General features: G+C 44.8%; 7 protein-coding genes, 2 long non-coding RNA genes and 1 pseudogene across 38 annotated transcripts; 6 read left to right on the top strand and 4 right to left on the bottom strand.

Annotated features, from left to right (window-relative positions):
* Nucleotides 1–4,578: 4,578 nt before the first annotated feature.
* Nucleotides 4,579–12,756, bottom strand: Clk1 (CDC like kinase 1). Its single transcript, NM_001310231.1, has 13 exons — nucleotides 12,717–12,756; nucleotides 11,880–12,040; nucleotides 11,164–11,392; nucleotides 10,109–10,199; nucleotides 9,652–9,718; nucleotides 7,962–8,078; nucleotides 7,709–7,875; nucleotides 6,705–6,799; nucleotides 6,490–6,619; nucleotides 5,559–5,641; nucleotides 5,228–5,307; nucleotides 5,031–5,121; nucleotides 4,579–4,937 (listed from the first exon to the last, which is right to left on the bottom strand). Exons 2-13 carry the CDS (start codon nucleotides 12,038–12,040, stop codon nucleotides 4,794–4,796), a joined length of 1,455 nt encoding a protein of 484 aa, NP_001297160.1. The 5' UTR covers nucleotides 12,717–12,756; the 3' UTR covers nucleotides 4,579–4,793.
* Nucleotides 12,757–12,940: 184 nt separating this feature from the next.
* LOC147821393 (uncharacterized) lies at nucleotides 12,941–29,331 on the top strand. Its single transcript, XR_015447064.1, has 3 exons — nucleotides 12,941–13,104; nucleotides 16,097–26,561; nucleotides 29,143–29,331. It is a non-coding gene; the product is annotated as an uncharacterized LOC147821393 (long non-coding RNA).
* Nucleotides 19,219–30,474, bottom strand: Ppil3 (peptidylprolyl isomerase like 3). 3 transcript variants are annotated; one of them, XM_021249766.2, is made up of 7 exons: nucleotides 30,372–30,474; nucleotides 29,167–29,245; nucleotides 27,894–27,968; nucleotides 25,666–25,759; nucleotides 24,791–24,975; nucleotides 22,443–22,603; nucleotides 19,219–20,800 (listed from the first exon to the last, which is right to left on the bottom strand). In XM_021249766.2, the coding sequence occupies exons 2-6, from the start codon at nucleotides 29,167–29,169 to the stop codon at nucleotides 22,481–22,483; spliced, it is 480 nt and encodes a 159-aa protein (XP_021105425.1). In that variant the 5' UTR covers nucleotides 29,170–29,245; nucleotides 30,372–30,474; the 3' UTR covers nucleotides 19,219–20,800; nucleotides 22,443–22,480. The 3 variants fall into 3 exon arrangements, with proteins under 3 accessions (XP_021105425.1, XP_021105422.1, XP_004871702.1); XM_021249763.2 differs by having other exon boundaries at nucleotides 22,485–22,603; XM_004871645.3 differs by having other exon boundaries at nucleotides 22,485–22,603; nucleotides 24,908–24,975.
* A 27-nt stretch (nucleotides 30,475–30,501) lies between these two features.
* Nif3l1 (NGG1 interacting factor 3 like 1) lies at nucleotides 30,502–43,956 on the top strand. Of its 9 annotated transcripts, none has more exons than XM_013068118.3 (7): nucleotides 30,502–30,612; nucleotides 32,507–32,964; nucleotides 34,232–34,394; nucleotides 36,949–37,078; nucleotides 38,296–38,434; nucleotides 39,472–39,555; nucleotides 40,377–43,956. In XM_013068118.3, the coding sequence occupies exons 2-7, from the start codon at nucleotides 32,532–32,534 to the stop codon at nucleotides 40,559–40,561; spliced, it is 1,134 nt and encodes a 377-aa protein (XP_012923572.1). In that variant the 5' UTR covers nucleotides 30,502–30,612; nucleotides 32,507–32,531; the 3' UTR covers nucleotides 40,562–43,956. The 9 variants fall into 9 exon arrangements, with proteins under 9 accessions (XP_012923572.1, XP_012923571.1, XP_012923569.1 ...); XM_013068117.3 differs by having other exon boundaries at nucleotides 30,610–30,711; XM_013068115.3 differs by lacking the exon at nucleotides 30,502–30,612 and adding an exon at nucleotides 30,619–30,745.
* A 317-nt stretch (nucleotides 43,957–44,273) lies between these two features.
* Nucleotides 44,274–89,662, bottom strand: Orc2 (origin recognition complex subunit 2). 5 transcript variants are annotated; one of them, XM_087200381.1, is made up of 18 exons: nucleotides 89,454–89,628; nucleotides 85,775–85,849; nucleotides 85,510–85,613; nucleotides 83,967–84,110; nucleotides 81,412–81,501; nucleotides 77,800–77,889; nucleotides 77,099–77,130; nucleotides 74,056–74,116; nucleotides 71,337–71,524; nucleotides 69,768–69,866; nucleotides 65,438–65,547; nucleotides 63,378–63,510; nucleotides 62,580–62,676; nucleotides 58,039–58,185; nucleotides 56,322–56,493; nucleotides 54,496–54,557; nucleotides 53,533–53,651; nucleotides 44,274–46,093 (listed from the first exon to the last, which is right to left on the bottom strand). In XM_087200381.1, the coding sequence occupies exons 3-18, from the start codon at nucleotides 85,604–85,606 to the stop codon at nucleotides 46,007–46,009; spliced, it is 1,728 nt and encodes a 575-aa protein (XP_087056507.1). In that variant the 5' UTR covers nucleotides 85,607–85,613; nucleotides 85,775–85,849; nucleotides 89,454–89,628; the 3' UTR covers nucleotides 44,274–46,006. The 5 variants fall into 5 exon arrangements, with proteins under 5 accessions (XP_087056507.1, XP_004871699.1, XP_004871700.1 ...); XM_004871642.3 differs by lacking the exon at nucleotides 85,775–85,849 and having other exon boundaries at nucleotides 89,454–89,662; XM_004871643.3 differs by lacking the exons at nucleotides 58,039–58,185; nucleotides 85,775–85,849 and having other exon boundaries at nucleotides 89,454–89,662.
* LOC106008417 (protein transport protein Sec61 subunit gamma pseudogene) lies at nucleotides 86,686–86,931 on the top strand (annotated as a pseudogene).
* A 66-nt stretch (nucleotides 89,663–89,728) lies between the features above and the next one.
* On the top strand, nucleotides 89,729–119,775 carry LOC106008414 (uncharacterized). The gene is made up of 3 exons (XR_015447062.1): nucleotides 89,729–89,945; nucleotides 112,588–112,683; nucleotides 113,048–119,775. It is a non-coding gene; the product is annotated as an uncharacterized LOC106008414 (long non-coding RNA).
* Hycc2 (hyccin PI4KA lipid kinase complex subunit 2) lies at nucleotides 99,279–172,320 on the bottom strand. 7 transcript variants are annotated; one of them, XM_021249739.2, is made up of 14 exons: nucleotides 172,173–172,320; nucleotides 146,825–146,921; nucleotides 145,132–145,312; nucleotides 139,788–139,862; nucleotides 137,888–137,989; nucleotides 128,207–128,386; nucleotides 125,226–125,306; nucleotides 123,161–123,276; nucleotides 121,004–121,099; nucleotides 115,785–115,901; nucleotides 114,695–114,782; nucleotides 112,243–112,402; nucleotides 111,167–111,334; nucleotides 99,279–106,566 (listed from the first exon to the last, which is right to left on the bottom strand). In XM_021249739.2, exons 4-14 carry the CDS (start codon nucleotides 139,836–139,838, stop codon nucleotides 105,965–105,967), a joined length of 1,761 nt encoding a protein of 586 aa, XP_021105398.1. In that variant the 5' UTR covers nucleotides 139,839–139,862; nucleotides 145,132–145,312; nucleotides 146,825–146,921; nucleotides 172,173–172,320; the 3' UTR covers nucleotides 99,279–105,964. The 7 variants fall into 7 exon arrangements, with proteins under 7 accessions (XP_021105398.1, XP_087056505.1, XP_087056506.1 ...); XM_087200379.1 differs by having other exon boundaries at nucleotides 145,132–145,267; XM_087200380.1 differs by lacking the exon at nucleotides 145,132–145,312 and adding an exon at nucleotides 137,148–137,203.
* A 108-nt stretch (nucleotides 172,321–172,428) lies between these two features.
* Nucleotides 172,429–186,801, top strand: Ndufb3 (NADH:ubiquinone oxidoreductase subunit B3). Of its 4 annotated transcripts, XM_021249754.2 has the most exons (5): nucleotides 172,432–172,619; nucleotides 172,867–172,965; nucleotides 179,111–179,258; nucleotides 181,895–182,092; nucleotides 186,239–186,801. In XM_021249754.2, exons 3-4 carry the CDS (start codon nucleotides 179,113–179,115, stop codon nucleotides 182,049–182,051), a joined length of 303 nt encoding a protein of 100 aa, XP_021105413.1. In that variant the 5' UTR covers nucleotides 172,432–172,619; nucleotides 172,867–172,965; nucleotides 179,111–179,112; the 3' UTR covers nucleotides 182,052–182,092; nucleotides 186,239–186,801. The 4 variants fall into 4 exon arrangements, with proteins under 4 accessions (XP_004871696.1, XP_021105413.1, XP_004871695.1 ...); XM_004871638.4 differs by lacking the exon at nucleotides 186,239–186,801 and having other exon boundaries at nucleotides 172,867–172,946; nucleotides 181,895–182,278; XM_004871637.4 differs by lacking the exon at nucleotides 186,239–186,801 and having other exon boundaries at nucleotides 181,895–182,278.
* Nucleotides 186,802–205,358: 18,557 nt separating this feature from the next.
* Cflar (CASP8 and FADD like apoptosis regulator) lies at nucleotides 205,359–237,100 on the top strand. Of its 7 annotated transcripts, none has more exons than XM_004871632.4 (10): nucleotides 205,360–205,447; nucleotides 216,826–217,209; nucleotides 218,643–218,742; nucleotides 220,223–220,358; nucleotides 221,136–221,221; nucleotides 223,497–223,545; nucleotides 226,316–226,362; nucleotides 226,918–226,999; nucleotides 232,372–232,882; nucleotides 233,931–237,100. In XM_004871632.4, the coding sequence occupies exons 2-10, from the start codon at nucleotides 216,923–216,925 to the stop codon at nucleotides 234,067–234,069; spliced, it is 1,437 nt and encodes a 478-aa protein (XP_004871689.1). In that variant the 5' UTR covers nucleotides 205,360–205,447; nucleotides 216,826–216,922; the 3' UTR covers nucleotides 234,070–237,100. The 7 variants fall into 7 exon arrangements, with proteins under 7 accessions (XP_012923568.1, XP_004871689.1, XP_021105441.1 ...); XM_021249782.2 differs by having other exon boundaries at nucleotides 205,368–205,447; nucleotides 216,740–217,209; XM_004871634.3 differs by lacking the exon at nucleotides 205,360–205,447 and adding an exon at nucleotides 206,066–206,226.
* Nucleotides 237,101–239,743: the final 2,643 nt, after the last annotated feature.

Raw genomic sequence — 239,743 nt, 5'->3', positions numbered from 1 at the left:
GTGTTTCTGAGGTTACTAAACTGTGTATTTAGAACTGATAGTAAGTTTCTTGATCTTACTCTGGGACTGTTGCCCTGGAGATACTCATTCTTACAAAGACTTTGCAGAGCAGGAAGGCCACTTGTGACCCGGGGCTGGGCTTCTGTCTTGCATCCGCCTTGTCTCGTGCTTCTCCCCCACAGACAGTGGTGCAGGGTGAGGCAGGGCTTTGTTCCCGGGGAGCCATGGCTCCCCGTGCTGCTGATCCACACCCAGCATGGCACTGTAGGGAAGGCCCTGTCCCAGTCCCTGTGCTCTTAGTGTAGCTCACCAGCCTGGGCTCCTGGTTGGTGCGGACCCTTGCGCATGGCAAGTGATAGGAGAGCCTGGCTGGTGCTGCGGAGCAGAGCCTCTGGTGTGCGAGGAATCTTAGGTTCTCCTGGGTACCTTTGTACCAAGTCAGCCCCAGCCTCATTGTTGTGCTCCCAGACAGGGTCTCACTCAAGTTGGAGTTGCCAGGCTGGGCTTGTGCTGGAATCCTCCTGCCTCAGCCTCCCTGAGTGCTAGGATTGCAGGCATGTGCTGCCACTCCTAGCCTGAATGCTGTCTTCCCTCGCATGAGGTACTAGTCCCTAGATCCACACAAGTGTCAGCTCACGGTGCTACAGAGGCCCGAGGGTTAAATACTTCGAATAAAAAGGCGGTGCTCATGAAGTCTGGGGGAGGTGTGTCCTTCCGACTTGCGAACCCTGGGTCTGACTGGCTGTCGTCTGAGGCTGAACTGCAGTGGGCAAGTATCTGGACTCGGTCCCAGCCCCAACCGGAACTGAGCGAGAAGAGCCTCCCTTTCCTGCCCCTCCATGGGTGCCAGGGGTGAGGCTCACTCCCTGTCTGCGCTCTTGCAGTTGAATGAGACTGCGGGGTGTGGTGGTGCACGCCAGTGATCCCAGCGCTTGGGAGGCTGAGGCAGGAGGCTTGGAAGATAGAGCCAGCCTGGGCAACCTAATGAGACCCTGTCACAAAATAAGGGGCTGGGCCAGGGATTTAGCTCAGTGGTTTCATAGCACAAGGACCCAGGTTCGATCCCCAGTACCAAAAAGTAAAAATTAAAATAAGGGGCTGGGGATGCAGCTCAGTGTGGAGGCCCTGAATTTATCTCCGGTGCCTCAAGGAAGCAAAAAGCACAACACAAGGCCAACCTGACTCAAGACAGGCACAGAGAGTAGAGCTGGGCCTTGGCTGGGGTCCTCCTGACCACAGAGCCGCTGCCAGCTCTGCCCAGGCCGAGAGGCTCTGTCCACCAGCGCAACCCTGCCCTGTCCAGACAACAGCTTTCTCACCAGGGAAGGGAGGCAGTAAGCTCCAGAGGCATCGCCTAGGGCCTTCAGCTGCAAACCGCACATGCCCCTGACAGCACAGAAACCACACAGGTGGTGGTGGTGGGGTATCCAGCCAGGGAGTGCTGCAGTTAGGGAGATGAGAGCCAGCAATCCAGTGCTCAGGAGGCTGAGGCAGGAGGGTTGCTGAGTTCAAGGCCATCCTGGGCTACACAGGTCCTGTCTCAAAAGAAAAGAAAAAGGAGGCAGGAACCAGATGGAAATTTAGAACTAAAAAATAAGGGAAAAGAAAATTAATGGATGGGGTTAAGAGCAGAAGGGAAGGAACCAGAGAGAAGTCCACTCTTAGGGCTCTGTGGGCTGGGCTGGGCTGGGCCTCCCAGCTGTCACTCAGCGGACCCTCAGGAGCAGGTGCCGAGTCAGGCCCTGACAGCGGGGCCTTCGTGCTCAGCTGCACCCCACTGTGGGCCTTGAGTTCTGAGCCAGGCCCTCGCTGTCAGGCTGGGCTCAGCAGAGGCCCCAGGCGCAGAGCCTTGTGGCGCTGTAACGAATGAGCTAACTGCACGTCACGGAGCTCCCAGAAGGAAGGAGCGCCGGCAAGGAAATAACAGGACTCAGACCTCCAGAAATGAGGCCCACAACTCCCGTTTTTGTGAGTCTGACTGGCATTCGGTGACACTGATGTCACCTGTGCCTGCCACAGCAGAGTGGGGCAGCAGCGCCTGCAGGACCATGCCTGCCCTGCCTGAGAAGCATCCCCGGATCCCCATCCGGAGTCCACCACTGTCCTGGGGCCCGGAAGCCCAGGCGTCCGAGGCTGCCCCTGGAGTAGCAGCAGAGTGCATGACCTTGAGCACTCACGGCCGGCTGGGCCTGCTCCCTGGAGCCGGGGCCTCCCTCCACCTCTGGGGTTGTTCAGTGCCAGGTGCGGAGCCCACCCAGCCCAGGCCCCAGAAGCCGGTCCCTTGGCGCTGTGCAGGTCACGAAGCCACGCAGGTGGCAGAGCTGAGTGGGAAAGAGGCAGCGAGGCTGGGTGGAGTGGGCCAGGCAGTGGGCGCAGGACTGTCCCAGAGGACCTGACCTGAGAAGGCCAGGCAGACTCGGCGCCCAGAAGACGCCTGCCTGTTGGGTCATCTGAGGACAAACCCTCGAGCCGCAGTGCTGCGGGGAGCGCTGCTGTTGCTGGCACAGGAGCAGCAGGCCCACCACTTGTGACAAACACGGCCCGGCCTGCTGGAGGACTTGGGGGTCTGCTGCATCCGGCTGGGCAGCGTTCATGGACAGCGAGTGGTGGGCGGTCCAACTCCGCTCCTGCTGCGCATCCTTGTGGTGCCCTCCCAGATCATGCCAGGCCCAGCACACGACTACAGGTGACGGCGTGTGGCCTGGCAAGGCCCCTGCTCCGCGCCTGGCAGCCTCCCTGTTGGACCGAGGCTTAGGTTACTCAGGCTTTTACCTTCCCGGCAAACACGGGACCAGTGCACTTCTGCTGTCTTGGGACAAGGGTTCACTGTGCTGCCCAGGCTGGTGTGGACAAGCCATCCTGCCCCAGCCTCCAAGCAGCTGGCACTACAAGTGCACGGCACTGCACCACTACCCACGCACTTCTGTGGGCAGACCCCAGACCAGGGGCCGGGTACCATGGCCGGGGACTGGCCCAGGGTGGCCGGGTCGGGGCCATGCTGTCCCCCTGGCGTCCACAACCACAGCTGAGCCTTGTGCCTCGGAGCCAGTGGCGCCAGGACTGCAGAGGCCACATGAGAACAGAGCCCAGCAAGAGCAAACCAAAGCCTGGGTGGAGGCCGAGTCAGCTCACTCCCTCCAGCCCCACCAGCCTGTGCTGACAGAGGACTGGTCTTTCAACTCGGAAAAAACACCAAGTGCCCCCATCGGAGACAGCCAAAGGAAGTGAACGCACCTCGCGGAAACAAGTGGCTGGCGAGCACATGAAAGACGCTCACCTCAGACACCAATTCCTACTAGGCCATCAAGAACACGGAACATCAAGAAGCCAGCGAGCCTGTGGGGAGAACCCTCGTCGGTGAGAGCTTCAACTAGTACCACCACTGTGGAAACCAGCATGGACATTCCTAGAAAACCTCCGACTAGAAATCCCATTTCCTGTCACAAAACTCCGACGACTGCTGACCCTCACACACCCGCATTACAGCCACACGGGTAACAGCTCACCCACGCCCGCAGCCTAGAGCGCACAGCGGAGCACTGTGCAGCACTGTACAGCCCTAATGGATGAACTTGCATCCGAGGAGGATGGATCTTGATGTACCGACTTCAACGTTTAGTGAACAAGTCTGACACAGGTGAACTACTGAATGATTTCTACGCAAGACCAAAAAGCCACAAGGCGGTAGGAAACAGGTAGTTTTGAAGATGGGGACTGGGGTGAGGATGAAGATGACGATGAAGAAATGGAAACAATGATGATGACACAGGCGTGCCACCCCCCTCCCCTAGCTTAGCAGACACCAGTGAAGGCGGCTGAGGTCCTGGGCCCCACAGGGAGGGCAGATGGAACCAGGCTGAGAGCCGCCCGGCTCCTCACTTGGCGATTCAGACTCCCGACATTCAGCCCTGACTGGACCCGGGAGAAGTTGCCTGAGGAGCCATGAAGCCGCACAGGAGAGCTCAACCCTGGCAGTATTCCTTTCCCCTCACTGCCGGGGTAAGGAACCCACAGCCTTCACGGAGCAGCAGGCCCAGCCCTCTTGGACCTTGCGGCAGGGCCCACCTATATGGTTACATTGCCCAGGCTGGACTGGAAATTTAATTTTTTTTTTTTAGGGGTACCGGGGATCAAACTTGGGTCCTTGCGCTTGCGAGGCAGGCGGTCAAACCACTGAGCAAAATCCTCCGCCCTTTTTTAAAATTTTTTGAGACAAGGTCTATGTAGTTCATGCCAAACTCAGAGCAACCCTCCTGCCTCAGCCTCCAATGTTGGAATTTATTATCCTTCCTTAGCCCCCATAGGGCTGGTTGGCTGCACTACCAAGCCCAGCTTCCTCTTCTCATCTGGTTCCCCATAACTGGCTTCTAGTAACTCCAGAAGGCAGACCTAGGTGCCAATTTTTAGTCCCCTAAAATTTCCAGACTTGATCACCGTGAGTTCAAGGCCAGTATGAAATGAAGCACACAGAGACCGTCTCAAAGCACAAAAGAAAAAAATCCAAAACCCAAATCAGCACCCAAACCGTACAAACCCCAGAAGTGACAAAGAAAAATGGTGCCCAAAATGGTAGTCATATAAACTGTATTATGCACAAAGTTTATTCTGAATAAATTGTTTTATAATTGCTGAAAGACATTCTTTACTTAGCTCTAGGTACTTAAATTACCCAAACAGTAGCAAGCAATACAAAAATATAAGAAATTTACAAAGCTGTATGAAATAACTTAGTATTTAGAACTAGACTGATACAGTCTGTCATATTTCTGCAAGAGAACTATACAATTACATACTTAGCTATTTTTTTTAAGTGGGTAAAAGAAAGGGTGCTTTAGGGCTTCTTTGAGCGTGATTCTTTTCACTGGATCATACTCCAGCATCTTCTGAATGAGGTCAAAGAGAAGCTCATGTTCGGCATCCTGAGAAAGCATAAATTCCTGGAAGGGTGGAAAAAAAAAATATCAAGCTTTTCTTCCCATGATACAGCCAGCCAGCCGGGAGGTGGAGCCGAGCTTGGGGGCCTTGCTCACCTTCAGGGGTTTACAGCGCCGTGAGACATATCTGCCAGCAGAACTGTGCTCATCCCAGTCCAACCGGTCATGATGGAAATATTTACGTTTCCTAAAAACAAGTCATCGTGCATTTATGGTCATAATGTCGACAGCAAAAACATGGGAACACATAACAAGTGGCAGTAAGGACAGAATCGGGCTGGAATAAAACCTACCGGGTCTTCTGTATCATATGTTCTGGCAGCGGTCCAAGAATCCTTTCCATCATTGCTAAGTGCTCCTTACTATCATGTGTCTAAAATAAAAATACAGTTTTAAAATCTGCTAACACGCTGTGCATCATTCTCAGATGAATGCTCTTATTTGAATCCAGATTCAGCAGACAGGGAAAACTACTTGAGGCCTAAGAATAACATGAAGTGGACGTACACTGCAACCACTGACTACCTGCCCATCTCCCGTCGGCACTGAGAAAGAAAGGCTACATAAATGTGTTGGTAGCCGAGTCACAGTCCTTGCCCCATCAAGGAGACTGCTGCCACTTACTGGGAATACTGTGAACCCCAGGTAGTACTCGATGAGAATGCACCCGATGCTCCAGACATCACACGGCTGCGACCACCCCAGGGCTGCAAAGCAAAGCATGACGTCAGGGAGAAAGTCCTTGCCATTTCTTAAAAATAACAAGCTACTTAATAAAAACACTACTGAAAAAGAACATGTGTGACAAGCTGGAAAGGCCCTAAGGAACTCACTTCCACAGGGTGAAGATGTCACAATGGTGCTGTGCCTAAGAACTTGGGGTTTGGAGACTCAGGCTCAACTGCGGGCCTGGAGATGTGGGGAGGCTCCTGGGCTGTGCACCGACCTGTGAAGGAGGGCTGCACTCCAAGCCCTCTCAGTCACACATGACGAGACAGGGTCGCAGGCGATGGAATCCCATCACCTGTGACAGCAGGGGATACTGCATGTCACACGTGTGTGGCCACATACAGCACTTCCCAAGGAGCACGCAACGCTTTCCGCATTACTACACTCACCAGGCGCACTCCTTGTAAAAAATCCTGGCTGATACAGCTCAGGGGTTGAGTGCTTGGCCAGCGAGAGGGCTGCACACACTCACAGCAACTGCCCACACCCGTGTGCCCAGCCTTCTGCATGCACCACTTTCTCCTGGCTTGGATCAATCTCTTGTTCTGTTCACCACGGCCTGGGGATCGGCTGCACCACACACGCCAGGCTATGTGAGTGGACTATGCCGTGTCTACACAGTGTGCATCAGAACACACCCACCTCCCACAACCACATCACAAATGTGCAAAGCATGCTGAGCTGGTGAACTGGAACCACCCAAAGCTTAAAATCCTTACTGTATTTTTAAATACTGATCCTTTCAAAAGAAAAATATTTTTTAAATCCTACAAATAAACTGGAACTTTCAATGAAGCAGGCTCTTGAGGTGTAGCTGACGACTGACCTAAAATAACTTCAGGTGCTCTGTAATGCCTGGTCGACACCAATGTACTGTGATGCTCATCATCATAGGTTGCACTCCCAAAGTCTACAACTTTAATATCTGGATTTATTAAGGTGCGTTCATCACGTTTCTGAAAATCATAAATGGCCATGAAAACAAAATATTAAAAGTATTGAGATACCTACTAAAAGCCCTGAAGCTGTACTAAGACTTACCATTTTGGGATTATATGCCTCTGTGTAGTCGGACTGCACAAATAAGATGTTTTCAGGCTTTAAGTCTGTGTGAGTCAATTTATTACTGTGCAAAACTGAGAATAAAGCAAAATAAAAAAGTTGCTATACTCTGAAAATAACCAATCCACCCCAAGTCCTAAAACATAAACCAATGCCTTCCCACACGCCCAGCAGTGGTCAGGAGCATCTAAGTCAGACTGAAAGCTGCTCTCCCCTTTAAAGTCCACAAACAGCTGATTACTTAAAAAGCAGAACACAAACTTCCTCTCATGAAGTCCCGTAATTTTTGGCCATTTCCAGAACAGCCACATATATACCCTTTCACTGGGGAATGAACCCAAGGCCTTCTTACTGAGCCACATCCTCAGCTCCTATGAGGCAGGGCCTCACTAAGTTGCCTAGGCTAGGCAACTCGTATCCTCCTGCCTCAGCCTCCCTGAGTGCTGGGATTACAGGTTTGTGCCTCCATGCCAGTCTTTCTTTTAACTTTTCACTTGTTTTTTTGTTTGTTTGCTTTTTCGGTACCAGGGATCCAACTCATGGCCTTGTGCTTGCCAGGCAGGTGCAGCACCACTGAGCTAAATCCCCAGCCCTCCTTTTAACTTTTAACTCACAAAAAAACTGTTTTATACCTACAGTACATTTGGCTATATGCATACAGTATTGTGAAATGGCTAAATCAAGTTAATCAACTGATACATCACCTCACATACTTTTCATTTCTTTGTGGCAAGGACATTCAAAATTTCTCTCTTCTCAATTTTAAAAAGTACAACAAACGTACTGTCTCCAGGCTCCTGGTAAGTGCCACATTAGATGGGAGGGGAGGGGCTCCCTGCTGGGGGCAAAACCTTGGAACTGGTATGTAAGCACATGTCCCACCTCAGAGCTGCATCCCCAGTCCTACTAGTCCTCTTTTAAAAAATCTAAATCACAGGGCATTACTCTCAAGCTAACTTGGGGAAGCTATGCCAAGAACTCACAGTTCACAGACTTGCATATCTGATAGGCCATCTTCCTGATGTGATCTAGGCAAAAGGGTAGAAATCCATTTTCCTTAATGAAGTCGTAAGTACTGAGCCCCAGCAGTTCAAACACAATGCAAATGTGACCATGATGCTCAAACCATTCCAGCATCTGCACACAGCGGCTATGAACAGAAAAAATAAATGAGTACAGCTCTGCACAATGCAAATCCACTCAAGGCCACTGTGCAAGTTCTAATCTGATACTTACAAAGTACTGCTGGGGTCCGTTGTATTTAAGTGTTCCAGAACCTGAATTTCTGAGCGAGCAGCTTCAGAATATCTATCCACATTTTTAACTATTTTTACTGCTACATGTCTACCTCCCCTGTTAGAAAGAATAAGTCTAAGTTAAAAAACAATAAATGTGGTATCCATTTCTTTAAAATTTATTTTCTATTGGGGTCAGGGATTTAGCTCAGTGGCACCATGCCTGCCTCCCAAGCGCAAGGTCCTGAGTTCAATCCCTGGTACCACACACACACACACACACATACTCAATTTATGGTTGACCTTTTAGGTCTGGAGGAGTATATGTAGGTAATTCTCACTACAATTCAAAACCAGGCTAATCGAAATGACCTTTGATTGTAATACTGAATGACAATCTTCTTTTTGGGATACTGTGTAGCCCAGGCTGGCCTTTGACAAGTTACCCAGCAGTGCTAGGATTACAGCTGTGCACCTCACCTGGCTGTGCAAACTCTTCACTAGATCACAACTCAGGAATAATCTTTGCGCCCCTCAACAATACATCCACAGTTCTAGTTCAGCAACTACGGTGGGATACCAACACCTCACTATGGACACCAGCAGCTCCTTCCTACTGTGCACAGGATCCAAATACCCCAGACACCACGGTGGTACAACACAGGGTGCTAGGTCTCAGCCTCCTCAACCTCTGTTCACCCGGGAAGCTTTGCTATTCAAAAGACTAACGGGGATCAAACTGAGCCTCCTCCTAGCCATATCCCCAGCTGGCCAAAGTTGCTATAAAAGAGAAGTTTTAACCTAAAAGAGAAAGTTTTAACCCTAAGTTTGAAGGACATGGATAACGAAACTTATGACATCAATCTCAAGGCTGGGCACAGTGGCGCATGCCTGTAATCTCAGCACTCAGGAGGCTGAGACAGGAGGATCACCTGAGTTTGAGGCCAGCCTGAGCTACACGGTGAGTTCAAACCCAGACTAAATTAGTGAGAATCCGGGCCAGGGATTTAGCTCAGCGGTGCTGCCACCTGCCTCAAAAGGGCCAGGTCCCAAGTTTGATCCCTGGTACCAAAAAATAAATAAGTGGGAACCTGATATATATATATATAAAAAAACAAATAAACAGATAACCTACCAACCTTGGCTGTGCTATCAGAATAAATTATAGCATTCCCTAAAGCTACAGTACAGGATCCTTCAAACTGCCCTGAAAAGAACTGGGACAAGCAAAACTCCCATGAATTCCAATATAAAACCAAGACTGAGAAACACAATCTAAAATGGGGGGAAGGGGCAGGAGTGGCAGTGTAGTCTGTAACCCCAACACCAGGGAGCCCAGGTAGATCTCAAGTTCAAGGCCACTTTGAACTACAGCATGACTCTCTCTACAAGACTTTAAAAAAAAAAAAGGAAAAAACTGGCCATAATTGTAAGACTTCTCAAATAATTTTATCAGCCTAAAATTGGCATATACACTTGTTTTCAGTGCTACACACTGAACCCAGGGTTCTGAGCTGGATCTCTATCCCAGAAGGTGTAATGTAGCTATTATTTACAAAATACAAAGGGCAAGTACCTTAACTGGGAGCTCCTTAAAACCAAATCAAGAGACCCAAGCCAAAAGGGTCAACAAGCTTAACTGATTTTCATTGTGATTCACCTCAAGTGTAATTCTACCACAAGAAACTTACACTCCATGATCGATGCACTCCACAACTTTTCCAAAAGCTCCTTCACCTAAAGTATCAACAATTTCATCTAAAAGAGAGAAATAAATGTGTCATACCAGGAAATGGAAATTATGTACTTAACATTAAAAGGCTATCAATGCAGATTATTCTAGTTGATACTACAAATTTCCTTATCACTAGACATTTACTTATTGGTCAACACCATCAAAAAGTATGACTATTTTTAGGTCTAATTTTATTCTTAGGCTAATTTATTAACTTGATTTACTGTTCTGAAGCTCTGTACAACAAATATTAAATTTCTAAAGAAAGCAAAAACACAATCCCCCCCCACCAAAAGAAACAGAAAAACAAAATAAAAAGAGAAAGAAAAAAGATCTCCAAATCCCTGAAATCTTAATCTATATATAGATTATGTTATCTGAAAAGTTAATAAGTGTTGAAAAATATTCTATACATCTTGCACTTAGTACGTCTCCACTCTGACAGATCAGGTGACCCTCCTCATCATCCTCTACACTCCTGGTTCTTTTCCTTCGGTGACTCTTCTGGAAACGTCAAGTGGCGGCACCAAGATCATCCAGCCAATCAATATACCCGAGTGAATTCAGGGCAGAATACGAAATTCATTCAGCGGGGAGATATTCAGGCATTCAGATACACGCCAGGCCACAAACGGTTGGCAGGAGCAATTTCAAATTCAGTCCCCAGAAATTCACAGGGCACATAGTTTATGTTAACAGGAGAAAAACATGGCAAGGAACAGATTTTCAGATAAGATACTCAAAGTGGTAAGGCAACAAAACATAAATACAATTGTTTTTCTTTTTAAAAAATGCTTAGTTGTAGCATTCACTGAAACAATTTTAAGTTTCTAGGGTCCTAAAATTTAATGTTGCAAAACTGTAGGATGTTAATATTTACTTGCTAAAGAGACTGTGGCCAAATTAAAGATTTCCCAGCTAATCTATGAAAACAAATGTTAAAACAGTAAATAAAATCAAAGTCTTAATTTTGGGAAGAAAAAATATTTGGTATACTACAAGTTTAACACTACATTACGTATCATCTCAACTGATCTCCAATTAATACATAACTGATAAAATTCAAATCTGTTGCAGTTTGCTTAACAAAAGATTAGGAAACAAACTTTATTAGCTCTAACCTTTACTCATTCAAAAACAAATGCCTATTTTTTGTGATAAGGCATGAACTTATCAAAACAAATCAGATTTTATAAACTACCATAAAAACCCTTTCAAAATATCTTGCAATCACTTTAAATTGTCTCCACTATTTCAATGGAATAAAAATTAGTACTCAATAATTAAATCTACTGGACTAAGTATGTACTGTATTTCAGGAATTTCCTAGCCAATACATAAACAAAGAATCCTACAAATCAGTGTTGAGATGACTGTCTCTTAAACAGAATTTTCTCAAACACAAATTGAAGTCTCCTCGTTCCACAATGGAAATAAAATTTTCAAAATATTTCCAAAGAGCTCATACCCCATGTGAATGATGATGAGAAGTACTGTGGTGAGTCCTGTGTTTACTTTTATAACTACTTCTTCCACTTCTACCAGAGGATTTGCTACTATGGTTCTGATATCTGCTTTCATGGTCTTGATGGCGACGTCCAGAATCCCATCCTTGACAGTAGTCGTTTCTGTATTCATCAATGTAACGTCGACTATGATAATCCTTCTCATTTATAGATCTGCTTTCCAAATAATAGCTGCAGGAAAAAAGTTATTTGCTGTTTTATGCTACAAACAATCAAATTCTCAACAGTTGCCATTTTTTGGCAGTGGTGTCACACTAATGCCAATGACCTAACACTGAGCTGCATTCCGGCCTCAATTCAGTTCCCTCAAGTCAGACTCTTGCAGAAGGTGGGGCACCACAGCCTACAGTCCCAGCAGGGCAATTTAACCCTGTTTACAAACAGGGCAAGCTATCAAAATTTTCCACTAGAAAAACAAGCCAGGTGTGGTGCCCCAAGCCATAATCCCAGCACGCAGGAGGGTGAGGCAGGAAAATCCCTGTGAGTTTGTGGCTAGCCTGAGCTACACAGTGAGTTCAAGGCTGGCCTGAACCAAGCAGTTAACTGATAGCCACTTTTATCACGAGAACTCATTTTCCTATCAAGACACCTCGTCCTTTGCTCCTGGGGTCCTGGGCCTGCCCACTGCCAGGAAGTGGCCGCCCAGCCCGACACTCACCCGTCAGAAGCTTTCGCGGCATCGAACCTGCAGCGCTTGCTCTCGCCAACGCCGCTGTGGGACCTCCTCTTCCTTTTGTGGCTGCTGCTGCTCCTCCACCTCCCACAGTCCCAGTGCCTCTCGTCCCAGTCCGCGCAGTAGGCTCTCTTGGAGTGTCTCATCTGCGGAAAGGACACACCTCGGGTTAGGTCCACCCCAGCCGAAGCTCCCTGCTTGCTGCAGGGTGTGGCGGCCACAGCTTCACAGAAAGCCGAGGCGCGCCCGGGCGGTGTGCGGACCGTCTCTGGGAGGGTGGGGCCCTGTTCCGCGCTCTCGGGGCAGCAAGGGCCATCCTAGTGCTGCCCCGGAGCCAGAGGCCGCACCTCCCGCTGCAGCCTTTCAGACGGCTTGCACGCCAGAGCTCAGAGGCCGTCTGCCCGCGACCAGCAGCCTGGAGTCCGCCGAGCAGGACTCGCGGCCACGGCGGCGCCGCCAGCAACGAACGCGTCCTCGTCCTCGTCCTCGTCCTCCGCCCCACGCGGCCCGTCCGCGCCAGGGCCGCAGGCTCGCCGGCAGGGCTCTCCCTCCTCCCGCGAGGCCGTTCCGGGCCGGGCAGCCATCTTCCCGGCCGCCATCGTCCCGGCCGCCATCTTGGCCCTCGCTCCCGCCCTCGGCCCGGCCGCCCCGCGCTGCGCTGCGTTCCGCGGGGCTGACTCCACCTGGGCACCGACGCTGTCCGCCGGCAGGACCGACAGCGGCGCACAGGGCTCGGCGTACGAGCGAGTAAGGACAGGGTGTGGAGACGGCCCCCACCCGCCACAGCGGCAGGAAAGCACAGGAAAGGGTGCTGCACCTTACCGTGCTGTCAGAGACCCCACGCCAAGGTACAGCGTTCGCGAGGCGACCTGCAAACCAGCCAGCCAGCCGCGAGGACCGCTGTCTACAAAATGGAGCTCACTCGCTTAAGGCAGGCTCACCTCGTAAACCGCGGCGACGCCCGGGGGCGGGGCGTTTTGGTCTTTTGTGCGCAGGCGCGGGGCGGGGCTTGTGGGCCAATGTGCGCAGGCGCGAGGCTCAGCGGGCGAGTGGGGCGGGAGGGACCAGGCTGGCGGGAGCTACGTTGGTTCCGAGTGGGTGTAAACGGCAAGCGAGCCTCCGTGCTCACTGAAAACCAACTTTGTGAACACTGGAAAGGGACGAGTGAAGAGGGCCGGGGATTTACCTCAGTGGTTCTGCCGCCTGCCTCGTAAGTGCAAGGTCCTAATTTCGATCCCCGGTACAAATAAGAGTAATTAATAAACTAGGGGGCCAGGGATTTAGCTCAGTGGTGCCGCTGCCCACCTCGCAAAGTTCGATCCCTGGGGGGGTGGGGCCAACAACAAACCTAGGAGGTGGGCGTGGGGGTGCACGCCTGTAATCCCAGCCCTTGGGAAGCTGAGGCAGGAGGATCAAATTGAGTTCCAGGCCAGTTTAGGCCATATAACTACAGAGTGAGTTCAAGGCCAGTCTGAACTATATAGAGAGACCCTGTCTCAAAAAAGAACAAAATAGGGCTAGGGATTTAGCTCAGTGGTTCTGCATAAGCGCAAGGACCCGAGTTCGATCCCCAGTACCAAAAAATAATATTTATATATATATATGGAATTCCATTCAACTCAGTTATTTCTAAATATCTTCCTGAAAGTTAAAGACACAATGATATGTGCCTACTGGCAGGCCTGACGTAAATGAGTCCTTCACAAATGGGACAAAGCAAACAGGCTGCTTTTAGCAAATAGCAGCAGCTTCAAAATGAAGAATAAAACCCCCTGGCGCTGAGAAGTCCAGTGATTGTCTATATACCTGAGCAAACCATCCTTGGGTATCCAGGTCGTAAACATTTCATTTCACCCAGATTCCTTAGCCCTGCAGTACCTATAGAAGCCTAATTCCTTTCACGCCAGTTACTAATACCGTGCTCTCCTGGTGTTAGCCCATCCACTCACAGATGAAATCTCTCCCAGCCATCTGCTGCTTTCTCTCTCCCAGTGTCAGCCCATCCACACACAGATGTGATAAACTCGGCTTTTCCCCACTCACTGCTAGAATCTCCTAATTTTAGTCCCTCTTAACTGGAATAAACTTTCCTTTCAAAAGCAAGTTTTGACAAGTGGATTTTTTATAACCCATACAGGTTGATAGCCTCTCAAGTCATAATTGCCAGAGCCTGCAATATTGATTATTCCCAAAACATGCTGTAAGCAGTGCAGGCTGCAGAATTAACTCCCTTGATTGGCTTACTGTAAGAAGCGAGTCTGACTGAAGCTACGTGACTCACAGAAGCATCTCATGGGCACCGCGGTATTGTGCAGGTTAACATAACCTCCCCGCTAACGGCCACCGCTGAGGCCAGAGTAATGGCCTGTGAAGCTGTGGGGCTGATACGAGATAACATCCGTAGCTGCCACAATTAGTGCCTTCATAGCTTTAAAGACAGTGCTGTAATTACAACCATATGTTCTGTCTACCTTGCTTCTAATTTGAAAATGCCTTGACTCTTCCCTTCAAAGCCTTGCCTGCATTGGTCTCCATGGTAACTTCTTGTACTGCACCTTTGCCCTGACTGACAAAGAATGAAACTCGGCGGAAGAGACGGGCCAGGGCCTTTTGCCAAAGGAGCATCGGCTGTTTAGCTCACACTTGCTCTCTGTCTTAGGTTTCTTCAACCTTTCATGGAATACTGGGCAGGGGGCTAGAGACCTACTGCAGGACTCTCTGGCACACAATAGCTTAATCTTGGAAGCAGCCTGTATGTTCATCAATGAATGGATAGTGAAGATGTGCTATTTGTACGCAGTGAAGTACCGCTCTGCTATAAAGGATATGAGGTGTTCGTAGGAAAATGAATGTACCTTGAGCCCATGATGTTAAGTGTAGTAAATCTCAAGCTTAAATATCGCCTGGTTTCTCTTACATGAGAAATCCCAAATAAAGAGCAAAATAAAAGATAAACAATAGGAACTACAGGGATCTTTTCAAGTGGGAAGAGGATTAGGAGAGGGAAGGGAGGGAAAGGGGATGCAGAGAGTTGAGATATGTATCTGTATCACCTCCCCACAAGGAAGGTCATCGTTAAGTAATGCAAATGTACTAATAACCAAAAGAAAAAAATACACCACCACACAGTGATACATGTGTACCCATATTTATAGTAGCACAAATCTTGGAAATGGCCTGTGTACCCATTAGCAGATGAAGATGGGCCGGAGATTTAGCTCAGTGGTTCCATCACCTGCCTCGAAAGAGCAAGGTCCAGAGTCCGATCTCCGGTACCAAAAAAAAAAACAGATGAAGAAAATGTCCTATACAGTGGGCCCTTGGGTTATGAACTCAATTGGTTCCTGAGGGCTGGCTGTAACTCAGTTTGGTCAGAGAAGGCTCAGGCTCCTCTACACAGCCTTCAAAGTCTCTCTCCTGTGCACAGCAGATCTCAGTGTCCTTAGAGAGCACTGGCCCGGGATTTCTCAGTGAGCCCCACACAGGAAAGGGTGTTGTCATGCTACTTCCAAAGCTCTTTAAGGGTTAAAGCTGTATCAGACCATCTGGAAGCACAAGTGGCTGGCATTTGGATCCTAACTCAAGACTTTGTTCATAAGTTAAAACTAAAATTCCAGTCATAACTCAAGTTGTTCGTATGTCAGGCCTGTCGTAACTTGAGGGTCCATAGTATATACAATATTGAGTACTACTGTGTCATAAAGGACAAATTTGAGTCATCTGTAGAGAAATGGATGAACTTTGAGACCGTAATGGTAAGTGAAATAAATCAGACACAAGCTTAAATACATGTCACCAGAGCCAGGTCCTAATGCAGTGAGGAACTGGCTCCTTATTCCTTGGTCCTGGATTCTTTGTCCCTTGATGAAAGAATTCAGTGCAGACACATGAGTCCAGAAGTACAGGAAGACTTTATGATAAGGCAGACAGTTCCACCTTCCTGCGGGAAGATGCCCGAGCCCTAAAGGTCTCTGCAGCAGGTGCACTCCAAGTGGATACACCTTTGTGCACCCAGTGGTCCCTCGGGATGCTGCTTGTCAACACTTGACTTAGAAGTTGCTTTGGAATTGCAAAATGCCCAGGGGCTTTAATCATGTCAGGAATTTACAAAAGAAGAGAATTTGAGAAAGATAAATTCTTAATTTAAACCAGGTCCCAGCCCAAGATGGGCTGTTTTGTAAGGAACATTTTCCTTTTTGCAGTCACTGGGTTGGAGGCTGTGGCAGCAGGAATGCGCGTGCCCTGTTCTGGTGTCCACACACTGAAACCCAGTTGGAGTCCAGAGCACAGAGCCTCGCAGCAGTTCGGACCCGAACATCGCAGCTGCAGTTCTCATGGTCCAGCCTGTCCAGGGCAAGGCCTCCAGGAGCTGAGAAAGGGTGTGCAGACAGATCCTGACAGGGCCTGGTCAGAGTAATGGGGAGCAGTCTGCCTGTACCTTACAAGAGCAGCCTCCGGGTGCTCTCGTGTTTTGTGGAATGGAGCTTCTTTTATTAGTTCTAGAATAAAGGCCAGTAGATTTCTAACTAAATTTGTTTTAATTAAATTTTATTGGTAATCTTAGGTATACAGTGACATCCATCATTGGGAATTTGCAGCTTTACATAATCTCTCTTGGTTCTTATTTTTCCCCCTCCCCTGCCCTCACTTCAACCCCTCCATCCCTCCCTATTTACAAAGACTTTGTGTCCATTTTTTCATTTTTTCATATTAATTCCATTCTCTTCTTTCCTTTCCTTTCCCCTAGCCCTCCCACTTCCCCTTTGCCCCATTTCTTCCTATTTCAGATTATCTATTACACCTTTTGTTTCTCACACCAGAGAAACTATTCGGTATTTACACGTGTGTCCTATTTATTTCACTTAAGACTATCACCTCAATGTGCATCCATTTAGCTATAAATGTCTCTAATTTCTCATTTTTGATGGCTGAGTAACATTTTTTTTTTTTTTTTGGGTGCCGAGGATCAAACTCAGGACCTTGTGCTTGTGAGGCAGGCAGCAGCACCACTAAGCTACATCCCTGGCCCTAAATTTGTTTTAATTTTGCCTAAGACAAGGAGAAAAAGGAAGGCCTCATAAAAGGGAGAAGAGGTTGAAAACCTACCTTTGAATAAGAGCAATCACTAGATTACTGTTAACAAAGCAACTGCTAGTCCTCCCCCAGTACCTCAACTTCATTTTGTCGCTTTAAAATCCTCACTTATTCCAAGGTTAGTGGAAAATACACAAAATCATCCAAGACAATGCGGCCTGACAGTGTTACTGAACTGGTTCATTCACCTGAAGATTAAAATGCATCTGTACAGGAGAGCAATGTGGTCAGACAGCAGTATATGGCTGCACAGCTATTGTAGGATGATGTCTCATGTGGAATACTCACTCCCAAAATTGCTGTGGTTGTTTTCTATTTTTTTTTGTACCAGGGATCGAACTCAGGTCCTTGCACTTGTGCAGCAGGTGGCGAAACCACTGAGCTAAATCCCCAGCTTGTTTTCTACTGTTAAGCACCTTCTCTTACTGGATTTAAAAGTGATAAAAGTGATTAATACCTGAAAGGCTGCATTATGGCCAAGATCACAAAATAAAGCTAAGTATTTCACAGTAGAAATCCCATCACAGCATCTTGTGAAAGTTATCTGAATATATTAGCAATACACTTTTGCAAATCTCGGGAGTCACAATCTCTGGAAGCTAGTAGCTAATCATAGTGGGCTTTTCATTATTCCAAGAATATATATATATTTGGAGACAGGGTCTCACTATGTAGCTCAGGGTGGCCTTGAACTTGTGGAGATGCTCCTGCCTCAGCCTCCCAGATAATGGGATCACAGGTGTGCGCCACCACACCCGGTTTATATTTTCATTTAATCCTGACAATTTATAAGAATGTATCAGTTCCTACCATTATGTGACCACCACTACCATAGATACAAACTGAATCTAACTAAAGCATCAACTTTCATCTCACTAGTGAGAGATAACTAGTGTGTCCAGTTTGCTAAACTGGTTAAAAGTTCAGTTCTGCCTGGTAATTCACCTGCTCTTACGCCCTCAGCACCTTAGACTGTGCGCCCAGGCCTGTGCTGTTCGGTATCCTCGGCTGGAAGCACTTCAGTGTGTGATTTCTACTAGCTCTGGCTGTTACAGTACAAAGGGCTGATACTTGCCCTCAGGGATAACAGGCCAGTAAGTGCATCTGGCTGAGGGACCAAGGTTATGGGGCAACTGAGATAAGCACTCTGCACCAAGCACCACACCCCACTGGGATCTGGCAACTTCTTTTGTCTATCCACATCAAGGGCAGGAACTTTTCCCTTGAAGGGGAGAAAGTAAATATTTTAGGCAGCAGGCCATCTTTTTTCCCACAACTAGTCAAAACTGCTATTGTTGGGCAAAGAAACCAGAGACTAGAAACATGCACTCTGACTGGGTAGGGCGAGGCCCCTAGACATTACTCACAAAACAAGTGGCTAGCCTCGAGGGTACAGTTTCCCAACCAACCTTCAGTCTGGATAAAGAACCTGATGACTTTCTTTTTAAAGGGAGAGCCAGGCATGGTGGGACTCGGCTGCAATCCCAGCACTCGGAAGGCTGAGGCAGGAGGATCACCACAAGGTCCAGGCCAGCCTACACAGTGAGTCCATGGCCAGCCTGAATTACACAGTGAGACCCTGTCTCCCCACCCCATCCCCCCAAAAAAGGGGAGGAAGAAAAGCTGTCAGTATTCTAATTGTCTTAATAGCAGTTCCACTTCCTGCCAGCTGATGTGTCCCACTGGGATGGGTTAGACTGGTGGGTCCCGAGGGAGCAGCCAGAGACCAGCAGGGGACCTGATCCTCAGCAAGCCTCATCAGGCCAGCAGTCAGGCCACCTCCCTGTGTGGACACCTTGATGGCTGTAGCTGAGCACACTGCAAGAATAGACTTAAGAACAAAAAAGTCACTGTATTGGCACCATTTTTTAAAAAGTGGCAGATTAAAATGTAGAGCAGTTTGACCTCTCCCCAAAAATGGCAGTTTAGAATAAAAAGTAAGTGAGGGGCCGGGGATTTAGCTCAGTGATTCCGCCGCCTGCCTCGAAAAGCGCAAAGACCCGAGTTCGATCCCTGGTATCAAAAAAAGTGAATCCCCATAGGTACAAAAAAGTCTTCACAATAATGACCTCTTGAAGGTGACCAGAAAAACCGAAACCAAAGAAAATACCACTGACATGTTCAAGGAGGAAAGGAATAAGGTATAAGAAGTGGTAAGACAAACTGGCCCAAAGTAGAATATAATATTATTAATTGTAGAATCCAAAATAATATGAAACAAAACATGAGATCACTGGTATAAAAAGTACCTCAGTTTATTGAGACATATAAATGCTAATACTCAAACTAATTAAACAACACCTGCAATCCTAGCTCCTCAGAAGGCTGAGGTAAGAGGATCTCAAGTTTGAAACCAGCCTAGGCAAGAGTTTTGTTTTAAGGCAGGGTCTTGCTTTGTGGCTCAGGCTGGCCATGGACTCACTATGTAGTCCAGGCTGGTCTTAAACTCACGGCGATCCTCCTACCTCAGCCTCTCAAGTGCTGAAACTACAGGTGTGCAGCACCAAGGGCTGAAAATGAAGCTCAGTGGTAGAGCTCTTGCCTCATACAGGTGAAGTCCTGGGGTTCAAAGCCCAGTAGTGGAAAAAAAAAAGAATTAAAAAAATTAATTAGTAATCCCAACATTTGGGAGGCTGAGGCAGGAGGACTGCCTAGAGTTTAAAGCCAGTCTGAACTACATAGGGAGACCCTGTCTCAAAAAATAAAACAATTAATTAGACCAGCCATTGGGAGAAAAGAGATAAACCCAAATGTGAGTATTTGGTATTGGTTGTAGAAATAGCACAGTCTAATCAAGGTGATTTATGCAGCAGGGGGAACATGGTTCTCAGCAAATCCACGAGAACCTGGTAAACGACTTTATCAAGTGAGAGAACTGAAGCTTCCAGATCCTAGAGAACGGTCCTACAGGCCTCATGTGACCCTCAGGATGGGCTCTGATGAGACGATGTGTGAGGGTGAAAAAGCAGAGCTGAGTTAGGCTGCCTCAGTCACATGCTGAGGGGCAGAATATTGGTCAGCACGGATGAGAATGCAGCCTGGGCCCTGACGGGTGCACTGTACTCCTCAGGGTCCTGGGCGGGTCAGCTGGGAAATGCTCAGTACTGTTATCAGGCTCAACTTTACTGTGAAGCTGGAGACGCCTGCTAGACCACCTCTGCGATCCTGGTCCTGCTCTTTCTAACGGCTTAAAGGGAGTGATTCCCGGAGATGATCCTAGCCTATGGGCTGGCCATGGTATGTAGCCAGCATGCTCAAAATTGCTTGCATTTGAGACTCAGCACTTAAAAATGAGTATTTGCGTGTAAAAAATTTTTTAAATATCTTTAATGTTAAAGCTAAAGAAAGCTGGACATGGCAGTGCACACCTGTAATCCCGGTGCCACTCGGGAGGCTGAGGCAGGAAGATGGCTGAGTTCGAGGCCAGCCTGGTTCCATAGTGAGCTCAAGGCCAGCCTGGACTACACAGCGAGGCCCTGTCTCAATCCCTCCCTACCACCAAAGAGTGGAAGGACCCATTGACACCAGGAGAGGATGCGCTGTGTGCACCGAGGGCACGCGCTGGGCTTCCTTCCTGATGCCCTGGCTGCACACACAGAAGGAAGAGATCCTGGGTACCGCCGGCCCACTGGGGTAAGCCTGAGGCTGCTCCAAGACACCCACCCAGGGTCCATCCAGCGACTGTCTACTGAGCAAACGGGTTGGCATGAATAGTTATGTCCTTGATGTGCACATCATTGAGAGGCCGGTATGTCTTCTCATTTACTGGGAGCTTCTCCAGTTCATCCAGAGAATCCAAGCCATCTATGACTCTGGAAGAGAAACAGAATCATGTGTGAAAATTTCCTCAGATTAAACATACAATCTGCCAGGTGTGGTGGTGCACACATCATCCCAGCATTTGGGAAGCTGAGGCAGGAGGATCACTTCGGAGTTCAAGGCCAGCCTGGGCTATGTCATGAGACCCTGTCTCAAAACAAAACAGAAAACTCCAAAAAAAGAAAAGGCTGAGGACATAGCTCAACTCAAAGGCCCTGGGCTCAATGCTCCAGTATCACAAGGAAAAAAAAAAAAAAGAGGATGGGATCACATCTTGTAGTTCTTTGAGTTTTCTTGTTGGATATAAAACTAGAGAATTCAGGTTGCCCAGGTGGGCTCCAATTTGTGACCCTCCTGCCTCAGCCTCCTGAGTGCTGGGACTATAAGGATGTACCACCAGGTTGGCTTCAAAACCTCATTTTTATGCAGTTAGTCAACAAGAGCAATGAGGAGGAGGAACATCCTCAGCAGCGTGCCTCACCTATGTTTAGCCACATCCAGTCCCAGGGGAAGTGCAGATGGTATGACAGAGCTGGCCAGCCTGTTTGGCCCTCCGTGCTTGTGCCTGGGGACTGGCACGTCACTCACATAGGGCCAGGGACACCAAGAAGGCGGGCTCCCAGCTCCCTCCCTGGTGCCTCCTGCCCTCCTGTCTCTAGCTCCTTTCCTGGTGTGGGAGGTGGGGGTAGAGGTGGAAATGCCAACCCTCCAGTCTCAACCTGTCCAGAGCCCTGGGGCTGCCGACAGCCACCCCATTAGAGCAGCCTGTGGTTTTCAGAGTTGAGCTATGGCTGAAAGGGCTTAGACAAATCACATGCTATGCCTTCCACCCTGTCACTCAGGAAACTCCAAGGGTTCAGGAGCTCTGTCCCAGGAATGCAGGACGCAAACCAAATGTTACGTCACTGTCACACAGGCTGAGGACATCTGTGCTATGGGAACGACACAGAAGAGGCATTCGGGGTGGCTCCATTACTGCTAGCCCTGCCCTCCACTAGGTGGGAAGCAGGGACCACTGTGTTTTCTCTGTGCAGGTGCTCTGCTCTCCTTCTGGCCACGCGGTCAGGAGGCCGAGGTGCAGCTCAGAGCTGAGTGTGGGCCCAGCCCCGCACAGAAGAAACCCTAGTGGTGAGCGGAGACCACCCTCCAGCAAACCCATTTCATGCTCCCATCGCGGAGAAACCCTGAGAGCTGCCCTTCAAGCACATGCTTTGGAAATCTGTCTGAAACACCTGCGAGGCTTTGCTTAGATCAGCAGCTTTTCGGGTTACACTTCTTGGTGCAACTCAAATCAATTTCTAGGATTCACACATGCGTTAAAAATGCATGTGCAAGTACATAGCACTTCAGGTTCATGAACCAAAGGTTTACTACAGTTTGGTCACAAGCTCAGCCAGGCGTGGTGGTGCACGCCTGAGATCTCAGCAATTGGGAGCCTGGGTAGGATTGCTTCAGGTTTGAGACCCTGACTCACTACATAGTCCAGGCTCCACACAGCACTTCAGTTGTTAGTTGTGTGCCTGTCACAACTGCAGGGCCGGGGATTTAGCTCAGTGGTGCCGTTGCCTGCCTCACAAGCACAAGGTCCAGAGTCCGATCCCCGGTACCAAAAACAAAAAACAAAAACAACTGCACCTGCTCACTGGCTTGCCAGCAAACACCCCATCCAGAACTCACTTTCCAAACACGGTATACTTCATGTCCAAATGGGGCTGTTTGCCATATGTGATGAAGAACTGAGAGCCGTTGGTGTCTGGGCCATTGTTAGCCATAGAGACAACACCTCTGACGTTGTGCTGCGAAGACAGACCAGAGCATGAATCTCAGCGTTGCTCCCTGTGCATTCCAAGTGGACATGCATTCTTCACCTCCCCGCTACTGAAGGGGCCAGGAAACACTGCACTGGCATCTGTGCAGATTAATCCACATTATCTGCATGCGTCAGAACATATTCTCCCGCTCATCTCCCTGTCTCCAGAGGGCCTTCAGTTCGCCACTGGGTACCAGTAGCAACCCTGACAGCAAAGGACAGTGCGCTGGCATGACACCCAAGCCCTACGCTCTCTTCTCACACACTGGACTCTTCTAGTGTTCATCTGTGAGACAGGGAGGTGGGCTGATGCGGGTCGCACTCAGGATGCACCAGGTACAGGGCCAGCAGACGGTAAGCCGACACTGGGCAGGACAACGTAGGGCCGAGGAGGTCTTATCTCTCCAAGGCAGGGACGCCTGTCTGTGTCCCGCTGTGCGAAGTCGGCTCCTGAGGGAGGGATGACCTGAGGACGGCCTCTCTGGGCTCTGGGATCACAGCAGGGTTCATTTGCAAGGGTCTGTGCCCAGGAACTAAAGGACCTGACTGACAGGAGTTAAGACCAGGCCGAGCAGTGCTGCAGGGGGGCCGAGCAAGGCCACTACAGATCATGCCGCCGATGACCCTGGCCACAGCCGTCTCTCAGGTGACAGCAGCATCGAAATACCAAGGCTTTGTCTTCCTGAAAAGTGACTAGAAATCAAGTCCAACATCTGATACACCAACAGGAATAAATGTACCATTTACAAGTTAATAAAAATAAGTGCTGCTCCCTTATTTGAGCTGTAGGAGTTAACACTGGCCATTTCACTGCCGCAGCCTCCCCACGAGGAGCCACAGCCCCACGCCATTCCCATGCTGCCCACACGCCAGACAATCCACTGCTTCCATGGCGAGCCTCTGCACTCCACAAACCACACAACTGCAGTTTCTGGGAAATGCTCCTAACACTCCACACTGCTGAGTCTGACCCATGAGTACACACAGGTGTAGTCCACCCATCTTTTCATGGTGGTATGGCATTTCGCACTTTGTGCACTAAAATGCAGCCAGTCCACAATCACTGCACACAGGCCGTTCCCAGACATTCGCTGTCACAAACAGCACACCAGACGAGGGGATCATGAGCTGGGGGTCATGAGCTGGGCGTGTGGTAAGAGTCCCTTTCCGGGAGACACTCGGAACAGACCGGGAAGCCGCCCGCCTCTGTGGTATGAGACCGGCGTTCCTAACCCTGCCTGGGAGGATGCCAGGCAAACTCCCGATGCAGTCCACACCCTCTGCAGGCCTACTGCTCGGGCCCTCTGTTTTGCAAGAGGTAAGGCCTTGATCTTTTTTTTTTTTTTTTTTTGGGACAGGGTGATCCATGCTGGCCTTGAACTCACAGCAATCCTCCTGCCTCTTCCTCCAGAGCGCTGGGATTACGGGCATGAGCCATCATGCCTGGCCCTAATCTTTTGTGGTTTTTAAATTCCCACAGGTGATTTTGTCACAGCCAATATCTGGTTTTAACTGGTACTCTGAGGCAGCCATTAATTAAGCTCTGAAAAATTGTTCAGTTTCTAATTCCAGAAAAGGCTAACTTCTCAAAGTTTATCACCTCCCAAACCCAACTCCAATAACAAAGTTAATATATATCCTATGACAATAAAGCAAAAAAGAAGAAAATATATCCAATTCTGTCATCCAGAGACATAATCAATTTCAGAAGATTTGTGGTTACATATGTGAAAAACAGAAAAAAAAATTTTTTTACCCAACCCCTCAGCAGTGCTCTACTACTGAGCTACATCCCCAGCCCTTTTTTATTCTGAGACAGGGTCTAAGTCACTAAGCGAGCCAGGCTGGGGTTGAGCTCACCATCTTCCTGCTTCAGCCTCCCCAGGTGCTGGGATTACAGGTGTGTGCCACTGTGTCTGGCTAAAGGGGACTGATGATGGCAACACTGCAACACCGATGCTAACACCTCAACACTGTGAGCACGAGGTGGTCCCGCCTTTCTCCAGGAGGCCTGTGACTCAGTCATTCCCCATGAACCGTGCAGCCAGGTATCAGCCCCTTCAGCAGCACTAACACTTCAGGCTGGACTCCTGGTGACTGAAACAGGCTGAGACTCCAGCCCCTTTGTCCATCAGTTGGGCTGATGGCCACTGGGACCCTTGACTCCATTTACCAAGCGTGCAAGCACTGCAGAAAACACACTGAATGATGTCGGCCTGCGTCCCGAGGCACACGCCCGAGTTCCAAGCGCACCAGACTTGAGAGGTGAAGTTCTGAAGCGGGGCTGTACCTTAAGATATTCACTGTATTCATCCTCGAACTTCTTGCCCCAGATACTGTTCCCGCCTCTTCCGGTACCTACAGGACATGACAGGAAATGGGAAGTAGTGCTTAAAGTTGAGAAGGGTTCAATTTTATTTATTTATATATTTTTTGGTACTGGGGATTGAACTGGGAACCTTGCTCTTTCGAGGCAAGTGGCGGCACCACTGAGCTAAATCCCCAGCCCTGTTTATGTTTTTTGAGATAGGGTTTCACTACGGAGCCCACACTGGCCTTGAACTCCAGCAATCTTCCTGCCTCAGCCTCCCATGTGCTGGGATTACATATGTGTAGTACCACACCTGGTTTAGGGTTCAATTATTATTTTTTTTTGGTACCGGGGATTGAACTCAGGACCTTGTGCTTGTGAGGGAGGCACGGCACCACTGAGCTAAATCCCCAGCCCTAGGGTTCAATTTTTAAACTTAAAGGCCCTTTACAGCATACCTCTTTAAATACAAATAAGATTTGATGACATCTAGCATTTCCCCATATTTAATTTTATAGATTAAAAAATAAAATATTCCTACCAGATAAAAAAGCAAAACCCCAGCCTCCTTATTGATCCTGCTCAGAGTCAACGGGCAGGTGGTAACAGTTTCTGCTTCAAACTCTTGCTGTGGCACAGCAGCCCAGTCATGAAGACCTCACATGCGTTTTCATTCTTTCTATCTCTTCTCTGTATTACACACCCCGTCCCTGATCTTAGTTAGTGGAAAGGCATACCTGTTGGGTCTCCCGTCTGAACCATGAACCCCTTGATGTTTCTGTGGAATACACAACCGCTGTAGTAATTACTAGCACAGAGAGCCAGGAAGTTCTGCAAGAAGTGCAAAGGGTGAATGAGGAGGTACAGCAAACACTGGAGAGCAAGAATAACGCACATGCTGGGAGTGGTGGCGCATGCCTATGATCCCAGCACTCAGGAGGCTGAAGCAGGAGGATCACAGAGAGTTCAAAGTTCAAGGCCAGTCTCAACTACATAGAAGACCTTGTCTCAAATAAACAAAACCAAACCAAGGGCTGGGGATTTAGTCGAACAGTGGTTCTGTTGCCTGCCTCAAAAGCGCAAGGTCCCGGATACCAAAAACAAAAACAAAACAAGAAACAAACCAATCACAGTTCCTGGAAACTCCGAAGAGCATGCTGGGCCCTGGCTTTCAGGTCTTTGAGTCTTGCTACACAGCTCAGGCCTCTGGCCTCTGGCCTCAGACTTGAGGTGCTCTTCTTGCCCCACCCTCCCCAGTGCTGGGATCACAGCCCTGACTCTAGGTATTACTTTTGGATGCTGTCACATCCCAGCCTAGAACGTGTCAATGATTTCTTTCTGCCCTGGAATCAAACGCACAGTCTTTGGCAGGACCTAAGGATCCTCACATGGTCCTGTTGCTCACTCTGTGGTCTCATCAGCACATTGACAATCATCTGCTATTTCTACACAAGGAACCCAGGACTTCATGCATGTGAAGCCAGCCCTTTACCACTAAGCTCCTAGAATACTTCTTTTGTATCTTTTTATTTATTTATTTGTTTGTTTGTTTTTTGGGACCAGGGATCGAACTCGGGACCTTGTGCTTGAGAGGCAGCGATGGAACCACTGAGCTAAATCCCCGGCCACTTTTGTATCTTTTTAAAGGGTGACATCTTCATACCTTCTATGGTCAGTTTATGTCTTTCTCTTTCCCTCTCCCTTGTACTACTGCGGATTGAACCCAGTGCCTTCACAGAGACTCACCCCCACCCTTATTTTTAAATTTTGTTTTTTTTTGGTACTGGGGATTGAACTCAGGTCCTTGCGCTTTTGAGGCAGGCAGCAGAACCACTGACGTAAATCCCTGGCCCCAATTTTTTTTTTTTTTTTTTTTTGGTACCAGGGATCGAACTAAGGTCCTTGCGCTTTTGAGGCAGGCAGCAGAACCACTGAGCTAAATCCCAGGCCCTTAAATTTTATTTTAAAGCAGGGTCTCACTAAGTTTCCCAGGCTTGGCCCAAACATGCAATCCTGCCTCAGCCTTCCACAGGTGTGTGACACCACACCCAGCCTGTGTTGGGCCAGGTCGGTTAAGCCTTGGTTAAGCCTGTCTTTGCCTTCTTCTAAGTAGCTCCTTTCTCATTATTCTTTAATGCTTTACTTTAAGTCATTATCACTTTTCAGAATATTTAATTTTCCCAGCTAGAATGTAAGCTGTATGAAGATTATGAATGCCTCTGGCTCCACCTGTCTGAGACCATGGCAGGACAGCTTTCCACTAACTGCTGAAAGAGTGACTACACAGAACTGACTCTTTCTCTTTCTATGCTTGTCTTCAACATGTGAAACAATGATAGAGTGGTTTTCCTGCCATGGTTTGGGTCTAGATGTCCCCTCAAAGCCTCATCCAGTCATCAGTGAGGCTTTTTCAGAGCTGGCTGGATCTAGAGTGTGTGATGCTGGAAATGATTCATGGTTCAATGCTAGAATCAAGGGCACTAGGATTAAGGGCGTGAGTGCTACCCAGCCTAAGTAGACTGAATAAAATGTAAGGGACAGAAAGAGCTGTGGTCATCCCTTGGTGCTTTGCTACTTTCTGCCTGCCATGAGCTGTTTTTCCTCTTCAATGCTCCTCTGCCAAGCCACCCTGCCTTGGAGCCAGCTGATTATGGACTGAAAACTCTACAAACTGAGCTAAATAAACCTTTCCTCCCTTAACTTTGGGTGTTAGGTATTTTGTCTCAGTAACAAGAAAAGTAACTAAGATATCTCCTTTTTATTTTGGTACTGGGGATTGAACTCAGGACTTTGCACTTGTGAGGCAGCAGGCAGCACCACTGAGCTAAATCCCCAGCCCATAAGCCTGAAATTATAATGGCCAGGTCTTCCTAACCAAGGTTTTACAGAAAGTTTTCTAGGTTGGAGAATTCCACTTCAAAATGGTCACCCTGCTGCATTAACTGACATGAGTAATGGTACTCACCTCACATGTCTTGGGTGTCCGCTCACAGAAGACTTCTATTTTAATATCTCCTACGTCTGTGTGCAATGTCACAGACTAAAGGAGAGAGAAGGAAACAAATGTAATTTCTCCAGGTGACTAGAGGTACCATTAGTTCTCTGACTGAATACTTAAGATGACAATCAACCACAAATGATTATGAAATGATCCATGCTTAGAAATGATCCATTCAACAGAGCAGCCAGAACTTCTCCCAAATTTATTTCAACAGCAGGAAAAACCTCCAGAAGATAAATATAACAAGGACTTTTTTTGGTACCGGGGATCGAACTCAGGACCTTACACTTGTGAGGCAGGCAGCACCACTGAGTTAAATCCCCAGCCATAGAAGATAAATACAAACGTTTGGATAAAGTGCCATCTCTGCTAAAATTTGTTTGTTTTTGTTTTATTGAGACAGGGTCTCATTATGTAGTTTAGGCTAGCCTCGAACTCCTAGCAATTGTCCTGCCTCAGCTTCCCAAGTGCTGGGATTAATTACATGGTACACCACCATGCCCAGCATCTGCTAAAATTTGGAAGCAAATATTGTGATGGAGATAATTATTTTAAGCTTGAATTCTTTCATGAGTAAAAATCATCACGTTAAATTTATTGATATATGTCACCAACATCACTAATATTTATTGAAAAGTAGTTAAGAAAATTGATTTATTCTATACATGGCTCCTATCATTTTCCTCAGGCAGTTCAATTCAAGAGGCAGGATTAAAAAATAATCCCTTCCTAGGAGCTTGGACCTAGCTCAGTGGTAGAACACTTTCCACGTTTGCACAAGGCTCTGGGTTCGATCAACAGCATTGCTACAAAAATACATATGCAGAGCTGGGGAGTTAGCTCAGTGGTTCCACTGCCTGCCTTGCAAGTGCAAGGTCCCAAGTTCGATCCTCGGTACGAAAAACAAACAAACAAAAAAACTAACCAAAAATACACATGCAAAAATAAAAGAAAAAAAATTTTAAATCCTTTTTTTTTGGAGACAGGGTCTTACTGCGTAGTTCAGGCTGGCCTTGAACTCACTATGTAGCCCAAGCTGGTTTCAAACTTGCAGCAATCCTCCTGCCTCAGTCTCCCAAGTGCTGGGTCCCAAGTGCTGGGTCCCAAGTGAAACCACACCCAGCTATACAGTATGTTTTAATATCCTATAGTGTACTTAGCTTGTCACTGAAATTCCCACAGAGTTTTATTTTCCTTGACTGAATTTTTAAAGATTGCTGAATTTTATAAAACTTGCCATTTTTTCTTCTTGGATTCACGAAATACTTCGTTTCTCAGAGTCTTACAGAGAAAAGCTTGAAAGTAAGTTTCTGTTCCTAAAGGTAAAAAGAATTAGTTCATTTTCTTCTACTTGTTTCACACACACTCATTTTTATCGCACATTTAAAAGAAGTCTGACTGACGGTATCCTGCGAATAAGGAGAACCTAGTTACGGACGAGACACTGTACTGGCAACCCCAGCTCAACCAGGCTCTCAAGCCGAGTCACTTGAGTTCTCACCTCCTGCAAGCCCTCAGCTCGGGGTCTCTCTGATATAGGAGAACTATAACTCCCAACTGCTGGGGATCAGATACATCGTGTAAATAATCGAAGAATGAATTCCAAGCAACAACGGAAGGTCAGAGTAGCAACGATTTGATAGTTCCAGAGACAGGAAGGGATGCGAAAGTGGGTTGCCACGAGCCATTTCTCTAAGAAAGCTAAATCACTGGGTAAGTACAATGTGGGTCAAACTATAATGAACCATTAAGATTACAAGTATAACTGCTTAGCTATTGGTCCAGTAGGGAAGGTCAGGTAGCAAGGGTGCCCGGAAGGAACAAAGGCATTCTGTAAGGGAGGGCTCCTGAAGCCCTGGTCACCCACCTGGGTGACTGATGTCTAGCTGCACTTACTGGACCAGGTGGCACCAATTACAGTACATTCTCAAGTTACTGCTTACGTCTCGGAGTAATAATTTGTGAAATAAGCCAGACACGCATGCTTCAATATCGCACGGTTTCTCTTACACCCGGTGGTGAAAAAAAGCAGCTGCATTTACTGACGATCCCCAAAACGGCCGAGGGAGAAAAGGGCCCAAAAGAAAACTGAAAGGCCACCGTGCCTCGGTCTGGGTCGCGCGGGACCGGCCCCAGGGTCCCGGCAGGGGAGGCCGAGAGGCGGGGGGGGGGGGGGGGGCGGAGAGCCGAGAAGGGCCCAGTCCGCGCCACTCAGACGCAGACTCGCGCAAAGCCGAACGCCCACGCCGCGTCCCCAGCGCGCACTGCGAGGCCGCGCCAGCGGAGCCCAAGCCTGGCACGCGGCTCCGGTCGCCCCGCCCGGCAAGTTTGGGCGCCGGACACCGAAAGTCGGGCCTGGAGCCCTTTCCAGAGACGCCCTTCTCGTTCACAGAGAAGCCTCCTCCCACATGCACCAGAACCAGCAGGCCGCAGGTAACGTACATCAACTGCCACCTGGAATCCGACAGGAAACCCTGTGCTCACAACTACTGCCCGACCAGAAGCGCCCGGAACTCCTACCACCGCTCCGGACTCGGAGGTAAGCAGGGACGGACCACTTCCGCTTCCGCTCAGCCCGGCGCTCTCCCAGAAAGGGCCACTTCCGCCCCATTCCCCCGCCGCTTCCTGGGACCGGGAGGGCGAGCCGGGCCGGAAGTGAAGTGTGAGGGCAGCTTCCGGCCTGGTGAGCAGTGGGCGCCGGGAGAGCCGCCGGGAGAGCTGCCGCCGTTGCTTGCGTTCGAGGCCGGGCGGGGGCCTCGGGCGGAGCCCCGAGGAGGCGCGGGTGGGCCGCTGACCTGCTGCGCTCCGCCTCAATCGTGTGTTAAGCGTCCGCCGCTTTGGGGGCTCACTTGGCGATAGAAAATTTGAAAAACGTTTGCTTTTGAAGTCATTGGGTTATAGGGCCGGGGACGTAGCTCAGCGGCGCCGTGCCTGCCTGGCAAGTGCAAGGTCCCGGTACTGGGGAAGGGGAAAAGCAGTGGGTTATATATTTTACTAATAGTCGTCTGTATGGTCGGTTTGTTTGTTTATTTATTTATGTTTGAGCCAGGTCTCAGTGTACAGCCCAGGCTGCCCTTCAACTCTGGATCCTCCTGCCTCGGCCTCCCGAGTGCTGGGATTTCAGGCGTGGCTACGGCCGGCCTCTTTCTGAATAATTGTGCCTACAGTGAAGTGCTTTTCTTCAAAAACAAAAGATGTTTATAGATACTGAGTGCCAGGTTAAAATGGTGACAAAGTCCTGAAACAGCCAGCTGGGATTTTGGGCTTTCCCAGCAGGACTTCTCAGAAAAGTCGGAATTTAGTTTATTATGCAGGGCTTTTACGGACGCAGGGAAGTGAGGAACGGGAGGTGCCAGCGGTTGGGGAAGAGCCCTCGCTGGAGGCTTGGTGCGTTGCTTTTCTCATAACTGAGGCTGAACCTGACATGAAGTTTAGAAATAGAGTTGATGTTATCTTTTCTAGTGATTTAACTTGACTAGTTTTGGAATATTGCTATTTTAATTGTTTTTTTTTTTTTTGAGAGTGGGTCTCGGTATGCAGCTCAGGCTGCCCTTGAAGTCAAAGCCATCCTCTTGCCTGAGCCTCCCAAGCACTGGGATTACAGGTGTGCATCACCACACCCGGCTTTGTCTGTTCATATTTTAGAAGCAGGGATCTTTTCCGAGCTCGGCATTGATCCCCCTGTCCTCCCGCCCTTTGCCGACCTTCACACTGCCCTGTTGCTTGCAGGTGTCCAGAGAGCTTACAGAGGGACTGGCAAAGTGCCCTCTGCCTCAGCTCCTGAGCCTGGCCCTTGTGTGTGGGGTTGTTGCTCCTGCCCCTGCCCGCTTTGACCTCACCCATTCTCCACCCCTGGCTGAGCTTCATTCCTGCCGACAGCACTGGTCAGTGCCCAGCTCTGCCTCCAGAGCCCCAAGTTTCGCTGGAGGAGGTCAGTCTGCAGTAAGCCTTTAGTGCTGGCCTGTGCAGTGACCCTGAGGCGAAGTTTCCTTTCCCCTTAGCTTCAGCATATTAAATGGGAGACGTGAACAGGATTGGCACAGTATGACAGTGTTAGGTCGAGGGGCTGGGGAAGGGCACTGAAAAGAAAGGTTTGTCAAAAAAAGCTTTCTTGGCCCCGGGGATTTAGCTCAGTGGTTCCAGCGCCTGCCTCGAAAGCAAAAGGTCCTGAGTTCGATCCCCGGTACCAAAAAAAAAAAAAGCTTTCTTAAGGGCCAGATGTGGTGCTGCATGCCTGTAATCCTGACACTCTTGGAGGCTGAGGCAGGAGGGTTGCAAGTTCAAGTTCAGCCTGCAACGCAGCGACACATTGTGTTGGATGAGAAAGAAAGGGCTGGAGATGTAGCTCAGCGGAAAGGCCATGGTTCAGCCCCAGTACCACAGAAAAAGGAGGAGAGTTGGAAGTTGGGCTCCTGAAGGGAAGGTCGTAGGAGTGGAGGTGAGGCATGGGTGTCAGAGGGTTGAGACCGGCCTTGCCTTGTGCCCTCTTGTCCACCTGGAAGGCCCAGCTCACCAGTGTGGCCCTGCACAGGTCCAGGCTGCGGTCACATGAGTTCCTTTCTTGTGTTTGGCCCCAGATGCTCGGTTGTGCCTGGTGTCTGCATGTTGGCATCTCCTGGGCGCCTGGTGCCTGCTGCATTCCAGCTCGCTTGTTCCCGGGCCTGGAGCTCCTCCTCCGGCATGGATCTGAAGGCCGTCCTCTCTTCCCTGAACGACCTGGCACCCCTCTCCTTCGCAGAGAGCTGGGACAATGTTGGGCTGCTGGTAGAGCCGAGTCCCCCGCACACTGTGCACACGCTCTTCCTGACCAACGACCTGACCGAGGCGGTGCTGGAGGAGGCCCTGCGCGAGAAGGCCGACCTCGTCCTCTCGTACCACCCGCCCATCTTCCGGCCCCTCACTCGAGTCACCTGGGGCACCTGGAAGGAGCGCCTGGTGGTCCGAGCGCTGGAGGCCAGGGTCGCCGTCTACTCCCCGCACACAGCCCTGGACGCTGCACCCCAGGGCGTCAACACCTGGCTGGCCAGGGGGCTCGGTGAGGCTTTAGTGTCTTTCCAGTCAGTTTTAACTGTTTCGAGGGTGAGACTGTTACTGTATTTTTATATACTTAAAAATAATGTTGAAACTTGGCAACTAACTTGCATTTGGAAGAGAAAACATTTATATTAAGAATGAGGAGGACACAAGGCTTCATAGCTGGGCCAAGCTGTATGAATCCTCACCCGTGTGACAGTGCCCAGTGCCCAGGCTCTCAGACAATGCGTGAGGTCAGGGCCCGCCCGCCCAGGCTGTACTGGGTATGGTGGTGAAATCGACATCAGCCTTTGTCAAATGCTTCCTGTGCCCAAGTGAGGAAGTTCTCAGTCACATTAGTGCTCATTTCAAGCTTCAGCCTTCATGATGATGTGCTCTCTCATAATGTGATCAGATTGTGAGCATTCGTGTCTTGTTTTGTTTTTCTGAGACAAGGTCTTGCTGTGTAACCCAGGCTGGCCTCAAACTTGTGGCATCCTCTTGCCTCAGCCTCTGGAGTGCTGGGATTACAGATAAGCGCAGCCATGCCAAGCTGAGCATTTAGATCTTGAACCATTCATTTCTCAGCCTTTTGGCTAAGATCAAGTGTAGATCTTGAACCATGATTTGCATAGGTAGATTTATTAGCAGTAGACAATTCTATGTGTCATCTAAAAAGACATTTTAATCTTCTGGAAAATAATTCTGAAAATGAATTTGATTTCTTTAAATATTTAGGTTATTTTTTTCTTATGAATTCAATTTTGTTTGTCTATACAAAGTCCCTATGTTATGGAAACCGGTGATGTTTACCTAGGAGGTATGTATGTGTATCTGTACTACATCAAAAGTTAATTTTTTTTTTTTTTTTTTTTGCAGTACCAGGGATCGCACTCAGGACTTGGGCTTGCCAGGCAGGCATGGCACCACTGAGCTAAATCCCCAGCTCGGAAAATGATTTTTTTTTTCAAAAAAAGTGCTTATTTCTGCTGGACATGTTGGCACGAGCCTGTAATCCCAGCCCTCAGGAGCCTGAGGCAGGAGGATTGCTGTGAGTTGGAGGCCCTGTCTCACAAAATCCAAAAAAAGATGCTTATTATAAATTTTGCCTATTAATAGTTTATCTTACTTTTGCATCATTTTTTTTTTTTTGGTATCGGGATTGAACTCGGGACCTTGTGCTTGCGAGGCAGGCGGCAGAACCACTGAGCTAAATCCCCAGGCCTTACTTTTACATCTTAAAACAAAAATCCCAGAAACACTTTTATTTTCTCACAATTTTCCCCCAGGCATTTGCACCTCCAAGCCCATCCATCCCTCCAGAGCGCCCAGCCACCCCACAGAGGGGACCCATCGAGTCGAATTCAGTGTCAGACACTCCCAGGACCTGGACACAGTCCTGTCTGCCATGAAAGGAATCAGCCATGCTTCCGTCACTTGTTTTTCCTCTAGGTACTTTTCTTTTTTGAGTTTGTATTTATTTGTAAGCCCTTCTTTGCAAAGCCCGTGACTCTGGTACTGCTTGGGTATGAAAGAAATCGCTTTCTCTGGGCCTGGTTTGCAGGAGCTGTGCAACATCTCCTCTGCTTGTGGCTCTGGAGAATGGTGGGGTCTTCCACAGTGACACAGCTTCAGTGCACCCTGAGCATCCCCCGCCTTGCAGGCCTTTCCTGTCCTGGGGATGTTCACAGTGGTGAACACCCCGATTTCGAGAACACAGAGCCTATGACATAGTGGGGCTGACTTTAATCATTTCCCGGGAAGTCAGTGATTTCCAAGCACTTTGAAGGGAAACGCATTTAGTTGTCCCTTACAAGGTCAGTCATTTAGGGCAGATGTAGTCTTCTTTTAGTCTGCTTTGCCCTAATTCCTGTGGAGCACCAGAAAGGATATGGGAGGAGTGGCTTAGTGGTAAAGCCCTTGCCCAGCATGTCTGAGGCCCTGGATTTGATCCTCAGAGAGAGAAAAGAAAAAGAGAAAATGTACAAAGCTAAGTATTAATAATTGTTTTGAAGTCAAATATAAATACGACTTTTTTGGAGACAGCATCTTGCTGTGTAGTACATAGCACTATGTTGGTGAGACAGCTTGAACTTCCCATGATCCTCCCACCTTAGCCTCTCGAGTGCTGGGGTTACAGGTGTGAGCCACCACATGTGGCTTTTTTGTTTTGTTCTGTTTTTTGAAACAGTGTTATTAAGTAGCACAGGCTGCTCTCAAATTCAAAGCTCCTCCTGCCTCAGCCTCCAGAGTGCTGGGGTTGCAGGTATGTACCACCAGGCTGGTAGTATTTGCCTTCCTTATTAATGGGGTGTTTTAGAGATCTTTCCATCTAAGCATATAAGAACTCACTGTTTTCAAGTGCTGTGTAGTCTTTCCTGTTATGATGTGCTATAGTGGTTATTTTTTTTTTTAGACTTTGCAGTTTAGGTTGACCTTGAACTCAGGATAATCCTCCTGCCTCAGCCTCCCGGGTGCCAGAATTACAGGCATGCACCACCATGCCCGGCTTACAGATTTAAGCATTTCTTTTCTGCTGACTTGGACCTGGGGGCACCAGGTGGAAACCAGAGCACCTGGCTAACAACTTTCCTGCTGCGCGTTTTTCTGGAAAGGCTTCTTAGAGGGTGGATTCAAAGAACCCCCTGTACCACTGGTGATGGAGAGCATGAGAAATGCAGAGTTTTGCCTGTTTAGAGTGGGACATGAGTGCCACTTCTCATGTTCAGTGCTGTTTGAAAATTACCCTGGGGTTTGAGCTCCAGCACCAAAAATAAAGAAAATTACTTCATCTAGGGCTCTTAAAAAATTAAATTTCTTGGTTGTGGTGATGTGCGTCTGTGATCCTAGCACTCTGGAGGCTGAGGTGGGGGGATCACAAGTTCCAGGCCAGCTTGGAATACATGAGACCCTGTCTCAAGAGTCAAAACATACATATGCTAATTTGATTTATAATGCTAATTTATCTTAGTTTGTTGAAAAAAATTTTTAGGTTATTAGCTGTTTCTTTTTCGGGGGCAGGGGGAATTGAACTCAGGATCTTGTGCTTGCGTGACAGGTACAGGCGCCACTGAGCTAAATCTCCAGCCCTCAATTTTTCTTCTCTTTTCTTTTCTTTTTTTTTGCCAGCTGTTTCTTTTTTATAAGAATCTGTTTGGAGGGTCGGGTGTTTAGCTCAATGGTGCCGCTGCCTGCCTGGCGAGCACAAGGTCCCAAGTTTGATCCCCGGTACCAAAAAAAGAGAATCTGGTTTATGCCTTGTACTCTTTTTGTTATGAAATTTTGTTTCTTTAAATTAAATTAAAAAATTAAATTTGGAGCTTGGCACAGTGGTACATGCCTGCAGTACCAGGACTGAGGGAGGCTGAAGCAGGAGGATCACAAGTTCAAGTCCATTCTGGGAAGCTAGCATGACACTGTCTCAAAAAGTAAAAACAGGGCTGGATACACGTGTAGCTGAGTCCAAAGGCCCAGGGTTCCATCTCCAGCGCTGTAATACACCTCGGAAGGTACCAAAGGGAGGCTTTGCAGACAGTCCCCATTGCCACACACAAAAAAGTGCACTGGGCGTGGTGGTACACACTTGTAGTCCCTGCTGCTTGGGAGGCTGAGGCAGGAAAATCTCGAGCTTGAGGCCAGCCTGTGCAGCTTAGATTTTAAAAGAGGTCTGGGGCGTGGTTCAGTGCTTCCTGGGTCCGACCCCCCCCCCCCCAGTTACACTGGGCCCAGCCCCACTCCCAGGCACTCCTGTGCTCTCTCTGATGTGCAGCCGGGCCTGAGCGGGCTGCTCGCACGCGCAGCCTGAGCCTTGAGGAAGGCTGCTGCAGCAGCAGGACACCCTCAAGTGGCCTGTGCAGACTCAGTTCGGGGAGCTCAGGCCTGGGTGCCCGGCGGGCCCAGGCTTCAGTGAGTCTGGTGCTCAGACCCTGGGCCTCACAGCAGAGTTGTAAGCGGTGAGGAGTAGAGGACATCTGGAGTGCTTCCTAGGGGGATCTTGTCGTTGCAGAACTGATAGCGGTGAGGAGCAGACAAGGCTCAGTGTGACCTGCACCCAGGAGGCCCTAACGCGGGTCGGGGTGTGGCTGTCCCAGAACAGTCAGCTGCACGAGAAGACCGAGGTTCTGGTGCTGGAGAAGGTGAGGGATGTTCTCGACCCCAGGGTACTGCTCTCGGTACAGCGTGTGCGTCATAGCAGTAGTGTGGTTTATCAATGTGGAGAGCCCCATAGGGTTCATGTGCACAGCTGGATGAGTTTTATGAGTGCAGGTTTGTGGGGCAGATTTATCTGTGAGCTGTGGCATCAGCAGTCTGTAACTGTTCCTGAGACGTGCACAGGGAGGCCAGGCGGGCGGGGTGCAGCTCGGGGCCAGTGCCATCCAGAGTGTGAGGCCCTGGGCTCCTCCGTTCTCTGCAGTGCATCTTGGAAGGTACTGAGGGAGGGAGATGGTGCAGGGACTGAAAGACATCGGGATCTCTTCTGGGTTGTGGGACTGGAAAAATGTCGGGATTCCTTCCAGGTTACGGGGTTACTGGTTTTTTCTTTTTTCTTTGGCACCGGGTATCGAACACAGGACCTTGCGCTCGTGAGGCAGGCGCCTGGACACTGAGCTAAATCCCCGCCCAAGGGTCAGACAGGGTCTCTGTTACCTGGCCTGGCCTGATGGGTGTGTGCACAATGATGACTCCTGTATCTTTCTTCCTAGCTCAGAAAGTGCATTAAAAATCATGCCTATTTCCGACTACTTTATGGACCTTTCCACTAGAGATCTCACAAGTACTTCAAATACAGTATACATGAGTGTCAGCTGTATTTCCGCCCCAGCCCTTTAGAGCTTTTCTTTGCCTGGTGCTTTGGTGTCTCCAGGCCCCTGTGAAGCCCAGCTCTGCTCTGACTGTGTCTCCAATTCTGACACACTTGTGCTCCCTCTCCCTGCCTCTGCCCTCTGCAGCCGAGTCTCCGAGCCTGCTCCGGGTGCAGCCTGTCTAGCATGGCAGACCGAGGCCTCGCTAGCTGGCCTGTCCTTCCCGGCAGCCTTCCTCCTGCCCTGCCTGCCCGCCCCCGACCCTGTCCGCATCGTGTCCCCGTACCCAAACCTCATCCCTTTCCAGCCCCAAGACCCGACCTCTCGATTGCACAGCCTGCAGGCTGGAGCCCCTCTCTCAGGCCAGCTCTTCCCCCATGCCCCCTAGGGACGCAGCACCGCCTGTGTGGACGCAGTCTGGAGGATTTGGTTATACACCGAGGGCCGGGGCTCTCGGCTGAGCTCACATGTGCTTGCATTTTACACTTGCTCTGCGGGTTTGCTGTCGGGACCGGTGAGGGGCAGCGTTTCCAAGTCTTGTTTCTCTTCAGCCTTTGCTGCTGCAGACTGGGATGGGGCGGCTCTGTACACTGGAGGAGTCTGTGTCCCTGGTGACTGTGATTGAGCGGGTAAAGAGACACCTGAGACTGTCCCATGTCCGCCTGGCACTCGGAGCAGGAAGGAGCCTGGGTGAGTGTCCCCCACCTCTCTGACAGCGGCTCTACATCTGGTCTCTGGACTTGGGCTGGAGTCTGCTGGAGCACACAGGTTGAGGAGGAGGAGAGTGCCTCGGTCAGCGGTGAACCCCAGGCTGGCCGGGTGTCTGGGCTGCCTGGGTCAGGTCCCCAGCTCAGGTCCCCGACACAGGTCCTCCGTCCATGGTGACAGTGTGTGGCGGACCAGCCAGGGTCCTAATGGCCTTGGTGATACTCTTGGGGCTCACAGGGAGGGGCTGCTGGGCTCTGGCCTGTCCCCAGGCTTTTCCAGGCCTCTGGGGACAGAGGATGGGGGCCACGTGCAGAGCGCCTGCATCTGCTCTGCACAGTGGGGCCAGGCTGGGTCCTGCTGTTGTCCTGTCAGTGCCGTGTGAGGTTGCACACTCCCGTGCTGGGTCCTGGGCACCTCCTCTGCAAGCATTGCTTTGTTTTCTTTTGTTTTTTCGAGACAGGGTCTCACTATGTAGCTCAGGTTGGAGATCCTCCTACCTTAGCCTCCCAGGTGCTGGGATTCCAGGCCTGTGCCACCACACCCACTACAGATGTTGCGTTTGTCAGAAAAACTCACTGAGTCGGGTGGTGCGCAGCACCCAGTGGAGTAGTACTGCTGGCGAGGCCAGAGAGAGAAGTGACCCCAGGAGCCTTGTCGCTCAAGCAGCTCATGACCCCATGGTGCCCCAACCCCCTGAGGACACTGGGGCTCTGGCCTGCAAATTTGCTCCTGGGCACATCCAGCTGCAGCCCTGCCACCCGCAGAGACGTCCCTGTCACCAGTCGCTGTGGTGGACTGGCAGGGCCTCCTGGCCTCGAACACCAGGAGCCAAGCTGCCCACTGGCACCCCTTGGATCTTCGTGGCCCTGCAGGTCTGCTGCTTCTCTGCACCGAGAGCTGTTTTCCTCAGACTCAGTGCAGTCTGCATGCTGAGGGCGAAGAGTGCTCTTGGCGCGCACCATGGCACCGGACTGAGGGAGCTGCAGCAAACACTTCTGTCCCGTTTCCTTCTCTTGCAGACTCCCAAGTCCAGGATGTGGCCCTGTGCGCCGGCTCGGGGAGCAGCGTTCTGCAGGGAGTTCGGGCCGACCTCTACCTCACAGGTCAGGACTCTGCTCAGCCGGGGCTCACTGCTGTTAGGACAGTGCTGGGGACACACGATAGCTAAAGAGCTCTCTGAACTTGGCCTACACAGGCAGACACCGGAATCGGGGATGTACTGCAGTCTTCGTGGTGCGAAGAAATCATTTAATGATTTAGTATTGGATTATCTCAGAAATTGATGTTCAGGCCTGTAGTCCCAGCTACTTGGAAGCCTGAAGCAAGAGCATCGGAAGTTTGAGCCTCGAGTGGGCAACTTAGTTAGCCCTTCTATCAAAATAAGATAAAAGGCCTGAGGTATAGATCATTGCAAAGGCTCTGGTTCAGTCTGTAGGACGGATGGATAGATTTGATGTCCGGCTGGCCTGAGTCCATCCTGCCCCCAGCCACCCATGAGTCCTGCCACTGTCAGCACCCTGAGCTGTTGCAGTTGAGGTGGGGCCCTGTGCACTCCCTGCCTCAAAAACCTAGAACTAAGTAAATCTCTTCCTTATCTTTTATGTGTGTTATTTACTTGAGACAGGGTCTGACTAATTCCAGCTGGCTTCAAACTTGCAGTGGTCTCACTGTGTAGCCCAGGCTGGCTTTTCACTCACAGTGCCCCTCCTGCCTCGGCCTCCCAAGTCTGGGATGGTAAGCAAGTGCTCAGGTCAGCAGGAGTGAGGATTCTTGGTGGGCTGGCTTTGCTGCTCAGGGTGTGCAAGCAAACCGGACACATCCTCTTAGAAAGCAGTTCTGCCGTTCTCGTTCTTCACATGCAACGTGGCTTGTGCTTCTGCGGCTTCCATGTCTGAGGGCTAAGTGTGTGCTCTCCACCCGGCAGGTGAAATGTCCCATCATGATGTTTTGGATGCCACTTCCCAAGGAATCAGCGTCATCCTCTGTGAGCACAGCAACACGGAGCGCGGCTTTCTTTCTGACCTGCGGGACCTGCTGGCCATGCACCTGGACAGCAGGGTGCGGCTGGTGCTGTCGGAGTGCGACAGGGACCCTCTCTCCATGATGTAGCACAGTGGCACCAGGACACGTGGTCGGTCTGCACTCAGCACTGCAGTGTGCAGCGGGCGGCGTGTGCCAGCGCGGGCAGAGATCAAGCTGTTTTCTGATCCAGTTGTGTTCGCTGAGGGACTAGGCACGTAAGGCCAGCACCGTATGGTAACTGCCTGTCAGAGAACACACATCTCATAAGCTTGAACTGTTTGCTCTCCGTCCTTGGGAAGTAGCTCAAGTAATTTCTGAGAGTATAGATAAGATGTGTTTATCTGAGAGTTTCTGCTGTTGATTAGTTTAAAAATACGCCTCACAAGTTTGCAAGTGTGAACCCGCTTTGGCCTACTTAGTTGAGTCCCTGTCCCTATCATATCTCAAATATCAAATATGTGAGGGGCCGGGGATTTAGCTCAGTGGTTCCAGCGCCTGCTTCGCAAGCGCAAGGTCACGAGTTCGATCCCTGGCACCAAAACAAAAATAAATATATATATATATATATATATATATATATATATATATATATAAATAATATGTGACATCTATGTATATGATGTAGCCTGGCATGATGGTGCACACCTGTGATTCCCAGCACTTGGGAGGCTGAGGCAGGAGAATGACCATGAGTTTGAAGTCATCCTGGGCTACGTAGGGAGACCCTGCTTCAGACCAAAGAAAGAAACAACAGTTTTAAGATTGCCCAAGGCCCATCACTAGGAAATGGTAGATTGGGGTGCAGACTTGGCCAGTGTACTGAACCGCCCGCTTCTTAAATGCATTCACAGTGAACCTGGTATACACAGTGTGGGAACAACCCGCTTTATTATTTTTGAGGGGTTTTTGAGACAGGGTCTCACTATAGAGCCCAGGCTGGCCCTGAACTCAGCAGTCCTCTTGCCTCAGCCTCCCAAGTGCTGGGATCACAGATGTGTGCCACCACACCCAGCTAGGAATCCATTTTGTTTTTTGAAGCTAAACATTTATTGGTACATTTTGGATAACATAATGATAGCATTTATCATAGGGAATTGGTACTGTACATTATATATCTTTTTTCCCCCATTCCCTTCCACCCCCTTCTCATTACAAAAACTTTGTTTCCCTTTTTTTTGTTCTTTTTTTCTTGTCCCTTTCCTTTACCCCTCCCCCTCTGTTGTTTCCCTTCCCATCTGAACATTTCCTTCCCATTTCCCAGTCTCTGTTACACATTTCCGTCCTTATTTCCACTTTCAGTTTCTCACACCAGAGAAACAGTGCAGAATTTAAACATCTGTGTCCAGTTTATCTCACTGAAGAGTTTGGTCTCAAGGTGCATCCATGGGCTGGGGATTTAGCTCAGTGGTTCTGCTGCCTGCCCTGCAAGTGCAAGGACTCAAGTTCGATTCCTGGTACCAAAAAAAAAAAAAAAAAGTTCAAGGTGCATCCATTTAGCTAGAAATGTCTCAAGCTTAAAAAACCACATCTTCTTTATCCACTCCTCAGTTGATGGCCACTTGGGCTGTTTCCAAGATTTAGCTATTATAGACTGAGCTGCTATGAACATGGATGCGCGTATATCGCTGTGGTATGATGCTTTTAATTCTTTAGAGAAGATACCAAAAAGGAGAACAGCTGGGTCAAATGGGACCTCTAGTTTTAGGGGTGTTTTTTTTTTTTTGGTACCAGGGCTCAAACTCAGGACCTTGTGCTTGTGAGGCAGGCGCGGCATAGTTTTAGTCTTTGGAGGAATCTCCACGCTGATTTCCGCACTGGTTGCACCAGTCTGCACTCCCACCAGCAGTGGAGCAGGGTTCCTATCTCCCCACATCCCCGCCAGCATTTGTTATTGGTTGATTTCTTGATAGCAGCCATTCTTTCTGGGCTGAGGTGGAATCTCATTGTTGTTTTTATCTGCATCTCTTGAATGACCAGCGATGTTGAACATTTTTTTCATGTATTTATTTGCTGTTTCTACTTCATCTGAGAAGTGTCAATTCATTTCGGATGCCCATTTTTGGATAGCAGTCCACTTTTACTGTGATTTTTTTCTTTGGGTGGTATGATAGGAGCCTAAAAATTTTTTTTCCAGTTTCTCTTTGCAACATGTTTTTTGTTTTGTTTTGTTTTGATACCAGATATTGAACTTGGGACCTTGTGCTTATGAGGCAAGTGGCGGAACCACTAAGCTAAATCCCCAGCCCCTTAACATGTTATTCTGATAATGGTAAAAGCAAATCTTTTAAGATACTGTCCAAAATGTTGAGGGCTTTACATTTCTTTTATGGGTTACTGTTCTCCCAGTTGTCTTGCCTGGAGGACTTGGGGCCCTAGAGGAATTATCTGCAGTGGGTTGCTGCAGTGCAGCCAGCAGCCTGAGCCCAGTGCAGGGTCCTGGGCTAGTGTGGGCGGCTGTGGGCGGAGGCGAGTGGGGAGGTGGCCTGGCAGGGACTGTCCCATCTGCTTTCCACGTACCAAGACCACAGGCAGGTGGGAAAGAGGAGGAAGTTTGGGTGTAACAAGGGTAAGCTGCTGGGATGGGCGTGGGGGACACAGGAAGGTCTGGGGGTGGGAAGCTGGACAGATGTGCTGCAGAGCTCACTGCTCATCGAGGACGCCAGGAACTCTTACGTCCTGGTTGGGGTACAAAGCAGGAGGCACGAGGCCAGGCCTGGTCACCCTCGTTACTTGGTTTTTTTGAAACAAAGTATCATGGAAGATTTTTTCTCAGGCTTCCTGAACCAACTTTTTCTAAAATGTAGTTACATTCTTCAGGAGTTGATTGTCTATGTGCATGGGAACATTTAATTATGTTAACAAAAAAGAATAAACTTGAAAAAGAAGATGCAAGTTGATTTAGCTGCTGTCCAGGCCTCGGGCATCCCACATCCATCCGACCTGGGCAGGAAAGGTGAAGGTGGCGGCTCAGGGTCAGGGTGAGGCAGAGGAGCTGGCCGGGAATGGGTCCCGACAGCCGCGCGGCGCTTGTGCTTGGCCACGCTGCCCTACCATGGCTGCTGCATTATTATCCAGCGTTACAGAGCCAAGTCTCATTCACTTCATCGCATCCGCACCCGCTAACTCCTGGAGGGCACGGCCTTTAGGCAGCGAGTGCTCATGAGTAACTAAAATGGCGTAGCAGCAGTTAGAAAAATCAGGCTCCTGAGGAGACCCAGTCCCGGAGAGGCTGCGTCCAGTCCATCTGAGTTTCCCTTCCTTCAGCTGCAGCTGCTGAGGACCTAAGAGTGTGTATGCTCTGAACAGGGCTGCTGGAGAAAAAAAAAAAGCTTCAAGTTGTGATTTTTTTTTTAATGTTAAGCAAAATCGGGCAGGAACACAGCTCAGTGGCAGAGCACTGGAAGGCATGGCCTCCACCCAGTTACCATCTGTTAACTGTCTGTAAACCTGATCTCTGAAGAAATAAACATTAAAACATCCAACGTGGTACTAAGTCAGTCTGATTTCTGGAGTGTTATAAAAATTAGTGTAGCACTCGCTGCCTGAAAAATTAAGTCTTAATGCCAGGTTTATAAGAAATAAGTGTTCTTTATCTGCTGTCTTTTTACCATTTTATTGCAAGCACCAGAAAATGTGAAGGTTTTGGGAGTGCTGCCCAGTCTCACCAGAAGAAAGGTGATGCAGCAGCTGAGACCGCTCTGGAAGCTGATGGGCAGCGAGCAGACCTTGGAGAACACAGATGGCCACACAAGTTAGCGAGGGGCTGATGGTGTTTGTACTAATAAACCAGCACTGTAGGTTAAAAAAAGATCTACTCAAATTTGTTTTTATTAATAGTACTCTTTCACATATACTTACTGTTCTCAATAGTATATAGACACAAAACTTATAAAAATAAACCATAGATATCTAAGAGCAAATGCAAAAATTTGCATGTTAGGTCACTGTAAGTTTTATATATTTTTATAACAGTTGTAAACAAGACAAGCAAGAAAGCAAGGTACAAACCAGTAACCATCATGTTACCACTGTATTTCTAAACAGAGGGAGATACCTTTCATATGTGTGGAGTCGTGATGGTGAACCCTGTCTGTGGCATGTGTGCCATAGGTTCGCCACCACTGGCTGCAGACATCAAAACATGGAAGAAGCTGCTGTCCATGGCTGCCTAAATACTGGGGTCAGGGAATGGAGGCAGACTCGCTCGTCACATACTCTATGACTGGCAAAAAACTAAAAAAATCAATTCATGGGCTGGGGATTGAGCTCAGTGGTTCCGCTGCTTGCCTCCCAAGCGTAAGATCCCGAGTTCAGTTCCCAGTACCAAACAACAAAAATCAATTCATGTACAAATGACATTTTCAGTAGTTGTATTTAAGACTATAACCATAAATGGATTTAACAAAATCAATTATATATCACAAGGAAATTAACAAAAAGTCAAGCATTTTTGGAAATATTTTCATGAAAGTTTAAAACATAGATGAATGAGAGCTGATGAGGCACAGATTTTATTAATTACATGTGAACAAACATTTCATTTCCAAGTGTGAAGTGTTTCAGGGACTGTGAAGACCAGAAGCTCACAGCAATGGCCACACTTAGCTCTGTGTTCTTTCCTTAAGCAGACAGGCTGTGTGAGTATTCAGAGGCTGAGATCAGTGCTTTCAAAGTGGTGGAAGGATCCTACATGCTTTCATGTCTGCTGGACAGGGAAGGCAAGGTTTTCAGCTAAGTGTTAATATGCTATTCATCTGCATGTTGTTCAAGAAAATTAAAAACCTCAATATACAAGAATAAAGTGGGTTTTTTTTTTTTGGTGCCGGGGATCAAACTCGTGACCTTGCGCTTGCAAGGCAGGCAGCGGGAACCTATGTGTTGTATTTTTTGTTGTTCCAAAAACAATCATTCAAATGTAATTGAGGATTCTGTTCTCTAGCCTGGCTTCCTGTCTGCACGTGAAGGTCACTGCACAGATGTGACTGTTCAAACACACCTGTCTGTTCCCGTGCCTCCCAGCTGGGCAGATGGCCTGGTGCACTCCATCTGCTGCTCCCTCAGCCCAGCTGTGTCCCCAGCCAAGTCCCCTCCATTTATATGAGACGTGCTGCCTCCCCCACACCCTGGCTCCCACACAGAACACACACACGGGATGCTGTGTACTTTCACACTCTGGGACAAGCACACTGCACACAACCGGCTCAGGGAGTATTAAAGGCCCTCTTCAAAAAATCAGGACTAGTATCTCTAGTATAAAAGAATTCACAGACATCCAGTTCAAACAGTCCCTGAGCATACTTCATCCGGCAGAAAGTCTCCAGAGGTAACCAATAAAGAAGGCACGATCACTCAGCCCGAGTAGCAGAATGGAGCACTGGGTGGCAGCTGGCGGACCAGTCCTGTGGACACAGCTGCCCTGTGGCAGCTCCTGCACACTGGGGAGGAATGGAGTGTGGTTGGAAACGCTGTGCTTCACAGAGCAGATGCTGGAGCACTCGACGCCTGTGGAAGCCTCAAGGGCAGAGGACAGCTTCAAGCCTCCTCTTCCTCCTTCTCCAAGAAATCAATCAGTGTTCCTCTGTCAACAGGGATTATTAAATACTCCACTCCATCGGTTCCCTAAAAGATACAAGAACACCCATATGTTAGCGCTTGTGTAAGAGCTACCGGAACTTCAACTGTGGGTTCAACCAAAAGTGTATTTGATTTCTCTTATGCAATATCTTTTTTATTTATTTTTTTTGTATATCCTTTTATTGGTACATTTTAGGTTTGGTACATTTTAGGTATACAATATAATGACATTCATCATTGGAAATGTGCACCTTTACATAATCTCTCTTGGTTATTTTTCCCCCTTCCCCTGCCCTCTGTTCAACCCCTCCATCCCTCCCTATTTACAATGTTGTTTCTATTTTTTCATTTTCTCATTAATTCCATTCCCTTCTTTCCTTTCCCCTGCCCCTTCCATTTCCTCTTTCCCTTTTCTATTTCACATTATGTATTATACCTTTAAGTCCTTATTTACACTTTGTTTCTCACGCTAGAGAAACTATTCAGTATTTATATGTGTGTCCTATTTACTTCACTTAAGAGTATCACCTCAATGTGTATCTATTTAGCAATGAATGTCTCTAATTTCTCATTTTTGATGGCTGAGTAGTACTCCATTTTATTAAAAAAAACCACATCTTTTTTATCCAGTTTCCAGTTGATGGGCATTTGGGCTGTTTCCAAGTTTTAGCTATCACAAACTGTGCTGCTATGAACATGGATGCACATATATCACTGTGGTATGATTCTTTTAATTCTTTGGGGAAGATACCCAGCAGGGGAATAGCGGGGTCAAATGGGACTTCCAGTCCTAGTTCTTTGAGGTATCTCCATACTGATTTCCACAGTGGTTGCACCAGGCTGCACTCCCACCAGCAGTGGAGCAGGGTTCCTCTTTCCCCACAGCCCCGCCAGCATATGTTATTGGTTGATTTCATGATAGCAGCCATTCTTTATGGAGTGAGGTGGAATTTCAGCGTTGTTTTCATTTGCGTCTCTCAAATGACCAGTGATGTTGAACATTTTTTCATGTGTTTGTTTGCCATTTCTACTTCTTTGTGTGAGAAATGTCTGTTCATTTCAGATGCCCATTTTTGGATTGGGTCTTTAAATTTGGGAAGTCTGATTTTTTAAAGTTCTTTATAGATTTGAGATAGTAGACTTTTGTCTGAGGGACAGCCGGTGAAAATTTTTTCCCATACTGTGGGTTGTCTCTTCACACGGCTGGTGGTTTCTCTTGCTGTGTAGAAGCTTTTTAGTAAGAAGAGATCCCACTTGTTGATTGTTTGTGCTAGTTCACGGGCAAGTGAGGTTTTGTTCATAAAATCTTTTCCTACACCAATGTCTTCAAGAGTTCGACCTAACCTCTGTTCAGCCAGTTCAGCGTTTCTGCTTTTATATTTAGATCTTTAATCCATTTTGATTTTAGTTTAGTGCATGGTGAGAAAGATAGGTCTAGTTTTAGTCTTTGGCAAGATGAAACCCAGTTTCTCTAGCACCATTTATTAAAGGGGCTATCTTTCCTCCAGCGAGGGTGTTTGGCTCCTTTGTCAAAGATGAGGTGGCTGAGTGTGTCTGGAGTTGTTTCTGCATCTTCTAATCTGTTCCACTGGTTCTCAGGTCTGTTTCTTTGCCAGTACCATGCTGTTTTTGATCACAGTACCTTTGTAGTACAGTTTCAAGGTGGGGGTTGTAATACCCCCTGCCATGTCTCTGTTACCTAGAATTGCTTTTGCTATTTGGGGTCTCTTCTTGTTCCAAATGAATTTTTGGATTGTTTTCTCAAGGTCCATCAAGTATGCTGCTGGGATTTCAATTGGGATTGCACTGAATCTATATAGCAATTTTGGAAGTACGGCCATTTTCACTATGTTGATCCTTCCTACCCAGGAGCAGGGGATGTCTGTCCATTTTCTGATACCCCCTTCAGTCTCTTTTTTTTCAAAGTGCTGTAGTTTTCAGAGAAGAGGTCTTTGATTTCTTGTTAGGTTGATTCCTAGGCATTTCAGTTTTGGGGATGCTATTGTGAAAGGAATTATTTGCCCTATTTCTCTTTCAGTGAGTCAGTTGTTCGTGTAGAGGTAAGCTATTGATTTTTGTGTGTTGACCTTGTATCCAGCTACTCTACTGAATTTGGTTATTAACTCTAGAAGACTTTTGGTGGAGTTCTTGGGGTCTTTGATATAGAGGATCATGTCATTTGCAAATAATGACAATTTGACTTCTTCATTTCCTATCTTTATTCCTTTTCTTTCGTTTGTCTAATTGCTGTGGCTAATGTTTCCAAAACTATATTGAACAGGAGTGGTGATAGTGGACATCCTTGTCTTGTTCCTGATTTTAGTGTGAAGGATTTCAGTTTTTGACCATTTAGTATGATATTGGCTGTTGGCTTTTATCAGATTAAGGTAGAGACCATCTATTCCGATTTTTTGTAGGGTTTTTATCATAAGTGCATGTTGGATTTTGTCAAATGCTTTTTCTGCATCTATTAAGATGATCATATGGTTTTTGTCCTTGGCTCTGTTGATATAGTGTATTACACTGATCAATTTACGTATGTTGAACCATCCCTGCATTCCTGGGATGAATCCCACTTGGTCAGGGTGTATGATCTTCTGCATTCTATTTGCCAATATCTTAGTAAGGATTTTTGCATCTATGTGCATTAGTGAGATTGGCCTATAGTTCTCTTTTTCAGTTGGGTCTTTCTCGGCTTTGGGGACCAACATGATGCTTGGTTCCAGTAATGAATTTGGGAGTATTGCTTCCCTTTCAATTTCATTGAAGAGTTTAAACAGTAGTGGCAGTAGTTCCTCTCTAAATGTCTTGTAGAATTCAGCAGTGAAGCCATCAGGACCTGGGCTTTTCTTGTTAAGTTTTTAATTATGTTTTCAATTTCACTGATTGATATTGGATTGTTTAGAATTTTTAGGTCTTCATTCAACTTTGGTAACTCATACGTGTCTAGGAATCTGTCCATTTCTTCTGTGTTTTCTATCTTATTGGCGTATAGGTTCTTGAAGTAGGTATTGATGATCCTCTGGATTTCTGCTGGGTCTGTTGTAATTTCACCCTTTTCATCCCTAACTGCATGGATTTGGGCCTTTTCCTTTTTCTGATAAGGTTGGCTAAGGGTTTGTCAATTTTGTTTAATCTTTCAAAGAACCAACTCTTGGCTTTATTGATTTTTTGTATCACTTTCTTAGTCTCCATTGCATTGATTTCTGCCCTGATCTTTGTAATTTCCTTCCTTGTATGAGCTTTGGGTTTGTCCTGCTCTTCTCTTTCTAGAAGCTTGAGGTTCAGCATCAGGTTGTTTAACTGGGCTCGCTGTTTTCCTAATATGACTATTCACAATACTGTTATGAATTTCCCTCATAAGTCTGCTTTCATTGTGTCCCATAGATTCCGATATGTTGTGTTGTCATTGTCATTTATTTGCAGTAACTGTCTGATTATTTGGAGTGCTGGTTTGGTATTCATGTAGTTCCTAAAGTGCTCTTTGTCATGAAAAGTATCTTATTTCTCCCATCAATTTTGAAAGATAGTTTTGCAGGGTACATCAATCTGGGTTGGAGGCTCTTTTCCTTTAAGGCTTGAAATACATCACTCCAAGCTCTTCTTGCCTTGAGGGTTTGCACTGAGAAGTCTGCTGTGATTCTAATGGGCTTTCCTTTGTATGTGATTTGTTTCTTTGCTCTAACTGCTTGTAGAATTTTGTTCTTCTGTTGGGTTTTTGGAATCTTAACAATTATATGCCTATGTGTAGATTTTTTTTTGATCAAGGCTAGTTGGAGTCCTATATGCCTCACTTATCTGTATGTCAAATTCTTTTCCCCTACTTGGGAAGTTTTCTGCCATCACTTCTGTGAACAGTTTTTTTATGTCATCTGTACTCTCTCCTGTTTCTTCATTGACTCCAATCAGTCTTATGTCATTCTTATTTGCATCGTGGGTTGATTTCTCGTGGTCCCTTACAATTTTAAGGAATTTTTTTTTTCCTGGTCACTAATTGCAATCTTATCTTCTATATCTGAAATTCTGTCCTCACATTGGCTCATTCTGCTGTATAGACTTTCAATGGAGTTTTTCATCTCCTGGAAATCTATTTGCATCTGCTTTATGGATTCCATTTGTTTCCTATGTTGGGATTCCATCATGTTCCTCAGATCCTCTCTAGATGTATTAATCATTTCTTGCACTAGGAGCACAATCTCTGCTGTTATGTGAGAAATTATTTCTGATTTCATTTTTTCCATATCCTCTTTCGTTGCTAGTTCAGGGAGTCCAGATAGTTGAGTATCAGAGTGTTCCATCTTGTTTCTTTTTGGGGTTGCTGTAGGTGATCTGGAAGTCTGGTTCTGAGGCTTGTTTACCTGTCTTCTCATTTTGATGGGTGGTGGTGGTGGAGGGTGCATGGCTCACCTCTTCTGTGCTGGGAGCTGTGGCACGCCTACCTGGAAGCCCTCCAGGCTGGAAGCCACGGCACGCCTACCCAGAAGCCTCCTCCAGGCTGGGAGCTGTGGCACAATGACCTGAAGTCTCTTTTGGGCTGGGAGCCGTGGCATGCCTTTAGAATTCTTTTCTCCGTAGGAATAACAGGAGAGCCAGATCATATAAATTAAGTCTTCAGAAAACACCAGAGTAGTGTTTCAAGAGACTAGCTCACTGGTTTACATATAAAAAAAGATGGCCGGGGATTTAGCTCAGTGGTTCCGGCGCTGTTGCGCACACGCAAAGTCCCAAATTCAATCCCCGGTACCAAAAAACAAAAACAAAAAAAAGATGTATTCTCATATTTTCTAACCTACTCTAAGAAGCCTTAGTCACAAAGCTGAAACATTTTACATAAATACAGTAGTAAAAAGGCACCCTGGACACAGTGGCACACGCCTGTAATCCCAGTACTTATGAGGCTAAAGCAGGACTGCTTGAGTTTAAAGCCAGTCTGGGCTGCATAGTTCAAAGCCTGCGTGGACTACATACCAAGAGTCTGTGTCAGAAAAACTCCAATGGAAAAAAAGGGCAAAACTAGGTGTGGAACATGATTACAATCCCAGCTACTCAGCAGGCTGAGGCAAGAGGATTAAATTTGAGGCCAATTTAAGCAAATTACTGAGAACCTGTCTCAAAAATATATAAAGATGGACCGGGGATTTAGCTCAGTGGCACTGTGCCTGCCTTACAAGTGCAAGGTCATGAGTTTGATCCCCGGTACTGGTAAAAAAATACACACACACACACACACACACACACACACACACACACACACACATATACAAAGGAGCTGGGCATGGCAGTACATGCATATAATCCTAGCACTGGGAAGGTTGAGGTGGGAGGGCTGCCTTGAGTTCCAGGCCAGCCTGGGGTACACAGACCCTGTCTCAAAACAACACAGCACACCAAAAGGTGAGAGAGCGCCTGGTGAGCACTTCCTGGTTTGTACACTGGGTTAGTTAATCTACTTCACAGCGACAAGTCAGGCAGTGGGATCCCCTCCTTCCTTCCTCAACCAGACACCACTTCCCCTTTCCACAGGGCCCCCCCCCACCCCCAGTGTGGACAGGCAAGTCTTCACCGAGTCTTCACCTTCTGGCTTCTCTGAGCCCTGACGCTGCAGACCATCACAGTCCTACCCTGACACTTGCTGAGTTTGGAACTGGACGCATGGTGACGTGAACGCTGTCCTGGGACTCGTAGTGCCTGGGCCTTGTTGCACAATCCTGGCTGATCAATGACACGCTGCCCTCTCCATGCTCCACCTCCCTGCCACCCTCTGGCTGGCTGCTCCTCCTCTGAGGCACAAATGTCGCTCCAGGCCTCATCCCTGGCCCTCTGCTCTGTCACAGCTTGGGCCAGCAGGACTCACACTCCTGCATCCCTGGCCTGGATTTCCCAGGGCCTTGGGCAGCAACACCTTCCCCGGGGACCCTCGGCTCTGACTCATGCCCCGACTCCAGCTCCTCACACAGGGGCCACAGCTCTGCCCCACAGCTCCGGACCTGGAGTCCTCCACACTGGCTCGCTGTACCTCTATCCACCTCCAGCCTCCACTGGCCCTCGGCCCCAGCTCTGCCCCGCCCTCAACCTACTCCATCCGAGTGGGCCCGTGTCCTGTCCCTGTGCCACCCAATGGTTACCATGCTTTCTTTTTTTTGGTACCAGGGCTCAAACTCTGGACCTTGCGCTTGTAAGGCAGGTGGCTGAACCACTGAGCTAAATCCCCAGCCCATGGGTACTGTGCTTTTTAATGACTTCACTATTTCAAAGATCGAAAACCTTTCCTTGGCCTAAAGACATACAGGGCCAGCCCTTACCCCACGCCCTCTTCAACCTCCTCTTGCTACACCAGACACCTCTGTTTCCAGTCTCCAGCTGTGCTTTTCCTGTCATGGAGCACCCCCCACTCTTTATGGTTCTAGGAATTGAGCCAGGGACTCACCTATGCTGGGCAAGCACTGTCACTCAGCTCCACCCCAACCCTCTTTAAGAAATGTTTATTTTGAGATGTGGTATTGCTAAATTGCCCAGGTGGAGTTTGCAGTCCCCTTGCCTCCCTAGTAGCTGAGAATTTAAGCGTGTGTGGCCGCACCCACTACCTCCAAGGTAAGATCTATCCAGTGGATCTCAGCACAGCAGTCTCTTTGATACACAGTATGAGGTCAAATTCACCTACTCTAGGGCCGGGATGTAGCTCAGTGGCACCACATCCGCCTCAAAAGCACAAGGTCCTGAGTTCTATCCCCAGTACTGAAAAACAAAACAAAACAAAACCCAAAACAACAACAACAAAAAAATTCAACTACTTTAACTAAGTCCCTCCCGTTCCCCCTTTCTTTTTCTGAGCCAGGGTCTTGTAATGTAGCACAGGCTGGCCTCAAATTTGTGTGGCCATTCTCCTGCCTCAGCCTCCTGAGTGCTGGGATTACAGGCATGTACCACAACACATGGCTGGTCATTGAACACAGATGAAGTTTTTCTTTTCTTTTTCCTGGTACCAAGGGTCAAACTCAAGATCTTGCCTTGCCGGGCAGGCACTATGCCACTGAGCTAAATCTCTGGCCCCTAACACAGGTAAAGTTTTACATGCGTGCAGCTACCTGACTAATGTCCAACTCCCCACTAGGCTTTAAGTTCCAAAAGAAAAGCAACCCCAGCACGGTTCTGCTTATTACTCTGTGCTGTCACTTCATATACATGTGATACCCAGTTAGCACTCCATAAATACTGACTGGACCAGTGGGCAGGCGGAGGGTGGAGAGAGGGACTGGGGCTGTTCAGCTCCTACTCTGTTTCTAGCGTCTGCCTGCTTGGGTCTGGAGCTCACAAAGAGGACTCTGCCTTCTTCCTGTGTGTTTTCGTACCAGGTCCAGCAGTGCAGTGACCAGCCAATCTCATGGAGCCTCACTTCACATGCTGGACTCAGTCAGCGAGATTCTTGTCCTGAAGTAAAGGGCATGCATAGCTCCCAGTGGACGTGGCTGGAAGGGTGGTCTTACCTTCTTTGTTCTTATCAGCTTGTGGTCCCTAAACTCCGTCAGCTGGGCGCGCAGTGTCAGGTCACTGTTGACGAGGAAGGCCTCCCGACACTGCTGGTAGAAGTCTTGAAAGGACAGCCCTGGGAGGGTCAAGAGGAGACAAGGCCTCAGCAGCACTGCAGCCTCGACCCTGCGCCCAGAGCCCCACTGCAGGACACGGGGTAAGCACGACCAGTGTGTGCAGACGGATGAGCAAGTAGAGCTAGGAAGTACTTGGGTGCCACCCATCGAGGCAGTCAGAGCCAACTGCTGAATGCAGTCAGTGTGACTGAGTAGGACATTTCAATAGCTTGGGTAAAGCTGACTTTCAAAAAGACCACTAAGCTGGGTTGGTGGTGCACACCTGTCATCCCAGCACTCAGGAGGCTGCGTCAGGAGGACTGCTGCGAGTTTGAGGGCAGCCTGTGCTACATAGTGAGTTCAAAGCCTGCTTGAATTACAGGGAGACCTCATTGCAAAAAAACAAACAAATACAAAGAAAGAGAGAAAGAAAGAACTAAGTCACGAGCTGAACAATTACAACTTATTTTTCACTGAGATATTATTTTTGCCCAAAAGGAAGAAAATCTCCTAGTGCTCGCTTTGGCAGCACATATACTAAAATTGGAAGAAAATCTCCCCAAATGCCCACATATGAAAAGCATGGTGCGGGCAGACACGAAGCCACAGCCCAGGCTGCAACGCCACAGCCTGCTGGCCCAGCCCCAGCCCCGAGCACGAGCACCCAGCCTCTGGAAACAGGAGGGGCCGAACAGCGCTACGCCCTTCTCTGCGCCAGACCTGCTCACTGCTTCCTGATCCCGCTGTGTTTCTGGAGCGCTGCGTCAGACGCGTGGGAAATAAGGACACAGTAAAAAGCTCAAGTGCAAGCGCAAGCGCGCTAGGAGCCGCAGGGCTGGGGCGGCAGAGGGCGGGGTCAGATACCTGTGTAGGAGGGGTCCTCCTGCTTGTCCAGCTGATACTTCATCAGCAGCCTGAAAATTCCCCTGAGGAAAAACCCAAAACAGGAATTCAGAGCCAGAATCCACGGACAGAGAGGGAAGCAGTGAAGTGCCAGGGTCTCCTCCCACTCTTCCTCCAGGGCACAGCCTGGCCTTGTAAGGAGCAAGAGCCTTTCTGTCTAGGAGTATTTTTAGCAATTTTTTTAGATCTTATTAGTCCATGTTTCAGGACATGATGACAGCCTTCATTGTGGGAGCTGGTACACGTACATAACATACGTTAATTCTTTTTACTTCCCTGTATTTTTGGATTTTCTCTCACTGGGGATTACTTCTCCTTGTAGAAAATTTGGAATGTATAGTAACATCCAAAGGGGCAAATATCAACCCCATAACCCTAAGATAACAGTAGGTGTTGCTGTCACACTGCATGAGGGGGGACTGAAATACAAAAACTCAAACATTTATGTATACAGTATGCACCCTTTCAACATTTTTACCCCAGCACTGGGGACTGAACCCAGGTGCTGTGCATCAAGCTGCATCCCAGCCCTTATTTTTTGTACTGGGGATCGAACTCTGGACCTTGCACTTGCGAGGCAGGCAGAGGAACCACTGAGCTACATCCCCGGCCCCCGAGCCCTTTTTTAAGACAGGGTCTCACTAAGTTGCTCAACTGCCCAGGCTGGGCTTGAACTTACGATCCTTCTGCCTCAGCCTACCAGAGCACTGGGATTTCACGTGCGTGTCACCACATGCAGCTGTGTACACCATTTTGTACCCTTTTAATTATTGACTTTCCCTGTGTCTTTTCCCCCTTTCCTATATCTTTTAAGCTGTTCCTAAACAAATTTTAATGACTGCTTATCATGCACCACAAACTAACCAACTTCCTGTTTGGTTTGGATTATATAATTTCCTTTTTTAGATGATTAAAAATACCTGCATTAAGTAAAATTATAGTTTTTATATTTTGATTAATTTTTTTTTTTTTGGTACCAGGGATCGAACTCAGGTCCTTGCACTGTGAGACAGGTGGCGGAACCACTGAGCTAAATCCCCAGCCCCTAGTTTTTATATTTTGAATTACTTCTGTGGGAGAGTGAACCAAGTGGAATTATGGAGTTGAAAGGAGTATTATACAACCGAAGATTCCCAGGAGTTCCTCACGGAATCAAAATTACTACGCCTTTGCACTTTAATTTTTATGATTATGTAGAGAACAATTCTATAATCATATTTTGGATCTCCTGAATGACACTCTGTAACTATGGCTGAATTTTGGTGAAGATTCTTGATCCATTACATTTATACCAAGTAAAAACTAGATCACACTAACTGCAGATTGAACCACAATTTCAAAATAACTTAAAATTTTTTTTTTTTTGTACCGGGGACTGAACTCAGGACCTTGTGCTTGCAAGGGAGGCACTGGAACCACTGAGCTAGATTCCCAGCCCTCAAAATAACTTAAATTTTTAAAAAAGTGTTAGAGGGGCTGGGGATTTAGCTCAGTGGTTTCACCACCTGCTGCGTAAGCACAAGGACCCGAGTTTGATCCCCGGTACCAAAAAACAAAACAAAACAAAAACACAAAAAAAGTCCCACCTGCCAGTTGCTTACAGTTTAAGAAAGTGAATCTTCAACTTTAAAACAGACAATTTTTAATGTTTTGTTCATCTTGTTTCTCTATTTACGGCACAGGGGACAGAACCTAGGGCCCCATGCCTGCCAGGCAAGTGCTGTTCTCCTGAGCTGCACCCCAGCCCTCAGTGTACAGTTGTCAAGAAGAAACGTTTCCTTTCTCACCGTGCATTAGGGGTGAGGCTGCGGAGGACGTGCGTCAAGGCGCTCAGCGGGAGGGCGCCGGACTGCTTGACCAGCAGAGAGTTCTCATAGGACGTCTCCTCAGTGTAGGGACTATACGTGGTGGTCTCGTACCACAGCCAGTTATAAAGGCTCTGCTTTGCGTGGTCCCACACTAGTGTGATCAGAGAACACAATTACAAAATACATTCATTTGTCATCCTACTGGAGTCCATTCTGGAAAAGCATTCAATGAAGAGGATCCTGAGATTTTTCATTTTTAATCAATTCTTCATCCACATCAGTAATCCACAATCTGATTTCACTGTCAATCAACACCTGAATCTTTGCTGCACATTAAATACACATTAAATCACCTTAGTACTATCAAGGCATCCTTTGAAAAATTAGCAATTCAATATTTTGTTCTACAGGATCACCACAAAGTATGTGAATTAAGTTTATAAAATAAATATGGCAATACCACAGACAATAGAAAGAGACCAAAACTCCAGCCATGTGATGGAGACATGCGACTTCCCTTGTGACTTGAGGTCTAAAACAACCCTCTTTAGTATGTGAACTTTTCTTTCTTTTTTTTTTCAGAACTTTGTTTCTTGGTACCAGGGATTGAACTCAGGACCTTTCGCTTGCAAGGCAGGCGGTGGCACCACTGAGCTAAATCCCGGGCAGAACTTTTTCAAAAGCAAAATATTTATTGGTACATTTTAGATACACATCATGATCACACTCATCACAGGGAATTTGTACCTGTACCTGATCTATCTTGCTTCTTCTCTTCTGCCATCCCCCCAAGCTTTGTTTCCATTTTGTCCTATTTTCTCGCACTTTCCTTCCTTCCTCCCTCCCTGCTCCTCTGTTTCCCTCCTTCTGTTCTTCCCTTCAAATGTTTTGAACATTTTCTTCACATTTCCCAATATCTATTGTACATTTTAGCCTTATTTCCATTTTTACTTTCTCACATCAGAGAAACTGTGGTATTTAAACACGTTTGTCCGATTTATGTGAACTTTCATTTTCAAGAATTTTGTGTAGCTTGGCACCATGGAGCATGTGTGTGATCCTAGCTACTTGGGTAGCTAAAGCAGGAGGATGGTGAATCCCAGGCCGGCCTGGGCAACTTAGTGACATCCTATCTCAAAATGAAATAAAAACTGAAGTTCAGAGTGATGAAGTTCAGGGCTCCCTGGGCTCAATCTACAGTATTACAAAAGAACTAAATTAAACTGAGTATAACTGTCTTGTAGGCAACTCGTGTGGCTTCTGTTTTTTTTTTTTCGGTTGCACTGGGTATTAAATCTAGGTCCTTCCTGCTGAGCTACATCCCCAGCCCTTTTGAAAATCTTTAAAAGTTTGCAACAGGGTCTAATTAGGTTGTTACACTGCCCAAGCTTGGGTCAAACTTAAGATCCTCCTGCCTCAGCTTCCATAGTCAGCCATTACAGGGATGTGCCCCATACCCGCCTTGTTTTTGTTATTTTTCCTTTGACAATAGGTCTCAATAAGTAGCTCAGTCTGGCTTCAAACTCATTATGTAGCCCAGGATTGCCTGAGTCTATCCTGCGCTGGCATTATAGGCATGCACCATGACATCCAGCTAACCTATGTCTTTAAACATGGAATGGGGAAAATACTAAAACACAATAAAAAACATTGTAAACTGATCTCTCAAGAAAGACGGTAGCAATATTTAACTTACTGAGAGGAGCATTAAGGTGATCAACAGATGCTACCAGGTATATGTTACGCAAAGATGACAGCTGTCCAATAATCTGCTGGCTCTTGTCTCCTCTCAGCATTTGGCTATCCAAGTTGTGGATAAGAAGGAAGAGTTCTAAAGAAGAATCTGAAAGGAAAGGGAATCAAACTGTAATTTTCAGAATTTGTGAAGTCTCTGCCACAAACAAATGCCTACATAGTAAAGTATATTTTAAAGCAGTGTAGGACACCAGCACTTGGAAGGCCCAGGCAGGAGGTGGCCAGCCTGGGCTGCATAGTGAGTTAAAGACCAGCCTGAACTACATAGCAAGACTGGGGCTTGAAAAACAAACAGCTGGGTGTGGTGGCATACACCTGTAATCCCAGCACTTGGGGAGCTGAAGCAGGAGGCTCACTGTGAGTTCAAGGCCAACGTGTGGTACATAGTGAGTTTGAGGCCAGCCTGAACTACATAGCGAGACCCTGTCTCAAAACACCAACAAACCAAGTAGTATAGGATAAATGACATTGCCAAGCTGGGCCTGGTGGCACACACCTGTAACCAGCACTCTGGGAGGCTGAGGCAGGAGCACCACAAGGTCAAGCCCGGCCTGGGTAACTAGGTGAGACTGTCTCTAAATAAAAAATAAATGAGGTGGGGGTCAGGGATTTAGCTCAGTGGTTCCACTGCCTGCCTTGTAAGCACAAGGTCCTGAGCTCGATCCCCAGTACCAAAAATAAATAAATAATAAGAAAATAAATGAGGTAAGCTGGATGAGGCAGTGCACACCTGAAGGCTGAGGCAGGAGGATCGCTCCAAGTTTGAGGCCAGCCTGGGCTTCATAGTGAGTTCAAGGGCATCCTGAACTACATGGGCCTGGGTCAAAAAATCAGAAATAGGGCTGGGAATTTAGCTCAGTGGTTCTGCCACCTGCCTCGAAAGTGCAAGGTCCTGAGTTTGATCCCCAGTATCAAAAAAACAACAAAAAAAAACAAAGAACAAAACGAAAAAACAACACTGGGCTGTCTGACAAGGACCTGTGATAAAGGGATAAAGAGTAATGCTTTCTGGCCCGGGATTTAGCTCAGTGGTTCCACCACCTGCCTTGCAAGCTCAAGGTCCTAAGTTTGATCCCCAGTACAAAAAAAAAAAAAAAAAAAGAGTAATGCTTTCTATTATTCTGTGAGCGGAAGAATTTATTGATATTAATGCTAAAATGATGTTAAAAACTAAAGAGGGTCCAGAAAACATAAGCCAGAATTATTATAGGGGCAACATATTGCAGCAACTGACTTTTAATTATATAACGAAGTTCAAAGAACTGAAAACTAAACAGATTTTGTAACCAGACGTAGTGGCGCATGCCTGTAATGACAACACTTGGTAGGCTGAGGCAGAAGGATTGCTGTGAGTTCGAGGCCAGCCTGAACTACATAGTGAGACCCTGTCTCAAAAAAACTACATAGACCCTATATGCTTACACAATCAATGGATAAGGAACATTCATATACACAGGTAGCACTGGGTTTCCATGAACTATACACATGACCCTTGTCCTACAAAGTTGGTGAAAATCCTGGATTAGTAAACCCTGAACCACTGCTCCTGGAAAATACAAGTTTCTGCTCTTATTTTCATCACCAGCCAATGTATCATGAGATGCGGTTTCTGTCTAAAGCCCCCTTTTTTTTTTTGGTACGGGGGATTGAACTCGGGTCCTTGCACTTTTGAGGTAGGAGGCAGAACCACTGAGCTAAAAATCCCCGGCCTAAGGCACTTTATTTTTAACACACTCCTGAACTGTTAGTAATAAAATCAGTCGACAACCCTAGAACTCAGCCCTCAGGGTACTTACCCAGCATAGGTCACTGGTCTCCATGGGGTACTGAACTGCTTTCTGGGTTCTGGGACACAAGGCAGCATTTCAGCACTAAGATTGGGAACCATTTTATTTTATATTCTTAATTTTGGAGGTACCAGGGACTGTACTCAGGACCTTGTGCTTGCGAGGCAGGCACAGTGCCATTGAGCTAAATGCCTGTCCTGGGAACCATTTTAAAAGCCAAATCACCAGGGCCAGGGAATTTAGCTCAGTGGCACTGTGCCTGCCTCACAAGAAGAAGGTCCTAAGTTAGATCCCCAGGACCAAAAAAAAAAGCTAAATCACCAAGAAAAAGACAAAAATGTGGAAACCTTGGCACCTTTTTTTATAAGGTTATGGAGTGCAAGAAATTAATTGCACACTAGAAGCCCAAAGGATTCAACTGAAGGCCTAGATCCCACCGGTTTCCCACACAAGTCCAGCTGAAGGCCCCGAGTCCAATGCAATTAATGTCCTCCTCGAGTCCAGCCAATGGCCTAGAGCTCACGGCAATGTGTCATGCTTGTTCATGTTGTGGATCTGCACCTGGAAGGCCCAAAGGCCAGTGGTGGAAGCCAGAAAATCTACACTGGAGAGATGAAGGATTTCTGTCACCAAACTGAGGGATCCACATTGGAGCTAGGAAGTGATGTTCACGTTGAAGATCAGAACTCCCCTGATGAAAACAGCAGCCATTCCCAGCAAGAGAGAGGCTCCAAGCACCTCCTCTGATAAGAACATCCTAGTTTGCATCAGGAAAACCATCCACAGCAAGCTTCTCCTACCAAATTAACAAGCCAAGATCTTCCCCTCCTGTGAGCAGAAAGGATGCTGCACACAGAACGAGCACTGAGCCACACAGGCCCAGGCAAGGCCACGGGGCACGCACACCATGCATGTGCACTGTGGCTACAGACCATCGGGAGGGCCACAGGCTACACACACGTGGCTTTAGGTGAACCTGCAAATACACTTAGCCCTCTGTATTTCGGGGTTCACATCCACAGATCTGTACCAGACATGTACAGACTTTCATTCATCATTAAATGAGGGTGAATTCCATATGACAGCTGTGTACATATTCACCTTGCGTCAGACACTGAGTAAAGCACACAGGTAAGTGGCCCTGTGGCACACTTTCAAGTGTGCAGAGTTGGTGTAAGAAGGCACATTCTCAAAACAAAAAACAAAAAAAAAAGGGTGGGGGGTTTAGCTCAGTGGTTCTACCACCTGCCCCACAAGCACAAGGACCTGAGTTCGATCCCCAGAACAAAAAAAACAAAAAACAAAGAATGCACATTACCCATGTCCATGATGACTGTGGAAAATTGGGTTTAGAAGCTTGAAAATAAGAAATCTAGGGGCCTGGGATGTAGCTCAGTGGCACAGCGCCTGCCTGACAAATGCGAGGTCCTCAGTTCAATCCCCAGTACCAAAAAGAAATCTAGAAGCTAGGCATGTTGGTGCACACCTGCAATCTCAGCACTTTGGAGGCTGAGGCAGAAGGATCACCAGGAGTTTGAGGCCCGTCTGGGCTACATAGTGAGTTCAAGGCTAGCCTATATAATGAGAACTACATAGTGAGGCCCTGTCTCAAAAGGAACCCCCCACCAATCTGAGATAGAAAAACTTTTCAGCTAGAAAACAGAGGGAAGCGAAAACATTATGAATACAAAAAGAGAAATACAAGTGCTCTGGAAATACAGCTAGTATTATTGTACCTCTAAACAATATTACCCATGATATCAAAGGAAAAAATGGAAACAAAGCTTTTGTACACAAGGGGTGGGGATTCCCTATGATGAGTGTTATCATTATATATATCTAAAACGTATCAATAAACATTTTGCTAAAAAAAACCAACACTATCACCCATGAAATCAGTATTACAAATTACTCTTTTTAATTCTTTTAAAATTTTTTTGAGGTCCTTCTAATTATTAAGCAAAGATCTTGAATAATCTTATTTCCAGTTGTCAGGTATGTACATATAACCAAAACAGTCACACCAAAAGAATGCCAAAGTCTTTTTCCCATTCCACAGATCTTATTACAGTACATGAAATTACCTCAACGGAGGAATGCTTAGAATAAAGAAGAAGACTCTGTGTGTGTGTGTGTGTGTGTGTGTGTGTGTGTGTTCTGGTGGTGCTGGGGATCAAATTCAGGGCCTTGTGCATGCTTGGTAAGCACTCAACCACTGATTCGCAATCCTGGCCCCCAAAATAAGAATGTTTTATAACATTTTAAACAATATAAAAATGTACCACTTAACTAAAGCACTTTACATTGATAAAACAAAACCTACTTAAGAATAAGAGGTTATACAAATTTAAGACAACAGGAGAAACTTTGCAGTTGAGATTCACAAAACAAGTGCATAAAAAATAAAAGATTATTATTTATTTATTTTTTTAAAGGTATCAAAGTTTATTTGAAAAAGCCAAAGTGAAGAGTGAGGAAGAAACTGGCTCCACAGAGTGAGCTTGCGCTGAGTAAAAGAGGAAGCAGCAAAGTAAAAGTCCATCCTGGAGGACAAAGGGACAACAGCCAGGGACAAACTATTTTAGAGAAGTCTAAATCAGCACAGCAGTAAGTGCTGATATCAAAATAACCCTCATTTCTGTTCGTGTAAATGTAGACAGATTTGACCCTACCACCACAGGTCAATTAGTGTTACCTTCTTTAAATCTGTGTATGATCCAGTCTAGCTGATCCAGAACACTTCGGAAAGTACCCACGTGATCAAGGACTCCTTCTGTTATGGAATTCAGGATCTGTACCACAAAGCACAGGAGGTACCATGTCAGTTACCCTTAGTCTGACATACAGGACAAACACAGGTAGCAAATCAATCGTTTTTATAATTTAAAACTTATTTTAGACTTCTCATAAAACATAAAAAATCACTTAAAACATTCTAGTAGATACTTAAGTATCCACTAATTCATTTTGTTTTGCCCAAGTTGTGGCCTATAGGAAACAAGGAAGAAGAGTAAAGGTATAAAGATAATGTAAGAAAGCAACAAAACCCCCCAACTGTGAGAAATCTAGAAAAGTATACATTTAAAAAAGGAAACAGTACAAGCATGAAGGACACTTGAAGAAAGAAACACTACACTGGTCAATATCCAGCACCCAACCGCTTTAAATTAATCCTTAAATAATGAAGAAACAGAGCATGTGAAGATGACCTATAATAAACGTATTGTAACCTATAAACCTTTGTGTTTTATTTTTAGGATACCAAAATGACCAAAAAGTATAATAAAGTTGCAGACCCCATAATCCCATCCTTCAGAGAAGTTCTATTACTTGGTAAGCAAGGCTAACATTTCCCTAAATGTAATACATGTCAGTTTGAGCTGGGTCCCTCTGAGTCGGGCTTCTCATCTAAGGAGTGTGAGTGCTGAGAGCCCTCGTGAGAGGGTGGCCTGGCAGGGGACACTGCCGTCCCTCTAACCTTTCTGAAACTTACTGACTTCACACTGATCCCAGGGAAGAAGCCATTGATGACAACATGAATGCAGTCCTGCAGCATGGTGGTTCGGAACCTTTCCAGTAAATCTCTCTTAGAACCCAAACCATAAAGCACAATGTTGAAACCAAGGCTGTTGGGAAAGAGAGTATTCAGAAAAGTAAACGTTGAAACTTCTTACTGCTAATGTTGTTATCAACCAATTTCTTCACTTTAAGCCTATGAAGAATACAGGAAGGTCAGATGCAGTGGTGCACACCTGTAATCTCGCTTTTCTAGAGACTGAGGCAGGAGGATTCCAAGTTCTAAGACAGCCTACGTGACTTAGCAAGACCCTAACTCAAAATAAAAAATAAGAAAGGCTGGGGATGTAGCTCAGTGGTAGCAGCTTATGTAACACATTCCAGCCCCTGGGTTCAACGTCTAGTACCCAAGAAACAGAAACAAAAACAAAAACAAAAAACTAGTTTTCAATAGGAAAGCAACGTGATCTTTTTAGAAAGTCATGTGGATGCATTAGGGGAATGGATGGGACAAGAGGAGGAAAGAAGCTGCCAAAGAGGAAAGATGAGCTGGCTGTGGTGACGTGGACACTGGTGATGTGGACACTGGTTCTGTGGTGGACGAGGACAAGGGCACAGTTGAGACGAGCCCGTGTTCTGCTCCAGGCAAATACACAGGGGCGGGCGGGAACCCCAGCTTCTAGACGAGTGCGACCTTTTCTCTTCTTCTGGAGCACCAAGGACTGAATCCAGGGCCTCGTCACTCTACTGCTTGGCTCCATGCTGGTCCCGTCTGTTTGAGCTCAAGTCAGATCTGGCTAAGCTGCTAGGGCGGCCTCAAGTTTGGGATCCCAAATGAGCTCAAGCTGATCTCTGCTGAATTCCATAAGGGAACCCAAAGAGAAGGTTTCAACACACATTCAGACACTCATCCCTGTTGCTGCTGAGTGAGGTTAGGATGGAACTGGAGCCGTCACACATGACCAGCAAGGGTGTCCAGAGAGGAGAGGCCCCCCCCAGGACGCCAGGCACCAGAGACCCCACTAAAGCCAGCTCCACGGTGGTTACCGGGTGGCCTCTAGTGAGGCAGGACAGCCGAGAACAGAGGAGCAGCGAGAGAGCCTGGGAGGGAGAGATTGGCAAGGGCCCAGCAGCAGCAGCAGCAAGGGATTCATGCAGCCAGCAGTTCCATGCGGGCAGGTCTGCTTGGGGACAGTGGACAGCAGGGCCAAAGAAGAACTGTCCGCTGGGAGGCAGAGGAGAGTGCAGAGCTCACCTCCACAGACAGCTCCCAAGAAGTGAGCTCCTGGCAGGGACAGAGATCCCCCCTTCTCAGCGTAACCTGAGGGAGCCAGGACGCACTACTCCCAGAAGAACACCACTCCACACGCGTCGGGCAGCTGTGATCATGCTGTGCTTGGTGGGCCGGCCTTAGCGACCCCACACCGAGTATGCAAGCACATTTATATATCACTGCGTGTTTTCAGCATTTCCTGATATGCGTGGTTTGTTTTTTTGGTTTCTTTGAGACAGGGCCTCACTGTGTAGTCCAGGCTAGCCTTGAACTCAAGTCCTCTTGCCTCAGCTTCCCGAGCTACTACACGTAGCTAAAGTCCTTCTAATACAAGTTTGAAAAAAAACCCAATGATTTCCTGTGATTTGCTTTTCATCACATCTTGGTATTCTAACAAATTTAAAATCTAACTTGAAGTAAATAAAAACTGATGAAACAGGAATATTCTAAAAAATAATTTTTTGTTTTTGGAACTGGGGATTGAAATCAGGACCTTGCGCTTTTGAGGCAGGCAGCGGCACCACCAAGCTAAATCCCCCAGCTGACAACAAACATTTTTAAAAACTAGAATTTGTGAGAAAAGCTGTACAGCAAAATAACATTTCTATATCTGAATCATAAAACTGGGAAAGTATATTTTATTTTTATTTTTTTATATTTTATTTTTACTATACATAAATATATCAAGTTTGTTACAAAAGCAACACATTACTTTAACATAAAGATATAAAAATTTTTTTGCAAAGGTTTGCATTAATACTTACTGTAACTGCAGCATCCATTTATGAAATAATTTTTCATATTGTTGATTTAATTGTTTAAGTTCAGTAGAAAAGGAAGGGGAAACCTTGCTTAGTAAGTTACGCAGAGTTTGCTTTAAAAAAAAGGAGAAGAAAATTATATTCAAACTGCATACATCAAATCAGTCCGAACTAAAGCTGTTTCTTCAGCGACTGAGCTTATGAGAGCCAACATGGAATCTCATCAGGTTTGAAAACGAGCACATCAACTGAACAGTGACACTCCAAACACACCCTAAGTGGCCCCCATTTTTGGTGGTGCTGGGGACTGAACCCAAGGTCTTCACCTTCGGACAGGGTCAGTCTGCTTTACCTCTCAAGCTACTGTGCATCAGGTGTGTGTTTGTTTTTTAAAAATCTTAGAACATTTTTTCAGCACAAATATGTAGTAACAGTAAAACATTTGTTAAATTTTGTCTAGCTATTAAAATGATTACAAATTCAGAACATAAAAGTTTTATGTCCGTGGATGATGAAACTTGCTGCACAGCTTTGACCACAAATCCAGAGAGACTTTAAAAGCCTACAGATTTGGGGTAAAGGACGTGCTTAGCATGTGTGAGGTGATGGGTTTGATCCCCGGCAACAGAAAATAAACAATAAAATAAACCAAAATCCTCCTTTGCATTTGAAAACATGTAAAAGGTTAGGGTAATATTCTCAGAAAACATTATTGTTCTTGGCCTGGGGATTTAGCTCAGTGGTTCTGGTGCCTGCCTTGCAAGCGCAAGGACCTGAGTTCGATCCCCGGTACCAAAAAAAAAAAAAAAAAGAAAACATTATTGTTCAGCCGGGGATTTAGCTCAGTGGCACCGCACCTGCCTCACAAGCACAAGGTCCTGAGTTCAATCCCTGGTATCGAAAAAAAAAAAAGAAAACATTATTGTTCTTTATCCATTATCACTAGGAAACCTGTTCTTTTTCAGTTTAGCATTATTCTTTTTCAAAAAGTTATTTCTGACAAATCCTTTATCTTTTGTAAGTATGGGAGAAATTTAGACAGCAATATACAAAAACAAAAACAAACAAGAGAGGCCAGGCATGGTAGCACCCACATGTAACCACAGCACTGGGGAAGCTGAGGCAGGAGGATCATGAACTCAAGGCCAGCCTGGGCTAAACAGCAAGACCCTATCTCAACAACAAGAAAAAACTACAGGAGATGCATTACCTAGTACCCTAACTTGGAAATTTCTGCTGATAGATCAAATATAACTCATTTTTTGAAAGAAATCTCCAAGCCAGTTGTGATAATGCACACCTGTAATCTCAGTACCCTGGGAGGCAGAGGCAGGAGAATGGCAAGTTTGAGCCAGGCTGGGCAACTTAGCAACTTACTGAGACCCTGTCTTAAAATTCTAAAACAAGGGCTAAGGATGTAGCTCTGTGCTAAGGTCCTGGGTTCAATCCCCAACACCACAAAACAAAACAAAACAAAAGAAAAAAAACCACAAGCAAGGTCGTGCCAGCAAATGCAGCTTAGCTGGCAACCGTTTTTTGTGACCCTACCTTAAACTCAATGTTCTTTGAATACCAAAGCTTAGCGTTGCTGTAAATCAATGCTCCAGGCGTTCTGGCCTGTACAGTTTTTATTCACCCACAAACTTAAAGAGAACCAGGACTACCTCTTAGAGGTCACAACTGTGAAGCAGCTTTGGAGTCTCTCCTGGTTCGTGCCTGCTGCTCAGACCCTGGCCTGGGCGACCAGGGGGCAACTGCTCGCGCAGGCGGGCAAGCTCCCTGTACACTGCACGTCTAACTTTAGCAGTCAGGGGACCACCAACAGGCAGCCCCTCTCCCACATGGCTCTGCTCCCTGCTATGGTCTGAATCGGAGTCCCCAAAGCCTCATCCTGTGGGTGGGGTTGCAGCTGACTCCCGCGCTGTCAGGAGGGCGTCTGGGTTTCCCTCCACTTCCTGACCACCGTGCCATGACCAGCTCTCCTCTGCCAGGCCCATCTGCCATGACACCCTGCCTTGGAGCCAGCCCACTATGCACTGAACTGGAACCCAACAGAAGAAACCTCTCCTCCTCTAAGTCGCGGGTGTCGGTACTGTGGCTGAGACAGCCTCCCACTATAGCCCTCTGTCCTGTGACTTTGTTTTCAGCTGTGTGATCTGCATGGCCACTGGAGTGAGGCACAAGTGACATAGCCAAAGTTTTATTTTTGAGACAGGGTCTTGCTATGTAGCCCAGGCTGGCTTGGAACGTGCAATCCTCCTGCCTCACCCTCCCAAGTGACACGTGAGCCCTACAATGCCCAGGGACACTGCCAGCTCTGAGCCTGGGCTTTAGGAGGTTGCGTGTTTTCCCACTTCCCAAGCCACAGCACTGCCCTGGAAGCCCAGGCCTTGCCTACACACTGGCCAATGAGGAAGAGTGCAGTGAGGAGTGCAGGGCCAGCCCCCCAACCCCAAAGTGAGCGCTCCTGGTCACACATGCCTGAGACCAACTAGCCACTGTGCTGTGTCTACAGTCAGCAAAAGGCTTCCCCTTCATCGTCGGCAACAGGGGCTTCCTCTGCTCTTCTAGAGATCTTTTTGCCTCTAGGTCCCATTTTTATTGAGATCCACTCATCCTTCTGGTGGTCACATAAAAATAAAATGCATGCTCCAGGCAAATACCAGTGTCATCTGCTCCCTGGAAAAACTTGCCACGTTTTTTTTTCTGGTCAGGGTCCTGCTATGTAGATTGGACTGACCTCAAACGTGACACGGTATCTAGGCTGGGCTTGAACTCAAACCTCCCCTATGCTACCAAGCTCAGCTCAACTTGGCTTGGCGACACTTATTTTTAACTAGTCTCTGACCTGAGTCAATACCGATTCAAGTGACAAAAAACTAAAAGCCAGTAAAACTACATAACACCATTTTATTCAAGTCACAGAGCTTGCCCGATACCCTCCTACCTCTTTTCTCTATCTTGAAAACCCTGTCAAAGCCCTGGGCACTTTAGAATACACACTAAATTTTGGTTTGCAAAGTACAGGTTGAGCATCCCTAATCCAAAAAATCAAAACCAGGAAATATTCCCAAATCTGAAACTTTCTGACTGCTGACCTGACTCCACAAGGGGAAACTCCATAGCCGAGAGCACTCGACAGACCTGCCCAGCACCGCTCCAGGCTGAACACAAGAGGCGTGCGAGGTGAATGGGCTTTGTGCCCAGACATGCCCCCCCCCCAAGATCACACCGTGTTGATGCGGACATTCCACAGTACTAAGCAATTCCATCAGGAACACTTCTGTCTCTGAGCATTCTAGGTAAGGGACACTAACCTTGCATAACAAAATACTGGTATCTTTGAGCCAGTAAGAATCTCTTCTTGACTTAGATTATCAATCCCATTTTCTACTGCAAGATTTTGAGTTTCTTTTTTTTTTTAATACTGGGGATTGAATTAGAGCCTTAGTGCTGAACTACATCCCCAGCCCTGCTATGTGTGTTATTTTGAGATAGTCTGGCCTTGAAGTTGCCATCCTCCTGCCTCAGCCTCCCAGAAGGCTGGGATCACAGGTGTGCACCACCATGCTGACGGCACAATTCTCTTGATCAGATGGTTCTGTTTCCTCTCTTCCAGTATAGCTGCGAAACAAACTAGCAAAACCACAGTCACAGTGACCTTGTTACCTTTCTGCATGGGCACATTTCCACAATATCCTCACGGAGAATACCTTCTATGTTTTGCCAAATTTATAAATGAGACGATAGCTTGCAGTTTTGTTTTATGACCACTGTGCGCTTGGTTAAGTGAACATGTGGGTGGTGTGTGCTACCTGCAGCCTGACATTGTTTTTGAGTGAAGAGGAAGTGTCTTAGGCTATGGATAAAATATATAATATGGTTAATGTATATAAGTAAGAAAATTTCCTCCTTTAAAAAAAGTTTTTTGTTTTGTTTGGTACAGGGGATCGAGCTCAGGACCTTGAGCTTGCAAGGCAGGTGAGGTGCCACTGAGCTAAGTCCCCAGCCCCTTAAAATGTTTTTATTATGACATTTTTAAAAATGAGGGCAAAATAAAAGGTGGACCAAAGGTTGGACACACCTGGATGGTACGTGGACATCAAGGAACCACAACTCAGATGCTTACAAATCCTGAAGAAATGAAAAAATAATGAGAAAAACTACACAATCCACCATGTCAAAGAGAACTCCATTCCAGGGTTACTTACCATTTATACATATCACCTTGCATTTCGTTTGGTCAGGACAATAGATTTGCTTGTGCGTGCTCACACTCCGAGTCCTTTGCTAATGCAGTGAGAAATGGTTGAAGTGACTTTCTCATGCCTACCTGATCCAGGGCAGCTCTCCTCAGCTTCTGCAGAGTTCTGTCTGAGGTCAAGACTTGGGAACTGCTGTGAGCTTCAAAGTACTCTTCCACTAAGTCACACTGAAAGGGAAAGAGTAAAGTCAGTTCTAGGTAGTGTCAGATCTTCATGTTCTATCAAAACTAGACATAAAATAGGACATAAAAATCCTTTTTGCTGGGCATAGTGGTGCACACCTGTAATCCCAGCACTGTAAGAGCCTTAGGCAGGGAATCACAAATCCAAGCCCAGCCCAGGCAACTTACAACTTAGTAAGACCCTGTCTCAAAATAAAAAAGGGCGGCCAGGAAGGTAGCTTAGTGCAAAGACCCTCGGTTCAATTCAAAGTAGAACCTAAATAAATAAATAAATAAATAAAATGAAAAAACTCATGTTGTTTGTTGAGATGGGGGTCTTGTTATGGTACCCAAACTGGCATCAAACTCGTGGGCTCCCCAGGTCCCTCCCAAGCAGTGTTCCGAACAGTGGGGACCCCAGGTGTGCATGGCCACACCAAACTGAAGCTGTTTATCTCACAGTGTTTTCTTTCTGAACACAGGCTAAGGACCAAGGATATTTACAGCAGTTAAACTGAGTAATTCTCATGGCTATACACGTGACTGAAGTAGTCTGTTCCTAAAAGTAATTCCTAAATTACAAGGTAGAGTACAATTTTCCCTTTAGACTGAAAAACAAATGACACTAGATAGCAGGGCCTTAGTTGCTCCTCTAGTGGCCTAATAAGTCCTCTAACATAGCACGGATAAGATACTGTGAAAATGAGAGGTCAACTGACAGCAACATCAATAAAAAGAAAAACAACCAAGGCATGATGGTGTACCTTGCCATGTCAGCTACCCAGGAGACGCAGGCAGAAGGATCACAAGTTTGAGGCCAACCTGGGGAACCTAGTGACCTTATCTCAAAATTTAAAAATAGAAAGGGCTGAGGCTGTAGCTCAGTGGCAGAGTGCCCCTGGGTCCTGCCCTTAGTATGGGGGAGAAAAACAAAAACTACTCAATTATTCCAGTGACGTAGTTCCCACAGTTCTGGCTGGGTGATAGGAAGGTGTTTGCGAGTGGGTGGCCAAGACTGCTTCACCAAACCTCTGCCCAGACCCCAGGATCCTTGGCCTTCCTGTAGCTGGGGTGCTGGAAGGGCAGTGTGCGCCAGCGGCCACCACCTTTATCACTGGCACTCACCCCAACATGTCGGCAGCGACAAAACATGACAGGAAAAGAGATATACTCACAAGTCTCACCACCAACCATCCAACCAATGTTTATCTAAAATCCCGCTTCTATACCATTGAATTAAGATGTTGCCTTTAACGCATACTGTGGTATTGATTCCCAAATACACAGGCAGGCGAGAATATAAAGCATAAAAATTGAAACAAATATGTGTAGGAATTTACAAGTAAGGCTGAGAAAATACAGAATAATGAAGGAAAAAAACCGTGTATTGATCACTTCTGTGACCTTTTCTCTCAGGGTAGCCTTCTCTGGAGGTATTCTACAGTTTTTCTTTAGGGTTAGAGTCTCTTCACTTACAGTTTTATCTCTTCTCATTTTCTTAGAAGGTGTTCCTTTGCAGACAGGAGCTGACACTCTACTCTGAGTCTGAATCTTCTGGCTGAGCACAGACGCATTCGTGTCCTCAGATTCATGCGCAACCCCTTCATCCTCCTCCGAGTTGGAAGCTGAATATTCACTTTCACTGTCAGAATTAGACCTTGGAACTATGGGGCGGAAAGCAATTGGGAACATTTGATAGTCTGACAAAAAACTCATTGTGGGGTAATGAAGAGTGGCCTTGGAAGCAACACTTTTGATTCTGGTTTGTCACGACTTGCTCATGACTTCTCCACAGCTAGTTACATAAATTCTGAGCACCAGTTTCCTCATTTAGCCAATGAGGCAGATAGTACTAATTTAAAAACCCTCATGAAGATGACACTGAATGGAAGGCAACTAATAATGCCTGGCATAAGGAACTGTGGGAGAAACTGTCAAACACACCTCGCACCTCTCCTTCCTCCTCGCTGACAGAAACCCATTTCTGTAAAGCGTGGCAGTGTCCACTCTGGGCATGAACCATGGTGACTGTCCTTTCCCCTTTCCAGATCCTTGTTTTCTCTTGCAGCTAGGCTGGAGACCTGAGGGAAACCTGCTGGAAGCTTCTGGGAAAGATTTTCCTCAACCATGGAAGGGAAGCCCCTGTCCACACCTGGAAGCTACTGTCCAGCATAAAGTACTAAGCTGAAGATGAAAACTGCTGTTGGCAGAGTAAAAGGACAGGAACCAGGTCCTTAGTGACACTGGTGAGTTTCTACACCAACCATGGGTCTGGGACCTCCACACTTCTGACAATGTGACTATTTTAGGGTCTGTAGCTGAAAAACCACTGTACATGTTCCTGCTGCTGCCACAGAAAAGGCCGTCTTGATAAAGCACTCAGTAAGTGACAGCTTCTATTACACTCATTCCCAACACATGTGTTACTCCACCCCACAGCTAACTCAAGAACTGTATTTTTTTTTTTTTGTACTGGGGATTGAACTCAGGACCTTTCGCTTGCGCAGCAGGCACCGGAACAACTGAGCTAAATCCCCGGCCCAGGAATTGTATTTTTTGTTTGTTTGGTTGGTTTTGGTACCGGGGATCGAACTCTGTTCCTTGGACTTGCGCAGCAGGCGGTGAAACTACTGAGCTAAATCCCCGGCCCAGAAATTGTATTTTTAACAAACCACCAGCCCAGAAATAATAAACCTAGTTTTATTTTCATCCAAAAGGATAAAACTAGTTTTATACTCAACAAGTACAGACCTGTTTTTTTGAGACAGGGTCTTGCTGTGTAGTGCAGGCTGGCCTCAAACTCACAGCAATCCTCCTGCCTCAACCTCTCAAGTGCTGGGATCAAAGATGTGCGCCACCACTTCTGGCCAGAACTATTTTTTAAAAGCTAACCCCCAAAACATTAGTGAAATAACTTTAACCAAATCACTGTTTATTTTGAACAGATGTACTTCAGAGGATTATCCTGAGTTAGCACGTAACAAGTACACACATTGTGTAGGCACACAGCTTAGCAGATTCAGCTTGCCCCTGATGCTGCTCACAATGTATGCACAGGTCACAAGGGGTAGCAGGGGCACAGGACATCATGTTGTATTGACCTGCAGCACACATATGTGGTGGTGACCAAGCTGGGTTCACCAGCTCTGTAAAAACGATTCTCCTCTGTGGTAAGAAGCACATTATGTGGGGTGTATCTGACAGGCAACACTCATTGGTCGACATTACCCTTCACTATTTCACAGAGCTGATCATGAGCATCACTGTTTCCATGAAGGGCACACCTTGCAGTGCAAGGGCTACAGATGAGCCCCAACTCTCTGACTGGATTTAATTAACAATGGCGGCCAACGTTGCTATTGCTGAGGGTCAACACCAAGGAAGAGTCTGGCCTCTTCCTAGACACAAAGGCCAATGAGTCATTTGCCTAAACTGAATACCAAGCACATAAAGCCATTTTCAACTTCCCAGGGGCAGGCAGGACCCATGTCTGCTTATTTGGCATTCAACAGCATTCAGTACAACTATGAATCTTTAATATTTAAGAAATCAATAGACCCACTTTCAAAACGTCTCAAAGCAAATGAAAAAGCATATTATTTTGTTGGAGAGATGTTTTAACTGACTTAAATATTCATTGACTATAATGTGAAAGAGATAGTACTACGTTTTGGAATTAAGAAGACTAGATGACCTCCTTGCCCTTGAGGAATCTACAATTGAGAATATAAACATGCCTTGTCATGAAAAGATAGCAAAAAGTTTTTTTCTATTTTTAAAAAAAGTTTGAAATTTTTATTAGTATGTTTGTTTGCAGCACATGATGACAATCATGTACATAACACATCTTAATCCCTTTCTTACCCTTCCCTTCCCTCCTCAATAAGTGTTTATAATAAACGAGCTTGTACTAAGGTCAAATACCACCCTGAACACACTTGATGTCCTTGGTTTCCATTAATCCTCAAAACAACTTTGAGGATGGTGCCATTATTATGTCTACTTTACAAATGAAAAAACTGTCATGAGCCAAAATAAACCTCTTCTTAAAAAAAAAAAGTGAAGTACAGAGAGGCAGCGGCAGGCTAAAGATTAAAACTAAGCAGCCAAGACTAGAACCTATATGTTTAGCCATTTCTGATTTTTGTTTGGATGTTACTTTTTATAAAAACTTCAAATAAGAACAAGTACATACCTATTAATCTTTTTCTTAGACTACCAGGTGGTGTAGACTGCAATTCATTTTTGTCATTGTTCTGTTTAAAAATAAAAAGCATGGTCGTTAAATAATACAATGGATGTTAATGACCAATCTGAGAAGGGTTGAAAAAGAAAAATATTTCCTTTCAATAGACTACTTTACAACTACATAAACCTAGTCCTAAAGATAATGACAAATGAATGAATTTGCTGAAACAAAAAATAAAGGTATAACCACAAAAACACAGACATTCCAAAGGACTACTAGTGTTTTTAGACACTGAATTCCAGATATTTAAAAAATATGTTGGTCAGCTATTCAACATGGAGGCGGAGGATGATTAGCTGGAACTGATGCTCCAGAAAGCTGACTCTGATCTGGATTATATTCAGTACAGGCTGGAATATGAAATCAAGACTAATCACCCTGACTCAGCAGGTGAGCTGTCGCCACTGACTGAAGAAAAAACTGTGACAGAGCTGTTAAAATCTCACAGGCCACACTTATGAGAAATGGAATTGGAAAACGGAACTGTAATGACAAAGACATTAATTATAGAGAAATACAGGAAGATGCGTTGTTAACCATTCATGAGTAGAGGTAGGGGATGGTAAAGGAAGAGGAGGAGGTTGAGCTTGAGTGACAGGGTCAAGATGCCTTTCGTAAAAGGAGGATTAAGAGGAGCAGATATTATACATGGAAATAAAAGGATTTAAATATCTATACTATACTTAGTTTTGCAATTTTAGGTAAAGAAGTCCCTTAATACTAATTTACATCTGTCTTCTTTTTGTATTGTTGGGATAATAGATGTTCTGGCCTATCATAAAAGAATGTTTATACCAAAAACAAAGCATGTAAGGGCCAGGGATTTAGCTCAGTGGTACTATGCCTGCTTGGCAAGCGAAAGGTCCTGAGTTCAATCCCCAGTACAAAAAAAAAAGTATGTATGTGCTATTACTGTGTAAAGAAAAAGACACAGGCATATCAGCCTTTTGAAACACACCCACGAGGGGGTGAAGTATTTTTAAGGAGGTACTACGATGAACGACCAGGAGAGGGGACAAAAAATAAGAACTAAGATACCCATGTAAAGGTACAAATTCCCAATGATGAATGCCATCATATTGTATACCTGAAATGTACCAATAAACTTAATAAAAAAAAAAAAAAAGAATGACCAGGAGAGTAAGAGGAAATGCAGTGTGCTAGAAGCTTACTGATGTTAGAGCACTATGTTCTGTGAGAAGGAGAGAAACAGACGGATGTTTCATGTTTTGGTGTTTGAGACAGGGTCTCACTATGTAGTGCAGGCTGGTCTTGAACTCACTATGTAGCCCAGGCTGGCCTTGAACTCACAGTGATCCTCCTGCCTCAGCCTCCCAAGTGTTGGGATTACAAGTGTGCGCCATCACACCTGGCTTAAACCTTAGCATTTGAGAGAAATACAAAGTATAGTTTCTTCTTACATAATACTTAAATAACATTAAACTTCTGGGACCATTAGAAGGTCCTGTTGTAAATCTCCAATAGTACTGATAGACAAAATATCCTGTGTTTTGGGGCAACATCAAAATATGACAAAAAAATTCAGATCTGCTGTGCTGTGATGGGTTTTGCAGCGAGTTATAAATGTTAATAAGACTTTCATTTGAGATATTAAGAACTATCAGGCTGGGTGTAGCTGAGCAGGAGAGTGCCTGACCAACATGTGATAGGTGCTGGGTTCAATGCCCAGCATTGCAAAGCAAATTTTTTTAAAAACCAAGATTTTATATTTTACCAAACATCAAAATTTGATCAAGCACAAGCACAAGGACCTGAGTTCGATCCCCGCTAACAAAAAAAAAATTGATCAAGATCCTTAAAATTCTCTTTACCTTTTGCCACTGTCAGCCAGGACACCTGTGTGTATGTAATTCAGAAAAAACAATGGGAATCTTGTTTTGAGACAGGGTCTCCCTGTGTCATTCAGGCTGTCCTTGACCTCTCTATGTAGCCCAGGCTGGCCTAGAACTCACAGTGATCCTCCTGCCTCAGCCTCCTGAGTGCTGGGATGCGTCACCATGCCCAGCAGACTCCCTTTCTAAGACAATACACTAAGACTGTAGTGGTGGTGGTGTCTCTTGTACTAAGTGCTCCTGATCAAAGGGTTTTTGATGGTCTTTGGGGGAAGGTGACAAAGATCTACCAACAGGTTGAGGCCTACAATGTAAAAGAGACTGCTATAATAGACTATAATTCTTGCTGCTTTAAGGTAATAAGTTTTTTCCTTTGTACTGATATAACATACAGAACACAGCAGAGGAAAAATTATTATTAATGACAGTGGAGGTTCTGACATGTCTACTCCTGTGCCTGGCCTGGTCTAATAGGGTATTCCTGAAAAGGCTATAAGCCTGGTCTTAAATGTCTATACTCACTTTTTTTCTTTTTTTTGAGATAGGGTCTCACTATGTAGTTCAGGCTGGCCTCAAATTCACAGTGGTCCTCCTGCCTCAGCCTCTAGAGTACTGAGATTATAGACATGTGCCACCATGCCTGACCTGATACTCATTTCTTAGCTAAGGGGTCCCCTTGACTAAGCCTGTACACAGACTGCAACCCAGCTATGTCTAGGTCTATAGGTACCAAGGCCTGGACACACTTCCCACCCACACACCCACTGCCCTGGCCTCTCCATGTCCATCTGGGCTTGGCCAGATTCATGCAGGGCCACTTGACAAAGCATAGTGAAGAAACAATCCAGCAAAACACAAAGGAGAACACAAAAAGTGTTAATTCCTTTCAGCTAGCTTGTAATGAGTCCACCTAAACCATCGTACTTTTTAAATGTAAATCATAAACAAACGTAAATCATAATACTACGGTTTTTTTGTTTTTGGTATTTGAGACAGGGTCTCACTATGTAGTTCAGGCTGGCCTTGAACTCACAGCACCTCCTGTCTCGGCCTCCCTCCTGAGTGCTAAGATTACAGGTGTGCACCAATATGCCTGGCTAACACTAAGGTTTTGTTGTTTGCAGTCAACTGCTTACCTTTGGCTGAACTTTGTCTGAAGCAGAATGCCCTAAATGAAACAAAAAGCCATGACTTACCGCGAGTTCATCACCTTGCATCATGGTCCAGTTCTGTTAAAAGCACAGTTGTAGTTTTTACATGGAAGCCACCACATATTATTGGATTCTCCACGCATCTCCCCTAGAGACTAAATTACTGCTATTCATTTCATGACTAATCCCATTATAATGACAGCTACTTCCTCCATTTCTGTGGCATTCTAACAAGAACAGACAGACCCTTTTCTCATTTTCAATTATTATTGACCAGGTTAGAATGGATCATTCAAAAAAGGCTGATCCAAATTCTCCACAAACCACTGAGACTTGTAGACCCCAAGGTCTACACCTTTGCGTGAACAACTGGCCAACTCAAGCAGATGCCAACAGGACTTTCATGCTGGTCATGTCAACATGCACAACTTTAGTCAGCACAAAGATTTCCCCTTTCACTAACTGATAAATATGGATAGACTGAGGCAGCCAGGCTGGAGTACTGACTGCATTTTGTTTAATATTCAGAACAGAAAAGAATCGCTTCTCGGCCTTTTGGCTAAGATCAAGTGCAGAACAGAAAAGAAGAAAATATATGAATATTCACTCATAGAAGAAAAAAGCGACACACTCTACCTTGAAGCAACTATGGAAATGTTTTTCAAAGAACTGAGATAAAGACTTACCCTTGCTACTCTGAGGAATGCTTATAATTCCAGGATCATTTTTCAACCTAAATGAAACACTTTTTCTCGGTGTTTTTGCTAGTTCAGAAGCTGTAATCCAAAAAGAATATACAAAAAAACTTTTAATGAACAGCAGCAGATAATTAGGGAAATAGCCTTTCAGAAGGTTGTCTCTTCACTCTTTTGCTGTGCAGGTTTTTAGTATGATGTGATCTCATTTGTTGACTGTTGGTATTATTTCTTGTGCCATTGAGTTCTGTTCAGAAAGTCCTTGCCTACGCCTATGCCTTCAAGTTTTACCTATTTTATCTTCCAGCAGATTGTGTTTAACATTTAGATCTTTGATCCATACTGATTTCAGTTTAGTACATGGTGAGAGATACAGGTCTAGATTCAGTCTGTATGTAGATATCCAATTTGTCCAGCACGGTTCATTAAAGAAGTTGTTTTGCCTCTAATGTATGTTTGTGGCCCCTTTGTCAAAGATCAAATAGCTGAATGGGCCTGGAGTTTTCATCTGCATCCTCTATTCTATTCCACTGATCTGCTCCACTGATCCACAGCCAGTACCATGTTGTTTTTAATCACTGAAACTTTGTAATATAACTTCAAACCTGGGATTGTGATGCCTTCTGCTTTGGTCTTGTTGTGTAAGACTGTTTTGCTATTCTGGGTCTCTTTTGGTTCCATATGAATTTTAGGATTATTTTCTTTAGTTCTGTGAAAAATGCTGTTGTTATTTGGATTGGGATTGCATTAAACCTGTATATCACAGTTTGGGAAGTATGGCCTTTTTGGTATCATGGTTGTGCCTCTCTAGAACAGGGGATATCTTTACATTTTCTGATGCCCTCTTTGATAACCCATAAATTCTTTCGTTTTGTTTTTGTTCTTCTGGTACTGGGGATCGAACTCAGGACCTTGCACTTGCAAGGCAGGTGCAGTGTCACTGAGCTAAATCCCCAGCCCCTGATAACACATAAATTCTTTTAAAAAAAAAACCCTAGGTGGGGCTGGGGATTTAGCTCAGTGGTTTCCCCACAAGTGCAAGGACAGAGTTTGATCCCCAGTTCCAAAAAAACCACAAAAAACCCTAGGGCAAGGGATTTAGCTCAGCGGTTCTGCCGCCTGCCTTGAAAGTGAAAGGACCTGGGTTTAATCCCTAGTACCAAAAAAACCCCAAAAACAACCAACTCCCCCCCAAAAACCCCAAAACCCTTATTTCTGATTTTATCACAAAGATAGATAAACCCATCTACATTAAGAGTATGATTTGTGGGACCAGGGATTTAGCTCAGTGGCACCACGACTGCCTCGCAAGTGCAAGATCCTGAGTTCGATCCCCAGCACCAAAAAAAAAAACCAGTACTACTTTTACTAATTTCTTCCCAGTAACTTAAATCTTCCAGTTATGCACAAATTTCTTTCTTTCTTTTATTTTTTTGTACCAGGGATTGAACTTGGGTCCTTGCAATTGTGAGGCAGGCAGCGAACCACTGAGCTAAACCCCTGGCCCAATGCATAAATTTCTTAAAAAACAAAACACAGAGCCGGGGATCTAGCTCAGTGGTTTCGCTGCCTGCCTCGCAAGCACAAGGACCCAAGTTCAGTCCCCGGTACCAAAAACCACAAAGAACTATTTTTTCTTTCTTTCTCTTTTTTTGGTACCAGGGATCGAACTCAGGACCTTTCGCTTGCAAGGCAGGCATGATGCCACTGAGCTAAAGCCCCGGCCCAACCTTGCTGCTTTTTGTAATTATTACTTTCCTCTCTTCTCCATCAACAATTAATACTCTTGCCATTTGTTAATGTGTATACTGAAGCTCATCTTCATTAAGGGTACAAGGGCCAGAAAGTAGGCTCTAACGTTGAGTATGTGTACGTTATATTTTAAGGTCTCTCAAATCACCCATAATGTGTGATTCTTTATTTTGTGTCTAAAACTCTACAGTACATAAGACTCCTGGAGGAAATGTACCATGATGGTGAATAGATGGCTGCCTCTTTGAGCAGCAGGTGCAAGGCTGGCTTCTGGAAGACATGGAGTGCGGGAGCTCAGGGTCACCCTGGAGCCCAGCTCCAGTCGGTCACTCCTGACCACAGCCCCACGCACATCCTCACCCCTCACCCTGCCCTCACGCTGCTCTTCCTTGCCCCACACAGCCAGCATGGGCTCTGACACCAGTCTGACCAGGGAACGGCTGTCCTTACAACTACCCATGGCTTCTACCCACGGATGGAGATGTGTACTCCACTGCTGGACACACAGGCCCCTCCTATCAAGCCCTAGAACTCCTTTACCAGAGTCCACTGTAATCTGTGCTCCAACCATGCCTCAGGACACCGCAGATGCCTGCAAGGGTCACACACTTTCTGCTGAATACCCCCTTCTCCCTGTCTTCCTAACAAATCCCCATCTACCCTTCAAACACTAGCACTACCAGCTCTACAGAATTCCTTGATTTTCCCCAAAAGATGCCTTTCTACTGTGAGCAGCCACTGTGTCTCATACATAACTCTATGGAGGCTGGGTAGCAACAGTGAAGGGTACAAGCTTTGAAGTTAGACAGGCATAAAATCTACACCTGGCTCTGCCATCTGTGATTTTTATGCAAATTATAGGCTTTTCTAGATGCGCACAGATAGATATCTATATGATAAAAACTGTGCTCAGTGCTTATGTAAATTGATGTCAGATGTGTAACCCTACCAAATACTATAAAATACAGACAGATTTAACCTCTCTGTCCTGGACTGCATGGAGCACAGCCCAACCTATAACTGTTCAAGAGTGAGTCCTATCATTACTACAGAATCATAAAAGAACAATTTGTTGTTGCTCCTTTTATTTCTATCCATATGTATACTCTTCACCAACCTGTGTCTTAATCATTGTGATGTCCTCATTTTTCTACAGAAGGAGGTCAACAAATGACTGATGAATCATTTTCAAGGAACAGCTTCATCACGTAGACTTTCAAATACTACTCATATACATTTATGTAAATGTTTCTCTATCATACAAACAACATTTTAGTATATGTGCTGCTGAAGTGAGCACTCACACAAATAACATTATTCTATACATAGTATAAAGCTCTTATTTAATGAACTCAAAATATCCAAGTGCGACTCTCAATTCATTCATTTCACAAAGTTTGTTAAGAACCGAAGCCACATACTGTGGGGAGAACAAACGAACAAGACTGACTTCCTACCACGGAAACGAGCACTCTACTTGTGAACCAGAGCATTTGAACAGTAACTAAGTATTGGCAGCGTGCTTAGCACCCTCCTGCTGGCTTGTCCCATGCTGTGCAACGGGAGGGTCACACGGGTGCTTTGAGACACACAAGTCCTGACCCCACTGCAGGCACGCTAATATGCTACAAAACAATGTCATTCTTTCAGGGAGTGCAGTAGAACAACAGCTGTGGGAATATGGCTAAATACATCTTAGAGGGCCGGGGATTTAGCTCAGTGGTTCCGCCGCCTGCCTTGCAAGCACAAGGACCCGAGTTTGATCCCAGGTACCAAAAAAAAAAAAAAAAAAAAGTAAATACATCTTAGAAAGGACAAATAATGACTATAGAAATCAGAAAAGCAACATACCTAATTTAGCCATCTTTTCAGGGCGTTTTCTATTCTGAAAAGAATAAACTTTATTCCCACCATCTGTAGCAGAGCCATTTTTCAAAGATTCTGAAAGAAAATGTAATACATACATACAAAGGGGTAAAGTTAACTAACAAGAAAAAAAAAAGCTAAAATTTAACTAAAGACATAAGTCAGACTTCTTACCACACTGCATAAAGGTTCACCAAATCATTCTTTGTTTTGCACCAGGGATCAAACTCCGGTCCTTGTGCCTGTGAGGCAGGTGGCAGCACCACCGAGCTAAATCCCCGGGGCCTACCAAATCATTCTTTTTTTTTTTTCCCAGATCATTCTTAAAATCTATACTTTTTTCTACCCCCAGTTCTGGGGATTGAACCCAGGGCTTCACGCATGCCAGGGAGGCGTCGTATCACTGAGCTCCCAGCCATTCTAAAAAATATTCAGACAGGTCCTAAGGAGCTGTCCTGGGACTGGACACCTCACCCTCAGCCTCATCCCAGGTGCCTCCCAAGAGTGACATACAACATGCCACCTTTATAATCAGAAACCATCTTTAAGAAAACAAATGGCCAGGGATGTAGCTTAATGAGTGTGTGCTTAGCATCCACAAGGCCCTGGACTTGAGCCCCAACACTAAAAAACAAAATTAAAAGTTTCTCTTTTGGAATATTGTTTCTGTTTTACTTGTTTATTTACGGGTGTTTTGGGGATAGGTTCTCACTATGTAGCCTATGTTGCCCTCAAATTCTCAGCAATCCTCCTAGCTCAGCCTTCCAAGTACTTGGATTACAGGCATGTGCTACCATTCCTGGCTCAGAATACTGTTTTTAAGATCTTCTCAGGGCTAGCATAATAAGCAGTCATGAACCCAAAGTTCTATTCAGAATATGTCCTAAGAATATCAACTGTGTAGTTAGGAACAATAAGGAGACTCAACTACTTCCCAGATAGGCCTAACCAGGGGCCATGGTTCACTAAGCTGAACTAAATCTAAATCTATTCTTGAGAACCTAGAATGGGGGAACTAAACCAGAAGCAGCATTATGATTTAAGAAGCGAGCAAAGACAGTTGGGTATGATGGCACATGCCTGTAACCCCGGCACATGCCTGTAACCCCAGCACTTGAAGAGGTTGAAGCAGGATTATCCTGAGTTTCAGGCCAGCCTGGGCTTCACAGCAAGACCCTGTCTCAAAAAAACAAAGAAAGAGGGCCAGGAATGTAACTCAGCAGCCTGCCTGGCAAGCACAAGGCCCTGAATTCGATTCCCGGAACCAAAATAGAAGAACTGAGGAGGGTCAAGAGTGGTCACGATGGTCATTTACAAGGTATGAGTAAAGACACATATACGGGGGAGACAGGAGGCACAGAATGACCGGGTGGACAGAGATGACCCAGGGAGCCGGGGTTCCGTGAGAGCAAAGCCCCTCAGTTGCCAATGCCGAACTATTTCCAGTGCTCAAAGTGACCAACAATACTCATTTCTCTCCTTGATTTTTATTTATTTATATTTTTGGTACTGGGGATCGAACTTGGGTCTTTGTGCTTGTGCAGCAGGCAGCGAAACCAAGCTACATCCCCGGCCCATTGATTTTTATTTTTTAGGCCTGTTTAAGTAGATCTGTATTCCTTACTCCCAGAAGAACCCTAACTAAAATATAATTCAAACCTAAAATATGTTTTAAGTATTATCAGACAGGACTTTGTCTTAGGTATAAAAAAAGCACACTACAAGCATGTCTAGACTGGAACAACACTACTTTTTGGAACATTTCTTCTATTTCTACAGAGAAGATCAAGGTAACAATGAAGGGACTTGTTTGTTTTTTGCGTACTGGGGATCAAACGCAGGACCTTGTGCTTGCAAGGCAGATGGCGGCACTACTGAGCTAAATCCCTGGCCCCTTGAAGTGACTTATTTTATGAAATTATTTACAGTTGGGCATGGTGGGATAAGGCTGCAACCCCAGCACTTGGGAGGCTGAAGCAGAAGGACCTTAGTCAAGGCAGTGAGATCCTATCAAGAAAGGGAAGGGGAGGGACATTTCTTCCCAAACCCACGAGAAAGACTCTGCAGAGCCTGTAATATGTGTGATACTTTGCCACTGTTTAAAAAATAGAATAGGCTGGGGATTTAGCTCAGTGCTTCCGCTGCCTGCCCCGCAAGCACAAGGACCCAAGTTCGATCTCCGGTGCCAAAAAAAAAAAAAATAGAATAACTGTATTTCTTTATTTTTTGGTACTGGGGATTGAATCCAGGGCCTAATGCCTGTGAGGCAAGCGCTCTATCACTAAGCTATAGTCCCAGCCCTCAAGAATAGAGTGGTTCATCTGTAGATTCCTTCTTTCTGAAAATAATCAAGGGCAGGACTGGCTATTTGTTAACAAAAAAGAACTGCAGAGAAAAAACTTCAAGGAAATACTTTTCACATGAGACACATAATTAAAGCACACCACTGTTTGACCTACCAGGCTACTTTTTTTAAGATACCCTACAAAGCAATTTCTGCTCCTAGAAAAAGTATTAATGCATCCCCCGCCATCAAATACCTTGAATGTTTCTTCCCAAAACCTCCACGTAGTTCTGATCCTTTAATACTTCCTGGTCACCTTCCTCCACATCATATTCCTGCTTCTTTATTATTTTTTGTGGATTGACCAAAAGCTGAGCTCGCTCCTTCTTTAATTTAGTGCCTAGAAAAACACCCAAGGAATTAGAACATGGCAGGCATGGATCTTTCCTAAGTATTAACCCGCCCCCCCATATTGGAGACTGAACTCAGGACCTTGCACTTGCAAGTCTAAGTATTAAATTTAAGTAAGTAAATGAACTTGTACAACTTAAATGGTCAGTAAACAGAAGCTGGGAAGTGTTTTATCTTTGAGTAACAGTCTTGACCAGCTGGGTATGGTGGCACAGATCTAGAAATCTCAGCACTTGAAGGGCAGGAAGAGGCAAAAGGATCAAGAGTTTGAGACCAGGGCGGGGGATTTAGCTCAGTGGCACCACACCTGCCTTACAAGTGCAAGGTCCTAAATTTAATACCTGGTACCAAAAAAAAAAAAAGTTTGAGACCACCAGAGACCCAGTCTCAGAAAAAAAAAAAAGGAAGTACTGACAATGAGTTTAGCCAATGACCATAACCTTGGATAAAAAAAAAAAATCAAAATCTTGAAGATGTTTCTTTTTGAGGGTCAAAGTAATCACACACACCCCCCCCACTGGGGATCCAACTTGGGACCTTGCACCTGTAAGGCAGGTGCAGCGCCACTGAGCTAAATCCCCAGCGTAATCACGTATTTTAAATTACAGTAGGTAGTTATTATTTACCTGTACAACTGAGAATTTCCTTTAAATAGGCTATATTTTAAATTTCAATTAAAGTTTTAAAGAAGTCTCGGGAAATTGGAAGTAAAATGTTCAAATGGGAAGGGGAACAAGGGAAGAGGCAGGGAGAAAGAAAGGGACAGGAAAAAAAGTGGAAATAGAGGGAAAAATGGAAAAAACCTTCTGTACATAGGGAGGGGAGGGGGATGGGAAAAGAGAGATGGGAGGTTATCACGCACAGGTGCAGATTCCCTGGGATGAGTGTTACTATCACGTATGTCTAAAATGTACCAATAAATGTTGTGCTTTTAAAAATAAAAATAAAGTGGGCTGGGGATTGAGCTCAGTGGTTCTGGCGCCTGCCGTGCAAGCACAAGGTCCCGAGTTCGATCCCTGGTATCAAAAACAAAAAAAATGCTGGGAAAAATAAAAATAAGGAAGTCCATGTTAGGAATTGGTGGTGCATGTCTGTAATTTTAGCACTGTGGGAGGCTGAGGTAGGACTGTCAAGCCCAGCCTGGGCAACTTAATGACTCATGAAGACCCTGTCTCAAAACTTAAAATATTTTTAAAAAGGGCTGGGGATTTGGGGTCAATCCCTAGTCCAGTCCTGCCCCCTCCCCAAAAGTTTGAAATAAGTAAATGAAAAATCAGTTAAGTCTTATTAGATCAAGTACTTTGTGCTGTATTTTCAATATAAAATGTTAAAATATTTTTAAAAATGAAATGATCTATAAGCATCTCTTCAATACAATCACTCAGTACCTCCTTCTCTATCAAGAATATGATTAAGAACATCATCATCTCCCACAAATTGAACCTTCAGCATCTTGTCTTCCTTTAATTCCAGTTTATTCATCATGGCCAACCTAAACAAAAGCAATAAACCATCATGACAGAGAATTTGCACTAACTGCCACGTAAACTTAACACTCACATCATAATAATAAATACATGCACTTGCTTTGCATTTTAAGTCTTTTAAAGCAGAAAGCAGGGCATGGTGGCATTCACCAGCATTCTTGGCTACCTGGGAGGCTGAAGTACGAGGATCACCTGAGCCCAGGAGTTCAATACCAGCCTGGGCAACCCTGGGAGACCTCATCTCAAAAGAAAAAAAAAAAGCAGGAAAAATATATTAACATTATTGTATCATTATGTTTTTGACTGTCAGTAACTTAATAATTTATGTGAACAACAGGTTAAGAAGAGACACCTGTAACTTGCAGCACTAACCCCAACCACAGTAACCAGTATATAATCTCAGGAAAACATTCTGCTTATAAAGACAACTGTAACCTACCAATTTAACAACCACATTAACAGAAACAGGTGGCTAACATATGAGAGTCTAGAAAAGGGGCGATCAAAGAGTAAAGGTTTGGTAGATTTTATATTTGGTTCACTGGAAAGATGCAGTTCACAGGGAGTCTGCGACACAGTGACCAAGCTGGATCAAATAACCCGCAAGGACCACCCTTATGTCGGAATTCTGACTCTGGCTTTCTAGACATCCCGGTAACAACACAGTAAATACACATCTTTCCAGCACATTATAGCCATTTCCTCACTGAATGAATTTTAGAGTTTGGCAAGCTAAAGCTTGACCAGCTCTGGCTAAACAATATTTGACTTCAAAATTTAATTTTCTTCCCTCTCTACTCTTACAAACTGTTTTTGCCTTTCCTTCTGACAAAAGGAACTACTGACTGTAACTCATGAGTTAGTGATTTGTATTCAGATTACATGTCACCAAGTCTTTCGACAACTGGCATTCGTAAATGACTCATTTCAGTTTCATTTACCTTTTAAAATACTATACATTCTGCAGCTTTTAAGGTACTATACATTCTGTAACTGGAAAAAAAAAACTCTTTTGTGTTATATATATCAAATGAAAACAACAGGTCTTTGAATTTAAAGAACAAGATAAATAGGGACCTGTGGTGGCGACCAGCAGGCAATCATGGATCAGGTAATGCAGTTTGTTGAGCCAAGTCGGCAGTTTGTGAAGGACTCAATTAGGCTGGTTAAAAGATGTACCAAACCTGACAGAAAAGAATTCCAGAAGATTGCCATGGCAACAGCAATAGGATTGGCTATCATGGGATTCATTGGCTTCTTGTGAAACTGATCCACATCCCCATTAACAATATCATTGTGGGTGGCTGAACACCTTCTGGAAGAATGTTTTTCTTCTTGGCATCTTAGGGGTTTGGAGAAGCTCATGAAGTAAAAACTTGCCTGTGAGCTTTGTGTTTCTCTTTTTCTTTTCCCCTAATAATGTGTTTTCTATTTGTAAATTAAAATAATATCAGAATAAACAGATTTCTCTAAAAAAAAAAAAAAAGAACAAGATAAATAAAGGTCCTTACAAAGTTGCTATAATAGTAGAGTACAGGACAAAACTATCTTCACCTCCTGACCAGAGTGTGCGACCTAGAGGCTAAGGACATCTGGATGGGGGTGGTGGGATAGAGGACAAAACTGAAGCACTTACTATTATTGTAGTACTTAAACATGTAAAGTACTATATTTTCATTTATTCCTATGAGGCAATATTTTGTATATATAGATAAAAAATATTTCATCTATAATTTATATAAACCCCACTAGTAAAATGCCCTCCTGGCCATTTTTTTAGTCATTATACTACTTTCTGTTCGGGAAACTCATATTAGAGAAAAAGTTTAATGCATTTATATGATAGTTGTATAAAATAAAAAAACTAATGATTTATTTTTGTATAAAATAGATTTTTGAGGAACTGCATGTCACACACTGTATCAGGCACTTTTATGTACACCAGCTCATTAAATCCTTGGAGTCTTTCAGGTAAGTATTTTGTGTATGTGTGTGTATAATTTCCCCAATTTACAGATAAGTGAGATGAAATACTAAACATTCACCCAAATTCACAATATCAGAAAGTGTGTTAGTGTTGAAACCCAACTTGACTTGATTCCTAAATTCTTGGTCATTCTATTACACTATAACTTTTCCTGCCACTGCACAAAAACTTGTTATCCAAACTGTTCTGACCTCTGGAAACTATTCATAATATGTCTAATCATTTTCCATGTGTCAGCACTCCAAGTATCTAAAGGCTTCTACTGTCCCATGTTTCCAGATCATCAGGTTAAATGTCACTAACTCTATCAAGCATACTTCAAAAAACATGGCCAGATTCAGCATAATCTATATTATTTTTACTTAATTATACATTAGTGCATTCGATACAGGATTTTACTCAGTGACAATGAGCAACTGCAATGAAATGAATGGGTAAAGTTCAAATACTAACAAGGAGACTGGATAAAGAAACATAAATAAAAGGGAAACAAAAATTCTGAAAGACTTTTGGCTTTGTGCAACATAGCAAGTCAAGAAAAAGAGTAAAGGCATGTTACATAATTCTCATTAGCAAAAACTTAGCAGTTCTTTAGGGGGTGGAGTTTCAAGCAAACTTTATTATTATCATTTTTTTTTGGAACTCGAGACCCTGCGCTTTCGAGGCAGGCAGGGGAACGAACCACTGAACTAAATCCCCGGCCCTCAGTGAAACTTTTTTTTTTTTGGTACCGGGGATCCGGGGATCGAACTCAGTCCTGGAACTTTCGAGGCAGCCCTCGAGGAAACTTTATAAAAAAATATTCTAGGCAAGTGAATACTGCCCCAAGCGGTTTCCCGATGGCAATTTAAGAAAGAAGTGCCTGCACCTGCCTCGCAAAAAAAAAAAAAAAAAAAAGAAGAACAAGAAAGAATTTCCTGGACAGAGGCAGCCTAACTCACTCAAGTCTTGTTTGTAGCCAAGTCCATCTTTCTAGATTTGAGGCATCTTAAGTAAAACAAACAAAATCATCACAACTGAAGAAATTTATAGCAAGACCTCTTAAAAATTTCATTCCTTTCCAACAGTTCCAGAAAAAACACTACCTACCCATCACACAATAAAATGAAAATATGCACAGTGACTATCTTCTGTCCTTCAAGGCACTGTCTTGGGCGTGTTTACAGGTCACCTCCTTTCAAGGTGTCAAGACAGGGCAGCTGCACCAGGCGCTAAAGGCAACACACTTTTCCCTGTGATTAAATAAAGGACTGACGCAATTTTTAAACGTACAATTCTTTTTAACGGTGGTACAGATCAGTGACTGTAGCAGTAGTAGCAGCAGTACCACATGACCTGGGTTTAACTGCAACTCCACACTTCACAGCTGGATGACTGTCCAAAGGCACAGGATGAAAGGGGACCCTGCGCCCGCCACACCGAGCGCTCATTAAGCGTTCCCTGTTTTCGGTCTGTTCCCTCGGGTTCAACGTCAACATGCAGGCCCCGGTGTGGTCCTCTGGGGCTCGGGTCCCACACAGCAGAAAAAGGCCCAGTGGACGAGGGGTGGCGTCCGGGGATCGGTGTAGGACACCAAGGGGCTGCACTATTTTTCTTCAGACGGCAAATTACCTGGGAGAGGTGTCACGGCTGCCTAAGGGTACCAACTACAAAACGAAAAGCAGCGTCTACGCGCCGGGACCGAGCTCCTCCGGGACCGGAACGCAGCGCAGCGCAGCTCCTGGCCGGGATGCGGCGCGCGGGGCTCCGTCGCCCCCACAGGCCCCGCCTGGCTCCTCCACCTGCCCTCTGCGCCGCGCCACACGGTGGACGCAGGAGTGCAGCGACCCTGCCGCCCGAGCTGCCGGAGAGTGCTCACCTCAAACGCAGAAGAATCGCTCTGTCTCCGCGGGGCGCGGCTGCGGACGCCTCACGACCGACCCACGCTGCCCTGCTGAGCTGTGGCCGTGGGGAAGGCGGCCCTGCCGCAGAGAGACAGGCCGAGACCTCATCCACACCACAGGAGCTGGAGGGAGCGAGCCCACCCAGGGCGACGGGAAAGGAAAACCTGCGCGGGACACACCGAATCTCCCGCCCTGCTCGGGGGCGGTGCCCAAGGCAGCCAATAGGAAGCGGAGTTGGTCGAGAGCGACGGTTCTGCCAACCAGTCACCGCCGGCCAGTGGGTTTACCCGGACGGAAATCCGAGGAAAATGAATCCCTGAATGCTGGGTTCCGGCCTTCCTTTCCCTGTGCTTCCGGGAGAGGAGGAAGTGTGAGGAGGCTTGGGACGTCGCTGCTGAGCGCCTGAGCGCTTGCTATGGAGGGAGGTGTCCGTCGGCTTCTCCAGCTGCCTTCTTTAGAGGAAAAAGGTAATGGGGAAGGATTCGGTTTAGAATTTCGCTTCCTTATTTAGCGCGAAAGGCAGCACGCCGGTCGGCTGAGGGTGTGGGGAGGCCGGGCGGGGCTGTCGCTGGGGAGGGCTGCGCCCCTGAGCGCTGCCCAGGTTGTGGAGGAAAAGATGGAGGCCCTCCCCCGGGAGCCGCGAGGGAGCCAGTTGAGAGAAGACTCGACGGTGTCCCGGATGCCTCAGTGCACCGGCTTGGATGGCGGCACTTAGGACTGACGGAGGGCGGGCGAGGGGCTCAGAAGTGCGTGGAGCGTAAGCTTGGCGTGTGCACACCAGCACCACACGCGTACACCTGCAGTTTGAGAGGTGAGTACCGATAGCTCTCGGGAATGACACCCGTTTAACGACTTTTCAGACGAGACCCCCTGCTCGGATTTTCCTCGCACCTTTTTTTTTGTACAGTTCTGTACATCTTGTTTGTAGAGCCTCAATTTCCTTTTTTGTACAGTACTCCCTGTTCATACAGTACTATAATTTTTGCCGATTGTACTATATAGTGCTGTAGTTTTATGTTCCATGTTACAGTACTGCATGTAAGAGTTACGGAAATAAAACCAAACTCATAAAGTTGAAGTTCCTTTGACCGCTTCTTTGTGTGAGACCAAAGCCACTCCATTTTGCTAAAATCCACCATTCCCCTAGCCTCTCAAATTAATGATTAAAATGTGTTCGCTCTGGAACAAAAGATACAATCTGTAACAAACCAAAGTTCCTAAGTTAATTACTCAGCCATCTGTTTACCCAGGAAATGAACATCCTGGGCCCACTATCTGTAGGAACCGTCTGTCAATGTGCTGACTGTCAGTGCTGAGTGGTCGTGACCATTAGTCACCGTGTCTGCTGACCATCAGCACGTGACAGTTGCCCACTAACCTTTGTCCTTCTTTTCTTTTGTAAAACCTATACATAATCCCCCCTTACCCCGATGAGTTCAGCCAATCAAAAATGTACACTTCATGCTCGCTAAATGTTAACCAATCATGTAACTGCTAAGTGGAAAATCTCCAAACCTTGCTGTAACCTCTATAAAAACCCCGCTAATTTGGAACTCGGGGCTCTCAATCTCGATCCGCTGTGTCGGTGACAATTGAGAGTCCCTGCTTAAGCTTGAATAAACGACCCTCATGTGCTTACATCGGAAACGGCCTCCTGGTGGTCTTTGGGACCTTACAATCTGGGCACAACATTTGTTCTGAATGTTGTCATGTCCGTACTCTATACAATTCCTCATTTAGCGGCCAATTCATTTAATGGCTCTGTCGCAGTACCATCAAGGAATGTCTATAAGAAAACCTGAGGGCTGGGGATTTAGCTCAGTGGCCCCCGAAGCTGTCTCAAGCTCAAGGTCCTGAGTTTGATCCCCACTACCAAAAAAAAAAAAGAAAGAAAACAGGAGGTACTTGAAGAGTGCTTAAAAATTTGAAGACCTAAAAGTATTGAATAGATATGTTTAGTTAATGTATTATGTTTCTTTTTTTTTTTTTTTCCTTTGGTACCAGGGATCAAACTTGGGACCTTGCGCTTTTAGGGCAGGTGGTGGCACCACTGAGCTAAATCCTCAGCCCCTATTCTTTATGTTTCTATAATGTAATTAAAGTCCACTGCTCCCAAGTCTCAAATAAAGTCTTCTACAGACAGAGGCTGTCTTCTTCACTTTCTTGTCCCTGGGACACAATACCCAACACCTACAATTTAAAGGAGGAAATGTTTATTTTGTTTACTTTTTTTTTTTGGTACTGGGGATCGAACTCGGGACCTTGCGCTTGTGAGGCAGGAGCCGGAACCACTGAGCTAAATCCCCGGCCAATTTTGGGTCATGATTTTAGTTGGTAGTTGCCTGGCTCCAAGGCCATGTGACATGGCGGAGGGGCCTGGTGGAAGAAAAGCTGTTCATCTCTTTGTGGGAGCAGAGTCTGGGGAGGAGCTGGTGAGAGAGGGAAACCCATCCATGCCAGACTCCCAGTAACCTGTCTCTTCCAACCAGACTCCCATCTGCTAACAGCAAGTCAGCCATAAGCCCCCATAATCCATTTACTTTTCAAAGCCTCACCTCTGAGCACATGATGCTTTGGGGGACATTTTAGATAACATTCTGCCCCAGCCCCCCAAAAGACTGATGCACATCCCTTTATGCAAACAGATTTAGTCCATCTCCAAATGTTGCCAGATCCCTAACAGTTTCAGCATTGCTGAAAACTCCAAATCCAAAGTCTCTTGTAAGACTTAAGGCAAATTTAGCCTGAGCCCCTGTAAAAATCTAAAAGAAAATTAAACACTGCTAACAGAATGGCACAGGGTAAACATTCCCATTCCCAAAAGGAGGATTAGTGGGGTAGAAACCAGTGGTACCAAAGCAAGACTGAAACCCAGCAGGGCAAACATTGAATCTAGCAATTCCATGTCCAGCACCCAGGGCAAGCTGTGGCAAGATGTGAATTCCAAAGGGCATTTCCCATGCTTGTACGCCTCATGGCTTCTCATGGGCAATCTTTACTCACTCCTTGTGGTTTTTCCTCAGACATCCCACATTCTGGGCATCTCTAGCTTTCTGGGTCTCCAGTGCACCTTCAGCTTCACTGTTACAGCTTCACCCTGTGAGATTACTGAAAAAGTGAAAGGACAGAAGAGATAAGTTTTAGTTTTTTGGCTTTTTTTTTTGTACTGTAGATCGAACTCAGGACCTTGGGCTTGCAAGGCAGGAGCAGCACCACTGAGCTAAATCCCCAGCCCAAGATAAGTTTTAGTTTTGAGCATCTTGTGTTAAAGTACTGTTCCTGAGGGTCTTCAGTTAGCCTGCAGCCAGTTGGATACAGGAGTCTGAAATGCCCTCCAAGAGCTCAAGGCCTAGAGGTAGAGACCCAGGGGTCATCAGCATGCAGTTAAAGTCAGTGTTAGTAACAGAGGAAAGTGCTCATTCATTTTGTAGAGACTGAGAACATGGTACGGTGAGGAAGCTTTGGAACAGAAACTGAAAGGAATGGGAAAGTGGAGAGGATGAAGTGTGGGAGGCCCAAGGTTGGAGCCAGGAAGCCGTACTGGTCAGTGTAATGTTCAGTGTCCTGGGTGAAGCAGACTGAGGTGCATTTATGCCATGGGTTAGGGTTACTACTTACATTGTCTGTTACTGTTTTATATATTTCTGTAGGGAAAAAAATCCTCACTGAGGCTGGTTCTGGGCAGAAAGGAATAACTTAGCTAAGCCAAAGACAGGAGAATGACCTGGGGAGCTTTCAGAACGACCAGTGCCAGATCCTGTTAGCAGACATTCAAATGGGGCTTGACCATCAGGTTTTTGTTTTTTTTTTTTAGGATTTTTTTCTTTTAAATTCCCAGATTTTTTTTTTGAGACAGGGTCTCACTATGTAACTAACTCATGGCAATCCTCCTGTTTCAGCTTTCTGAGTGCTAGGATTACAGGCATGTGTCACCAGGCCTGGCTCTGGAAAGTTTTAATATGCGGCTAAGACTGAGAACCAGTGAGCTAGGGAAAATGAAAGAAATGAGGATGTTAGCTCTGGGTTCCATTCCCAGTATGGCACCCACACACAGCAGAAGTGATAAGCATCTTCAGTAGAGGTGAAGTGATCTAGATACTATGCTCTGCACACACTTAATGAGGGCTCAGTGGGCCTAGAGCCATGATGGCGAACCTTTCAGAGAGCAAGTGCACAAACTGCAACCCCAAACCCACTTATTTATCTCAAGTGCCAACACTGCAGTTAAACTTGAACACTGAAGGGGTTTTTTTAGGAAAAACAACTCACATTAAAAGAAAAACAGTAACAGGCCTTTCAGTGATACAACCTTCTAGTCTAGAATGTCAGTGGCAAATACCTCAACAAATAATTTTTGTCCAGTTTTTTTGTTTTTGTCTCAACTGTCCTGGGGGATGAACCCAGGGCCTTCTGCATGCTAGGCAAGTGCCCTACCATTGCTTTGGTCAGCTTCACCCTGGCCACTGAACACTACGCTGACCAATACGGCCTCCTGGCTCCAACCTTGGGCCTCCCACACTTCATCCTCTCCACTTTCCCATTCCCTTCAGTTTCTGTCCCAAAGCTTCCTCACTTTACCATGTTCTCAGTCTCCGCAAAATGGACGAAGCCTCTAGTTTGATTTACCGACACTCCCCAGGTGAGTCTCTGTTTGCCTTTTTCATTTATTTTGAGACAGGATCTCCCTAAATTGCCCAGCTGGGATTACAGGTGTGTGCCACTGCGTCTGGCTTTCTAACTGGGTATTTTTTTTAACTGTTGATTTGATACTCAGGAAAGAAAAACTGATTACTTCTGAGCACCCAGGAGTAAAAGGGAATATGACTACTAGAACCTATTTTATCTCTAGGCTTTTTTTGTGCAAGGAATAGTGAAGCAGTGATTCCCTGACATAGCATGTGTAAGATAACCTCACTAATGAGTGAAAGATTTGGCAGAGTACAGACCACACGCACACAGAGTGTATACAGAGTAATCAAAAGAATGGGTAACCAGCTTTAGAAAATAATTCTCAATAGAGTTTGTATAAAGCCACTATTTACAACAAAGTTGTAAATAAGCTAAATATAGATTTCTTAAAATTCTGTGTTTACTTGCAAGAAATTTGGAAAACCTATGTTTGGAGGAATTCTCTACAAAATATTGGGTATACTAAAATTTAGGTGTGCTGGAGCCTGAGGCAGGAAGATGAGTCCCAGCACAACCGGCGCAACTGAGTGAGAAACAAAAAAATTAAAAATAAAAAGAGCTAGGGCTGTAGCTCATCATGAAGGCTCTGAGTTAAATCTCCACTACTGCAAAAACAAAACAAAAAACAAATAGAGGCCACGGGTGCTACTCATTGGTTAGAGCCTGCCTAGCATGTATGAGGCCCTGGGTTCCGTTCCCAGGACTGTTTACAGAATTTTTTTTTATTGAATGTAATAGTGTTTTGCTTAAATTATACATATTTTAGAACTATGTAATGACCAGCATGACCTGGCCATAAAAAAAGGTTTTCATTTGAAATGTGTGTTAAACGCTATTCCCTAAAAGTGCCAAAATGGTTCTTCAAGTGGGTTTTAGAAGCTAGTCCCACCTCTTTCTGTTGTAACTCGCTGAACAAGATTTGGGCTGTTACCAGTTATGTTACTAATTATATACCACTTCTAAAGGTTTTTATTATTATTATTTTTGGTACTGGGGATCGAACTTGGGTCCTTGTGCTGGCGAGGCAGGCGGTGGAACCACTGAGCTAAATCCCCAGCCCCCTAAAGGTTTTTAGATGCTAACCACAAGAGGCTGTATCTCCTCTCTCCCATATACTTAAAAATAACATTCCCTCATAAAACAGTTGTAAGGCTCTGATTTCCTCCCTTGCTGGCAGGATTTTGTGGGATTGGAGTCAGAGGAAATGAACTGTCAGATATTCTCAAGTTTTGTATTTTTGGAGTCTCCTCTTTCATTATGCTCTACACTAGCTTTTCTTAACAAGTTTTTTCATATGTGTAACAAACAGCAGAGGGATGAGACCACCTGAGCAGGCTAGTGAAAGCAAAGAGGTACAGACTATTCACTTGGGCAGAGGTGGACTGATAACAAGCAAGAGGCCACCAGCCCCAAACAAACAAAAGGCAGGAAGCTTTATAGAGCATTGAAAGATTCGGCATGTCTATCACATGTAAGGGTCAGAGCAAATATTTGTGGTTGGAGTCCATGCAGCGATCAAGGCAAGTATGTGGATATTTTCAGGTGACTTGGCATTGAAAAGATGCTGTACTTTGTAGTTTGTTGTCTCTATGTTGGGAACATCGCATCTTGTGTTCTGTGTCCAAGATAGTGTAGCTTTTGCCGGGTAGAGATAGCACTTGCATTGGCTGCCTGTTTTGTTGTGGTTTTTTGTATCTTGTCAAACTGTAGCTTGGAATTTAAGAGCATATTAATTAACCTTTTCTCTACCAGCTCAAGTCTGACAATATCAAGCACAGATAGACCATTTTCTCATTTTTCCTGAGGATGATCTACAACTAGAACCATTGTATGAGCATGTGCATAAGAGAAATTTATACTGCCGGGGATTTTAGCTCAGTGGTTCTGTCACCTGCCGTGAAAGTGCAAGGTCCCAAGTTCAATCCCCGGTACCAAAAAAAAGAAAAGAAATTTATAGCTAGGGATGCTTGGGATATTAGGGCAGGATTCTTTCATGGATTTTATTTGCCTATTAATAATTTAGCTTTGTTGCAATCTAACTCCCCCTTTCTTTCCATCCACCACAAGGGTCTTAGCCTTACAGGGGATAAGACAGGCATTTGGCAAGTATCCTTAGTAGTTGAGAATGATCAACACTGCATGAACCTGTAACCTAAATGACGTTCAAGTGCCCAAGTTTATAAGCCCAAGAGTTTGGGTTCAATTCCAGACCCATTGGTTACTAGCTTTATGACTTTGGAAGATGAACTTTACTCTTAAGAGTAACTGTACTTCAATCAATTTTTACATGGGTCCAGTTCAATCTTCTACAGATACCCAGCTTTCCCAGCACTATTTGTTGAATAGTGTATCTTTCTTCCAACATATGCTTTTGGCCCCTTTGTCAAAGGTCAAATGGCTGAATGTATCTGGGAATGTTTTGGTATCCTCTATTCTGTTCCACTGATCCACTTTTTTTTTTTGAGTTAGGGACTCCCTTTGTAGTTCAGGCTGGCCCTGAACTCACTGTGTAGCCCAGGCTGGCCTCGAACTCACGGCAATCCTGCCTCAGCCTCTTAAGTGCTGGGATCACAGGCCTGCGCCACCATGCTTGGCTTCCACATTTTTGTTCCAGTACCATGCCATTTTTATTTTATTGTTTATTTATTTATTGCAGTACTGGGGATTGAACTCAGGATTGTGAGGCAGGCACGGTTCCACTGAGCTAAATCCCCAGTCCCATTTTTTTTTTTGGTACAGAGATCAAACTCAGGACCTTCTGCTTGTGAGGCAGGCGGCGGCACCACTGAGCTAAATCCCAGGCCCCTGGCCCCATTTTTATTTTTATATTGTTGCTTTATAGTTGATAAAAGCTTGAAGTCAGGAAATGTGGTGCCTCCTACTTTGCTCGTTGCCCAAGATTGCTTTTGCTATTCTGAGTCTCTTCTGGTTCCTTATGAATTTTAGGATTGTTTTGTCCAGGTCTATGAAGTACTGTTATTTTGATTGGGACTGCTTTGAATCTGTTTAACACTTTTGGGTCTATGGTCATTTTGACAATTCGATTCTGCCTATCCAGGAACAGGGGACATCTTTCCTTTTTTTTTTTTTTTTTTTTTTTTTTAAGTACCAGAGATTGAACTCAGGACCTTGCACTTGTGAGGCAGGTGGCCGCACCACTGAGCTAAATCCCCGGCCCGCCATTTTTTAAATGTCTTCTTCAGTCTCCTTTTCCAGAGCATGTAGTTTTCTTTGCAGAGGTCTTTCACTTCCTTGGTTAGGTTAATACCTAGTTATTTCATTTTTCTTGATGCTACTTTGAATGTTATGGTTTTCATAATTTCCTTCTCTTTGAATTCATTATTGTGTACACAAATGCTATTTTTGCATGATTTTGTATCCTATTACATTGCTTGAAAGGTCATTAATTCTAGTTTTTCTGGTGGAATTCTTTGGTCTTCTGTATAGACTATCATGTCATTTGCAACTAATGATAATTTGAGTTCTTCCTTTCCTATATGTATCCTTTTTATTTCTCTTGCCTGATTGATCACTCTGAGTACTGTGTTGAATAGAAGTTATGATAGTGGGCATCTTTGTCTTGTTCCTGATTTTAAAAGGAATGCTTTTAGTTTTCCTCCATTTAATATGATGTTAGTTGTTGGTTTGTCATAATAGCTTTTATCAAATTTATCTGATGCTGTGATACTATTACTGCATTTAAACAATTTAGAATAGTGGCGAGCACATCCTAAGCATCTAGTAAATGTCAGATGTTACTGTTTAATACATACTAGAAAAATCTTTGGACTGTAACATATTGTGACCTACCTGGATGAGGACTGAATGTGTGGAAGAATAGTGCTGCTATTCACCTAGGAATATCACAGTTGTACTACAATACCTTAAAGGAAATGATTTTTATTGTACTTTTTTTTTGTCCTGGGGATCCAACTCAGGACCTTGTGCTTGCGAGGCAGGCATCAGGCGAAGGCACCACTGAGCTAAATCCCCGGCCCTATTGCTGTACTTTTCTGTGTATTTTCCTAGAATTTAAAAATGAGTTAAGTGTGACAGTTCTTGTAAAAGACAAACATTTGAAACTGTCAGCTGGTGAATCTCATTCTTTCTAATGATCCAGAATGAACAAACAACCCTCAGGCCTGACACATTGGCCTGAAGCCATTTTCTTCTGGAACTGCGTCTTTGGGTTGGGGCATAACAAACATGGTATCAGAAAGACAAATGCTGTTTGTATTGCTTACATCTAAAATAAAATGGAGCGTATAGTTTTGATTCATAGCAAGGACTAATGGGAAAAAGGCACAGAAATCTTCTAGGAATCTCCTGTAAAGAAACGAAAGAGAGCGTAGAGCCTCAGCCCTTGACAGACTCATGTTCCTAAAGAAGACAACACATCTTTGGAAACACAGTGTGGGAAAGACCAAGATGTTTAATGATGATTAATAAAGAGGCACTCTGACACTCCGCAGAAGACTACAGGCTGGTCACAGTGCAGTGGTACAGCATTTGCTTAGGATGGGGAAGGCCCTCAGACTCTCCCAATTGTCAATGACGTGCAAAGTGGTGTGTGTCAGCAACCTCAGCGACTCCGGCCTGGGAGGCTGCAGCAGAAGGATCAAACGCTCAAGGCCAGCTGGGGTAACTTAGCAAGACTTTCAAAATGGAACAGGCTGGGGCTGTAGCTCAGTTGTAAAGGCTTGCCTAAAGGGGCCAGGGATTTAGCTCAGTGGCTCTGCCCCCTGCTTTGTAAGTGCAAGCTCCCAAGTTTGATCCCCAGTACAAAAAAAAAAAAGGCTTGCCTAACATGTGCAACCAAATGAGTTCAATACCCAGTACTGCAAAAAAAGAAGAGTTCAGTGCAAATTCAAGTTCCTACAATTAATATACAGAAATGTCTGGGACATCTCCAGCACCACACACACACAAACATATATACACCCATGTTTTATGTATTAATTTCACTCTTCCATTTGTTATTTCTTATTTTATAATGTTATATGTAATTTTATACATTGCCTTTAATAGGGCATAAAAGTTCAGATATACAAAAATAAAATGGCATACTCTGAATAGAAAGGACTACTGTATAAAAACTCAAGGAAATCCAGTTAAAAGCCAAATAGAGCTGTATTTTTATACTGTACAAAAGAAAATTTACATTAATATAACTAGATACACCTAGTATTACACAACTGTCAAGAAACACAGTATTTAACATCTTAGATTATGTTTCTGCATTGCAGACTGACACTGAACTTTATACATCTTTATTTACAATAACTTAAAATATTTTTTCATCTCTGGCAGATATTTACAAGATGAACAGTGACTGACTACATTTCACATTTCAACAATCAACAGCATTAATCAGTTCTGTAAGACAGGATAACGGCTTACATGCACCAATAAATATGATCTTAAATGTGCAGTTTTTTTCTTCAGCTCAAAAGATGAAGATTATCACTAGTCCTAGGTTGAGAGGACATCACTCAGTAGAGAGAATTTCTACAAACCTATTTAAATTTTCACCAGCACCATTCGCTCAATACTTGGAAAGTTTACAGCAAAGCTATAGGCTGATGCTGGTTTAAAAAAAGAAAACACAAACCCCTGATGTACACATTCCATATCCTTTTATGAAGCAAACATGAGTGGGACATTTCTTGTTTACTTGTCCCTTGTTACAGAGAACAGATTACATAAAGCCAAAGTAGTAAAAATCCTTTAGAAATTGTAGCTCAGGATAGCCAAATTATCTTGAGGAAAAATAATCAGCACGGTAAAATCATTTCATTTAACCAGTTAAACTGAATTTAAATCCAGCCCAAATTTTAGAGTAAGAATAGATTCAATGTAGAGTAGTTTATATTTTAAAGTAACACATGGAACATATATTAATTCATTTTGGATGGTAAAAACCAAACCTGTAGGTAGGGATTATTAGAAAGCCAATTTTCTTTTTCAAAATAACTGATCATTATATTCATGACTTTATAATTATCATCATTTAAAAAAAATATGCAGAACTTTTATCAGGTAACGTACAATTATATTTCATGACTTTAAAATCATTATTTAACAGCTTAAATAAATCTTTAGTTCTTTTTGGTCTATACATTTAAGAAATGAATTTATTTTAGCTTTTATTAACCCAATCATGTTTTATGCAAAGAAAAAACCCAGAGTGAACATGTAAATTATGTAAACAAACCGTACTAGTTTAATCAATATATATTTATTGGAAATTGCCACTGCCCGTTGAAAGAGGTGTATTTCCATAATTTTGAAAATTTTATTTGAAAAACCCACAATATCATATATCATAACCCACAATATCTATAATACACCTCTTTTTATTCAATACTGATGAGCAGACTCCTTAATTTTTGTTAAGGAGACAAAAATGTGCCATAAGGAATAATAATATTTGGACTTATCTTTTAACTTGTACTTTTGCTGGAATACTGACATGTTGCTGACATAGGAAAACCTCAAATGGAATCTTGTAGCTTCTGTACACCTATTTTCCAGGCCAAAGAACCTTTTAATGTTTATTTCCCCATGGTTAGAAAGCAGTCCTTATGTTAAAGGGGATTCATTCCTTAACAAGTGGTTTAAAATTTTTATTTGGTAAGATTTTCTTTGGTAAATTTTGTAATTAATGAAGGTGTAAAAAATTTCCTCTAATATAATACTGAGCTGTTTACAACTCAAACACAGCAACCCAGATTGATATCAATTCTGTAGCTGGGAACAGATTGTCCAATTAGGTTCATTTCTCTCTGAAAGTAAAAGGATCTCTTTATTAGACCTACCTTCAAATACACAATTTTAAAAAAGGGCTCTCTTATACTTTAAGCTACACCTACTTCTATTTTTTGGTAAAATCTATATTAGTTATAGTAGCATAATAGCAGACAAATATGGTTTAATTTGTAAACATTAGGAACACATTCTCTCAAAATTCAGAAGCAAAACTTAGAACCTCTGGTTTCTGTGCTATGCTGCATTATATCACACCATTCCTAGCTTTCTGCTAGATTCCATCCTGAATTATTTGCTTTTGTGACTATTTCTCATAGAACTAATGGCTAAGATTATACAAATATTGAAGAAATGACCAAAGTTGTGGTTGTGTGATCAGGATAGCGGACATGTGCCTTTGTGGGCAGGAAGGATGCATGGTGCTCTCTGCATCAACAGTTATTTCTTGTGTTCAGTGCCAGTATGATTCATCCATTAGGTACACACAACATAATACTAAAATTTGTCTTACATTAGCAGTTATAACCAACTTAGCCTGGAAAGTCGTACCAGTTTGGTGACTCATGATTTTATTAGCACTATTCTACACTTCATCTTCTTTTAATCTGGCAAGTATTCTAATTTTTAAGAGTTCATCACTATCTACTTGGTTTTCATATAACTTTAAAAAGCACTTTTAAAAAAGTAGTACAAATACGTGTTTCAACCAACTTGGTAAAACAATGACAGTAATCATTCAACTTGAAAGATAAAATGCCTCCTGTTCAGACTGTAACACAGCCATAGTATAGAAAAGTTGCCCTAAAATTCTTAAATTTTCTGATCACTAGTATGACCTATTAAACTTTTTAAAACTGAAAAAATACATAACTAAAATACTGATTTTTAAAAATTGACTCTGTAATGTAATCCCAGATCAGAAATAGAGATGCTCCTCCTTGCCAGTGTTTGTACAGTATGCCACCCATTAAGACATATACTAGAATTTTTATTTACAAATGAACATGCAGAGAATTAAAGGAGACAACTGATTGTCAACAACTAAAGTACCAAAAATTGGACTCATACAAACCTCAAAATGAGACAGGAAAAACACCCCACTTCATTAAAATATTCACAAAAGTAATGCAAACAAAATCTGAAAGAAGTTATTCTCAGTATTCCAGTGTCTAATAAATATAATTAATTTGAGAATACACATTGGAAATATTGAGCTTATTAGCTGAGACTACCGCAGTGAAGACATTTCACATGGTATATACACTTTGACATCATGGTCACTGTTCCATTATGGAATTGTAAGCGTCACACCATGAACCTTTTTCAGTTACATAAGGAAATATTGCTTTTATCTGCTCCAAGCACAGTAAGGTTCAACCTCTCTCCACATTGGAAATTAATGTAGTCATATGTATTTAGTCTTTATAATACTCCATTGTACAATAAAGTTAACTGGCCACCTTGGTGACTGAAAGCCAGCTGATTTTAAAAAATTACTTTAAAGTAGCTTAGAAACACTGATCAAGCCATTTTTTTATTTTGCACTTATATCTTCACATATAAACAACATGGCAGCATACAACTGTTATGTGGCAGAAAATCAGTAAGGCATAAATTAGCTTAAAGAATAATGTACCTATCTTTACATCTGTAGAGATACCTACATTTCTAACACTTCCCCATCTATACTTATCACTTTTTTTCTAGATACTTTTCTTAATGAGCTGTATTCAGACCAAAAATGTAAAGCAACTGCAGAAATGGAAAATGTTACATACATTTATCACAGTAAAGAGGCAGTGGGGTGTCAGTATGCATTTGAGGGAGATTAGGTCTGATTCTGGCTCTGCTTCTTAGTTATGTGACCTAGTCATGTCACAACCTCTTTGAGCCTCAGTTTCCTGAGGCTGAATGTGTGTGTGAGGGAGGACACTAGCTAGAGTATCTCTATAGAGTCTCTTCTAGCACAAAAATTCTGATTATAATAAATAGGCACAGAAGAGTGGGTTGGAAAAGGGTGGTGGTTAGGAGGTCAGGATTTTAAATTAGAACCATTTTCCTCCCTATTTTAAATCTTACTTCTAAGTTAACTTTGCACTTTACATTTAAACTTTGTTTTCTAATAACATGATTTTAAAATTTATGTCATAAAGAGCTCCCCAAACCTTCAGATGTTTCTTTGTATTCCTTCCTTCTGACATAGACTGCATCAAATTGTTTTATTATAGAAAACAAGTATTTTGTCCCCTAAATATATTTTCCATAGATGGGTGGACTATTTTTTAAATAAAAGTTAAAAATACAAAAGGTTGAATGATCAAGTATGAATTGCTGACATGTATTTGTTATGGCTGTTGTACACCTGAAATAAACCTATTTTAAATTAAATGCCAATAAATAATGCAGATATTTTTTAAAATTTAGAAAATTTAACAATTTGTTAAAACTAACTCATTTCATTTTCACCATATCACGCACAGCAAATCTAAGACCCTGAATGCAAAGTTTAAACCAAATGAAATGTTTCTTTACTGGTGCCAAATCACATAAACTGAAAGAATGGAAAATAATTACTACAAGGCCATGAAACACTAATGGTTATGCGCATACAAAATCTTATGTTATATGCATAGAGATAAATGAAATCTTTTAAGTTAAAAAAGTTTTAAAACTAGCTTTTCAGGTATAATGTAAGATTCTTAACTAAAGAGAGTATTTATCACGTTTATTACAGCTTTTGCTATAATTTGGTTCTTTTGTGCTTTAACTAAAATCCTTAACTTACATGCCACTATACACACAATTTGTTGAATTAAAAACAGCCATTAGCCTACCTGGTATTTTTTGCCATAAAATGACCAACCTTTGGCCACAGCCAAGATCTCACTTCCTAGTAAGTACAATGTTCCTTACCTTGCGTTCCTGAAACCTTATCTTCTTTAGTATGTGGTACATTCATAAACCTCATTTATTTTGGCTGTTTTAAAATTCTTTTCATTTTTTGACATCCCATAGTAAAATGAAAAGAAATAAGGGATATCTCAAACATCTTTGTGATCTACATGTATACATACCACACACACACACAAATCAATAAATCACCTATCAACTTTTAGCTTTACCTTGGATTTTGGCAATACTCAGTACACTAGTTCAGACTAGTTTTCCATTTTTATATGAGCTGAAATAAGTTACAGACTACCAAATTCAAACAGGTACCTCATTGTTCTTATGAAGAGTCCAACATAAAGTCCCCCATCCACCTCCCTTTTTAAAAAAAAAAAAAAAAAAGAAAAATGCTCTTTAATTAAAAAAAGGGAGAGAGATTTTTTTAAGTATGAAAAAGCAAAAACCATTTTTCTGGTTTTATTATCAAAGCCTACTCTAAGTTTAATTGGTAGAGATAAAATTTTAAACTTTATTAGAATACTTGCTTTCTATACACTTTTTCTTTCACAATAATAAAGTGAAACTGTTAAGTGTACAAAGCACTCCATTGTAATTTGTGGAAGGATAATTTACAGAAGTTCAAGTTAAATACTAATATCCAAAAGTATAATATATTCCCTTCTTTTTCCAAACATTAGAGCCTGAGAGTCAGAAGAGGTTATAATAGTGTTATCTACCCAAATCAAAATAAAAACTTTTTTAACCAGTAATGTACGTTAGAGCCTCTTAGCAGGTACCAATGCTACTCACATACATTCAATATCTTGCTTCCTGGCATGATTTCCAAGTTTTATAAAAACAAGAAACTCTGCAGGTATAATGATTAGAAGATACACAGATTGCATCACATTAAACACAAAGGCAGTGTGGTCCTTACAGGAGAAATCAAGTCAGTACCCCCTGGTAGAAATGTTCTATAAAAATGTGTCACATTGAAGCATCAGTGTTTTCAGCCAATTATCTGTCCCTGATATATTTCCTTGGAACATATGATCTTTCAGGACCTTCAGTTTCTTAATCCAAAATATTTGACTGAATTTAGGTACATCTAGAAAGCAGCTGAAAGGGTTTCTCCAATTGTCTGACATCACAGAAAATGGACTGAGAAATCCCTCTCTTTACCTGAAGACGTACAATTCTACTTCAGTCATCATCAGCTCACAAAAGAGAAAAAAGCAAAACAATCAAAACCTTCCCTCACACACTAAACAAAACCCCATCCCCCCCACAAAACCGCAGCACCAAGTCAATCATTCCTGGAAGCAGAACATGCCCCTTGGATTCTGATTTGTCAGCTGTTCAAACTTTAAGGAGAAAAATGACCTTAAACCTTTGTGGGAAGAGGGAAGACATCTTAATGACTAGAGAGCCACTGAGAAAGTGCATGTCAATTACACAGTCAACTTAAGAGCCCCACCCTCAAAGAAGGTGGGGCTCAAACTGATTTAAATGCCTTAGTAATTGAACATTTATATCATCCGGATAAAGGAAATGGGAGGAAAAAAGTGCCACCCTCATTTTAATGAAAAAGTGCAGCAGTCCACCACCTTCCCGTGCTTCTTGAGAAAAGGATTGCACAGACTCAGAGAAGTCCAAAGTCACAGCAGAATCTCTGAGGCACTCCTGGTTAGGAGAACAAATATGATCCAGTCATCTTCATAGTTCTATAGAGTATGTGAATAAACCCGTTTTTGTTTTGTTTTTAAACAAAAGCCAAAGAATCATTTCATAGGGATCATATCCAGCATTTCCTCTAACGTACCCTCAGTCTCACAGTGTTGAAATGGGACTGATCCGCCTACGATGGATTGCACATTACCCAAGGAGAAGAGAAGGCATGGAAAGGCAAACATTTTACACCGCTTCACAACACACTTACAAGGAACAGGCACAGGAGATGTGGGAAGGAGAAAAAAACCTTATTGCTGTTTCCATACAAAATACAGTATGAATATCTAACTAAACCAACTCAAATCTGATTGTGATGACCAGTATTTTCACAATGCGGGATGAAGTGTCTTCTTGCACAATGAAACGTTCGGTTACAAGGAAAGCAGAAAGAGCAGAGAGGTTGTTGAAGCTACACCTGGGATATCAGCTGCATGTTGAAACTTGGGGAGCGGGACTGCTTGGTTAAGGGGGCTCCTGGGCTGAGAAGCTCTTTCCCATCACCAGCTTGACCCAACCGGTCTTCCTGGAGGCTGATGGTTGAGTATCGGTTAGCACTGTTAGCTGCTAGATTGGTGACTCCCTCTGTGCCGGCCCTGATGCTGGTACCTGCTTGACTGCCATTTACATAGTCAAAGGATTTACTTGAGGAAGCACTGGCTGTCCGGATTAGACTCAGACTACTGGTTTTTGGCACCACCTGGCCAGCAGGCAGGCTCAGGTGTTTCTTCATTGGTGTCAGCTCAACTGAATCTACACTAAGGTCAGTTGGCTGCTGTCCATACTGTTTGCGCATGACTGACTCTCGAGGGCTCTCACTGGATCTGATGGTGGAAGTTGCTTCTTTATCTTTGGCTGAACGCCCAGTTGCTACTTTGCGCAAGCTTCCCCTCTGAGAAGAGGAGGATGCTTTGGTCCCAACTGGCTGGCTGCTGAGGGAGGCCCCTGATGAAAACCCTTCATCTGCATCATTCAGGTTTACAGACTCTTCTCCTCCATTTATACTTTCAGCACCTAAAAGACAAAGGAGACAGACTCAGCAATAGCAATAGCTAAATTAAGAGGCAGCTATGAATACTGACTTCACCTCCTGAGTAATGTTTGCTACAGGTTGGCAAAGGCCTTACTATCAGCACTTCATCTAAGTAATTTAGGAAAATAAATCCTGATCTACACAAAATTCTAATATACTTTTGTGTTCATTTAATTTAAATTAGCCCAACTTTGGTAAAACTATCCAAAACGCACCTAAATATACTAGCAATATTTAGACACATAAAACTAGGTAAAATATAACGTTTTGTTATCATAAAGCTTTATAATACACCCTGACACTGATTTAAGATGACCACAGCTACCTATTTAAAAACAGCTCTTTTCTCATATTGTCTTTAACCCACTGTGGGACAGACTGTACAAAAGAGACTCTCTTCTAATTTCAGGTATCCAGAATTATACCAAAACTCATTTAAGCATGTAGGACAAACTCCATTCTAACTACAATGATTTTTTTTTTTTTGGTACCGGGGATTGAACTCGGGTCCTTGCACTTACATAGCAGGCGGTGAAACCACTGAGCTAAATCCCTGGCCCCTAAAATTTTATATTTACTCAAGTTAGCTGTTTCTATGTAACTTTACAACTTTTAATGTGGAACTAGTACATTTTCTTACAACTAAAAAACTACATGGTTCTAGAAATTTCACAATCCTATTTTGTCTTATGGACTTATCTACTCACTGGTCTCCCTCTTATCTCTCTCTCTCTCTCTCTCTCTCTCTCTCTCTCTCTCTCTATCTATCTTCCTTTCTCCCTGCCCACCCTGGGTACGAGGGATTGAATTCAGGACCTTGCATTTGTAAGGCAGGTGTGGTGCCACTGAACTAAATCCCAGGCCTCTCCCTATTTTCTTGATCAATTAATGTGAAGGAAATACTATCAGGGGGCAGGGGTAGGGCATCTAGCAAGGGCAATTAAGGAGGACCTTTTTGGTCAGCTTTATGTATTTCTGTAATATTTTAGATTCTTAGCACTGAGACATATTATTGTCGTGGTCACAAAACACTTTAATATTAATGTTTCATGTAGAATCTGCATGGACTTAATGAAAGAATCTTTATCTTGAGTTTCTGTGGAAAGGAAAGCATGTAATACATTGAGCCTGTAGTTTCCAGAAAGCTCAGTTCTCTTACTGAAAGTATAATTTTAAAAAATCTCTTAAAAACTTAACATATTTTCTTTTTTGCAAAAACTGATATTAGCTTGCTACACTGCCACTGCTATTGGTTTGCAAACTATTTTCCTCAGACTGCAAGAAAGTTTAATCTGAATCTACAAAACAGATATGAACATCAGAGTTAAGGTAAAATGTCAGGAAACAATCTAAACAAATACTACTTTGAGATAAAGGTTTCTTAAGCAAAATATATACAAAACACAATCTTTTATTTAACATAGTACCTGGAAGAATAAAAACATGTTCTCATATGGATTAGGTATTTCTTCTAAAGAAACAATATCCTCAAAGCAAAAAGCATGTTATAATATAATGTATATATATATATATATGATTATATATATACATACACACACAGCAGTTTAATAAAGTCTAATCATCATGCAAAGCCATGTGAAAATGCATTTACCAACAAGAGTAACAGCTGACACCACTTCTCTCAACCTCTTCAAAAGAACTGTGTAAAATGTACCTCAAAAATAAAGACTATATTTCTGTGGTATCATTTTAGTAATTTACTTAGAATAAGAAACTCCAAAATGCCCAAGAACAAATAGTTACTGGTTCAGAATTAATATTAATGATATAAAACTGGGAGCAAAGAGAAGAATCATTGGGTTTATCTAATTAGGAAAAGAGACTGAGAGACTTAGTGCTAGCTTTGAACGTTGTCACATGCATATCTGATGCCCAAATAATATGGCCATACAAGAGATGATGACACCATAAAAGCCACCATGCAAGAGAATCTATTAGTGTTTTATATGCTAAGAAATGTCTCAGTGTAAGAGAACGCTGACTACACTTTCATCACAGGCACTGTCTTCAGCTTGGTGATGGGTGATGGGCTCTTATTTGCCCTTCAGTTTCAAAATATAATAAACAATTTAAATTGAAAAACTAAAAAATCATCCTAGCATAAAACGTGTTTTGTTTTAAAAAGTCAGTTATGTACATTAATCCAAAAGCTCTAGCAAACTACAAAATAACCAAGGGTTTTGTGTGGTTTTTTTGAGACAGGTCTTGCTGTGTACTCCAAGCTGACCTCCAACTCTTGGTGATCCTCCTGCTTCCGCTTCCCCTTCCCAAGTACTGGGATTACAGGCTTGCGCCACCACGCCCCAGCCAATGTTTCAACAATCTCTTTCTACTTAAAAAACCTCAAGGAATAGAAAAGGCAACTGTGTCTCCAAACATTTTTCCTCTTTCATTTGGCCCCTATGTGACAACACCATTCACAATCCAAAGAAAGACCTGAAAATAATTGTTAGTGAACTTTTCTATTCATAGCTTCCTTTCCTATACATTTAGTGTCTAGTAATAAAATTTAAAACTATTATCTAGATTAGAAGGTCAATTAAGTGGGCTGGGGATTTAGTGCAGTGGTGCCACTGCCTGCCTTGAAAGCGCAAGGTCCTCAGTTCAATCCTTGATACCAAAAATAAAAAAAAGGTCAAATAAGTTTTTAGAAATTTCAAACATCCTCAAGAAACTTAACTATACTGTCCTTGTGGTTATATAGTCCCATTCCCTCCCCTAAACTGAAACTTTACCAGTAATAGGAGACACTAAAATAGGATATTTTAATGTTTAATAGGATACCAAAGAGAAATCACTATTTTGATTCCTTTTACAAAATATATGACTTGCCACCTGCTGCACAAGCACAAGGACCCAAGTTCGATCCCCGGTACCAAAAAAAAAAAAAAAGTGTGTGACTTCTGTTTGGGCATGGTGGCACAGGCCTGTAATTCCAGCACTCGGGAGGCTGAGGCGGGAGGATCACCAAGAGTTCAAGGCCAGCCTAGACTACATAGCAAGACCCCCACCAAAACCAAAAAGAGTGTGACTTCTGATAAATTGGAAGCAATGCTTCAGACTAATCTGATACTTTCTAGAATTTCATCCACTGTTAAATAAAATTAACATAATACTATTTTTAGCACAAATATTCCTGACATCCTAATAATGGTAGTATAAGCACATAAGGTGGCTCAAATCATCAAGAATGTTGAGCCAGAGATTTAGCTCAGTGGTTTCGCCGCCTGCTGCACAAGCGCAAGGACCTGAGTTCGATCTCCAGTACCAAAAAAAAAAAAAAAAAAAAATCATCAAGAATGTTGAAAAATGGGCTGATGCTCAATTTAGGCCAACTCCAGGTTCCACATTATTCATATTCTCATTTGTATGCATTTATACAAGATACAACTGACTGATTGCTAGGGACAACATAAAGAGATACAAAAAAGCAGGAAGGCTGCATCTTTCACAGCCATATAAACAAGGATCTTTAGAACAGTGCCAACTTTCTGGGTCCCTACATCATGCGCATGCAAAACTGTTCAATGAAGTAAGGTCAATCTGGGCAAACAGGCCAGGAGACAGAGAGCAGACTTAGATTCTTACTGAGCATGCTCAGATCTCTAATGCACCAAAAAGCGAAACTCCCTTCAGGTGGAAGTTTACTGCTTTATAGGCATTATAACATGTAAAAATACATAACCTCTTTTACAACTGCTTGGTTTGTATTTCATAAATTGTATAAAGGCTCCACAGTGGCAATGTGTTAAGTAATCAAAAACTGTCTGGCTACAGTTTCTCTTTCACAAAGCTAACTTCTGCAGCATTACATGCAAAACAGCAAGCGACTCTTCCTGGCAGAGAGGTGTTCCTTCACAGATAGTGATGGGGAGGTGGGTATAAAAAAATTATTTTGACCTCTAAAATATATAGTCCGTTCTGTTAAAGTTATAACATGTAGTATGCACCAGGGTACACATTTATAGAGGAAAGATATCAGTAATTCACTAGTTAAGACTTAATTAACTTGATCTACAGATTCTAAAAAGCCAATCAGTACTAGTACATTCTGCCAAAGAGATAAGGGATTCTTGTTAACTGAACACCCTACAGAATTACAGATAAACTGGAGAGTTCCACTTCAGTTTCCTAAGTACACTAAGTTTTAAAAATCTCTTCACAGGTTTTAAAAAAATTATTAAATAAATACATCCATGTTGACTAAAAAGGCTCATGTCCATGGGGTGCATTTTGCTCCTAGAATAAACATGCTCAGTAAGGCAAAAACTCCAAGCACTTGCAGACTGTGGGAGACAGGCCCTGACTTGTTAGTAGCCATGCCAAGCTGCTCTTTGATTACATGGGATGCACACTCCAGGCCAGCACAAAGGGTAACTGAAGACTGTACCTAACCTGGTGCTAGGCATAGGGGAGAGGGGTACTTTGCAAGGAGGAGCTAGTACACCCTGAGGTAGTAGAAACACACACTAGAATGGAAAGATGTTCTGCTGGGGAGAGAGCCAGGACCCTTCTCCAGCAACTGCCTCACTGCCTTCTGCCTCCTCATCTCTGTCCTACCCTCTGTTGTGGCTGCTGCTGAGTTGGGCTCCGGCGAGCCGTGCTCAGGGCTCCTGCGCACCAGCACCTCCCCCTCTTGCACACGTTTGATCCCTAGGTCAGTGGAGCCGAGTTGGATCGGGGAGCCAGGAATACTCGTGTCAGCCTCGTTTGAGAAGTCAAAGCCATCTGGGATTCAACATATAAAATTTTAGTGCTTTTGTGCTGCTCTACTCTTTTCTGAGCATTGTGACCCAGGCAGATAAGAGAATGTATATATGTATATGATATTAACACAAACAATAATATAGTTACATGTGTGTCCAAGCTTGCACACACATCAGGTGTCAGATGAACAATGTAAGGTTTGCAAATGAATAGGACAGAAAAATAGGTATCATTAAAATGGCGATTGGTATCTCTTCAGCAAGACAGCTTGACTATTCAAGTCTATGAAATACTGCTGGGCTCAGCACTTATAAATAAGGAAAAGCAAAGACAAAAGTCTAAAGGCAAGAATCAATTCTTCAATGAGTTGCTTTATTGCACTGTCAGTTTGTCCATTTAGTTTTCTTCCACAGTGCTCATACACGCACCTCCCCAAGTAAGTAAAGAGGTTTAAAGCAACTTTTTTCCTGTTATTACCAGTTCAAAAAAAAATATAAAAATTAACCTGGTCTTATTTTCTGTTTTAAAATTCATAGAGCAGACTAATATCTTTATACATATTCATACATATTTATACTAAAACAATGTTAAACATTTAATCACATTTCTAGTGCTATTTTTTTTTTTTTTTGGTGCCAGAAATTGAACTCTGGTCCTTGCGCTTGCAGGGCAGGAGGTGGCACCACTGAGCTAAATCCCCTGCCCTCTCGTGCTATTTTTTTATCTTATTTTATTTTTGGTACCGGAGATCGAACTCAGGACCTTGCACTTGCAAGGCAGGCAGCAGAACCACTGAGCTAAATCCCCGGCCCATCTAGTGCTATTTTTAAAAAACAAAATTTTTGGAATTCTCTATGTGCTAATATGACCTGTACAATCCAATAAATTCATTTGATATGGAAGAGCAGACTGTGGGGCTTTGTCCTTACCTTCTCTTCTCCATCTGTGCCGACGGATTGAAGCTGTTGTGATTGCAGTCCGAGAAATCCTCGGCACTGTTGGGGTGACTTCCACTTTCAGGACTTTCTGGCCTTCTTGTGAAGAATCAGGAGCATCAAATGGTAGTGAGTTTTTCATGGCATTGGCAACCTAAAATGATGATATAAGTCTATACAAGTTTAAAATCAACATATACTTTCTGGTTATTCTATATTTCCTATTTCCATAATCTTTTGCATGTCTTCAAACTTGTACTGTTGTAACCTACAAAAGTACAAATGTATCAGGTTTGTATCAATGTTCTTTTTCTCTCTGTCTTTTTTCTTTTCCTTCAGAGACTCAGCAGGTAGTCCAGGCTGGCCTTGAACCCATGCTGTAGTCTAGGCTGACCTTGAACTACAGCCTCAGCCTCCTAAATGCTGGGATTACAGGTATGCACCACCATATCTGGGTTGTAATCTTTTAAGCAGGCTTTTAAATAAACGAGAATTTATTTTTAAAAATGTGAGTCACATATGCTATGGATTCTGTTAAGTTAGCTTTCGAAGACAAAAAGCATTCCAAAGACAAAGTGTTTAATATTTGTGTCCTAGTTATAAAACAAGTTAGAATAAGTTTCTGATTGTTCATATGATAATTAACAAAAAAAATTTTTTTTTTTTGTACTGGGGACTGAACTCAGGACCTTGCGCTTACAAGGCAGGTGTGGTGCCACTGAGCTAAATCCCTGCCTCAATAACATACAAAATTTAATCCCCGATAAACACTAGACTTTTCCACTCCTGTTTCCCACAGAGAGGATTTTCCCCTACGTACTTCCCGCATCAGTCTCCACTTTCTGCGGAGCGGGAGTAACTGCCAATGGGCGGCCGGTCCATGTTTCAGCTGGGCAGCACTGATGCAGCGAAGTCCATGAGCTAGCACACTGCCATCCTCCCTCTCCATCCATGTGGGGCAGAGCAACCTGGATACCACGGGTGAAACCAACTGGCCCACTACACCTCCCTCCCCAGGGGCTGCTCCCAGGCCAGTGGAGGGAAAGGGTAAGTCTCCTGAGGAATGTCGGCTTATCTGCAATTATTCTCTGTCATATAGCTCTAGCTGTGGATAGGGAGAGGGGTGTTATTTATCGGGTCCCTGAGAGGTCACCCACTCCTTTACATACAGTGCCTTGGAATGTCACTTCAATTTAATTTATATGTTCCAAGGATACACCAGGAATTTTAAGTTTCATAAATACAAGGTATTACTTTGAAGATGTACCTTTTAATTTTGTTATCTACTTGTTTTAATATAACTTAGGGTAAAATTAGGAATGGTGAGCCAAACTGGTGACACACCTATCTATAATCCCAGCACTCTGGGAGGCTGAAGAAGGAAGATTCCAAGGTTGAGTCCAGCCTGGGCAATTTAGCAACTTAGACACTGTCTCAAAATAAAAAATAAAGGGTGGGGATGTAGGTGAGTGTGAAGGCTCTGAGTTTCAAGCCCCAGTACCTCCCCACCCCAACCATGCACACACACACAGGCTTTTAAAAAAGAACTACCAGTAGAAAATGCATAAATAATACTTACACTAGATAAGCTTAAAAACTAGAAAGCAATAAAAATATCTACAGTTAAATCACCTAGACAACTATTAACATTTTAAGTTTCTTCTGTCTTGTGTCTCTGTTAACAATTTTTTGGTACAAGGTATCGAACACAGGACCTCGAGCTTGCCAGGCAGGCACTGTGCCACTGAGCTACATCACCGGCCCAACACTCTTCTTTAGCATAAATTCTCAAACATGTAACCTTATCAAGTAAATACATAAATTATTCTCTACTGTGGAACATTTACACTATTTTTATTCGTTTGCAATTAAAAATAACACTAATGTTATGCTCATTATCTTTTGAGTATTTAGTTTCCTGGGATACATGCTAGAAAATCAAAGAAAACACAGAGATGAGCACAGTGCTTCTGCAGTGGGGCGGTCAGAGCCATGCCAGTGCCTTGACTGAGTATCCTCTTCTCTCCCCATGCGTACTCAAGTTTGTCAGGTAACCAGTCATTCACATTTCCGACACTTATTTTCTACGGGAGTATGTAGTCTTTCCATTAAATACCACTTTAATTGTCCTTTTCTTGTTATGTCTATGGAGAATATTTTTGGTCATGTACTGCCATTAGTATTGCTTGTATCAATCTTCTTCTGGGCACTTATCCTATCACTAAGCTGAGCATGCCCTCCCAACTCACAATCCTCCTGCCTCCAGCCTCCCAAGTGCTGGCACTACAGGGTTCTAGAGACCTGAGTAATTACTCAAAACCGTTTCTTTTCTCTTTTAGGATTTCAAAATACTTAATTCTTTTATATGAACTTTATTTTATCTTTTTTTAAACCCAATAGTGCATTTTTAGGTATAGGCATGTTTAATGGAGAATAAATAACTCACCAGTAGTGGCTGAGAAAAGAGTTCTAGTTGAGCTCTGTAAATGATATCATCAAGAACTTCCTGGCCAAGGTCCCACTGTCCATTATACCTGTGGAAAAGGAGAAAACTTACCATCTTTACCAAGTATATCTAATCTTTAATACAACTGTGTGTGTGTGTGCGTGTGTGTGTGTGTGTTTTGAGTGTCTTGCTGTGTAGTTCAGGCTGGCTCTGAACTCACTATGTTGCCCAGGCTGGCCTTGAACATGGGGTAATCCTCCTGCCTCAGCCTCCCAGGTGTCTGGATTATTCCAGTGCCACCACACCAGGAGTAATACAACTTCTTTTTATTGTTCCAAGTCCTATGTTTCAGTTGTAAAACAAGATTTTTACATCAGTTTTAAAAAATTTCTTTCTTTCCTTCCTTCCCTTCGGTGTTTTGTGGGGTTTTTTGGTACGGGGGCTCGAACTTGGCACCTTGCGCTTACGAGGCAGGCGATTGGCACCGAGCTAAATCCCCGGCTCCTTTCAGTTTTTTGAGACAGAGTCTCGCTATGTGGTCCAGGCTGGCCTCAAACTCATGGTTTGAGTGCTCATGGCCTTAGCCTCGAGTACTGGGATTATTAGGCATGCACCACCATGCCCAGCCTGTATCATTTATTTCTAGACTGTTATGGTTTGAGCTATAGTAAAAAAACGAAAATTTCAAATACTCTGTTTAAAGTAGTTTAGAGCCAGGTGTGACCCTGTCTCAAAAAGCCAAAAACAAACAAAAAAAAGTAGTTTACAGATATTTCTTCCTATAAATTGTTTTTTATGTTTTGATATTCAGAGTAACCCATTTCATACATTCATAAAAACTTGATTATAAACAATGTAGAGATACATACATAGTTTTCTATACAGAAAGCCTGACAATTTCTAAGATGACTCCATTTTAATATCTAGTTATGTTATACAGTGGCTATTTAAAAAGTAGTGAAAGGAAATCATATTGGAAAAATAAGATTTTTGTTCCACTGTGCAACATGATTCTGTATTACATCTAATAAAGGAAGAAAGGGATACAAAAATTTACCCAAACTTAGTGGGCTCATGAGTCTATACTTACACGGCGTAGTAAACCCCTGTGAGAAGCTGCACCATAAATCCAGGCTCCAGTGCTATTCGACCACAGAGTTCTGTCCAGTGTTTCTCATGTTGCCGTGGAAACCCACTCACACAAACCCTAGGAGAATACAGTATTTACCATGAGTGATTTCCTGATTCAGTAACTTTTTTTGCATTCATATTTTCATTTATTCAGTTGTTCATTCTTCAAACATTTAATGATGCCTGCCATATTCCAGCCATTGTTCTGGGCCCAGGATACAGTCAGAAACAGGTAAAAGATTTCATGAAGCCTGAATCCTAGTGGACTTTATCTGTGAAGCAGTAACTTTTCTCAAATAGCTAACAACCTTTTTCACCAACATCCTTCCCCCCTCTTCTCACACACGTGCCTTTTTTTTTTTTTGGTACTGGGGATTGAACTTGGAACCTTGAACTTGTGAGGCAGGCAGCAGCACCACTGAGCTAAATCCCTGGCCCACATGCCTAACTTTTATTCATCTCAAATGTATCACAGAGAATTACTAAGTGTAGAAACCTCAAAACAAAGAGATGTTTCAAAATACTATTGTCTGTAAAGCCAGTTTATTTACTTGACGTTTCTATGGTTTTATTTAGACAGAATAAAACATGCACATGAGCCATTTGTTCATTTTGGCATCGTGCAGCCTGGCTCCAGGGCTGGTGATTCTGATGCCAGCCTGGGCTGCTCTTTCCACAATGCGAGGGAGCATGGCGAGCGGTCTCAGATGGCAAGGCTGCTTGCTGCTCAACAGCGGTGCTCCAGCTCCCAGGCTGTGGACCAGGCCTCCAGAGGCTAGTGGGCAGAATGGCCTTTGTTTCCCTGCTGCTTCCATAACCTTGAATCTTCTCTGTGCCCTGTGATCAACACCCCTGGGTTTCTTCCAGTTATTTGTGTTCTGGCACATCCCTGTGAGCGATGGTAGATGAACCTGTGGGTCCTCTTCCTGAGGCTCTTAGAGTTAGAAGAGTCTGAGAGCGGCCACAGTGTCCACAGGAGATGCTGCCACCACGTAGCCAGTGAGGAAGCAGAGAGCTGGGGGCTACTTCTAATCAGAGAAACACGAACCTGCCTTCCATCCCACTTCCATCCCACTGAGATCCTTCCAAAAATACTACCCTTCATAATTATCAAAAGTTGTGATGTGCTTATATTATTTTAATCAATTAATTTTTCAGGATAAATGTACAGGTGAGTCCAGAAAAGAAATTTTTATTATTTGGTGCCTTATGGTCTCAATAACTTTTTAAAAATTTTATATACACATACATATATATATTAATGACAGTTAAGTGACTGACAAAATATTCCAAGTTTTCAATAGGATTATATTAAGATAGAACTGTGTGGGGAAAGTAGAATGCAAATTCAATTTCAAGAGGAAAAAGGAATAGCGTAATGTCAGACTATTAAAGAAGAGGCTTGCTCATTTATTCTTCAACAGATGCTGGTATCAAATCTTTGTGTACATTATATACATTTAAAATAACCCAGTGGGTGGCAGCCATTAATCGCACTATGCAGTTCAAACTGACCTTGAGCTCACTATGTAATCTACGCTGGCCTCTAACTCAGGTAATCCTCCTGCCTCAGCCTCCCTAGTGCTGGGATTACAGATGAGAACCACTACACCTGGTCAGGGACCAAAAGTCTTATTCTTATTGTAGATAGGTAAGTTAATTAGATATCTTATAGCCAGTTAGACAGGGCCAGCACAGAGGACAATTGAGACACATTCACTGAAGGCTAGCATTGTAAAAAGAACAGAAACTATTACACCCGGTATGCTTCCCCTAGGGATAAACAGCAATGACTGATATTCTGAATAGGTACCAATCACCTGGGCTGGGGACCAAGATCTTAACCCACCTCCTTCAGGAAAGATCCCTGATCCACCCCTTACTGAAAAGCCTTGCTCATTCCTTGTAAACTAGCTACCTGACTTGCTTTGCCATTCGATCCCCATTTAATTAGTATTACCTAAGTGACTGTACTTGTAATCTTATTGGTTGATCATTGTTTTGCCCCACCTTGTGATTTCCCATTGGATCAATATTAATCTTACTAGGGCTGGGGATTTAGCTCAGTGGCACCACACCTGCCTGGTGAGCATAAGGCCCTGAGTTTGATCCCTGTTAACAGAAAAAAATTAATTTTACTACTTGACTATAGTTCTGTCCCACCTTGAACTCACCTCACCTGGTGGCTTTGCTCCATAAAACCCCTCTGGAAAACAGGGTCCTCGGGCAACCCATTTTCTTGTTCCCCCTCTGTCTCTCTTAGACAGAAGCTATCTTTCTCTCAATAAATTCTTCTTACTCTTAAAAACAACTACAACAATAACAAAAAAATCCAGTGGGCTCTCTCTCTGACTCTCACTTTTTCAAGTTGATGTGTGGATACAGCCAAGTGGCTGGAACCTAACTGGCCAGCACCTTGACCATGGACTTTCCAGTCTCCAGAACTGTGAGGAAAAACTGCTGCTGGTTCAGCCCAAACAGAAATAACCCAGTGATTATTAAAAATTATCCCAATATTTACATATTGGAAACTGTATTATTTGCAGCTATTTTAGAAAGAAAAATGTTAAAGCTGTGCAAGGTGGTGGACGCGTGTAATCCCAGCTACTTGCGAGGGAGAGGCAGAAGAATCTCACATTTAAGAGCACTCTGCCCCACTCAGTGCGACCTTATCTCAAAAACAAAAAAATGAAGAGCCGGGATGTAGCTTGGCAATAAAGGGCTTGCCGTCAAGCCCCTGGGTTCAATCCCTAGCACTACCATAAAAAAAAAAAAAAGAAAGAAAAGAAAAGAAAAAATAAGATGAAAAACTTAAAATGTCTACTTAAAAATGTAAAAAGGCCGCCTGCTGTGTAAGCACAAGGACCTGAGTTCGATCCCTGGTACCAAAAAAAAAAAAAAAAAAAATTTAGTACCCTTTTTACTTTTTTTTTTGGTACTGGGGATCGATCTCGGGTCCTTGCACTTGCAAGGCAGGCGACAGAACCACTGAGCCAGATTCCTGGCCAAGGGTACTAAGTTTTTCAAAGTTCTTTAGGGATATGAAAACAAGTGTTAGAGGACTACTAGCCTCTGCCATAGCTTTTGTTACGAAGAAATCCTATTAAAGATGATGATAACCCTGCCAGTGAGAAGCCTGGCCTATTTCTTTTAATGAACCCAAAACAGCCTCTTAATAAATTGATCTGTAGATTGGAGGTAAGGTCTTGAAGAATGTATTCTCTAGAAAACAGAATCTACGTTAACAACAAGAACTACATTAACCATTAATATTATTAGCTCATTTAAGAAATATTATAATAATATACTTATTTTACAGAATCTATAAAATCATTGATATGGTATTTAGATTGGCTTTCTCCCAACTAGCAAAATTAATGTGGAGATTTGTTATAAAAAGGACTGCAGGAGACATCCCTGCCCAGTACTAGCAGGCCATGAGAGGCACCTGCTGCTTGCTGTCCATAATTCAGCTGTGTTGTTTTACATCGGGACTCAGACCGAAGCTCTACATGACTCAATGCACGTGTCAGAGGTGGACTGGGCGAGCACAGCCCCTCCCTCGATGGCTGGACGGAGACCCAGGCCCTGGTCTGTGAAGTGCAGGGCACTGCTGAGTTAGTGCAGCTGAGGTTGGCGTGACCCCAATTAAAACCCTTTCCCCTGGATCATGGCTTCTCACGGACCCGATGGGTTGCTGCTCATTGCACCCGGTCCCAGTACAGGTCTGTTCCATCTAAGCAAGATCAGCAGTGCCGATTCCCTGACAGCCCGGCCTGGCACCGTTGTGCCAGGTGTTCGGCAGCGTCTCACTAGGTGCCTTCTAAGCTCCCCTGCTCCCTATTCCTCCCACGACTGTAGTCAATAAACACTGGATGTGCTCGGGGGCCTTGTCTTTGCTGCCATTAGCAGTGCTGACCAGGACCCGAGACTCAGCCTCTCCACTCTAAGTCTCGTTTCTGTCTGTCCTTGAATTCGCCTTGTGCTGCAGTGGCTCGCAAGCCAGGACCCACAGCAGAGGTCCTGGTAACGTCCCCTTCCCTACAAAGGAACACACTCTAGGAGTTACACCCCATGCCATCCCCTTCTAGAGGCAGGGCTGTGATTTGCTTCCACACAAAGGTCCTTAAATGTGCACAATCATGAGATTATGTGGAATACAATCATGAGGCTTGGGGCATCACCCTTAGCCCCCCACTCTGGAGAAGCAGGCTGCCTTGCCACAGGCCGGCAGAGCCAGGAGGCCCATGTGGCGTGGACCTGAGGGTGGACCCCACAGGCAGCCAACAAGAGCCCCAAGCCCTCAGACCTCCTGCACAGACAGAATTCTGCCCACGGGGTGTCAGCCCTGGGACAAGACTGCAGCTCCTGGACATGCTCATCTCTGCCTTGCAAACCTGAAGCAGAGGACCCAGCTAAGCCGGACCTAGACTCCTGGCCATACAAACTGTGAAATCACAAATGTGTGATGTGTTAAAAAAGGTAATTTGTTATGCAGCAACAGAAAACTAATACACTAGTCAACCTTTGGTGGCGGACAGTTTCCTCAAGTAAAACTCAGTTGGGCAGGATAAACTCAGAGCTGAAATGCTGGAACTGTGTATTATTTAAATCTTTAGTTTCTATAATGGAAATTAAAATTTCAGCCAGGTTTGTCCAAATTATTAGAAATTCTGCTTTGAGATTATAATGAGACACACAGAACAACCCCCACATGCATCAGCATACACACAAAACCACAGAGATAATTGGTATCATAGCTGCGTTTCCCCCAACACTGGGGCAGTTGTCTGTGAAATGTATGAAAGAAAGGTTCATACTCCTGGAGACTTTCCCAAGTGCAGCCCTGCAAACCTTGACAGGAAACTGTCTAAATACTCAACACTCTCAACCCAAGTTATCAAAGGTACTATCTAGGAAGTGGTATCACTAGACAATCCTAAACTTAGATGTCTTGACCTAACTCCTTGTTCAGGAAGGAAATATCCCTTTAATGCTAAAATAATTTTCAAGAAGTCAGGAGGGATGATAAGGCTTCCAACAGGGATGTAAGCCCCAGAGTTTTGTTAAATGCTCTGCCATGAGAGGCTGGAACATCGTCTGGCAAATAACAAGCTCAATAAATATTTGTCAAATAAATGAACGAGTAGGAAAGCTCACAATAATTACTCTTCTCACCTGGAGCCCATCCGACAAAGGGACTGGTAAGATGAGGCGGGCATATACACGATAGCAGAATTGTAACACAGCATGAGAAAACTCAGGACTTCAAACCTAGGGGGAGAAAAAAGGAAACAGTTTTACAAACAATATTTCTGCCATAGATTGCAGTAAATTATTTAGGGGATGGTTATAATGTTTCCTTCATATTGACCTTCATGATGTCTCAGGCAGATATTATAGCAGCCTCCTCATTGGTTGGTTTCTGTTTCCATATCCCCTGCTGCCTTCTCTATTTTTTCTTCAAGAAACAATTCACCACGCTATCAACAGAAGCCTATCTTCCTACTGGCTGCACAATAAAACCCAAACATTACAGGGTCTTTACAGTCCACCCTCAACCCACCTCTCGAGCCTTATTCCCTCCACTGTCCACCATACCACAGTGCATACCACACACTGTTCCTCCTACCATCCCATGAATACTCCCTCAACTTTCCTAGCTCCTTGCTTTCACACTTGCTGCTCCATCTTACTAGAATATACCTTATCATGTTGCACTAGGCATATACCTTGCCACTGAGCTACACCCTAGTGCAGTGGAGGTGAACCTTATAGAACTTTCATTGCTAATGAACAGCCCTCTGTGGCACGTGCGCTGTAAGTCTGCCACCACTGCCCCAGTGCATTAGTCATTTCTTTAATTCCCTAGCCAACATGGGCTTCTCCACATGTTAAACACATTCATAATGCTGTTACTGCTGTGTCTTGTCATACAAATGCTATATGGAATGCAGATATCCAGATAAACACATTTGCTTTTACTTAAGAGAGTCATAGTGGAAGACCAGAAGATGGCCTGCTTAGAAAATAATTCTGCCCTGCCCCAAGAGAAGTCTGGCCTTTGGTTCTAGGAAGTGATATATGTCATATCTGATAAGACTATCTTTGTTTATAACACTATACCAGAAAGAACCACCATGGGATTTAATATGGAGACCAGATCACCTGTAGCAGCTGACTAGGAGACCAGGATAACCAACCACACAACCAATTAATCTAATGATTCATGGCTATATGATGAAGCTTCAACCAAACCTGGACACCAAAGCTTGAGAGAACTCCCCTAGACAGCAACACTGTCCACTGTCATACATTTGAGTCCTGACTCCTTGACAAAGGACAAAAGTTTTGTGTCCGGAGTCCTTCCATACTCACAATATGCATCTCTCCTTTTGTCTGATTTTACTCTGTATCCTGGCCCTATAATACACCCTAACTGTGAGCATAAAAGCTTCCAAGGAATTCTGAAAGTCTTTCTTATACATAATTAAACAAGAGGGTGCAACACCAAAAGCTGAGTTGCTACCAGAAATGAGGGCAGTCTAGCGATAGGGACCTTTGCAGATTGTCTAATTTCAGACATGAATCCCAATCTACAATCCAAAAAGCAAGGTGTGGGGCTGGGGATTTAGCTCAGTGGTTCCAGCGCCTGCCTCGCAAGTGCAAGGTCCCGAATGTGATCCCCGGTACCAAAAAGAAACAAAAAAACCCAAAACAAAACAAAAACAAAAAGCAAGGTGTAGAGAGCAAATAAAGTGCCCAAGGGGCAAGTTTCTAAACTGCAACACTAGAGCATGAGTCCTGGTCTGGTGATTCCATGCTGACTTTGACTTTCCGTAACTTACCACCACCACCACCAGACAGGGGCCCTTTCATTACAACTCAACTCTTACCCAAAATGCCTGGGACAAGAAGTATTTCTGATTTGGGGTTTCTTTTTAGATTTTACAATGTTTGTGTATATATAATGCAGTATCTTGGGGATGGGATCCAATCTGAAGACACATTCATTCATGTTTCATGTATACCTTACACACAAGAGCCTGAAGGTAATTTTATACAATACTTAGTGCACTGCCTTTTCATTGTGTCCCAATCACATGTGGTCAGGTGTGGAATTTTCTACTAGTGGTGTCAGGTTGGTGCAGTTTCAGATCCTGGAGCATTCTGAATTTCTGATTAGTGATACTCAACCTATTCTATGAACACATTTTACCTGTGTGAAGCAGTCAACTTTTGGATTCTTCTCACATCGAAGTCAAACTGAAGTAATTATAGTCACTGAGTAAGCATAAGTTCACAACTGTTACTCACTATAGGTTTGACTATTACCGGTTTTGCGCAGTGAACGTTTCTCTCTGAGGATGAAGATCACTATAAACAACTCTGATGAGGTCATGCTGACACAACGCACCTTCTGTCAAAGCCATGGACCCAATCGTTGAGGGCTAGAAAAATAAGGTACCGTATGAGGCAGCATCTTTAAGATCAAGTAAACCTCTGTATCATGGAATCATATTTCATTTTGTTTAAATAAAAGATCTCTCCATTTCTCAGTTACATAAATCCTACAGCTTCTTTTGGAAATTATGTAAAATATAAAATAAAAATACACTGCGTAAGTATTTCAAGGTTATAAAACGGTTCCATATTTAGGAAAGAATATGAAAAGACTAGGGCCAGGGATTTAGCTCAGTGGTTCCACCACCTGCCTCACAAGCACAAGGTCCCGAGTTCGATCCCTGGTACCGAAAAAAAAAAAAAAAAAAAAAAAAAGAAAAGACTAAAGGTTAAAACTAAATCAATTTTACCGGGGATTTAGCTCAGTGGTTTCACCACCTGCTGCGCAAGTGCAAGGACCCAAGATCGATCCCCGATATAAAAAAAAAACAACAAAAACAAACTAAATCAATTTTAATTTCTTTGTACCAGAACACAGAATACCACTTGTCATTATATAATGCAAACAACATTAAAGACATCCAAAGTTTCTTTAATACTGACATAACTGATTGCACTTTTCTCTTTCTCTCTCTTGGTTTTTTGAGACAGGGTCTCACTTTGTAGTTTAAGGTGACCCTGAACTCACTATGTAGCCCAGGCTGGCCTTGAACATGCGGAGATCCTCGTACCTCAGCCTCCCGGGTGCTGGGATTACAGGCATGCGCCACTATGCTGGCTCATGTTTCTCAATTTAGAAGACCCATCTATTAATCAGTGCTTTACTACCTTCCATTTTATTTCATAACATGATAAAAAACTTAAATCTAGTACTCTGAAATATCCTATACTAAAATAAGTCTGGACTAAGTAGGAGACAGGAGACATGCTATTTCTAACACAAAGCAAAGTCCCATGAGAATTAGTTAAGAAAACAAGAGGCACAGAACTATGAACCAAGCAGGCTATTGTGTGCTGACAGGAAAAGGGATATAATTTTTAGAGCAAGGTTCTCTAAATGCTTTCTTAACAACTTTGCGCACTAACAGCCACTAGAAATCACAAGCTTGACTCATATTTCTGTATTAGATTTTATTTAAAAAGAGCAGGATCCTCTGATTTCTCTTCAGATCGTATAGATCTTTCACCTTTGAAAAAAGAGTTCAGCTTAACAGGGGTCATCTACCTTTATAATCACGTTCTTGTTTTGTTCACCCAAATAAATATTAACAAAAAATGGAGAGAAAAGTATATTATTGAAAACCAGAATCTGTCAATTAGACTCTTTCACATGGAAATGCAATAGACTGTTAACATTCTTTGAAGTTATTTTCCAAAAGAGTAATAAAAATGAGTTAAGGGCCGGGGATTTAGCTCAATGGTTCCACCGCCTGCCCTGCCAAGTGCAAGGACCCGAGTTCAATCCCTGGTACAAAAAAAAAAAAAAAAAAAAAAATTAATTTAACATAGATAATTTTGAAGCAATATAAAAGACCTTAAAATTTAAAAATATTTTGAAAATTCATTTAAAAAAATAACAAAATTAAAAATCTTGGTGGAAAAATAAAAATAAAAATTAAGACGAATTTTTTCCATTAATTACTTTCTGCCTCTCTTAATACAGGTTAGTCTTATTAATAACAAATCATCCACTTTTTTTTTTTTTTGGTACTGGGGATCGAACTTGGGTCCTTGCACTTGCGCAGCAGGCAGCAAAATCACTGAGCTAAATCCCCGGCCCAACAATCATCTACTTTTTTTGTTTTGGTGCCAGAGATCGAACTCGGGTCCTTGCGCTTGCACAGCAGTCGGCAAAACCACTGAGCTAAATCCCTGCCCCCCAATTATCTACTTTTAAGAAATAGGTCAGTAAAGATATGTTATCTCTAAAAAACCTGACCTCTAATCTCATACTCAATATAATTTTAGACAATTGCATCTTTCCAGTGTTACTTACTTCATGATATATTGAAGGCTTGGATAAGGAAGGGATAGTGAAAGACAAAACTTTATTGTTTCCATCTTTATCAGCAATTTCCTATAATCAAAAAATATACAAAGATAATGAAACAATCAAATAACCAAAGATCTGTAAGACATAATAATTACTTTCTTAGATTACAGAATATACCATTAGGAACTAAGATTTCTAGAAATAGTAATATATAAAAATATTACTACCTATCATATCTTCTTTAACTAGTACAGTTATAACCTAAACAGAAATATTGAACACAATTCTACACTAACTCTAACAACATGACAGCCAAGACAAAAAGCAGCACACAAATCAATTCTTTTGTTTTTTGTGGGATTTTTTTGGTACCGGGAATTGAACTTGGGTCCTTGTGCTTGTGAGGCAGGAGGCGGAACCACTGAGCTAAATCCCCAGCCCACAAATCAATTCTTGCATTAAACTTACATACAGAACAGGGAGATTTATTAGATCTTCTAGTAGAAGAACCACTGAGCAAAATATATATTAAAATTAAAGGTCTTAGGCAAGAGATCCACACTTCCCAAAATATGAAAAGTACATTGCTCTAATACAGAATGATTTTTTCCAATGTATAGACAAATTTAATTATTTATGGTACACAATGTGATCTTATGTATGTTCACAGAATGATGACCATAATCAAGCTAATTAATCTTTTTTTGGGGGGGTGAAGAAACTTAAGAATTAATCTTGAATAAGAAACTTTATGACTAAAGCTGACCTGAAATAAACTACATGTTTATTAATAAAGGTCCAAGTACTTAAGAATAAATAAACTGGTACTTAATTTCTACTGAGTGCTAAGAAAATTCTGGAGTTTAAAAAAAAAAATTTTGTTTGTGACTTTAAAAGCACATTACTTCTTCACTGAAAGAACAGTACCACTTGTTACCTCTCCCATCTCCCCTGGGTGTCAGTAAGTACCTCCCTACAGACACAGTGCTCAGGGATCAAATGCTGCTGCCTCTCCTCCCCTCCCCACACTGCTTTCTTTTACACCTGTGCCACTACACATGCTGGCGGGGACGGGGGGATGGAAACCACAGAGAAAGGACTGTCCTCAGCACACAAGGATGGCGAAGGAGCTAGAGACTGCACTGCATTGAGGGAAGCCACAATAAAGCAGCTGCCATCACCAAAACTGCCTCACAGAGCTGTCCACCAGGGCTCATCCGAATGCAGCAGCTCACAGGAGAGCACCAATTATATGAGCAGTAATAACACACCTCTAATTCTGGCAGGGAAATTCCCTAGATAGCTCATGTAACTTCTCTGTAGTCAGAGGATTTACCACCAAAGCTGGCTCATTTTACTTCAGATTGTTTACACTAAGATGAATGGGCTTGACTAAAGTTAGGCCAAAATTTTAAATTTTTTCCTAAATTTTCAAATGAAGCCATATCCTGTTGATTTATCTTTGCGCACACGCAATAGGGTGTTGCTCTGCAGTTCAGGCTGGCCCTGAACTCACTGTGTAGCCCAGGCTGGGGAGTGCTGGGATTACAGGCTTATGCCACCAATCCCAGCCTTATCTTTGTGTATTTGTGGAGGAAAGAAGGCTGAAATTTTCTGAGGGCTGTGTGAGGCAAATAAATGCTAAAAAGGAGGAAAAAAGAAATGTCTACACAGGAAAAAAAAAAAACCAGTATGGTTTAAGAAAAACAAAGAAAAGTGGGCTGGGGATTTAGCTCAGTGGCACCGCGCCTGCCTCGCAAGCACAAGGTCCTGAGTTCAATCTGCGGTACCAAAAAAACAAAAACAAACAAAAAGACCCCCAAAATCACAGTTCTGTGTGGGTGCATCCAGGTAAACATCCAACTCTGCAAGGACGGCACAGGAAGAGCATCGCCAGCCATCCTCAGAGCCTTCAGTCCTCTCTCCTCCCACTTACCTGCTCACCTGCAGCCCCCACACTTCTAGTCAACCCCTGAAGCCCCACCTGTGCTAATACACCTCCCATCTAGAGGCGCAATCACATCTCAATCTTCAGGCTCCACTTAAGGTCCTAGTGCTTGGAAATGTCAGTAGTTTCTTTTCTCCTTCTCATTTCCATTGTGTCCATACTCAAACGTATATAAACATAATATGCCTAGTAGTGTACTGGACTTCTCCCCAATAAGAGATATCCTCCTCTTAGAGCAACAGAAATCCCACGTCTCCTTCCCCACTCCTCTCAGTTACATATGTCAACTTCAAAATATAAGGAATGGTGATTAAATTAAACTTTTAATTTCAGGGTCTCATCATCTTGGCACAATGAATAATTACTTTCCTAGTGCATATTAAAGAAAACCTAAACTTTTCACTTCAAAAGCACTCTCTAAAACTGATAGGAAATCATCTTTCATAGCTTGCATATATACTCTGTGCTTCAAACAGAATTGTTTTCCTTTGTCGAGGGTATGATTTGAGATATATTAATTTATTTTTATTTATTTATTTATTTTTGAGACAGGGTCTCACTCTGTAGTCCAGGCTGGCCTTGAACTCTCAGTGATCCTCTAACCTCAGCCTCCCGAATGCTGGGATTACAGGCGTACACCATCACACCCAGCCCCATTCAGCTAATATTTCAGTTTCTTTCTGAAATTCTCTTTACACACAAACTTTGTCATCTATAAACATGTCTTCTCCAGAACAGCAAAAGTTGTCCCAAAAGCAGGTATCATTTCTAAGCCTGTATTTTCAGTGTACAATTCTGTCTCATGCAGCATTATTAGTCAAATACTATAATTTGAAGAAATGTCCTTAGATATTAACAATCTAATCAATAATGGTTTCATCTATTTTCTAAAATGCTTATCATTACTTCTGTACTCAATTTAATTAGTTCAAATAAATTACTCAATAGTCTATTTTTCTCTAGACATTCCTTATACTTTATTTCAGAGGACTTTTAAAAATATTTTGAATTTCCCAAACTATTATCTTCAACTTACCAAATTGTAAATTCCTAACAGAAGTGCTTCAATGCAACCATTACTCTGTCTGTCTCGGCTAACTGTAAGCCATAAATAAACCCACATCAACTCTGGCAAAAACTGCAGTGTGAACCTCTTAAGTCGAACTTCAGAACTACGATAGAGTTCAAACAGCTGATGGCAGACAGGCTCTAGGAGCTAAATGAAAAAAAAGTGTATTAGTTATTTCCTTTACGGGGCTGTAATTGTATTCTTTAAAAAGCACATATAACTTGTACAGTTTTTTTTTTTTTGGTACCAGGGATCAAACTCGTGACGACCTTGCGCTTGCGTGGCAGGTGCTGGAACCACTGAGCTAAATCCCCGTCCCCTAACTTGTATAGTATTTTAAAAGTAAATTCTTCCTCCAGGTTTTTTTTTGGTGGGGGGGGGGGTACCAAGGATGGAACTTGGGACCTTGTGCTTGTGAGGCAGGCTCCAGAACCACTGAGCTAAATCCCTGGCTAAAAGTAAATTCTTAATATTAATTTCTCCATAGTTTGAGAATTCAACCAAATCTCCACTTCGAGACCATATATTAAACTGACCAATCCACTAACCGTAAGAGCTTTTGTCCATACATTATCACCATAGTTTTTAATATACTGTACTACCAAATTAGACATTTAGTCCTTTAATTATCTACGTTTATATTTGGTGATTTTCCCTTTCTGTTCTTAACAACTCTTACAATTCTCTATTTAGAAGTTTCCATTGCAATAAAATAATTTCCAATGGTCTTGCTGTAAATAGTTTATATCTTCAAGAGAGACTATGATTTAAACAAGCTACACATCACTCATTAGGGGAAGAGATTTTGCATTACATACTATTCGGGCATCCAAAGTTCCAGCTAATATTTTAAATATATATAAGTAAAACAAACTGCAAATTATGTTTTAAAATCTAAATTTTCTCTAGTTATATTTATTTGAAAGATTTCAAAAGGGAGCAAAGAATGTAGAAATAGTGTTTTCAATGTGTTTAACTGGCTAATTGTTCATATGCTGTCACAAAAAATGCGTAATGATCAAAAAAAAAAAAGAAAATGAGTAATGAGGGAACTAAAACTGAAGAACAGAATAACAGATATAGAAGACAGGTTTGCACTAGTGATCATGAAAAGAGAGATTTCTTAAAAATAACAAGGGACCAGAGAAATCAATCCAGTAGTTGCTAGATGATGCAAAGAAAAATAACAAGACTGATCAGAGTCAATGAAAAAGCAGGAGATGGTGCAAAAGACATAAAAAAATTGTTCACAGAAGTAATGGCAGAAAACTTCCCAAACAGGGAAAAAGAATTTGACATACAGATAAGTGAGGCATATAGGACTCAAAGTAGCCATATTAAAAAAAAAAATCTTTCCCAAGGAATATAATAGTCAAGATTCCAGAAATTCAACACAAGGACAGAATATCAAAAGCTGTTAGAGAAAAGAAACAAATCACATATAAAAGAAAGCCCATCAGAATCAGAACATACTTTTCAATCCAAACTCTCAAGTCAAGGAGAGCTTGGAGTAAAGTATTTCAAGCCCTAAACGAAAAACCACCTCCAACCGAGATTGATGTACCCTACAAACAAAGAACACCTGAAGAAATCCATGACCACCAAACCAGCATGCATGTTCTGAAGGATATTCCAGAAAGAGATAACAAGGATTATAACTCCATGAACCCAAACAGAATGAATCCAACAAAGGCAAGAAATTAAACAGAAAAGGAAAGAAGGAACCCAACAACAAGAAAACAATATGACAGATAAGATAGTATGTATCAGTTATAACCATCAATGTTAATGGTCTCAATTCATCAATCAAAAGAAACAGGCTGCCAGAATGGATCAGGAAGCAAAATCCAACAATATGCTGCATACAAGAAACACATTTAATTCAAAACCAAATTCAAAGACTAAAGTTAAGAGATGGAAAACAATATTCCATGTGACAGGAATCCAGAAAAAAAAGCAGGGGTAGCTATTCCATTTGCAGACAGACTGGATTTCAAGCCAAGACTGATTAAGAGAGACAAAGAAGGTCACTACATCCTGGGTAAAGGGAACAATCCAGGACAAAGAGATAACAATCATAAATATTTTACTTTTTTTGGTACTGGGGATTGAACTCAGGACCTTGCCCTTGCAAGGGAGACGCTGGAACCACTGAGCTAAATCCCTGGTTCCAACAATCATAAATATTTATCCAACAAACTATATAAAACAAAATTTTTGGGGGGAGTACTGATCGAACTCAGGACCTTGCGCTTGTGAGGCAAGTGGTGGAACCAGTGAGCTAAATCCCTGGTCTATATAAAACAATTAGTGAACATGAAAAATCATATAAGCCCTGGGCCAGGGATTTAGCTCAGTGGTTCCGCCACTTGCCTTGCAAGCTCAAGGACCCGAGTTCGATCCCTGGTACCAAAAAAAAAAAAAAAATCATATAAGCCCTAATACAGTTGTAATGGGGGACCTCAATACCCCACTGTCACAAATAGATCAACTAGACAAAAAATCAACAATGAAATATTAGAACTGAACCAATCTTTTGAACAAATGGACTTAGTGGCTGTCTACAGAATGTTCCACTCCATAATGTCAGAATACACATTCTTCATAATACAGGGGACATTCTCCAAAACAGACCACATACTAGCTCACAGAACATGCCTGAGTAAAGATAAAGGAAATGAAATTACTCCATGCATATTATCAGACCATAGTGCAAAGAAATTGGAAATCAATGGCAAAAGAAACCACAAGAATTTCATAAACACATGGAAATTAAATAACATCCTCCTGAACAATCAATGGGTCACAATAAAATTAAATCACACAGTTTCTACAATTAAGCTATAATTTTACAATACAACACAGCAGAACTTATGGGATGCAATGAAAGTAGTCCTAAGAGTGAAATTTATGGCGGTGAATACCCACATCAGGAAAACAGAGCGGGCTCAACTAAACAACCTAATATTGAACCTCAAGCTTCTAGAAAAAGAAGAGCAAGTCAAACCCAAACCTCATAGGAGAGAAGAAATTATAAAAACCAGAGCAGAAATTAATGCAATGGAGACTAAAAAAACAATACAATGAATCAATGAATCAAAGAGTTGGTTCTTGGGCTGGGGATTTAGCTTAATGGTTCTGGCGCCTGCCTTGCAAGCGCAAGGTCCCGAGTTCAATCCCCAGTACCACACAAACAAAGAGTTGGTTCTTTGAAAAATTAAATAAAATTGACAAACCCTTAGCCAACCTTATCAAAAAAAGGAAAGAAAAGACTCAAATTCATGCAATTAGGAATGAAAGGGTGAAAACACAACAAACCCTGCAGAAATCCAAAAACTCATCAATACCTACTTTGAGAACCCATATTCTAATAAGATGAAAAATACAGAAGAAATGGGCAGATTCCTAGATACATATGAATTACCAAAACTGAATCAAGAAGATATTAAAAATTCTAAATAAATGAGTATCAGCCAATGAAACTGAAGATGTAGTTAAAAACCTACCAACAGAGAAAAGCCCAGGCCCTGATGGATTCACTGCTGAATTCTACAAGACATTTAGAGAAGAACTACTGCCACTACTCCTCACTCTTTAATGAAATTGAAAGGGAAGCAACACTTCCAAAGTCATTCCTGGAAGCAAGCATCACCCTGATTCTAAAACCAGAGAAGGATCCAACCAAAAAAGAAAATTACAGGCCAATCTCCCTATTGAACACATATGCAAAAATCCTCAATAAGAAAGATACTGGCAAACAATGCAGCAAATCAAGAAGGTTACACACCACGACCAAGTTGGATTCACCCCAGGGATGCAGGGATGGTTCAACACACACAAATCAATAAATGTAATACACTGTATTAACAAAGCCAATGACAAAAGCCATATGATCCTCTCAATAGATGCAGAAAAAGCGCTTGACAAGGTCCAACACCCAATTCATGATAAAAACCCTTCAGAAAATTAGTAAAGATGGTCTTTTATCTCAATCTGATAAAAGCCATCTACAACAAACCAACAGCCAACATCATACTAAATGAACAAAAACTGAAAGCTTTCACTCTAAAATCAAGAACAAGACAAGGATGTCCACTGCCACCCTTCTTGTTCAATATAGTTCTGGAAACACTAGCCAGAGCAATTGGACAAGAGACAGAAATAAGGATAGGAGAGAAAAGTTAAATTATCATGATTTGCGAATGCAGTGATACTTTACATAGAAGACCTCAAAAACTCCACCCAAAGACTTCAAGATTTGATAACCAAATTCAGTGGTGTAGCTGGATACTAAAAAATCAACAGCATTTTTGTACATGAATAAAACTGAAGGAGCAGTTACAGTTAATGACAATTTGAATGGTTTTGTATGCTTAATGCAGTCCGAACAAAACTGTGACTTTTAAATGCCTAAAACTAATCAGAAACTATGAAGTAGTATGTGTGTGCATACACACACACACACACACACACACACACACACACAAATATATTTTTTTTGCAACACGGTCTGCAATATAGTCCAGGCTGGCCTCAAACTCATGATCTTACTGACCATGTCCAGCTAACAAGTTTTTAAATTAAAATTTAACATTAACTCTTTAAAAAATGAATAATGGTATAGTAACTTCATACGCTTACTTCTATTCTAAATGACTGAAATAACACATTTAGAAATCTTGAATGGAGCTATATATGTCTGTAATAATCTAGCACTCTAGAACAAAGTCATTACTTTTACAAGTGTAAAATTAAAAGTAAAAAAAAAGCCATGCTAATAGTACAGTTAATATTTAGATAAATTAAGCTTGATTCTTGAAGAACAACCTAAGTCTTCAAAACTTCACAAACACACACACACAGTAAATACTAACCTCTTTATGTGAAATTACTATCAAGGTGCAGTTTAAAAATCTTAACTCTTCCAGCTCTCTCCTTACTGAAGTCCAGGCCAGTCAGACAATTTGTCAAAGGTCACAGAAAATGGTGGAGGATGATGCTAAATTCAGGTGTTCTAACATCAAAGTTAATATTCTCATTTTACCATATTTTTATAATGGAATAGATGTAGCAGTTGGCTAATTATAAAAAGTATATTCCACTTAGCACCAATAATGAACAATAAGCTTTTGAAAATAGTCAACTGCTAGAATCTATCTTAAATGCTCAAAGCACTACTCAGCTCTTCTGAGAAGTGACAGGTTGTGCCAGTTTTCATAAATGTTAAAAATACATACTCTAGCTCATACTCACTGTCCTCGTCAGTAAAAAGAACCGCCAAAGGTCGGCTTCTCTAAATTTTATGGACCACAATACAACTACCATGAGTTTCATTGTAAAGACCTTAACCCTTTTTTCTCAGTTGTGAGTGGTACAATGGGATATAGGGTCCTACATTTAATTAAGCACAGGGAAGAAATACAGAGTTTCCAAAATTATTACTGTTATTTTCTAAAAGGGGCTGTTTGGGCATGCTGGCAAACTAGGAACTTTTATTCAGATACCACCAAAAAATGAGACTCATAAAATACAACCTTTAATTCTTTTTTTTTTTTTTTTTGCGGTACTGGGGATCAAACTCAGGACCTTGGGCTTGCAAGGCAGGCCCAGCACCACTAAGCTAAATCCCCAGCCCCACAAAACCTTTAATTTAATTTAATTTAATTTATTTATTTTTGGTACCAGAGATCGAACTCGGGACGTCGCGCTTGCAAGGCAGGCGATGGAACCACTGAGCTAAATCCCAGGCCCAAAACCTTTAATTCTAAGCATATGTATCATGCCACCAAGGTCTCAAATTCTCAACATAATAAATGACTCTAAAAAAAAAAAAGGGCCAGGGATTTAGCTCAGGGGTTTTGCCACCTGCCTCGAAAGCACAAAGTCCTGAATTCGATCCCCGGTACCAAAAACTAAAATCTGTGTAAAAATGAATGACTCTGACCTCCCTTCTCCTAAATGGTATAATCATTCACATAAAAATGTTTTTAAAAAGTTATCTTCAGGTTTAAAAAAAAGTTTAAGAATAATGCTGGGGATGGTGGTGCATGCCTGTAATCCCAGTCCTCGAGGACCTGAGAGAGGAATATCACAGAAGAGTTCCAGGCCAGGCTGTACTATATAGGGAGACCCTGTCTCAAAAAAACAAAACAAACAAACAAACAAGAATAACTGACACCATTCCCAAAGTTAGCAAACTGTTTTGACAGGGTAAGGACTGAAAAACATTCTGTCTACTGAAAACACTGAGCGCATCTGGGTGGAATAAGGAAGACCTCAGCCCAAGAGTGGGTGGAAGAAAGAATGTGCATCAAAGAAATGGAGATGAGTAGATGGAGGCTATAAGAAAGCAGCAATTTTTGAAGTTCATCACTGAAAAGGACAGAAAGGGGGCAGATAATAAAATATGCACGTCAAAGGTTTTTAACATTTTAACAGTTGGAACGTGGGCCAGGGATTTAGCTCAGTGGTGCCACCACCTGCCTTGAAAACAGAAGGTCCCAGGGCTGGGAATTTAGCTCAGTGGTTTGGCTGCCTCCTGCACAAGCCCAAGGACCCGCGTTCGATCCTCGGCACCAAAAAAAAAAAAAAAAAAAAAAAGGAAAACGGAAGGTCCCAAGTTCCATCCCTGGTACAAAAAAAAAAGGAACATGGTTATTTACCACTTCACTCAAACAATAGAAAGGGGAAAAAGTGTAAGCCGTGATGCTGGCTGAGAAGTATTATACACAAAGGAAAATAGTTCCTAAATGTTTTTGTTCACAGTAGTGGGAACTGAACCCAGAGAGAGCCTTGTCGCTAAATGGTTCCCCAGGCTGGTCTTGAGCTGTGATCCTCCTGTCTCAGCCCCCTAGAGTGCTGGAATTACAGGTGTGCACCACCTCGGCTGGTTTATTTTTTTAATAACCTAGAAAAAAGGTGAAAATAAAGGGAAGGCAGGTAAGAGATGGGGGAAGGGGAAAGAAGGCGTAAGGGATAAAAGGAATTGGGATGTGTTATGTACATGTATCAACTCCACATAAGGAATGTAAACATTATTTACTACAAACATGTACAAAACAAAAACAAAAACAGTCTAAGGACAGAGAAAATATGAAATGAACAGTGGGACAGTGTACCCAGGAAGTAAAATGAAACTACAAGGCTATGTATTATATGCTCATTTGAGACTGGCAGCCCTGAATTTAAGAGGGGAAACAACAAATCTGTTTTTCAGGCATGTTTGTTCAGCTGCTCAGGCACAGGTATGAAGCTAGGATGGATGGCTATGGCTAGGTTTCACCCAGTGTTGAGATTCTGCCAGAGTATGAACTAAGGGATACGAAACACAGAAATGGGGTAGAGATAATAAAATAGGCAAGAGAACAAAAAGCAAACGAGCTAAGAACACTTGCAAGGAATGACTGTAATGTTGAACCCCGAAGATTTACCAACACTAAGGGAGTTGGGTCAGCATTCAAATCGTGAAAAAAACAGGGTAACAATCTGGAGAACCCTTGGACGTGGAAGAACTGTTAGTGTGACCAAGGGTCTTGGGGGTAGAAGTGAAAATAAAGCAAGATCGTTGGTCTACAGACTGGACATGGTAACACAGGTTGACCAAGACATGTAATATTAAACTTTTAGGAAATATACATTCTTAAGAACTTTTATGGTTTTTAGAACAATATTGTAAGATCGCCACAAGTTCCTATTGATACTAAACATGGCACACGACTATCTTTTTGAAATATCGTATTAACTAAATAATACATGTGATCGTTCCACAATGTAACAGAAATCAGGACCAAAGGGGCCTTATTCTACGAGTAAAGTCCAGAACTTTTTTTTTTTTGGTACCGGGGATCGAACTCGGGTCCTTGTGCTTGCGCAGCAGGTGGCGAAACCAATGAGCTAAATCCCCGGCAAAGTCCAGAACTTTTTAAAGATTCTATAGAACTTACCATTCTGTTTTTCTCAAATCTGAATATATATTTAGGACTCTTTGATCTACAGGAGAAAGGATGCAAATGCAGACCTGGTGTAACCTGGTTATAATGAATCCTGCGTCTTGAGCTTGATCTCAGGTTGTACTTTTACCATTTCTCCCCATGACTCCAAGGTCCCACACAATAATATTATGAAGTTTCACAGTATGAAGTAGTAACTATTAAAACATCACAACTTTCAGGGCCGGGGATCTAGCTCAGTGGCACCTCGCACACCTCACAAGCTCAAGGTCCCGAGTTCAATCCCCAGTACCGAAAAGAAAAAAACAAAACAAAACATCATAGCTTTCAAAGTATCCAAAAGAGGAAGGAGATACTTTTTATATACTAGTGAGTCCAAATGAATTTTAAAATCTTTTTATATTTCACTTTGCTTATTTATGGTGGTGCTGGGGACCAACTCACAGTTACAGGGCCTCACACACACTAGACCAAGTGCTCTTCTACCCCCTACTCAGTCCAATCAGTATTTACTGCATGTTGTATGACAAAACACTAGACTCTGGGAAAGTAACAAACGTAGATTATATGACCACTGCCCTTAAAGAGCTTACAATCTAAAGGGAAAACATAAAGCAAATTTTAATAAACAAAGCTCAAATGTTAAGACAAGGCAAAACCAGGGGTAGAGAATATACACAGTCATTACTGAGAGAACTCTGAATACTCCTGACCAAGAAGGATACGCGTATTATGTACACAACCCATAACTAAGGTTACAAAACATTCAGAAATACACTGCAAGAGAAAAAGAAGCAAATGAATCTTGTAATTTCTGCCACAAATAGCAAGAGATGCAAGCCTGAGAGCCAGTCCAAACCGAGGAGACAGGAAAGAAAGGTGTCAATAAGCAAGCTTTTAGTCAGAGAACAAAAAGGAAGATGCACTCTAAGTTAGGCTGCTGGTTACGAGATGATTACCTGAACTTCTTCAAACTCACTCCAGTACACAGCAGGGGCATTCTTGGAGGCTGTATCTGGGAAGATAAGAAGCTACTTTCCTGTGTGTTCCTTTCATTTTCATATTAAAGCATACATGAATCCAATGGTGATAAAACTGTATGTCATACTATTGTGTCAATGGAGAGATGTATGTATTTGGGATAAGTTAACATATAAATTCAGTAACTACATTTCCCTCTTTGATCACAAGGTTGAATAATAGGAAACTATTATTTTAAGTTTACTAAAACAGTGCTTCTTCTGATCATTTTAAGACTAATCTCACTGGTAGCATCATTTTGTGTTATAAGTTTGATTTTACTGATTAGAGTACTTATACGTGGTTCTCTATTATCAGTAACAATACATAATACTAAATTTTTTTTTAAAGTGAATCAGTGTACAGTAAAATTTGGTTTCCAGAGCACGAAATGTTTCAGAGCAGGAAGCAGGGCAAAGTTTCAAACTGAACAAATGACCCACTGATCTGCCTATCACCCAAATCACACTGCCCCCAAGAGGAAAGAGCTTGACCAAAACATCTTAAAATACAGAGAGGGAGGGAACAGGGAAAGCCAAAGCAGCTATCAGAATGAAATAGCAGAAAGAAAAATTTCCAGATCCACAAGGATAGAAAACTACAAAATTTATATTTCTGTGTTTTAGGCCACATATTTTATTTTACTATGTAGATATTTTTTCCTTATCAATTTTCGTACCTCATTATTTGAATCTTGAATAACCTTATAAAGGGCTGGTACAAGTGTTTTTTTCCGGTGTAAAGTTGCTGCATAACTGGTGATCTGAGTGTCAGGTAATGCCTAAAAGAAACCACCACAGGAAAAGAAAAGTGAACTTGCTATTTTTTAAAAAATAAATTTTATTTTCTTCCATTCCCCCCTCAAGGCCCCTCCCCTCCTTACGTACAAAGCTTTGTTTCCATTTTTCCCTCTATTTTCACTTTTTTCTTGTCCCTTCATTTCTCCCTCCCTTCTCCTTTGTTCCTCTTCCCATTTGAACACTTCCTTCCCATTTCCCAACATCCATTATACATCTCAGTCCTTACACCAGAGAAGCAATGTGGTATTTAAACATGTGTATCCAATTTATTGGCTTAAGAAGGTCCATCCATTCATTCAAGGACCATTTCACTCAAGGTCCATCCATTTAGCTACAAATGTCTCAAGCTTAGCCTTCTTTATGGCAGAGTAGTATTCCATTGTAAAAAAAACAATCCCACACCCCACATCTCCTTTACCCACTCGTCAGCTGATGGGCATTTGGGCTGTTTCCATTGATTTAGCCATTACAAACTGTGCTGCTATAAATGTCGGTGTGCATATATTGTTGTGGTATGATGCTTTTAATTCTTTTGGGAATATACCCAGCAGGGGAATAGCTGGGTCAAATGGGACCTCTAGCCCTAGTTCTTGGATGTAGCTCCATACTGATTTCCACAGTGGTTGCACCAGTCTGCACTCCCACCGACACTGGAGAAGGGTTCCTTTTTCCCCACAGCCCCGCCAGCATTTGTTATTGGTTGATTTCTTGATAGCAGCCATTCTTTCCGGAGTGAGATAAAATCTCAGCATTGTTTTAATTCGCATTTCACAAATGACCGGTGATGTTAAACATTTTTTCGTACATTTATTTGCCATTTCTAATTCTTCATCCGAGAAGTGTCTTTTAATTTCAGATGCTCATTTTTGCACTGGGTCTTTAAATTTGGAGGGGGTCTGATTTTTTTGAGTGCTTAACAGTCCTCTATATGAATAGCTGGTGAAAATTGTGAACTTAATATTTAAGAAGTGAGGAACTTTATTTTACGTGAGTTCCTCTTGAAAATGAAGAAAAGTAAAAATAATGTAATAAATAACCATGAGTTAATCAAATTAAATTGATGTGCTATATTATATAATTGTACTATGCAACCATAAAATATGATTGGAAATAACACATTATGCCCAAATTTTCTGAAATGGACCACCTTAAACTAATCTAACCTTGAAATAAAAAGCTTGGAGGCTCTTTACTTTTGAACACTGTTTGTTGCTTTGTCTCATCTCTTGTTTTGAGGAGGTTTTCCTAAACTATTGTCCAAGTCGATCTTGAATTCCTGGGCTCAAGCAACCCTCTTGCCTCAGCCTGCAGAGCTGTACTACAGGGCTGGGCCATGAAGCCTAGCTTTTTACTGAATGTATCACCTCATCAATTGTAACGATTATTGTAAACAATTATTTTCAGTTTTATAAATTGCATTCTGGTCCTGATTCATATTAAAGCCTTTTTACAGAATTGCACTCAGAGAAATACAGTGGACCTTGGTTCATGAATGCTTTTGTTTGTGAACAATTTGGTTCACAAACAGAAGCATTTCGTAAAATTTGGTTTTTGTTTGCAAACTCTGTATCAGGTGATGAACACATCCATAGCCATCTTTTCTGCATGAACACAAATGTAGCCATTTTCCCCAGAATAGTGGAACAAATTAAGTTCATGAACCAAGACACTACTGTATTTATTTTGTCATTTCTGCCACATAGCATATTTGTTTTTCTATATAACACATACTCACTGTCTGAATTACTGAAATGTGCTCATATCCCCAACCCATTTTACCTTGAATTCTGATAACCATTCTTCCACAACACCACGTTCAGATCCCAGCATCTTCTACCTTCTATTTGTCTATCTCTAAAATTTAAAAAAACAGCACATTACCAGAGAACAGTACTACATGACAGAAACTACCAAAGGTAATGATGTGTGCTTTTTACCAAAAAAGAAACTCATCCAGCACCTATTTTAGATAAGACAACTTGCTTGTAGTTTGAAGTGCAATTATAACAAAAGTTTTTTCAGAAATAAGTTCTATTCTTAATGATACTGTATATTTGAAACCTATTTTCCTAGTGCTTTCATATTTTCCTCCAACAGGTATACTTCAAATTGGCAAATAAAGTATCCTCAGTGAAATTAAACTGTACATTGTTCAAAACACAGTATTTACACCACCAGCATAAGTTATACGTCATAGAACAAATCATATGACAGACTATAAGCGATAAAACTAGATCAACTAGAAAGCAAGAGTAAAATATTCAGCAAGTTGATAATAACACAAGCACTATTCAAAATAAGTTCTCTGAAGAAGATAGAGCCATAAATTTTCTAAGATGGAAAAATGTCCAAGTACAAACTGTGCAATGGTATATAAACTATAATTCCAAGTAAAGATTATATAAAACATGAAAAAGTATGGACGCAAATATTCACTAAACCATTAGGTTTTTGAGGATAGTATGCAGTTTTGAACAAAAAAGTAAGATCCATTATCATTAAAGGACAAAAAACAAATTTTTCCTCTAAGGCTTAAAAGATAAAACAATTTTTAGGTAGAATAAACTATAAAATAACTGAAATGAAAAGACAGTATTTCTCAAGAGGGTGTCAAACTGCACACTGTATTTCTAAGTTAAAACACACATGAGTTTACTATTTTTCCCACTAATTCCAGAATAATTTTACGATGTTTCTACAAGGCACTACATCAAGTGCTACGTAAACAAGGCTATGAAAAGGAGTAAGAAACCCATTTGTATTCAAATAACAAATGCTTATAAGATAGACTGATGGATTATCTTCAAATAAATTAAGAGATAAAAGAAAATATATACCAAAACCAAGTATGAACTTTATTTGGAACCTGATTCAAACAATTAAAAAGAATGGAATACAACTGGAGAAAGTTGAAATGTGACTATTTAATGATATTAAATTAAGGAATTGTCCCAGTTTATTTTTACAGTTGATAATGGTAGCATAGTCGGGTATTATAAAACAGATCTGACTTGTTAGAGATACACACTGAAAACATCTGCTGGTAAAATGATGCTTTAAAATAACGAGGGGACTCTGGGGCTCATGCTGTGAGGACGAGGTTTTCAAGGCACTGCTATGCAGTGTCCTCCCACAGCCTTGCTGCAATGCTGACATGTTACAGATGCCACGGAGCACACAGACAGGAGAAGACCCACTGACCGCGAGCAGACAACTATGAACAACAGTGACTGGCACACAAATCACACTACACTGCTCTACTAAAATATACATTTGAAATGTTCTGTAATGAATACTAAAAATAAGTTTATAGATCCACTGAAGTTCATTAACAGACGTGGACACCCAAATTTAAAACTCCTAGGTGGGCAAAGTGGAGTATACCAGCACTCTGGGAGGCTGAGGCAGATGGACTGCAAGTCCAAGCCCAGCCTGCACAACTTTGTGATTTAGTGACCCCTGGCCTCAGAATAAAAGATACTTTTTTGAAAAGGGCTGAAGATGTAGCTTAATTCCAAAGTCCTGGGTTCACTCCCCAGTATAACAAAAAATAAATAAAATAAAATGTAAAAGCCATAAAAAACAAAAACTACAAAAGAAATGAGACTTTTAAATAACTTCACAAAATAAATAACTATATATCCAAATTTATAATGCTCTTCAAAGAAATCATTTTTTAAGGTTCCTCTATTTATTCTGATTATTCAAATCCTTGCCACATTTCCCTATTTTTCCTTTCCGAAACCAATTAGTTAAGGGGTACTAACTACTCTTTAAATCCATACTTCTTCATTAAAAATAGACTGCATGACATAAATAGGATTAGCATGTATCTTACTCTACTGCAAATAATACCTCAATTAAAAGGTTTACATTACAAGGCCTGAGGATGTAGCTCAGTGGTAGAATACTTGCTTAGCCTCTCTGAGGTTCTAGGTTCAGTCCCCAAGACAACAAAAAATAAAAACTAAAAGATAAAATAACAAGCATAGATCCGTATATTGTAACTTCTAGGTTTGAACAATTGTTTAGCTATCAAAAAGACACTACCCTTGGAAATTTCTCAGCACCCAATTAGGAAGGTACCCAAAAAGCAAAGGAGAAATTCAGTAATTCATTGCTTCATTCCATAAATACTTCGATCACAACCTTATTCCAGGCATTATGACAGGGGTGGAAATGTAACGGCAGATCTGTAACCCAGATGTAGACACCTTCTAATTAAGCATTTGTACAGCGTAGGACACCAAAACCATTCTTTGGTTCTTTTTTGGGGGGTGGTGGTGATGATGCTGGAGATAGAACCCAAAGAGATAAAGGGTTCAAAGGAAAGGCACACAAAAGCACAGAACAAAGGTACTAAAATTGACCAAGGAGTGAAAAGAGGCTTCTCTGAGATGATGCTTAACTTGACATATCAAGAAGTAAGAGTTAAAGGGAAGAGCAAAACACAGGAAGCCGTAGGATCTGAAAGAAGACCCCAGTGCCTTGGAGCACGGAGCGTGAGCAGCAAGGGCTATGCGGAGGACTGTCTTTGGGCACATTCAGAAATTTGGAAAGCACGTGGGTAATAAAACTCATCCTCTGAAGAGCTAACATGGCTATAGGGTAGAAACAGGATTGGCATCCTATTTTCAACTAGCTACAACCTCCCCAATAGTATGAAGACTGAAGAAAAAAAAAACACAGGTCACTATAGCATTAGCTCTGCCATATCCCTGCAAGTTAAAAATCCTGAATGGGGCCGGGGATTTAGCTCAGTGGTTCTGCCGCCTGTCTCGCAAGCACAAGGTCCTGAGTTCTGTCCCCGGGACCAAAACAAAACAAAACAAAATCAAACAACAACAAAAATAAGCCATTCAGGATTTTTTTTTTTGGTACCGGGGATCAAACTCAGGACCTTGTGCTTACAAGGCAGGCAGCGGAACCACTGAGGTAAATCTCTGGCTCCTGAATGGCTTACTGATTATAAGTTTTATTAACAGAGTACCTGTGTAACACATAAAACTAATAACAAAAAATCAGAATCGAGATATTCTAGTATTTAACACTAAAACATTAATACAGAGAATATTGTGAAGTATTCAAAAGAGACACTGTAGAGAGAAAGCACAACGTATCTGACTGTTTTAAAATTCACCTTGCTTGGTTTGGTTAAGGCTTGAAATTTCTAAGATAAAAACCACATTCATGGTGTCACACGTCAGTAATCTCAGCACTCAGCTGTCGGAAAGCAGGAGGATCTGGATTCAGAAACAGTGTGGGCTACAAGCAAGTGTGTGCACGCACAAACTATGTCTACTTTAAATCCCATGGTTGGCAAAAGCACTGTGTAATGTGCCCCTGGCTCCTACCTCTCTCCCTTTCCCTTCAGTTTTCTACCTCTGGCCATCCTCTCCTCTCAGGCTCTCTACAGGGAAACACGCATTCGCCTCCGGAAGCTAAGAATCCGTTCCAGGCTCAGTTATTCTCTCCCAATCACCCCAGCTAAACAGTAGCCAACTCTCACTTACTTAGTATATTTTTCATGCCAACACAAGGCTTGTTTCTCCTTGCTAGAACTTCGGATTTTGTAACTTGTTTATCAGAGCTCACTACTTATTGGCTGTCCATCTCCTTCATCTGACTTAAGTGCCACAAGAACAAAGCCCATTTTGAGTTGCTAACTCTAGGCAGTCCACACAACTAGGCATTCTACAGCACCTGGACAGGGGCCTGGTTCCTAGGTTTGCTGAATGAATGAACCACACTGTCCTGCTTATGTACTCAGAAAAATAACTTGAACACTTTGGGCTTCAATTTCCTACAATATGTTACAATAAATTTAAAACCCTAAAAGTATATTGTAGTAACTTTTTGGAAAAATAAAATAGTGCTAGTTATAGAGAAATTGTAGAAACAAATTTCTTAATTAGGCTCAGTATCTTTTAGTATCTGGAGGTAACCACAGAAAACAGCTATAAAGCTTTTTATCTAACCAGACAATACAGAATTGTGAAGATGACTTCTATTGTACTGTACATCACCTGCTTTGTAAAAAGTATTAAAAAGCAAGAAATCAAGCTGGTGCTCCAGCATGCAGCTCAATCCACACATACACTGTCGCCCTTCCAGAGTGAAAAAGGAAGAGGCTATCAGAAAATGATTATCTTCTTTACGACCACAGTAATGTTCTTTCGTTGGCCACTTAACGACAACATAATGAATAAATAACAAGATCTTGGTTTTTGTTTTTTGGATTTTTGAGACAGGGTCTTGCTGGTAGTTCAGGCTGGCTTTGAACTCACAATGTAGCCCAGGATGGCCTCAAACTTGCGGTGATCCTCCTATCTCAGCCTCTCAAGTGCTGGGCATGTACCATCATGCCTGGCCATAATAAGCTCCCAACATGGCCTAAAGAAGGGCAAGAATCACTTGCCAGGAAGCAAGCTCACAGCACTTGTCCAAGTACGCTAACCTCTCCGTTACTTACAGGGTTAGAAACTGTGTCTTGGCTGACAGACAGCATGTATCTTTCTTCAGGAACTGTCACTTCACATGGAATGAGAGTAAGTGGTAACATGGCATAAGGGTTAAAGAGTATGGATTCCAGCTCCATGACCCATAAACTGTGTCTTTGGGAAAGACACTTAAATACTTGGTGACTTCAAAAACCTCCAGTTTATAAAATGGGATAATACAAATGCTTGCACTGACAAAGTCTTTTGTGTGTGTGTGTGTGTGTGTGTGTGTGTGTGTGTGTGTTCTTGAGAAAGGGTCTTGCTATATAGTCCAGGCTGGCCTTGAACCAGAGGTGATCCTCCTGCCTCAGCCTCCCAAGTGATAAGATTACAGACATGTGCCACCACGCCCACCCGACAAAAGCTTATTTTAAAAGATTATACAAACACACCTAAGTTCTTAGAACAGTGAGGACACACCAGTAGTCCTCCATAGATGTTAGCCACCCCTATTACTTTAGAAATAATAGCCATATTAATTAATTTTTTAGACAATTTGGGAGGCATTTTTACTGCAGAGGTCAGTACAGAGATTAATCATTCATTCTTCCTATAATAATTATTAGACATTGATTACATGGTACGTATTAAGATGTTATGAGAAAACAAACAGCAAAACAAACCATGACAGTGCTCCTGAGGGTTTCCAGGGCATCAAAATTACTGGATAAACACACATCTCCGGTCCTTCTTACTACTCTGAGGCAAGTACTCGTGATCCTGCACTCGTGATCCATCGATCCTCGGGCTTCTGAGCAGCTGGGATTACAGGTTTGCACCAGTAGGTCTGGCTCAGTTTTATTACTGTAAATTTCCAAATGCAGTCAACAACCATGAAGGGATTTCAAAGTATATGTCAAATTTAAATTGTGACACACTATCATGGTAAAGACCAAATTCTTCAGGAAAAATTAAAGCTGCACTGTCAGGTACAGTAGCGACTAAACACATGTGGATACTTAGCCCCTTCCAGTACGACCCTGATGCCTGACAGTGTAAAGTTGGTTTCACTGGCAAGCATTTCAGCACCCACTGTGGGTCTTCCGCGTGCACAGAGAACACTTCATGCGGGATCAGCTACACTGAAGAGACTGGCCAGCCAAGTTCATGACTCCCTACAGTGTGTGTGCGTGTGAAGGGATACATTTCCCAGGCTGCTGCTCTTTCTGTTTATTACTAACGTACACAATTTATAAAACCAAAAGAAAAAGAAAATACTCATCCCCAAATCTACTGTGGCTCCAACCAAGATCCTATACAAAACCCACCAAATCCGTCTTTCACAGGAAACTGATACAAGACAGGTGAAGGCAGGAAAACATAAGCAGGTTGGATCTGAGGTGAGTTCTGATCCCTGGCACAAGCTGCACATTCTGAGCCTTCAAAGTATGACCTTGCAACCTTCACAGCCACGCCCACATCCCAGGTCTGCCAGGCTGACGATGGCAAAGTCACATCTGCACCCAATGGGAGTTTCAGCCAGCACAGGTTAGGCCAACAGTGCTGGTCTGTCCTGGCCTGCAGCCACGCTGACTTCCTGGTGAGACCGCTCCTCACCTGCTATGGCCAAGCACTCTGCCTCCAGACTTCTTCCCCAGTGAAACCTGGCTGTGCAAGGCTCCAGCAACCTTGTTCCATCACCACTTCTGAACCTCTAGCAGGCTCTTTCCTGGGAGGGTACAGCCAGATGACCTGACCCCTTCCCAGCTCACTGCCACCTGCCTTGGCACCAGATTTTTCTGACGGGATTTGTAGAGGTCTTGGGATAGAGCAACAATGGATTTGGGGATGAGTATTTTTCTTTGAGTTCTCTATATATTGTACGTTAAAAATAGTGGGCTGGCTCACAAGCGCAGGTCCCTAGTTCAATCCCCGGTACCAAAATATATAAATAAATAAATAAATAAATAAATAAATAAATAAATAAATAGTGGGGGCCGGGGATTTAGCTCAGTGGCACCACACCTGCCTCAGAAGTACAAGGTCCTGGTTTAATCCCCAGTACCAAAATAAAAAAAATAAAATTTAAGGATTCAACTCCTTGGCTGCTGTAGTCACATGTCAAGCGCCCAGCAGCAGCTACAGGGCACTGGAGTCCCATACTGGACCTTCCCAATAAAAACAAAGCCATGGTCACCAAAGTTCTATTGGATGCAGCCAGATAATGCAATCATGCTGACTAAGCTCAATAATTCACACACATACACACACTCACAGAGAAAGAAATGGACACACAAACAGATGTAATCACTTCAGGTAAAACTGCATAATAAATTAAGTCTCCAAGGGAAATTTAAGTTAAAGTCATAAATGTACCTGTTCTGGATCAGTTTTCTAAAGGAGGAGGTGGCATAGGAATGCAGCAGAGTTCAAGTGTAGAATTCATTTGTTGAGAGTTAAATACTTTCCACCTCTATAAAAATAAAAATGAAAACAAGGATGTAATACAAAAAAGAAAGAACAGGATTTTTTGTTTGTTTTTTTGTTGTTGTTAAATTCTTTTATTGGTACATTTTAGGTATACAACACAATTACATTTCTCATTGGGAATTGTACCTTTACATAATGCATCTTGGTTCTTTTTTTTTTCCCCATTCTTAGCCCTCCCTTCACCCGCTCCACCCTTCCCTATTTACAAAGACTTTATTTCCATTTTTTCCGTAAGAAAGAACAGTTTTGAGGATACATTTATAATATAGTTCATATAATCATAAAAAATAATCATGGATAAAAAAATTTCTGTAACAAATAGGATACTTGTGTACCTTTATCAAGTCTAATTTTTTTTTAAAAACCATTCTTTTAGAGACAGAGAATCTGAATTTTAGTTTTAAACTTGCCATTAATTATCTGTGAGAGCCTTGGTAGGTTACTTAAATTTTACATGTATATGTGTATGTAACACATTATTTTGTCTGGAGCCTCACCTGATTAATCTACAAAACTGTATTCTTCTAGACAAAAATTCTATGACTCTTTGAAACAGGTCACAACAATCTCTCTTCCTCTCTCACGCACATAAGCACAATCCTAAGAAATATGACGTCCTCATTCAAACTTCAAATGCAAGGCTGGAGATACAGCCCAGGGTCCTGCGTGTGCTGCACATATATGAAGGCTCTGGGCTGGATACCCAGCACCACTCCAAACAAAAATCTTTTAAAACATGCAATATAAAACCAAACTTAAATACTACAAAGGCAACAAAATCATTTTGAATGAGTTTCACCTAAGTGAAAAGTTATCATTTTTTACATATAGATTACATTTCTTGCTCAGAGAGAGCCTCTTTCAAATGGCAAAACAGAGATTTCTTGGAAAATAATGACTTATATATGCATCTGCTGAACACATTATGCTCTACTTCTTTGATTCAAAACAGTACAATTTTAAAATGTAACCTCCCCCAAAGTTAATCCTTTAAAATATGTTCATTTGGGCCAGGGATTTAGCTCAGCGGTTTCACCGCCTGCTGCGCAAGTGCAAGGACCCGAGTTCGATCCCCAGTACCAAATAAATAAATAAATAAATAAATAAATTTTAAAAATATGTTCATTAATGAAATGTACTTTTAATAAAAAATATGCAATAAATTATCTTGGAGTTAAATTATATTATCAGGCCACGCTTGGTGGTGCACTCCTACAATCCCAGTGCTCAGGAGGCTGAGGCAGGAGGACTGTCACAAGTTTAAGGCCAGCCTGAACTATATAGTTAGATCCTATCTCAAAAAACAAAAAATTACATTAGCATTGTCAAGGTTCCAATATTCTTTGGACTGAACAGTGTCAAGACCCCCTACTGTAACCATAGCCATGACTTTGTATCTCTTCTATATTTGGCTTTTACATGAGAGGTTTATTTTAGGGGCAGAAGTTGGGCATAGCATACACCTGAAATCCCAGCACTCAGAGTATGAAGCAGGATTGCTGGGAGTTCAAGGCTCGTCTGGGTTACAAAGTGAATTCAAGGCCAATCTGAACTATGTAGAGAGACTCTGTCTCAAAAAACCAAAAAGAAAGGAGTAGGTTCTGCATGGCAGGAGAGCCTTTGAAAAGGACTACCAGAATATCTATGGGAAGCCACACAAAGAGACCAGTGAACACTTGAAAAGGTGCTCTGAATGTCAAGGAATCAGGGTGAGAATGAGACATCTTTCTGTATCTTGAGTTCTGAATCACAAGACAGTTGTCAGATTCTGGAGCCCTATAGCAGGCAGGTTGGACAGCCTTGCAGACCTGTCTCCCCATCTTCCTGTGGAGACAGATGCTCATTAGACTCTCAAATTAAAAAGCAAAGAGAAAAAAAATTTTAAAAAAGAAAGGGCAAATTGTGGGAAAAACTGAGTTTTCAAAAACCTTAACACAACAGGAAAGCAAAGCAATCTCTGCTGGTTGGAGGTAACTAGCCCCTCATTCATCTGTGCAACAGAGAAAAATGGGAACCTTATCAGGAAGGTAACACTGCCCAGAGTCTCCATGAGTTCTTTGAGACACAAAATCTGGCACATGATAAAGACCTTAGTATGCAAAAGGACAAGAAAATATGGGCAGTATGAGAAAACTAGACCAGAAAATCAGACCCAACACACAATAACGATTACTTTAAATAACTCTAATATATTAAAGAAAACAGGGGAAACGGACAAAATTGATAAAAGATGGAGGATTTCACCAATGAATTAGGATCCATAAAAACTGCTGAAATTCTAGAACTAAAAAATAATATATATTCAATTGAGAACTCAATATATTGATTATATACCAAACCGGACACAGCAAAATATAGGATCAGTGAACTAAAAACAAGTCAGTAGAAAAAAAAAAAAAAGGCAGTAGAAAATAGCCAAATAGGACTGGGGATTTAGCTCAGTGGTTCTTGTGTCTGCCTTGAAAGCGCAAGGTCCTGAGTTCAATCCCCGATACCAAAAAAAAAGAGAAAGAAAATAGCCAAATAAAAGCACAAAGAGAAAAGAGCAGAACGGGGGGGGGGGGGGGGGGGGGCAAGGGAAAGAAGGAAGAGGAGAGGTTTAAGATAAACATGAGATATGCTGGAAATGTCATTCATACATACACCAGACAATAGGAAAAAGGTAAAAGCAATATTCAAAGAAAGAATATCTGAGTTTTCCAAAACTGATGAAAGAAATCAATCCAGAGATTCAAGGTATTCTACCAACTCCAAGCTCGATATACAAAGAGAAAACTATACCTAGGACAACATAATCGAATTACCAAAGGAAGAGAAGGAGGAGAGAATTAAAGTCCTAACAGCAAAAAGATGTCTCAACACCAGAAACTGGAATATAATAGAATAGCATTGTTAAAGAAAGTAATTGTCAATCTAGAATATTATATTCAGCAAAAATATTCTTCAAAAATTAACGTCAAGAGCTGGGTGTGGTGGCGGATGCCATTAATCCCAGCACTCGGGAGGCTGAGGCAAGAGGACAGCTATGAGTTCATGGCCAGCCTGGGCTCCACAGTGACTTCAAGGCAACCCTGAACAGCATGGCAAGACCCTGTCTCAAAAAAAATAAAAAATCAAATAAAAATGTTTGCTAACAAATACAAAAATAGAAATTTCTCATCAGCAAGCCTGTACTAAATAAGATTAAAGGGAATTATTTAGGTTAAAAAAAATCATCCTACATCATAAATATGAAACATAAGGAATAAACAGGGTACATATGTAAGGAAATAAAGTAATAGTGATTATTCAAAGCAATAACTAAAATATCTTCTAAGGTTTAAAGGTTCTAAGATTTTAGCAGGGTTTTTTTGAGACAGAGTCTCACTGTGTAATTGAGGCTGGCCTGGAGCTCCTGTCAATCCTCCTGCCTCAGCCTTCCCAGTGCTGGGATTACAGGCGTGCACCACTACAACCAGCAGCAGTTATGTTGACAGTGTGAAAAAGTAGTAATTTGAGCTGTGTATAGTGTGGCACACACCTGTAATCCCAGCTACTTTGAAGCCTGAGGCAGAAGGGCTGCAAGTTTGGGGTTAGTCTGGACAAAGCTTAGACCCTGTCTCAAGAAAAAGTAATTTGTGTTACATTGTAATAAGCTGAGGATAAATGTTATAATTTTAGGATAATCATTAAAAATTTTGTTATATATAACACATTAGAGAAAAAAGTAATATTTAATCTAAAACCAATCAAGAAGGGGAAAAAAATAGATGAGCCAAAGAGCAAATGATCGTAAAATTATACATAAACCCAATTTCATGTAAAAGGATGCTCTGCAGACTAAACAAAAAAGTATATTCTTTAAAAAAGACAAACCTTAAACATCCATAGAAAGATAAGTAGAGGGTGAAAAAAAATACATCATGCAACATAACCAGAAGAGAACTGACAGCCAGGCATGGTGATGCCTCCCTGCAATCCCAGCTACTCTGGAGGCTGAGGCAGGAGAATGGCAAGTTGGATGCCAGATTGGGCAATTTAGCTAGACCCTGTCTAAAAATAAAATTAAAAGCATTGGGGATATAGCTCAACACTCCTCGGGCTCAATCCCCAGTATCACAAATAAGGAAAAAGTCAGAAATCATTAGCAATGACAATAAGTAACCTGGAAAAACACCAAGCACCTGGGAGTTTAACTTAGGAAATAAATACACTGAACTGAATACTGAGACAGCAGCAAAGTGTGTGAGATGCAGCTGCACCTGAACCACACAGGCAGGCAGCCCTCATTTTCCAAGATGCCACATTGAAGAGCAAATGAACGAAAAAGAAAACAAGCACATGGAAAAATTAACAGCCAAAAGCTGATTTGTTGAAAAGCTTAGTAAAACAAAAACGTCTAGCCAAGCTGATTAAGGTAAAAGGAAAAACACGAATAACTACAAAATTTTTAGAGGTCAGTATGATCATTTTATGCTAACAGGTGACAATGTGAAGTAGATACATTTCTTGAAAAATACAAATTACCAATGCTGACAGAAACAGACTATCCAAAGGGCCCCAAAGCTATTAAAGGAATGGAATCTGCTACTAAAACCTTTTCCACAAAGATCTCAAGATGTAGATGGTTGCACTAGTGAGTACTTCTGAACAAGTGAGAACATCACCAAACTCGCACAAAGTCCCCAGAAAATAATAGAAAGATCTGCAACTCTTCTTAAGAACCAGTGCAATCATGATGCCAAAAACTGACTCCAATGTTGCAAGGAAGCGGAATCATGGACTAATCTCGCTCATGAACACAAGTGTAATAACTCAATCAGTGCTAGCAAATAAAATCTAGCATTATATATGAAAAGAACCTGTAACATCATTTATCCTAAGTGTATAACAGAAGAAAATCATATGATCATCCAAATAGGTACAGAAAAAGCATGTGAAAAAGTTCAATAGCTACTGATAATAAAAAGCTACTGGAAAACTCATAAAGAATAGCCATAAAATGTCTGCAGCACATATCACAGTCAATGGTGAGATACTGGAAACCTACCCTGGGGCAAGTAGAAAACAGGAGCTGACCACTGTCACCACTTCTGTTTAACACTGTACTGCAGGGCCTTGCTAGTGCAACAAAGCAAGAGAAACAAAGAATACGGACAGGAAAGGAAGAAAAGTGGCAATTCATAGATGACAAGAGAATCTATAAGATTCTATAGATTATTAAATGTAATAAGTGAATTTATATTTCTGGATATAAGGTTAATACTGAAAACCAACTGTGCTTCTACAAACTAGTCATGGATTTTGTTTTGTCTCTATTTTATTTATTTAGGTACCGGGGATTGAACTCAGGACCTTGTGCTTGCGAGGCCGGCCCCTGGAACTACTGCGCTAACACCCGGCCCCCACTGTGTTTCTCTGTAGCAGTCTTTTACATGGTCTAGCCTCCCCTTGAACTCACTATGTATCCTAGACTGATCTCTTAACCTGCACTCCTCCTGCTTTGGCCTAGCAAATGGTAGGATTACTGCACCATCATGCCCAGACTTTAACCACAGATTTTTAAAAGACAAAGTACAATAGCATAAAACAAACAAAAGCTAGGAATAAACCAAAAGATGCGCAAAGACCTCTGCACTTTTTGAGAGATATTTACAAAGTCCTAAAAACAATTGTCAATAGGAGTACGCGCTGAGAAACAGGTGACTGTGGTCGTGTGAGCACTGCCGCAAACCCGAACAGTAAGCAGCCCAATCCTTGCTGCAGCCTCTTGGCACTGCCAGGAGACAGTGGTATGGACATGTGGGTGCTGCTGGCATAAAAGGGCACGCAAGCCCTAAAAAGAAGCACAGCATAAGAAGCAGCACAGTACACAGACAAACCAGGGCCCGCTGTTCATCATCACTCTCAAGTCTCAGGTGCTGTGCATAATTACATGTGCAACGCCTTTACACTGTCACAGGGCAGCAGCCTCAGAAACATGAGGGGTGTACTGTACAATAAAGCTTAACAGTTACAACATAAGAGGAGTTTTTCAGCTTCATTACAATCTCACGGGACCACCACTGGGTAAGAGGTCTGCATTGCCCAAAGCTTCATCACACAGTCTGTCAACTATACATGAAAGATACACCAAGCTTATGGACTGGGAAGACTTACAATCTTTCCAATCCATCATTTCTATTTCAAAACGATCTTAACTCCCACTTCCTTTTCTAAAAGCCTCTTAAAAATAAATTGAAAAAAAGATTTGAAAATCCTTAGAGAAATACAACAGTGAAAAATACCAATACAATCTTGAAAAAAAAATGGATAGCATATCCCATTCAAATATTAAAACATGCTACATACCTATAGTAATTAAAACTCATCAATAAAAAAGTTTATAAGGACCGGGGATTTGGCTCAGTGCTTCCAGGGCCTGCCTCACAAGCACAAGGTCCTGAGTTCGATCCCCAGTACCAAAAAAAAAAAAAGATTTCCTGACTTATGATACAAGTAGCATTGAGTGCAGAGGGAAAAGACCATCTTTTATGAAACAAAGATGCTGAAGCAACTGAAAATTCCTAAGTAAAACAACACGTCCTCATCCTTGTGGTAGGTTAGCTTAACTGTGTCAACTTGACTGGCTCAGAAGCTGAAGGAGGAATTAGTGAAGCGCATCTCTGGGCAGGCCAAGGTACCATGACCTTGGGTTCTAAAACTGGTCCCTCATCCCTTCCTCTCTGGCGCTGCTGCCTGCTCTGCTTCCCACAGGCCAGGCACTTTCCTCTGCCAGGCCCTTTCCACTTTTCCATGATGTCCTTGCCTTGGAGCCAGCTGACCATTTAATTTGACCGAAGCCAAATTAAACCTCTCCTCCTTTAAGCTGTGGGCATTGGCTTTGGTGTCCTAACCACAGGACAGCTAACTAATACAATCCCTAACCATACACAATTCACAAAGGTAAATTTCAGACAGTCCAGATGTAAATGTGAAAAGCAAGGGAGGAAGAGCCATAGCAAAATATCTTTGACCCAGATGCAGCCAAAATTTTTTAAGCCAACTACAAAAGCACTGAAAACAAAAAAAAAGGTAAACTGGGGTATACAAAATCTCTCATCAAAAAATGGATTAAGGGAATAAAAAGACAACAATTAGAAAAAGGTGTCAACAATAAAATAACATCCAACAGTAAGGGTAAAAGACCTACAATGGCTCGGGGCGAGGACAGGAAAGCTATGAGGTCCTGGCACAAAGCACCAGTCTACAGCCAAGGTTGGACCATGGCTACAAAGAACACTCTCATCTGCAATCGTGAGCCTAGTACTAAGGGGAAAATGTGACAAGAAAAGAGCCTTCTCAATGGGAAGGGGAAGCGGGAGACAAGAAAAAAAGAACAGAAGGGAAAAAATGGAAACAAAGCTTTTGTAAATAAGGAGGGGAAGAGGGGTTGGGGGGGGTGGGGAAAAATAAGAAAAATAAATACTTTGCGAAGGAAAGAAAGAACAAAAGAAAGGGGGGGGGGAGGGAGGGGAGAGCCTTCTGCTTCCAGACAACCTAGGACCTCACTCTGACAGGAAAGAATGTACCTTCTTGCCTGAAATAATCAAAAAACAGATAAAACATGAATTTTTGGTTTTCAAGACGGTAGACACAAAAACCAAAGAACAATGAAGCTGCCCCAACATTCTTCCTTAAGGATTTTCTTGCTTCAGTGTAAGGAAGGGAAAAACAGGCCAAAGCTAGTCTACTGCCAGAGCTAAGTAAGAGAGACAGCAACTTGAAGAAAGAACTCTGGGGATCTACAGAGAATCCCTCTCTAGTTAGAAAAAAAGCTGATCAGTACACTACATGAGGAAACCACCAGATGCCAGAAGAGAAGTGCCCAAAAGGTTAGAGAACTTACACACCACCATGAAAGGTGCCTCTTCCTATCAGACTGAGGACTGGGCGAAATACAAGAGGAAAAGAAGGCCTACACCAACCACAGATCCAATACTGCCTACTAAATCTTAAAAACAAAATTTGAAAGGCTCAAACTGTTTTCAAACAACTTCACTGCATCTCACAGCAGAGTTCAAAAATATTTGTAGGAATACAAAAATATCCAGAATACCACAGGTAAAATTCAGAGTATAGGCAGTCAATAAAATTATTACCGGGAATGGTAAGAAACAGAAAAACAGGTGTTACGCTTTAGAGCTAGGTGCCTTGTGTGAAGCGGTGGGGCTTCGGGAAGGTGACTGGATCATGGAGGCGCTGTGCTCAGGAGTGGATCTCAGCCGACCTGCTCTGGGGGGGGCTGGGTCTCCAGGGTGTGGCCTGGAAGCCCCCCCTTCCTGGCCACCTCGACAGGAGCAGCTCTCCTCCACAAGACCCTTCTACCCTGGAGCCAGGTGACTAGGGACTGAAACCTCTAAAAACAGTGAGCCCAAATAAGCCTCTCCTCCTTTAAGTTGCAGGGCTTGGGTATTCTGTCTCAGCAAAGAGACAGGGACCAGACAGTAAGATCCACCATGATGTAGCAAAACAAGTCAATCAAACCTGACCCCAAATTTTTCAAAAAATTGACCCAAATTTGATATAGATGTTACAGTTAGCAGACAAGGAAACAGGTAACAGTAATCATAACTAAGTTGTTCAAACTATATTGTTCAACTATGTTGAGCACGTTGAAGGTGTCAATTTTTTTTTTAAACAGCTTATTCCAACTGTAATATAAAAACCGCAATGTATAAAGTGAAAAGCATACTGGATGTGAATGAATAACATGAGATACTGTAGAAAGAAAAGATTAGTGAACTGGAAAGCAAATCAGCAGGAATTCAGTATCTGAATTCTATTTTCTGAAACACATTTGTCAATGCTGTGCCCAGCTTTGGACAGAATAAGGGCCCTATGCCAACTTTTACACTGTTGGTAATTCTGGCTTTCAGTAATGAAGCTACTTAGCCCAGAGAAGAAAACACTGAGGACAAGATGTGTCCCCTACCCAGGGGCAGTGGGCACACCTGTAATCCCAGCATTGAGCAAGGTTGAGGTTGAAGGATTGCCAAGTTTGAGTCCTGGCTGGTAAACTAAGCAAGACCTCATCTCAAAATGTAAAAATAAACAATTATCTTTAAAAAGTGGTGCTGAGGATGTAGCTCAGTGGTAGAGCAACCCTGGGTTCGATACCTAGTACCACCAAAAAGTTTCCTCAATACAAAAGAACCAGGATCAGCTACCTTCACCTATAGAGTTAGGTGCAGATGGACCATTTTTTGATCCACTGGTTTTAATCCTGAAATTTTTCCACCCCTCAGAGAAAACAAAGGAATACAAGCTATAGGTCCAATCAACACGTGTAAAACTTTTCTCCTGTAATCTACAAACAATGTTAACACTGCACAGGGCCAGGGATTAGCTCAGTGGTTTCACCGCCTGCTGTGCAAGCACAAAGACCTGAGTTTGATCCCCAGTACCAAACAAAACAACTGCACAACCAGACAATAAAAAACCAGACAATAACAAAAAAGATTAGCTAATCTTCAAAACATAGTTTATTGCTATGAATTACTCATTATATTTTACAATGTACAGCATAGTATTTCTAATTGGTTCTGGTTCACAGTACAAATAAAGAAGCATTACAGTTTGAAGTTATCAAAAAAAAAGATAGGAAAGTAACATAGTAAGACATCACCTTTTTTAGCTAATCAACTAAACGTGTAAGATTAAGTTAGAGAAGAGTATTTCAAAACTTCAGCAAGGTAAAATCTCTCTGGGTTATTGTGATGATTAAATAAGAATGTCTGGTACACAGCCTGTCCAGTGGTCATCAGGTCTTATTTTCCAATTGCCAAGATTGGGGGCGGGCTTTTTTTTTTTTTTTTTTTTGGTACCAGGGATCGAACTCAGGACCTTGTGCTTGCAATGAAGGCGATGGAACCACTGAGCTAAATCCCCAGCCTCAAGGTTTTTTTTTTTTTTTTTTTGAGACAAGGTCTCATTGTGTAGTTCAGGCTGGACTTCAACTCACTACGTAGCCCAGTCTGGCCTGAAACTTGCAGGGATCCTCCTGCCTCAGTCCCTCTGAATGCAGGGATTTCAGGCGTGCACCACCACGCCCAGCTGGCAAGGGAGGAAATGAGAAATACCATCATCCCTCAGTGTTCTGGAAGGACTGCTTCCAGGACCCCTGTGGGTACCAAAACCTGAGAATACTCAAGCTCCTCACATAAGACAGCACAGCATTTGCATATAACTTCCACTCACTCTCTTGCATACTTTACTTAATGTAAATGCTAGGTAAATACTTGTTAAACCCTACTTGTTTAGATGACAATGGCAAGAAAAAGATTTGAACATGTTCAATAAAGATGTAATTTTTCCCTCAAATATTTTGGATCAGCAGATAGTTGTATCCAGGGACTAACTGCATGTAAAGAAAAGAAAAGGATTCCTTAAGCCTGAGCTGTAAGAGGACATCACGTCCCTGAAATTGCATGAAATGTTTTAGGTAAATACCTATTTTTCTGGATCCACAGCTTTTTATCTAATTTTAGTGGGATTTTAAGTCCCTAAAAGATAAAGAAGTATGGATCCAGAAAAACCAGGTGAGAGGTTATTAGAGAACCTAAGAAACAAAAAGAATCACAGGAGGATTTATGATTCTTATGAAATAAGAAAGTACTGAATGGGATAAAATAAAATTTATTTTTAAAAAAACAGGGCTGGGGATGTAGCTCAGTGGTTCCAGCGCCTGCCTCGAAAGCGTAAAGTCCCGAGTTTGATCCCCAGTATCAAAAAAATTAAAAAATTAAAAAAAAAACAAAGAAAATACGGTTACAGTTTTTGCAATTTAAATATCCAATGTTTATGCATGACCATACCCACATATATACTACACAAAATATATTTGTAAGAGGTCACAATTTTCTAAGTCTAGAAACCAGTGTTTCACACATACACACAAAAAATGTCCTAAATTACAAGGTATAGGTAAAATTATACTAACAGAAAAATTCTCTTTATTACATCTTTTAAGAGCTCAAACTGTACGATCAATATGAGACTGCAATTTAAATTACGGACATACAAGCAGTAGACAAATCAAATATGACAATATTTTTATGGAGATGACAAAACGGAATTAAAATTTTTAAATCATTTACAGTTTTTTTGTTTTGCTTTGTTCTATTTTTTTGTACCGGGGATCAAACTCACGACCTTGCACTTGCAAGGCAGGCATGGTGCCACTGAGCTAAATCTCTGGCCCTACAGTTTTATTTTTATTTTGAATTAAGCATCTGTTCTCCTCATAATGTAAATTACATATATTTTTCATTGTGTTACCAAAGTTAGAATGGAGCCGTAATTTCTTAATGGAATACAAACTGTTAAGAGGATAAATCTTTTGGGATAAAGTCGCAATAACATGCTGATGGCACATAATTTTCACACCTGACAAAATCTTTTATTTTTCTTGCATAATGAATGTTTTGTTTGTACTCATTCACCACCCAGGCACTCCTCTACTGGGGATCAAACTCAGGACCTTGCACTTGCCAGGCAGGCGCCAGCACCACTGAGCTAAATCCTCGGCCCTCATTCATTCTTTTTACAGTTCTTATTAAAGGCCATTCCTCAAACAACATTAGTCAGTATTAGGTCCTTATGAATAATATTCTATTGCTGTATTATGTTCTTCCTTCCCCTAAGTAAACTTCATGTTCTTCCCTTCCTAGGCTGAGGCAGATGGTCACAGCAAAAGCCCTGGTGAGTGCTGTCTTCTGCTACTCATGCCTGTAGTCTCCTCCCACGATGGCTCTGTGCTTGGCCAGGTGACTTATTTTCCCCAATCCAACATTAGCCAATGCAATGCAAAGTTCTGAAAGATGCTCACATACTGGAGCCTGTCTTTCTTCTTGCTGCTTTTAAAACCTAGCAGCCATGTGAAGAAGGCAGAGCTAGCTTGGTAAAGAGATACATGTCAGGCAATAGTCAGCATCAACCAACAGATGTGTATGAGAGAATCAGGGAAGACTAGAAATAGAACCACCCAGATGCCCAAACTGCTGACCAATATAACTGTGAGCAAATAAAATGGTTGTCATGCTAAGCCACTAAATGTTCAAGTGATGCCATAAAGGCTAACTAACATATGCTTTTTGTTAAAGGGCGAAGAGATGGGTGGTACAATTCAGTAGCACAGTACCTGCCCAGCATGTGTGAAGCTCTCAGCTTAACTGACAGAACCACAAATGCTGGGGTGGATCTCACTCATGAACCTACTATAAAGGACATTAAAAACTGCCCATTTAGTAATAATTTTCAAAACGGATTTAATTAATTGGGTTTCTGCCAAGATATTGAGAGACCCAACCAGTGCTTTATTCAAAATGATGCAGGACTGCTGGCCTTGGTGGTGCACTCCTGTAATCCCAGCACTCAGGAGGCTGAGGCAGGAGGATCGTTGAGAGTGCAAGGCCAGCCTGGGCTACACAGTGAGTTCAGGGCCAACCTCAACTACAAAGTGAGACCCTGTCTCAAAAACAAACAAAAGATGCACGTCTGTACCAACGTTAGAATCAGACCAGCATCCGTCCCTGGGTGTCCCGTTTTGGGAGGCAGTAAGCCTACTGAAGATGGTAGTAATGAAAACAATGATTACCAAACATCTGGGTATTTTTACTACAAGCCTGGATAGCAATGCTTTTTAGTACACAATTTTAGTGATTTCAATCCCCTTTTCCCTTCTCAGACATCCTCCTCCTTCAACCACACTGGCTCTCTTGCTCTGTCTTGAATACGTCAAACTCACTCTTGCCAGGAGGCTCTGTGCTGACGATGCCTTTGCTGCTTAGCTGTCCACGATGTTTCCTAACTTCACCCGGTCTTGATTCCTCAGAGTAGGGGAAGGCTCAACCTGCCCCAATCTCATTCACTGATCTTGAGCACACTCACTGTTCATTCTTACTACTGAACAGGTTGGAGGAATAGCTAGCTAGTGGTAAAGCACTGCCCAGCATATGCAAAGCCTGGGTTAGACCCCCAGTACAACAAACAAATTTGTTTACTGCCAATCTTCATACACTAAAACATACACATTAGCTGCCTGTGTGTGAGGAGAGTGTCTTTCATTCACCATGCTATCCAGAGTCCCTCTTTTAGTGTCTGAACAAGTACAGGAAGGAAGGAGGGAGGAGGGAGGGCTCCTATTCTTCAGTGGTATCGGGGTGATATCAGTAAAAATTGCAGAGCAATGGCCTCAGAAAATCTTCTCCTTCATAAAAGCAACAAAGCACTGGTAAAGTTTTTCAGAATAAATTTTTAAAGAACTCTGCAAATTAACCAAAGTCTTAAAGTAAAGGAGGAAGTATTTCTTCAAGTAGCTGCATTTTGTTAAAGAACAGAGCCTCAGGGAGTTTTAATTTTCCTTATTCCCATCCCACCCCACCCCCACCCCAACTCCACAATAGCTCTGAAAACAGCCCACAATAGGAGTGGAAGTCCCAGGTGAAAGTCACGGAAGAGGACAGAACTGGGGAAAGTGTCTTCCCAGAGGACAACCACTACCTGACCTGTCTGGAAGACCCTATTTGCAAGGTTATCTTCATCTGACATGACTTGGAGCTCTGCCAATTCCAATACCCTTTCCCCAGAAGCATTTGTTCAAAGCTGGGATGATTTCAACATCATGGCTTACTGAAGCATTAGAAAGCAAATGGGACAAACTATAGCCCAACTAAAAAAGATTAAAAATGGACAATGAGATGTGACAGGGAACTTTGAAAAACCCCTACAAACCACAGGAATCATATGTATGCACACAGACATGTGCACCCGAGGTACATGCTCAGGAAAAACAGAAGACACTGAAGTGCAGTAAGGTCTAACTCTGAGGTTCTACACAACTCCCAAAAGAGGGACTAATCTCATTCTAAAGGATGAGGACTCTCATCCACAGGAAGAGGACACTTGCAAGCTTGTACCTGGTTTCCTCCAGACTCTGACCCAAATGCCTTCATGTAATGTCCTAATAAACTGCTGTGACTATGACCTGAGTCATTTTTGAAAATCAGGAAACCTGGGAGTGGTCTTGGAGCCCCCCAAGAACAAAGTCAGGAACCACTCAAAAGAAGATAAAATGATCAAAGGTAGGAAAGGAAGGGCCCACAGGGAATCTGCAGGTTTTGCATTTTCACAGGAAACCAAACAAAGACATAATTGGCGACCCAGGGCTCACATACCAATTAATTAAAAACACCACAGCCACTAACACAAATACAAGCAAGGATCCCCCTCCAGAAAACCTGCATGCCCTCATATTCCAAAGCTGACCACTGAGCTGCCTATAGCTGAGCTCAGACACTGCTCAGCCAGGACGGGGTACTCTGCAGGTCTGAATCCCTTTATTGCACAAAGGACCTGGATAGGAACTTTTGCTGGGAAACATGTCCTGTATCAGATATCCCTTTTCCTTTGGTAAGGAGCCACCAGCCTGACTTGCCCTTTATCAGAGCTGACTCCCTTACTGTGTGAGAAGTCCCAATACAAGCCTTGCCATGTCCCTATCTTTCTTTGGGTGAGGTCTCATTCTAACAATTCTGGACCCAAGAACCTGCTTCTAGTAACACAAATACAGCTTCTAAAACGCTCTGTCATAAAACTAAATAAAGTAAATTAAGATAGGTTCCTAGCTTCTTGCTAGAACAAGACGTTTCATGCTTACTTATACAATTCCTCCCCTAGACTTAGAATTTCTCCAAGGAGTGCTGATTTTTGGGGGGGTGGGAAATGATGTTTAGAGAACACAATCTGGGTGCTAAAGAATGGGCTTGTCTTTTTTTTTTTTTTTGGTACTGGGGATTGGACTTGGGTCCTTATGCTTTCGACGCAGGCGGCAAAACCACTGAGCTAAATCCCCGGCCCTGGGTACTATTTTCTTGCACAGAAAAATGTGCTTCTTTTCCTTGGAATACAGTGATCTGAAATTGATTCCTTCTCACTAAATGAGAATGAATCATATTTAAGACAAGCCCATTCTGGGGCCGGGGATTTAGCTCAGTGGTTTCACTGCCTGCTACGTAAGCACAAGGACCTGAATTCAATCCCTGGTACCAAAAAAGAAAAAAGAAAAGAAAAGAAAATAGTATCCAATCCCCCAAAACCCTACACAAATATGCTGAATAAGTAGCATGGTTAGGTAATGTAGCACAGAATTAAAGATTAAAAATAAATTCCAAGAAAATATGCTGAATTTTGGAATTTCAAATACTAAATAAATGCTTAAAGCATTTGGTATTCAGAGTTGAGTCATGGAAGGCAGTGTCTGGAGTTGGTGACATTTTTAACCTCCCAAAGAAGTTCCTTTATAGCTGGGCAAGGTGGTGTAGGCCTGAAATCTCAGCCACATATGAGGCTGAGGCAAAAGGCTCACAGATTCAAGACCAGCAGGGAAACTTAGCAAGACCTTGTCTCAAAACACAATTCTGAAAAGGAGGGTGGGGATGTAGCTCAATGGTAGAGCTCTTGCCTAACATGTACAAGGCCTTGGGTTCAATCCCCAGTACTGCAAGAAAGAAAAGAAGGGAGGGAGGGAGGGAGGGAGAGGGAAAGAGAGTTCCTTTCCTTACGTAGTAAGCTAACAGAGTTCAGACAAGTTCTTTCATTAACGTGAATTACTGGATATCCCTTTTTGTGGTTTTCCTAATTTTTCTACTGTAGTAAAATGTATATAACAAAATTTACCATGTACACCGCTTGTGAGTGACATTAACTACATTCATAATGTTGTGTAGCTGTCACCACCAACCACCTCAATCCTTCATCCGTGAAACTAAAACTCCACACCATTAAAGATAACCCCACTCGGCCCCTGGTAACCATCACTCCACTGCCTTGTCTCCAGGACACTGATGAGGACTACTCTTCCGAACCTCACCAGAGAAGAATCCTGTACTGCTTGTCTTTTTGTGCCTACCTCACGTTACTTGGCATCAGGCCCTCAAGGCTCATCCAAAGTCCACAGCACAGCAACATGCTAGGCTTCAGCACCCTGCAGGACTGCCTGCTTTCCTTCTAAGGCTGGGTGACATTCTATAGCGCGTACACTATATACTACCTTTGGCTTATCAGTGGATCTGCTGATGGATACTTGAGTTGCTTCCAAGTTTCGGGTAATGTGAATGATGCTAATATGAACATGGGTATATGGTATTTCTTAAAGACTCTGCTCTTAATTCCTTTGTGTATAAATGGATAATAATTTTTTACTATAATCCAGAACTACAACCAATAAAGACAAAGCAGAAAACTTAACAGAGGAGAATGAAGCAGGAGCAGGCATTTATGTATTAATATACTTCTTCTATTCTTTTTATGACAATTATTACCTATTGAAAGTTTCCATGCACTGTTGCTAATTTTAAATACAACTAAATGTACATTAAAGGAATTAATCATTAAAACCTAGACTTATAAATTCAGAAAATAGCAAATCAAATCAGTCCATCTTTTGCTATTTTTTTTATTATGCTTTTTGTTTTTAATGAACTCTATTCTAAGCTTATAAATATATCAACCTACCTTTGGTGAATCGGTAGATACCTGCTTTGATATAAATGAATTAAACCAGCAACAAAACTCAAAAAAAAAAAAATCAACCTATATTTTTCTATTTAAAGACTTTGCATTGTATGTAGCTCTTTATTAGCTAACACTTTGATAGTATTTACTGTACATGAGTACTGTTCAAGGATTGTACATCTACTTACAACAATCCTACTCAATAAATACTATTATTATCCTCATTTTAGAGACAAGCAGGCACTCTGCCAAAGGACATGCTACTACTAAGTGGTAAACCCAAGGCTGCCAAGCTAGACCACAAGAATCCTGAACATTTCACCAATCCACAGGCTATCACATTCATTTGTTATAATGAAAATGCAATGCTTATTCCATCTGGTCAGCAAGTAAGAAAAAAAAGTTTTTACCTTAATAAAAGTAACATGCATGCTAAGGGTAGAAGAACTGTATGAAAATTTAGATTCCTGCCACCTTGGCAAAGTTCTTGATGAGTACGAGACTGAAAAGTGTTGGCCGGGGATTTAGCTCAGTGGTTTCGTCGCCTGCTGTGCAAGTGCAAGGATCCGAGTTCGATCCCCAGTACCAAAAAAAAAAAAAAGACTGAAGTGTGCCAAAACACTCCCTTCAAAATCAGCTGGCCACTACCACCTAGAAAGAAGCAGTGCTGGAGGGGCCTCTTTACAGCCTGTAAACAACATAAGCCAGACCTTAGTGTGCTGCTCTCCCTATTTTCTGAATAACCCATGAACTGCAATTTTGTTTTGGTATATGTTTTGGTACCGGGGATCGAACTCCTGACGTTGGGCTTGGGAGGCAGGCAGCGGAACCACTGAGCTAAATCCCAGCCCAAGCTGCAGTTTTAAATGGGTCCCAGTACAAGAGAAAGCAACATAGTAAGTCAAGGTAGCAGTGCAAGATACTCCACATTTGGACCTGAAGACTCACCAAACTCAGTGGTGTCCCAAGTGTCTGTGGTGAATGATAAGGTAGCTGTCTAAAGCTACCAAAAGGTCCTGACAGAATTACAACTTGGACTACCAGAAGACCCATAAAGCAAGGTGTCTCAATCCTGGCAGTATTGGCATCTTGGTTACTTCTTACATTGTGAGAGGCTGCCTATGTACAGGAGGATAAATATTTAGCAGCATACCTGGCCTCTACCCACTACATGCCAGTAGCACTTTCACTAAATTATGACAAACAAAATGTCTCCAAATATTCCCGTGTCCCATGGAGACCACCACTGTCCCTGGTTGAGAACCACTGCTTTATAACAGAGCTATGCTGTTTTCTGAGAATGATCATTTCCTTTGGAGAAATAGTTTCTTGCCTGGCTTTTGGGCCCTTGTAGGAACTGATGATGGATCAAAGTGACCAGGTGACTTAACTTGTCCTCAAAACTGTGTTCTGACCCACCAGGCCACAGGCTGCATGTGCTCCCGGCATTCCATTCAGAAACACAAGTGATACTGAGTGTCATACATTAGCTTTTTCTCTTCTTCAGGGGACAAGAAAAGACTACCCTTTTCTACCCTCAGCACTTGATCTTAGCCAAAAGGCTGAGAAGCAATTTTTCTACCCTTATCTTTATGTCAGATATGACTTCATGACTTGTTTTGACCAAGGAACAGGAATTTATTTATTTATTTCATTCTCTCTCTTTCTCTCTTTCTCTTTCTTTTTCTCTTTCTTTGAGACTGGGACTTATTATGCAATTCAGGCTGGCTTTGAACTCACTATGTATCCCAGCCTGGCCTCAAACTCACAGTGATTCTCCTGCCTCAGCCTCCCAAGTGCTGGGATTACAGGCATGTGCCACCACACGTGACCAGAAATGATTTCCGTAGAAGCATCTAATTGTCAGTTTGCAATTCTTCAGCCTGTTTTTTCCTTACCAGTATGATGACAGAAGTAGAGATAAATACAGAGATGCAATGCTGACCCAACATATAAAGAATAGCTGCCTGGAATCACCCAGACCTGCAGATTTTATGTGGGAATAAATCTTTTTTCAAAAGTTACTTTAAGCAGAGCTGGGGATTTAGCACAGTGGTTCCACTGCCTGTCCCGCAAGGGCAAGGACCCGAGTTCGATCCCCAGTACAAAAAAAAAAAAAATTACATTAGGCCACTACTTGAAGATTGTTACCACTCCATAACCAGCTAACTCTCACTACAATGGAGATAATATAAAGAGATTAGAGCAGACCACAAAAACACAAGGAAGCCTAAAGGACAAATGATTCAGACTCCATGGCACTTCTACTAAATCTCAATTCTCCCTTCTGTGGCCTTGCAGAACTCTCTATGATCAAATGAAAGAAGAAGAGAGAGGAAAAAAAAAATAGCTAGACCCTGTTAACACATGGTTCCAAGCAATATGCTGGCATTACTCCTACACAGAAGTTGCTCTGTAGGACAGGAGAACAGTGAAATCCTCCAGGGAGGCAGAGCTTCAAGCAGTTTATCTGGCTGTTCACTGTACCTGAAAAAAGAAATAACCAGAGGTCCATATCTAATGGTATGGCAAAATGTCTTTGCAACGAGTATTTGCTCAATAGGCTCAAGAAATAGCAGCCCAGGCAGCAGGAACAAAAATTAACCTGATGTAACAAGACGCCCCCTCATCAATGCCCACCTACAGGTTCCTGATCTGCCAGGCTGTCTCACATCTCTACCCATTTGCCGAATCTACTCTCCTCTCTGCAATACTGTCAACTATCCTCTAGCCTAACTACACCACTGTTTCTTCCACACTCAAGATCAACAGCCACCTCTTCTAATAAGCCTTCCCTCAGGGTACATGCTACCCATATCAATTCAGGGTCCTGCTTCTTCCCTTCTCAATTCACATGTTCTCAACTTAAGAGTTCGCAGACCTTCAGGGATCTGAAATGAATAAACTTCGATGAGGGGGGGAAAAAAAAAATCACACCACTCTTTTCATAAACCTCTAATTAAAATTTGTAACTTCATTACATCACATCATGAATAAAGACAACCTGTGATATTTCCTGTGATGTAGTCACCAATAACAATCACAGGTATCTTCGTTAACAAATCACACTTGTAGACATTAAAATATAATTTATGCTCATCACTACTTTAGGCTCCATTTTTCTGGTCAGCAAGCTTTTGCTCCATTCTGGATAAAAATTTTTCCAATTGCATCTGCCCAGATGTTTGATTAAACAATTTGGGGATGAGATTTATATACAAAATAAGTAAAGCAGATTGCCCCCCCCTCATATGGACGAGCCTTACACAATCAATTCCGGGCTTGGACAGAACAAAAAAGGCTGAACCTCCCACTCCTTGATGTAAGAGGACATCAGCATCTTCCTGCCTTTGGACTCAAAGAGAAACATCAGCTCTTCCTGGGCCTCATCTGTCAGCTTTGGAGAAGAACCACGTCATCTCTGGCTCTCAAGCACACACTCTTGACTGGCAATACGCCATCAGCTCTACTGAGTCTCCAGGCTGCCCACTCACTCTGCAGACCGTGAAACTTGTCAGCCTCCTTAGTCATGTGCACCAATTCCTTATAATACACCTTATGACAAATCACACACAAACACCCATATTGGTTAAGTCTCTCTGGAGAACCCCTATGAATACAGTCCTGACTCTAAGACCTGGAACTATGCAGACTCCACCTCTCGGAACCTCTTAGAGCAGGGAACATTCAGCCCTCGTAACAGGTACTCCATTCCCATGCCTTCTGCAGGAGAACTGGGGCACCTAATGGAGACTAGCAGATAAGCAGACACCCAGACAGAGAATAAACGTCAGTCTCTCTTCTTGATGGCACATAAAACCCCCCAAGTGACTCTTGGCGACATTCTCTTGGATTCAGGAAGGAAAACAACACTTGTCCCTCCTCCACAAGTGATAAAACTTTATTTCTTTCAACTTATACTACCCTTCTAAAGAGGTTACCTCCTTTTCTCCCTCTTAAGACTTATAAATTGATGAGGCAGGCATAATGGCAGCTATTCCCAACACCCCACAGTACCTAATACCCTCTCTTCTCAGAAAGCTGAGTACATGTTTAGTAGTCCTATTTAATTAATAATTTTTCTAGAACAGGGAATATATCTGTTATTTGCATTTCCAATTCTTAATAGAAATCTAGGTAGCTAACAATAATCTCTTAATTAAGAATCAAACATTATTAAGAGTCAAGTATTAGACTGAGGACATAGCTCAGTGGTAAAGTGCTTGGCTAGCACACAAAGGCACTAATAAGAGTCAAATATACTTAATGACAAAGATAAAAATAAATGACTAGCATTTTTCTAAGTTTAGAATAAAATGACTATTCTGTAGCCCATGCTTTGCCATCTAATAAACTGCTGCTACTCACATTTTACCATTTCAGTAATTATATCTCAAACCTAGAAAGTACTGTACCACAAATCTATAACTAATAGCCGGGTGTGGTGGCACATGCTATAATCCCAGCACTTGAGAGGCTGAGAAGGGGATCACCGTGAGTTTGAGGCCAGGCTGGGCTACATGCAAGCCCTGTGTCAAAGACCCAAAACAAAGGGTGGTCATGGTGCTGCACACCTGTGATTGCAGCACTCCGGAATCTGAGGCAGGAGGAGCACTGACATCTCCACGCTGGCATGAGCTACATAGTAAGTCCAAGCCCAGCCTGACATAGTGAGACTCTGGCTCAAACAACAAAACAACAAAATAAAAAACCTCTACAAGTAATCAATGTTACACCCCTTGATATATACATAACTGAATTGAAAGTCTTCTCATTCACTTTTGCATGCACTTGTTCCCATGGCAGTCAGATCCCCAAACAGAAAGTCTTAGAATTCATAAAAACGAACCATAAACCTCTACACTGGACCCATGTCAAGGTCAACATACGTGCAATTACAAGTTTTTGTACATATTATTGGGTGAATATTTATGCAAACTTTTTTGGGGGGATATTGGGGATCAAACACAGGACCTTGCACTTTCGAGGCAGGCACAGTGCCACTGAGCTAAATCGCCAGCCTTATGCAAATAATATTTACCATATGGCACTTACTGAAAAAAGACCTTGCATCAAGAAAACTTCCCCCCAAAAACTCCAAAATAAAATAAAATAAAATAAAAGGAAAACTTCCAATCCTATTTTCCAATTTTAGTCCAATTCTAGGACTAGACAGCATTCTGAGACATTAAAAGAATCAAATATGAGTAAATATCTGTGCAAATTAGTGATCACTGGTCCATATTTTGATTTTTTGTTGTTTGTTTTTTTGCTGGTTTTTTTTTTTTGGTACTGGGGATTGAACTTGGGTCCTTGTGCTTGCACAGCAGGTGGCAAAACCACTGAGCTAAATCCCCTGCCCCACTGGTCCACATTTTGAAAGAAACTAGTTTGGTTTATGGAAAGCAACTAAGTGCCAAGTAAAAAAACCAATCCAAACCAAAACATTCAGCACAATTTTTATTTTTGGCAACTTCAGCTCCTGGCTATGATATTAAATGGCAACAACTGATTGAGCTATAAAAATACTGGTAGATTTGCCAGCCCTTTCTCTCAAGCTAAAACTGTTACTGGTTCACACCATAAGTACCTTGAATTAGATCAGTGATTCCAAAGTGGAAGTCAGAGATAAACCAAATCAAGAGAACTTTTTCCCAAAACGCATCTGCTTCCTCTACATTTCCTCACCACTAAGACTCTAAAGGAAAGTGTACATAATATGATAGATCTGTACATGTCTTTAATAAGTCTTCTAAGGCCGGGGATTTGGCTCAGTGGTTTCACCGCCTGTTGCGCAAGCGCAAGGACTGGAGTTCAATCCCCAGTACCAAAAAAAAAAAACGTCTTCTAGGTTATTTGGAGAGATTTATCTGTCTCCACTTTTATGGAGAATTCTCATATTAGATACAAACCTTTTTTTATTTTATTTTTTTTGGTACCGGGGATTGAACTCGGGTCCTTGTGCTTGCTCAGCAGGTGGCAAAACCACTGAGCTAAATCCCCGGCCCCCAAACCTTTTCTAAAATATTGTTATCAATAGCAAGCATAAGGAACAGAGCTACAAGAGCTCTGCAGAAATCCACGCAGCTAAAGAGCTGTGTTCAGAGCAGGTGTTAAGCCCCCTTCAGAGATTTCTGTGCCAGCTCCTTCCAGAATCTAAACATTACATTTTAGATAATAACAAATGTTCAGACTATTATCCCGAGAAAAACACAGTTTACTAGCCACACCAAAATGTAAAATGAAGCCAACTGTGGCAGGGCGATCCTAAGAAGCCGCAATGAAATCCCAAAATTCTACTATTCTAGTATTTTAAAAAGTACTATAATACACAGCTGATAACTTGTTTGGAGACTTCTGTTCATATTTTGTCATCTCAACTTTTCATTTTGTAGCACTAGTTTTTCTGTAACAAAATTCAGTCAAGCAGAAACCTTAATCAGGGCCGGGGTTGTAGTTCAGGGGTACCGCACCTGCCTGGCAAGCACAAGGTCCTGAGTTTGATACCCGGCACCAAAAAACAAAAAAAAACCTTAATCATTCTAGAACTTAATAGCTATCTCTCTCTTTTTCCTTTTTTTTTTTCTTTAGAACTTAATAACTATTGTGTCAAAACTGCCTGCTAAAAACAATAAAGTTAAATCAACATTACTTGTCAAAATAGCCTAAGGGTTGGATTAAAAGAAAAAACAATCTTTTAAGATCCATTTTAAAGTGATTATACTTCAATAGCCATTGCTTCAAATTTCTTATAAACAGCTCCAATACTAAAGTGTTTCAGAATGGAAGACTTCTATGACTTATAAGCAACCATCCAATTATTATATGTTAATTTAGACTAGTGTTTCTTTTCTTTCTTTCTTTGGTACCAGGGATAGAACTTGGGACCTTGCATTTGCGAGGCAGGGGGCGGAACCACTGAGCTAAATCCCGGGCCCGGGACTAGTGTTTCTTGAACTACTTGGTACTCTCTAATGTTCAATTTATAACTTTCTACAATGACACCTACTGGACATTCAAAAGCAGCCCCTAGATCTGCAAGACAGTCTGAGTAGGCTGGTTACATAAGAACGAACGAGAAAACTCTCTCTCTCTCTCTCTCTCTCTCTCTCTCTCTCTCTCTCTCTCTCTCTCCCCCCCCCCCCAACCTATATAAAGGCTGGGATTTGTTCACAGGTACTCAAAACACTACAGAATTTCACTAAAATAGAAACAAGTTTTCTTTGTGACTGAGACAGCACTGGTTTTTTTGTAGGACAAAAGACAAAAAAATGAGGCACCAAGAATCATTTAAAAATTTTAATTAAAGCATTGACAAGGATCTCAGTACTCTGAACACTTCAGAATAAACTTTAAGCATCCACTTCTCCTTCCTGGGTATTTTGAGAAAAAAATGAAATGTTCTTTTAAATTTATATGAACCATGGGCTGGGGATTTTAGCTCAGTGGCACCACGACGGCCTGGCAAGGCAAGGTCCTGAGTGCGATTCCCCGGTACCCCCTCCCAAATTATATGAAGCAATATAAGTGATCACTAATACAAAAAAATCACATTTCAGAAAATTTTTCTGACAAGGAATACTAAAGCAAGTTCAGGAAAATGATACAAATGCTAATATTACATTCTTCCTTCGAAAGCAAATTTCAAACAGCTTACATTATAGTAATTTACGTTTCTTTTAAAATTGTTTTCTAGACTTTTTAAATCGTTCTCAATTAACTACAAAATCAAGGCTGTATGTAGTCTGTCCTCCCACAGCACATGCTCACCGAAGTTCCTATTTTAACCCTACATTTTATTGTGCAAACAATAAATTACAAGACTTAAGAACAAGATAATTTGTGATTAGTTTTATCTGTAAATGCCTTACCTAAGTCCTAGAGATTCAGAGCATTCTTTTCAAACCTAAGATACAAATAACTTGTAACAAGCTTCTCAGACTTACAGGAAAACTACTTAAAAGTTGCCCTCCCCCCAATTCCGACCTCCAATTTTTCAGTTCCTAACATCCGCAAAATCTAAGGAGGTCTACCAGCTACTTTTCTAGTCTTTTTCCAACTTGCACTCGCCTCCTACCAAAGATTTTGGAGGCTCTACTTTCCTGAAGATTAAGAGCTGCAGTCAGCATCCTCGGCCCTCGTAACAAACAAGCGCCCGAGTTGCACAGCGTGGACCCGCACGCCCGTCGCAGGCTGACGCCCCCGTCCCCTCGTCCTCGGCGCCCGCCCGGCCCAGCCCGCGCTCCCACACGGCGGCCGCGAGACTCCCGGGCCGGGCCAGCCTGGCCGCCGGGGCCACGTCGGCCCGCGTTACGTAACGACGGCCGGGCAGGGTCGCGGGTTCGCTCGCACGGCCGGGAAGGCCGTTGCTCCCCGCACCCCCGCCACCCCAGAAAGGCCCAAGAAGCAGCCCCTCGGCGTCCTCCGCTAGCCCGGCTTCGCGCTCAGAACCGCTCCACCCCGCGACCAGCCCCGCGCTCCCTCCTCTTCCCCCTCTCCGCCGCCCGCAGGCCCGGGGCCCCGGACCGCCCCGCCGACTCGCGACCTCCAGCTGCTACCCGGTTCCGCGGGTCGTGACCGCCGGCGGGAGGCTGCAGCTTCCCCAGCCGACCCTCGTCCGCTGCCCTCGACGCTGGCCGCAGCAGAGAGGAAAGCCCCGTACCGCGCACTTCTCGTCCCCACAGCCAGCCCGGCCACCTACCAGTCCCCCGCCGCCTCCAGCTTCCGACCGCCACCGCCTCCCGCAGCAGCCTACCAACCGCAGCGCAACATCCGGGCTTCTCTATGGCTGAGCCCCGCTCTCAACAACGGCCACGCTCATTGGCTGCAGCTTCCCTTCGGCCCGCCCCTAGGTGCAGGGTCTAAGGACTCCGTCTCCAACCAGGAAAACACCTCTTCCCCATGCTTGCGTCCTCTGCGACGACTCTTATCTCAGTCACACTTCGGATTTCCATATGTAGGAAAAATATGGACTCCCAGTCCCTCGAGTTATCTCCACCTGATCCAGAACCTGTGAGCCAGAACCGGAACGCTAAATGTCGCCACCGCTTTCCTGCCATAAGAAATTCGAGGTACCAACTTCCGCTTCCGTTTGGCTGCGGCTGGAAGGTTGAACACTCTGTGTCCTGAGGGGTCACAGTGCTGGCAGGTAAATCAGGGCGTTGGTGGAGACCTCTGAATTAGGAACGAGAGCTGGAATCTTGTGGGAAATGCTACACGGGAGAGACTAGGTGGAGAAGGATGAGGAAGAGGCAGTTTAAGGGGGAGGAGATGGAGGAGCTAGCGGGCGGAGAGAGCTCTGAGGGCCAGCCAGGACCTGGGTGGGGAGCGGAGAGGGGAGGACGCTTCGGGAGTCGCACGCCGAGTCCAGAGCTTTCCCGCCTCTGCTCCCGCAGCCTCTGCCCGTGCTCTTTGGGTTTACCCTGAAATCGAATAAAGTCAGACGGGCTCCTCAGCCGAAATATCTAAAGTAGAAGTAAGTGTATGTAACGTAGGTAAGTTTTTTTTCCTGTTATGTATGTTTACGTTACAAAGTTAAAATGAAAAGGGCGAAATCTCATCCATTGCACTTACCTTCGACCAGGGAGTGGACCTAAAAGTGGTAACACTTAGCTTGTTTTTCACTTTTTTCTTTAGCTCTCTACCACGGAGGTACCTCCCTAGACCTTTTTATTTTTGAAACAGTTTCGCTAAGTTGCCCAGGCTGACCTTGAACTTGACGATCTTCCTGCCTCATCCTGAGTAGCTGAGATCACAGGGTGTGGCACCAGCTCTCATATTCTTTAATAGTTGCGGTTTTTTTTTTAACATAAGGGAAATTTGGGAAATATACTTGAAAGTCTTTAGTAAACTTCTTAGAGCGTACCAGCACTTTTCTGGTGCTAGTGCTTGCCCCCCTTAGTTGAGACTCATCTCCACCAAACTTACAGATTCACTTCAGACAGGCAGATAGCTTTAAAATTTTTCATGACTACTTATTCTTTGTGGAACTACTTTCCTTGCTGTTCTTATTTGAGCTGCTGCAAAAGTGAAACAGTCATGTTGACTCTTCAGCACATTATAAGCCACTATTTCTAATTTTATTTTTTATTGTCAAGTGTACACCACAGGAGTGTATAAGACAAAAGTACCTTTTGAACAATTATAATTAAGCAAATATTCGTGTAACCACTTTTTAGGTTAGGAAATAAAGCACTGCTAGTAATTTAGAACGAACGTTCTCAAGAGAGGGGTCTGCCCCTCAAAGGGGTGAACGTTGGCTGAGGGTGGGAGGGCATTACAATGACTTGTGTCCCTCCAAAGGACAACAGTACATAAACAGATACACAGTATATCTTTGGTGTTAGAATTTCATTGGGAAGCGGGGACATGGTTAGGAAACAAACCCATCTAAAATGGCTCTTTAGAGACACAATTAAAAATTGACTGAGAGCAGTGCCATGGAAGCCCCCTTACTCCTGTGATTCCCTCTTCTCCACCCAGAGGTAGACCCTGTCCTGACTTGTGACAAGCATTCACTGGTTTTACTTTCATTTTTCCACCTATGATGAATTCCTAGAAAGTGAATTGTTAAGCATTTCAATTTATATAAATGGGATTAATGTGTATTTTTTTCTGACTCGTCCCTTGCTCATTATATTTGTGAGATTTGTTCATACTTCTGAATGTGATTTTTTGCAGTATAATATTCTGTAGTGTGGCTCTCCTGTAGCCTTTTCCGTTGGATTGCATTACTTGCAGTTTAGAGCTAGCAAACAGTTTGGCTGCAAAGACTTTAAAAATGGGCAGGATATGGGGCTCAGTGGTAGAGTATGTACTTGTGTGAGGCCCTAGGCTTAATCCCCAACACACACACACACACACACACACACACACACACACACACACACAAAACTCAGAACTTTCTGAAACATATCCCTTATTATATATATGCAAGAGTTTCTCTTAAGTAGTGTTGTGCAGAAACAGATGTGATGGTGCCGGTAATCCAAGCACTCAGGAGACTGAGGCAGAAGGGTTGCCGAAAGTTCTAGACCAGCCTGGGCTACATAGTGGGTTTAAGACCAGCCTGAACTACACAGTGAGACCCTGCCTCAAAAGAAAAAAAGTAGTGCTGTTCAATAGAAATACAATACAAGCCACAACATAATATTAAATTCTCTAATGGGCTTATTTAAAAAGTAAAAAACAGATAAAACTAACTTTTTAATAGTATATTTTATCTAACCCAGTATATTCAAAATTTACCAAGATGTAATCAGTATGGTTATTAATGAAATATTTTAATTTTATACTGTTCAAAAGTGACATACTTTACAGAATATCTGTATGCTGTTTTCATAAATACAAATGCTTGATCTGCATTGATATTTCATAATATTTCCAGTTGAGAAAGTAGATATATATACCGAAATTGTGCTAAACACACATTATTTCCTAATAACAGATTTGAGACTGGTTTTGAATTTTAAATGAATTAAAGTAAAATAATACCCAGTCCTCCACTTGCTCTTGCCATGTGTGAGTGGCCATAGCTGGGACAGTGCCAATATCGCCACCTGCCTGGGAAGCACAAGTCCTGAGTTTGATTCCTGGTGCCAAAAAAAAAGGTGCCCAGGAGTGGGGTTGCTGACCTTGGGTCCGCAGATGGCCAGTATTTCTAGGTCCTCTCTGTGTTTGAGAATGAGTGTGGTCAGTAGCATTCACACCACTAGGTGTGAAGTAGAATCTGTTTCCCAATTCTCACAATCTCACAAGGTGGATTTTATCCTCATTATATGAAGAAACAAGTTTAGAGAGGTTAAGTGATTTGCCTAGGATTTTATAGCAACTAGTGTGCAAAATAGGAAAATTCCAAAGGTGTAAAAATGATCAAGATGTGATATGTATATGTACTAATTTCCTGAGATGAATGTAATTATTGTGTATTGCAAACATTACTCATGAAAAAAGGAAAAAAAGAATTCAAAACTCTTCCTTCAAGTGATTGAGATACCATTGATTTGTGGCTATTCTGAAATAGAAATAATTTTTTAAAAGAAAATAAAAGGTCTGTAGAAATAGTGTTCTTCAACTTTTTATCCTTTATATTTAGGAAATTCCTATAAAAGGATTTTTTTCTGAACTAATGTAATAACAGAAAACGCTAATTTTTTTTGTATAGGAGAAATGTGAATATGTGTACTTTCATGTTTTATTTCAAAGATTTATATTCTAAATTACTAAAAATCTTGAGATAATAGTTTAACTTTATTTATTTATTTTTTTGGTACCGGGGATTGAACTCAGGTCCTTGCACTTTTGAGGCAGGCGCCCAAACCACTGAACTAAATCCCCGGCCCAATAGTTTAACTTTAAAATACCCTTCATACCTTGGTTATAGTTCATCATTTTTTTTTCTTTTTCCAAGACAGGATTTTGCTGTGCAGTTCAGGCTGGCCTTGAACTCACTGTGTAGCCCAGGCTGGCCCCAAATTCATGGCAATCCTCCTACCTCATCCTCCAGGGTGCTGGGGTTATAGGCATGTGCCACCGTGCCTGGCATTGTCTTTTATTTTCAGAAACAAATTTTATGAAAATTTTTATTTTGTACACTCAAATACATTGATATGTAGTTAGGACTAATATTCTAGAATTGATATTTGTCAAAATAATAGTTTGTCTTGTAATTTCTATAAACTCTTTTTTTGTGTGGTACTGGGGATTGACCCCAGAGCTTTTGCACTGAGCTACCTCTCAGATCCTTATTTTATTTTGCTTTAGTTTTTATTTTGAGACAGTCCTGTTGCTAAATTGCCCAGGCTGGGCTTGAATTTGCAGTCCTCCGGCCTCAGGCTCCTACTGTGCTGGGATTATAGGTTTGTACCACCATAACTGGTTCTATAAACATGTTTTAAATGAAACTGTGTGTGTGTGTGTGTGTGTGTGTGTGTGTGTGTGTGTGTCTCCTGGGACTTGAACTCAGTACCTTGCATTTGCCAGGCAGGCATGGTGCCACTGAGCTACATCCCCAGCCCCTGAAGTGTTTTAAAACATAATTTTTTGAAAACATGTTAGGAAGAATGTAAAGCATCACCATTCTAAATAAATGCTCCTAACAGCCTTTTTAAAAATAATGTATTGAATCTCAAAAGTCATTCTGAAATATGAAGCCATAATTCTTCCCTTTATTTTAAAAATATTTAGTTTAGGTTTACTTATGTATTTAATTATGAGATGAGGTCTGACTCTGCCTAGTTTGGCTTTGAACTCTTTGCCTAAGCAAGATCCTCCCGCCTCAGCCTTCTGACTAGCTAGGACTACAGGCACATGCCTCTATGCCTCACTTTTCTTTATATTATAGTAGATTAAATGTTTTATTCAAAATTATGAGTGTTGTAGGTTTTTCTTTTTTGGTACTGGGGATCAAACTCGGGTCCTTACGCTTGCACAGCAGGCAGCAAAACCACTGAGCTAAATCCCCGGCCCAAAGTGTTGTAGTTTTAACTTGTGTTTGGTATTGATGTTTATTCTCTCTTAAATACAAAAATCATCAACATAATGTTTTGTAAGTTTTAATGTTTATAAATATTCTTGGTTAAGGACCAGGAATTTAGCTCAGTGGTGCAATGCCTGCCTTCCAAGTGCAAGGTCCTGAGTTTGATCCCCGGTACAAATAATAATAATAAAAAAAATTTAAAATGGGCCGGGGAGTTAGCTCAATGGCACCGTGCCTGCGTCACAAGCACAAGGTCCCAAGTTCGATCCCCGGTACAAAAAAAAAGAAAAGAATATCAAGTTCAATCCCCGGTACCATAAATAAATAAATAAGTGAAATTAAGATAAATTATTTTAAAATATTGTTGGTTAATTTGTCAGAATCACAGTGTCCAATTTTTTTTTCCTCATATTTTGGAATGATTGTTTAATGGAAGAAGCAATTCACATAATGTGCCTTTAGTATACACTATCTAATAATTACCCCTGTCTTCTAAAATGCTACATAAGGAATCCTGTGTTATTATTGGGCTTATAGTTATAAATGCAAACATGACATTGTAATTATTTGGTTTGGTTTTTTTGTTTTTGTGGTTTGGTTTTTATTTTTGGAGAGCATTCATTGTAGAATTGCTACTGCTGAAGTTTATTTTTGTTACCTAAAAAATAACAGTAGTAAAACAAATCTTTATATAACCACTGAGGACATATTTTATTTAAGGAAGCAAACTTACTGATGAAAACGGGGTCCTGAACTCTCAGTCAGTTCAGGGTTAGTAAACTGTAGCCTGTGGGCTAAACCCAGCCTACTGCCTATTTTTGTAAGGCCCTTGAGCTAAGAATGGTTTTTACAGAGGAAAATTTACAATCATTTTGCTAATAAGGAATGCTGACTTTGAGCTCCAGGTAAACATAATGCTATCCCCAAATAAGGGAACTTTTTTTTACATGACATCTATGTTACAAAAAATTATACTGTTGCTATTTATTATGCTTTTATTTTATCAATAAAATAGTTGGAAATTTATATATTCAATTTTTACCTCTTGCTCACAAAGTTTAAAAGACAGTTCATTAGCTGGGGTTGGTGGCACACGCATGTAATCCCAGCACTCAGGAGCCTGAGGCAGGAGGATTGCTGCAAGTTCAAGGCCAGCCTGGGCTGCATAGTGAGGCCCTGTCTCAAAAAATCAAAACAAAACAAAAACAAAAAAGAGCTCATGAGATTGTCTTCTTTAAAAGCAGTAGTGCATTTAAGAATAATTTGAAGAAAGCAGGTAACAAAGCAGTAGGTACAGGGGCCGGGGATTTAGCTCAGTGGTTCCGCTGCCTGTCTTGCAAGCGCAAGGTCCCGAGTTTGATGCCCAGTACCAAAAAGCAAAACAAAAAACCCAACCAAACAAAGCAGTAGATACAACACTTTTGTGTGTGCTTACACAATAGGACTAAACAGAGGCAGACAGTGTTGCTTCAAAGTTAGGAACAGGGCTTCTGAAACCATACTGCAGGTTTAAGTCCCAGGGATACCATTTCCTACTTTTGTTAACTTCTGGAAGTTACTTCTTAAGCGTCTCATTGTCTTCATCTGTGAAGTGGGGTGTTTTTATTGGCCATGTTTGCAGTACATAGTGATTACCTTTATCGTGGGGAGTTGGTACATTAATATAACGCATCTAATAGGATATTTAAATGTACACTCAGCTGTTCTGGAAGGGATGAAGTTGGTACTTGAAAAGCACGGTGCGCCAGTATACAGGGCTCTGAGTAAGTGCTGCTGCCTTTGTAATGAAGCAAAGCACCACAGGGCCGAGATTTAGCTCATTGGTTCTGCCTCCTGCCTCACAAGCAAAAGGTCCTGAGTTCGATCCCTGATACCAAAAAAAAGCACCACATAGGAGGTAGCTGTTGCCGAGCCGCAGGATTACTGTTTATTATTTTTAATATGTTATGTGTATTTTCTAATTGACCATACATTGTGTACTAAGATATTTTTATAAAATTTATATTTTTGTAAAATATCTTAACTCTGAATTTTTAACTATGTTTTTTAAAAACATTAAGTATTTCATTTAAGACATAGCAACAACAAAAAGACACACAGTGAATTTGGCTTTCAGGTATCTGCAGTGGATGTGTTTCTCCTTATGTTGTTCTTTCCTGTAGACATGGCCCCAGGGCATGGGCATGGACAGGAACATGGTCACAGCAAGATGGAGTTACCTGATTATAGACAGTGGAGGATCGAGGGGACCCCGTTAGAAACTGTCCAGAAGAAGCTGGCTGCACAAGGACTCAGGGATCCGTGGGGCCGGTAAGATGAGCTGAGTGGTTGGTGTAGGTAGGATTTATTATACCTGTGGATTCCGTGGTGGTTTTTTTTGTACCAGGGATCAAACTCAGGACCTTGCACTTTCAATGCAGGCAGCAGCACCGCTGAGCTAAACCCCCAGCCCTGGGTTCTGTGTTTTTGTTTTTGATTTTTTTGTTTTGCAGTACTGGATATTGAATCTACGGCCTTCCTGGTGAGCTAAATCCCTAACTTTTTTTTTTTTTTTTTAAATTTTGAGACAGCATCCCACTAAGTCACTAAGTTTCCGAGGCTGGGCTTAAACTTGCAGTCCTCCTGCCTCAGCCTCCTAGAATGCTGGGATTACAAGCGTGCACCACCACGCCCGGCCCTTTACTCTTTTTTTTTTTGGTACCAGGGATCGAACTCAGGTCCTTGTACTTGCGCAGCAGGCGGCAAAACCACTGAGCTAAATCCCTGGCCCCCGGCCCTTTGCTCTCTTAATGTTGTGTGATCTTCAGCAGTCCACGTCATGTAACCTGTAGCTCCTGGCTGCCTTTGTTCTACTTTTGTCTCTAAAATTTTTGCCTTTTCTAAAATGTTTGCAGTCGGAATCACAGAATGTAGTCTTTTCTGTGGTCTGTGTGACTGGGTGCTTGTGTCTGGCTCCTTTTCACTGCCGCCTGTTGTACCAGGCTGTTGGCCACTGATAGATGGTGGCCCTTTGGGCTTTTCTGGCTTTGGCTGTTACAGTGGAGTGTTAGAACCATCCGAGGTCTGTGCACTCTCCTTTCTTTTAGGGAAGCACCTAAAAGTAGGGCTTCTGGACTATATAATAAACGTATGATTATTTTTTGTAAAAAACTGCAAGACCCAAAGTTTTCCAGCCTGACTGCATTTTCCAGTCCCACCAGCAACATGGTAATTTCTGTTGCTTAATGTCCTCATCTATACTCCAGAAAAATAAAAACTAAAAATACAAATGTTATATACTGACTGTATCCCATAACCTTGCTCAATTCACGTTGCAGCTCTAGGTCTTTATAGATTCCCTAGAATTTTTTTCACAGATAATTGTTTTATCTACAAAGTATTACTACTTTCTTTCCAATTTGTAATTTTTTTTTTTTTTTTTTTTTTTTTTTGCAGCAGGATCTGACTGTGTCATTCAGGCTGGCCTTGAACTCACTGTGGAGCCCAGGCTGGCCTGAACCCTCAGCAGTCCTCCTGCCTCAGCCTCTGAGTGCTGGGATTACAGGTGTTCATCACCATGCCCAGCAGTTTGTAACCTTATTTTTCTTGCATTTATCCCACAAGTTAACACTGCTGTACGATGTTAAGTTAAATGGTGAAAGCAGACATCCTTGCCTTGTTCCTCGCTGGGGAAAGGCATCCAGCCTGACACCACTATATAAGTGTGTGTGTTTTAGGATTTGTGTAAATGACATTCATCAAGATGAAGAATTTCCCTTCTATTCCTAGGTTAATGAGAGTTTTCTTGATTTGGTTTTGTTTTATATTTTGTTGGGACAGTCTTGATGTGTTGCCCAGGATGGCCCTGAACAATTGGGCTTAAGTGATCTCCTTCCTCTGCCTCCTGGCTATCTGGACTACAAGTGCATGCCACATTCCCCAGCTCTTCTTTTCTGTTATTAATGATTGTTGAATTTTGTTACATGCTTTTTCTGCATCTACTGAAATGCTCACAAAGTTTTTCTTTTTCTGTTCATATGTTGATTTTCAAACATTAAACCAATCTTACATTCCTGGGGTGAGCCCTACTTGATATGATGCATCATCTTTTTTATTGCTGGATTCAATATTCTAAATTTGTTTTGTTTTGTTTTTGTTTTTTTGGTACCAGGGATCGAACTCGGGACCTTGTGCTTACGAGGCAGGTGGCAGAACCACTGGGCTAAATCACCGGCCCTATAAATTCTTTAAAGAATATTTGTATCTGTGTTCACAAGGGATATTACTCTGACATTTTCTTTAACACCTTTGGTCTTGGCATCTAAATTAGATTTGATACTTTTTGATGTCAGATTTTTGGAGTTAAACGGGTTTTGTTCTTTATAGCATTTTTTTCTGACACCATTATCTGTGGGAGGAGACTTTTTTCCCTTCTGCTCTGTAACTTTCTGTTTGCTTCTCTGTTGAGGGCGCTTAGAATTATTAGCAGAGCAGGAGATCAGTCTTCTGAAGGAAAGCTGTGATGCTCTCCTAGCAACAATGGTGACAAACGTTGGGCTGCCCAGTGCCAGGATAGGTGAGGTTCTAACCTTGGGAAACAACAGGGAAGTGGTTGAGCTGAAGAGGACGCAGACCCAGCAGCGTGAGGCTGAGTCTGAGCTCCGCAGAGGAGAGCACAGGTGAATCCCAGCCTCCACTGCTGCTCCTCCTGTGACAGGGGCACAGCGAGGCACTGGCTCCTGTGGATGCAGTGACTGAGAAGCGTGGTGTCATCAATTTTAAAAATGTGCTCTGTGTGAAACCTGGTCACATATTCTTAATTATCCTATGCCACAGATTCTTACGTGCTACTTGGATGATCTTATGTGATGTTATGTTCAAGTCTTATTAGAAAGATGAAAGTTCAATTGACTGAAAGAATGTACCCGTTATCTGCGATTGTAAGTTTTTCCTTTTTTTCCTTCTAGCAATGAAGCTTGGAGATACATGGGTGGCTTCACACACAATGTTTCCTTTGTCGGTGCATTCCTGAAAGGGTTCAAGTGGGGATTTGCGGCGTTCGTGGTGGCTGTTGGGGCCGAATATTACCTCGAGTCCCTGAATAAGGAGAAGAAACATCACTGAGGAGGGTCCTGGAAGCCTCAGTGACTTCTTCGCTTGTAAGAGTAAGCTTTCTCCGCTGGAGCCTACTCATCTGTGTGTGTCCCCTAAAGAATGCTGGTTAAGATTTAATAAAGAAGGAGCTGGGGATTCAGCTCAGTGGTTCCACCGCCTGCCTTGAAAGTGCAAGGTCCCAAGTTCGATCCCTGGTACCAAAAAAAAAAAAGAGTTAATAAAGAAAACACATGCCAGTCTGTGTTGAAGTTCTTTAAGTAAAAAAGCAACTCTCAGGACATATCTGATGTCTGGAAGGCTTAGGCAGGTGCCAGACACATGAGGGGCTCCATCAGCATCATGGACCCAACTGGTGATGGCTGCATCCCAGCCAGCACTGGGCAGGGTGGCCCTGTGCACAGCTCTGAGGGACCTGGGTTCCACTCCAGAACACTTCTGTCAGGTTTTGGTGCACACGTCCACAGATCATGTTCACTTCTCCTACCGTCTTTTCTAGTCTTACCTTAGTCCTCATTGTACCCATAATGTGAAAACAGTATTTTTTTCCTTCTTTATTTCTTTTGTTTGTTTGTTTGTTTGGTGTTTTGAGGCAGGGTCTCGCTGTGTAGTTCAGGCTAGTCTTGAACTCACTGCATAGTCCAGGCTGGCCTCAAACTTGCAGTGATCCTCCTGCCTCAGCCTCCCAAGTGTTGGAGTTTTACACCCAGCTCTTTATTTCTAACAATAAGCAAGATATATTCTCCTCCATATCATTGACTTTTAATTTTTTTTTTTTGGTACCGGGGATCGAACTCAGGTCCTTGCACTTGTGCAGCAGGCAGCAAAACCACTGAGCTAAATCCCTGGCCCTACTTCTAAATTTTTAATTAAATCTATAAGTTAAGATTTAAAGGCCGGGTGTGGTGGTGCAGGCCTTTGATCCCAGCACTCAGGAGGCAGAGGCAGGAGGATCACCGAGAGTTCGAGGCCAGCCTGGGCTACATAGTCAGTTCGGGGTCAGCCTGAACTACACAGTGAGACCCTGTCTCCAAAACCAAAAAAGGGGGGGTGGCTGGGGTTGTAGGTCAGTAGCTGGTGTCCCTGCCTGCGTTGAAAGCTCAAGGTCCTGAGTTCAATCCCAGTACCAAAACAAAAAAAGATTTAAAACCATGTTGAGGAGGGGTAATTTGCTAAATCACCTAAATTCTAGGTTGATTTTTTTCTTGTAAATTCTTTGTTTATAAATATTAAGTCAGTGAGACAGGAATTTCTAATAAGCTGATGATAATAAATAGAATGTGGTCGAATGGAATCCTTTAGAAGACTTATTGCAAAGAAGATAGGAAGGAGTTTAAAAGGAACAAAGCATTGGAACCAATGGAAATAATGTGATAAAATTAACTGATATTGATAGTTATATTAAATGTAAATTTCTCAACAAAGACTTGTAATAAAGAGACACATTTTGTAATACTAGAGGGATTCATTCAGTACAGTTATGATTGAAATTATACAAGATATGGACTCAGACCCAAGGAAATTAGACTAATAACATCTGAAAATTCCACAAATATATGGAAATTGGGTTACGCATTTGTAAATATCCCTTGCTCAAAAAAAGTCGGCCAGTGGACTGGGGATTTAGCTCAGTAGCCCCATGCCTGCCTCGGAACCACAAGGTTGTGAGTTCAATTCCGGGAGCGGGGGTGTCAGCCAGATGTGGTGGTGCATGCTTGTACTCCCAGCACTTGGGAGGCTGAGGCAGGAGGATCACTGATCTCAAGGCCAGCCTGGGCTTCATACTGAGTTCCAAGCCAGCCTGAACTACATAGCAAGACCCTATCTCAACAAACCAAAACAGGGCCGGGGATTTAGCTCAGTGGTCCCACCTTCTGCCTCGCAAGCACAAGGTCCCAAGTTCAATCCCTGGCCAAAAAAAAAACAAAAAAAGCTAGGGAAAGTCAAAAATATTTTTAGCTAAATAAAGATGAAAGCACAAAATCCAAAATTTGAGAGCTGCAGCTAAGATTGACCTCTCATCACATTTAGGAGGCAAAGAAAGACACAAACTAGCCTCACTGTTGAGAAAAGAGGGATAGCACAGAGATCCTGGATGTGTTGACGTGAAGATGTTTTACAGCAGCTGCCGACTCGTGTGAAGTTCTAGAGGTGGACAGTGTCCTTGGGACACACTGCTGGGCCTGGTGCCGCTTTGTGGCAGAGCACTTGCCTAGCGTATTCGAGGCCTCGGTTTGACCCCGGTGCCACCAAAACAGGACTGGGAAAACCTGCCAAGAACATCACCTACCTTAAAATTTTAACTTCTGGTTAATCGTAGACTCACTGACTGGGTCGGGCAGGGTGAGGAGTGCTGTGCTTGATACATAAGTGGAAGATGACATCACCTTCACCCTACCCCTGCTGAACCACACGACGGGTGCGGTCGAATCGCCTTAGAGCTCTCCTGAGAGCTGCTTTGTAGTTGTGCGTGAAATAAGTGCAGAAACTTTAACAATCTTTTTTGTTAGTACTGGGAGTTGAACTAAGTGCTGAGCTACTTCCCCCGTCCTTTTTTTTTTACATTTTATTTTGAGGCCAAGTCTCACTCAGCCCTAGGGTGACCTTAAAATTGCAATCCTCCTGCCTCAGCCTCCCAGATAGTTGGGATTACAGGCAGGTAGGTGCTACCATGGCCTGGCTGGGAACTTTGCTGTTGCACATAACGAAACATTCAAACCATCTTCTTGGAAGTAATACATTTGGGGGACTTACGGGAATGAAGTGGCTTAGAAAATGTATACAAAGACAAGAGAAGAAGACATTGTCCTTACAGAAAGTTAATGGTAGGGGGAAAAAGGGTGAAGGATGTCGGATGATGGAGGTGGCAGGACGTGTGTATGGTCGCCACTGCTACTTCAGCCCAGGGCGGCCCTTCCTGATCTCAGGAAGGGAGAGGCTTTGTTCGGGATTAAAGAATGTGCAGCCGGTCTGCACATTAATGTGTATTTGCTGGGCTGCAGACAGGGAGGACATTGGCCGGACTGCTTGATCAGAGGTCGGACAGGAATGTCCTGTGGAGAGAAACTGATTGCCCCTCCGCCTTTCTTTTCCATTATTCATTATAATTATTGTTTTTCTTTTTTAAAACGTGGAATCAGAATGGACTCATGTTCTAACGCAGAGGTCACCAGATGAGGGGTGTGGCAGCTCGGGAGTGTGCAGGACCATCCCTAGGGCAGGAAAGTTGCTGGTTTAGCGGGCAGATTCCCGTGGGGTTTCTCTTCCAAGGTGGAGCCTCAGAGGTTACCAGGAGGTACAGTCAGGACAGCAGGGCACTGCGAGGGGAAGCCAAGGAAGGACTTTGGCCCTGTGCTCAGGCTGTACTTTGTGTGCGCTCTGGAATTCATCATCTGGTTGGACCAGATCAGCCTTGTGAAGTAGATAAGGGGCCTACAGGAACTGCTGACTGAAGCTAAAGGCAGGAAGCGAAAACAAGCACATGGGAAAGAGAGAGCAGAGGCATAGCTCTGTCTGGGACAGACAGCCCTTTCGAAAAGCAGACAGGTGTGGGCCTGGGCTGTCCGAGGTGTCGATCTCAGCCAGTGAGAATGCTCATGCTTCATCCGTGCTGTACCTTTGGTCTCAGTACTTCTGTGCTGTTTACGTAACATACATATGTGATAATGCTAACGTAAAATGTAAGTCACAGGTTGGGATTTACTGTAATTTTTACTCACAATATCCCATTGTCATCAAAACTAGCATTCCTGGCATTCAAGGAACTCGCAGATCTTTAGTGTTTTATAAATGAGTAGTTTATAAATGTGCAACCTTAGTAGTTTAGCAACAAAAATTGAGTTATTCAATGTTGGCCTCACGCAGTTGGCAATGTGGATTTCAGAAGCTGATGTGCTGCTGGGCATGGTGGCACATGCCTATAATCCCCAGGACAAAGGAGGCTGAGGCAGGAGGATCACTGTGAGTTCAAGGACAGCCCGGGCTACAAAGTGAGTTCAAGACCAGTGTGAACTATGTAGTGAGATACTGTCTCAAAAATAAACAAACAAAAAGAAGCTGATGTGCTCCTCGGGGCCTCAGAGCCCCAGGACTTCAGAGCACCATGATTCGTGAGGAATCCCTCCCTGAGTCCTCCACCACTTCAGCATCAGTTTGGGTGGGAACAGGTAACTTTTTGCTTTTGTTTTTGTTTTGTTTAGGACCAGAAAATCAGTGTCAGAAAATCAGAGACTGGAGCCTCCTGTGGAAATTGAATTCACTTGCCTCAGAGTCTGTAAGAAAGGACCTACTGCAAAGAGATTTTATTTTAAATTTATATGTCATATATAAAATTTATTATATATTTCATTTACATGTAGTATGTATTATGAATATACATATAATTCAAAATGCTATTGTTTAATATCAGACTGAATTACTTTTGGTTTTGTTTTTTTTTTTGGTACTAGGGATCAAACTTGAGACCTTGCACTTGAAAGGCAAGCGCAGGAACCACTGAGCTAAATCCCTGGCCCCTACTTTTGATTTTTAAAAATTTGTTTTGTTTTTTTGTTTTTTGAGACACAGTCTCGCAATGGAATACAGGCTGCCCTTGAACTCGCTATGTAGCCCAGGCTGGCCTGTTCTCCTGCCTCAGCCTCCCAAGTGCTGGGATTACAGGCTTGTGCCACCACACTGGCATTGAATTTCCTTTGTTACATGTAAACAGTGTAAAATGTGGCTTTAGCAGTTAAAAAAATAAAGACAAAATCTCCATGTCTCAGTTCTGCATAGTTTTCTGTCTAATCTCACGTGCAACAGAATGAAGCAACCTTTTCGAAATATCCCACAAATTACTAAACTAACTGGGAAGAATGTTGGTTGTTGCTGAAGACTTTTGTTTCTGGGACTGCACATCACAAAATAAGATCATGAATATTTAAGATGTAAACCAGCTGTTTGTGGTGGCACACACCTGTGATCCCAGCACCCAGGAGGCTGAGGCAGGAGGATCGCCAGGAGTTCAAGGGTTCAAGGCCAGGCTGGGCTACATAGTGAGATCCTGTCTCAAAAAAAGAAAAAAGAAAGATGTAAACCAGGAGGTTTTGTGTCATTTGAGAAAAGAATAGTTGTTGTTGTTGCTGTTGTTACTGATACTGACGATAGAACCCGGAGCTGTGGGCATGCTCAGCAAAACCTCTACCACTGAGCTACATCCTCAGTACTGAATGTATTTATTTATTTGTTTATGTATCACAATATGGGGATTGAACCCAGGCCCTCTGCACTGAGCTACATCCCCAGTTCTTTTTAGTTTTTAATTCTGAGACATGAACTTGCTAAGTTGAACGTAGCCTATGCTGTGTTTGAACTTACAGTCCTCCTGCCTCAGCCTCCTAAAGTTCATAGGCCACCGCATCTAGCTCAGAATAATTCTTTTTTTTTTTTTCAGAATAATTCTTAATGCACCAAAGTGTGTCCCCAAAAACAATTTATGGCTATGAAGAAGTATTTTGCTTTCAGATTTTTGTTTTGCTTTTAGATTTTTACCAGTTATACTATCCATGAACTATTCATTACATCTTATTCTAAATAAAGCATTTAGTACTCCTTGCAAGTGCTCCACCTACTTTAGCTTTACTCAATTCCCACTGAATTTAGAAATAATACTGGGCTGGGGATTTAGCTCAGTGGCACCTCACCTGCCTCAAAAGTTCAAGGTCCTGAGTTCAATACCCTGTACCAAAAAACAAAAAAGAAAGAAAGAGAAATAATACAAAATGTAATACAGACTTTTTCCTCCTTATTTGGTAATCAAACATCTTTCTAAATTTCCTTTCACATTTATTACCCTATTACAGAATGATAAAAAGTTTCTAAAACCTTTGCCTTGTACATGAAAATGAACCACACATTTGAATGAAGGCTCTGTGATTACAGCTCTTTCTGTTGTGACTACAGGGGGTATTTTATTTCGTTTATTATCCTGCCTTGGGATTTCCATGGGAAGCACCAGCTGCTCAGGCACAGATCCTGAAGGCCAACTCTGTGGCTCACGGTGACCGCAGTGCTGCCCTAAAAGGATCTTTGTTATAGAGGGCCTTTGTTAGCAGAGATGCAGCCTCTCACGGGGAAGGCAGGTTCTCAGGCAGAGATGGCACCTTGGCCCCAAAACCCTGCGGGGTAGAAACCTAATATACTCACAGGTCCTGATATAGAGCCTTACAATTAGACATTGTGTCAGGACAAAGCTTCGCAGGAGATGTGATTAGAAACTAGCATCTGTAGGTACCAAACAATTTCCAGAGAGCAAACATATCCCACTTCCCTTGTTTAACCTCATGGGGATTTCACCCCAGGTATAAATTCCTTAATTCGTGACCTGTCTCTGAGGTATGTAGATTCCAGGGCCAAGCCCGAGAGGCCGGGGTGCTGGCCCCAAGTTCTGATAACGGCTGCATAACCTGAACGTCCCCCTTTGCACAGTGCACACAGTGCCAAGTTCAGCCACCTCCTCTCTGACCCTCGCGGGGAGTGACCCTCTCTGCTTTACTAACCCAGGGCCTTTCCTGTTGGTTGGCTTTGTTTTGCTCAGAGACAGAATCCCAGAGGCAAATACCAAGGCGCATGCCCTCAGCCCTCCCAGTCTCCAGTCAAGGGCGATCCAAGGAATTGCAGCGCAGAGGTGGCCCTCAGCAGCTATCCAGAACTCCATTCACTCATTTAACAAATATTTCCTGAATGCCTCTGATGCACTGGTGACATTCATGGCCTAGGGCACATTGGTGAACAGATTTCTCCAGGTACTTGGACTCCAACGCAAGGTTCTTGTTTTTCCTGGTGGGTTCAGATAGTGGGGATTTGCACTTCCGGCACGCGCCGTGACAGTTTGTCCACATGCAGTGTGTTTTACCAACCAGTCTCTTTCCTGGAGACCTGGTCTGAATTGCACTTTGAATCAGGGCAGTTTAAGTCTTCCGAGGCCACAAACTCCATGCAGACACGGCTACCACCCCAGAGTGCTGAGGCTTAGCCTCTGGCCACACATCAGACGTGTCCACACGCCTTCCACTCCCTGTCCTGCTCGCTGGCACCAAACCCCGCCCACTCGCGGAAAGTACCATCTTTTCAAGTCCTCACCAAGTTGGTTATACTTGATGATGGGATAAATGCGTTCAAAGTGAGGAGTGTTTTGAGGAGCACTAATGGATTTTTTTGGGGGGGGTACCCGGGATCAAACTCAGGACCTTGCACTTTTGAGGCAGGCGCCAGAACCACTGAGCTAAATCCCCAGCCTGAGGAGAACTAATGGAAATGTCTTTTACTCTCATTGTTTCTATGAAATTTAAATGATCACTGTACATATATTTATATATTTTTTAATCACTGTATATTTTGATCACATGTCATATACAGCAGTCCAAGTACTTCTAATAAAGAGTAATAAGATCAGCTGCCTGCCTGGAAAGTGCAAGGTCCTGAGTTTGATCCCTGGTACCAAAAAGAAAAAAAAAGAATAATAAGATCAGAAATCTGTGTGTGTGGAAGCCCGATTTTTATTAACAACAGTAAATAAGAGAAAACAATTCAAAAATATGACATTTTGTAGTAATAGAAAAAAATGGCAAAAAATACTTCTTTAACTTAATGCTATACAAGTGGCTTGTTAGTTATTACTGCTAATTGTACTGTTAGTTATTGTTCAATGTTGATTGAGACAGCAAGGATGCAGCCATTTCTTGCAAGTTCTATTTCATGTGAGGTAGACTTCATTTCAAACCCCAGGTTTATATAACAAATGCAGTTGAAATTCTCAACTTTCATCTTCATGCTGCTTGTATAACACACAGGTTGATCCCAGCATGTCTAACTGTGGGTGTCAGTCAGAAAATTTTAGGTTACTTCTGGGAACGTTTTTACAAGAAAACTGGTAAGAACAGTGGCTGGTCTGTAGGGAGTGGCCCTTGAGGCCCGAGAGAAGGCTGTTTCCCCCATCGTGTTCAGTGGTGAGCGTCATAGCCAGAAAGTCCTGTCCAAAGGCGTGCTAGGCATATCCCAAGGATGCCAGCATAGATTGAGCTGAAATGGAGCCCCTGGCCCATGGGCTACAGGTCCTCTGCGAAAGCCAGTGCCGCTGAGGGTGCCAGGCATGAGGTCTCTGGCGCTAGAGCTGGCCTGGTACACTTGGGGTCTAGAATGGAGTGACACTAGACAACCAGTGCTGGGGCTTTCTTACCCACCGTGTCTCCCCTGGGCATCCTCTGTCTCAAGGGAAAGTTATTGCATGGATTGGCAGGTCCACTACATCCAGGGACACATCACCGGATTAAGCAATTTGATTATCATGTTTGTTGATGTAATTTTATTCCTGTTTCTTGGAGTTCATTAGGCTTCTCTGATCTTTCGGATTTTGTTTGTTTGTTTGTTTTTGGGGTTTTTTTTGGTACCAGGGATCAAACTCATGTGCTTGCGCTTGCACAGTAGGCAACAAAACCACTGAGCTAAATCCCCGGCCCATCTTTGGGATTTTAATTCAGAAGATTCTGCCATTATGTCTAGTGTGCCCCCAGAGCCTCATGCAGTCATGGGTGTGGCTTTTTCAGAGGTGGCTGAATCTAGAGTGTGTGACACTGGGATCAAGGGTGTGTGATTACTAAATCAGTCCACTGAGTGGTTTGGCACAGCCCTAAACTGGGTGGCCTAGATAGAATATAAAAGGGGCAGAAGAAAGCTGCTAAGTTCACTTGTTGGTGGTCACTTGTTGCTTGTAGCTCGCTCGCTTGGTGCCATCTGCCTTGTTTTCTGCCTGCCATGGACTGTTTCTCCTCTGCGATGCCCCTCTGCCTCACTACCCTGCTTTAGAGCCAGCCAAGTATGGACTGAAACCTCTACACACTGAGAGCCAAATAAACCTCTCCTCCTTTAACTTTGGGTGTCAGGCGTTTTGTCTCGGCAACAGGGAAGTAACCAAGACACTGGGGAACCGGGACACATGCTTGTGGCATCTTGGGCCTTTTCACACTTCCTTCCCCTCCAGCTCTGTTCTCCTCCACCCCAGAACTCGACTTTCTGTCCCCCACGCCCTCCTCTAGGAACTCCAATTCCTCATACTCTGTTTATTTTGTTCTTTCAATCTTTTTTTCCCCAAGTTTCATTTTATAGTTTCTATTGCTGTATCTTTGGGTTCACTAATATTTTCTTTGGTACCTAATCTGCTGTTAACTTCATGCAATATATTTTCATCTTAGACACTAGTCTGGAGTTGTAACGTGAGACTCCATGTCTTCCACACCTCAGCTCAACGTGCCCAGTTTTTCTTCTGTCTTACTGAACACTTGAGACGTGGTCATGGTACATGATTTTATATTCCTGTCTACCAATTTGCTATCTGTGGCATTTCTGGGTTCAATTCTATTTATTGATTGATTATTGACCATATTATGAGTCAGATTTTCTTGCCTCTTTCCATTTTGTAGTTTTTAAATTAAATCTAGACATTGTACATTTACCTCGTTAGTGCTTGATATTTTCATATATCTATATCTATGTATATAGAGAGCCATGTTCTGAGATGCAACTGAGTCTCTTAGTAAAAAGTGAAAGATTTATATGCTCTGAGAAGAAACCAGAGTTGAGTCACTTTTACAGTTTAATCTTCTTGACGCTTCCCGACTGTTACGCGGGACCAAAAAGCCTGTAGTCGAGGCCCACTTGTTTCCTGCGCTGTTTTCTCCTGTGTGAGCATCGGAGAAGGGCCCAGAGGCCCGGCCAGGCCTCCCGCAGTCGGCACAGCCCGCACTGGCCCTCGCTGCGTCCCGTCCCGGGCTGGGCTAGGCCGGGCCTCCTCACGCTGGGTGGATCCGGCTCCGGGCCAGGGAGGGCAGCTCTCTGCGGGTCCTCGCTTGTCCTTCACCCCAGGCCACGCGTCCTCCATGATAGACTTCAGGTGCTCTCGCTGATGAGTTGGAGTTAGGATGTAGCATTTTAGTACTCAAAGGCAATATTTTCCCACATACTTGCAGTCTCTCTCTTTTTTTTTTTCTATTTTCTTTTCTTTTTTCCGGTACCGGGGATTGAACTCAAGATCTTGAGCTTTTGAGGCGCAACTAAATCCACTGAGCTACATCCTCGGCCCGGCCCTTCCTGCATATTTGATGTCATCATTTAGCGAGGCCTACAGATGACCCCGTAACAATTAGACTTTTAATACGTGGATTGCTTTGCACAAAGGCCTTCTAGTCCGTGGGCCACTGTGTTTCCTCCTTCAGAAGCATGCGCAGGGTCAGCTCTGCTCTGTCCGACTCAACTCCACCCTCAGCATCTGTTGGGCCCTGCTCCATGCTCAGGATGCTTCTCCTGTTGTTTCCACCCTAGATTCCCTCTCATCACTCACAACCAGCTCCAAAAGCTCCTTTTCTAATTCTGAAGGCCTAATAATCTAGGAAATCAGCCAAGCAACTTGCTAGCATTGCCATGAAAATAACTAGACCCCTGCCAGGCATGGTGGTGCACGCCTGTAATCCCAGCACTTGGGAGGCTGAGGCAGGAGGATCTCTGCAATTTCCAGGCCAGCCTGGGCTACTAGTGAGTTCAAGGCCATCCTGAACTACATAGCAAGACCCTGTCTCAAAAAACTAAAAAAGAAAATAATGATAATTAGACCCCAAGGATCGATTCAATAAAGAGTTAGTGAAGTGAGACCTTTCCTACACTCAGATGCCTTTATTCTTACTTCCCTGTTTTTGCCTAGGTTGTTACAATTATTTCCTGATAAAGAAGGTGTTACCTCACATGTATACTCATCAATAAAATCATACGTATACATGCATGGCAGTGCAGGCAGAGTGCATTTTGCAATAAGAGTCTTTCATCTTTCAGCTTTGTTTTTTTCTTTTCAGAATTCTTCCTGGACAAAGCCTCTATTTCTTTTTTAGTTTTTATTTTTTTTTGGTACCGGGGATTGAACTCGGGTCCTTGTGCTTGCGCAGCAGGCGGCGAAACTACTGAGCTAAATCCCTGGCCCTATTTCTTTACATAGTATCTGAAATATAGTAAAAGCTCAAAAACGTTTGTTCAGTGAATAAATAAATTAAGGGATATTATTAGTCTGGCCTCCTTATGTCACAGGAGCTTTTAAAATCTTATTTGTATCTTTGCATTTAACCTCTGGATTTAGGAGAAGTTTGAGAAGAGGGGTTGGAGATTGTCAGTACAATTTCTCTTTTCACTTTCTTTTTCTTGTCTCTTCCTTTCCCCCTCCCTCCTTCTCATCTGAACATTTTCTTCCCATTTCCCAGTATCTATTATACATCTCAGTCCTTATTTCCACTTTTGGTTTCTCACACCAGAGAAACAATGCGGTATTTAAGCATGTGCCTCAGATCTATTTCATTCAGGAGCATGGTCTCAGGCTGTGTCCACTGAGCTGTGAGTGTCTCAGGCTTGTCGTTTTATGGCAGAGTAGGCAGTGCAGTTCCTAAGCTCCAAGTGTCAGCATTTGTCTTTTCCTCTCTATTCTCAGAAGCAAGATCAATGCTGGCTACAGTGTTTAATTAATGTATTTAGCCCCTACCATATGCCATGCATATTTTCAAGATTAAATAGCTCAGTGGTTCTGGCTCCTGCCTTGGAAGCGGAAGAACCCAAGTTCGATCCCCAGTACCAAAAAAAAAAAAAAGATTGAATTGTGTGGTAATTCCATGAGGTTAAGACTATTATTGCTGGGCTGGGGATTTAGCTCAGTGATTCCGCCACCTGCCTCGAAAATGCAAAGTCCCAAGTTTGATCCCCAGTACCAAAAAACGACAACAACAAAAAGACTACCATTGCCTTTTCATAAATGAGGCCTAACCAGGAGACATGCCCTGGCTCGTGCTGCCTGACAGGGGAGCTGGACTTCCCTGAGGACAGCACCGGAGCCCATGCCCTCCGCCCTGCACAGAGGTACGCTCTGCGGCTGGGGATGGCTTAGTTACTAATGTATGCACGACACTTTGCTCATCAAGCCCAATGGTTCAAATTACAGCATATTGGACATTAGTGTCTATTTGGTTCTTCTCAAGAGCCTGAACTTCCAGAACTTCTCAAGGTCCAGGCAGGATGCACGATCCGGAAGAGCCAGTGAGAGTGTGCTGTATGAGCCCTCTGCTTTCCAGGCCACTGTGCGGTCAGGAAAAACACTGGTGGGTTGCTGGGAGCCCTGGCTCTGCCAGTAGCTCCACTCAAAACCTTCTAATCACTTTACTTGGTTTTAGCCTCTGTTCTTTGTCTGAAAATTGCAGTGGTTGATAGGGAGGTAGAGAGGAGTATTTGGGTTGGATCGGGTGTTCTGGATCCTGTGCATGGAAATTGCCCGGGGAGTGTTAACACCCTCGCACCCTGGTCCCTCGTGGGAGCTTCTGATCGCCTCACGGGGACACATGGAGCTAGACTGGAGCCCTCCAGGAGGGAGTCTGACAGCTGGGTCCCTGTGAAGTGCAGAGAGAGGAAGTGTTGTGAGCAGTCCTGTCGCAGCCCTGGTTTCCTCAGCCCTGTCCTTCGCGGAGGTGGGGACAGTGACCAGAGTGAAGAGAGGGCCGGTGGGGCAGGGGAGTGGCCCACAGGCACCTCTCCAGCCAGAGAGCAGCGACTTCTTCTGGCCGACTCCACCTGCAGCCCAAAGGCCTGGTCCTTGAGGAGGCAGCAGGTGGGCGTCGGGCAGAGCGGCGGCTGACAGGTGGACAGCCAGGGTTGGATCCCCAGCGGAGCCCGCCAGGCCAGAGCCAGCCTGGGGAAGGTCAGGGATGCAGGGCCTCTGAACCCGGTGACAGCTCCATTGTGGGACTGTGTGATTCAAAAGTTAATTACTCCCCTAGATTCTGTTGTAAATTTGATGGTTGGAGTGTGTTTGCCTCGGGACAATGGACAATCAGTAATAGGGCGAGGTTACTCAGCCATCTGTTTGCCCTAAATCCAAATGTCCCCGGGCCCAGTATCTATAGGACAATCTGTAAACAGGGTGGTCGTAACTGTCAGTCAGGATGTCTGCTGAACATCAGCATGTGACAATGAGCCACTAACCTTTGTTCTTTTTTTTCTGTGAATCCACATGTTAACCCCCCCCCCTTAACCCTCTATAAAACAACCTCGGACTCTGAGCCAGGTGCCTCTCTGAGTTATTTTGCTTCGGGAGTGCCGTCTGGCCAGACTAATAAAGGTCTGTTTCCCAACATGGCCGGTGTGTTCCTTCCCGGGTGTGCTCCACTCCAGCTCCTTGGAGCGTTTGGTAAGGCCTTTGGTCTTACATTCTGGAGGCACCGCTGGGATCCCCGGGTGTGCTCCACTTCAGCTCCTCGGAGCGTTTGGTAAGACCCTCGGTCTTACACCATGACAACCCCGAGCACTGCCATGCGTGGTGTCGGGCAGTGACAGGGTGAGGATGGCAGCTCAGAACTGCAGGACAGGTGCTGTCCTGTGAGAGTTTTCCCTAGTGTACAAAAAGCGGTGGGTACAGGCGCAGATTCACTATGATGAGTGCTATCATCGTGTGTTTCTAAGATGTGCCAATAAATGTTTTGCTATTGAAAAAAAACAAAACAAAAAGGGGTGAGTGGAACACGTGAAAGAGTCCTGCCAAAACACAAGGTGTTCAATTTAAAGGACTCTCATTTAGTCACTGTTCTTTTTTATTTTCTCCTTTTATGAACTTAGGGAGTAGTAGACAGTATATATTCATTTGGGAATTATGTTGGTTTTTAAAAATCCTTACTTTGCCAAGATAAAACTCGGCAGCCACCATCTTCTGCTCTGGTTCCCATCTCACAAAACCCGAGGGGCAGAAGCACTCAGACTGGAGACAGGCTGGCCTGGCTGTCCAGATGCAGGCCCAGGGCCACTGGCGGGGTGAGGCCTCTGTTCCCACAGGCCTGCCTCCTTGGGAGCACACGGAAGAGGAAGAGGCCTCTCCTGCAGTGCGGGTTTGGATTCCATGCTCCATTCTCACTTGGATGGCTTCTGCTTACTGAATCATTTAGCCTTTCTGAGCATCTGTGTCCCATTAGCAAACGGAGCTGATGCCCCAAGGCGGGACTCCGAGTGACCGAGCCTCCAGCACGTGAGGGTGTGCCCACAACAGACCGTGGCTCCTGGGCACCCTCACTGTGGGTGCAGCAGTGTGGCCCTGCATGGCACACACTGTCTCGAGCGTGTGTGTGGGTGTGCTGTTGTGGTGTGTGGTGTGTAGTGTGGTGTGTTGTTGGTTAATGCCAAGCTCCTCGGGTGCACCACTTGGTTAGATTGAGGCTGATCCCAGATGAAAGACACTGTAAGCAAAAGTAAAGATAGCTTTATCAAAAGGTTAAGCAATAAGAACAGTAAAAACAAAGCGTGGCAGACAGAAGTAACACATCACCAGCTGGGGCAGCCTCTTAGCTCAACACTGGGGGACCACTGGGAGAGTCGAGCGGGCAGTTGGTCGGGTCTCGCTGGGCAGGAGGCTCCCAAAGGCCGCTCTTCCCTGCTAGCTTATGTAGCATGTTGCACAGAGGTGGCCTCAGGCCGGTAAGGCCTATATGCCCTAGAAGGAGTCTGCTCTGGGATCTGGCCAGGAGCAGTGCAGAGGCCTATATCAGACTCTTCAGATTACGGTGTCTACCTCTCAGTGCAGACTCCCGGAGGCCAGCCAGTCCTGCCCAAGCCAGCATGCAGAGGTCACACGTGAATCTGAGGGGCTCTTTCTGTGCTCCTTTCTCGTGCCAACGGCAGACTGCGGCTCCCCAGCGCCTCACCATCAGAGCGCAGCAGTGTGGCCCTGGCCCCTCTTAGCCTCCGTGTGGGGCGCAGGCCGGGAGCCGGGCAGACCCTCTGTGTGCAGCGGCCTGCATGTGCACAGCATTTCCTTCCCGAACATTTTACTCTAACAAATGTTCAAAAATGAAAGAAGAAATCCCAGGGTGCCCAAGCCATTGTCTGTGCAGAGCAGCGGATCCTGCCAGGCAGCTGCCGAGTGAAGGTCACCTCAAGGGCAGGCCGGGCACTCGGCCATGTGCCTCGCTTCTCCCTTCTCCCTCCAAGCTGTGCAGCTTGGGGCTTTCCTCTCCTCCGACCTTGGCTGCCTCTGGGTCATGTCACGCCGTCCTAGGCTGTTCCTTCAGTGCTCCGAAAGGACTACAGACTGAGCTCGGGAGAGCAGGGCCGAGATGGGAGGGCAGACAGGGAAGGAGCCATGCTGCACCCTCGCGGAACCGGAAGGGTGCGCAAGCTGACAGAAGAGCGTCAAGGGCAGATCCAGGCCTTAAAGACAAACTGAAGCCCACAGAGCCTGAGAAGGGCAAGTGGAGGTGAGCGGTGAATCTGGAGAGAGTGGGACCCTGATCAAGGATGGGGTGGGGGACGAGAGGCCCCCAGCACCACAGGCACCTTGGTCCCTGCTGCTCTGGAGGCTGCATCTGAGACTGGCCCAGGCTTAGCAAGAGCAGATTAGGAATTAGAACTGGAGAAAACAGTCCTGAAATTCATATGGAACCAGAGGAGACCCAGGGTAGCAAAGCAATCCTGCTCAACATGAGCAAAGCAGGAGGCCTCACAATGCCAGACTTACGGTTATGTGACAAAGCTAGTGTGAAAAACAGCCTTGGCAGGCAGGGTGCCGCGTGCCTGTGGTCCCAGCACTCAGGAGGCTGAGGCAGGAGAATTCCCTCCAGCTTGAGGCCATTCTGGGCTACACAGTGAGTTCAAGGCCAGCCTGAACTACATAGCAAGATGCTGTCTCAAAAACCAAACAAACCAAACAAAAACCCAGCATGGTACTGGCACAGAAACAGACATGTAGAACAGAATAGAGGACACAGAAACAACCCCAGCACATTCAACTATCTGATCTTTGACAAAGGAGCCAAAAATACATGCTGGAGGAAAAACAGCCTCTTTAATAAAAGGTGATGGGAAAATTGGCTATCCATAGACCTATATCTCTCTCCCTGTTCAAAACTAAAATCAAAACTGCAAGGAGATTCAGTAGAGGCCTCTCATCCCAGTTCAAAAATCCTGATCAGAATGGCCCCGGAAAATCCTCTGCCAGACTGTTTCCTCAACAGGAATTTGTCGGCAGGAATTTGATCCCACAGGACCCAAGCGGTCTCAGGTCTCACTGTATATTCTAGGCTGGCCTTGAACTCACTCTGTAGCCCAGGCTGGCTGACAACCCATGGCAATCCTCCTGCCTCGGCCTCCTGAGTGCTGGGGTTATAGCACCTCCAGTGAACAGAATACTCCTGTGACTCTCCGGCTGCACACTTCAGTCAGCCCAGACGACCCCAGGATGTACTTGACACCACAGATCTAACCCAATTCCACCTTGCAGAGAAACATCAAGAACCCACCTCCTTCAACCACCAGCAGCGCTGAAAGCTGGAGGCTCAGTTTGGCAGACCACGCCCCCAGAGAAGAACCTCGGAAAGAGCGGGCGGAGACTCCGCCTACAGGCGAGAACAGTGAGGTCCGGTCTGGGAACAGGCGGTTCAGACAGGAAGCAGCAGGAGCAGCGTGAGCAGTCACTCCTGCAGGCAAACCGGAGCCTTCCGCCGCCGAGAAGAATATGCCCCGGGCTCACAACACCCACCCAGCATTCATCTTTCTCCCTGTGGTTTACATTTCCATGGCTCCGTCCCTGTCAGCCCAAGAGCCCCTCTGGCTGTTCAGAGCCCTTCGTCTTCACAGAAAGTCCCACGGTTGATTTCCGAGCGAGGGCTCGAGCCCCAGCTGGGGGGCTGGTAGCCTCTGTCGCTGCCCTTGTCCTGACGCCTGTGGCCCGAATCAGAGCTCTGCAGTTTTCCTGGCGAGTGTGAGGCTGCAGCCGTCTGCTCCGTGCCCTCCACCTGCGAGGTCCCAGCGAAGAGGACAGCACGGGCGTCCCTGAGCACCTTGGCGGTCCAGCTCTAGGTCCCGGGCAAACCTTCGCACCCAGCGCGCCGAGCCAAGACTGCTATCTGCAGTCTCGGAGACGGCGTGGCACCCAGGGCCCCTCCATAGGTAGACTTTGCCTTTCTCTGACCAAAGTATTTTAAAATTAATTGTGTTGGTGCATTTTGAATGTGCATAATGATCACACTCATGGGGGGAGTTTGTACTGCACATGGTACATCTCGGTTCCTTTTTCCCTAACTTCTTCCCCTCCCTTCAACTCCCTTTCCCCCTCCTTGCTTACAAAAGCTGTTTCCCCTCTGTTCCTTCTGTTCTCCTTTTCTTCTCCCTTCTCCCCTCCCCTCCCGGGTCCCCTTCCCGGTTGAGCATTTTCTTCCTATTTCCCAATGTCTCTTGCACATTTTGGTCCTTGTTTCCACTTTCAGTTTCTCACGCCAGAGAGGCAGTGCAATGTTTGCACACGTGTGTCCAGTTTACTCCATGAAGAGCATGGACTCTGAGCAAGGTATCACAAATGTCAGCTCATTTAGACGAGAGCTTCTTGCCTCTTGCGCATGACTCTTTTCCTTAGTCTGATTTTTAACCCAAATGTCTGGGTCGGTGTTACTTTGATATCAGTGATAATATAAAATAAAACTAGAGTTTTTTCCAAGTCCAGTTCAGTACTATGCACATAGTTCTTCATGGAGAAAGCCCTCCTAGCCTTGAGAAGGCCACTGAGACTAATACACTCTCCATCTCTCTCTCTCTCTCCCTCTCCCTCCCCTCCCCTCCCCCTCCCTCCCTCCCTCCCTCCCTCCCTCCCTCTCTCTCTCTCTCTCTCTCTCTCTCTCTCTCTCTCTCTCTCTCTCTCTCAGTTTTGTTCTTTTTGAGACAGGCTCTTGCTATGTAGTTTAGGCTGGCCTTGAGCTCATTATGTAGCCTAGTAGCCTAGGCTGGCCTTGAACTTGTGAGTAGCCTCCTGCCTCAGCCTCCAGAATGCTGGGTTACAGGCATGTGCCGCTGTAATCGGCTTCTAAAACTCTCTCTTCTCAAGGTTATTTTAAATATTTTCAGAGATAGACAACGACTTTAGGAGTAATCTACTTTTTTTTTTATCCTGGAGATCGAACCCAGGCACATTATACCACTGAGCTACATCCCCAGCTCTTTATTTTTATTTTCTAATTACTTAGAACTTGTAATCATTCTTGTGGTTTAGATCTAAAATCTCTCCCCAAAGTCTCATGTTTTTAATTTTTCTTCTGCTATTGTTTTCTAATTTCATTCCATTGTATTTGGAGAATGTACTTTGTAACATTTCAGTCCTTTAAAATTTCTTATTTTATGGCCTCCAGTGCCTTTTATTTTACTTTGTGGATTGAAGCTAAAGCCTTCAAACTGAACTACATCCCCAGCCCTTTTTTATTTGTTATTTTGAGACAGGGTTTCACTGAGTTGCTAAATTGCCTGGGCTGGTCTTGAACTTGAAATCCTCCTACCCTAGTCTCCCAGAATGCTAGGAGTACATGTATGTGCCACCACACCTGCATCAAATGCCTTTATTTTTTATTTTTTGAAGCAAAACATTTATTGGTACATTTTGTTTTTATTTTAAATTTTTTACAAAAACATTTATTGGTACATTTTAGATATACATAATGATAACACTCAGCATAGGGAATTTGCACCCATACATGATACACCTTGCTGCTTCTTTTTTTCTATTCCCCCCTTCAACACATCCTCCCCCCTCCTTATTTAAAAAAATATGTTTCCATTTTTCTTTGTTTTCCTGTCACTTCTTTCCAAATGCCTTTGTTAAAAACATTTTCTATTTCCCTTTTATTTTGGTACTGGGGATCGAACTCAGGACCTCACGCTTGCCAGGCAGGTGCTATGTACCGAGCTACATCCTGGCCTTCTATTTCCTTTCGTATTCAAGGTTTGAAGTTTTTTCCAAAGATCTTCATTTTCTTAGTTAATTCCTAGATATATTATTAGATATAATTATTGAGAGGTTCTTACCCTTTTTATATGTCTATTACCGGTGTTGAGGAATTCTGTTGATTTTTAAAGTTAATAATGTAATTGGAAAATGTGCTGAAATATTGTTCTAAAATTGTGACTATTTATTTTGTCAGTCTTGGTATTATCAGTCTTTCTTGAAAAGAAGCTGTTATGGGGCTGGGGATTTAGCTCAGTGGTTCCGCCTCTTGCCTTGTAAGCGCAAGGTTCCGAGTACGATCCCTAGTACCAAAAAAAAAAAAAGAAGAAGAAGAAGAAGCTGTTTTATTTCTTCCGATGATATTTTTTATACCTCTCATTATGCCTGGTCTCTTGTACTGTATTAAAATGAATGGTGGGGGTGGGGATGTAGCTCAGCGATTTAGTGCCTGCCTGGCAAGCTTGAGGTCCTGAGTTTGAATGGTGATGATTATTTCTCCTCAGATTTTGACAGGAAATTGCCCCTACATACCCCAGAATTAAAGGTCAGATCAGAAATGATAGATGTTATGGCGCATATCTAGATGTCCCCCGAAGCTTCATGCACTTATAGGTGGGGCTTTCCAGGGGAGACTGGATCTAGGGTCTGAGAATATGGATTAAGGGTATGTGATAACTAAACTAGTCTACTGATTGGTTTAGCATAGTTCTGGCTGTGGGTAATGGGAAACCCCATCCTTAGTGTGGGTGGCACCACCCAACAGGCTTATATCCTGGGTGGAATATAAGAGGAAAAGAAGGCAGGCTCCCTGCTTACTGCCTGCTGCCTCCTGCCTGCCCTGCCATGGACTGTTTCTCCTCTGCCACGTGCCACCCTGCCTTGGAGCCAGCTGACTATGCACTGAAACCTCTACAAACTGTGAGCTAAAATAAACCTTTCCTCCTTAAAAAAAATGTTAAAATAGAAACAATCTGCTGGAAGGTAAGGTAAAATAGATAAAACTCTAGAAGACATAGGTGTAGGCAAGAACTTTCTGAACAAACCCTGGTGGCACGGAAAATAGTACCAAGATTCAACAAATGGGATCACATCAAATTAAAAAGCTTCTGCATAGCAAAGGAAACCTACAGAGTGAAGAGACAACCTACAGAATGGGAACAGTTTTTTTCTAGCTACTCCTCAGAGGACTACTATCTAGAATATATAAAGAACTAAAAAAATTAGACTCCCCAAAATAAAAGGATCAATCAAAACATGGACAACTGATGTAGATACAGCATTTTTCAGAAGTATAAATGGCTAATAAATACATGAAAAAAATGCTCATTATCTTTGGCCATTAGAAAAATGCAAATCAAAATAACACTGAGGTTCCATCTTACTCCAGAAAGAACGGCTATGATCAAGAAATCAGATAGTAACAGATGTCAGTGAGGTTGCAGGGAAAAACAAACCCCTGTACATTGTTCCTGAGAATGTAAACTGTGCAACCTCTATGAAAGTCAGTGTGGAGATTCTTCAAAAAACTAAAACAAGAAATTCCATTTGACTCAGCTATTCCCCTTCTAGTATCTTCCCAAAAGAGTTATAGGTTTCACATTACAGTGATCCATGCATACTGCTGTTTATAACAGCACAATTCATAATTGATTTTGGAAGCAGCCTGCATGTCCATCAATGATGGATGGGTAAAGAAAATGTGGCATTACACACAATGGAGCACTACTCTGCCACAAAGAAGGATAAACTTGAGTCATTTGGAGGAAAATGGATGCACCTTGAGACCATAATGTTAAGTGAAATAAACCAGACACACAGCTTAAACATCATGATTTCTCTTATATGAGAAACCCAGAGTAAAAATAAAGAGCAAAACAAAAAATAGACAATATAAAGCAGGGAGAGAGATCTTTCTCACCGGGAAGAGGGTCAAGAGATGGGAGGAGGGCTGAGGGCGTGAAGATGTGTTACATGGAGGCATGAACTGCACACAGGGAGTGTGATCTTTGTGAACCGCAGACACGGACTAATAAAAATAAAAACTGAGCAAAGGCAGTTGGCGCCGCCCAAGGTACCCTGGAGGGGAACAGCATGGCCAGCAGCCCAGGGGCTGGGGTTGCGTCCGCGCTGCAGCGAGGGCGCCCACCTGCCCTGTCGGCCTCGCTCCTCCATCAGGGCCGGCTGTGTCATCCGTGTAAACCGGGCACACGGCTAAGTGTGAGCTCAGGGACTCGGATAGCTGTCCCAACACCCGAGTCTTGGGTTGTGCAGAGGACTCCAGGTCTGCACAGATAAACCGAGTGTGCATTCCTTCACTCGGTGCAATGTTTACAGCCCAAATATGGTACTGTAAAAACATCCAGGCATAAAGCAAAGTGGAGAGAATTTCACAGTGAGCACATATATTCTCACCACTAGATTTCATCCATAAATTCTGGTACATCTGCTTTACACAGCCATTCACCTGCCTTTTCCACACACATGTGCATGCATGCACAGAATTGAACCCAGGGCCTCACGAGTGCTAGGCAACTGTTCTCTCACTGAGCTACATTCACCAGCCTTTTATTTATTTACTTATTGGTACTGGGGATCGAACTCGGGACCTTGTGCTTTCGAGGCAGGTGGCAGAAACACTGGGCTAAATCCCTGGCCCCATTATTGGTTTTTTGAAACAGGGTCTCGCTATGTAGTTCAGGCTGGCCTTGAACTCACTATGTAGCCCAGGCTGGCCTCATAACTGCTATGATCCTTCTGCCTCAGCCTCTTAAATACTGGGATCACAGGTGTGCGCTACCACACCCAGCTTCACCAACCCTTTTTAATTTCGTTTTGACACAGGGTCTTGCTGAGTTCCTCAGGCTGGCCTCCAGCTTGCGATCCTCTTGGCTCAGCCCTGACTGCTCATGAGTACAGTGTACATTTTTTTTTTTTTTTGCAGGGAGAAGGATCAAACCCCCTGAGCCATGGCCCCAGCCCCTTTTATGGACCTTGGACTCACCCTGTGTGCCCCCATGTATGTCAGAGTGATCCATGGTGCCAGTCAGTTCTACCCCTTTACCATGAATATTCTGTTGCACCACGAAGCTGCATGGGATTTATCTGCCTTTTGACAGATATTTTGTTTTGATTTTTGGATTCTGCTTCTTTGAGACAAGGTCTCCCTGTGTAGTTCAGGCTGGCCTTGAGCTCACAGTGATCCTCCTGCCTCAGCCTCCCAAGTGTTGGGATTACAGGTGCACCACCACTCCCGGCTTGTCCATGGATGACTCAGGGATTTCCAGATGCTGGTTACCAGGAGCACAGCTACCATGAACACAGTGTGCGAGTCTGTGTGCGGAAGGCACCTTCGTTTATCTTGAAGGAGCACAGGGCTTCTGCGGCCTCTGTGGGAGTCCCAGTGTCTGCACCATTCCACAACCCTTGGATCCGTCTCCATGGGGGCCTTGTTGCAAGGCCTGTGGATGCTGCCGAGTGACTGTGTGTGTACTTGTTGGCCACCCTGCATCCCGTTCGGAGCTTTGGTTTGAGTCACTGCTCTTGGGGCCCATTTGGAAGAATTCTCTGTATCTTGCCTCCCCAGACAGGTACTGAAAACATGACTCGCCTTCGCTTTGTTAACAGTGGTCTTTCCAAGAAATTTTTTTTGTACTGGGGATTGAACTCCAGACCTTGTGCTTTCGAGGCAGGCGGCGGAACCACTGAACTAAATCCCCGGCCCTAAATTTAAAAATTTTGATGAATACCAGCTTACAAATGTTTTCCACTCTGGCCAGTACATTTTCCATGTTCTAAGACATTTTTTGCCTGCCCCCAGGTTGCTGAGATTTTCTCCTGTTTTCTTCTAAGAATTTTATAGCAGACAGCTCCGAAAATCAAGGACGGAAACCAACACACCGATTGCCGTGTGGAGGGTGGAAGGGAAGACATAGAAGCGCTGCGTTTCCACTCACACGCAGCTCGAAACAGTGGGAGCCAGTGGGAGGCGGAGCCTGAGACGCGGGGCGGCGCTGGGGTCCCAGGAGCCCTTTCCACAGCTGGGTGGTGCTCATCTGACTCCAGAGTTGGAACTGTGCGGGCTGGGGCCGGGTCTCCCACGTGGCCCGGCTCCCAGAAACCCGGGCTCCAGCGACTTCTCCCCTCAGCCTCCTGTGGCGGTGGGCTGCACTGACTCTCACCTTTCAAAATGTTTGTTTCAATATCTTGCAATGAATATACAACCTTATTCTAACCCTTAAACCTGAGAGTGAGGGAACCCCTCAAAGGTAGAGGTGGGTGCTGGGTGTGGTGGCACACGCCTGTAATCCCAGCTCTCAGGAGGCCGAGGCAGGAGGACTGCCAGGAGTTCTAGTCCACTGGACTGCAGGGGAGACCCTGTCTCAGAAAAACTAAAAAGAAAATAGGTAGAGCTGCGAAATGGAGGCAGCGCCCCGAAAACAGCGCGAGGGGAAACAGGCGAGACCAAGCAGAAAACGAATCTGGGCCCCCTCCCTCTTCCTGCTGCAGCTTCCGGTTCCGGTGCGTGGCCGTCGCGTCGCCCGCTGCCCCCACCCGTCCTGACGCGCGCTCCATCTACGCCGCCAGCGGGGCGCGGGGCCGGGGGGTGAGTTATTTTCAGGCCTTTGAAGCCGCGTGCCGGAGGCCCCGAGGTCTTGGGCCGTGGGCGACCTGGGCCACCGCGCGGGCCGGGCGCTTAGGGAGGGCAGCGCGTCCTGCGCCCAGAACCGGCTCGCCCCAGCTAGACGAGGCTGACTCGGTCCTCCCAGGGGGCCGGCCGCAGGCGGGTCCCGGCGTCCAGACGCAAGCTCGCTCCCCAGGGTCTCTGCTCCCCACGGTGGCCCGGCCCCACCACCGTTTCCTTTCTCTGAACCCGAAGCCTCCTCGCTGAGCTCCACCCCTGTCCTTTTTTATTTTTCATTTTGAGACAGGGTCTCGCAAAGACGAAGTTGCCAGGCTGAGGGTCGGGGATGTAGCTCAGTGGTTCCACCGCCTGCCTCGCCAGCGCAAGGTCCCGAGTTCGATCCCCGGTACCAAAAAAAAATTGCCAGGCGGGGCTTAAACTTGCGATCCTACTGCCTCAGCCTCCCAGAGTGCTGGCATCAAGGCGGCGCCCCCACCCCCAGTTCCGCGTTTTGGATGAAAATTTCTGCCCGTCTGTTGTTTTTGAGGACGTCTGTCTGCAAGACTGGGTTTGTCTGTGTGCAGTCCTGGATTCTGGGCCAGAGCAGCGCCCACCGCCTGGGTCTTGCTGAGCAGCGCAGTCTGGGAGTCGCTCAGCGAACAAGCCGGGCGCAGGCTCGACCTGGGCTGGGTCAGCTGATCCCGGGCGCTGTCCAGCACGCTGACCTCACCGAGGGGACAGACAGCAGGGCTAAAGGACAGGTGACTGCCAGGGAGGGTGATTACGGGGCAAGCGGGCACTTCTGCTCTCTAGGTTTCCCCAGGTCCTCAGCTTCCCTACGCAAGTGGCTCCTGCTTTTTATAATTAGAAAAAATAGCGTGTGTGTGGGCACGTGTGTGCGCGTGCGTGTGAGACTCCGGGGGTGGAATCCATGGCGTGTCAGTGTCAAGCTACATCCCAGGGCTTTTTAAATTTTACTTTGAAAAAAGGTCTCACCAGGTTGCGCAGACTGGCCTCAACCACACGATCCTCCTGCCTCAGCCTCCTCCTGGGCAGTTGCAGATACAGGCATGTATGACGAGTGACTTCTGATGTTGAACAGTGTTCCCCGAGAGCCCAGCGAGCACACTGGGGACACAGCCCTGCGGGAGGCCTGGTCTGGACTCTCGGCAACGTCCAGGACTCCCTACTCGGCCGCGAGGTCAAGCGGTGCCCAGCCGTGGCCGGAGGGAGCGTTCTCCCAGGAGCAGGGCCTCGGGGGCTGAGAACCAGCAAGGAGTGGCGCCCAGCCACCGGGTCGCGAGGGAGGGCCGCGGCCTTGCCGGGTGTGGGGCGGAGGCCTCCCTGAGCGAGGGAGCTGCCCAGCTGCTGGGCCTCGCGTCCCGGGCCATGCCCGCTGCCTGCGCTCGCCCGTCCTGCGTCCGAGGCACGCAGAGGTCAGCAGATGGGCACTCAGACATGGGGGCGTTTGAGGAGTTTGCGAATGGCGGTTCCTCCGGATATTCAGATTTGTCTTTGTCGGTCCCTGTCTGCAGTGCCCGAGGATCACTCTCCTGTAGGAGCTGGTGGTGGACAGGACACAGCCCCATGCTTCTTATTTCCCTTCCCTCCCCTCTTCCTTCTTTTAGTCTTCTTCCCTTTTGCAGAAGGTCTGTTTCCTATTATTTATCTTTTATTTTGCTCTCTCTATATAAGAGAAAACATGCAATATTTAACCTGTGTGTCTGATTTATTCACTTAACATTAGGGTCTCAAGCTTCACCTATTTTCTTACAAGTGACTCAAGTTTATCCTTCTTTATAGCAGCGTAGTACTCCGTTGTGTATAAACACCACATTTTCTGTATCCAGTCATCTGTTGATGCACACTTAGACTGTTTCCAAGATTTAGCTATTATGAATTATGCTGTTATGAACAGGGATATGCATGTATCACTGTAAAATCATCCCTTTGATTTTTGGGGAACAATAGTAGGTGAATAGCTAGGTCAAATAGAATTTCTAGTTTTAGATTCTGAGGAATCTTCACACTGTTTCCCACAGTGATTGTACCAGTTTACACTCCCACCAACAATGTGGAAGGCTTCCTATTTCCTCTAAGCCTCACCAACATTTATTTGATTTCTTGATGATAGCCACGTGTCTTAGTTACTTTTCTTATCACTGGGACCAAATACCTGACGCCCATAAGTTGAAGGAGGAAAGGTTTATTTAGCTCACAGTGTGTAGAGGTTTCAGTCCATAGTCAGCTGGCTCCAAGGCAGGCAGCACAGCAGAGGACAAACAGTCCATGGCATGATGGCAGGAGGCAGTGAGCAGCAGCAGCCTACCTTTCCCTTTTATCCCACCCAGGCTACCACCTTTTGGGTGGTGCCACCCACACCCAGGGTGGGGCTTTTGTCCTCAGTAAATCCATTGAGCTGCACCCAGCACCATGCTAATGGCAATCAGTGAACTGATTTAGCACCACACACCCTTAACCCTAGTATCACATACCCTAGATCCAGCCAGCTCTGAAAAGCCCCAGTTTGAGCACATGAGGATTTGGGGACATCCAGACACACCATGACAACTGCTTTCTGGAGAGAAGTGGAATCTCAGTGCTTTTCTTAATAGCAAAACCTTTATTGGTACATTCTAGGCCTACATAAGGATAACACTCATCATAGGGAATTTGCATTGTACATGGTGTATCCGGCCCTGTTTTTCTCATTCTCCCCTCCCTTCAAGCCCCCTCTCCTCTGTATGTACAAAGCTTTGTTTCCATTTTCCCTTTTTTTCTTGTCCCTTCCTTTCTCCCTCCTCCCTCCATTGTTCCCCTTCCCATTTGAACACTTTCTTCCCATTTCCCAATCTCTATTATACATTTCAGTCCTTATTTCCAGTTTCAGTTTCTCACACCAGAGAAACAATGTGGTATTTAAACATCTGTGTCTGGTTCATTTCACTTAAGAGTTTGGTCTCAAGGTGCATCCATTTAGCTATAAATGTCTGAGGCTCATCCTTCTTTATGGCAGAGTAGTACTCCATTGTATTAAAAAAAAACCCCACATCTTCTTTATCCACTCGTCAGTTGATGGGCATTAGGGCTGTTTCCAAGATTTAGCTATTTCAGACTGTGCTGCTATAAACATGGGTGTGCATATATTGCTGAGGTAAGATGCATTTAATTCTTTGGGGAAGATACCAAGAAAGGGAATAGCTACGTGAAATGGAACCTCTGGTTTTAGCTTTTTGAGGAATCTCCACACTGATTTCCACAGTGGTTGTACCAGTCTACACTCCCACCAGTAGTGGAGCAGGGTTCCTCTTTTCCCACAGCCCCGCCGGCATTTTTTATTGGTTGATTTCTTGATAATAGTCATTCTTTCTGGAGTGAAATGGAATCTGAGTGTTGTTTTAGTTTGCATTTCTCAAATGACCAATGATGTTGAACATTTTTTTTTTTTGGTACCGGGGATCAAACTCCAGTCCTTGCGCTCGCAAGGCAGGCGACAGAACAACTGAGCTAAATCCCTGGCCCTGAACATTTTTTCATATATTTACTTGCCATTTTTACTTCTTTATCTGAGAAGTGTCTGTTCATTTCAGATGCCCATTTTTGAATTGGGTCTTTATATTTGGGAGGTCTGATTTTTTTAAGTTCTTTATATATTCTAGACAGTAGTCCTTTGTCTGATGAACAGCTGGTAAAAATTTTTTCCTACTTTTTGGTTTCTGTCTCCACTCTGTTGGTGGTTTCTCTTGGTGTGCACTCAATGTTGTTTTAACTTGGATTTGTCTCATGGCCAGGGAGGCTGAACATTTTTTTGTGTATTTATTGGCTATTTGTACTTCTTTTTCTGACAAGTGTCTATTCATTTCAGTTGCTCATTTTTTGATTGGATCTTTTATTTTTTTGGTGGGGGTCTAATTTTATGAATTTTAAGAAATGTATTTTACATATTAGTCCTCTAAGCAGAGCTGACAAAAATTTTCCCATTCTGTAAGTTGTCTCGCCACTACATTATTTCTTTTGCTGTGCAGAAGCTTTTTGATTTAATCCATTTGACTCCTGATATTGTTGATATTTGTTTTTATGGCAGTGCCATGCTGTTTTTATCACTGTGGCTTTGTACTATAACTTGATTGTTTAGTATTGTGTTGTCTCCTGCTTTGCTCTTGGATTGCTTTTGCTATTCTGGGTCTCTTTCGGTTCTATATGAATTTTAGGACTGTTTTCTCCAGTTCTGTGAACCAAGCTATTTGGTTTTTTTTTTTTTTTGGTACTGGGGATCAAACTTGGGACCTTGCTTTTGTGAGGCAGGCGTCAGAACCACTGAGCTAAATCCCCAGCCCGAGCTACTGGTATTTTGATTGGGATTGCATTAAAGTTGCATATCAGTTTTGGAAGTATGGCCATTTTTTTTTCAAAACATTTATTGATAGGGCTGGGATGTAGCTCAGCAGTGCCACGCCTGCCTCTCAAGCGCAAGGTCCTGAGTTCAATCCCCGGTACTGAGGGAAACAAAACAAAATAAAACATTTATTGGTACATTTTAGACATACATAATGATAACATTCATCATAATTTTTCTTGATGCTATTGACTGGTATTGTTTTCCTAATTTCTTTCTCAGTGAGTTTATTATTGGTTTATAGGAATGCTATTGATTTTTGTGTGTTGATCTGTATCCTACTACCTTGCTGAATTTATTAGTTCTAAGAGACTTTTGGTGGAAGCTTTTGGGTCTTTTATGTAAAGTGTTGTGTGTTTTGCAAATAAGAATAGTCTGCTTCTTCCTTTCTTGTTTTTTTTTTTTTTTTTTTTTTGGTACCGGGGATAGAACTCGGGGACCTTGCACTTGCGAGGCAGGCAGCGGCACCACTGAGCTAAATCTCCTCCAGCCCATGCTTCTTCCTTTCTTATATGTACTCCTTTTGTTTCTTTCTCTTGCCTGATGGTTCTGGTTGATATTTAGAGTACTGTATTGAATAGCAGCGGTCCTAGTGCAGAGCCTTGTCTTGTTCCTGATTTTGGAGGGGAAGTGTTCACCTTTTCTCCATTTAACGTGATGCTGGATATGGGGCAGGACCGTGAGTCACTGCAGAGACCTGGTTTGTGAGTGTGAATGGCGTCCTGCCGCCTTTCCTGCTGGGCTGTGCTGGGTGCAAGGTTTCTGCCCAAGGACGGTTCACTCCAGAGCCACTCCCTGTCCCCGCCTCCCTCAGTGGGTGCAGAGGCACAGCTTCTCTGCCTAGCTTCTTGGCCGTGGCTTTGTGAGCTGCTCCCTGCTCAGAGCCCCTCTGTCTGTGCCCCCCAGCCTATAGCAACTGCCCAAGCTGAGGCAAAGCCCTGCTCAGGCTGGCAGCTGAGGGCGCAGACAGACACGCAGCTCTGTGATGGGCACAGGGCCCTGGGGCTGGGGGTCCAAGCAGAGCCCTGCACTTGGTGCCAGCACTTTCAGACCCAGCCCCTCCAAGCTGGGCCTGGTTTCTCACCAGGAGGGCAGGGCCCCAGGGCGTCCTTCCAGGACTGAGCTCAGATGTCTCAGGGTCCACATCGAGTCCTCACCCTGTCTGACTCCCAGCTGTCACTGTGAGGTAGTGTCTCTTCTGTCATTTTTCTGTGGCTCAGTCTTAAACAATTAACCCTTCCCCGAATGGCTCCCGATCAAATACCTTCAAATGTGGCAGGCGCTACATGGATCTTCTTCTCCAAGTCTGGCCTGCTATGTGGAGGAGTCATGTTGGAGTAAAATCCCTCCCTGTTTGCAGTGAGCAATACCCACGGGCTTTCCGGGGCTTTCCGGGGCAGGCTGGGCCCCCGCAGTGGGGTGAGCTTCCACACTGCGTCATTCTTGCATCTCTTTCATGCTCCATTTCTCCACTTCCTCTGGTTTGCAGTTTCCTGTGGGCTCTTTCTTGATTCCCGGAGATCTCTTTCCTTTTATCCTCACTGAGTTGTTGTTTTGCAGGGGTCAGGGTTCCTGGCTCTGGGGAGGCTGTGCTTTGCTGCCGGTCTGTCTGGCTTGTGTGTGTCAACTTCCGGGTTGAGGCGCTGCCCAGCGCTGGGCTCCGCATTCTGCTGTGTTCAGAATGAGCATACAGATCACCCTGCTGTGGCCAGGGTATTTTGCCAGGGGCTGGGCACCCCTCCTCTTTCATCCTTCTAGAAACTTCTGGTGACTCTGCTCATGCATGTCACTGTCATGGGGCTTACCAGAGACCTGCATGTCTGGTTTGCATGTGTGGTCTGCGGCTGGCTGGGCAGGCTCTGGCCGTCTTCCCCCGCCGACCTGCTGGCTACTGAAGCAGCACACTCCCCTCCTGCAGTCACTCTGCTGGAGCCAGACCTGTGGAGGACAGAGAGTGTTGCGTCACCCACCCTGCTGGTCACTATGCCCCCGAGGGCAGGAGCCCAGTGTGATGGTGTTCACCACACTCTGCTCTCTAGAGGCCTGTGTGGAGGAGCAGGGGAGGACACAGGGGTGGTGTGGACAACGTCACTGTGGGGTGTCGCCAGGCAGATCACACCAGGTAGAGAACTCGCTGAGATTTGTGCGCCCTGTTAACAGAGCTGACAGCAGGCATGGGAGCTGGGCCTGCAGTGCATATGTGAAGCCACTGGCAGTTTGAGTCACAGCTCCAAGCCTGAGCTCCAGCTTCAGAAGGCTCAGCCTGAGAGAGGAAGCTGTGAGGAGACTGAGCTCAGAGGCCAGGACAGGAAGGCCGGGGGCATCTGGTGAATGGCCAGAAGCTGGGGCCTTCCAGGAGCCAGTGCAGGGGTGCAGGGTTCAGGGGTGCAGGGTGCAGGGGTGAGAGGGTGCAGGGTTCAGGGGTGAGGGGTGCAGGGTTCAGGGGTGCAGGGTGCAGTGGTGCAGGGTTCTGGGGTGCAAGGTGCAGTGGTGCAGGGTTCAGGGGTGCAGGGGTGAGAGGGTGCAGGGTTCAGGGGTGAGGGGTGCAGGGTTCAGGAGTGAGGGGTGCAGGGTGCAGGGGTGAGAGGGTGGGAAGAGTGGGGCCAGCGGGAGGAGAGTCCAGGAGGGACAGATGAACAGATAGAGGACCAGGCTGGTGAAGGAAGACTTCGTTTTGTTATTTATTTAAAAATGGGGGCCGGGGATTTAGCTCAGCAGTTTTGCTGCCTGCTGCATAATCTCAAGGACCCGAGTTTGATCCCCGGTACCAAAAAAAAAAAAATTCCCATTGGGCGTGGTGTTTAGAGTGTACCCCAGAAGCTGGGAGTGGTGGTGCACGCCTGTGATCTCAGCACTCAGGAGGCTGAGGCAGGAGGATCGCCATCAGTTTGAGACCAGCCTGGGCTACATAGTGAGACCATGTCTCAAAACAAAACAGAACAAAACAAATAGCGTGTCCAGCAGTGCCCTGGGATGTGTGTCCCTGCCTGCACAGCGACGGCTCTGGCAAGAGCAGCTCTGCTTTTCACTTTACAGAAGTCCCAAGTTCGACACATGTGCCCCAGGCCCCGAGCTGTGTGGTGTTCTCACGTGTTCTTGCTGCATATTTGCTGCTCTGCATCCTCTGGCTGCGTCTCCTCATCTCCTCCCACCTGGGCCCTGTAATGCTGCTAACCTGTTGATTCTGTGTCTCTGGATGTCTGACATTTTTTGGTAAGATCTCACATGTAAATCAGGTCCTGCCACATTTCATGTGTCTGGCTTGTTTCACTTAGCACAGGCTCCGCTGGCTTGTGGCCAGAGGCAGGGTCTCCCGACCTTCCCCTCTGCATGGCGGGGGCTTGAGCAGGCCACAGAGTGCGTGCTGGGCTTGTGCTCCCTGCGGACTCTGGGTCCCCTCTCAGGCTGCACAGTGCTCCACGGTGTGGGTGCTGGCCTCTCTGCCACCCACCCGCGGGTGGACGCTTTGCCTGGGCTGGGCCTGCAGAGAAGCAGAGGAAAGGGCCAGCTGATCCTGGTACCAGCGCTGACTGGGTCCCCCTCAGGAAGAGCCCTGGGTCCCCTGGTGCCTGGGACCCTCTGTCCAAGGCCTGGCACCATCTGCTGCCTCCGTTCAGAAGTGTGGTCAGCTCCAAAGCAGCAGAGGAAGTGAGTGGTGATGTAGGACAGAGCGTCTGGGGCTGGGAGGGCCCACCTGGGCTCTGGTGACAACGTGATCCAGCTCAGCACCTGGCCAGGCGCGGGGCAGGGCTGAGTCTCCCACCCTCCCCTGGGCTGTGTAAGCTCCTGCCTCAGGTTTGTTTTCGCTGAAAACTGTGCTTCTGTCTCCAGGACTCCCATCCCTTCCAGTTGGCCCTGGAAGCTCAGCTGCAACTCACAGAGGCCTTGCTGGCGCTGAGACTGCCCTTGGCTCCAGCCCATGATTTCTCCCAGAGAAATGAAACCAAAACCGTGCTAGGCCTTAGCTGCTCCTTCATGACATTAGAGACAGGTTGTGCATGGTGAGGACTTATGTGCATATTGAAAAGGGGGGAGACCATAACTGGATCAGAACACACCAGAGGACAAGGGGCACCTGGAAAACCCTAGGAGACACGCAGTCCTGGTTTGTCCTGTGGGGAGAAGCAGCTCAGAACAGTGGGAAAAACAAAACAGGGGCACTGGCCAGGCAGGGGCTGGTGTAGGAGCCAGGACTGGGCTCCCAGGGTGCCTTGGCCTCTGGCCCTGTCGGGACAGCAGGTGACTGGAAGAAGGGAGTGAAGTGGGGTGTGTGGCAGCATGACCTTCGAGCAGGCCAAAGCCCCTTCCACAGCCCCGGAGCCTGGCCTGTCCCTGAGCTGTAAGGTGAGACACAAGCTGACCCTTCGCACATGGCTTAGGGAAGCTCTTAGGTTTTCTTGTTCTGAGGTTCATCTGCACACACCAAGGAAGCTCGGAAAGCATTTTATGCTGTTTTATTTATTTTCCCAGTACTGGGGCTCAAGCCCAGGGCCTTTGCACTGAGCTATATCCCCAGCTCTTTTTATGTTTTGAGACAGGGTCTCATTAAGGCATTAGGTTACACAGACTGGCCCTGAACTTGTGACGCTTCTGCCTCCGCCTCCCAGAGCACTCGGATGATGGGCATGGGCCGCTGTCCGCTTCTAAAAGCTTTTCAGATGTGATGCCGCACTTCCTCTATGGCACCAGTCTTCTTCACACCTGTATTTCTTTTATTCAGTACTTGCTAAGTGAGCTGATAAAGGCTGCGTGTGGGAGCGACAGAGAGCAGTCTTTCAGTCCGCAAACCTCTAAGGTTCCTCTCTGGCCGATTGTCCGATTTCATTGAACGGTGCATGTGATGTGAGGTTGCTGGCCTTCATCTGAAGTTTTGCGTTCTGCAGTTTCCATTGGCATGGGCAGCCATGATCTGAAAATGACGTGAAAATTCCAGAAATAAACAGTTGGCAAGTTTTGAATCGCATGCCCTTCTGAGCAGCCTGGCGGACTCACACCGTGCTTTCTCCCTGGCACCCCCGGACTCGGGCGGCACCCCGCCCTCCCGGTGGCCTCAGAGGATCTTAGTGCTTTCCTCCCTGCTGGCACATGGTTCCCCACGACCGCAACCTAAGGAGGAGAGGTTTAATTTGGTTTAGGTTTTTAGGCTCCAAGGGCCTGGCGGGAGGGCGGAGGCCCGGACACCTGCTCTCCCGGGGCAGCCCGGCAGCGTGGAGAGAGGAGGATCCGGAGAGGAGGGAGGCAGATACTCTGGCCACACCCCTCGACCGCCTCCCAACGACAGGCCCCTCCCCTCCCAGGAGGCTCCGCCTCCCCACGGCAAGCCCCTGTAGAGCCTAGCGGCTGAGTTCAGCGCCCCTTGCTCCGCTCCCCGCGGGCCTGCGGTCCTGGGAGGCCGGGTCACCGCAGCCTTGGTGTGCGCCTGACGCTCGCCTCCCTCGGGGCTCCGGTGGAGGCGCAGGTTGGCGCTGTCTGGTTCCTCCGTGTCCGCCCTGCAGACAGACGGGGGGTGGGGTGGGGGGTGGAGCCGCGGAGCTCAGCAAGTGAAATTTCAGTGATTCCCGCCTAGTCACAGCCCTTCGAGTGTGTGACGGCCTTTTCTGTTGTTTTCCTCTCATCTAGCACGGGCATTTTTGTTTCGCTTTGTTCTTTGAGGCGGGTCAGGCTGTGTTGCCCGGCTGGCTGCGCAGGCCTCGAGCGCGGGGTGCGGCCTGCGCCCCCAGCCCGCGCGCGCACCTTACAAGGTGGATGGTGCTGCTCAGTGTGGAGAGGACGGGCGCGTGGGCCGAGTTCGAGGAGCTGTCGTGGTGTCTGTCGGTTAATGCTCCGACCCTGGAGAGAGTGTGGATTGTTGGTTCGTGTCCAGCCTTCAGGGGAGGAAGGAAGCAGTCAGAGTGCCGGCTTCTTTGCGTTGGCTGCATGACCTCTTTGGCAGATGCGCTTCTCCAGTTCCCAGCAGCCCGCGGAAGGGCGCCGCCTCCCCGTGCTGGGCACGGCCGTCCCTCTGCGCACACAGAGCAGAGCGTTGCAGCCGGGCTGCGCTCGCCTCCACGAGCTTCTGAGACGGTGCTGTGATCGGAATTTTGTCTCGGGAACAGAGAAGCCCAGAGCACAAAGCTGCTTCCGTATAGATTCTAGCTGGGAGACAGACGTGGCCGTCACTGGCAATTTAAATGTCCAAGGAAAATGGGTAGAGTCCCCTCACCACCCAGCGGGACAGACAAGGTCAGCCCAGGCCTCTGGACCCTCCACTGACACCACACCGTGAGGCCTCCATGGCCGCTGTGGCCTCGCAGCAGGGTGTGCTAGCATCATCAGGGCTCAGGGGCTGGGACCTGATCAGAACCTGACAAGGAGGCCTGGTGTGGTGACTGATGCCCCAGCTACTCGGGAGGCTGAGGCAGGAAGAAGCCAAGTTTGAGCCCAGCCTGGAGAACTTACCAAGACCTTCAGAGTAAAAAGGGCTGGGGATGTAGCGCAGTGGAAAGGTCCCCAGGATGTATCCCCAGTACTGCAAAGCAGACAGGACTCTGGTCTTGAGGAGGCTGTGGAGGGGCTGGTGTAGGTGAGGTTGCAGTGGGGAACCTCTGGAAGGGCTGAGAGGGAGGGAAGGACAGCCCTTGCCCCTCAGCGGCTGTTCGTGGGTGTCCCCAAGACCCGAGACACTGTTTCTCAGGTCTCTGTGGCGGCTGAGTCACTGGGTTTTCCTCTTCCTCCCCCGAGGTCATGACCATGACATGGTCTCCGTGATTTCCCCACCCTGCTCTACGCCCCGTGGGGCTTTTGTCCAGGAGCTGTCCCTGCTTTCATTTCTGCTCAGTCCCTTCTGGTTTGCTTCAGTCTGGTGGGGCTTGGTCACTGAGGCGTCCTCTGATCTCTAGTTCGAGTGTCAAGGAAGGGAGCCTGCGTCCCAGCAGAGGCCACTGGACAGGAGGACTAACTCCCCGCTGCTGTGCGCTCTCCCCAGAGGACCTGAGTGCCATGAAGTGGGGCTGCACAGATGGAGCTGGCACTTTCCTGGGCTGCTGCTGAGGGCCAGGAGCCCACTGCCCACCGCCCTGGCCATGGCACTGTCCACTGAGCTCATCCACAGGGTGGAGGAGGCGCTGGACGAGGAGGAGAAGGAGCTGCTGGCCTTCCTGTGCCGCGATGTTGCTGAGGACTTGGCATCCCACGATGCCCGGGACCTGCTGGCCACAATGAGTGAGAGAGGCCAGCTGTCCTCCCTGGGCCTGGCGGAGCTGCTCTACAGGGTGCGGCGCTTCGACCTGCTCAAGCGGGTGCTGAGGATGGACCGGGCGGCCCTGGAGGACCACCTGCGCAGGCACCCTGGCCTCGTGTCTGACTACAGGTGACACCAGCATCCCTGAGAGATAGGCAGGGAGGCGGGTGGGCCGGGCTCTAGAGCAGCAGGAGAGCAGCCTCACTGCTTCCTCTTCTCCGGCCCAGCTGCCGCTAATATCCAGGTTGACCTCCAACTCCAGATCCTCCTGCCTCAGGCTCCCAAGTGCTGGGATTCCTGGTGTGGCAGGCTTCAATTCTTAGGCCACCCTTGCTTGGATCATTAGTGAAAGTGGAAGGGACAGACGGTATGTGTTTGTTGCAAGGACAGAATGACAGGAAAGGAAGAAAGATAGCAACAGCTGAGAGCAGAACTTCTTGCAGCCCCCAACAGCGTGGCCACTGAGATTTGCCGGCTCATTCTCGGTGGTGTCAGTCACTGTCAGTTCCTAGCACCGAGGAAGGAAGTCTGACAGCATCTTCCTGTTTTTGTAAAACTCCACACCCTGAGCCGAGCTAGTGCAGCGGGGTAGGTTCCTCAGTTGCCCACTCCTCTTCCCCTCAGCCCCGCTCGGTTCCAGGGCCCTGCAGTGTTGCTGTTCCTGCCCTCACATGCTGTCCTACAGAGCCGGGTTGGGACAGGAGGAGACCTGTTCCCGCTGCTCTTTCCTTCTCTCCAGGCACCTGCCCCTTTTCTATCTGTCTTGGGTGTGGGGTGGTATGTTATAGGGGCCAGCCTGAGACCAAGGGCCCTGCAGAGTGAGGATCCGGGGCCCCCATCACCTGGACCACCTGTGCCCTCGCTGACCTCAGCCTCCAGCTGTCCCCCTTGGGGCACAGAACAAGGTTGCTGGGAGCCCACTGTGCGTCACTCTGATGCACTCCAGGATGCCTGCCAGCTCCCACGGGCCAGTCACCGTCCCACGGAGTCACCATCCCTGTTTGGAGGCCAGGCGGGAGCTCTCTGTCCCATGTCCTCTGTGGTCCACGCTGCCATCGGCCGAGCAGGGGTTTGTGAAGTGTAGGGCAGCTCGAGCGATTCCCATCCCTGAGAATCTGAGCACCCTCTGGAGAGTGGCCTTCTCAGCGCAGCCGTGGTAATGGTGCTGAGCCTGGCGTCCCCTTGGGTGTGGCAGAGGGGCCAGTTGGGAGGGCATCCAGACCAGGACTTGGGTTGGGAGCGAAGTTCTAGGGGCTTCTTTGCTTTACAGTCTTGGGACCCAAAGTGCGGTCCCCAGGTCCCCAAGAGGATGAGGCCCCGACAATTCCAGTTCTGTTTTTTGACTCAGTCCTTGGGTCCTCGTGTAACTCGGGGGAAGGGAGCTTCTGTCCTGAGTCCTTTCCAGGCCCCAGGCTGGGAGACGGGGGTGGGGGGTGTGTCTCCCGCTGGGGTCCCTGTGAGGTCTCTTGCTGGTGGCCAGGACTTCCGGTGTCGGAGGGGACACATGTGCAGGCTGTGGGCTCCTGGTGCCTGAGCTTCCTGAAGGGTCTGTTCGCTCCCAGGGTGCTGATGATGGAGATCGGTGAGGATCTGGACAAGTCTGACGTGTCTGCACTGACTTTCCTCATGAGGGACTACACAGGCAAGACAGCCAAGGATAAGGTGCGCTTTCTCCTGTTCGGTTTCCAGAGGCCCGTCAGAAGTGTGCTGCTCCGGGTCAGACATCTGCCCTGGTTTTTCGTAGTAGCATTTGTGGCAAGAGAAGTGGGAAGAGATCGGGTGATGTGGTTTCCCGGTGTAGCCTTAGTGTTCCTTTTATTCTTAGACTTTGTCCTCCTTTTTTTTTTTTTTTTTTGGTACCAGGGATCAAAGTTGGGTCCTTGTGCTTGCGCAGCAGGCGGTGAAACCACTGAGCTAAATCCCGGGCCCCTTTTTTTGTTGTTTTTGAGGCAGGGACTCACTGTATAGTTCATGCTGGCCTTGGCAGTCCTCCTGCTTCAGCTTTCTGAGTGCTGGGATTACAAGCATGTGCCGCCACATCTGGCTGTCCTTTCTTAAGCCATTGCAGGCTCGGTGGACCTCTGGCAGGGCCAGGCAGTACTCTGCTTGTGCTGAGCAGGGATAGGCTGGGCAGGCTCTTGCGTTTCTCCTCAGGGAACACCAGGTCAGCTGGGTCACCAGGTACTGTGACTGACGCTCGGGAAGTGGCTCAGAACAGCTGTGGGCTGGAGCGCAAGGAGGAAGATGGTCTCGGGGATGAGGCCGAGGCTGGGAGGGGACTCACATTCCACTTGGCCCCACAGCACTGCAGGAAGGGGCAAGAAAGTCCGCAGCTCGGACGTGAGGGCTGGCACGCCTGGGGCCAGCCTGCCACGAAGGATCCTGGCTCCAGAATCTCCTCCAGCTCGTAGTGTAATTTATTTCTGGAATCTGGAAATGTGGGGTGCCTGCTCCTGTGTCAAATGCAAAGGAGAAAGGAAATGAAAACAGGGCTCATTTGTTGATCTCTGCTAATCAGCTTCTCCCTCATCATTTGTATAAAGTTAATTATGTTTTGTTTTTAAAAAAATAAAGATAGCACTTCAGTGACCAGATGTTAAACACAAAGGGAATAGAACCCAAAGACGTGGCTATTTCTGAGACGCAGTTTCAAAGGCCCCTGTGGCCCAGTGTGGATCTGGAGCAGAACCTTAAATCTTACTCTCCACCATCCTGAGTCACAGTGAGATGGAATGTCCAGCACTGATTAAAAGAGTTTGAGAAGTTTACAAATGTAGAACTAGGATTTTTCTCTGAAGTCCTTTCTCCCAACTACCTTCTCTTCCCTTTTCTGGGGAAGCCCTCAGAGTTTTCAGTACAACACCAGTCTGGCCTTTTAGAAGTGATCTCTCATGGGACACCTGACGACACACAGTAGCCCCGTCTCTCCCCAGCCTGGCTGGTGACAAGGGCCTTACCCCCTCTTTCCTGAGTAAGGTCCAGGAGGGTAATGTGCTCAGGGAAGAGGCGTCTGGGTTGGACCCTGCAGGTCCCTGCCAGGGTTCATCTGGTCACCTTTTCTTGCTGCTGTAAATTGCATGGCCTGGGGTTTGTGTAGGCTCATTGGCTGCACTGACATTTGCTTTTTGTTGGTGGCTCTTAGAGTTTCTTGGATCTCGTCATTGAATTGGAGAAATTGAATCTGGTTGCTCCAAATCAATTGGACTTACTAGAAAAATGCCTAAAGAACATCCACAGACTAGACCTGAAGACGAAAATTGAAAAGTACAAGCAGTCTGGTAAGAAGAGCTTTGGCCTCTCAGCAGTAAAGGAAGTACTCTGCACAGAGGTGTAGCTGGTGAAGATCAATTGATCAGTAGGTGGGTGGAAGGCAGCCTGAATGTCCAGAGCCCTCGAGCCTGTGGCTGCAGATTCTATCCCTTTATATCTTACGTCCCAGGCCTGCGACTCCATTGTCTGACCATTGCAGTCCTGAACATTCTAGCCTTTGAAAAAGAGTCTGAATATTCACAGGCCGGTGAAGCTGTGAACATATAGAGCTTTTGTGTGTTGCATGCTACTGCCTGGCTGCAGTATTTGACCTGGCAACTAGCATCCAACTCTGGGTGGTGTCCTCAGGGTCCCATACCCACCCTGTGTGTCTTAAGTTTCGCCAAACTTGGTCCTGGAGAGGAGCACCTTCCCTTGGTCTTCTCCTTCACACTGCCCACCCCACTGTCTTTTAGCCTCCGCCTTAGCTTGGACTCTGTTAGCTTGCTGTTGCTACAGGGTCACAGGCTAAGGTCGCTGGCGGAGGCTCATTGGGTTACAGACTATCCTATGCCTGGACACACTGAGATGACTGCTGAACAACCAAGGAGGGGAAGAGCATTTTTAGTCCATTGTTGATGTGTGATAGAAGAGTCATCCGATACTTTGAATTCAGTTAGTGGGTTGGAAAGTTTAGGGTATTTCAAAAGACTGTGGTTGAACTTGGACTGAACTGAACCACTGTTGAAGATTCATTTGATAATAATTTATAAATCTTAACTCAATGCCTTTCTTTTCCTTTATAGCTCAAGGAGCACGAACAAGTTACACGAATTCTGTCCAAGCCTCTTTCCCAAACTTGAGTCTCAAAGATCTTTCACATAATTTAAGGGTGAGTGTGAAGTAAACACATGGAATCCCAGCATGAAACAGTTTCACAGCTTCAAGAAAAATAGACTTAGTGTCACAGAATATACTTTAGCAGCTGAGAAAATTATGTCAGAAATATATTTTTAAAATATGTATAACTTCCTGTTACTACAAAATAAATACATGTTTGTTGAGCTCCTTGGCAAATAGTTTTTGTTGTTGTTGAGTGATGAAAGAAGGTTTTTTTCATTTGTGAACATAAATGTCACGTAGTCATTTATGGTTGTGACAGCAGTGGATAGCACAAGGTATCATCAGGGTTATCGTGTGGTTAATCTTTTATCTTGAGAGAAAAGACCTTTGGTGTCATGTTATCCTTGCCTCTATATAAAGTTAAGTGGAATTTTTAGGGAGGACTTAAGAGTACAGTTTCACAGTTAAATTATAAACACTTTCATAGAAGGATGTGATGAAATATTAACTACCCCCTAATAAGCAACACTATTGACCAGCGGGCGACAGAGGCGTTTAGGACTGCACTGTCTCACCCACTCCCTGAGCAAGGCAAGGTGCTGAGGCCGGGGTGGACAGCACTGTCCGCCCGCGCGGCCAGCTGGGCTCGGGCTCAGGGGAGCTCAGGAGCCACTGCCCTGCCATGGCTGAGATGCAGCTTTCCTCAGTGCCTGAGTCTGAGACACTGAATCATGAGATAAACAGGTTTAGGTTCAGATCCAAACTTCCCACGCTTTCTCTGCTATCTATGTCATGTAAACTTTATGCCATTCCTGTTAAAAACCTGCCACATTTTGTTTTTTCTGTTTTGTACACAAAGACGAGCATATTCGCTGTCTGTGAAGCTTGTTGGGAACCTGTGTGGTTTGTGAAGACGTTTCCCCTTAAATTCGCTCGCTCTGTTTAATATGTGACCCTGCTCATTCATTTATTTAGTAAGTAGGCAAGATGGTATACGAACTTGGTAACTTTCTCACAAGATTTAGGAGCTGAATACCTACTTATTAATTCATATGAGACTGCTGAAATGCTTCAAAAATTGCCCTGGGGCTGGTGTGATCCCACACATCTACAATCTCATCACCTGGGAGGCAGGAGGGTCACAAATTCAACTCCAGCCCGGGCAGTTTCGCAACTTAGTGAGATCCTATCTCAAAATAAAGAATAAAAAAGGGCCAAGGATGTAGCTCAATATGAAGGCCCTATATTCAATACCCAGTATGGAAAAAAATTGCAATGGCATTAAACGCCACAGGGTACCAAGATAGTCTAGAAAAAAGTTGGATGACTGTAATATAATGCTTCTGAAGTGTACTTTGATTTGCTTTTCTCTGTGTTTAACTATGTAAAAGTGATTAGACTCTATGGGAGAACAATTTTTATCCAATACAATCAGCCTCTGGCTAGGTCAGTTATTGCCGATAAAAGCACTTGCATGCCTTTCTGTAATGTAATACCAGATGCAGCTCCCATTTAATGGATAGTGTACTTCTCTCTTTCGGCTAGGACAGCTTCAGAGGAGAACTGTCATTTGAAAGCTGAGCATGTCAGAGGAGTGGCAGTCCGGTGTGTGTCCCTTACACAGGACCGGCCATGAGAGAGGAGGAAGGGTCACTTCGATGTTTCACTGTCTCCTTTTCCTGTTCTAGTCCTCTAAAGTGGTTATCCAGAGGTCATAACTATCAAGGATCAGGCCCACGTGTTACGTAGGTGAAACTAATTATAGAAATGCAGAAGCTGGACACTTAGAAAAGACTCCGTGTGCTCCTCACGGTGTTGAGCGATCCTGTACATAAATGATAAGGTCGCTGCTCTTAACTGCCCTCACCTGAGGTGGAACAACTTGCTCAAGAGACCCAGCTAGGAGGTGGCCACCTCGAGACTCGGAGCCAGATGTGTCCGGCCTAGATCGCAGGTCCCAGCACGATGTCCCCTGCCTCTGTCCAGGGAGGGGATCCGGTGCCAGCCTCCTGCCCCAAGGGCCTGCTCTGACCTGGAGCTCTGACAGTGGCTTTCGCACCAACCGCCCGGCTTTTTCGAGCAGTTCTGAGGCATTCTAATATGCTAATTTAGCATTTGTACCCTTTCTTCATCTTTTCATTTTAAAAATAGCTCCCTTGTTCTTTGCCTGTATGATAGTTATGCTGTCCTTTAGATAACTAACTGTGAAGTGATATTTTTATTTCTTTCCTAGGTAAGAATGCTACTGAGATATTTAAAGTGCTGTGATACCATGTCTCTCTGAGGAAACTAATTGAGTGTGACCTTATTCTTTGTATTTGAAGCTCCAGAATGGGAGAAGTAAGGGAGAAAAACTCGAGACACATCATCGAAGTAAGAACATTTCTTTCTGTCCATTCTTCATAAACATTTGATGATTCAACTATAAAATGTTGCAGTTTTACAGTTGCCTATTTCCTTTGTCTGCGTGTTCCAGGCAGTTAACTGACATGTATTCACGGCATTTCTAGCTCCCCGCTGAATTAGCTCCTTTAAATGTGGATATCTCCCTGCCAGGGCGGTCACTGGAGCTGTATTCTTAAGCTGCGTGACATTTATACCCTGACGTGGAGCCATTCCCAGGCCCTGTTTAACAGTAATCCAGCCACGATCATAACCCATGTTTAACCAGATATCTAGCAGCAGAAGGAAGAAAGGTTAATAGGTTCTTGCTCAATAGCCCATTTAGTAAAAGTGGATACTCTACCGAAGACCTCCTCTCACCCCTAAGAAGAAAGAAAACATGCAAATAAAAAGTCCCGTCATCTTGACCCGCATGGCCGCTCTCTGAGAGCCGTCAGCCCTGGGTCCCACAGCATCATCCTTTAGTGGCTTCCTTTGCTGCTCATCCTGAGGCCTCAGTGCGGGATGCTGTGGCCAGGATGCCCCTGGGTCCGTCTGTGCAGTGCAGACTCAGCGTCCTGAGCAGGCGCTGGGTGTGTACTGCTTGCTGGGACCCTGGGACTCAGCCGTGGGCCCCTGTGGTGTCTGCCAGGTCAGCAGATGGTGCGGCTTCCGTCCCCACTGCATGTCTGCTCTCCAGCAAGCCCTGTAGAAGGCAAATCAATTCCTGAAGTGACAGGATGCTTCTTCTCAAAACACTGCTGAGGTGCTGAGAAGTAGCAAGCTGCAGGCTGGGCAGAGACCGCTGGCTGGTTTTGCAGGGTGTAAATGAGCACGCTCTTTGCTCTTTCCTCTGGGTCAGAGAGCAGGGAAGGAGCAAGGGCCTTACCCGGCAGTCCTTTTCAACCTGGCCTGAGTTTCTTTTCTGATAGCTGAAAAAGTTCTGATAAATTGGCTTTCTTCTAAGAGAAGTTTAAAATAATCAAGCCAAGTATTCACAGTAATTTGAACTTCCAAATAGATTTTGACTGAAAGACCCAGATGGTAATGTGTGCTTTTCAAGATATTGGAGATGCTCTGAACTGAGAAACACTGCGTGAATTATTTTGTGGGTTGTTTGTTCTGTTAATGTGTGATTCTTAAAATACAGATCAGACAGAACGTTTCCTAGTTTCACACACCACGGAAGCCACTGCTGATGTGTGAGTGTGCTCGCAGACTCCTGTCAGCACACACAGTGTCCCTTGGTGCAGGGGCCTGCAGGAGCATAGGGCCCATCCACAAAACCGGGTTGTGTTTGCCAGGACTGCTCTGGGCTGGGCTGGCGCCTGGGGCAGGAGAGTGTGGGGCTGGGCGTTGCTCAGGACACACGAGCTTGCGTGTGCTGTGCAGACGCAGTTCCCTCCCTGAATATTCTCCACCCCTGGGTGGTTGAGCCACGCAGGGATGCAGACCCGGGCGCGCAGGCTCTGTGTCACATGTGTCAGACATGCACGTTGTTTGTGCATGGACTCATGTGCTGCACACATTATTTAATAATCCACTTTTATCTTAATGTGCCCTGCATACCTTTTCATACCAAATACATAAAGATCCATACCCTTTTTAGCCATTATATGTACCGTGACTGACTTACTTGGTTTCATGTTTGTGGACTTTTAGGCTCTTCCTAGTCTGGGTCCTTATAAACAGTCCTTCAGTGGGTCTCTTTTTAGGAGGGGTGCTTTAGCCTGTGTAGCTCAGGTCGGCTGGGATATCACAACAGTCTTCCTGCCTCAGCCTCCTGAGCTGAGATTACAGACATGCACCACCACGCCTGGCTTTGGTGGCTATAACAGAAGTGCATTTTTGCACTCATGCTCTTATTTCCCTGAATGTTCAGAGGCAGAATGTTAGCTTAAAGGAGGGCACCCGCTGCCCTCTGAAAAGACTGTTGCAATTAGTTCAGTATTGGACCTGAAAGTGCTTGTTTTCCCCAAGCCTTACCAATACGGAAAGTTTCTTTGGCTGTTTTTAGACACTATTTTTCAGTTTGCAACAGTCTTGTGAGACAGTGTAAAGACTTCAGTTTCGGGATTACTAAACCCCGAGATTGGCACTGCACAGGGGAGAGCCAGGGGTCCCTGTGCCCTTCGGCCTCATGAAGCCCTCTTACCCCGCACGGTGTGCCGTGGGGCTCTGTGTCTGTCTAGTCCCCTCCCTTCTCGCTGTGTATTTTACCACCTCCCTGTGTCCCTCCATATGGAAGTCCTAGGCTTTGCTCTGAGAGCCATGAAACCCAGGAGCTCTCTTCCTGTGGTTTTGGGTGTGTAGGGAGCCATTGGTGTTGCTGAGTAGTGCAATTGCTGAATTCTCCAGTTGGGTTAGAAGCTTGCTGGAACCTAGGCCTCCCCAAGAGAAGGGCAAGGGAGAGGCCTCCTTTGCTTGCTATTCAAGCAGTTTCTCTACACAGCCCTGCACAGGGTAGGCACTTAGGACTGATTGATTGCAGAGACGGGGGTCTTGCTGAGTAGCCCAGGCTGGCCTCAAACTTGAAGCGATCCTCCTGCCTCAGCCTCCTGTGTGCTGGGATCACAGGCGTGCACCACCATGCCCGGCCACCATGCCTGGGCACTTGGGTTTTATCTGTGCTGCATGTATCCGGAGGAAGACAAGGACAGCTGAAGACAGGAAGCTGGACAGTGGCGGCGAGATGAAGAGCAGCCAGCGGCCGGGCTGAGGTTCCCTCTGCTCTGTGACAGTGCTTTCTTTCTCTCCCCAGAACCCGTGAAGATGTCTGTTCAGGAATCAGGAGCCTTCTCGCCTCAGGTGCAGAATAAATGAGCTGATTCGGTGTTGTAGTGTACACGGTACCCGAGGGAACAGAGTTCTGAAACAAACTGTCCGTTAAGAAGCCCCTGTGACTGTGCGACTCTCTGCGTGGCTTTCCGAGAGCTTGTTCGCAGGGACCTTGAACACAGCACAGAGGGCACTTGAAGTGGCTCGTATTAGGGGACGGGTACAGGCGGGTTCCAGGGCCGGGGTGGGGTGGGATTGGGGGCAGGGTTGTCCTGAGAAGCAGCAGCAGGTGTCCCCCTTTGTCACTGTTTCTACTTCGGGTCACAGTGGAGACATAGTTTCCGATTGTCTCTAGTCTGCGAAGCTAGTGAGGTGCAGTTTTCATTAAACTTAAGTAAAAATGGAAATAATGCAGCTAGTTTGTCCTAAGCACACGGCTAACCGGAAACTGCTACTGATGGGTCAGACCGGCCGCTTGAACTGCGGACTGTGCAGCTTGGGGGGGCGCTTGAGGGGATGGAGCCGAGGGAACAAGAGGTGGGGGCTGCCTCTGGGGGCCATAACAGTCCTCGGTTTTCTTCCCAGTGCACGCCCCTGGAGAGATACCGGATGCGGAGCAGGCCCCTGGGCATCTGCTTGATAATCGATTGCGTGGGGAGCGCTGCAGGTAGGTGTGGACGCTGCACGTGACTGATGTCCGAGCCCAGCCGTGTGGCCCGGCCTTGCAGGGGCCTGGGTGCCTGTCCAGCTTTGTCGGGAGCCGTGCAGGATGGGTTTGGGGAGCGCACGGCTGAGCTGTGAGGGCTGGTGTCATCGGTCCAGGCTTTCTGTGCCGGAGGCGGTGGCAAGAGGGTCCTGGACCCTGCACGGCCTTGGGGCTCCAGGTGGCATCGGGTGCCCTTTTGCTTCGCTCCCACAGCCTGTGACGGCCTTGCTTGGGGCCGTGAAGCCAGACACACGTGGGTTCTGGGGCGCTTGGTGTTGCCTGAGCCACATGCCCTAGATCCGCGTCCCAGCTCCGCTTGCTGCGCCCACGCCTGCGCCTGCGTCTGCGTCTGCGTCTGCGTCTGCGCCCGCGTGTGCGTCGTGGGGATCCGGGTGCACCTTTCGCCCAGCTGCTGCCGGGCATCTGACTCACTGACCAAGGCGAGGCATCAGCGGGGACAGAGGAGCGGGGCTTGGGTCTCGTGGCTCGTGCTCTGATTACTGATTGACCTCTCCTGTGAGAGTCGATTGTTCTGGTTCAGAGCTCCCAGATTCTCGACATTGTGTTATGAAGAGGTAGAACAATCTTTTAGGCTCACTTAAAATGTTACCGTGGGAGTTTTGTTTGTTTTCTTGGCTGTACTAGGGATGGAACCCAGGGGCGTCCTAACACTGAGCTACATCTTGTGGTCCCAGTTCAAGCCCAGCCTGGGCTGCTCACTGTGACCTTGTCTCCAAAAAAAAAAGAAAGAAAAGAAAAACACAGCTATAGCCCAGGGTGAAGGCCCTGGGTTCAGTTCTCAGTGCTGCGAACCTGTGCGCTGCTTTCTTGTGTGCTCTTTTGGTTGGCTGTGAGAAATGCAGTCCCCTCAGCAGGGGTGAGCGTCCTCTCCTCTTTAGCCACTGCATCCTCGTGGGAATGAGGAGCTGTCTTCTCACCGGCTCTCCTGCTTAGAGGAGGCTGTGGAATGGCCCTCAGTGACTCGCCCCGTTCTCCTGCACTTGGTGCTGTGCTGTGCTGTGCTTAGAGGCCCAGGACCAGGGAGCTGCGTTCTCCGTAGCAGTCAGGACTTAGTTTGTTGGGCCCTGGTCAGGGCTTGCCCACAGACTGGCAGACCTTTCCTTTTCTCTCTGGTTCAAGATATTTGCTTAATGGAGCCGTTCTATGGAAGGTATCAGTTGGCGTGACCGCATGTGGATCACAGCGAACTCGAAATCAGCGAGCCAGGACATGTTGTTGTGTTCGGTTTTTCAGGGCTTTTCCACACCTGTCCTGAGCCTGTGGGCGGGTGGTACCTTCCGGGCAGCCCGCACTAACATGTTTGGGAGAAAACCTGTCATTTCAAGAGGTCTTTTCTGGGGAACAGGTGGAATTTCCACCGAGGTCTGGGGCGGGAGCGGGGTTTCCAGCCTGTGTACAGGCAGACTGTGTACAGGTGACTTCTGCTTTCATTAAAGCTTTATTTTCCACATTGGCACTGAGCTTTTCTTCCCCATCTGTGGGCAGAGAAGGCAGTGACGAGGCCTCGGGGCCTGTCCTGTCCACCTGGGCCCTTTTCAGAGTGGGATGCAGACCCCCCCGGGTCACAGTTCCAAGTTCTGGGTCCCGTTGCTCCCCCTGAGCCCTCCTTCTCCGACTGGCCAGGCCAATTCTTCTCCCTTGGCATCGGCCTGTTCTGTTGGAGCAGCCCTCAGTATTGCGTCCACCCGGTCCCCCAGCGCCTCCAGCCGCCTTGCCAGGAGCAGGCTCAGGTGACGGCCTCAGTCACGGGGCTGCCACTTCCTGAGCCCACAGTCGGGGATGCCCGTGTCCTGGGCCACTGAGTCAGGCGGGACTGCATGGAGGAGGAGCGGGCAGCATGCTGTCGGGGGTGGGCACGGGACACTGAGCGGGGCGGCTGAGCCACCTGCTGAGTGCCTCATCTTGCCAGGGTCCTGTGGTCCTGTTCCTGCCCATCTGGGGTTGGTGCTCCTGGCCTAGACGGAGGCTGCTGGGTCAGGGCTCCAGCTCCATCTCCATCCTTTTCTTCTTCCTGTCTGCTGGCCAAGGTTTTCCCATGACGGCCCTGGCCCCTTCTCCGTGGCCTCTTCTGAGGGCAGGTGATTCCTAGGGCAGGAAGAAGCTCAGGCCCTGGGGCTCTGAGACCAGTTCCTCCTTCACCTGCACCATGCTGCTGCTGCTCACAGCTGTGACAGGGCCAGGGCCAGGGCCAACTGGAACCTTCTGGGTAGTCCTCAGGGAGAGCAGGGGCGGGGGGCGTGTACTGGCCTGGGGCCCTGTCTCCCCTGCACTCTGCCCCTAGAGGACCGAAGGAGTCCCACCCAGCAAGAGGCATCTGGAATGAGCGGTAGTGGAGGGACTGGTGTCCTCCTTGTCCTGCCCTGTGTCCACCTCAGTGTAGCGCGGGGCACTGAAACCTTGGTGTGCTGGGAGGCAGACAGACCTTTCTGTCTCTCTGGGGTCCGAGGAGGCTGAGTGTGCCGTTTCCTCGGTCATCTAAAGCTGCAGATCATGTCCTCATACCCTGATAACGGTACTGAGCGAGGACCTGGGACACAGGCCGCTGCCTTGGATCTGTGTGTGATTCCAGGACACAGGGATTCACTCTTTCACACCTAACAGTAGCAGGCAGGAGGGAGAGGTAAGCACCGAACCTGTGGTTCTCATCCCCTTTGGCTGCTAGTAGAGGTCACGAGACTCAGCTGCTAGGTTTCTTACCTAACCGTATGGACAGATTACTGCTGCTGAGTGGCTTCAAATGGTAGGAATTCAAGGTCCCAGAGCTCGGGGGAGGCCGTGGTCGTCAGCAGGGTCTGAAGCCTTCTGAGGTGACTCATTCCTGCAGTGGGGCTAGCTCAGGACACTGCTCTTCTCATGGCGTGACACTGGCTCCCGAGGGCATGTGCGTAAGGACAGCAAGGCCAGTGGAAGCAGGGCTTCGGTGGGACACAGTCTCACGTCTGCCACAGAAGTCCCCAGAAGTGGTTTCAGGCTGGTCCATGTCCAAGAGGGACAGGCTGTGCATCCTGTGTGGAGGAGTCGCAGGACAGGTGAGTGTGTCTCCAGCCTGCCGCCTCTGCTAGGCTTTGGGCCACAGCTGAGCCTGGGCCAGAAAGCCCCATTGCAGCCTGTGCCACAGTGAACAGATCCTGCTCATAGCCTGAGTGAATTAAATCCATAACACGCAAGCCAGCTCTCCCTTGCTGAGTGTGTGTGCGCAGATGTGCATGGGTCACTGACACAAGCGCTCCGCCACTGAGCTACATTCCCAGCCCACTCTGGCCTTGAGCTTTTGATCTTCCTGCCTCAGCCTCCCAAGTAGCTGGGATTACAGGCATGCACTGCCACACCTAGTTATCCCAGCCTTTTGTTTCCCCAAGGTCGCGTTCCTTTTTCTTTAACCAGTTATCTTTTCCCTAGTTGCTACTGAGAGTCTAAAACAGAATTTGAGATTTCTTTTGCTCATGGTTACAGTTGGCCCATGGCTGGTCAGGTGCTGGGCAGGGTGGCTGACACTGTCAATGGAAGCCATGGCTTGACTGATGTGTGACTCTGTACTTAGCCTTGCTCCCGTTAGCGTGAATCTCTCAGCCATGCGCTGCCTTAGCTGTTTTCCCTTGGTCTGTTCCTGTGATTCCCTAATGCATGTCCAGTGGTGGAAGTTACGCTGCTGTAATGATTACTGATGGTTTGGTTGAGAGAATGTGGGTGGGCGGACTTCTGGTTGACTGCACCCGGGACAGGAGGAGAGGTTGGCACTAGAGACAGGACAAGGGGACAAACGCAGAGAAGTGGACCGAGTCTGATGGGGACCCCGAACGGAAGATGCTTGTCGAGTCTCTGAGCTTGGGACTGAGCACGAATCCTGCCCAGAAATGAGTAAGACCAAGCAGCATCTTCAGAAATGGGAAGAACAGACCTGTATTCAAACGGGCGTGGACCCACCATGGTTCTGGGAGCGGAACCCAGGGCCCAGAGGTTACTGGGCAATGCTCTACCGCCGAGCTTCTCCACAGCCCTAATTTATTTTTCGCTTTGAGACAGGGTCTCACTGGGCTGCCCGGTCTGAGCTCAGACTTCACCCTCCTGCCTCAGCCCCCATGGGACTGGGATCACAGGCCTGTGCCACTCCAGGGACATGGGTTTTGGGTGGGGAAGAAAAAGAAGTTTCTGTTCTCTGTTAGAAAAGATATAAACTGATGAGAGGAGGCCGTGCTTATTCCTCTGCTGGAGGAAGGCCGGCCGAGCAGAGGAGAAAGCACTGGACCTGGGAGGCTCGCTGGGCCTTGAAATGTCGGGAGATGGACAGAAGGGTTTAGTCGTGGACACCTAGCCTTGCACTGCTCTCCCTTGGCCAGGTGGAACTCGTGGCCACTGGAGGGCTCTGGGGACACTGGGTGTCTTGGCAGAGGCCACCTGTCGCCCTGGAAGTGAAGCACTAGGCCCAGGAGGTGTAGGCAGGTGGAGCTGGATGCTCTGCAGGGGACATGTCTGTGCCCATATCCTCCTGACCCGAGGAAGATTTGGCTTTGCTCTGGCTGAGCAGAAACCAGCTCAGCTCCTTCTGGGCTTGGTGGCACTGGAGTGGGCTCTGGCTGCCGTGGCCACACGTACTGGTGGCCCTGGAGATGGTGGAGCAGGGACCGGTGACAAATTTCACCTTCCAGGTTATTACTGTAAGACTGAGGGCCTTACCAAACGCTCCGAGGAGCTGACTACAGTGACGATCACCCGGGAAGGAACACACCGGACAAGTTGGAAAGTAAAACAGACCTTTATTAGTCTGGCCAGACGGCACTCCCAAAGCAAAGTAGCTAAGAGAGGCAACTGGCTCAGAGTCCGAGGCTGTTTTCATAGGGGGTTGAGGGGGAGGTTAACATGTAGATTTACGGAAAAAAAGGAACAAAGGTTGGTGGTCGACTGTCACGTACTAACGGTCAGCAGACACACAGTAATGGTCACGACCATATGGTCACGACCGTCACGTACTGATGATCAGCAGACACAGTGATGGATTGTTTTACCGATAGTGGGTCCGGGAATTTTCGTTCTCCGGACAAACAAGGGGTTGAATGATTTACTTAGGAACTTTGCTTTGTTACAGGTTTTATCTACTATTTCAAGACTAACAAGCACATTCTAACGATTAAATTTTAAACATAACAGAGGCTAGGGGAATAAATGAATTTTGAATCATACAGTCCCACATTACTGTCCTCTCTGCCCAGCCTCAGGTCCGAGACCTGGACCACAGGGCGGGCTGCACTCTGAGGGACTCTCCGGCCCCTCCAGGCTTTTCTCATCCGCTGCTGTTTCCGGGCTTGTTTTCCCAGAAGTTCTTCGCGACACCTTCTCCTCCCTGGGCTTCGAAGTCCAGTGCTTTCTGTACCTTGCCGTGAGCGACATGGTCCAGGTTCTCCGCCAGGTGGCGTCCTCGCCCCAGCACCGGGAGCATGACAGCTTCGTGTGCATCCTGGTGAGCCGCGGGGACCCCCACAGCGTGTTCGGTGTGGACCAGGCCCACTCGGGGCTGCCCCTGGAGCAGGTCAGGGCGCTGTTCACGGGGGACGCCTGCCCTCCCCTCGTCGGGAAGCCGAAGCTCTTCTTCATCCAGAGCTACGTGGTGTCGGAGGCCCAGCCGGGGCCCAGCAGCCTCCTGGAGGAGGACGGGCCAGCAGTGACCAGCGTGGAGTCCAGGGAGGCGCGGCCACCGCCCCCCACCCTGCACCAGGAGGCCGATGTCCTCTGGAGCCAGTGCCTGGCCCACACGTGCGTGCTGGAGCAGCCCGGCGCTGCGCCCCTCGTGTACCTGCAGGGCCTCTCCCAGCAGCTGCTGCAGGACAGGTGAGGCCAGGGCAGCCAGGAAGCAGGGTGGGAGGGGCGGAGGTGAGGGAGACAACTGCTCCCCACCCAGTGACAGCCCGAGCCAGTCCCACCTCCTGCAGCAAGCAGCTCCGCCTCCACCGCCTGGGACCTCCGGGCCCTGGCTCTGAGCGCGTTCCTCACCAAGGCCATAAGCAGAGCCAGCCCTGCGCACCGCGTCCCGTCCCGCTGTGCCGCTCTGACATTTCCTTTTGGCTGTAACTTTTCATCTGCTGGTGTCTGCTGAGGCGCCCAGAAGGGGCCCTGTGCCCTCAGACGCCGCGTCGCACCACTGCACGGCGCAGCCCCCCCTCCGAGACCCGCTGGGCGCTGGGCGCTGGGCATGGCCGGGCCAGAGTGGTGTGCACTGTGCGGGCCTCCGGCTGTGCACGCGGCAGCCCCTACCCCTCACTTTCCATCGCCCACCGCTGGCTGCGGCCTGAGAATATTAAATGGACATCAGAAAACAGGCGCCGCCTGGCTTTACACAGCTGTGGCTAGGTCGCTGTGACCGCACCCCTTACTGTCCGTGCCTGCTGCTCCACACCCGCTGAGCCTGGCCTACCACTGGGCTGTCCTCCAGGCGTCCGGGGACGAGCAGCCTACCGGGGTCCTGGCCACGTCCCCGTGGCTGAGGGCTGCGGTCAGTGTCTCATGTTGGTGGCATGGATGCCTTTCTGCGGGAATGATGCATCCCGGTTCCAGTCAGGCTGAGTGGAGCCCGTGCCTGGCTCCTGGAAGGTTGGCTGGTCTTCCCCAGGGGCCCCAGTGGTGGCTGAGCCCTTGCTGGGCACAGTCTGGCTGTGGCTCTGGGGCCAGGGCTGGGTCTGAAAGCTGTCTCTCTCCAGCCCCTTGGGGGGCTTGGCCTTCCAGGCCTTTCTGGGTCTCCCCGAATTGAAGAGGTTCCCAGCGGTTGCTGTCAGCCAGTGAAGCCCAGTGCTGGCTCCAGGGGTGGCAGGGACTTCTGTGGTGGTCAAGGCAGCCACAAGTCTGTCGCACAAATTCCCTTCTGCCTTTCTATTTCTTTCAGAAAACGGCCACTGTTGGACCTGCACATCAGGCTCAACGGCACAGTGTACGACTGGAACAGCAGGGTCCCCACCCAGCAGAGGTACAGCCTCTCCCTGCAGCACACGCTGAGGAAGACGCTTGTCCTGTCCTCCACCTGACCCCTGACACCGCGTCTCCTGGCCACGCAGCTCCATCTCCAGAGAGGAGCAGGTTGCAGAGTTCAGAGAAGCTCAGGAACCGGACTGGAGCCTGTGTCTGCACAGCTCCTCCTCGAGGAAGCTGTGGGCTCTGCTGCTGAAACAGGCAGAGGAGGGGAGAAGGGATGGAGGGGAGAGGAGAGGAGATAAACAGGAGACAAGAGGAGGGAGAGCAGAGCAGCAGAGCAGAGCAGCAGAGCAGAGCAGCAGAGCAGAGCATGGGGAGGCAGCAGGGCTGTTGGTGATCAGTGTTTATTCCTGTGTCCCCAAGCTGGTCTCCCGTCCCCTTGGCCCCCGAGTCCCGTGTGTCTGCAGGACCCCATGGGAGGCCGAGAGGGCGCTGTGCAACCCCGTGAGCTCTCAGCCCTGGCATTGCTGTGGCACTTGCCCTCTGCTTCGGGAGCCAGCACCCTGTGCCCCAGGCCCAGGCAGCACACCACCCTCACGACTGCTGTCCAAGGTCATCCAGCCCAACCCAGCCCCAGCTCCCTCCCCGCCCACCTGGGCCTCAGCTTCAGCCCCTCGCCAGGGCTCCCTGCTTTTCTCAGGGCTCCCTGCTTTTCTGCATGCGCCCACCGGCAGCAGCTCCCTCCCCCCAGCCCCAGCCACCTTGGCCTCACCTGCTGGTTTGTTCTGTCCTGTTTTACAGCTTAACTGGCAAACCTTCCTCTTTTTCATGGTACTGGGGGTTGAACCTGGGCTTTTGCACTGAGCTACTCCCCAGTTCTTTTTTATTTTTCATTTTCAGACAGGGTCTGAGTTCCCCAGGGTGTCCTGAAACTAACAATCCTCCTGCCTCAGCCTCCCAGAGTGCTCTGTGTTTCTGTCTTGGTCAGGTCTTTTACCGCCCTTGTTCCTGGCCTCTGCAGTGCTATCTGGCCCAGCACAAGTGACAGATATTTTCTCTTTCTTTTCTTTCTTTTTTTTTTTTGGTACTGGGGATTGAACTCGGGTCCTTATGCTTTTGAGGCAAGCGGCGGAAACACTGAGCAAATCCCCAGCCTTATTTTCTCTTTCTTCTGGTTCTTATCACTAACTGTAACAGGACATTACTTTTGCTTTTCTGGTGAGACAACCACTGCGCTAAACCGTGAGAGCGCGCTTGCTCCTGCTTTGGGGTGGACGGTAGTCAGCTGTCCCATTGCTAGTACAGAACACCCGACCACTGCAGCTTCAGGGAGGAGACTCACAGTATTAGAGGGTTCAGTCTGTGGCTGCTGTGCAAGGGTGAACAGAACAAGGCACTCCCTTCATGGGGGCCCGGAAGCAGAGCCCGGGAACCGCCAGAAGGAAGGAGGCAGAGACCAAGTGTGGACCCCGAGGCCCTGGCCCACGCCCGCCCAGACACACACCCCAGAGCCTTCCTGACCCCGCGGCCCCCCCGAGCGCTAAGCTTAGCTTCCACAGGGTGATGTGTGGGACGCTGGCCACCACATCACCTTCTGCACCCCACACGGTAGATACGCGAAGAAACAGTGTTTATGTGGGAAGTTAGGGTTACAGGGCCGGAGCCCCAGTGTGAGGGCTTTGAAGGCTCTCGGCCCGGCCATGTCTTCAGCCGGCTGTCACACAAGTTAGTTTCCTTACTCTAACAGCAGGGTCTGACTCCTTTTTTGCCTCTTGTGCACAAGCCCTGACTTACCAAGTGCTTTCCTTTCGACTTTTCACTGCGTGTAGTTTTTAGGGAAACATGTCTGTTAGGTACAATAACAGACAGTTATAGATAGGTCATGAGGTAGTGATTACCACGTCCCAGCAAGCCAGCTAAACTTGAATGTTCTGAAATGTATGCAAAGAGATTTAAGATATTTCTTTAAGGTCATGGTCCTCAGTAGAAAAAGAGATAAGCACTAAAATACTTCAGACTTTATCATAGCCCCAAACTAATAATTAGTCACTGATAATAGTGACTAATAGTAATGACAGGATACTCACTGATTAGAAATTTTATGTAGCCATTCTTTTTTTGGTACCAGGAATCAAACTCAGGATCTTGCACTTTCAAGGCAGGCACCAGAACCACTGAGCTAAATCCCCAGCCTTATGTAGCTATTCTAATTATATACGCAAGGTCCTTTCTTTCATGCTGTTGATTATGATGTGGATGTGATGGGTGGATCTCTCACTGCCATCTTGAGCTGTGAAGACAAAGCCGCACTCGAGGGGCAGCTGTGTGCTAGGGAGGAGAAAGTTTGTTGGATGAGGAGGAAAGCACCACACCTTCCCAGACTACTACCCTCTGGACTTTGACGTGAGAGAAAAAGTTGCATTTCTCGGAACACAGTCCAACTGGTGTATTGTTATTTGGTTAAAATGTCTGGAATATTTGTGCATATTATAAGCTTGCAAGAAATTTTCTGTAGATGATTATTTTTATTTTGTAATTATTTAAAATACACGTATACTGGGCTAGGGATTTAGCTCGGTGGTTCCGCCACCTGCCTTGCAAGCGTAAGGACCCGAGTTCAATCCCTGGTACCAAAAAACCAACAAAAACAAAAAACAAAAAAAGATGCACGAACACCTAAGTCTGAGCTGCATAAGGGACTTGGGCACCAGTGAGCGGGTTCCCCACGGATACCGAGGACGGCTGAGCCCAGCCTACCAACCCACGCTTTCCATAAAGAGCAAAATACATGTCTCAGCTAAAACTGCCATTTAGAAAGTTTGGATGAGTTTAGGGTTTATCTACGGCGCCTGTTCATCCGTACTGACATCATGTTCACAGAGATACTGTGTTTTCCTGCAGTGGCAGACTGGCGCCTCGAAGTTCCAAAGCTTGGTGGGAGCGCCGGTGGAGTGGGGGGCTTTTCCGCGTGTGTCCGCTGGAGGGCGCCCCGGGCCGCGGCGCTCGCAGAGCAGCGGTGTCTGTTACGAACTCAGAGACGTTCCCAGTAGCCTTTCATTTTTACAGATTCCTATTTATTAATATTGTCGCCAGAATGCCAGACTATTGTGTAGTTTTTAATAAAATGTGATGCTATGAAGTGTATTTTCCTGACATAAACGTTCACGTACTACATAAGTACGAGTGTTAATGTGTGCAGTGTCTGTGGGTCTTGTGGATAAGTCACGAAGGGGAGCCGAGGGCGTCAGGGTCCGGCGGGTGACTGAACTCCTGTCACTGCCTGTGGTCTGCTGGGGGCGGAGGTGCGCGTGCAGACTGGGGTGCCGCCCGCACAGCCGGAGGGGTCTCTGGTGGAGAGGTCGGCACCCCGCTGTGTGCACGCAGCTGGGCAGGTGGCTGGAGCCCGGGACCCGGCCTGTGCCTCGCTTAGGAGAGCAGGAGGGTGGTCCGGGCCTCGGGCCTGCAGCGTCCTCAGAGGTGCAAACGTGAGTGTGAGTGTGAGTGTGTGTTTTCTTTTTGGTGTTTGAGACAGGGTCTCCCTTTGTAGCTCAGGCTGGCCGCCACCTCTCAGCGATCCTCCTGCCTCAGCCTCCCGAGTGCTGGGATTAAGGGCATGTGCCACCACGCCTGGCCAGAGGTACAAATGACCCCCAGTCAGGGCCACTGAGTGAAATGAGCAGAAGCTCGCCGTTCCCAGCACCACTTTCTTATATCACCAAAGCTGCAGGGCCCTCAAGGCCACGTTTTTCTGTTGGTCTGTTACACTTTGAAGAGATGACCGTGAGAAAACCATTCTCTTCAACAAAGTCACTTGCAGAGAGAGAGGTCACTTTGGAGAGAGCAGTGGAGGATTTTCATAACCAGTGGCGCACAGCTGCGAGAGGAGATGGGGACCCCGGGAAATTGCTGGGAGGAACTTGAGCGAGCCGGCGACCAGGTGAAGTCCGGAAACAGTGCTATTTAGGAAAACCGTGAAGTAACAGAAGGAACACACGGCAGCATAGAATGGCAGGCAGCTCAGTGGGATGGGAGGTGGTCACGCCCCCGGAGGAGCCCGAAGCCTGAGCAGGAGGTGGCCCGAGCGCAGCCACAGGGCTGGGGACGCAGACTCGATTCCCAGCATTTTCTCCAGGAATCAGTGCCAGGTCGGCAGCCACCACAGAGGCCCCTCTCAGGCCTCCGCAGCCTTTTGCAGGAGGAGGGGCCTTTAAGAAGAGCCTTTTGCCTCAGTTTGTGGGATGTTAAGAACCTCACGTTCTTAAAACCTCCAAAACCACAGCTGGTTCTCCAGGGGGCGGCCCTCTGCAGAAGCCAGAAAGTGGCGACTGAGACGCCAGGAAACTAAAGACCCAGCGAAGGGGAAATGCCCTGGTGGTGAGCGTGTTCAGCCTGGTGGAGGGACACGCGCGTATGGCAGTCTGAGCATATGAGGTTTTGGGGGAGAGGGTGAGTCTAGGGTGTCACTCCTGGCATGGATCCCCGTTTCTCATCCCAGACAGACCCACTGTGCCCACTCCCCTGGCCGGGGCAGGCCTGGCCGGCCACACCTCCAGGAGCCTGGTCTGGTGATCTCCAGAGTTTGGCTCACAAGCTGGACTTGCACCCAGACTATGTGAGTGAATGTGTAGGTGCACAACCCTCAGAAAACAGATGTTGAGTGTGATCCAGCCCCACCACTGACCACTTGCCCCACATACATCTATAACCATTGAGAGTGCAGCTCACCCTACAGACTGCCCTGAATAGTTTCTCCTACTTGAACAGACGCCGAGACCTCTGGACTAAAAACGATATTCACAACCTTCCTTATATCAGGCAGAGCCCAACAGGAGAAGTCTCTGGGAAATAATTATCTCCATTATAAATTCCCCATGATGAGGAATATAGTTTTTAAAAAATTTTGTTTTGGTGTGTGCGTGTGTGTGTGATTGCTTTTAATTATATAGTATTCTTTCTTGTTGTATTAATCAACTTTTCCATTACTGGGACAAAATATCTAACATACCCAATTTAAAAGAAGAGAATTTAATTGGCTTATGGTTTCAGGAGTTTCAGTCCGTGGTTGTCTAGTTTTAAGGCAGAAACATGGTGGAAAGTTATGGGGGAACAAGGCTGCTTACTTCATAGTGGCCGGGAAGCAGAGTATGTTGAAAAGAGCACCAGAGAGGAAGGGGCCAGGGACAGGGACAAGATGTAGTATCCAAGGTCATACCTCAGAACCCACTGAGACCCACCCAGAAATGTCCTTCCCTAATTCCCTCAGTGGCTCTAAACCAAGTCAAGGTGACAAGCAAGCTTAATTGTCACATTTCATTCCTTGTCAACTTGACACCAAAGTACATCTCCTTAAATCTACTGAATCTCCAAATAAAGACAATAACCAGTTCAGAGTTCTGCCTAACATGATGCAACTATCCTGTATACAATCCAAAGTACACTAATCTTTCCCCCAAAGTCTGAACAGCTCTAGCATTTCTCAAAAATTCAAGTGCAACTTCCCTTCTGAGTCTCAAAGCAAACTGTTAACTATAAATCTTTGTGAAAATGAAAAATAAGTTACATCTTCCCAAGATAAAATGGAACAGAATAAACATTCACATTCTGAAAAGGAGGAATGGGAGCTAGAAAAGAATTAGACCAAAGCATGACTGAAACCCAGTGGAACAAACATTAAGTCTTGTTGCTCTATGTCCAGGGACTGGAAAACATTGTGATAAGTGATGAATTTCAGAGGGTTTGGGCAGAGCCCGGCCCAGTGGCCTTGCAAGTTGCAGCCCTCATGGATTC

This window comes from Heterocephalus glaber, unplaced genomic scaffold (genome assembly GCF_053883595.1).
Source record: "Heterocephalus glaber isolate CG9 unplaced genomic scaffold, H.glaber_assembly_v1.0 deba00001743, whole genome shotgun sequence".
Classification (NCBI taxonomy): Eukaryota; Metazoa; Chordata; class Mammalia; order Rodentia; family Bathyergidae; genus Heterocephalus; species Heterocephalus glaber.
Note: the sequence above shows the minus strand (reverse complement) of the source record. Positions and strands in the feature narration are given on the sequence as shown.

Excerpts from the sequence above, each read along its gene's own strand:
- Ndufb3 (XM_021249754.2), top strand. The coding sequence starts at position 179,113 with ATGGCCCCAGGGCATGGGCATGGACAGGAACATGGTCACAGCAAGATG. Across the intron at positions 179,259-181,894 it reads CTCAGGGATCCGTGGGGCCG|CAATGAAGCTTGGAGATACA; the intron begins GTAAGATGAGCT and ends TTTTCCTTCTAG.
- Clk1 (NM_001310231.1), bottom strand. The coding sequence starts at position 12,040 with ATGAGACACTCCAAGAGAGCCTACTGCGCGGACTGGGACGAGAGGCAC. Across the intron at positions 8,079-9,651 it reads GAGTGCATCGATCATGGAGT|GGGAGGTAGACATGTAGCAG; the intron begins GTAAGTTTCTTG and ends TCTTTCTAACAG. Across the intron at positions 6,800-7,708 it reads GATATGCAAGTCTGTGAACT|TTTTGCACAGTAATAAATTG; the intron begins GTGAGTTCTTGG and ends CTTTATTCTCAG.
- Hycc2 (XM_021249739.2), bottom strand. The coding sequence starts at position 139,838 with ATGCTGGGATCTGAACGTGGTGTTGTGGAAGAATGGTTATCAGAATTC. Across the intron at positions 125,307-128,206 it reads TGTTAGGAATTTACAATTTG|GAAATTGCTGATAAAGATGG; the intron begins GTAAGTTGAAGA and ends TTTTGATTATAG. Across the intron at positions 106,567-111,166 it reads AGCAGCAGCCACAACAGAGG|GTGCTGAAAGTATAAATGGA; the intron begins GTAGGACAGAGA and ends TTTGTCTTTTAG.
- Ppil3 (XM_021249763.2), bottom strand. Across the intron at positions 24,976-25,665 it reads TCAGACGGGAGACCCAACAG|GTACCGGAAGAGGCGGGAAC; the intron begins GTATGCCTTTCC and ends CATGTCCTGTAG. Across the intron at positions 22,604-24,790 it reads CTGCAGTGCTTGCACGCTTG|CACAACGTCAGAGGTGTTGT; the intron begins GTAAATGGAGTC and ends CTGTCTTCGCAG.
- Cflar (XM_013068112.3), top strand. The coding sequence starts at position 216,356 with ATGTATCCCCAGTACTGCAAAGCAGACAGGACTCTGGTCTTGAGGAGG. Across the intron at positions 226,363-226,917 it reads CAGGAGCCTTCTCGCCTCAG|TGCACGCCCCTGGAGAGATA; the intron begins GTGCAGAATAAA and ends TTTTCTTCCCAG. Across the intron at positions 232,883-233,930 it reads CAGCAGCTGCTGCAGGACAG|AAAACGGCCACTGTTGGACC; the intron begins GTGAGGCCAGGG and ends TATTTCTTTCAG.
- Nif3l1 (XM_087200383.1), top strand. The coding sequence starts at position 32,478 with ATGAGTTCCTTTCTTGTGTTTGGCCCCAGATGCTCGGTTGTGCCTGGT. Across the intron at positions 34,395-36,948 it reads GTCACTTGTTTTTCCTCTAG|AACTGATAGCGGTGAGGAGC; the intron begins GTACTTTTCTTT and ends TTGTCGTTGCAG. Across the intron at positions 37,079-38,295 it reads AGGTTCTGGTGCTGGAGAAG|CCTTTGCTGCTGCAGACTGG; the intron begins GTGAGGGATGTT and ends GTTTCTCTTCAG.
- Orc2 (XM_004871642.3), bottom strand. The coding sequence starts at position 85,606 with ATGATGAATAAACTGGAATTAAAGGAAGACAAGATGCTGAAGGTTCAA. Across the intron at positions 62,677-63,377 it reads CTGGGATCAGTGTGAAGTCA|ATCCTGAATTCCATAACAGA; the intron begins GTAAGTTTCAGA and ends TTTGTGGTACAG. Across the intron at positions 58,186-62,579 it reads CATACACAGATTTAAAGAAG|ATTCTTCTTTAGAACTCTTC; the intron begins GTAACACTAATT and ends CTTTCCTTTCAG.